We start from the raw sequence: 250,466 nt of genomic DNA on the forward strand, positions 1-250,466 counted from the left end.
TGAAGTTGTTTTTGTATGTCAATCCTTAAAACAGGTGGAAATTTAAGTTCAGGAGTACACTGTTTGTTAAGAAGTGTAATGAATTGCACAATTAATTGATTGCAGAAATCTCTCAGAACAATGTGTGTTGGTCAACTACCGCCAATAGTTTCACATTTTCCTGTGTCAGAGAGGGAGACACCACCATTATGAGTATGCCTGCAACAGACCTGGCGTTCGCCGTGCCTAGTTGACGTGACGTCACGAACAAGCGCCGAGGCCTTCCTTTGAGCCGGTGTTGGTACGGCTCACAGGGCAGGAGCGAGCGTGGGGTACAGCGTATCTGTCAACGACAAATCGGGACTGTCAAGCGACTTTTGCATACACCTACATCCTCAAGCGACCTGTCAGTGTATGGCGAATGGCACGTCTGATAGCACTGATTCCCCCTTCTCATGGCGAGGGGAAAATTGCCAGCAGACCTTTGTATTAGCTGCAATTCCTAGAATTTTCTCGTTCTGGTCGTTTCGCGAGATGGTAGAAGTAAACGAGGCCAACGGCAGTGGTAACACCGGTTCCCGTCAGTCCACCGAAGTTAAGCGCTGTCGGGCTGGGGTAGCACTTGGATGGGTGACCATAAGGTCTGCCAAGCCCAACTCGGCAAGCGGGGTGCACGCAGCCCTTGTGAGTCAAACAGAGGAGCTACTTGAGAAGTAGCGGGTCCGGTCTCGTAAACTGACATGCGGCCGGGAGAGCGGTGCGCTGTCCATATGCCCCTCCATATCTGCATCCAGTCACGCCTATGGGCTGAGGACGACACGGCGACCGATCGCTACCGTTGGGCCTTCCAAGGCCTGTTCAGACGGAGTTTAGTTTATGTATATTCAAGATCCGATCAGTCGATAAATGGAATCCGCACTGAAAATCTATCTGTCTATCTATCGCTTGCGCCTCGTCCCGCGGGTACGCAGGGTCGGCCATGGTTAATCGATTTGGCATGTTCATTTTAAGGGGTGGCCGGATGCCCTTCCTGCCACTACCCTGTACACTCCAGGACGGAAATAGTGTACCCCCACTGTCTGTGTCTAGTGGAATCCATGAAATAGTGTGAATGTGTTAAGATGTCTGCGAGCTGTGTAACTGAGGTGGAACGTGGGGACCAGCCCGGTATTCACCTATCGGGATGTGGAAAACCTCCAAAAACCACATCCAGGCTGGCCAGCACACTGGCTCCCGTCGGTAATCCTCCAGGCGGATTCGATCCGGGGGCCGGCGCGTCTACCCGACTCCAGGAACCAAGAACTGGGGAGGGGGAATCAAAAGTGTTTTATTTGCAACAATTAGCTACACCTTGCAACTAGTTGTCTACGTAGTCGCCGCCCCGGCATTGACATTTGTCCTAGCTTTTCCCCAATTCTGTACGCTGGTCTGCAGCTCGTTTTCTGTATCGACCTGCTTTCCTCGTAGCCAGCGGATCGTGTGAGCAAGAAGATAAAAATCAGACCGAGCCAAGTCCGCTGGCGCATGGCGGGTTATCAAACACTTCCCGTCGAAAACGCTGCAGGAGCTTCCTTATTGCAGCTGCAGTCTGCGGCCGAGCATTGTCATGAAGAAGGACGATCCCCGATGACAACATTTCTCTACGTTTGCTCTGAATTGCCCTTCGTAGACGATTTTGTCAAATCGCCTGATCCATTCGCTAAATAATATCGTCGGCTGGTACACTTTCGTTCCCTGAGCCCCTGCATTACTGTGTAAGACGTGTATACTTCTATTGTCAAACCACAATTTATGAAAGATGTTTATATTTTATTAATAGGATTAAGTAGGAATAATTAATATTTGTCATTTTGGAAATAATTGTGGTAGCAGGGAATGTCTGCACCAAAGTATTATTGGCTGGAGAGACCGCACATTGATATAATTTTAAAAAGGGAGGAACAGACTACGTATGGATACATTTTAAGAAATGAGCGGGAAAGACCGCGCATTGATACAATTTGTAATGGTAGCACGGATTGTCTGCACCAGAAACCATTGTTGGCGGGAGAGACAGCACTTTAGCGTTCGTAGGAAGTCAGTAGTAAGCGAGATGTGAAGCGATTCGATAGCAGGTCTGAACCGAGAGGTTGAGAGGAGCGGTGTGCCTGCCAGCCACCAGTTATGATTTACAAGAGATTATAAAAGGATGTACAGAGACATCAGCTAACTATTATCATAAGAGGAACTAATATTATTGTTTCCTTTTTTTTTTTTTTTTTTTTTGAAACGCAAGACTACTGAAGGTATGTTTACGCAATGCTAGTTAATAAGTAAGTCCCATTTGAATGTTTGTAAAATCATTTCATTACCAGCAGTAAATATTTGAAGAAACGTTTTCAGAATATAATTAATTTTTGCCAGCAATGTTGCATTACTGTTTACAATCCATCCTAAAAACCATCAACTTAAAACTTTGCAAAATTTTATTGTTTTTAAGAAAAAGTTTAACTATTAATTACGTAACTTCAGTCAAATAAATAAAGAATAACGTCAGCTTTGCTATTAAAGAATAACGTCAGCTTTGGTAATAAATACAGCCACTTATTATGACAGCCCACCAGCAGCTAATATACACTCCTGGAAATGGAAAAAAGAACACATTGACACCGGTGTGTCAGACCCACCATACTTGCTCCGGACACTGCGAGAGGGCTGTACAAGCAATGATCACACGCACGGCACAGCGGACACACCAGGAACCGCGGTGTTGGCCGTCGAATGGCGCTAGCTGCGCAGCATTTGTGCACCGCCGCCGTCAGTGTCAGCCAGTTTGCCGTGGCATACGGAGCTCCATCACAGTCTTTAACACTGGTAGCATGCTGCGACAGCGTGGACGTGAACCGTATGTGCAGTTGACGGACTTTGAGCGAGGGCGTATAGTGGGCATGCGGGAGGCCGGGTGGACGTACCGCCGAATTGCTCAACACGTGGGGCGTGAGGTCTCCACAGTACATCGATGTTGTCGCCAGTGGTCGGCGGAAGGTGCACGTGCCCGTCGACCTGGGACCGGACCGCAGCGACGCACGGATGCACGCCAAGACCGTAGGATCCTACGCAGTGCCGTAGGGGACCGCACCGCCACTTCCCAGCAAATTAGGGACACTGTTGCTCCTGGGGTATCGGCGAGGACCATTCGCAACCGTCTCCATGAAGCTGGGCTACGGTCCCGCACACCGTTAGGCCGTCTGCCGCTCACGCCCCAACATCGTGCAGCCCGCCTCCACTGGTGTCGCGACAGGCGTGAATAGAGGGACGAATGGAGACGTGTCGTCTTCAGCGATGAGAGTCGCTTCTGCCTTGGTGCCAATGAAGGTCGTATGCGTGTTTGGCGCCGTGCAGGTGAGCGCCACAATCAGGACTGCATACGACCGAGGCACACAGGGCCAACACCCGGCATCATGGTGTGGGGAGCGATCTCCTACACTGGCCGTACACCACTGGTGATCGTCGAGGGGACACTGAATAGTGCACGGTACATCCAAACCGTCATCGAACCCATCGTTCTACCATTCCTAGACCGGCAAGGGAACTTGCTGTTCCAACAGGACAATGCACGTCCGCATGTATCCCGTGCCACCCAACGTGTTCTAGAAGGTGTAAGTCAACTACCCTGGCCAGCAAGATCTCCGGATCTGTCCCCCATTTTGCATGTTTGGGACTGGATGAAGCGTCGTCTCACGCGGTCTGCACGTCCAGCACGAACGCTGGTCCAACTGAGGCGCCAGGTGGAAATGGCATGGCAAGCCGTTCCACAGGACTACATCCAGCATCTCTACGATCGTCTCCATGGGAGAATAGCAGCCTGCATTGCTGCGAAAGGTGGATATACACTGTACTAGTGCCGACATTGTGCATGCTCTGTTGCCTGTGTCTATGTGCCTGTGGTTCTGTCAGTGTGATCATGTGATGTATCTGACCCCAGGAATGTGTCAATAAAGTTTCCCCTTCCTGGGACAATGAATTCACGGTGTTCTTATTTCAATTTCCAGGAGTGTAGTAAAACAGAGTAAGTATATTCATGTCGTAGTTCGATGTAGCAGTCAGATGGCGATCCAGTAACAGTAAAAAAGGTAAGGAACAGTTTTGGGTTATTGCAAGTAACGACTGAGGGCCACGACGACGACACATTCTATGTTTCGTCGAAATGATCAGCAAATCACTTTTAATAGGCAGCATTTAAATATGCATGCGAAGAATGCACTTATTATTATTGGGAAAGAGAGTTAATTTCAAAGGGAAGATTTCATTTGTTATTATTAAGCAAGAGATAGAAATCCTAAGGGAAGGTTTCATAGGTTGTTGTAGAAGGGAAGGTTGCGTAACAAAAGAGATTAGAGGAGACGGGAAAGTTTCAACTGACATTGTACGTCCTGCTTCAAAGTTCCTGCACCGCTGCCACACATTGTTGTCACGCATGACGGTTAAGTTATGTGGGCTGCATGAAATCAGGTGGAACGCCCAGACTGAAGAAATCGAATGATAGTACGCACTTCAGACTTGGAGGGAGACACTATTGTTATAGGCATTTTTACGTACGCACTGTGCGTTCAGAACTGAAAAGTTCGTCGTGACGCGATCGGTGGGTAATCTATCTGCTCAGAGCTTCATTACATTTTCACTGTGGTTTTAACTTCTCTACCGACTAGACGCTGAAAAAAAATAGTCCTCGTATGTTAGCCGACTCTTCCCGCAAACTGCTGTCTGCGAATGTAAACAGAAAAAAACTTCTGCGTGATAGGTACGCCTGTCTTGTAGCGTTTGCCGCTGTAGTTTGATGAGCACATCCGTAACGCTTTCGCGCCGCCTAAGCGATCCTGTGACAAAATGCGCTCTTTTTTTAATAATGTCTGTCTCCTCTATTAATCCAACCTGTAGATGTCACAGACTGATGAGAATAGGTCGAATCAGTATTCTGTAAGCCACTTCTTTCACGGATGTTACATTTCCTTAAGATTCTCCCTGCAAATGTCAGTCTGGCATCCGCTTTTCATACTGTTTGTTCTTTGTGGTCATTCTACTTAAGCTTGCTCTGGATAGATATTTTACTGTAGTTACTGTTTCCACCGATCTGTCATCAATGATGTTGTTTAGTTCTACAGTAGCGTATTTCTTCTTCTACGTATTTATTTTCGCTCAGTGTCAACTGCCATGGCCTGCACTATTCATTAGTCTTGTGGAAATCTTAAACAGCCTTCCGATGTTAAGCACTAGATCATTTACATATATCGTAAACAGTAACGTTCCTGTCATAATTCCTTATGGTACTCCTGAAGTTGCCTTTACATCTGTCGATTTTGTTCTGTTAAAAGTAACGTATCGAGTTCAACCTCGGGTAGTCTTGAATTCAGTCGTATTCGGAAAACTCTTAAAAGGAAGCGCGGGACTGGATCAAACGCCTTCCTGAAGCTAAGGAACACAGCACCAAGCTGAGCGCCGACGTCTGCAGTGCTGTGGATCTCACGGGGAAACGGAGCGAACTAAATTTCGCAAGATCTCTGTTTGCGGAATCTTTGTCGATTGTTAGAGAGGGCGTTTTCGTTCTCCAAGAGCGCTACTTGTATTTTGCGGTGAGATCGAAACTGTAAGGTATTGCAAGGGATAGTCACACGAAGTTTTCACTGTCGCTTCTACATAACCAAAGTGCGGCGGTGAAACTTGGTGGTGGTATTGGTCCTCCTGCACTCGTTACCCCTCTAATCTGACACATTTTTCCTTGCGATGGGTGATTTAGCGAAGACTTCCTTGTAGTAGTCTGCATTTTGACTGCAAAGGAAACGCCTACCCCTAAATTCACTGAGTCATCGTCATTCTGGAAATGCGTGCCACGAAGTGCTTCCTTGAATCGAAGAATGAGGAAGAAGCCGTTGGGTGCCATGGACGAACAGTGGGGACGAGGCAAAGTCTGGTATTCCGAAGAAGCAGCCTATGTGACTCTGTGCTCGTGCTGTGGAGAATGAGATGGGGCGCTTCCTTGGACAGCTTCCCCCAATAGTTCGTCTTAATAGCCTCCCGTAATCTCAGCAGTATGTTTCCAAAGTATCATTTTGTGACGTTTGGCCCTTACCGAGCATAATGTGTTAGCACCACACTATGACAGTCCGAAAAAAACAACAAAAACACTCAGCATCATTCTTCCCGGGTCTTCGCCTTTTTCGACGCTGGTGGCTCCACATGTTTCCACTGCTTGCTTTGCTCCTTTGGTTAAGGGTCACAATCGCACACCCAGCACTCACCCGTGATGATTAGACTGAAACGTCTATAGAGAATCGTTTCATAAGACATTTTATCGATTTTATCTTGTTCACGTCTCATTTTCTACACCGCTCATCCGCGGTGTACTTCTTCAAACTCGCCCAGAAGGACTGAACAGTGAGAGTGATATAACCTGTACTCTGCATCAGAAATTCTATATGCAATGTTGTATCCATTACTCATCCTGTGTAATCCACACCAATATTTATATAATGACAACCTATGTTATCGTGTTCACTCCTTTACCTTGTCTTCTGTACGAAGGAATGAGAGACTACCTGTATTTTTTCGGATTAATGAAGCATGTGGCAGTCTAGCTGCTTCCTATCTGCTGGTGGTACAGGAAAACCACCGGCGCAACGACATCTATCCCCACTATCCGTGTGTGTTATGTTGGGTGCGGAAATGACCCCTCTGGTACTTCCGGTTCACCTGGGTGGTTCTCTAGGTGCTATCGCCAGAAGGATACTCTGCTGCTGGCTGTTAGTGAGTTCGATTCGTAACTCTTATAGCACCGTCTTGCTACTTTAAAGCGATTGTGAATGTGTAAGTTCTTCAGTCTAACTGAAGCGATTTTTTCACTTCACTGGGTTGTATTCAATTAAAAGTATAATGCTTCTCTACTGTTAGGGGTTTCGATTTATTCTGTAGCCTGGGTTTGCTCTGTTCCTTTGGAACAGTACGATGTGAAATGTTCGTCATTGCATGATGATTAGGACAAGTTAGGGCGATCTTTACCCTGTGTGAGTGCGTGAGTGTGAGAATGATTGTGTCTTCGTGTGCGTTAAGTTTGTTTCTATTCTAGTTTATGTGTCTATTCCTGCTACGGCTTTGTGTGTGATCAGATGTACGAATTTCCGCGTGCGCTTTGTTCCACCTATTTCCACGTGTTCGTTAAGTGGCCCTCAGCTCGAATTTCTGTACCCCAGGATGTGATCTCAATTGACTTAAATGACCAACGTCTAACTTGCTATTTGAACAGCTACATCTTCATAATTTTATGGGAGTTTAGCAACCTCTTTTGGTGGTGAGGACTGTGTGTTGCATGAACGAGTGGAGGATTCAGCTTTCCTGTTCTCGTTGATCTCTTCGCAGTTTCTTCATAATCTAGTCTAACTTTCATAGTGTGTATTCGTTTCTCTGTAATTTAGCGATTTTTATCTGTTTCACCAAGGTGTTGCTCACTGAGTAATCTATTCACTCATGTGTACTTTCAGTTTCACCGTCTGTATTGTGGTCGCGAGTTCCCTATCTTATACTTGTTTCAGTTGTTCAGTCGGTATAAATATTTTTGTCGTAACTGCGCGATTTTGGTCATGGTTCATTTCTCTCGTAACTCTGTTTCATAAGAGCACAGTTTTAGTGCATGAGTCTATACGTTCCTTTTCCTCTCTTTTCACTTCCTGTATAGTTGATCACGATGAACGACGTTGTATCATTTTAACGTGTTCTGATGAGTTGTTTAATGCTCAGGCACCAGCCAGCTTCTAGCTTAGGATGTTCCCCCCTTTTATTCATACTCTGTCAATTTAAGAAGAAATGTTCTCACTGAAAATTAATACTTTGTGTCCTGTCGTATTCTTTCTGAGTTACCACGCAGTCACCTTCATTGTAAAATAAAGTGGGACGAGTGGTTATGTTTCTTCAGTATGTTTCATAGAAATAAAACGTAATTTGAGAAAGGGGTCTCATCACTGAAGTGCACAGCCCATACTTTAATAAGTTCGCGCTTATTTTATTGTGTGATCACATTTTTGATTTCGCATAATTTGACTGAGTTAAATGAAAGCTAATAATTTCCAGGTATCCAGTCATAAGAAGTTTTCCTGTTCGGTCTGACCTTTATTGTGTAAAGAAGGGTTTGGTAGAGGAAGGGGGAAGGGGGAGTTTGGAACGCTTAAGGGCTCTAGGACGAGGTTATCAGTGCCGTGGTAGTTAGGCAGTTACGAAGGTTATTTGGGTTGGCCTGACAAGCTGCAACTTTTCCACTGTTGCCTCAGCTCGGCGGCCTTTGTGAGTGGATGTGAGCAGTCGTGGGACCCAGCCGGCACGAACTTTGTGAAATTGTCACTGTCGTGCGAGATGTTCAGAAGTGATTCACGACTGATTTTCACTTTGTCTCGTGTCGCCTCCATTATGACACGTCGATCCTCGAATACCGACTCCCGGTTCTTCACAGGGAGGTGGGCTGCTACTCGAATCTCCGACATTTAGCCTTGTCTGACCCACCAGAAGCGCCTGCGGCGCGTGACCAGTGTTTCCGTACACTTCCACCAAAGCAGCACGGGCTGTCGCACAGTTGTTCCCTTTCAGACGCAGTACACGAATCACCGCGCCATACTGCACTTTGCTAGTGGACCGTGCCGCTTTGTTTTGGTTTGTCCAGAGGCGTGCTACGGTACTGTGGCGCGGGGATTTGTACTCTGAAGGGTCAAGGAAACTGGTACGCCTTCCTAAAATCGTGTAGGGCCCCCGCGAGCAAGCAGAAGTGCCGCAACGTGACATGGCATGGACTCGACTAATGTCTGAAGCAGTGCCAGAGGGAACTGACACTGTGAATCCTGCAGGGTTGTCCATAAATCTGTAAGAATACGACGCACGGTGCAAGGTATCCCAGATATGCTCAGTAATGTTCATGTCTGGGAAGTATGGTGGTCGGCGGAAGTGTTTAAACACAGAAGAGCGTTCCTGGAGCCACTCTGTAGCGTTGACGGGCTCATGCGAGACGTACAGCTTTGTGTCGTGCAATCATCAAGGGTACAATAGTGGGCCTTCGGCTCCGAATGCCCTTATCGAAGATGTTTCGTTGAATGGTTCGTACGCTGACACTTGTTAATGGCCCAGCACTGAAATCTGCAGCAATTTTCGGAAGGGATGCACTTTGTCACATTGGACGATTCTCTTCAGTCGTCGTTGGTCCTGTTCTTGCAGGATCCTTTTCCAGCAGCAGCGATGTCGGTTGTTTGATGCGTTACCGGATTCCTGATTTTCACGGTACACTCGGGAAATGGTTGTACAGGAAAATCTTCACTTCATCGGTACCTCGGAGGTGCTGTATCCCATCGCTCGTGCGCCGACTATAACATGTCAAACTCACTTAAATCTTGCTAACTTACCGTTGTAGCAACAGTAACCAATCTGACAAGTGAGCCAGACACTTATCTTATATAGGCGTTGCCGACCGCAACGCCGTATTCTACGTGTTTATATATCTCTGTACTTCAATACGCATGCCTATACCAGTTTCTTTGGCGCTTCAGTGTATGTGTATTAGGACTGTAGTCCTGTATGTGCAACACAAAAAAGAAAAAATTACGTAACTTCTTTTTCTCGACACGATAATGAAAACTTCATGACTACCTCTCACACACGTGATCGCCTTGTTTCTACACATTTGTTTATTAGTAACGGCAATGGTGAGTGATTCTGACAGCTTCAGACGGGCATCGAAATAAATGAAAGGAAGAATAGTTCCTTATTATACATTGTTACTGTAAAAAAAATTCCAAAAATTCTCCAAACAAATCATATATAGTCCTTTAAAATTTTCTGAAAATGAATGAAAATTCTTCAAGAACGCGCTAGCTGCTTAGAGGTTTATTTTTTAGGCATCTCAACCGGCTTCACATGATTATAGGTGCATCTTGAGCTGATAATAACTTCTCAGTTTGCAAGACTAGAGAGGATGTACCATATCCCAACATTCAAGTTTTAAACCGATTAGTTGCTTAACGTCTTAAAACGCTTATCATCGGATAGTTAAAATCGTAACTATACGCCGTAGGATGAACGTCGAAACTCGTGCTCCAATAAAATGCAAAGCTGTGTTATAATACACTCAGGGTCTAAAAACGTTGCCCTGAAATGCATGTCCACTAAAAGAGGAGTGCAGTTAGCATATACATGGTCTCTGTCAGGTGGATAAAACAACTGTTCGTGAGGTTCACCAGTAAAACTGTGCTATGACTGCGGTGAAGGAGCTGTGGTAGTTCAGAATGATCATGCGGTGATAAATTCTTGCATCCTGGTACTGAGAGTCCATCTTGTGTGGAATCTATTAGAGAGGGTTGTTGTGGCAGCCGTACGGTAGAAGAGATCACTAAGAAATAGTGATGCGAAAGGTCTAATTAAGTTATCATATCAGTACGAGGCGCTTTGTGTATTGAAGAACACCGAGGCACAGTGCAATAAACAGCTAGCACCATATGAATAATCAGTGTGCATGTATGGACACTGATTTACAAGTGTAACGTGGGAGAACGCTGCCAGACAATCCCTTGAATGTACACACATTTCGAGTCTCGTAGAACTGTAGATAAGATTTATGAGGGCGTGCTGAAAAGTAATGCATCAGGATTTTTCATGTGAAAACTTGTAAGTAGGCTGTTTAGGTTTTCTTATTGGTAACGCCACGTAGCGCTCTGTATGAAAAATCACTGGCTGTGCTGTGTGCAGTCTGTGGCTAGTTTGCATTGTTGTCTACCATTGTAGTGTTGGGCAGATGGATGTTAACAGCGCGTAGCGTTGCGCAGTTGGAGGTGAGCCGCCAGCAGTGGTGGATGTGGGGAGAGAGATGGAGGAGTTTTGAAATTTGTAAGACTGGATGTCATGAACTGCTATATACATTATGACTTTTGAACAATATTAAGGTAAATACATTGTTTGTTCTTTATCAAAACCTTTCATTTGCTAACTATGCCTAGCCTTCACTGACACAGAAGAGTACGAACAAATTAGAAAATTCAAACAAAATCAATATCAAATCAACACAGTACAAAAGAGAAATCCGGGAAGTACAAGATCAGTTGACGCAGATAATACAAGAATTACATATTTCAGAGGACACTCGCGCTCCAGTACGGGAAGAGGGACATAGAAATACGGAACAACCACAAAATAATAACACAGGACACTTCGGAAATTATGAAAGAAATTGGCAAGGCGCATTGGATTTTGAGATGGGACCGCCGAAACGAAGTAACAATGAGTGATGTGCGACTCGCCGACATGATGATTTCGACTATAAGCTGTTCATTACTACACGTAAATTCAAAACATTTAAGAATTCTGACAACGACATTCATCCACAAGCATGGCTTCATCAATTCTCTCATTGTTTTCCTCCCAACTGGTCATTGGAGCACAGATTAGAATTTATGTGTGGCTACTTGGAGAATGAACCAGCTGTAAGAATGCGATCGGTCATTCACGATTGTCACAGTGAAGGAGAATTTTATCATGCCTTCCTCTCAGCGTATTGGTCTCAAGCTACACAAGACCGAGTAAAACATAGCATCATAATGGTGAAACGTTTCGAACAATCTGAATTTTCCAGTCTTATGAAATATTTTGAAGACATGTTGCATAAGAATCAGTATCTTTCAAACCCATACAGCCCGTCAGAACTCATCCGCATTTGCTTAATCAAACTGCCTGAACATTTACGACATATTATTTTAGCAGGACGTTGCAAAGATGACATTGAAGCTTTTCAGGGACTGTTACAAGAACTGGAAATTGACACTGACAATCGCGGAATGCGAAAACAGGAGCACAACAATTATAGGTCACATCTGTCACAATTCCGCGATGACAGAAATAATACACGACAAGGCTATTCTTGCAACATAAATCGTGACCAAAACAGACACCACCCGTATGACAACCGTTGGCAGAGTAGTAATAATTACAGGGAAAGATCACCTCTCCGCGGTAATGACTATCACAGAGACAATCAGAGAAACAGACAATATGGGAACCAAAATAATTATTATCAAGGGAGACAGAATAACTTTAGATGCAACGGTCCAGCGCGCAGTTACGATTCGGGAGAAATTCTCCACCACGTGACCGACAAGAAAGAAACTATGGAATCTACCGACAGACGATATGATCGTAACGACAGACCTGAATTGCATCAGAACTGGCGGGATTTAAACAGGGCGAGGCCCTCTCGATGAGGTGAATTTGTAGAAGTTTGGTCTCCAAATCCCAATAACGATGCGCGCCAACAAAGACACAATAGGCAATGACTCGTACCGCTGGCAGCCACAAAACGCACTTATGAAACTGCTGACGCAGCTGCCGTAGCTAGTAATTATGTAAAAATGGAAGACATTAGGGACATCTTACTCCAGGAACATGACGTAAAACATAACAACATTGCATATCCTGTGATTCACATTACAGTAAATGACTTAAAATTTACGGCAGTACTTGACTCTGGCAGTCCCATTTCAGTAATTAGTGAAACAGCTTTTAGCAAATGCAACAAATCGAACGATTGCCCAACACTTCCGTTACGTAAGATTAAATTACAAGGTGCAATCATTGGAAAAAGTGTAGATGTACGCCAACAAACCAACTTAGAATTCTTTTGTCAAAGCCACAGCTTCTCTATGAACTTTCTTATTGTTCCATTATTGTCGACGGAAATTATACTGGGAGTAGACTTTTTGAATGAATACAAAGCAATCTTAAACTTTCACGATGCTGAAATAAGTTTAGAGAAAGAAGGTAAGTCAATAGCTTTGAAATTTGAAGATTGGCTCTCAAACCATGACGAGGAAATTAATCGGCTTTACCTTCTGTTAGACAACAGTTCGGAATTTTCTACGGAACTAGACACTAACAATCACTCTGCAAGTACTGACAGGGATGATATCGACGGCATATTTGAAACTAATGAGTTAATTCAGAATAAAATTCAAACAATTGAGAATTGTAATGACACTGATAGGCAGGACCTTTTTGAGATTTTACAAGCACATTCCACAGTTTTTACTCACAAAACAGGAACAGTCAAGGGATTTCAATACCAATTTCGTGTTCGTGAGCATACTAAATTTTGTGTTAGACCATACGTAATTCCAGCACATTATAGGGACCGTGTTAGAACAGAAATACAATATATGCTTGACGAGGGCATTATTGAGCCTGCAGTAAGCTCATACAACAATCCATTACATGTTGTTGAGAAGAAAAATGGATCGATCAGGCTTGTCTTAGATTCGAGACAAATCAATACTATCATTATTCCTGAAACAGACAGGCCGCAAACGTTGGAAGAACTTCTTCAAAATTTTAATGGTGTAAAAGTGTTGTCTTCCATTGATCTCAGATCCAGCTTTTATCAGATCGAACTTCATCCAGAATGTAGAAAATACACAGCTTTCCTTTGTTTCGGCGTTTGTTATCAGTTTCGGAAACTTCCTTTTGGTTTGAATATTTCTTCAGCAGCATTCATTCGCGGGCTAAATTCCATATTACCTGAGTTCTTAAAATGTCACATCACCTTATATGTGGACGATATTCTAATAGCAGAAGCTTCATGGGAACAACATAATCGCATCCTCAACAGTTTGTTACGTATTTTTGCTGAATCTGGAATTACAGTTAACTTGGAAAAGTCTGAATTCGGTAGGTCAAAGGTGAGGTTTTTGGGACATATTATTTCTTCTGTAGGCATTCAGCCGGATCCTGAAAAGTTAGAAGCAATCAGAGCCATTCCAGTTTCATCCACAAAAAAACAAGTCTGCAGTTTTCTAGGTCTCGTAAATTTTTACCGTCGTTTTCTGAATATGCAAATTCTAGTTACACCAAACCTTTGTTCTCTCACTGGAAAAAATACTATTTGGAACTGGGACGAACAAGCACAGTTGGAATTCAATTCTTTGAAAGAATCGCTACTTAACTCGCCAATACTTGCTCATCCAGATCTGTCACAAGATTTCTGCCTTAGCACGGATTCTTCTAAAGTCGGTCTTGGTGCCCATTTATTTCAAGAAGCCACATAAAATGACACTACTGTTCAGAAAACCATTGCTTTTGCTAGCCGAGTGCTAACAAAATCTGAAAAAAATTATTCTGTTACTGAATTAGAAGCTTTAGCCATCGTTTGGGCTTTTAACAAATTCCGTTTCTTTCTTTCTGGTAAGCACGTAAAAGTATACAGTGATCATCGTGCATTACAATTTCTTATGTCTTCAAAATTAAATCATGACAGGTTAAAACGTTGGGCATTGTTTCTGCAAGAATTCCACTTCACAATAGTCTACGTTCCCGGCAAGGAGAAAATTGTTGCGGACGCACTGTCACGCGCACTGGCTGGGCTTGAGAAAAGTAACACAGAAGGCAACCTCGAGAAAAATTTCAGTATTCTTTACATTCAGAAAGTCGCCTTTGAAAACTTCATCACCACATCTTTAAAGGACATTGCTCATGAACAAGAGAAAGATCCGATTTGGAAAGACATCAAGAGCAAATGGCATGAAAAGACACACACACAGATTCGGCATTATTATCTGGTTAGAAACAACATACTGTTCAAACGCTGCACTGTTGATGACAAGCTATGGGTACTTTGCATTCCTGACGATTTTGTTAATAAGCTCATTTGGTACATTCATTTCAGCTATGCGCATTTTGGCCCACGAAAATGTTATCATATTCTTCGAACGACTTGTTATTTTAACAGTATGGAAAAGAGAATTCGAAGAGTCTTGTCTATTTGTAAACTTTGTCAAAAGGCGAAACCATCTACTATCTCCCATCGTGCTCCGCTGTTTCCTATCATTCCTTCTAAATTAAAAGAATTTGCTGCTGTTGATCTCTTGGGACCGCTGTCAGAACATCTAATGGATTTTCGTACGTTCTAGTCGCTGTTGAACTTACTTCAAAATTTGTTTCTTTCACACCGTTACTTAAAGCCACTGGACGGTCTGTATCCAACGCCTTTGTTAAAAATGTCTTATGTGAAGTTGGACACGTTAGTAAAGTCATTTCAGATAACGGACCGCAATTCAGATCTGCTGTTTGGTCACGCATGCTTCGGAATCATAAAATCAAACCTGTTTTTATTTCATTGTACTCACCACATTGTAACCCCTCCGAACGGATTATGAAAGAAATCAATAAGCTTTGCAGACTTTATTGTCACAGAAAGCATCAGCATTGGGACAGATATTTACACTTATTTCAAAACGTGCTGAATGAAATGCCTCATGACTCCACTGCTTTACCACCTACTCTTGTACTGAAGAATGAAGAACCACCGAACAGAATCAGAGAGCTTGTACCTTTCCCGAATACACGTAAACTTCGACACAGAGACATAATTGATTTGGCTCTTAAAAATATAAAATCTGCAGCAGACAAAAGGAGAAAACTACACGGTAAAGCAAATGCAAAGAAATTATGTATTGGTCAGAAAGTTCTCATTAAAGCTCATTCATTGTCACATAAGAAGAAACACGAGTCACAAATTCTTTCAAGTTTACAATGGACCTTACAGAATCCGACGTATACCACATGATAATTGCGTTGAAGTTGAAACTCTGCGTACTAGGAAGAGTAAAGGTTTACACCACATTTCACATGTAAAACCGTTTATTGAAAGATAATCTGCTTTTTAACTTTGTCTTTGCCATATAACTTTTCACTTTACATTGCTAGTATGCTTTGTCAGACTTAGAATCTGTTAACATACAACAATGTTTGAAGTTAAATATCCAGTCAAGAACCAAGAGAACTTATTTAAACAGAAATTACGAATGCATTGTTGTTGCGAACAGACGACACAGTGTAATTGTGTGTGTACATTCTTGCTTGTTAGTTGCACGATTACATAACGACTATAAGGCTCACATACTTTGAACATTTACCAGTACTGCTAATGAGATTTTAATGCAACATTTTGATTTAATTGAAAATACATTCTGGATTTAAAGTACTTCCTGTGAGATACCAGATGACACAGTGGTTAGTTTATGTGACAGCTACACGATTTTATCACGACACTACTAATGAGTGACAATTTACAATGTTGCTTTTGCGGTGTTTCTGTTTTATATCTGCACAGTTTTTCTGAATTATTCTGGAAAGTAAAACATGTTTTAGTAGTAACTTTTGTGGTATAGCTACAATGAGACAGCCTTTTCCGTAGCACAACAATATGTTACAGCACAGTACTTTCCTCATCACGGCAATAAGCGTAATAACTAAGATATCTATACGCAAAGCATTTCACTTTTGTTTATCATGAGGTAAGTACATTGACTTCTGCAGAACTTAGCTTTCAGAGGACGATAACTACGACACTTCCACAGAGATTATCTTACAACAAGACACACAGTTTATCACTTCAGTTCACGTATTTGAGTGATTAATTTTGTACTTAAAACATTTATTTTTAAAGATATTTGAAGTACAACGATACAAAGGTTTTCCGTGATACATTTCATTCCATTGCTGTAATCTGTAACACCTGAGGGTATAATTACATTAATCCTCAGGGGGTACACGCCTAGTTTGTGTACCATGTGTTTGGCAAGCACAAGGAGCTCTAGCTAATATGGTATTTGCTTACACAACTTTACACATCGGTACCATATTTCTCTAACACATAATTACACAGCTATCTGATCATTTAACTGAGAGAGACAAACTTTTTTACTACGGCAATGACAGATGTTTACGTAATTACACCGTTGGATAACTTCACACTTACGAAATTGTATTTTGTCTGTACATTGTGAACTGTTTATATTTTTTCGGACCCATTGTGATATTATGAGAGCTTTGAATGATATATTTGGTATGGGATCACGATTTTTAAAGTACATTTGAGGCAGATGACACTTTTGACATGAGCAGAGAATTTTTTTTAGGTTTTGAAATTATTGGAGGAAGCTACGACGATTTTGAGAGTTGACTGAGGTGTTATGATGTTATTATTACGTATGTGTATTATGCTGTTGCGGTATGTTTATGATCAATAAGCGGATGCTATATGAGTTATTTGATTATGCTACGTATCTGTTATGATGAAATATTGAAGAAGTGTCGACGAATAAGGTAAGGTATAATGAGTAGTGGTTAGGGACTCTGGTTTGTGAAAAAAGGTTGTTGGAAACCAAGAATCGTACTTTAAGAGTTATGAAATGTATGTAAATGCGTGAATGTATTACAATGCCGACGAAAATTTTTTGGGAACTGTTATATCAATAGGATTTTGTTTCTACAGATTTGTAACGCAAATTCTTGACCTGTGAAATATTTTTATATGAGACTGTCACTGTAGCGGAAACTGCTGTCATAAATATTTCGGTAAGAAAGTTAAGTGAACACCTTCACGTAATGCGTCGTGGGCACCCAGCTGCGCGACAGACGCCTGGAAAAAAGCCATTAGTGTGTGCCTTTCAGAGGCACAGGTGGAGAAGAAAAAAAAAAGAGGCCATTATCCTCGCTATTGAGATTCCTTTGTAGAGAGCATCGTAAATACGACACCCTCAAACTTGAAAACATGATTACACTGTAGAGTTCTTAATTTATGATATTTACTGAAATGAAATGATGAGAAACATTTCATGTCTATTGTCTTGGTAGTTGAAAGATTGTTTACTGCATTATGAAATCCCATATGGCTAGTGAATGACGTTTCACGCCTTGCTTTGCCTATTTTGTTTAACATCTAGTTCCTAGCTGTACTGCACCATTGGTTAAAATAAAATTTTATAGATGTATTAATATAAATATTTATGCCTACAGATCCAGTAAAAATAACTTTATGATGGATGTACTCCAAAAAAACGAGGGAGCACAAAAAGACATTTCCAGTTCACAGGAATTGCATACATAATTTTTGTCAGTGACTTGGTAACTTGTCTGCTAGAGCAAGTTACAGTGATGCATTACTCTAGTGTTAAGATGTGACATAGGTATTAAACATGGCCATTTTTACGTAATATTTTTTCTGCTTGAGCTTTGTCATGTTTAGATATAAGTTATTGCTTTTGCTGCTGCTGTTTGCCAGGCATAATGTTACTGAATTTGACTTTGTATTACTCCGTTAAGCCATTTTTACTACGGATTTATTCTTCTTGTTTGCTGCACAGTGCCTTATATTAGTTGTAATATTGCAATTGCTTTGCCAATTTGAATTTTTTTGCCATTGCTGTTTGTGTTAATTTGTTATGTGCTGCTGCATTGCCTCGTCCCTTGGTATATATATATCTGAGCTCAGTAGATTTAAGTTAGCTTAAGAGGGGGTAGACTATATAAGAAACCAACTATGATGGATTGGAAGAAATGCATTGAGAAGCTATAAGAAAATGGTTTGGCCAAAAAAGTAGCGTACAGTGGAGAAAAACTTTTTGAAAGACGATGTGAACAGAATACAGAAAGCATGCTTGGATAGGATTTTTTTTTTTTGGCTGGAGCAAATGTCGAAATAAGAGGGACGATCTATGGAATGAAGTTTTGGGTTGGACTGCAGTACCAAATGTTACACTGAAAACAAACCCTGCCTTTTCCTCTTGTGTTATTCTGCTATGTGTTTGTGTACCCTTGTGTATTTGTGTTTTTCCTGTCTGTATGTGTCTAGCTAATAAGATTTATGTTGTAGAATTTTTCTGATAATATGTTATTTACTTTGTAAAGATGTTAGACATTATTTATTCTGTTCTGTTTCAATGCTCATGTGTGAAGTTGATGTTTCGAAAGTTATTCTGATCTTTTATGTATGTACTTATGTCATAATTCCTGTAACACTGATGTATATGTTTATTTCTATTCTTTTGTAAATCCTGTGTTACTACAAATGTTATCTGTACTGTTATGTTCTTTAATGATGTATTTTGTACCTTTGTAATTGTATTCTTATGTTATAACATTGTAATTGACACCAGTTCATCAAATTAAGTAACTTGTAAGTTACATTTCACTGCACACGTTTCTGTTGGTCATAGTATATGGACAATATGTGAGAAGCAGGGACTGTTAGTGTTTGCATGTATGTTAATAATTCTGCAAGGGACTGGATAACAGCATTGCTGGTTCTAAGGACATTTCGAAAAATTTTTGTGAGTGCACAAGTGGTGGTTTATGGACTTGCTATATTCTCCACAAGACTCTTCAATGGTGATTGTGCATCTGCACAGTCGAAACAGATGGCTGCTGGCCGTCTCTACAAGGACTACAGTGGGTCTACACCTTTGCTGACTCACCAGTACCATTATTTCTACAAGGACTGCAGTGGGTCTGCACCTCTGGTGGCCCACCAATACCATACTCTCTACCAGGACTACAGTGGGTCTGCATCTTTGATGGCCCACCAATACCATTATTTCTACAAGGACTGCAGTGGGTCTGCACCTCTGGTGGCCCACCAATACCATACTCTCTACCAGGACTACAGTGGGTCTGCATCTTTGATGGCCCACCAATACCATTATTTCTACAAGGACTGCAGTAGGTCTGCACCTCTGGGGGCCCACCTATACCATACACTCTACCAGGACTACAGTGGGTCAGCTCTGTGATGACCTACTTACCAATATTCTTCAAAACTTCGACTGACTCTGCTGTGGGTTTGCTCTGTTGTAGCCCCTTACCTGTCAGCATGCCAAGAGTCAGCACTGTCTTTCCGTTGGAAGGACAACACTACTTCTACAAGACTGCATGGAAATCCACTACTTCCGTGTGCATTGTCTTTTACTGCTCAGACTTTGAGAAAAGAAACGGCAGTTTTACTGTGATGAATGATCAGGACTGTCTTTATGGACTGTCAGAAAATTTTAGCTTTTGACCAACATTGTATTAATAAGTGTGTGCATTTGATATCTTTCTTACTGTAATTATGAAAAAATTTTTCAGATCTGTATTGGCCAGTGCCCAAAACAATTTGTAAAATATTTTGTGTTGGTAACGCCACGTAGCGCTCTGTATGAAAAATCACTGGCTGTGCTGTGTGCAGTTTGTGGCTAGTTTGCATTGTTGTCTACCATTGTAGTGTTGGGCAGATGGACGTTAACAGCGCGTAGCGTTGCGCAGTTGGAGGTGAACCGCCAGCAGTGGTAGATATGGAGAGAGAGCTGGAGGAGTTCTGAAATTTGTAAGACTGGATGTCATGAACTGCTATATACATTATGACTTTTGAACAATATTAAGGTAAATACATTGTTTGTTCTTTATCAAAACCTTTCATTTGCTAACTATGCCTATCAGTAGTTAGTGCCTTCAGTAGTTTGAATCTTTTATTTAGCTGGCAGTAGTGGCGCTCGCTGTATTGCAGTAGTTTGAGTAACCAACATTGCCGGCCGCGGTGGTCTTGCGGTCTAGGCGCTGCAGTCCGGAACCGCGGGACTGCTACGGTCGCAGGTTCGAATCCTGCCTCGGGCATGGATGTGTGTGATGTCGTTAGGTTAGTTAGGTTTAAGTAGTTCTAAGTTCTAGGGGACTGATGACCTAAGATGTTAAGTCCCATAGTGCTCAGAGCCATTTGAGCCAAGTAACCAAGATTTTTGTGAGGTAAGTGATTTGTGAAACGTATAGGTTAATGTTAGTCAGGGCCATTCTTTTGTAGGGATTTTTGAAACTCAGATTGCGTTGCGCTAAAAATATTGTGTGTCAGTTTAAGCACAGTCTTGTACAATTTTTCTAAGGGGACATTTCAAACTCTTAAAGCTTTTGAAGTAAAACAAAAATTATTAAAATTCTATACCTTTAGTCTTCATGTGTACATATTCGCAGCCCTTTATCGCTAGAAAAAAAATCACTCCGTCATCAGGCCACAAGTGGCCCATCGGGACCATCCGACCGCCGAGTCATCCTCCGATGAGAATGCGGATAGGAGGGGCGTGTGGTCAGCAAACCGCTCTCCCGGTCGTTACGATGGGTTTCTTTGACGGGAGCCGCTACTATTCGGTCGATTAGCTCCTCAGTCGACATCATGAGGCTGAGTGCACCCCGAAAAATGGCAACAGCACATGGCGGCACGGATGGTCACCCATCCAAGTGCCGGCCACGCCCGACAGCGCTTACCTTCGGTGATCTGACAAGAACCAGTGTATCCACTGCGGCAAGGCCGTTGTCCCTTGATCGCTCCGAATTGTAGTGTGTAACGTGGCAATGGGCGACGTAAGTATCTCAGTGCATGAGAAACAGCGTGTTACAGTTGAGTCTAGAATTCGAAGAGTTCGTCCACACACAGAGCACTCTCTCCTTCAGCACGGCAACGCCGGACTACACACGAGCGCTGCGAATCTCAACAATCCGAGACGTTGGATCCACTGTCATCCACCGTCCTCCATACACTCCCCACTTGGTCCCATCCGATTTTCACCTTCTTTCCAGAACTTACAGAACACCTTAGAGGGCTTCACTTTGACAGCGGTGCAAGCAGAGGAGAGGTTGCGGCTCCTCCACAAAACAACCATCCATTCTGCAGTGACGGCACTAACGAAGTGGTCTCTCGTTGGCAGAAATGTATTCGTCGCCAGGGTGCCTATGTTGAGAAATAAATATGAGACATGAAGTGTAAAGACGTGGAACGTTAATGACGTTTGTTTTATAGAAAAAGCTTAAAGAGTTTTCTCACAAAAAACTCGGAGGCATTACTTTTCAGCAAACCCCTCGTATTTATGACAGATCGAGTCTTTTCCACAGCACTGCATAAATTTCCAAACTTTTGTGCTTATTCTGCGCTAGTTACATCAGGGAAGCTGGAGGACTGTAGAACCACACATCGGCGGGCGGCCCGCTCGACCCGTTCCGCGGCCGCAGTGGCAGCTCGGCTCACTTGTCAGCCGCGTGTCCTGGTTCACATCTCTGCGGTTTCCGCCACGATGCCGGCGGACTCACACGACGCGGCGCGACAACACGCGACACCGCGATCTCTTATATTTTCTCTGTTAGACTGTATTCAGTCATTTTCGTTACAAATCCGAGGAACATTTCTCACAGACAGCGCGATAAATGTATCGATAGATATTTAGCGACAATAACACTTATTTAAGAAAAGCTACCGGCTGGAAGGTATCAGATAGATTATGTAGTGGTAAGACAGAGATTTAGGAACATTTCCAGCGGCAGATGTGGACTCTGACCACAATCTATTGGTTATGAACTGTAGATTAAAACTGAAGAAATTGCAAAAAGGTGGGAATTTAAGGAGATGGGACCTGGATAAACGGAAAGAACCAGAGGTTGTACAGAGTTTCAGGGAGAGCATAAGGGAAAAATTGACAGGAATGGGGGAAAGAAATACAGTAGAAGAAGAATGGGTAGTTCTGAGGGATGAAGTTGTGAGGGCAGCAGAGGATCAAGTAGGTAAAAAGACAAGGGCTAGTTAAATCCTTGGGTAACAGAAGAAATATTGAATTTAATTTATAAAAGGAAAAAATATAAAAATGCAATAAATGAAGCAGGCAAAAAGGAATACAAACGTCTCAAAAATGAGATTGACAGGAAGTGTAAAATGGCTAAGCAGGGATAGCTAGACGACAAATGTAAGGATGTAGAGGCTTATCTCACTAGGGGTGAGATAGATATTGCATAAAGGAAAATTAAAGATACCTTTGGAGAAAAGGGAGCCACTTCTATGAATATCAAGAGCTCAGATGGAAACCCAGTTCTAAGCAGACAAGGGAAAGCAGAAAGGTGGAAGGAGTGTATAGAGGGTCTATACAAGTGCGAAGTACTTGAGGACAATATTATAGAAATGGAAGTGAATGTAGATGAAGATGAAATAGGAGATATGATACTGAGTGAAGAGTTTGACAGAGCACTCAAAGACCTGAGTTCCATTAGAACTACTGGCGGCCTTGGGAGAGCCAGTCCTGACAAACCTCTACCATCTGGTGAGCAAGATGTATGAGACAGGCGAAATACCCTCAGACTTCAAGAAGAATATAATAATTCCAATCCCAAAGAAAGCAGGTGTTGACAGATGTGAAAATTACCGAACTATCAGTTTAATAAGTCACTGCTGCAAAATACTAACGCGAATTCTTTACAGACGAATGGAAAAACTGGTAGAAGCCGACCTCGAAGATCAGTTTGGATTACGTAGAAATGTTGGAACAAGTGAGACAATACTGACCTTACGACTTATCTTAGAAGTTAGATTAAGGAAAGGCAAACCTACGTTTCTAGCATTTGTAGACTCAGTGAAAGCTTTTGACAATGTTGACTAGAATACTCTTTTTCAAATTCTAAAGGTGGCAGGGGTAAAATACAGGGAGCGAAGGGCTATTTACAATTTGTACTGAAACCAGATGGCAGTTATAAGAGTCGAGGGGCATGAAAGGGAAACAGTGGTTGGGAAGGGAGTGAGACAGGGTTGTAGCCTCTCCCCGATGCTATTCAATTTGTATATTGAGCAAAGGAAACAAAAGAAAAATTCGGAGTAGGTAGTAAAATCCATGGAGAAGAAATGAAAACTTTGAGGTTCGCCGATGACATTGTAATTCTGTCAGAGACAGCAAAGGACTTGCAAGAGCAGTTGAACGGAATGGACAGTGTCTTGAAAGGAGGATATAAGATCAACATCAACAAAAGCAAAACGAGGATAATGGAATGTAGTCGAATTAAGTCTGGTGATGATGAGGGAATTAGATTAGGAAATGAGAAACTTAAAGTAGTAAAGGAGTTTTGCTATTTGGGGAGCAAAATAACTGATGATGGTCGAAGTAGAGAGGATATAAAATGTTGGCTGGCAATGGCAAGGAAAGCGTTTCTGAAGAAGTGAAATTTGTTAACATCGAGTATAGATTTAAGTGTCAGGAAGTCGTTTCTGTAAGTATTTGCATGGAGTGTAGCTATCTATGGAAGTGAAACATGGACGATAAGTAGTTTGGACAAGAAGAGAATAGAAGCTTTCGTAATGTGGTGCTGCAGAAGAATGCTGAAGATTAGATGGGTAGATCACATAAATAATGTGGAGGTATTGAATAGAATTGCGAAGAAGAGGAGTTTGTGGCACAACTTGACAAGAAGAAGGGACCGGTTGGTAGTACATGTTCTGAGGCATCAAAGGATCATAAATTTAGCGTTAGAGGGCAGCGTGGAGGGTAAACATCGTAGAGAGAGACCAAGAGATGAATACACTAAGCAGATTCAGAAGGATGTTGGTTGCAGTATGTACTGGGAGATGAAGAAGCTTGCACAGGATAGAGTAGCATGGAGAGCTGCATCAAACCAGTCTCGGGACTGAAGACCACAACAACAACAACCGGATGTAACCAAAGTGTCGCTAATAATTACCACATTGCGGACGGGTACCGGGTTTACTCGTGTTTCCGTTAGGGAGGGATCTCAGCTAAACTCGTGTTTCCTACAAGCTGTCTGTAGATGCCATCTGCTGTGATGTAGTTTAACCACTTCGTCTATTTAGATGCTTACATCAGTAGTCAACGTATCGAACTTGCTTGCCTTCATATACTTTTCGCTTACTTAGTATTTCGAATTGTAATTTGAGATTTCAGATAGTTCCTATTTTCCTCTTGAAGTTCCTCCTTCTTTCAGAGATGGCTCTGTTCAGGAAACGAAAGGAAGTGGTCGAATCTGTACTTTTTTGTGTTTGTAGATACCAGTCATAGATCATAAAAAACTTTTATTAATAAGGTAGTTAATTTCGTACAGCCATGACAATCTTCTGGGTTAAAAAAAATATAACATACAAAGACGGACAATGTCTCCAAATTATATAAAATATAGAATCAGAAATAATTATTAGTAAACACGACAGGATTTCCGTACCAGGGTGAATTCAGTACTGAAGTAATTCCTGTCATTGCGTATATAGATGTAATACAGTCATATTAACCAGCTGTACGAGCTTCATTATGAAATCTGAAAGGCGTTGAATGACATTTTGCTAGTTTCTGTACACATGGTTGGGATTTGGTTTGTAGGATCAAGTTTAGCAGATGGATTGCGGGCGGACGTGCGCCGTTGGAGTAAGGGTTTTTATGGTCCGTCTTATTAGCAAGCTGCAGATTTTATCCAACGATCGACTTCATTGCATAATAACGCTATGTAATTTTGTAGCGCAGCTAGCATATTTAATAGTGCCCCTTCCCTACTACATTTTGTTATATAACGCATAAAAACGGTAACCTGCGGTTTGAGATTTATTTGCGCCAAGTTCTGCAGGCAATTTTTTATATAATTACTGAAAAAGAGTATTATGAGATGCTAGCACAATTTAATGGAGCCCCTTCCCTACTGCATTTTGTTGCATAATACATAAAAAGGGTAACCTACAGTTTGAGAATGAGTGTTATGAGATGCTAGCATATTTAATAGAGCTTCTTCCCTACTACATTTTGTTGCATAATACATAAAAATGGCAACCTACGGTTTTAGAATAATCTGCACTAAGTTCTGTAGGGAACGTTTTGGAAAAGTAATGAGAAACAGTATTATGATATCTAACATGCCATAGCGACATAAGGTCGTCGCTGTGATTATTAGTCGACCACAATATTATTAGGGGAAGTGGCGGTAATATGAAACAGGGTTGTAATGTAAAACACCGTAGTATTTGAAGACTAGTAATGTCATTTGGCTTCAGTTTCAGTTATCAAATGGCTCTGAGCACTATGGGACTCAACTTCTGAGGTCATTAGTCCCCTAGAACTTAGAATTAGTTAAACCTAACTAACCTAAGGACATCACAAACATCCATGCCCGAGGCAGGATTCGAACCTGCGACCGTAGCGGTCTTGCGGTTCCAGATTGCAGCGCCTTTAACCGCACGGCCACTTCGGCCGGCTTCAGTTATCACAAGCGCAATGTTCTGTTTCCGCCACTAGAGGCAGCAGAGGCCAATATCTCATTGTATGTAGCCATGAGTAGACGCAAGTTGTTTTCCAACCTCCAAAAGTTTTTGGAACGTAAGATTCAAATATTTTTCCTGCTACCTTTATTTAGAAGTTAGCATATTGTTTCCACATTACGATTTAGTAATGGAATTAAACTTACAAATGATAATTTTGGTTACTTGAAATTGTTTATCGAAAGTGTAGTCTGTTTGGTTAGTTTGAAAATTGCTTTGGGTGGAAATATGAAACAGGCTGTTCCATATTACAACCCCTTTTTTGTTTTATATGTGTCGTCATGCCAAGAAGCAGGTTATGGCCTGAAAAAAGGGGAATGCGACAGAAATGGCGCCCTGAAGATATGATTCAAGCAATAATGGCTGTTAGGGATAAAACTAAAACTCTAAATGAAGCAGCAAGATGTTTCAATATACCAAAAGCTACTCTCTTTAGAAAGGTGGCTAGAAAGGATACAGATTTAAATACTTTAGCACCTGAAAAATTAGGTAGAAAACCTATTATTCCCCAAGAAATTGGAAAGGACCTTGTTGAGTATTGCCTATAGATGGAAAAGAAATTTTATGGACTCACTCGTAATGACGTGAGGCGAATGGCTTGACAGCTGGCAGTAAGAAATGGAATCGGCGATCCGTTCACTGATGATATGGCTGGAAGGGCATGGTTCGATCACTTCATGAACAGACACAAGAATCAGCTTTCAGTACGAAATCATGAAGGAGCATCACTTTCTCGAGCCACTGGCTTTAACTGAGAGAGTGCCATGAAACTTTTTTGATCTTCTGGAAGCTGAATACACTGAATATCGCTATCCTCCTGACCGGGTCTTCAATGTTGACGAGTCTGGTCTTAGTGTAGTGCAAACAAAAATTCCACACGTAATTGGCATGAAGGGAAGAAAACAGATAGGAGTCCTCACTGCTGCACAGAGAGGAAGTCGGGTGACGATCATTGTAAGCATGAGTGCAGGTGGCAACTTTGTGCCTCCGATGATGATTTTTCCACGCACCAATTGGACAGACAGATTAATGAAAGGTGCACCTCCTGGAGCTATTGGAAAATGTCATCCGTCAGGCTGCGTACAGTTCTATCTATTCACTGAATGGTTTACCCACTGCGTTGAACATACTAAACCTACAGCTGAATCCCCTGTCTTGCTCATACTGGATGGACATTATTCTCACACCAGGAATATAGATGTCATAATAAAAACAAAAGATAATCATGTGACCATTCTCTGCTTGCCACCTCATACTACACATAGACTACAGCCCCTTGATAGCACTTTCATGGGCCCCCTAGAAACATACTACAGTGAAGAGATTAGGCAGGCACTAAGGACAGGCGGTATGGACACCTACGATGTTGCAGAGAAGTTTGGAAAGGCGTACCTCAGAGTCCAAAGTGGTGCAGTAGCAGTCAATGGATTCAAATGTACCGGCATTTATCCACTAAACAGAGGTATTTTTACAGAAGCAGATTTCATTGCAGCTGAACATGAAGCAGAAAAGGTAGCTGACAATGGTGAAGCACTTTGTGGCGATGGAGATGCCGGAGTTGATTCAAAGCGAAGCGATGGAGGGCGAAGGGAGGAGCAGACAGCGGGTCCATCAATATCTGTAGGCTATATAAAGCCACGACACATCTCTCCAGTCCCAAGTTCAAAAAAGAAGACATCAAACAGAGATCGAAAAGCACTTTCGGCTACTGTCCTAACCAGGTAACCCTATAAAAGCGTTTTGAAGTGTTTCATAGACAACAAACAAAGTACTGAACTGAATCTACAGAAGAAAAAGGCATCAATTCAGGTATCTTCCTTTTATAGCCCTATAGATCAACCAGGAACCGCCAAAATGTCAGTCAGACTTACAAGGGCGAAGACTGTTGACACCGGTAAACTAACACTGTTCTTAACTACAAAAATAAGTGAGGACGGAAGTTGTAGCGAGGAAGAGGAAATAGAACTATCTTCTGGTAGTTCAAACCTGACAGAATCTCTTGGGAAAAACGTTCCTGAAAACGATGTTCCAGACTGTTTGTTTTGTGGTGAGGCATTTAAAAATTCAAAACCTGGAGAACTTTTGGTTCAATGTGTCATGTGTCAGGAATGGGCTCATATGTTGTGCAGTGGGTGTGAGACGCAAGTGTTCGTTTGCGACTTTTGTTCATGAAGAACTTTAAATTGTGAACCGGAACTGTTTTCTACAACTCATAAAAACTATTTTACTACAGATTTACATTGTAATTTGTGATTTTTCCATGTGAGGTCAAAATACCATTTTATAATTTCATTGATAAAAATCTAAACTGGGAATGGATATTTTATTATTTATTTTAAATCTTTTTCATGTTACCAGCCCACTTAGAAATGCTCATAATTTACAGCAAGTCAAAAAATCTATTGTAATTATTTATTATGTTCATTTTCATAAAAATTATTATTTATTCTTTGTAATAGAGATATAAGCTAACACAGCTGAAATTTCTGACGGAATAGCCACGTTTTAAATTCAGTATTTTGCATTAAAAAGAAAGTGTTTCCTATTAGCATCACTTCCCCTATATCTGGGAGTGATAGCGCATCGGTCGGCTTAACGTGAGTTAGCGCGTGTTCTGTGTTGCGCAGGGAAGAAACGATGGTAAAACTACAGTTATGCAAAGAAAACTGCGCTACAGTTGGTAATGAGCTATGAAGCCGATGCTAAAAACATTCTAAAGTCAAGATAGCAAAAACACTTCTATATTTAAAACAACCGGTTTCGAAAGACTTTGTTGTCGTCCTCACGCCTCAAAAATGGCCGGGCAAATGCTAGGTGGGCAGTGCATTTATGAATAATGGGTATCTGCCCGGAATTTGCCCAAAGCAGTTGTAAATGCCCAAAACCTAGAATTTATAAAAGAAGTATTTTTTAATGGTTTTGCTGTTAGAATGTGTAATTAACCAACTAAAATGTGAGGTCAAAATACCATTTTATAATTTCATTGATAAAAATCTAAACTGGGAATGTATATTTTATTATTTATTTTAAATCTTTTTCATGTTACCAGCCCACTTAGAAATGCTCATAATTTACAGCAAGTCAAAAAATCTATTGTAATTATTTATTATGTTCATTTTCATAAAAATTATTATTTATTCTTTGTAATAGATATATAAACTAACACAGCTGAAATTTCTGACGGAATAGCCACGTTTTAAATTCAGTATTTTGCATTAAAAAAAAGTGTTTCCTATTAGCATCACTTCCCCTATATCTGGGAGTGATAGCGCATCGGTCGGCTTAACGTGAGTTAGCGCGTGTTCTGTGTTGCGCAGGGAAGAAACGATGGTAAAACTACAGTTATGCAAAGAAAACTGCGCTACAGTTGGCAATGAGTTATGAAGCCGATGCTAAAAACATTCTAAAGTCAAGATCGCAAAAACACTTCTATATTTAAAACAACCGGTTTCGAAAGACATTGTTGTCGTCCCCACGCCTCAAAAATGGCCGGGCAAATGCTAGGTGGGCAGTGCATTTATGAATGGGTATCTGCCCGGAATTTGCCCAAAGCAGTTGTAAATGCCCAAAACCTAGAATTTATAAAAGAAGTATTTTTTAATGGTTTTGCTGTTAGAATGTGTAATTAACCAACTAAAATGGGAATGGGACGATACTCACGACATTAAGGGTTAGTAAATGTTTACACTTGTCTTTACGACTATAAACGAAAGGAAAGAAGAGAGAAGCATGTTTTTTTTTTTTTTTTTTTGCTAGCAATTAAACTTGCTGTACCAGGGGATGGTGTATGTTGTTGACAGATGTTTATCATTTATAATATCCTTTCATTTTTACCAGTTCTCAAAATGGTTCAAATAGCTATGAGCACTATGGGACTTAACTTCTGAGGTCATGAGTCCCCTAGAACTTAGAACTACTTAAACCTAACTAACCTAAGAACATCACACACATCCATGCCCGAGGCAGGATTCGAACCTGCGACCGTAGCGGTCGCGCTGTTCCAGACTATAGCGACTAGAACCGCTCGGCCAACACGGCCGGCTTACCAGTTCCTCTCTCTCTCTCTCTCTCTCTCTCTCTCTCTCTCTCTCTCTCACACACACACACACACACACACACACACACACGCAGTCACGGCGTTGAATAGCGAATAGCTGTGTTGTGTTAAGCCGGCATAAAAAACATTCTCTTTGGGTCATCGCTTTGTAATGTAATGTTCTTTATAATCCGCGTCACATCTCCGAATAGTATTGAGGAATGATGATTGATAGCAAAATTATTACTGAATGTGTTAAACAGCTGGCATGTGTTACTCGATGATAAATGTATTATTAAATGTTAAACTGTTTTCAATGAAAAACAAAAAAATATATATTGTCAGATGTTGCGACTTTTGAGACAGATTATAGTATTCTATTCCACTTCTTTCTTTATCTACCGTGTGATTGCAATGCTGTGAAGATTAAATGAGAACACTAATCAAGAAAGAGATTTAATAAGAATGAACCAATGCCCAAGACGCTGGAATCATTTGGTTCAAATGGCTCTGAGCACTTTGGGACTTAACAGCTGTGGTCATCAGTCCCCTAGAACTTAGAACTTCTTAAACCCAACTAACCTAAGGACATCACACATATCCCTGCCCGAGGCAGGATTCGAACCTGCGACCGTAGCAGTCGCGCGGTTCCGGACTGCGCGCCTAGAACCGCGAGACCACCGCGGCGGGCTGGAATGATTTGATTCCAATACTAGTCGATTCCTAGAGAATCCGCGATTCTTGGAATTGTGGAATCGCAATCGATATGTGACACATTCCTATCTAGAATCATAATTGATAAACTTTTTTGTCCTAATTCCAGTTATTCTAAGCAAATATTAGTGCTAATGCTATTGCAAATACTAGATAGTAGATCAGATTCTGAGTGAATAGCTGGCAATTTTCCGTAATTCATGCAGCTCTGTGGGTTATTTAGTTAATTGGAATTGGCAAGATTCTGACCGTCTGACAAACATTCAAGTCTATGTGGTTGAGCGAGAAACAACATAACCTCGTCTTTGTGTTATTTACAGTGTTAGAGACAATAGATTATTGAATAGTTGCAAGATGGTTAAGAGAAAATGGCCTGTTTGGGAATTTTTCAATTTAAAATGTAAAGGAACATCTTGTAAATATTGTTTTAAGGAATACAGTCACATTTCAACAAAATGGAAAAGCATATCAAAAAATGTTTCAAGTGTCCTCAGAATATGAAAAAAGTGCTGGGTTAGGTATAGTGATTGAGAACAATTTCTTAATTTGTTTGCAGTAATATAATATAAGTAAATATACTACCTACAGGCTAGCTACTTAATATAAACTATACTTTATTTCAAAAATTACTTTAAATCTTGAGTGTAGTTTTATTTTCCTATTATGTACTACCCCTACAATTGATCTCATTAAAGATGTAAAAAGTTATGTTTACAGCGCAATTTATTTCTCCTAATAACTCTCCCCTAACTCTCAAGCACCTTTCTCAACTTTGTTACCTAACCACTGAAAAAGGAATGTTTCAAAACAACTTTCCCAATACAAAATATCAGCTTAATTTTTTTATATAAGCGCCGCTTATCAATAAACCTTTAAAATGCGTAAATGCCTGGGTATTTATGAATTTTGGGCATTTTTCAGGCATTTCTCCTGGGCATTTGCCCAACTTACAAACACCCAGACCGATGACCTCAGCAGTTTGGTCCCTTAAGACCTTACCACTACCACAGAGACCCAGGAGCTTTATTTCTCTCGTTATGAAAAGTGTACATTTTAAGCTGGATCTTACACCAAGTTGTCTTGTTGATAAAAGCAGCACTTTTTTTTTTATGCGACAACTTGGCGTGACGTCCAACATAAAATGGACACGTTTCACAACAAAAAGATTTTTTAAGACCTGAAGATGACAGCAAAGTCTATCGAAATATTTATGCGATCTTGGATTTAGAATGTTTTTAGCAAGTAAAACATATCGCTCCTTCAGTCTTCTCAAAATGAGAAAATTCAGTCAATATGAAGTGAACGGTCCATCACGTGAGGGGTGGACGCCAAGTTCTTCACCTATTGTATCTCTTTCATTGGAATCCGTTCCAGTTTCATCCGCCGTGTCAGTTTACGTATCATGGTCGCCGTCACGCGTTGCATACTCATCGTCATTCTCGAGACAACCATCGAGTATTATATTCTTGGTTGCTTCTTCGATTAACCCATCTCTGCGCCAATATTCATTTTCAATTCCTTTTACATGTTCGCTAAATTTTAACCAGTCATGTTGGGTAATCTTAGATAAAGACTCTTTAATTACCAGTATTTGTTTTAGGGCAGATAAATTAAAGAAGGAAACTTTTTCCGCATTTTTCTTTTGTTTCATTGTATTCCAGATTTTTTTCAGTGTTCAAATCGCATTGGTATAGTGGGAGTCTCAGTACGCCTATCACTTACTCTTAAAACTGGACCTGTTTTTTTTTAAAAAAAAAAATCGGAGTGAGCCATTCAGTTACGTCCTTTTTGGGAGTTGCAGCAATAAGAGCTTTATTTGTCTGAAGAATATGATAAAGTACGTTATCAAGAACAACAGTGCTACCAGATGAGACGTTAGGAATCCGTATCTCCTTTAGTCATTTGTGATAATTATCCCCATTAAAATCGTCGTGGTATTCTTGTGATTTGTATTTAGAATCGCAGATTAATTGTGTTCCTTCTATGAAACCCATTGACTCACCAGCGTGGAGAACAACAGCTCTCTGGACTGCAGCGCTATTAGTTATTGCACCATCGATCTTCTTCTGCTGCCAGCACTTTTTAATGGTACGGTCAGTATGTGTAGTGAATACCACTGGTTTATTTCGTCTTTTTTCATTATTGTTAATTTCATTCAGGCAGTCCGCTCGCTTTGTAACAATGTTGGAAGGTTCTATTAAAATGATTTTCATATCTTTACAGTTTTTGAAACGAAATGCCATGTCTTTCAAAAGTTTCAGGAACATTTCCCTGCCTCCCAGTAAATTTCTCTCAGTTTTTGAAAATATAAGGCACTTTCTTAGTGTTAGACTTTCCTTCCTTTGATCATAAAACTTCAAAAATTTCCTCGACTGTTTGTTTTATTGAAGTCATCTATACAAACTATTTTTCTAGTACTACTTTGTTTTCTTGGAGTTTGAACTTGTGGACGCTTTCTTAAAATCATTCAAATTGTATTTTACTTCTTTCCGACTTGCCTACCATTTTCTCACCCACAATATGGCTTTCTATAAAGGTACCATTACCTGACTGCTTTTTATTTCTTCCTGGCAGAACTGTACATCTTTGATTAAAAGCTCTTTTTATCTGAATGTGTGCACTGCCGTGACATCTTCCTATCAGATTTAGTCATGATTGTGAATAACACGGCAGTGCTCTACTGGCAATGTTCCACGATGACACGCTGCATCACTTAGCAGTATATAGACAACTGACCTGAAAGTAGTAACTGTGCGATACATTTTCCTTCGTCATCATTGTCCTTGCTTACTGTAACGTCTCCGGCTGTTTCCGATAACGGCCATGAGAGACCAAGCGCAATAATATAGTGGCTGAGTAGTATGCCTTGTGTCTTTAAAGTGCCACATGTCTGGCGTAATAGTATCCATGGCACTCAGAGAAATTTTAAGATTCCATGACCAAGCTTGTTTAGCTAATTAATGTGACTGTACCATCTATATACGCAATGACATGGATTATTTGATGTACTGGATTCACTCAGCTACGTAACTGTTGTCATGTTTGCTTATTATGTTTTCTGATTCAATATTTTATGTAATTTGGAGACATTGTACATCAAGGGACCTTTGTATGTTACATTTTTTTAGGTCTGACGATGAACATAGCTGACCGAAATTAAATACCTGATTAATAAAAGTTTTTGTGATCAGTGACAGGATTTATAATAAAATAAAAATTCCTAGGTCGCTGTGAAGCCTTATTGCGAATATTTCCCTGCTCGGGAATCTTACCTGCTCGGAAAATACTTTCGAAGGTTTTGGACGACGGTTATCCAGAAGTTTCTAGTGAGAACAAAGAACCGGATGAATGTGTTAATGAATGCTTTTTTTTTAAAAAAGATTCTGTGGGCGACTCCAGTGACTGACATCATTAGGCCTGTAAAGAACCACAAGGTGACGTTGTTTTTAAGTGATTCCGACAGTAACAATGAAAGTGATCCTGTTCTTGTGAATTATTCGTTTTGTCATAATGATAAGAGACTGCCTGTGCGCCAGAACTGGGGCTTACGAAAATGGGTGATATTGGAGTACAAGTACACGGTGTAAAAGATTTGTCTGGCCTAGGACACATCAGGCTAATACCACGTGACACCGCCTTAGCCTATCGAGGAAGGGAGTCCGCAGGTTCCTTCAGCAATATCTTGTGCAAGTGGACCAAATTATTCCGTGAATGTCTTGCTCGAGCTGAGAGAACGTATAAGGAACAACAGAATTCGTGGAACAGCAAATAATGGATTCTTCACGGAAACATACCGCCATCCTCTAATGGTCACTTCGAGTAGTCTTTAACGTACCAGTGTGTTTTTGTTATCCAGCGTCATTATATAATTGCCATGTGACTCCCAGCTTCGTTCGACTTCCTTTTTTTTCTTTTTTTCTTCGCCGAGATGCTATTTCTACGGTTTGCGTATGAATTTCGCTGTATATCTTACCAACCAGCCGTCTTAGGTTGTTTGCAGATGATGCTGTCATTTATCGTCTTTTATACTCATCAGAAGATCAAAACAAATTGCAAACGGTTTAGAAAAGATATCTGAATGGTGCGAAAATTGGCAGTTGAGCCTAAATAATGAAAAGTGTGAGGTCATCGACATGAGTGCTAAAAGGAATCCTAAGCTTCGGTTACACGATAAATCAGTCTAATCTAAAGGCCATAAATTCAACTAAATACCTAGGAATTACAAATACGAACAATTTAAATTGAAAAGAACGCATAGAAAATGTTATGCGTAAGGCAAACCAAAGACAGCAGAACGCTTAGAAAATGTAACAGGTTTACTAAAGAGACCGCCTATACTACGCTTGTCCGTCCTCTTTTGGAGTACTGCGCGCGGTTTGGGATCTTTATCGGATATCGAGAAAGTTCAACGAAGAGCAGGACGTTTTGTCTTATTGCGAAATAGGGGAGAGAGTGTGAAGGACGCAATACAGAATCTGGGATGGACATCTTTAAAGCAAAGATGTTTTTCGTTGCGGCGAAACCTCCTCACGAAATTTCAATCACCACCTTTCTCCTCCGAATGGAAAAATATTTTGCTGGTTCCGACATACATAGGGTGCAACGATCATTATAATAAAATAAGGGAAATCACAGCTCGCACGAAAAGATATAAGTGTTCAGTTTTCCTCCACGCTGTTCGAGAGTGGAATAATAGAGAATTACTGTGAAGGCGATTCGATGAACCCTCTGCCAGGCAGTTAAGTGTGATTTGCAGAGTATCCATGGAGATGTAGATGTATATGAAGCGCCTTCTCATTAAGTACCAAGACATGGTGTGGACCCGGCCCCAGACCTGGCCTACAACACAATATTACGAGAAAGGCACTCGGAAGCGAACGCGTAGCCATCGTGTCATTAGCCAACAACGATAACCACTATATTGTATTTTTACAAGTTTCCTCAATGTTCCTATCGAGAAATTCCTCACATTATACGAGTCACTGAACAAGAACGTCTGAAATTATATACTAAACCTGTACGCGGACCAATCAAATGAATACGAGGCAGATGGAAAAAAAATGGCGATGTGTGAGTAGGAATCGCGCACTGAGGGTTCCGCCAAACTTAGTTATGCATACAGACAGTTCATTCATACCGGGAACCGAGAATTTCTGCTTGTTATCGACACTGATACCGGCAAGATATCGGGCCCGGGAGTTCCAAGGCTTACAAGAATGTTAAATTTGGAATCGGATAGCAAATAACAAAAAAAATATTTTTCGTGAGATATAATTATAAATTAACAATTTTCAGATCTTTTCCTTTACTTGTACGAGGGGCGTTTGAAAAGCCTGTGCAATAATAAAAACTACTTACGTGTTTGGGGCAAACCTTTTTTATTTTTCGACTTATACACTTCGTCGAACGCTGTTCTAATTTGTTGATCCCTTCCGAATAATAGGAAGTGTCTAAGTCTGCAAAATAGCTATTAGTTGCTACATTCACCTCCTCGTTTGAATAAAATCTTTGTCCCTCCAGCCATTACTTCAAATTGGGAAACAAATAATAGTCAGAGGGAGCCAAGTCTAGAAAATAGGGGGGGGGGGGGGATGTGAAACGAGTTGGAATCCTGTTTCCAATATTTTTGCGACCACAACTGCTGAGGTGTGCGCTGGTGCATTGTGGTGATGGAAAAAGACTTTTTTGCGGTCCAATCGCCGGCGTTTTTCTTGCAACTCGGTTTTCAAACGGTCCAATAGCTATGAATAATATGCACCTGTAATAGTTTTACCCTTTTCCAGATAGCTGATGAGGATTATCCCTTGCGAATCCCCAAAGACAGTCACCATAACCTTTCTGGCCGAAGGAATGGACTCGCCTTTTTTGGTGCAGATTCTCCCTTGGTAGCCCATTGTTTAGATTACTCTTTGGTCTCAGGAGTATAGTAACGTAACCATGTCTCATCCGCAGTGACGAAACGATGCCTGCGGTTTCGTCCTGTACAGCTGCAACCATCCTTGCAACACTTCACACGATTCCGTTTTTGGTCAAGCGTGAGCAATCGTGGAACCCATCTTGCGGATAGCTTTCTCATGTCCAAATGCTTATGCAAAATATTATGTACCTGTTCATTCGAGATGCCCACAGCGCTAGCAATCTCACGCACCTTAAGTCTTCTGTCATTCACCACCATATCATGGATTTTATCAATGACTTATGGAGCCGTAATCTCCACAGGGAGTCCAGAACGTTCAGCACCATTTGCGCCCATATGGCCACTCCGAAAATTTTGAAACCACTTATAAATTGTTCTAATCGAAGGTGCAGAGTCACCGTAATGTTTATCAAGCTTCTTCTCCTGGGGCGTTTTGCCTTCCATAAAGTAATATTTAATCACCACACGAAATTCTTTTTCGTCCATTTTTGAGAATAGCTCGACTTCCCTGATTCACACGAATGCCAAACACAAAGAAATGGACTAATGTGGCTGAAACTTGGTGTGGGTTCTTTCCAAAGATGTTACTAACTAAACATGACCTCGATACGCGTCGGTGGTGCCATCTCTCGGACTGTGCACGGACTTTTCAAACGTCTCTCGTACTGTGAAACGCTGATTCTAGGTCAACGGAAAGTACCCTATACGTTTTAATGAAAGAGTTCGCGAGAATCAAAATAGAAGATATAAATGATGTGTATCTTTTGATTACTTTGACTTAGAAGCTCAACTTTTTTACATCACCACGGGACCTTCCGCTGTAGTATGTAGTATGTGACATAAATTTCATTTCGATCCGTCTACCCGTTCTGAGGAAAAGGGATCTTAACAAATGGCTCTAAGCACTATGGGACTTAACATCTGAGGTCATCAGTCCCTAGACTTAGAACTACTTAAACCTAACTAACCTAAGGGCATCACACACATCCATGCCCGAGGCAGGATTCGAACCTTCGACCGTAGCAGCAGCGCGGTTCCAGACTGAAGCGCCTAGAAACCGTTCGGCCACAGCGGCCGGCTGGATCTTAACAGGCGTACATAGAAACAACAAAGCCAAATAAATATTTTTCTCGTGTGATTTAATTACAAATTAACACTTGTGAGATTTTTTCCTGTTCACGTTCTGTTAGACAATTTCTTGCCAAATTTCATGATTATATGTCAACGGGAAGTACGCTATACGCTTTGATGAGTGAGTTTGCGAGTGTCAAAATATGTTACATTAGTAGACGTATCATTTGATAGCATTGACTTCGGAAGCTTCAATGTTTTACACCGCCAAGGGAGCGCGGACGTTTGGCTGTCACATAAATTTTAATTTGATATGCATACCCGTTCCTGAGTAGAAGGAGTCTTAACTGTCGAACAGACAGACAAGACAGACAGACAGGCTGACGACAAAGATATTCTTTAAGGGTTCCGTTCATAAGAAACTCTAAAGATATGGAAACTGTTTATTATTTCAAAAGCAGTCGCTTTAATCGTTGGTACACTCATCCTATTGCGAGACCAGTTGGTCAGTGCCTTAAGGGAAAAATGTTTGTGGCTGCCTGCTGAACCCTGATTGTACCCAGGCGTTCACCTCTTCGTCCGAAGTGGCCCACATGTTGCCAATGTTGTTAACGAGTACCCTCCTTAAGTTTCGCTGGGAAGTTGTACATCCTCCATACAACCCCGATCACCCCCCATGCGATTTTTATGTTTTTTTTTCGAGCCCTGCGTCGGACAAAAACGTGCACGCCTGGGTACAATCGTGGTTCGGTAGGCAACCGTAAACATTTTTCCTTGAAGTCATTGACCGTCTTGTCTCACAGCGGGATAAAGGTATTAATCGTTATTGCGATTATTTTTAAAGTATAAAAGGTTTACTTATTTTTTTCCGCACCTGTCTCGGATTCATTTGATTTGCCCTGGGCGGCCGAAATACACTAGATAGCTTCTGGCCAGTAATGCCATACGATCTCATCATTTCATTGCATTAAAAGTCGAGTTTGGCTGTCAGTCAAGATATTATACAAGTAGCCTCAATAAAATTAGTTTTGTCTCCTTCGTAGTTCCGTGCTGACATCGTTACATTAGTGAAACAGTGTACAAGTGCAAGGTAGTCAGTATCGAGACGTCGTCATCCGATTGTTACACAAAAATTTGAGTAAACCTCACCTAGGTGAATTAGAGAAGACATGCAATCTAGCCGTAACACTCAGGTTAAGAAGCGCTGATATTTGCTACATTATAAATGGATTATAACACAATAATTTTAAAACATTTTTGTGGTCACATAAAGACGCGTTATATCTGTTTTGTCTTAACAGTAGAAAAGATTCAGTTTATCCTCATACATCAATGTCTGAGTTGTTGCTGTCAAGCAACCAATTCCTTTTAATTGATCCACAAACCTATTTCCTCCTCTCTACATTCACTACATTTCGTGGTCCGTATCGCCCAATCAGCTGGTCTATTTGTACCTATCATGAGCGTAGTATTTTCAAGACGTTCAGTCTCTCCCAAAAGGACCGGGAGATCTGCATTTCACTAATCCACCAATTAAGGTCTTCCATGTTTGACAAGACCAATTTCATCAGTTTCGAATCGTTGTATTATCTCATCAACAAGGTTAGGTTGAACAGTACAAATACGATGTCCACGAGGAACTCACATCACGGAGTTCTCCATTTCAGATTATCATCACTGCTAACAATGTCACTAATCTGATTACTTCTGGTAATAATACTACTGCTACTATTACCACTACTACTACTACATACACAGGGTAAGACGCCCAACTTCTTTACCTCAAAATACTTTTGCCCTGTCAAGAGCATTTGTAATCTGTTTTCACCTTGAACAGTGAACAGGATCCTATAAAACAATCACCAATACTTTCTCGCAACTTCGTCAATTATCGAGGTACAGCTATCAACTTTTTTTAAAATATATAAAGGAAACTATCCTATTTTTTCCGCTAGAATAGCGGGTCTCTATGGGACGAACTGTTTTGTAGATATGAAACGTCTCTGTTGGATTCCTTTCATGTTAATTTCTTAAATCTGTTGTCATTAACGGCATACATTCCACTTCTAAATTTACTGTGGTGTTTCTGACTCTATCTGGGAGGAGACTGTGCAGTGGAACGTGTTACTTTTACACGTAAACAAGAACGATCTGTCACACTACTACACTTTAAAATACAGTTTATATGTAATTCATGTCACACAGTCTCATATGGAACCTACATCCGCTTTCTTTTATATAGTGTATATGATAAGATACAGTCATCCCCCTTCCCTTCTGTGTGAAAGGATGAATGAGCAAATGTATTTTGAGTTCCATGCTTGATGGTAGCAGACAAGCCTGTCTGCTAGAGAACAGTAGGACCAACGTTGGAACAGGTAGATAAGCTTTCTTAAAGCAAAGATGTTTCTATTCTTGGTATGGTCCTGTCCGTCCCTTGTCATGTGGTATAGGAAGCTGCCTCTCTGTTCACATCTGATTGTATCTGTAAGGCACCCACGGTAGGGGCCCACGCCAGTCTGTCTGCTGCGAGCGTCTGAAGTGGTAAGATCTCCGGTTAAGCGCGTCTCTGCTAAGTCTGTAGGACAATGGATTTCTTAAGTTCAGCCTAACTGAAAATTTAATCACCTTTGTTTCAGGCTTAGATCTAAAATATCTTATGTTATCTTAAATTGCAACACAGTGTAATTCGAGTGCGAAATTCAGAATATCTTCCAGTAGTTGCTTTGTCACTACTTTGTGAGCAAAGTGGAACGACGTGTTGATGATCCGTAACTCTAACTAAGATCATCAATCTTAAATGCGAATGTATGTGAGATTATAACGTCTCGTCTAGACAATATTTTTCAATATAGCAACTTTTCTTTATGTTCAACCCACGTGGGGTGTACTTTGTGAGACCAGTACCACGTACTTATATAATTATTTGACCCATCAGGTTAATAGTATGACGATAGTAACCAGTTCAAGGTTTTTCTTTTGTAAATTGCGTTTCGATGTAATTTATTTTAATTATCAAAATTATTGTGGAGTTACACTCTTTGTGTAAACCAAGTTGACCACGTGAAGCATGTGGTGTATCATCAAAGTAGCCCTCATCTATTCTTTTTGAGAAGATTTCACAGACAATTAGTATGAATTTAGTATACCAGTGTGTGGTAATTTCATGACGGACAGGATTGCGCTACGACCGTAACTACTTTGGGTGAAAATTGAATAGGTTGGTTGTGGTTAATTTCCTCTTGCATATGTTTCAACGTTCTTCGTGTGTTATTTTATGAATGCACGGTTGTATGCAGTCTCCCAATCTTGGCTCCATATTTGATGTGTTCCGTAAGATTACAAACTCACATTTTCACAATCCTAAATAAGGCACCAGTTTAGTTATGGATCAAGTTTAACATGGTGAAATTTTAACGGAACAATGATCAATGTTAAAATAAATGTCCAAATATAAACTGATTTATTTCTTTTTATTTAAATTCTCTTTTTATATACAGGGTGAGTCACGTAACATTACCGGTGGATATATTTCGTAAACCACATCAAATACTGACGAATCGATTCCACAGACCGAACGTGAGGAGAGGGGCTAGTGTAATTGTTTAATACAAACCATAAAAAAATGCACGGAAGTATGTTTTTTAACACAAACCTACGTTTTTTTAATGGAACCCCGTTAGTTTTGTTAGCACATCTGAACATATAAACAAATACGTAATCAGTGCCGTTCGTTGCATTGTAAAATGTTAATCAAATCCGGAGATATTGTAACCTAAAGTTGACGCTTGAGTTCCACTCCTCCGCTGTTCGATCGTGTGTATCGGAGAGCACCGAATTACGTAGGGATCCAAAGTGAACGGTGATGGACCTTAGGTACAGAAGAGACTGGAACAGCACATTACGTCCACACGCTAACATCTTTTTATTGGTCTTTTTCACTGACGCACATGTACATTATCATGAGGGGTGAGGTACGCGTACACACGTGGTTTCAGTTTTCAATTACGGAGTGGAATAGAGTGTGTCCCGACATGTCAGGCCAATAGATGTTCAAAGTGGTGGCCATCATTTGCTGCACACAATTGCAGTCTCTGGCGTAATGAATGTCGTACACGCCGCAGTACATCTGGTGTAATGTCGCCGCAGGCTGCCACAATACGTTGTTTCATATCCTCTGGGGTTGCAGGCACATCACGGTACACATTCTCCTAACGTACCCCACAGAAAGAAGTCCAGAGGTGTAAGATTAGGAGAACGGGCTGGCCAATTCATGCGTCCTCCACGTCCTATGAAGCGCCCTTCGAACATCCTGTCAAGGGTCAGCCTACTGTTAATTGCGGAATGTGCAGGTGTACCATCATGCTGATACCACATATGTCGACGCGTTTCCAGTGGGACATTTTCGAGCAACGTTGGCAGATCATTCTGTAGAAACTCGATGTATGTTGCAGCTGTTTGGGCCCCTGCAATGAAGTGAGGACCAATGAGGTGGTCGCCAATGATTCCACACCATACATTTACAGTCCACGGTCGCTGTCGCTCTACCTGTCTGAGCCAGCGAGGATTGTCCACGGACCAGTAATACATGTTCCGTAGATTCACTGCCCCGTGGTTTGTGAAACCCGCTTCATCGGTAAACAGGTAGAACTGCAACGCATTCTCTGGTAATGCCCATTGACAGAATTGCACTCGATGATTAAAGTCATCACCATGTAATTGCTGATGTAGCGACACATGAAACGGGTGAAAGCGGTGACGATGCAGTATGCGCATGACACTACTTTGACAGTCCACCGGTTCTCGCAATGTCCCGTGTACTCATGTGTGGGTTCATGGCAACAGCAGCTAACACACCAACTGCACCCGCTTCTCCTGTGACGGGCCTGTTACGGACCCGTTTGCGTGCTACGACCGTACCTGTTGCATACATGTTTTGCAATGTGGGGCACGTTGGATGCTCTCTGTCCGGGTACCGTTCTGCATACACCCTGCAGGCTTCAGCTGCATTTCGTCGACACTCGCCATAGATGAGTATCATCTCCGCCCTTTCAGAGTTCGAATACACCATGGTCACAGTTCCTACAACACTACATCAAAGACGTTTGGTAACACGGTGTACTACAGTTGGTCTGCGTGCGGAGACGAATGTAGAATAACAATAGCAGCAAGCGCTACATGCGGACACTGCGACAACTAGACCAACCACAACAGTGCACTACAGCCACACTCGTAAACACGGTCGTCATCGTAAACATGTCCCTGCAGATGCTGCTCGCCGACCGTGACCCGTGTTTGTTACAACACGCAACTGAACGTCGGAGGTTTCAAGCGTCAACTTTAGGTTACAATATCTCCGGATGTAATTAACATTTTACAATGCAACAAACGGCACTGATTACGTATTTGCTTATATGTTCAGATATGCTAACAAAACTAACGTGGTTCCATTTAAAAAAAAAAACGTAGGTTTGTGTTAAAAAACATACTTCCGTGCATTTTTGTATGGTTTGTATTAAACAATTACACTAGCCCCTCTCCTCACGTTCGGTCTGTGGAATCGATTCGTCAGTATTTGATGTGGTTTACGAAATATATCCAGCGGTAACGTTAGGTGACTCACCCTGTATATATATATCACCGGTTGTCGTAAGATGACTATTAAAAGATTATTATTAATGTTAGTCTGGCGGCAATTTGGTAAACTAGACTGGATACCTGGTGAAACAGTTGCTCAGTAATGCAAGGATAACTTCCCCAGATAGCTCACAGCTTTTAACCCGCTTTTATTATCTTGAATATCAGCACCGCTTTCAGAACAACTTAATGCATCAACTTTACAGATATTACAAAAAACCACATCGAATTTAGAGTTTTGTGTTGTTGTTGTTGTTGTTGTTCTTGCTGCTGCTGCTACTGTTGTTGCCCATCACCTGGAAGTTTCTACCACTCTCCAGGGAAAGTTGCGCTGCCGGCTTAAGATGCAACGTCATGTTTGCGTGTTAGACTTAGCAAGGCTTAAACATATTTCGTACCAGATCTCTAGAAAGTCATTAAGATTAGATAATTTTTTTTTTGCCTCCTTCAGTATTCAACAAAACGTCAGATACACATGAGAACATCGCACTCTCGAAATAATATTAATTAGTGACAACGTAACCACGGTATAAATGCAACCAAAGATTGTGAACAAAAGACAATGAAGATATTTCTGTTGATGAGTTTTATTATACGGTGTGTTCAACGCGTGTACCGTTTGCGTCACGACACTACACTCTACATCACTGACAAACTCAGTGCCATCAACATATCTGGTGTAGTCGATTTACACGCAACAATAATGTGCTGTCTCATGACTCATTACTCATGGCGTATCCCAACCAGTGCATTCCAGTGCCATTTCAGTTTGTCGGTGAATCAATGCCGAGCCCAATCGGACGCATTTTCCTGATTAGGTGCCACACCATTTGATGACAGACCAACGTCTATGGACAATTCCCCCACAATCCATCAATTGAGCTTGAGGAATGGACGGCTGACATGTACGGTGCAAATCCGCAGCCTCATTCCGACCCGCACGAAACGCCTTGACCCATCATGTAACTGGTAATGTATTCCCGCCACACGCTTTACGTAATGTTCGGTAACATTGTCATGCTTTTTTTTCCAACGAGTAACCTCGATTAGGTTACCTTTTGAAAATATTCTTAAGAGCGGTGGAATCACATTTCTCACTTGAACGACACAAAGCAACACCCCAAAATGGATGCCCCTCAAATGCTCACTACACATCGACAACAGCGCCAACTGACCACTGTTGTATTTGCGCATGCCCGCGAGTGGCTGGCTCTGAGCACTATGGGACTTAACTTCTGAGGTCATCAGTCCCTTAGAACTTAGAGCTACTTAAACCTAACTATCCTAAGGACATCACACACATCCATGCCCGAGGCAGGATTCGAACCTGCGACCGTTGCGATCGCGCGATTCCAGACTGCAGCGCCTAGAACCGCTCGGCCACTACGGCCGGCTGCCCGCGAGTGTCTGGTCTACAACGCCACTACTTTATTTAAAGTCCTCGTAGATACCATGTCTAGAGCAGCCGGTAAAAAAAAAGGTCTTCCGCTATGGTGTGAGGTTTCTTAGCCTTTGCAGTACGATAGTCAACTTTGTAAGATGATAGAAGAGCCTTTGTAGGAATCGCAGCTTGCTTAATGAAAGTTTTTTCTTGCTTGCGTTTCTGTTAGCATGTAGCAAAAGTACTCTCGTGATTTCGTTTGCCAGACTACCGTGATATGACTCCAAATCTCGTTTCATTTGATTAGGAAGCGTACTTTCAGTAGCTATGACTTTTAAATAATTGACACGCTCTGGTAGCTCATTTCCAACGTAAAACAGAAATTGAAGTAATTGTCAGCTTCATGCATTTTCTTCTACCCATGTCTTTAGAGTTATATGATGCATCTGAAATATCATGTTTAGCATTTATTTTTAAAATTTCTCTATACTGACAGGAAAATACAAATCATATAAGACAAACAATAATGATAAACGATTAGCATTTAACAGAATCCTGCTTTGACTCATGACATTTTTCGAGTAACGAGAATAGCTTACACTACTTACTAAGACAACCACAGGTAACATTTAATAACAGACAGCTTACATTCTTCAAGAGGCGACCGCAAGAACATTACAGTCGAAAGCAATATAATAACCCGCGTAGTGTTTGAATCTGCTAATAAAATTAAATTAACGGGTGGTAACACAATGTAGAGGTTGGCCGTCTGGTCTCGCCCATTAACCCTCTGAGTGGATAAGTGGCTGTTTCTTCAGCAGGATACGAGCAGGCAGTCGGGAGGAGCGGTTTATTAGTTATCGGCAGCTCCGATATTAGGCGCGTTATGGAGTTCCTTAGGTTGTTGGTTGGTTGTTTCGGGGAAGGAGACCAGACAGCGAGGTCATCGGTCTCATCGGATTAGGGAAGGACGGGGAAGGAAGTTGGCCGTGCCCTTTGAAAGGAACCATCCCGGCATTTGCCTGGAGCGATTTAGGGAAATCACGGAAAACCTAAATCAGGACGGCCGGACGCGGGATTGATCCGTCGTCCTCCCGAATGCGAGTCCAGTGTCTAACCACTGCGCCACCTCGCTCGGTAGTTCCTTAGGCAGATAGCTTTCAGGGCCGAAGGAAAGCCAATGTGCGCTCAGTATGTCTGCTGGGGCTCTGATCTGAGATGTGGGGGACGCAATCCCTGTGGCTATCGAGCGTGCAGAGTGCAGTCATCTGCAAGTTGTGCCTCACGTCAGCACCAGCGACGCCTGGTGCCTGGGTTCTGTGGCCATCCTCAGCTCATACAGATGGCTGGGGAGGTGGTGAAGACTGCTGGTCTCGCGCGCAGAGTGCAAACACAGCTCGCAATTTGTAGCATTGCTCCCACATTCGATCGGGGTCATCTGATTTGGAGCCGTGTGGTCTCAACCAAAGGCTTCGTCGACTCTGTCACGGCCTAGGCTCCAGATACTGGACCTGCGCTATTGGGTGGAGAATTGTAGGGGTTCCCCTTGATAGGTCAGGGATGGACTACACAAAGGAAGCATCTACTCCGGTAGCATAGTGGTTGTTGAGTGCACATAGGGTTTTTTAGGCTAAGTGGTAGGCTGAGGTTCTCTAACACTCGCCAGGTGATTTCCGGATAGTGAAATCAGACCACATTCAGAGCAAAGACGCTTCGACTGGCAAAATTTTATCAGTAAATAGTCGAAGTATTCGTAACGAATTTACTCCTCTCCAGAAAACTTCTCACGTTGAAATTATTCTCTGGACCGAGAGGTGGCTGAAACCTGAAGTAGAAATCTATAAGATGCTCAGCGATTCAGGGAACGTAAATCAAAAAGACAGACTGGACGTCGTAGGAGGGGATATGTCCGAGCCATGACTGGTTTTTTATCATTGGTTGCAGTCCAATGGTGTCTTATTTCTTCTTTGGTTACCACAATAAAGTTGCTGTCTTCTCTCTATGAGTGGCAGAAGTAGCGTGCATCGATACTAGTACTGCTGTACTATCATTGGTGTGGCGGATATATTTTCCAGGTGTGCTGAGTGTGGCAGTCGGTCGGTTGGGGCAGAGCAGCGGGGAAGTCTCCGTGGCGCGTAGTCAGGCCGGAGCCGACGGCGGCGTGCACGCGCAGTTGGAGTTGAGAGACGCTTCTTGCGAGGGTTACCAAGTTCGGCGCCCACCGATTCTGGACACTTGAGTGCTCACTTAACCTACTATCAAGCCTCAACTGCTATCACATCTCTTCGTTTGATCCTGGTTGTCGCTTTCTGGGAGATTCCCGCAAGCAACAATATGTGTGCATTGGAGTTGGCTAGAATTGCAGCCGTTTTCCTGTGTGGTGTTTAACTTAATTTAATTCATTTCTTCATTAATGAAATGTACCAGCGGTATCTTCTGCCTTGTGGCCGTCGACGATCCAGTGACCTGCGATGGTCGTTGACCTAACTTTTGGCAGTGTATTTTCCTCGTCGTGTTGATGCTGTCCAGCACAGCGTGTAGTTTGACAGCTGAGGTGTTGTTGGTAGTTTTGGGCGTTTATTCTGACTTGGCTGGATTGGGCACCAGTATCAAGAACGTTGTGCTACTGACATCTTGTTATCGTTTTGCTGGTCAGGTGGAGTAGAACTGATCTTGTTGGTTGGTTCGCCGGCTGGTTTGCGGTTGGGTTGCCTTCTGAGTAAGACGTTGTCGGTCTGGCTGTATGTCTCACCTAAACGTGTGTTAGTGTTGCCTTCCTAGGCCGCTCCTTGTGTTTTACATAGTGATTTCCTTTTTTGTTTTAAGTACTCTGTGTGGCCTTCAGCCGAGTTTTAGCTTATTAAAATTGCAAGGCTTTTCATCTTAGGCCTTAAGCCGTAAAAAAATTGGTTTTTGTTTGGTATGTGGCCTTCAGCCAAGTTTTCCAGCTTAAATTAAAAATTGGAAATTTCTTTGTCTGGGCTTTAGCCGTAAAATTATTTGCGTTTCGTATGTGACCTTCAGCCGAGATCTTTGTGGAGCGTTTTAGGATAAAGCCTTTAGCCTATTTTAGTTGAAGTTTACAAGTTCTTCCCTTTAGGCCTTAAGCCATAAAATTGTTTTTTGCATGGTGAGTGGCCTTCAGCCGAGTTTTAGTCTCTCTTTAATTAAAAATTCAAAATCCTTGTCTTGCCCTTAAGTCATAAGATTGTTATTCTTTAGTATGAGGTCTTCAGCCGAGTTTTACACGAAATATTTTAAGATGAGGCCTTCAGCCTTTTCAAATTGAAAGCTCTTCTTCCTAGGCCTTAAGCCGTTAAATTGTTTTGTTGACATGCGGCCTTCAGCCGAGTTTTCAGCCTATTTAATCTTTGAAAATCTTTGTCTCGGCCTTAAGCCGTAACACTGTTCTTGATTAATGTGAGGCCTTCAGCCGAGTTCTATGGAAAAAAATTAAGCTAAGGCTTTCAGACTATTTATATTGAAGATAATTTTTTTTCTAAAGAAGTGAAACCTCCAGAAGAACTCTTGTACCTCAGTTCCTAGCTTAGGCCTTGTGCCTTCGATTTTCGATGTGCCCTTCAGCCAATCTAAATTAAATCAAAGGAGGTCTTTCGTTAAAACCTTGAGAGTTTTGATTCTTGCTTGTGTGATTGTGTGTTTTAAGAAATATTGTTTATGTGTTGAGTGCAACTGACAGTAACTTTTTTTGGTCCCTTTCCACCAATATAACCGCATCCGCTCTGTCCTGCTAGCCCAGGGATTTCTGTGTTCATTGTAGTTAACAAAAATATTGTCTCTACTGAGGTCGTATTTGAATATGACAGTGAATTTATCTGATTGCGTAGAACAGGTCTAGGTGAAATCAAGTTAGTAGTTGTATATTTTTACCGGCTACCTGATTAATTTAGAATCATTAACAGGAAGTAATGCAGAAATACCCAGAGTATGCAATATTAATTGGAGGCCTATGAATTCTTTACAGGGGGTGCAGTCAGTCAGTCTTCCGAAGTTCTTTTGAACATGTTTTCTGTAAACTGTCTTGAGCAGCTAGTTCGACAGCCCACACGCAACGGAAGTATTTTAGACCCTGTAGCTACAGACACGCAAGACCTCACGACAGCTTCAGTATAGAGACAGAGATTAGCGGCCATGATGTCATCATAGCGGCTTCGGTTACTAAAGTTAATTAAATCAACCGAGAAGGCTGAGAGAGCATTTCTGCTAGAAAGAGCAGACAGACAGTTCTTAGCACCCCACTTGACGATGAACTGAAGTAGTTTAGTTCCCGAAAAGTATGTGCCGAGTAAGTGGATTGAGAACAGAAAAGACTAACCACGATTTAACAACGAAATTTTAAAAACGACGAGGAGGCAAAGGCTGTTGCACTCTCGGTTGAAAAGAGAACGCGCAGATGACGACAGGGAAACGTTAATACAAATTGTGCGCCTGTAAAAAGATCGACAAGCGAAGCTTGCAACTGTCGCCATCATACTTTAGCAACAGATCTTGCCGATAAACCAAGAAAACTATGGTCCTTCGTAAAATCGCTTAGTGGGTCTAAGACTACTTCTATCCAGCCACTCGTTGATCAGCCTGGTGTCTCAGTAGAAGATAGCTAAAGTAAAGTCTAAGTTTCAAATTACGCATTTAAGAAACCGTTCAACCAGGAGGATCGTACAAAAATGCCGTCATTTGACCTTCGTACAGACTCCTGTTTGGAGGACATATTAATAAGAGTCCCTGGTGTAACGAAACAACTGAAGGAGTTAAAAGCAAATTAGTCGCCAGGTCCTGATGCAATCCCAATTAGGTTTTACAAAGAACACTCTGCACCATTGCCCCATTAATTAGCTTGCATTACCGAGAATCTCTCGCCCAGTGCAAAGCCCCAAGCGACTGTGAAAAAGCGCAGGTGAATCCTGTATGCAGGGTGAATCACCTAATATATGCACCGCAAATATTGCGGAAATGGGAAGTGCTATTGATTTGTGGTTTTCACAGAATGGGTAGTCAGGGGCTCGTATTGTTAGCCAGTCAACAGATTGTAAAAATACTTATAAAGTGTATTTTTTTCTGCAAACATACGCTTTTTGAAATGGAACAGTGCCTACTGACATTGACAGACTAAATGTAGGGTAAACGTCAGTGATGTTTGTTTCAGGATTCTAGAGCAAGTCGTTTACGAGATATCGTATTTTAAAAAGTTTCCACGCCAACATTTGTGTGTGCCACTCAACCTACGTAGTTGCTAGGTATGCGACGTTATTATGTTTGCTAGCACTGTGCTTGTGTGTTCCCTTTGTGCATCACGACTTGCTAGTCGGTTAGTGTATGATAGTCCAAGCAGTAGGTTGTGAGTGGACGATGGGATTCACCAATGCAGAAAAAGCCGACATGTTCATGATGTATGGAGGGTGCAGAAAGAATGCAGTTCGTTCTCGTACGGTGTATGCGGCAAGATATCCCAATACACGCCAACCACCTCGGTAGTTATTTACCAATTTCTTCAACCAGTTACATGAAAGTAGTAGTGTAATACCTAGACAACGTAACAGAAGAAAACAAGTGACGGCAGTTGATCCGCACGTTAGTTCCCGCATAATCGCACGGGGAAGTAGAATAAGTCAGGCAAGAGTCCTACGCATTATCCATCGACATAGGTTCCATCACTATCACATCTCTCTCCATCAAGAACTGCATAGAAACGATTATGAGAATAGTGTTATCTTCTGTATATGGATGTTAGGACGCTCCAGATGTATCATGTATCTTGTTTAGTGCTGGCCAGGTAAGCTGCCAAAACATGCACTATTGGTATCATGACAATACCAGTTCGCTTCGTCACGTGGAACGTCAGCGACCATGGAGTGTAAAGCGAGGCGTGGGATAGTGGACCATGAGCTCATAGGCCCGTTTTTCATAGACAGAACACTGAACATGCTCAAGTATCGCAGCCTCCAAACAGACCATCTACCACGGACGCTAGACGCCGTTCCACTATAGACTAGGAGGAGACTGTTGTACCATCATGATGTCTGTCCAGCCCATAGTGCACGAAGTACTACAGCATAGTTTCTTAAATTATTTCCAAATGGTTGGACTGGACGCAGGGGACCTATAACTCGGCCAGCCCATTCCTCGGATTTGACGCCTGTAAACTCTTTTCTGTGGGCAAAGCTGAAAGAAGCTTTCTACAAGGACATACCAACTACACCTAATGATATACAATGACGTATTACTGCAGCCTGCTCGGACACATCCACTGAAATGCTACCACATGTGCAGCATTCGTTCTACCAGACCGGAAGCGCGTATTGCCGCTGCTGGTGGTCATTTTGAACACAATCTGTGATGGTCAGTTGTCTCGTTACTGGTCAGAATCCACATAACTAGAGTGGAGAGCAGCTACGAAGGCGGGTGGTGTCGGATGCGCAGAAGCATGCAGAAGTGTACCATGTGACTCACAGCCAATCGTGCGCCAGTGACATTCCTGTCTTCGTTCTGTGCGGGTCGTGCTGTGTTCGGAAGTTCTGTTTATTTCAGTCATTGTGTCCCTTGCTGACTGCCTTCATAGTGTTCATTATGAGTGATGGTAAACTATCACGCCTAGTGCTACACAAACAGGCAAGAGGAATAGTGTTCCGTGTGTACCAATACTTTAAGAGACAATCTTCCGCTGGATCCACGCCGGCACAAGGCGCGGGTCACGCGGTTGCCAAATGCAAGGAGCAGACAGCTGAAGTATGTGGTGTTGGTTTAAGGTCCGCTCAGAGAATATACAGCGAAGCTAAGACGTCTATGCAAGCCTGTGGCTCAGCTGTCTTCAAATCACCAGGGAAGCAACACAACCTCAAAAAAAAAAGTGGGTGAGCTAGACGATTTCGCGTAAAACGTTTTGCAGCACATAGTGTTTAGCGTGTATGCTGAAGGCGAGTATCCAACAGCAGAGAAACTAGTTTCACGTATGAAAGAAGCTGAAAATTTTAACGGAAACAAATGTATCATGTTGAAGATACTGAAAGACATGTGGTTCAGATATCAGAAAACGAACGATGGTAGGAAATTACTAATGGGACGAAGCGATATTTTAGCTGCCAGGACTGTATTTTTGAGAACAATGCAGGAGATCAGAGAAGCTGGCACATCTCGAATTTATTACTTAGATGAAACTTTCGTTAATCAGAACAACGCAAGGGTTATGTGCTGGAAAATGAGCGATGGGTACAGTGGATTAAAAGTCCCTGTTGGTAAGGGTAACAGAATTATAGGTGGAAGGAGTATATAGAGGGTCTGTACAAGGGCGATGTACTTGAGGACAATATTATGGAAATGGAAGAGGATGTAGATGAATATGAAATGGGAGATACAATACTGCGTGAAGAGTTTGACAGAGCACTTAAAGACCTGAGTCGAAACAAGGCCCTGGGAGTAGACAACATTCCATTAGAACTACAGACGGCCTTGGGAGAGCCAGTCCTGACAAAACTCTACCATCTGGTGAGCAAGATGTATGAGACAGGCGAAATACCCTCAGACTTCAAGAAGAATATAATAATTCCAATCCCAAAGAAAGCAGGTGTAGACAGATGTCAAAATTACCGAACTATCAGTTTAATAAGTCACAGCTGCAAAATACTAAGCGAATTCTTTACAGATGAATGGAAAAACTGGTAGAAGCCGACCTTGGGAAAGATCAGTTTGGATTCCGTAGAAATGTTCGAACACGTGAGGCAATACTGACTCTACGACTTATCTTAGAAGAAAGATTAAGGAAAGGCAAACCTACGTTTCTAGCATTTTTAGAATTAGAGAAAGCTTTTGACAATGTTGACTGGCATACACTCTTCCAAATACACGAGGATAATGGAATGTAGTCGAATTAAGTCGGATGATGCTGAGGGAATTATATTAGGAAATGAGACATTTAAAGTAGTAAAGGAGTTTTGCTATTTGGGGAGCAAAATAACTGATGATGATCGAAGTAGAGAGGATATAAAATGTAACCTGGCAATGGCAAGCAAAGCATATCTGAAGAAGAGAAATTAGTTAACATCGAGTACAGCTTTAAGTGTCGTTTCTGGAAGTATTTGTATGGAGTGTAGCCATGTATGGAAGTGAAACATGGACGATAAATAGTTTGGACAAGAAGAGAATGGAAGCTTTCGAAATGTGGTGTGTAACGCCGGAAATGCATATCCTCCTATTTCCATCTATTGTACTACAATTTTTTTCCTTGTTTTGTTACCTCAAGATATGACATTTTTTTATATATTGTAATTGTTTTACTGTTTGTATATATATATATATATATATATATATATATATATGCATTTATGTCGATGTATAATTGGTTTGTTTCGTAAATATTATTTGTATTTTTACGCTGGGTCTTACCTAGGGAAAACTGCTATCGAACGATTACATCGATAGGTCGTGTGAAGGATCAAAGTGTGTAGGATCTTTGGTGGTGTTAACTCTGTCGCGTGGAGCGCGGGCAGAGGGAGGCTGGCGGGAGTAGCGAGTGGAGCAGGTGTGTTGAGTGAAACTCCCGCGAGTTGCCGCGCTTTCGGGGTTTGGCAGCATGTAATTGCGCTCGACTTGCGATGATAGTTTCTGACATGGTGTCGCGGACGGGAAACATTAGCTAGCGCACATCAAGAGCCCGTTTCGTCTGGTGACCGTGTCGAGAAGAAGGCGCGCCAACATCCAGCTTCTGCAACAGCGACGGCCGACAATGAGTGACTGTCGCCACCTCCTCGATCGACGGCTTCAAACCTTCAATCAACCGACAAGGAAGACTGGACGCACGTAAAGTTTTAGAACTGTATGGCAGACCTCAGCTTTTAAAACGGTTCAAATCACACAATTACAGCAACGTAGAATGAACCTTTGTTGCTCATTGTCCCAATTGCATTACCAAGCAGGGTCCCTTCCTTTTCCGGAATGAACCCGAGTGTCGTTGAAATTCAAACGCCAGCATTAAAGTAACATTATCCTATTTCACTGCTTTAATTTCAAAGTTCAGTTAAGGTATTCATAGCTGGCTACAATATTCAGATTACACAAGCACAAATTAAGAGTGCGAGTTTTGTTACCGTATTTTAGCTTACCTGTGACTGCAGATCAGCTTGGTATGTACTAAATTTTACTATTGTTAATTGTTCAGAATCATTTAATTCAAGTTCAAAGTTAAATCCCTTATTTCTAAATTGCGTAGATTCAAGCAACTTTTGAAATGATTGTTGAGGTAATCCAAGACTAACCGTATTTTACTGAATTTCAATGTCCTTCAGAAAGAAAGCTCACTATTAACTTCAGTCACTAAATTAACTTTCGATTTTCCTGTTTTATTAATTCTTTTGCTAAATTAAGTCAGAGTGTAGCGAAATTTATTACTTCTGACAAACTTTCAGTTTTCATACTGCACGTGTCAACCTTCAGTTGTCACGCTTGTAGTGCTAATCATATGTGTAATAACCTTTCTTTTTCAGTTACTATAGTAATTGTCCTTAGGACTGGCGACCGTAATTTCCTCCAAATCTCAAATATCTAATTACCGCTAGTTAACTGTCAACGTAACGGCCGCACATTTACTTTCTTTATTAACTTTACCCCTTTTCAAAATTAATTTCCACCAGTTTCATTAGCATTTTTCCTTTCATTTAGATGTAACCCTTTCCTCCCTCTTTACCGACAAATCAACTTCGGTGTCGATTGCTTTTCCCAAATTTCCATTAGGTACACGCGGTTTAATTTTTCACTGTCATTAAGGTTGATAAGTGAGGGGGAGGTTACAGGTGCTACAGAATAATACTAAAGATTATATGGGTAGATCACATAACTAATGAGGAGGTATTGAATAGAATTGGGGAGAAGAGGAGTTTGTGGCACAGCTTGACAAGAAGAAGGGACCGGTTGGTAGGACATGTTCTGAGGCAGCAAGGGATCACAAATTTAGCATTGGAGGACAGCGTGGAGGGTAAAAATCGTAAACGGAAACCAAGAGATGAATACACGAAGCAGATTCACAAGGATGCAGGTTGCAGTAAGTACTGGGAGATGAAGCAGCTTGCACAGGATAGAGTAGCGTGGAGAGCTGCATCAAACCAGTCTCAGGACTGAAGACCACAACAACAACGTCGGATCAGTAGATACTGGCTTTATTTCTCAGGGTAAGCTGATTTTTAAGGCGTCTAAAGCTAAGAATTCTGAAGATTGCGACTCTGAAAAGACGTACAGCGTCTTCAAAAGACGGTTTGCACAACAATTATTGCCACTTATTCCCACGTCTTCGGTTATAGTCATGGACAATGCGAGCATCCACTCAGTGCAAGTGAACAAAGCTTCAAATACGACATTATTGTATGGCTGTCATCTAACGGAATACCTCGTAATTCGGCGCATACCAGAGCAGAATTACTGGTTCTTGTGAATCAACACAGGCCTATATACAGAGTATATAAGATAGACGAAATTGCAAAGCAATATGGACACCGTGTCGTTAGATTACCCCCATGCCACTGCCATTACAACTCAATGGAGCTGGTATGGGCTCAGGTGAAACCATATATTGCGGAAAAGAATAATACATTCAAAACTGCAGACGTTGAGAGACTTGACACATGAGGCAACTAGACAGCATCTCAACACCTCTATGGGCAGCTTGCGTAAGACACACAGAAAAACTGCAAGATCAAGATTCCAACGGGGAAATTGGTATGGACACGGTTATCGAACCATTCGTCGTAAATCTTGCTGAGTCTGATTGATCTACATCGGACAGCGAAGACGATGGCGTGGATTTCTTGCTGTGAAGTATGTAAGTACCAATTACTGCTACTTATTACTGTGTGACTGTGCCTGAAGCAGTATAAAAAAATATTTGTAGCTTAAGTTTCATCTTTGACCTCGTAACAATGCTGCTTTCTTCATAAAACATATATCGTTCAATTAGTACACACACTATAACGCCGTAACAGGTTGCACAATGAAAGAAAATTAGTTTTTAGTATCATTAAACGATCTGTTTCTGATATCCTTATGGCCACAAATCATTAAAACTTGAAAATGCTTTGAATGTATTCGATCACTGTGTCTGCAAAAATTAGTTTGATTAGCGAAACAAATCGTTGTCGTTAGACAGACGGAACATTAAACATTGACAATATTTAAAGAAAGAATGAAGCTACATCATGATTACTGACAAAATAGTGTATCGTCTTGAGATTGAAGGTCTTCTGTCTGTGTTTGCTTTACAAATAAACTGTACTTTTAGAAGAGATCCGCCTTGACAAAAACACAATTGTTTCTTCTTGTGCTATCACCCAGGGACGTTTCGTTGAGGTTTCAGCATCAACGCTGGGTTTTCGTTTGCTTTCTGTTATACAACAGGGAAAATATTATACACTATATGCAAAACTTTATGCTGTTTTCAGATTTGTAAAAAGTTTTTTAAAAACTCTAAAATTTTGCATATAGTGTATATCTTGCTACCACATGCAGTGGTTATATATATATATATATATATATATATATATATATATATATATATATATATATAGCTGTTTTAATTTCAGTCTGTCGTCTTCAACCATATAGAACCTAAAGTAGAGAAATTATTTATCTCGATGTTTTATACGATTGGGAATGTTTTGAGTTCAACATTAATTAATTCTATGGAGAAGGTTGTGTGTGCGCGCGCGGAAGGATTCTCGTTACTAAGAACGCTGTGGAACGTTGTTTATGCTAGCGCGCCGTCAGCTGTTTCAGTGAGTGGACTGACGGAAGGAAATTGGCAGCGTCGCCCCCCCCCCTCACTCTCATTCTCTCTCTCTCTCTCTCTCTCTCTCTGCGCAGAACGCGCGACGCGCCCACCTTCGTAGCTGCTCTCCATTCTAGTGTATGTACTTACGAGTGTCGGGTGGGACCTTCTCAAACTACGATATCTCGTAAACGACTTGCACTAGAATCCTGCAACAAACACCACTGACATTCTAGTTTGTTAATGTTGTAAGCTTATTGTCGTATCGCTGGCGCAGTTGCGGAATATCTTTGCGAGCGACCTTTTTTTTTTTTTTTTTTTTTTTCCAAGTGCTATTATTGTGAAGTAATGAGATATGGACGTGGATTCAGTGAAAACCGTGTAAAGAAGTAATTAAATATGAGCAGTGCCGCCATTAACGTTTTTGAGTGTCCACCCGTTTGCGTGTCGTACCGTACATCGGTCATCCGCGCCGTGTTCGGTCTCCCAGGATGAACTAACGTTAATCAGCAATATAGTTAACCAGAAAAGAGAGTTTTCAAGTGCCAGTATCTTGTGGCGAGCTTGAGGACGTGCGTTTGGTCATCACGTTTCCGCATCATCAAGAATCAGCTGTGCCACAATGGTTACGCACACACTCGTACAAGTGAGAAATGTGAACATTAATTTAACTTTATGAACAGTGTTATATTATTACAAGTGCCAAGGAGGACTGGTACCAGATATCTGTGTATATGTGACAAGCGTAAGAACCTTCGTTCGATCATTCGGCTTCCGCATCATCAACAATCACTCGCATCGTGTCGGTTACGCGTACGCTCATCCAAGTGATACTGTGGACAGATAATCATCAAGAACGTTAATTGGCATAAATATTTATGTCTTACACTCCTGGAAATTGAAATAAGAACACCGTGAATTCATTGTCCCAGGAAGGGGAAACTTCATTGACACATTCCTGGGGTCAGATACATCACATGATCACACTGACAGAACCACAGGCACATAGACACAGGCAACAGAGCATGCACAATGTCGGCACTAGTACAGTGTATATCCACCTTTCGCAGCAATGCAGGCTGCTATTCTCCATGGAGACGATCGTAGAGATGCTGGATGTAGTCCTGTGGAACGGCTTGCCATGCCATTTCCACCTGGCGCCTCAGTTGGACCAGCGTTCGTGCTGGACGTGCAGACCGCGTGAGACGACGCTTCATCCAGCCCCAAACATGCTCAATGGGGGACAGATCCAGAGATCTTGCTGGCCAGGGTAGTTGACTTACACCTTCTAGAGCACGTTGGGTGGCACGGGATACATGCGGACGTGCATTGTCCTGTTGGAACAGCAAGTTCCCTTGCCGGTCTAGGAATGGTAGAACGATGGGTTCGATGACGGTTTGGATGTACCGTGCACTATTCAGTGTCCCCTCGACGATCACCAGTGGTGTACGGCCAGTGTAGGAGATCGCTCCCCACACCATGATGCCAGGTGTTGGCCCTGTGTGCCTCTGTCATATGCAGTCCTGATTGTGGCGCTCACCTGCACGGCGCCAAACACGCTTACGACCATCATTGGCACCAAGGCAGAAGCGACTCTCATCGCTGAAGACGACACGTCTCCATTCGTCCCTCCATTCACGCCTGTCGCGACACCACTGGAGGCGGGCTGCACGATGTTGGGGCGTGAGCGGAAGACGGCCTAACGGTGTGCGGGACCGTAGCCCAGCTTCATGGAGACGGTTGCGAATGGTCCTCGCCGATACCCCAGGAGCAACAGTGTCCCTAATTTGCTGGGAAGTGGCGGTGCGGTCCCCTACGGCACTGCGTAGGATCCTACGGTCTTGGCGTGCATCCGTGCGTCGCTGCGGTCCGGTCCCAGGTCGACGGGCACGTGCACCTTCCGCCGACAACATCGATGTACTGTGGAGACCTCACGCCCCACGTGTTGAGCAATTCGGCGGTACGTCCACCCGGCCTCCCGCATGCCCACTATACGCCCTCGCTCAAAGTCCGTCAACTGCACATACGGTTCACGTCCACGCTGTCGCGGCATGCTACCAGTGATAAAGACGGCGATGGAGCTCCGTATGCCACGGCAAACTGGCTGACACTGACGGCGGCGGTGCACAAATGCTGCGCAGCTAGCGCCATTCGACGGCCAACACCGCGGTTCCTGGTGTGTCCGCTGTGCCGTGCGTGTGATCATTGCTTGTACAGCCCTCTCGCAGTGTCCGGAGCAAGTATGGTGGGTCTGACACACCGGTGTCAATGTGTTCTTTTTTCCATTTCCAGGAGTGTAGAATGTAAACAGTGCAACCTGCGATTTTCTTATCGTCTCAGAATATAGTTGTTCATACCAGATGTAGGACAGTGTTGTGTTTAATGTTGAGTGGCTCCCCTAAACCCGCTTGCATATTTATATACTTAATTTCAGGCAAGCCAGCAGCAGTGTGGAGCAGAACAATAAGACCGCCGCAGGAGTATCAGGTACGTGGTGTGGACAGGGCGCACAGTCAAGGAGATCCATTTTAAAGGTCCCCCACCATTTGTACGCTAGCTGTGTTACAATGTCAATAGGCATTGTTCCATTTAAAAATTGTATGTTTTCACAAAAAATAAACTTGCAATATGTAGATTGGCTGAAAACACTAACCCCTGACTACCAATCCATTCTGTGAAAACCGCTCATCAACAGCCCTTTCTGTTCCAGAAATACTTGCAGTGCAAGTTTTAGGTGATTCAGCCTGTATGAGAAGCATAAAAGAATGGTTCCACAAAATTACAGACCAATATCTTTAACATCTGTTAGCTGCAGAATTCTTGAACATATTCTCAGTTCGAATATAATAAATTTCCTTAAAAGGGGAAAGCATCTGTCCACAAATCAGCAAGATTTTAGAAAGCAAAGCTCGTGTGAAATTCAGCTTGCCCTTTCTTCACATGAAGTCCTATGAACCATGGATGAATGCCAACAAGCAGATCCCACATTTCTACACTTCCCCAAAGCATTTGGCAAGCTGCCACAATGCTGACTGTTAACGAAGGTACAGGCATCCAGAATAGGTTCCCAGATACGTGAATGGCTTGAAGACTTCTTAAATAACAGAATCGAGCATGTTGTTCTCTATAGAGGGTATTTATCAGAGAGAAGGGTATCGTCATGAATGCTTCACTGGGGAAGTGTGACAGGACTGCTGTTATTTTCGATGTATATAAATTAATTTCTGTATAGATATACATAAATAATCAGACATTTACCGGCTATACAGTGATGTATGGGAAGGTGTCGTCGTTGAATTATGGCAGAGGATACAGACTCATTGAAGCAGAATTTCTATTTGATGTGATGAATGGCAGCTATTTCTACATATAGACAAATGTAAGTTAATGCAGATGAGTAGGACAAACAAACCTATCATGTTCGAGTACAGCATTAGTAGAATCCTGCTTGACATAGTCATATCAATTAAATACCTAGGCGTAATGTTGCAAAGCAGTATGAAATGAAATGAACATGTAAGGATTGTAGTATGGAAGGCGAATGGTCGACTTCGATTTATTGGGAGAATTTTAGGAAAGTGTGGTTCATCTGTAAAGGAGACCGCATAGTCTGACCCATTGTTGATTACTGTTCGAGTGTTTGGGATCCGACGTTGTTCAAGAGAGTACTATTGAGAAAACTTAGAGAACCGGCATTTGACGCTGACAGCAGAAAGATTCTGATGACACCAACGTACATTTAGCGTCAGGACCATGAAAATCAGATTAGAGAGATTAGGTCTCATATGGAGGCATACATATAGTCGTTTTTTCCTCATTGTATTTGCGAGTGAAACAGGAAAGGAAATGACTAATAGTGGTTCAGGGTACCCTCCGCCATGCACATAAGGTGGCATGAGGAGTGTGTATGGAGATGTAGATAAACTGAAAACACAAAATGGGAATCGAGTAATTCGCTTGACCTATACAAGCCAAACGATGGCAGTTATACTAGTCCTAGTCCCCCTCCCTCCACACCCACACGCAAAACAACAAGACAATCCACAAATGTCATACGAATTTCTCTAGAATAAACAGAACAAAACATACAAAAACTGCACAACTCGAATCGAATTTTTCGCTCAGACGAATCCAGCTATACCAAAAACCCCACACCGAACCATGAAAAACAATATCACAATTTTCGTTGGGACTATATATCTGCTTATCTCACTAGGGGTAAGATAGATACTGCCTACAGGAAAATTAAAGAGACCTTTGGAGAAAAGAGAACCACTTGTATGAATATCAAGAGCTCAGATGGAAACCCAGCAAAAAGGGAAAGCAGAAAGGTGGGAGTATATAGAGGGTCTATACAAGGGTGATGTACTTGAGGGCAATATTATGGAAATGGAAGAGGATGTAGATGAAGATGAAATGGGATACGATACTGCGTGAAGAGGTTGACAGAGCACTTAAAGACCTGAGTCGAAACAAGGCCCCGGGAGTAGACAACATTCCACTAGAACTACTGATGGCCTTGGGAGAGCCATTCCTGACAGAACTCTTTCCCACTGGTGTTGACAGACGTCAAAATTACCGAACTATCAATTTAATAAGTCACAACTGCAAAATACTAATGCGAATTCTTTACAGACGATTGGAAAAACTGGTAGAAGATGACCTCGGGGAAGATCAGTTTGGATTCCATAGAAATATTGGAACACGTGAGGCAATACTGACTCTATGACTTATCTTAGAAGAAAGATTAAGGAAAGGCAAACCTACGTTTCTAGCATTTGTAGAATTAGAGAAAGCTTTTGACAATGTTGACTGGAATACTCTCTTTCAAATTCTAAAGGTGGCAGGGGTAAAATACAGGGATCAAAAGGCTATTTACAATTTGTACAGAAACCAGATGGCAGTTATAAGAGTTGAGGGGCATCAAAGGGAAGCAGTGATTGAGAAGGGAGTGAGACAGGGTTGTAGCATCTCCCCAATGTTATTCAGTCTGTATACTGAGCAAGCAGTAAAGGAAACAAAGGAAAAATTTGGAGTAGGTATTAAAATCCATGGAGAAGAAATAAAAACTTTGAGGTTCGTCGATGACATTGTAATTCTGTCAGAGACAGCAAAGGACTTGGAAGAGCAGTTGATCGGAATGGACAGTGTCTTGAAAGGAGGATATAAGATGAACATCAACAAAAGCAAAATGAGGATAAAGGAATGTAGTCGAAGTAAGTCGGATGATGCTGAGGGAATTATATTAGGAAATGAGAAACTTAAAGTAAATAAAGGAGTTTTGCTATTTGGGGAGCAAAATAACTGATGATAGTCGAAGTAGAGAGGGTATAAAATGTAGACTGGCAATGGCAAGGAAAGCGTTTCTGAAGAAGAGAAATTTGTTAACATCGAGTATAGATTTAAGTGTCAGGAAGTCGTTTCTGAAAGTATTTGTATGGAGTGTAGCCATGTATGGAAGTGAAACATGGACGATAAACAGTTTGGACAAGAAGAGAATAGAAGCTTTCGAAATGTGGTGCTACAGAAGAATGCTGAAGATTATATGGGTAGATCACATAACTAATGAGGAAGTATTGAATAGGATTGGGGAGAAGAGAAGTTTGTGGCACAACTTGACAAGAAGCAGCTATCGGTTGGTAGGACATGTTCTGAGGCATCAAGGGATCACCAATTTAGTATTGGAGGGCAGCGTGGAGGATAAAAATCGTAAACAGAAACCAAGAGATGAATACACGAAGCAGATTCACAAGGATGTAGGTTGCAGTAAGTACTGGGAGATGAAGCAGCTTGCACAGGATAGAGTAGCATGGAGAGCTGCATCAAACCAGTCTTAGGACTGAAGACCACAACAACAACAACAACAACAACAACAAATGGTTCAAATGGTTCAAATGGCTCTGAGCTCTATGGGACTTAACATCTGTGGTTATCAGTCCCCTAGAACTTAGAACTACTTAAACCTAACTAACCTAAGGACATCACACACATCCATGCCCGAGGCAGGATTCGAACCTGCGACCGTAGCGGTCACGCGGTTCCAGACTGAAGCGCCTAGAACCGCACGGCCACACTGGCCGGCACACCAACAACAACAACAAACAAAATACAGTCTCGGAATAAAGGAAAAGCATAAAAACAAACTTTGCAAGCATAGTGTATTTCTAGTTAATCTAGGTTGGCTACCAAGCCTACTACAAACCTCAGATACGAACGTACACATGCACATACGCACGGAGAAAGACACGCAATAACACCCCCCGCCCCCTCTATCTCTCACTCTCTCTCACTCACACACACACACACACACACACACACACACACACACACACACACACACAAAAATCGCCTGAAAGAATCTTACCACACAAACCACTCTCATGTAATCACGACGCACACACTGGCTCCAAAATACCCATACCCAACAAAATACCGACATTCGATCTAAAGCAGGAACAAATTAAAAACGAAAGCTAGCAGCTCAAAAACGAAAAAGTAATTAAATGACATACTACTACGAAAGACTCTACACCATTAGTAAACAAGTAATCAAAAACACAATCATCCACCACAGAAGTACGTCCCCGCTTACTTCAACACGCACCTTGGAAAATATCGAGCATCCAAGACTACACACAGCACAACGGGTTTCCGTCACGAATCAGAATCAACAAGTAGAATCGCTACACCTATATAGTTCAAACGAAGACAGCGATACCGGACACCCTGGCCCCCACCACACAAAAAAATTACTTAATCGGAAAATAACACAAATTCCTTCAGAGTAAACCGAAAGAAGATACATTATAAAAATTTGACGCACTGCTAACAAAAGTTCACAGGTCAAAAACCGAACACAAATAAAGAACCAACAAATACTAAAGACTCGATGCAATTCAACTAAACCATTACTACAGACCAAATCACAAAAAACAACAGACCACAAGATTGAGTCGCCAGCAAAGTCAACAAAACTTCTATAAGAATAATCGATTTCTCATATATGCAGCACCTCAGTGACATCAAATTCGAAATAAACAGCGAAATATTTGTAAAACCCAAAGTTATAAATAACATTACTATTTGTTTCACTCACGACTATTTGAACTATGAACATTTTACAAACATCATAGGTTACACTAGTAATTAAGACAACCATTGACATTTAATAACCGGCCGCTTACATTCTTCGTAAAGAATTCATGACGTCACGCGAGATGTCATGGGTCATAGCAGACGGTGGAATCGGACCATGTGCTTGACCCAACAAAACTAACCCTCGAACTGATTGTTACTGGACAAAAACAAAAGAATCATGTAATACGAATCGACTGTTATAATAACACCACTTCCTTGACCTTTATGAAACCACTGCCCCTGGGAGCTGCGGCGCACGGCTTGAAAACTCCTGCACTAGTACGAGTCCAGTACGTATTCAGAGTGCATGCGACACTAACTGTGGTCTAAGCCTGTAATTTTTCCCGTTTAAAAAGGGGACATTTGAAAAGGTTGTGCTCAGCTGATCAATAATTTCTTAACTACTGTGTTAACAGGACATTAGGATGACGGAAAAACGATAATGAGTAAATGCGCTTTGGATCATAACACTATATATTAATACTCTAAGTGAAGTACACTTACAAATACTTCATATCATTAGAATTTTGTTTGTATTTTACACCTGAGCGAATTTACTCACACAGCTGCTTACTTTGTAACAATCTGTCATACAAGACTGCTCAGGAAATGCTTAGGTTACACTTGAGTATCACCTCCAGTTCCTGATTTCGAACCCAGGATACACAGAACAAGTTCTATAATTTTATGCCGCACTTTTAGTTTTATGCATGCTTCCTTTCACACTTTATAATTATTCCAACCCATCTGTTGAGTACATCTTACTTGAACGTTCCAGTAATTTAATTAGCAATACAATATTCATGAGACAGCTGTGCACTATCAATTTATACACAGCCGTCTTTCTGAAATGAACGGTATACTTGATTCTATGTCACTGCTCTGTAACTCCTTTTTCAAACAGGCCCAAAAAAGTGATTTATAATCTGAAAACTGCTTCCACCAAAATACCAAATATTTAAGTGCTACATTATCGAATAAATGGATAGGAATAAAAGCTAGTGTGAGCAGTTTGATCAACGTCGTAAAGTTCCTTCAACGTCGATGCAGCCTTAAAACTCACAAAATTAATTTATTTCCTTTTCTTTATCTTTCCTATAAGTTAGTCATAACAACGTATTGTCTCTGCAAGGCAGGCATTTTGTTTTTCGATTCCTCGATTGTCAACCATCTTTTACTGCTGTAGCCTAGCAGTTGACGGTAACTGACGTTCATAAACCCCCAGAACTCTTTCAGTCTTTCCGCCCTTACAGTGTAAATAAGTAAATACTTGCAATTTTTATAAATGATATTCTCTATATCAACTGGCAGCTCCCCAACGTCTGTTTCCACACTGTTGTGGGTGATAAATGCCATGCAGAGATGCGATGCAAGTTATTAATTATATGCGAGACTTTCTGGTGATTCTTCTTGAATTAATATCATTTGTAAGACATTCACCAAAGAAGCTAGCAGTTTTTCAATCGCTATAAGAAGACAACGAAGATGGTGTTGTAGAAAAAACATTCGCAAACTGACTGTGCGACTATTCTGTCCTACGAGGTGGTATGTCGGCACAGTCACTAAAATCGATGGAAAGTAATTATGATTTTCCCTTGAAATTGTTGGAAGTCGGTTTTTGTCTGGAGATTTAGCTTCACACAGGAAGTTTTTTTGAGTTATGGAATGAAACCATTAGGAAAGCGGAGGTACTTAAAATTGATGAATCAGTCTTGCCAAGAAAAAGGAAGATGCCAAAACTAAGATAGTGATCCTCGCACGTATCAAACTACGGAGGAAATGTACAAGAAAATATTTTTTGAAATAATTGATGTGGCTGTGGCTTCGATAAATCAGACATTTGACTCAAAGATTCTGGAGCTTATTTCACAACTTGACGCTTTTAATATGGGTCAAATTGATGCTGATAGAATCCTGCAGTTTTATGGGGGGCAGACTGTGATAAAGACAAGCTAATTTTGTTTAGGAACATGTTTCTAGATCTGTGCAGAACGGAGAAACGGGAAGTGGCCAAGTTGTCAGCCATTACAAACATTTTAAGGAGAGAAAACAGTGGTCTCATGCGTGAACTGCTCACAGAATTTGTGAAGTTTGTTCGGATGATTTTAATTATACCTATTGCTTCTTGCTGAGCAGTCGTTTTCACCACTTAGACGATTTAAACAAAAAGATTCAATGATTTGGCAGTTTTGCATTTTCGTAAAGAAATTACTAAAAATATTGATATTACCAAAAATGCAAGCAAATTCATATGTGCAAATGACCTAAGAAAGGAAGCGTCGTTTTTTTTTTCTACTGAAAGTTAATAAGTCATGCTTATTATTTGGAACGTAAACTGAGCTACTTTGTATTTCTGTTCACAAATAAATATTTGCACAGTTCTTACTCCAATAAAGTAAAACTATCTGATTTATGAAGATTTTTTTCATTTTACTTTGAATATGTTATTTTCTTTTAGTAACGTGTTGATAACATCGTTGCCTCTTGCAGTCACTGTGCATGTGAACTGTTTAAAGTATACAACACAGATACAGATTTAACTGGCACTTTTTTAGTAAATTAGAAGTCGACAAAAGACAATTTAATTCAGAAAGAATCGATTAATGTTACGATTACACGTTTTGAGAATATTCGTTAAAGTAATTTATCCTTATAATCCAAATCCACTAGCGCGATAAACCTTGCAGGCCGGGGCCTGTCACAGAGGCCCTCGTGTGGGCGGAAACGTGGTCAGAGTTGCTTTGGACCCAAGCTTGGCCCCGGTACTCATTTCAGACTGAGTAGACCTCCGAAGCGTGCGGCCTGTGTGGGGGTGTAACGTTAGGACCTGCAAAGCGGGACGGCTTGGTACTTTAGCGACCCGCCGAATGTAAAGATTATTATTTTGTTAAGAATTAAAATAGGCATACATGCAAGTATAAAAACAAACACGTATACGATAAACAGTAAAGTCAAACGCATAGAAATAGTCATCAACACGGATCAGCACCCGAAACTGTATAATGCATATTTTTCTGAACATCTAACTTTTGGCATATCTTTATTTGGCAACGGTGTCAGTTATCCAATAAGAAGTAATGGTGTAATAAGGGGTAATCTGTTCAGTTTAGCACAACGGCTACAGAAGTACTGAGCGTCACAAGTGAATGCTATTCGGAAGTGAAACGTTATAATAGCAAATTATTATCAAGGCGAAAAAGAAAATTGTAGCAAAATCGCCATAAATGTAGTTAGGCCTGTTAATAACGCAAACTATTCAAATGATGTAAATGATGAAACTAAGAAGTTCTTCGTTTGACAAAATCCTTCATCTTGAAGGGAAATTGTCGAGATTGGGGGTGGCTAACCAAAGGCATAGTGTGACACGAAACTATATGCTCACCCTAAGTAATGTATTGTATTCAATTCGTGGTGTACGAAAAACACAGCTGACGTCGGTATGTATTTATAAGTAAGGAAAAGTGAGATTGTCCAAAAATAGGTGCTTGAGCTAGTTTTGAATATAGCGATAACAATGGATTCCAAAATACAGCTTTTCGGAGACGTAGGGAAAAAATAGGAAAATCAAACAGAGGAAACATTTATGCAACCATCAAACTTCTCGCAAAGTACAATCCGGTATTACACGATATGATAAAATAAACCAAAAATACGCATATACGGAAAAATACCTTAGCCCTTCAGTTCAAAACGTCCTATTCCGTGCAACTGAAAAAAAATTTAATTACTCAAGCAACGTAGGATATTATAAAAATACATTTTTCAGATGAGATGCATTGTCCTGCCAGGTACACCATATCAACGACCTCAGCAGTCATTAGACATCGTGAGAGCAGAATGGGGCGCTGCGGAACTCACGGACTTCGAACGTGCTCAGATGATATTCAGTTCGTGATTTTGTTATATATATATATATATATATATATATATATATATATATATATATATATATATATATATATATATATATATATATATATATATAATTGTGTCATACGTCTGTACGCGAGATTTCCACACTCCGAAACATCCCTAGGTCCACTGTTTCCGATGTGATAGTGAAGTGGAAACGTAAAGGGTCACGTACAGCACGAAAGCGCACAGGCCGACCTCGTCTGTTGACCGACAGAGACCGCCGGCAGTTGAAGAGGGTCGTAATGTGAAATAGATATAGGCAGACGTCTATCCAGACCATCACATAGGAATTCGAGACTGCATCAGGATTCACTGCAAGTACTATGACAGTTAGGCAGGAGGTGAGAAAACTTGGATTTAATGGTCGAGCGGCTGCTCATAAGCCACACATCACGCCAGTAAATGCCAAACGACGCCTCGCCCGGTGTAATGTGTAGTGCCAACAGTAAAATTCGGAGGCGGTGGTACTATGGTGTGGTCGTGTTTTTGACAGAGGGGACTTGCAATCCTTGTTGTTTTGCCTAGCACTATCACAGCACAGGCCTACATTGATGTTACAAGCACCTTCTTGCTTCCCACCGTTGAAGAGCAATTCGGGTATGGCGATTGCATCTTTGAACACGATCAAGCACCTGTTCATAATGCACGGCCTGGGGCGGAGTGGTTACACGACAATAACGTCCCTGTAATGGACTGGCCTGCACAGAGTCCTGACCTGAATCCTATAGAACACCTTTCGGATGTTTTGGAACGCCGACTTCGTGCCAGGCCTCGCCGACCGACATTGGTACCTCTCCTCAGTGCAGTACTCCATGAAGAATGGGCTGCCATCAGAGCTAAGAATGGGCCAACACCATACTGAATTCCAGCATTACTGATGGATGGCGCCACGAACTTTTAAGTCATTTTCAGCAAGGTGTCCGGATACTTTTTATCACATAGTGTATGATACAGTGAAAAGCCTTGTAAAGCGAGGATATATGAAAGCTGTTTAAGTTTTCGTGAAATAAAAGATCAAGGAGCATTAGGAACAGAAAGTAAATACTAAATGCAGTAGCTACTAAATGCAGTAGCTACTAAATGCAGTAGCTACTAAATGCAGTAGCTACTAAATGCAGTAGCTACTAAATGCAGTAGCTACTAAATGCAGTAGCTACTAAATGCAGTAGCTACTAAATGCAAGCTCGGTACGGGCTTTTGTTGAAGTTTCGAGAACATACCTTCAACGAGGAGTCAAGCAGTATATTGCTCCCTCCTACGTATATCTCGCGAAGAGACCATGAGGATAAAATCAGAGAGATTAGAGCCCACACAGAGGCAAACCGACAATCTTTCTTTCCACGAATAATACGAGACTGGAATAGAAGGGAGAACCGATAGAGGTACTCAAAGTACCCTCTGCCACACACCGTCAGGTGGCTTGCGGAGTATGGATGTAGATGTAGAGATGACACAGACTTTTTAACTAAATGCAGTGGTCAGGGTTATGATGGTTGTGCCAATATGTCAGGCATACCCAGAACTATCAGAACCAGAATTCAACAAAGACAAAAAGACTTCAAAATTTGTACACTGTGCAGTGTACACATTCAAGTCTAGCCAGCTTAACACTTAAAGATGCTACATGTGGAATTCAAGAAGTCAGGTCCTTTTACGACGCAGTAGAGACTTTCTATCCTTTCTTCAGTCATTGAATTAAAAGATGGGAATTCTGGTATCTTCTTGTACTTTAAAAAAGCTTAGCCCAACACGTCCGTCTTCAAGATATCAGTCTGTAAAAGCCCTGTCTATTAGGCTACTTAAGGCTCAAATGGCTCTGAGCACTATGGGACTGAACATCTTAGGTCATCAGTCCTCTAGAACTTAGAACTACTTCAACCTAACTAACCTAAGGACATCACACACATCCATGCCCGAGGCAGGATTCGAACCTGCGACCGTAGCGGTCACGCGGTTCCGGACTGCAGCGCCTAGAACCGCACGGCCACCACGGCCGGCTGCTACTTAAGGCACCGCAAGAAATAACATTGACGTATAAGTACAGGGAAGAAAGTGAACAAGCTGTTGTCTTGAAAAACATTTAGAGAAATGTGAATTCATTTTTCAGATAGAGCTGCGATCAAGAATTTGCAATTTATCATCTCAAATTAACGCAAACGGAAAATGTAGAGCATGATAAAGGGTGTTCTCTTGTTCAAATGCAGCTTATAATCACTCCTGCTATCGACACAATTTTTAGGAAGCAATATCATCGGCAACATATTTGGCAAAGAAATTGACTTTTTAATGGCTGTTTGGACATCACTGCAGCCAAGAAAAAGAGCAAATTTGAGGATATACATCTCTTCAAAATTATTTTTCCTAAATTTATGAATTTGGCTTCCGAAGATGAGATTCACAATGCAGCAGTAATTGTTCAAAATGAATATGAGGAGGATTTATCCAGTAAATTCCCTAGCCGTAAAAGCTCTGAAAGAGAAATAGCCTTGTTAGCCTCACTAGTTGATAAACAAAACTATTAGTAACAGAAATGTAATCGTTGCTGTAGCATTCCAGATTATGGTAGAAAATTTTACCAATTTTAACAATTCCTGTTGCTGTTTCTTCAGCTGTACGCTTATTTTCGAAGCTCGTACTTATAAAGAACTATCTGTGGAATTCTATGCCCCAAGACAGAGTTAGTGAACGCAGCCTCCACATTATCAAAAGTGATCCGTTGATGCCTGTAATACAATTAACCCCATCCATCACATGGTCCAGTTTCACGAGAGGTCAAAGCGAATACAGTGAAGTACAAATCAAACAAACAAAAAATAGAACTACAGGCTTACGTTCATTGATATTGACTATCAATCTCTATAATATGTTTAATTTTTAATAACATTTATCGGTATTAATAATTTCTGTGTAATACTTTGAATATAGTAAACGAATGATCTCTGTTGATATTACATGGGATTTTACAACATACTCCATTAAATTTCCATTTCTACCTGCTGTAACGAAAGTTACGTTAGTTAATGATAGATTATACGTTTTACTCATTTTACGTTGGGGGTCAGGATTCTTATTTTTGTAGGAGGGCCCATATGAAAGGGGGGGGGGGGGGTGACGGCTCTGAATCTGTGGGTTCGTCCGGGTCCATCTGAACCCGAGTTTGATCTCATTTCTATTTTTAAATCAGTTGTGTTACCGACTGGGCTAGGGCAGTCTCAATGTACGCTTATAGTACCGGTATATTTTATCATAGCACAGACCTTTATAACATAGACAGTGTACATATAAGATTATAAATGAAAAGTAATCATTTAAAAAAATATCAAGACTCCCCAGAAAACATACTACATTTCACCATTGATATGCACCCATAAAAATTTTGGAATGTTGGCGCCCTTGATTCCAGTCACCCCTCCCAGTTTCAACAGCAGCGTTAGAATTGTCATTTTAGACTCCTAAACGTTTAAAAGACTAAAGAGTACAAATCAAGATAGGCTGAATGGCCTTGCTCTCCTGTCTATGCGTGGCAGAATACCAGCTGCCACAAAGGATAAATGCTCGTTAAAGGTGTTAGCAGTAATCACTTTTTACTCGACATCGATACATTTTTGGGCCATAATTTCATGCCAATAGTGAACACTGTGCCTTTACAGAATTTAAACAGAACTCTCCCTCCCTCCCTCCCTCCCCCCCCCCAAATCCTTAAATCTTCCATGGGTAACTTAGTATGTAACGGGAGGTGATATTCTAATAAACATGGGGAATTGGAACGCTGTGATAGGAGAAGTGACTGAAGTGTGTGTTAAGGAAGAATATGGGCTCGGTAGTTAGAAATAGAGAATAAGGACTAACTGAATTCTGTAGTAAATATCTGTGTGTAATAAGGAATACACTGTTCAAAAGTCACAAAAGGAGATAGACTTGGAAAGGGTCCAGGGACACAAGAAGATACCAGATGGATAAAATCATGGTCACACAAAGATTCCGAAAACAGATTCTGTACTGTAAGGCGTACCTAGGAACAGATGATTCGGATCACAATTTAGTTATGAAGAATAGACTGAAGTTTAAGAGAATAATGCGGTGGACTGTGGGCGGTTCAGTTGAACAGGAATTAACATCTGTGAAAAGAGTAATTACATTAGTTGGATTGGCAAGTATTGGCAACTGCGAGGAAATCTTGGGAAACAGAAGAAATACTTCAGTTGACCGATGGAAGAAGGAAGAACAAAAATGCTGGAAGAGACAGGAATACAGCAATACAGGTCACTGAAGAATGAAATAAGGATGAAGTGCGGGGAAGCTAAGGCGAAATGTGAGCAGAAAAAATGTGAAGAAATCTAAAAAGAAATGGTTGTCGGAAGGACAGGTTCAGCATGTCGAGAAGTCAAAAGAAATGTAATCATAAGCAAAATTTAAGACAAATATGTCAATATTAATAGCGTAGGAGGAATTCCACTATTTGAATGTAGAGGATGGAGCGGGTGGGTGAAAAGAATATACTGAAGGCTTCTATGTGGGGGAGCAAATGTCTTCTGACGTGACAGAACAGTCAATATGGGGATTTAGTATTGGATCGATAGAGTAACTAAACTTTGGAAGACTAGCAACCAAATAACTATTCAAGTTGGTGGTTAAAAACTAAGATACTTTCGTAAAAAGTCACCATGCAATTCCAAAGATAGCAAGGGCAGATAAGCGCTAGAATTATCACGCAGTCAGCTTAACACTCCATGCATCCAAGTTGCTGACAAAAATAATATACAGAAGACTGGAGAAGAAAATAAGGCTGTGTTAGATGGCTATCAGTTTAGATTTATGGAATACTAAAGCACCAGACAGGTAGTTTGGACGTTGCACTTGGTAATGGACGCTAAACTTAAAAACAATACTTTAGCACTGCAATTCATTTTTGTAGCTCGCACACCAATATTAGTGTCAAGCTCAGCATCAATAGACAAAGAAGCAGCCAGACATGCATCTTTATATAGTGTCTCCGCAAATGCTCTCCACAGCGGCGAGTTCCTCCTGTCTCACCTCGCAGGGCGCTTGAGGTTGGCAGCACATTTATGTTACCCTATAAGCAAGGGTTGCAGCTATGTTGGGATTACAACAATTGAAACAATGAAATTAATTATATTGATTACAATTAAACACACTGATCTCACCAATTCACAGTAGGCAATCAAAATGTTTTCCTCTTTCATGAAGGCATAGGTAAACACGTTTACATTTATTTGCGAACACCTATACCAGTGTCATGTGTAATCGAATGCAGGTAATCAATTATTGCTGTTTTCAGTTCATTTATTGTCTTTCTGTTATTTTGATAGACAAATGTTTTAGCCGCACCCCAAAGGAGGCTGTCGGGCGGAGACAGATCCGGTGAGCGGAGAGGCCAGAGAATGTCTCCAAAGAAATCTGAAAGTCATAGGGCCTCGAGTACCGTATGAGCAGTAGCGTTGTCATGTTGGAAGAATGAATGATTGATCTCATTTTCATTCAGCAGGGCAAATGGGAACAGTATTTATCATCAGTGACGGTGGTATCGAAAAAGATCGGCCCTATATTTCGCACTCGTGTTGTGGCAACCCACACTGATTTTCTCCGAGTGTAATGTTGTTTCTCTTAAGGCATGTGGATTTTTTGATGATCAAATTCGTGTATTTTGGGAATTCATGTAGCCAGACAGGTGAAACCAAATCTCATCAGTGGAAAAGGTCTAATCTAAAACACCCAACTGCGTGTTGATTAGCAAATCGCTGAAACTATTCACAGTACGCTATTCATTTCGTATGGTCCATACAATGTAATTCTCGTGCGGCCGAACTCCTCTGGAAGAGCCTCCCGGCCAACAATGCCACACGATCATTTCATTTTTACAGCAGTAATTTTATACGGATACGTCTCCAGCTCTTTGGTTGCGGCCTTACATGTGGTCGTTAAGATAACCACCTCACTGAGTTGTTGAACTCCGGAACATGATGTCGCCAAGCTTCCGTTAAAATTGTGTGCCTGCTAGTTCGTGGTGCATTGTGAAATGAATCTGTTGTCTGGAATTTGCGAATTCAATCACGTTCAGTGTCACGATGTGGGCAACTCTGAGCCGGAAAAAAGCAATCTAAATTGCCGTCTCACGTGCTCCGTAAGGTTTCCTCCTGCACGGAAAACCCTCTTCCACTAGAACTCTCTCCGGAATAGTAGGGATTCTCGCCACATTCAGCTTACGCAAGAATTAGAAAATAACACAACGAACACTGCAACGCATACGTAACACTACTACCACCCCACCCCCCTCCCTACCACAGGAGGTCAGCAGAATACTAACCACAGGGAATTCCACTGCTGCCAGTCCGAGCCACAATGTTCAGCACAAGAAAGCACACGCTGACTGCCTCAGATTCGAATACATCGAAGCCAATCCCATGAAAATCCTTCCCACTCCCTCATATACATGCATTTTCCTTGTCTCTTGTTGAAGTCATGGAGCTCTCAATTCAAGAACTCTTAGTTCTGAGATGAAGACGTGTGGTAATTACACAAAAGAAGTACTGCCAAATTCATTTCCTATTAAGGTCAAATCATAATCAGATCCGTAGCTGAGGACTTCCATTGTAGCCTTCCCAAAATGTTTTCATCCACCATCTTTGGGAATGATGCAAGTATGTGGGCCAAAGTATCCCCAAACCCTAACCACCCACCAACCTTCACAGCAGTCATAATAGAAATGGAGCTCGACATGAAACGGACTTCTAGCGAGGACGATGGTAGACAAAGATCTTTTGCTACCCCCTTACCACATGGGTGCCCTCTCATCCTGGGATCTGAGAGACCTTCCCTTCCTTTAAAGCGTCCCCAACATTTCCCTTTCTCCTCTCCAACCAAGGAAGAATGGGAAGTGCCTCACTTCTGTGTGTCCTTCAGCATTACTGCTCGTACCTGGATCTGTAAGTTGATAAGAGCACTCTCCACAAAACGCAAGGTTCTTGGTTTGAGTCCTGGGCTAGCACAGTGTTGAACTGCCAGGAAGTGTAAATATAGCTCTATAATAGTATCTGCAGTTTGAAGATGCAATAATACCAAAATTGCTGTTTATTTCCCGGGAAATTCATGAACATTCAATAGCTTATGATTTCCTATTGTTTTACCTTATCAATATGCATTAAAATATTTGCATTCAATGAAACAGATAGCTCTCCTTTGCAGGGTGTCTACGACCCGGGACAACCGGGAGATCCGGGAAAAACCCGGGAATTTTTTCATCCGGGAGAAAACCGGGAAAACCCCGGGAATCTTTTTGAGTTCCGGGAATTTTTCATTGTTTTAGTTTTCAGTTTAATTTTTGTGATTTTGACTGGTAAGAACCAATACTCCAACAACAAAATTTACTGTATCCCGCTTCTGCAGAATAATACTGCAGCAACAAATCATGAAAGAGAGAAAAAAAACGAAAAAAAACTTAAGTCGCAAAGAAAATGCGCCATAAACAACAACAAAACACAATGCTCATACAAGCGTCTGCCAACAGCGAAGTGTGTCAAAGGCTTTAGGACGACTGTGCAGTGCTTCTTAACAACAAATTGCCTCCAATGAGCGTGACGTGACAATTTTTTACATTAGATTCGTTTTAATGCAAGATCTTTTAATGTTTCACACGTACGAACATGCGGGCCTCCTGCGCAAATGCAGTGACGCCTGTTATCTGGCGCTCTGTGGCAACTGCTGAAACGTGCCTTTCTAACAGGTCACGGGAAAATATTGCGAATATTACTTTGAAAAGCGTTACTTTCAAAGTAAATTTCCTTTTATGTAAGATAAACTACGTGAGAGAGTGTACGACGAAGTTCTTAAATCACAGAGCGTTTGACTCTCATTTAAAAATCAACTCTTTGGGGACGACCATATGAAAAATTTCGAGCCCAGAAGATTAGACATTTACGTCGTTATTAAAAAATTTTACTGGCACATTTATGTGATGTATGACACGCAAAAAATATCAATATTATATGTGGAAGCTTAGGTTCTCTTGAAGCGTATTAATCTTAGAGACCAATATTATATGTGATAGCTTTGCTTTTCTTGTAGCAACAATTGTACATTAATTTAAGCCATTAATTTTTCTTATTTGTGTGTTCGTGCTACTTAAGAGTGATCTTGCTATTGGCTGACTAATGCCGAAACTGGGTAGCACATGTTGTTGTTGTGTGGTCTTCAGTCCTGAGACTGGTTTGATGCAGCTCTCTACAGTAAAGCTGCATGCCCTCGGGAAAAATTACGGCTGTAGTTTCCCCTTGCTTTCAGCCGTTCGCAGTACCAGAACAGCAAGGCCATTTTGGTTAGTGTTACAAGGCCAGATCAGTCAATTATCCAGACTGTTGCCCCTGCAACTACTGAAAAGGCTGCTGCCCCTCTTTAGGAACCACACGTTTGTCTGGCCTCTCAACAGATACCCCTCCGTTGTGGTTGCACCTACGGTACGGCTATCTGTATCGTTGAGGCACGCAAGCCTCCCCACCAACGGTAAGGTCCATGGTTCATGGGGGGGGGGGGGCTAGCACATAGAAGTTCATAAAATAAAATAAATTTCTACAATACATACGGCTGTTGGAAAATTTCCATAATGGATCGACGAAGGTTACCGATAGGTTCAAATAATGTGCGAGTATTATAAAGATGCTTGACAAACTAATACAGGGTGTCAAATGCTGTCATCAGCTGGCGAGATCAGGTGACATGATCTGTGACTGGCTTACAAAAAGCGCGTCGCAATCTCGATTTTAATGCTTCGCAAAGTAACATGCGGTGTTTGGTGGAATTCGAATTTATAGCTTCGTAACGCGGAAATATGCAGTGTATATGTTTATGCACATCAAAGATCTTTCCAAAACGTGTTTTTTCCCCTGAGTTTCATTTTCTAAAGTGTCGGGAAATTCTACGCCGGTGTATAAAACCATAAAAGGATTGATAAGTGCCGAGAAAAAGTATACTGTCATTTAACACGGAAAAAATGTATTTTCACTCGGGAGAAAGTGTATTTTCAACCGGGAAATCCGGGAAAAATCCGGGAATTATTTTTCCTTGTCCATGTAGACACCCTGCTTTGGCTTCCAAATCAGTGCAAGAATTTCAGTTAGCAGCTCATGCAAACATTTCACTGTTTTTATTTTTCCACGTAGCTTCTCATTTAGATTCACAAGGGTTAGAGTAATTGTGATAGTTACAAGTGAATGTGATAAATTTTGTTATCAGTTTATTGGTATTGTTGCTTTTATATGTATTGTGATTTAAAACGTAAAATGTCATTATCGTTTTGTAGATAAAGACAAGGGACAGAAAAGCTTCGCAAATGGGGACACTGATGGAGAGAAAGAAGTGCTTACACTTTATGGCCGTTAATTAACGCCCTCTGCATGGAATCTGGCCGCTATATGAAGCATCGACAGCAATCACGTACAATACAATTACACTGGTCAACACTCATTTTCTTGCCAAGGATATTTGAGTGGCTTTAGGATGGGTTAGTGGTGCTGAGGACGAATATAGCAACCATTTATGCAGTTTGGCTCTAGTTTTTGAGATAATGCATGATTTATTCAAAAAATTAGAAAAAATTGCTAATACTGAACTCGAGCGCTACAAACTACAATGAAAAAAGAAAATAATCTTTATAAATAGCTTCTATGAAAACCTGATAGGCATTTGTCCACGTATAAAACATAATTGAAAAGTTTCTCTATAAGTATATCATTTTCCGTCCATGACGAACCGCTTCCTACACGCTTTCCTTTTATAGGTCTCTTCAGAACAGTCACGTTGCAGATTCCAGCAATAATCTGCCATCATATGCCTGTCCCATCTTCCTTTATATCTTTCCTCTATTCCTTTCATATCTTGATGGAACCGCTCTCCTTGTTCCTCACTGAAATCACCTAGATTACGAGGAAATCGATCCAAGTGGCTGTGAAGGAAGTGCAATTTTATGCTCATGTTAGCTCCTAAGTTTTGAAAGTTAGTGAGCATGTTTTTGACCAGTTCCTCGTAATTGGGAGCTTTATGATTGCCCAAAAAACATTTTACAACAGCGACAAAACTGTTCCAGGCCGATGCTTCAGTGACAGTCATGACACTTGTAAAATTGGTATCGTTGATGAGCCTGCGAATTTGAGGACCATCAAATATTCCTGCCTTAAGTTTTTCACTACTGAGTCCAGGGAACGTATTGCAAATGTATGTGAAGCAATTACCATTTCTGTCTAAAGCTTTGGTGAATTGCTTCATTAGTCCTAACTTAATATGTAATGGTGGAAGAATAATCTTGTCCCTACTAACCAGAGGTTCATTAATGATGTTTGCTTCACCAACAGCCATATGTTCCCTTGGAGGCCATGTTTTCTGCTTCCAATGTTCGTGCTTTGCCCTAGTATCCCACATGCAGATAAAACATGGGTGCTTTGTGTATCCACTTTGTTGTCCAAGCAAGAAGTTCACCATTTTCAAATCAACACAAATCAACCACTGGTGCTGCATATACTGAATTTTCTGCAGAACCATCTTGATGTTAGCATATGCTTCACAAAGTTTTGTTGAGTGGGCAATTGGAATAGATGCGTAACGATTGCCATTGTGTAGGAGAACACATTTTAAACTTCTAGTGGAACTGTCTATGAAGAGACGCCAGTCCTCTGGTCTATATTCCGGCAGCCCCAATTCAAGTAAAAGTCTAGGTATATTGCTGCAATACACTATAACCTCTTCTTGGTTGAAGTATGGAAGAAGGTTTTCTTCTCTCATCCGGTAAGCTGTTATTTTAACACTTGGATGAAGACAGTTCTTTTCCTTAAGCCTGGATGCTAAGAGTTCTGATGCTTGCTTTGAAAGATTGAGTTCTCGTATCAAGTCACTGAGCTCCTTCTGGTCGAACTGCTGGGGTTGTGTCTCACGTCCTTCGTATTCCGAACCACTACTTGTACATTCCTCGCCGTGCACCTCGTCATCTGATGATGTTAGCGTGGGTAATGTTGTGAAGGTTGGTACAGGAACATCGTTGCTGTGCACCACCGGTCTTCTTGCTGACTCCAAATCGGGATATTCCCACTTTCGTTTTTTGAACCTATTAAAACCTTTCACATTAACAATACAAAAATAGCAATCATCTGTATGGTTCTTCTGCTCTCGCCATACCATAGGCACTCCGAAGTTTAAGCTTTTCCTTTTTCGTTTTGTCCACTGCCGTAAGCACTCCACACAGCATTTACAAACTTTATGGGGTGCCCACGCCTCGTCTTGATCTCCAAGTTTAATTCCGAAATATGCCAGATACGCTTCCTTCACAAAAGGAGTGATATTCTTCCTGTTCTTTTGAAGAACATATTCACCCCAAATGTAGCAGAACTCATCTGGATGGTTCACGCAAAGACGGCGTGAAGAACTCATGTTTTCCTAAAACAAAATTGCACAAATACTACATATTATGCAGAACTTTCTTGTATTTGCATGTCAATCACATCCAACAAACATCATTAATTGTTTTGTGTGAAATGAATACTCACCTCTTATTTGCTACGTCACGATGAAAAGGTTCTATCTCCTTGAAGCTGCACTGCACATGTGTGTGACTTTCGACCATCGCCATTTTTCTTGTTTACACTGAACGCTACCTATCGGCTGTTGCGGGGATTACCTCGGCCAACAAATGAATGTCGAGTACCGCCGAATTCAAATCTGCACAACCCTCAATATCTTCAACACACGCACCGCACAACAGGACTGAACACATGCTGACAGTGTGATGTTTGCATGATGTAATCCTCAACCACACAGATGCACTCCCTGAGCACAATTGTTTAATAAAGATAGTACAATATCACTAATTAAAAAACAGGTAGCAAATACATTACACCATATATGGACCCTGCAGTCGATATTATCCACATGAAACTCTCATTTCCACAAATAACCTATATCTCAAAAACCAGAGCCAATTTGGAAAAAGTACAAATATACTCGGAATGAGTATCATAACAATATCCCATTTTCGTTCAAACTTCCCTGGCAACGAAAAAAAAATTTTATTTTGTAGAGCTGTGTTATTGTTAAAAGTATTAATAATGCTGCTGATTTGTTCCTTTTATGGTTTCGATGTTTGTTTACAATGGTTTTTAGGGCAGTTAAGATTTGGATCTGGAGTCAACCAGATGGGTGAGTCGACAGCATGAGGTCACTGTCACGGGGAAGAGCAGGTCCATTTTGTACCACTGGCCATAACCATACATCACATCCAAATTTTTAAAGCTTTTTTGGGGCAAATGCATAACTTTCTGGGAAAACCGGAAATAATTTAGTTGGAAATACTCCACTTAAAAAAATTAACTTTTGAATAACACAGAAGTCATCAGCTGATTTCTGTGTCCACAATGTCTCTGAAGAGTTTATGGTTGTTTAATTAAGAACAGGGACTTGCTGGGTAGCATTTACAGACATATGCGGTGTGAGTCAGCAATCCCATCACATAATCTTACACAGGGAATGGTGGTTGATTTGTATTGAAAGAATGGTAGTTTACGGGAATAAACTAAAGAGAAGATTCAATTATAAACCTTACGGGTAATGAGAGTTACTCTATCCCTTAGCGAATAGTTCTAGTCATTGTGCAACTATTAGTGCAAACTCAAGACATAAGCAGTCAAATTACAATTTCATCAGTGGTACAGAGTTGCTTCACTTCTTTCTCACCCTTACTGTCAGATGATAGATGACTGTGCGTAAGAACATTTAGTTAGTATGGTGAGGAATTCGAACTGTGCGCGCGTTTGTTTGATGGTTTTACGAAGTTGGAGCAAGACACGCGAACGCAGAACGTCACCAAGGAGCGACATCGATTTAGCGTCTGTCTTGAGCTCCTTGAGGGGCCGCTTATGCTTCTGCATCGCGGCTTGGAAGGCAGAGAGCAATGTCAAAGCCTAGCAGCAATTGAACAAATCTGAAGAGAAACCCAACTACATTCTCTAATGTTCTGTTCAGGGATTCACTTCAGGCATGATGTTCTGATAGACAAGAGATCTGTGCATCCATTGTTGTAATTGTTATATAAGAGCAACAATATACAGAATAGTTCTTTAAAAAGCAATAACGTCATATCGTAGCGAGTTGGCATAGATGTGAGCTCTCACAGCTTTCGATCCTGTGCAGACGGCGTCACATGGTACAAGAGTGGCACTGCATAGCACAGTGGTTCCCAACCTACGTTAGACTATTACCACTGAGTGCAATTACACATTAGCTGGCACACCCCTCACATTATCATCAACTTTAGTACCTAACGAAACTGTAGAAATGGACTTTTCTTAGACAGGGTGTATATGTGGAAAAGGAAAAAAAAATCCCTGATTTTTCCCGGATTTCCCAGTTAAAAAATACAATTATGTTTACTCGGGCGAAAATAAACTCTGTCCGTGTTAAGCAACAGTGTACTTTCCCACGGAAGTCTAAAACTTATCAATCCTTTAAATGGTTGTTTTATACGCCGGCGTAGATCTTCCTGCAGCCACTTTAGAAAACGCGACCCAGAAAAAAACCCTGGAAACACCTCTGATGTGCAGCAACCTTACGTTATATATTTTCATAATTACGAAAGCATAAATTCGAATTCCATCAAACACAGTACGTTAGTTTCCAAAGCACTGACATCATGATCGTAATGCCCTTTTGTAAGTCGATCACAGCTCATGTCACGTGAACTCAACAGCAGATATTCAGGGCACAGAACATGGGACGTTGTCAGCCAATAGTAACATCACTTAAGTAGAGCGAACACACAAATAGGAAAAGTTAATGGTTTAAATTAATATACATAGTGTAGCTACAAGAAAAGGTAAGCCTTCACATATAAGATTGATCGCGAAGATTAATAAGCTACAAGACAAGTTAAGCTTTCACGTGTAATATTGGTCTGCTTACACTAAGATAAAAAATGGTTGAAATGGCTCTGAGCACTATGGGACTTAACATCTGAGGTCATCAGTCCCCTACACTTAGAACTACTTAAACGTGACTAACCTAAGGACATCACACACATCCATGCCCAAGGCAGGATTCGAACCTGCGACCGTAGCGGTCACGCGGTTCCAGACTGAAGCGCCTAGAACCGCACTGCCACACCGGCCGGCACACTAAGATTCATCACACAAATGTACAAGTAAAATTTAAAATAATGACATAAATGTCTGGCCTTCTGGGCTCGTAATTCTCCTAAGTGGCTGGTCCTGAAAGTGTTAAGTTTTAAACGAGGGACAAACGCTCTGTTATTTAAGGAATTCATTGCACATTCTCACACGTAACATAATTCATCTTGCGTAAAAGGAAATTTACTTTGAAAGTAACGCTTTTCAAATCACCATTCGCAATATTTTCCCGAAACCTGTTAGAAAGACGAAGGTGGTTTGAAAAGTTCTCGGAATCACCACAAGAGGTCAGCACTAGCGCAACGAGTTATTCACGTGATATTGGGCTGTTGCCTGTAAACAAGGGCGAAGTCAGTGTTCTCGGAAGAGAGCTCTGGCGGTGACATGGCTCTGTTGTTGTTTCCGTGTAGTGATTTGCGAAGATGGAAAAAAAAATCGAGATTCGAACAGTGATTAAGTATAAAGAAAGGTACGAAAGCAAAGGACATTCATGCCAATTTCCAGAGTATATTGTGGGACTCTGCTCCTTCATATTCAACTGTTGCCAATTGGACAAATAAATTTAAATTTTGTCGGGAGAACTTTGAAGATGATCCGCGCAGTGGTCGGCCAAGTTGTGTCACTATTCCAGAAATCAGTGCAAAAGTGCACAAAATGATGGAGGATCGCTGCTTGAAAGTGCATGAAATTGCTCACGCTTTCCAGATGTCATCTGAAAGGGTTTATCACATTTTAACTGAAGAATTAGAAATGAAAAAAATATCTGCAAGATGGGTGCCGTGACTCTTGACGCAGGATCAAAAACGCATGAGAATGGACATATCGAAACAATGTTTGGCCCGATTTAGGAGAAACGAACAAGATTTTTTGTGCCGGTTTCTGACCAAAGACGAAACTTGGGTGCACTACAGTACCCCAGAAACGAAACAACAGTCAAAGCAGTGGAAACATGCTGATTCTCCATCACCAAAGAAAGCAAAGACAATTCCTTCAGTGGTAAAGGTCATGGCATCAGTACTCTGGGAGGAAAAGGGGATTCTGTTTGTAGATTATCTCCCCATTGGGCAAACAATTACTGGAGAGTACTATGCTAACCTCCTGGACAAATTGCAACAAAAGATACGCGAAAAAAGGCCAGGTTTAGCAAGGAAGAAAGTCACCTTCCATCAAGACAATGTGCACCTGCACACATGTGCTGTCGCCATGGCAAAATTAGACTAAATAATGTATGAATTGTTCCCACAACCGTCTCATTCACCTGATATGGCTCCATCAGACTTCAATCTCTTACCAAAACTGAAAAGTTTTTCTTGGTGGACGAAGATTTACTTCAAACGAAGAATTGATAGCCACAGTTGACAACGATTTTGCAGGCCTGGAGGAAACTCATTTTCGAGATGAGATCAAGGAACTGGAACTCGTTGGATCAAGTGCATTGATCTACAAGGATACTACATTGAAAAATAAAAAAAGTTCCAGTGATGTGAGCACTTCTTTTTTCTATTCCGTTCCGAGAACTTTTGAAGCCACTCTCGTAGGTTCGTTTCAGGAGTTGCCAAAGAATGCCAGGAAATAAGCGTTGCTGTGCATGCGCAGCAACGATGGTGTAGGAAGCCCGTATCTTCGTGCGTATACAGCGTTATAAAATAAGAGATCTTACTTTACGTCATATAAGAAACAGGACACCAGAGGTTATTTCAAGAGCATAGGAATTTCGTAAACCATACTCAAATGTATAACTCTACTCGAAGTGCACATTCGTACGCCCATATTCATAATGAAGTAGGGCTCTACCTCATATTAAGCCTTTCTGTTTGATTTCCGATGTGTAAATTTCTTGGAGTGCCAAAACTGTACCATCTCACACTTCGTTCTTTATTATGGCAAAATGCCGTACATGCTAGAAGATGAAAACGTACACCTGAAATTCAACAAACAGTTGGAAGTAGCCTATACTGTGGAATGAACGCTTCCGCCTCGGCGAAAATATTAAAGCAAAATTTCTTTAGCAAACCGACGAAAATAACATTTTAGTTTGCAAGGCGATTATTGCCTGACTGCCAAAAAACTGGAAATAAAGTAAAATCAGAAAACAAACTAATAATCATGCATTTCATCCTTCCGTAATTAAGTGACTATTTTAATTCACATGATAGCTCCCAGCCACAGAAATCCATTTGTTTTCATTTGACGTGAGAGCTCTAAGAGGAAACAGCAAAATCACTAAACGTAAAAACGGGTCATGTGCACACTACCTCAGTTCCCATTACAACTCAGACTGCATGCGCAAATCTGGCACCTTGGGCACGCCATAAAAAATTTTACGGCTAGAATATGACTTCAAGTAGCCAGAGGCGAAAAAAGGTTCTGCTCACATACCTGTAAGACAGAGCTACGCGTGCGCTTGGGCCTGCTGACAACTGTTCAAACAAACCTAATAAAACAGTTGTGATGACACGCTCATTGGAAGTAGTTTGTAGTTACAAAGTATTGCATAGTCTTCGTCCTAAGGCCTTTGACGCATTTCGCTGTTGCCAGACGCTTGTGTGTGCATGGTATTAGGCTGATATAAAGTTGTATTTTTTCTCTCATTCATGTTTTATTGCTGCACTATTATTTCGTAGTAAGGGGCTATAGTAATATTCTTTGTTAGAGGATCAGTTTTTACCAGTCAAAATCACAAAACATTAAGCGAAAAACTAAAGCAATGAAAAATTCCCGGAATTCCAGAAAATTCCAGTGTTCCAGTCCTTACTTTTGAACTGGCAGGAATTGGATCACTTCGGACTGTTGATGCTTCGTGTCTGACCAAGCCACTGATGATGTTGATAATAATACTATGTACTCAGTGCTATAGGACCCCTTATGTAGTCACTCCTACCCCCATGAACCATGGACCTTGCTGTTGGTGGGGTGGCTTGCATGCCTCAGTGATACAGATGGCCGTACTGTAGGTGCAACCACAACGGAGGGGTATCTGTTGAGAGACCAGACAGACGTGTGGTTCCTGAAGAGGGGCAGCAGCCGTTTCAGTAGTTGCAGGGGCAACAGTCTGGATGATTGACTGATCTGGCCCTGTAACACTAACCAAAACGGCCTTGCTGTGCTGGTACTGCGAACGGCTGAAAGCAAGGGGAAACTACAGCCGTAATTTTTCCCGAGGACATGCAGCTTTACTGTACGATTAAATGATGATGGCGTCATCTTTGGTAAAATATTCCGGAGGTAAAGTAGTCCCCCATTCGGATCTCCGGGCGGGGACTACTCATGAGGACGTCGTTATCAGGAGAAAGAAAACTGGCGTTCTACAGAACGGAGTGTGGAATGTCAGATCCCTTAATCGGGCAGTTAGTTTAGAAAATTTATAAAGGGAAATGGATAGGTTAAAGTTAGATACAGTGGGAATTAGTGAAGTTCGGCGGCAGGAGGAACAAGACTTTTGGTCAGGTGAATACAGGGTTATAAATACAAAATCAAATAGGGGTAATGCAGGAGTAGGTTTAATAATGAATAAAAAAATAGGAGTGCACGTAAGCTACTACAAACAGCATAGTGAATGCATTATTGTGCTCAAGATAGACACAAAGCCCATGCCTACGACAGTAGTACAAGTTTATATGCCAACTGGCTCTGCAGATGATTAAGAAATTGATGAAATGTATGATGAGATAAAAGAAATTATTCAGGTAGTGAAGGGAGACGAAAATTTAATAGTCATGTGTGACTGGAATTCGAGAGTAGGAACAGGGAGAGAAGGAAACATAGTGGGTGAATATGGACTGGGGGAGAGAAATGAAAGAGGAAGCCGTCTGGTAGAATTTTGCACAGACCATAACTTAATCATAGCTAACACTTGGTTCAAGAATCATAAAAGAAGGTTGTATACATAGAAGAATCCTGGAGGTACTAGAAGGTATCAGATTGATTATATAATGGTAAGACAGAGATTTAGGAACCAGGTTTTAAATTGTAAGACATTTCCAGGGGCAGACGTGGACTCTGATCACAATCTATTGGTTATGAACTGCAGATTGAAACTGAAGAAACTGCAAAAACGTGGGAATTTAAGGAGATGGGACCTGGATAAACTGAAAGAACCAGAGGTTGTAGAGTGTTTCAGGGAGAGCATAAGGGAATAATTGACGGGAATGGGGGAAAGAAATACAGTAGAAGAAGAATGGGTAGCTTTGAGGGATGAAGCAGTGAAGGCAGCAGAGGATCTAGTAGGTAAAAAGACGAGGGGTAGTAGAAATACTTGGGTAACAGAAGAAATATTGAATTTAATTGATGAAAGGAGAAAATATAAAAATGCAGTAAATGAAGCAGGCAAAAAGGAATACAAACGTCTCAAAAATGAGATCGACAGGAAGTGCAAAATGGCTAAGCAGGGATGGCTAGAGCACAAATGGAAGGATGTAGAGGCTTATCTCACTAGGGGTAAGATAGATACTGCCTACAGGAAAATTAAAGAGACCTTTGGAGATAAGAGAACCACTTGTATGAACATCAAGAGCTCAGATGGAAACCCAGTTCTAAGCAAAGAAGGGAAAGCAGAAAGGTGGAAGGAGTATATAGAGGGTCTATACAAGGGCGATGTACTTGAGGACAATATTATGGAAATTGAAGAGGATGAAGATGAAATGGCAGATACGATACTGCGTGAAGAGTTTGACAGAGAACTGAAAGACCTGAGTCGAAACAAGGCCCTGGGAGTAGACAACATTCCATTAGAACTACTGACGACCTTGGGAGAGCCAGTCCTGACGAAACTCTACCATCTGGTGAGCAAGATGTATGAGACAGGCGAAATACCCTTAGACTTCAAGATGAATATAATAATTCCAATCCAAAAGAAAGCAGGTGTTGACAGATGTGAAAATTACCAAACTATCAGTTTAATAAGTAACAACTGCAAAATACCAACGCGAATTCTTTACAGACAAATGGAAAAGCAGGTAGAAGCTGACCTCGGGGAAGATCAGTTTGGATTCCGTAGAAATGTTTGAACACGAGAGGCAATACTGAACCTACGACTTATCTTAGAAGAAAGATTAAGGAAAGGCAAACCTACGTTTCTAGTATTTGTAGACTTAGATAGAAAGCTTTTGACAATGTTGACTGGAATACTCTCTTTCAATTTCGGAAGGTTGCAGGGGTAAAATACAGGGAGCAAAAGGCTATTTACAATTTTTACAAAAAACCAGATGGCAGTTATAAGAGTCGAGGGGCATGAAAGGGAAGCAGTGGTTGGGAAGGTAGTGAGACAGGGTTGTAGCCTCTCCCCAATGTTATTCAATCTGTATATTGAGCAAGCAGTAAAGGAAACAAAAGAAAATTTTGGAGTAGGTATTAAAATCCATGGAGAAGAAATAAAAACTTTGAGGTTCGCCGATGACATTGTAATTCTGTCAGAGACAGCAAAGGACTTGGAAGAGCAGTTGATCGGAATGGACAGTGTCTTGAAAGGAGGATATAAGATGAACATCAACAAAAGCAAAATGAGGATAAAGGAATGTAGTCGAAGTAAGTCGGATGATGCTGAGGGAATTATATTAGGAAATGAGACACTTAAAGTAGTAAAGGAGTTTTGCTATTTGGGGAGCAAAGTAACTGATGATGGTCGAAGTAGAGAGGATATAAAATGTAAACTGCCAATGGCAAGCAAAGCATATCTGAAGAAGAGAAATTAGTTAACATCGAGTATAGATTTAAGTGTCGTTTCTGAAAGTATTTGTATGGAGTGTAGCCATGTATGGAAGTGAAACATGGACGATAAATAGTTTGAACAAGAAGAGAATAGAAGCTTTCGAAATGTGGTGCTACAGAAGAATGCTAAAGATTAGATGGGTAGATCACATAACTAATGAGGAGGTATTGAATAGAATTGGGGAGAAGAGTTTGTGGCACAACTTGACAAGAAGAAAGGATCGGTTGGTAGGACATGTTCTGAAGCACCAAGGAATCACAAATTTAGCATTGGAGGACAGCGTGGAGGGTAAAAATCGTAAACGGAAACCAAGAGATGAATACACAAAGCAGATTCACAAGGATGTAGGTTGCAGTAGGTACTGGGAGATTAAACGGCTTGCACATGATAGAGTAGCGTGGAGAGCTTCATCAAACCAGTCTCAGGACTGAAACAACAACAACAACAACAACAACAACAACAACATGTAGTCACTATTTGTCGTGCTGTCATTTAATTCAATTATCTGTTTTGGGGGTGAGTAATGAAGCAATTTCTGGACTACTGGCAGGTATTATCTATAACTTGGAGAATACATTTTCTTGAGATTTTTAGCATTTGTTACATAATGTCTCACTTTTATCACAGCGATGTATGGGACAAAGCACAACATACGTGTGTAGTGGGTGGACTGTGGGAGGAACCTGTAACCTCCACCACATTAATGTTTCTAATTGAGGAAAAGCAATTATTGACAATTTATATAATCAATATTGAAGTCTCACAAAATTGTAATAATAGTAATGATCTTTTGAAAATAATTTAGCTTCGAGACAAACAGAATCGAATTGTTTAGTTTTTGCCCCTCGGACAATTTAATTCTACCCCTCATGGGGTAATTACCCCGAGGTTGGGAAACACCAGCATAGCAGGTCCAGAGTCAGGAAACTACGAGAAAGCAACCATATGAAAATAATCAAGCTGGAAGTTGTCATCCAAAACATTAAAGTGGCAGATCGATAGTGAAGCTGGTGACTCAGTTACACCCCACAACTTGAGTCTTAACACTTTACACCTTACTGGAAAAAGTACCGCTCATTTCTGTAACTGATTGTGTGTATCTATAATCTTAATTTTGTAGCTTGCATTCGTATTAAACTGGAAGAACACTGAGAATATTAATTCGAAAAAGAAAAATAGTTACTTTCTCTTTGAAAAAGAAAGCCTTAAAATAGCTTTGCATGTGCTCTTCTCTGCTCCATGCGGGATATATAATATAGTAGTCCTCAATCCCCAACCATGAAGTTTTGATTTGGAACTGCAACGGCAGGGTTTGAAGACATGGGTGTCAAAAGAGGGCATTCCACCAGCTGACTTATTATGGGAAGACTGGACCCGAGTGCTGAAGTGTCCAGAATGTTTGTTCTAGATTGTTGGAGAACGTTCCAAAACGTTATAGAATCTTTCAGAAGATTCGAGAATGTTCCCGATCTCAGAGTTAACGGCAAATGCTTCCTGTTATTCCAAAATCTGTTCCGGCATGTGAAATCGATGCATGCTTGAGAAGAAAGTACAATTATGAACAAGTATAGGAGTTCAACTTTCCAATGATGATGAAGAGAAACATTTTGTGGAAAAAGTCCTAGAAATTAGTGAAGGTAATCACCCAACCGATTGAGTAACTAGCCATATTGAACTTACAAATGACTCGTGCAACACTATCAACAGCTCAAATGAATAAATAGATAAAGTTGTTCAAAATTACTCAGGTTGGTTATTTGAAACAGCCATTTTACAAGTAAGAAAAAATAACATCTGGAAAATAGAAAGGAAAACCAGCATTTATTCAGAGAATTCCATTCGTATCTACCGAACTACCAACCGCAGTCACTGCTTTTTGTGACACATGCTACCATCCGTTCTGCTTTTGTGTAGTATAGTGGTTGTGTGGTGGTAGCCGTTATTTTCTGGACGTATGTGTTTGGAGCGGTCACTGTCTCACTGTAGTGGTCACCAGGACATCTTCCGCTCTTTTGCATCAGTGCATATTTTAAGGGAAAGAGTTCAAAATGTATCTATGTTGATGAGCTTTTATGAATATTTTTGAATGTTCTAAAATATTGCCGAATGTTCCAGAAAGTTCCTGTATGTTTTTGGCATTCTGAAATGTGTAGAACTGATTTGCACAGTATTTTATTTCAAATTAGGGTATTGTTGAATGCTTCAGTGAATTTAAGAGAACTTGACAGTATTTTTGAGCATTCGAGAGTACTTTCTAGCATGGCATACCAACATTTTTACGATTTATTTTTAAATGTTAACTTTTGCTTTGTTCTCAAGTGATCTGGAATGTTCACAAAAAACAAATGAAAATGCCCCCCCCCCCCCCCCCCAAATCACCAAATGTTATGGCTTGGTGGTGCCTTGGATGTAAGGGAACAGAGAGATGCCCTCAAGAATGTAAACAAGCAGAAACAGATATTGTTTTACAAACACTCACTCACTTTTGATCGCTAATGACATTCCGAGACACGTCTGTTTTAATTAATCTGTCATGAGCTGTGATATCTGTTTGCATATCATTCTTATTCAATTTGTGTCTCAAAATCAGTGCGTTTAAAATACAGAAGAATTACCGCTAAGCTGTTTATGCCACTTAGTAGCTTTGATGGAGTACAGCTCACTTCCAGCACCAATACGCCACAACAAAGTGACAAGTTTGAGAGAACAGTCATGTGGTAGGACCAACAAATAATTAACTTCAAGAAAGGCGACCGGAAGTTAGTTACAAAGTAAACTGTCAAATGTATACTGGGTGACAGATCGTGCTTGAAGTGCACACCACAAGGTAACAACATAGGACACCTATAATAAAATAAGTCAGTCTGACACATTGTGTAAGCCAATAAGAATAAATTATCCATCGTGTATACAATATTGTCAAATGGATCACCTCATGCTGGATAACAAAGATATAAAATACAGTATACTCCAGATTACTCAGGGTAATATGGGAAGACGATGCACAAATAATTTAAAAACATGAATAATCAAGACCTTTCCAAACATGTATTCTTTGTTCGAAAGTTTATCCAAATTCTGTGCATAGGTGTTGTAGGCCTGTTTATTTCTTAAAATAGTCTGTGATGTTGGAGAGGAGTTGACATTTTTTTGCACAGCATTTTGAATTTTTCTTGCAGCAATAACGTCATTATAATTTAACCCCTCTGGACCATATAATTTAGAAGAGTATCAACACATTGTAGTGCAGTACAATGACTGAAAAGGTTACTGTCTTCATACCCACTTTCACGTTCACTGCCCTCTTCTTTATTTTGTTGTGAAGCAGCAGTCACAATTTTGGTACCACTCACGCACTGTAAGCCAGGTTCACATGCATCAATCTTCAACTAGCATTCTCAGTATTCTAGCCTCATAGCACCATTTTACCAATGCAATTACATCCTCCTACATTGGCTGCATAATGGCACTCACATTAGGAGGTAAAAACTTATTTACAATAAGCCTTCATCAAATACGAGAACCATCTCATCATGATGTGAAATAGAACAGTCTTCTGTGGCAAACTCTTCTCTTCTCTTCTAGACGTCAATGAAACGTTGGTACAAAATGTGTGTGGACGCAGTTTTCAAAAATTTCACTATCCATCCATGCTCATTTTTGGTTGTAATAATACACATGGAGATCCCTAGCTGCAACATCCTTGAATGCTTTTTCCCCTAATCCCTAGAACTTGACTTTGTGGTTCCCAGGCACAATATAGTTCACAAAATTGTAATATATTCTTTACATGACTTATCCAGGAGCATGAACTTCACTTACAAGCACTGGTTCCGGTTGGTAGTCATTTCCAATACAGGCCACTTTCGTCTGTATTATAAATTTGGTCTGGTATGAAATTATTTCTCCCACCAATTTTCAGAACTCTTCCCAGAAGGAATCAGATGCCACAACATTAGAAATAAGCCACTCTCCTTGCAGAGTACGTCCACAAATCCTGTGACGACATTTGAATATGGTTTGCCATCCAGACGACACATTAAATATTTCTGCTAACACTAGAGTGTCATGAAAAATTTAGCTTTTGTGGTCCACATCGTGCTTGAAACAGTGACACCTTCTGCTCGTTTTTCGGTAAACCACTGCAAAAGAGCAGCGTCTAACTTACCAAATTTAGATCTCTTCATGCTTTTTCATGCAGATGGTTCAGAAATATTATTTCATTTCCCAACAAAATCCTTATTTTGTGCTTATTCTTTTTAATAACCCCATTCCAATATCATAATCACCATTTAGTTTTGCCCCCCTTCTCAAATATTTCAGTTAGTTATAGTTATTGTTTTAATGTCAGCACAGGTTTCTTTAATTTCTACAGTTTGTCTTTTACAAATTTCTTTTAACATACTTCATTGAAAAACACTAGTTAACATCAGAAAACTGAATTCATTGTTGATTTACATAAAACAGGCTGGCCAATAACAGTGTGTGCCGTGTGGCAGTTGTTTAAACAATGGAAATGGCACTTATTGTCACACAACGGGTTGTGTATTGCTAAAGAAAAACGTTGCACATCTTTATTTTTTAGAAGTGCGAATAATCAGCAAACCAGATTATCTGCACATGAATAATTGGGAGTACCGTATTTACTCAAATCTAAGCCGCACCTGAAAAATGAGACTCGAAATAAAGGAAAAAAAAAAATTCCCGAATTTAAGCCGCACCGGAAATTTGAGACTCAAAATTCAAGGGGAGAGTAAAGTTTTAGGCCGCACCTCCAAATCGAAACAAAGTTGGTCCATTGTAATATGAGACACAACTTAGGTCGAATGAATGACGATACAGCTACAGTAGTTTGGTTCGAGTCGTAAGCTTAGCAGTTAAGCTTTACTAGGTACCCATTGCTATGCGTCAGGAACTCCGTCCGTATTTATACGGGTACCCTTCCTTTTTCACGTGCTTCGTCTGGTTTGAATCGATTGCTTATTTTGCTTTGATCTGATAAGTGCTGTTTTCTTTGTTATATTCTTTGTTATAGGTGTTTGCGTCACTCGAAGCTGAAAATTCATTACTGTACTGTGTCACGCATTGTTTGTCGCCTTCTGATAGTGCGTGTTTACGGCCTGTCGCCGCTCGCAACATGGCTTGCTTTTGTGCGCGCTACCGCCGGTTACAATTAAAAAAAAAGAGAGTAATCGTCTCATTAGCGAAACAGTGGCAAGAGACTGCTATTTGTTGTTACTTACACTGCTGCTTTCCTTGATAATGATCAACAAGAACCAAATAATAGACTGCGTATGATAGAACATGTTCTGAACGAAAGTTAGGTGAAAATATTTCTCCGTTTGAAAATCTTTGTGGCCGCTTCTTTAGTACATCAAATTCTGCACAGAAATTAGAGTCATCTTAGAATTAAAAATCTAGTCAGTTGCCTTGCTTCATTTCTGACTGTATCACTATTTGGCATAAGAATAATACGAATATAAACATGACACGATACGTATATTCTTCCGCGTTTGCTGTTGTCTCACTCTAGTTTCGTAGTTTATTGGGCAGGCAGGATTTGAATGAGATAGCAGCAAACACGAAAGAATACATGACAAAATGTTGATATTTGTATTATTCTTATGGTGAAGAGAATACTGCATGTGATTCACATTTCATCAGGTTCCTATTAGCAACCATCTCTTCTCACAGGTAGGAAAAAAATTCAGAAAGTAGAGTTGGCCATATTGACAAACATCCCAAACAGTCTTACATGTCGGATTTTCGTAGTACATTGATATTCTGCTACATTCGAAGATGAACAATACGGAATTTGTATTTACTTCGTTGTATAATGTATGAAAATGCAGTGGTCGAAGCTGCCTGTGTAGCGCTACATATATTCGACGGCAGAAGTTAGTTGTGGCGGCACCTACCAACATTTTTCAGAACTTCCACTTGCTTTGCACTTGATTCTAAGCCGCAGGCGGCTTTTTGGATTACAAAAATTGGAAAAAAAGTGCGGCTTAGATTCGAGTAAATATGGTACACTGTACATTTAAGTGTGCTACAAACAGAACTATCCACACTAATCGTAACCAAAACATAAATACGTGGCTTGAGAAAATCAGCAAAGCCCGAAACTATCCAACCAGTAAACAAACAGACACGAGATGCAATGTACTGAGAGCATTTACATCAATTTTTTATGATTCTAACATTTTGTACTTACATCATTCATACAAAATTGACGGTTTTGGTGTGTGATTAGTCAACTTACTCTGTTTTCTCAGTCTGTGCAAATATTGTACTGTAAACATCTTAGTGTTTGCAAGTAATGCAAAAGAACACAGTTATTGGTATATTTCGAATACTGGTGCAAGGGTAATAAATGTATCAAACAATATGTAACAAGACTACAGTCCATACAGGCTAGGTACATTTACTTTTACATAATAGTGAAGTTGGTAGTCTTTTATGTGAAACACTGTAGCTGTGTGGCAGACAGTGTGTTAACTGATTTTATGGGGTCAAGACTGTGTGTTACATGATGTTAGAAAATTGTAATAAATGTTTTAAAGTTAATCTGTCTGTCTCATATAAATCATTTAATAGTTAGTAAATCACAAATCAAATGACATTGTAAATAAAAGAACTACAAGCAATATTTGCAATGGAGGAGCTACAAAATTAATATTCAATTGGTGTCCATCATGGAATAAAGTTAAAGAGTGCCAATTCAACCAGGTAAGACTGCAACTGTCTTTAGGAATAGTGGAAATATTTGATGTCATGGGCATGGAATATGCCTGTCTGTATCTGCCACTGAGGTTTAGATGAAATTTTCTTCTGAGCCCACTGGTACACTGCAAAAATGTTAACTTCTTTATTGGACTGAGCTCTTTTTGACAAAAATTTTGCATTATGTGGAGATTCAGAACTTGTTTGGCTACTCTAACATTTTGATGACTTAAAGTATGAGTGTGAATCTGGGTTGTATTGGCTTATTCCCCCAATCCAACTTCCACTTCTTTACGAGATGACTGACTTGGAATTTTTAGCCACTCTTCTTTACTGAATAGCCAACTGCTGGAAACCCTCTTGACTAACGCTAGATACAGGAATTTTTAGACTCTTTCTACTTATGAAATAAGTAGACATACAAACTTTACTTTTTACTGTATTTGACCTCCATACATCATAAAAATTTCACTTTCCACATGAATATGTAACTTCCTGCAAGTCTCTTGTACAGTCAGACGTTAGAAACAAATTGAGTTACAGTTAAAAGAAAGTTGGCTTGGATACAATGACCTTTCCTAACATGAATAACACTGTGAGTCTTGCCTCTAACAAGGTTGCGTCAAAAGTCTACAAGAGTACTTTTTCAACTGTTCTTGTTTTAATAACAATAGTCAATGACACAATAAGCACACTAAAACATCTATGGATTGCCCAACAGGTACTTGTTGGGTGCCTTCTGACCGCCACTTCTATTTTCTTTCCACGACTGATTTTAAACCTGCATGCACAAACATGTGACATGCAGTACGTAGGATTCTACCATCCGTAACTCATATACAGAATATCATGTGTTCGAGACAGTAGAACGCTGAGCAGGTCTAGAATTTGCACAGAAATTCTTGAATCACTACACTACTCTCAGCAAAGTGCACAAAGTCTTCTGAAGCCTCGGCACTCAGTTTCTGTTACCTCCTATAGGTTAAAAACTCTTTTTGATATCACGTAGTCTGTCAGCTCTTCTTCAATTGCTAAATTTCTGTCAATGTTGCTCCCTCTATCAACTACTACTGCTGAAAACGCAGTCAGTTCATTAATGGATGCCAAATTTACCACTCTTACAATTTCAGAATGACTCATTTACATCACTTTCCATCGTGGCTTCTTGGAAGAGTTTAGGCGATAGTTCTCTCCAGGCCCTGTGCAATGTATTTTTCACAGAGATCAAAGCAATTGCAGACGTTAAAACTGCATCTTTAATTTTAACACTACACTAAGCTTAGCAGCTTTTGCAGAGACATTTTTCGGTAACAGCACTTTAAATTTTGTACGATTTCTTGGTCCATGGGTTGAATTCATGATGTAACATTGGTAGGAAGATGTGTGCCAAAAATATTACTTGATGAAGTCTGATTTTGAAGGTTAAGGTTGGCAAGTGTCAAGGTTGACAACCACCTTAGAATTTGTAGATTGTCTTATTTTTTCGAAATTTTCTTTCACAGTTGGAACTAAATGCCGAAAGAAACAGCCTTTGAACAACTCAGCTTTCATCCACGCACCAGGCTGGGCATCGGAAATAACCGGCATGTGTGTCACAATTTTTATAGGTCTAGGCTTATGTTGTTTCCCAATCACAAACAAAGGCAGTATGTGATCACATGAAGAATTTCCACACACTATGACAGTTATTCTTTCTATTATTTTTACAACCCTATGTACAGGATGACTCATCTTCCACCAGGACTCATCATCATTGTAAATTTGGTGTGGGGACAACTTACACTTATCAATAATCTCTCAAAATATTTTTTTGCACTCAGTTGCAGCAGTCTCACCATTGAATTTTATATCGCCAGAAGTATATAGTTTACAGATGCCATGATGAATTTTGAAACTATTACACCAGCTTTTTGAGAACAAAAGAACACCTCTGTGCACATCTACTCCCTTGTGAAAAAATTTGGCCTTTTCTATTAACATAGGCCCCCTATCTCTGACATTTCCTCTGTTCTCTTAGCACCGAGTCATTTATACTGAACTTCATCTACTGTTTCTACTTTCTAACTTGGTTTTTTTTTCTCCCAGATTGCCTAAAATCTAGACTTGAACTGAAGCAAATTGTGACAATTTTTTCTAGCTGGTTTTGGTTTTCAATGTCATATATAGCTGAAGGTGTAACATTAAATTCACTCATAATATTGCTTCGGTTCGTACCTTTTGCCACCCCCTTATAATGTCAAGTTTTTGGTGCATTGTCAATGTCACTTTTGCCATTGTAGGTGTCCTTTGCTGTTTGGAAAACATATACTCTATAGCGTACTGCGCTGTAGTCTACTTGATTCACCCAAGTAGCTGAATATTGATACAAAAAAAAGACTTTGTTAAATAACTGTCAAATAAAACTGCACAGCACTGATGCAAATGTAAGTGCTGTAAATTTAAGACTAGTGAACAGAGAATTGTTGATATTAGCACAAGGCTACCAATGCAACTGCCTTATCTTGCAAGAATACAATCACTCAGTGAGTTGCAGTCAGGTCTTTGAAGGAAGCATTTGAGAATTCATGACATCTGGAAACAGATGGCTCCAGTATGCCAATATCTAAACTTTTTGAGAGGTGCTTTTGGGGCCCTGAAGATAGCATACTGAACTGCAGAAACCAGTTTCATCAACATTCACAAATTGACACAAAAAGTCCAGCAGACTGTGATAAAACACTGTCAGACATTGTGTTAAAATGTTATGCCAGATGCGGTTTGGGTCCACAGTGAGAAATTGCAGCACCCACCTCACACGCAGTTTCTTCATAGCAAATTCTCCATGCAGGACATTATGCACTGGTTCAGTTGAGATGCCTGAAACCTTAGAAATCTTGCGAATTTCTATTCGGCAGTCTTGCATTACCTTTTTCATGGATTTTGTCAATGTTTCCTTTGTGGTGACCTGAACTGGGTGGCTGGAGTGTGCTTAGTCTTGAATGCTTGTCCAATTGCATTTGAATTCATTAATCCAGAAGCAAACAGTCTTCAATAATTGTGCAGAGTCCACATGAATTTCAAGCCATTCTGTTTTGATCTGTGCAGCAGTCCAACTCTTCAGATGAAAATATTCGCTAACAGCATGAGACACTGGTTTCTCCATTTTCAATCGCATTTGTCACTCAAACCTATTCAGACAGCTGACAACTATGAACTGTGCTGTACGTTGTTGAAATTCATTATACGATCCTTTGAATAATCAAGTTCCTAACCATGAAGGCACAACAAAAATATTGTGTTCTTTCAGGCAAATTTATGAGACTTAGCAATGTACTCTCTTATCGTTATCTGTGAATACAATCATGTGCAACTTATTCTATAGTCTCATTGTTCATAATTACACTTAGCATGGCACAACTATTTTTCTATAACAACCCCCCCCCCCTTTCCCTCAGTTCAACTGGAACACAAAGAGTCACAATCCGTGATGCTGACATTACAAATTACGGTCATTCCAAAAAAAGAATTTATCAGAGCAGTATTACAATCGTAAAAAATCTGAAAATTTTATTTAGAATTGCACTAAAGTACAGTGTCAAAATGAAACAAAATTAATGAAACTAATTTACTTTTAGTAATGTTTTCTGTCTTTTTTGCCTAAAGGAACAATTTCCATGGCATGTAGAGTTCGCCGAAATTTCCTATAGAAGGCCAAAACTTCTGGATTTGCCCAGACCTGTTTAGGATCAAAGTCAAGAACCCTCAATGTATCAAAATTCTTTGCTCTGGACAGAGCAACATATGCCTGACCTGCCTCAAACACACGTGATAGAGACATTTCCACACAGTCCAGTGATAATCCCTGAAACACAAAAATAAAGAATTATTAGCTAGCAAAGAAAGTGTGAGACACATCACCACCACCTATCAAAACAATGTCCTATTTCTGATATGTTAAGAAGAAACAGCTAGCTAATATCCGAACATGTACCATCATGACAACCAACAAATATGACAACGTTTAACATAAATTAATAACTTATAACAAAAAATACAAGTAACATAATACCACATGTGCCTGTGTGTGAATACATCCAAATCCCTGGCATTCCGAAGGACAAGCACCTATTACCATTTGTGTAAGAAAAACATTCATTCATAGATTATATGAAAGAATAAAGATGAATGACATACACAGCAATTCTCTCATGGTTGTATTTGTAGATGTTAATCTGAATTTTAGTTCTGCATTTTATTTTGTTTCAAGAAATTAAATAATTACAAAACCTCATCTCACCGTGCAGTATGAACTATGTTTTTATGTTCAATGACTGTTTAAAAAAAATACACTCCTGGAAATTGAAATAAGAACACCGTGAATTCATTGTCCCAGGAAGGGGAAACTTTATTGACACATTCCTGGGGTCAGATACATCACATGATCACACTGACAGAACCACAGGCACATAGAGACAGGCAACAGAGCATGCACAATGTCGGCACTAGTACAGTGTATATCCACCTTTCGCAGCAATGCAGGCTGCTATTCTCCCATGGAGACGATCGTAGAGATGCTGGATGTAGTCCTGTGGAACGGCTTGCCATGCCATTTCCACCTGGCGCCTCAGTTGGACCAGCGTTCGTGCTGGACGTGCAGACCGCGTGAGACGACGCTTCATCCAGTCCCAAACATGCTCAATGGGGGACAGATCCGGAGATCTTGCTGGCCAGGGTAGTTGACTTACACCTTCTAGAGCACGTTGGGTGGCACGGGATACATGCGGACGTGCATTGTCCTGTTGGAACAGCAAGTTACCTTGCCGGTCTAGGAATGGTAGAACGATGGGTTCGATGACGGTTTGGATGTACCGTGCACTATTCAGTGTCCCCTCGACGATCACCAGTGGTGTACGGCCAGTGTAGGAGCTCGCTCCCCACACCATGATGCCGGGTGTTGGCCCTGTGTGCCTCGGTCGTATGCAGTCCTGATTGTGGCGCTCACCTGCACGGCGCCAAACACGCATACGACCATCATTGGCACCAAGGCAGAAGCGACTCTCATCGCTGAAGACGACACGTCTCCATTCGTCCCTCCATTCACGCCTGTCGCGACACCACTGGAGGCGGGCTGCACGATGTTGGGGCATGAGCGGAAGACGGCCTAACGGTGTGCAGGACCGTAGCCCAGCTTCATGGAGACGGTTGCGAATGGTCCTCGCCGATACCCCAGGAGCAACAGTGTCCCTAATTTGCTGGGAAGTGGCGGTGCGGTCCCCTACGGCACTGCGTAGGATCCTACGGTCTTGGCGTGCATCCGTGCGTCGCTGCGGTCCGGTCCCAGGTCGACGGGCACGTGCACCTTCCGCCGACCACTGGCGACAACATCGATGTACTGTGGAGACCTCACGCCCCACGTGTTGAGCAATTCGGCGGTACGTCCACCCGGCCTCCCGCATGCCCACTATACGCCCTCGCTCAAAGTCCGTCAACTGCACATACGGTTCACGTCCACGCTGTCGCGACATGCTACCAGTGATAAAGACGGCGATGGAGCTCCGTATGCCACGGCAAACTGGCTGACACTGACGGCGGCGGTGCACAAATGCTGCGCAGCTAGCGCCATTCGACGGCCAACACCGCGGTTCCTGGTGTGTCCGCTGTGCCGTGCGTGTGATCATTGCTTGTACAGCCCTCTCGCAGTGTCCGGAGCAAGTATGGTGGGTCTGACACACCGGTGTCAATGTGTTCTTTTTTCCATTTCCAGGAGTGTATTTGTTAGAACTACAAGTAACACTATACAACTGATTCAATGCATAAAGGACAAACATCCCCATTCTCACTTTGTTTAATGTAGAAGATGTGAGAGTAGCAGGAACAACAAAAATTACGTAAGAAAATCTTAAAACATATGATACAGTTTCATATGAATCCTTTGAAGTAACTTCACAGCTCAATAAGGGAATTTTATTTACAAAAGTAATGATGGAATCCTCAGTGTAAGAAACCATATTATATGTACTTGTCAATTATGTAGAATATGTACTAATTTGGTACAATGTTGTCGAAAAAGAAAACATCCTATGGATAAACGATACAGGGCGAACATTAATAAAAACAATAAACTGCAGTGATGGATTCCTGACTTGACCTCTTAGCAACAAATAATCCTGAGTTAACAATGAGGTTCAAAATGGATACAGGATTAGTGAACACAGGGTTGTCGTAGCGAGATTGAATATTGTAAACCCAAATCGTCCAACAATGAAAGAGAAATATACCTATTCAAAAAAGCAGACAACATTCACTTGATGCTTTCCTAAGAGACAATCTCCACATCTTCCAAATTAACAATGTAAATTTAGACCAGTGTGGCTTGAATTAAAAGAAATCGCACTGGTAGCAACTGAGATTTATACCACATAAATTAACAAATGACGGCACAGATCCCCCACGGTACACAAAACATGTCAAAACACTGTTGCAGAAACAACTAAAAAAAAAGCATGCAAAATTTAAACAAACACAAAATCTCCAAGATTGGTGATCTTTTACAGAAGCCCGAAATTTGCACGGACTTCAATGCGAGATGGTTTTCATGGTTTCCACAATGAAACTGTCTTGAAACTTGGCAGAAGATCCAAAGAGATTCTAGTCGTATGTGAAGTACGCTAGTGGCAAGACACAATCAATACCTTCTCTGTGTGATAGCAATGGAGATACTATTGGAGACAGTGCTACCAAAGCAGTGTTACTAAACATAGCCTTCCAAAATTCCTTCACCAAAGAAGATGAAGTAAAAATACCACAATTCAAATCAAGAACAGCTGCCAACGTGAGTAACATAGATGTAGAAAACCTCGGAATAGTGAAGCAATGTAAATCACTTAATAAAAGCTAGTCATATGGTCCACTCTGTGTACCAATTAGGTTCCTTTCAGAGTATGCTGATGCAATAGCTCCAAACTTAATAATCGTATACAACCGTTCACTCAACGAGAATCGGTACCCAAAGACTGGAAAGTTGCAGAGGTCACACAAATATCCATGAAAGGTAGTAGGAGTAATCCACTAAATTATATGCCCATATCATTTACATTGATATGAAGCAGGATTTAGGATCGTATATTGTGTCATAAAATTAGGAATTACATAAAAAGCACTTTCTATAGACACACAGTCAAAATGGATTTAGAAAAAAATCTTTCTTGTAAAGCACAACTAGCTCTTCACTCGCACGAAGTGTTTAGTGCTAGTGACAAGGGATTTCATATTGATTCCTTATTTCTGGATTTCCGGAAGGCCTTCGATACTGTATCACACAAGTGGCTTGTAGAAAAACTGCATGCTTATGGAATATCGCCTCAGTTATGCAATTGGATTCGTGATTTCCTGTCACAGAGGTTACAGTTCATAGTTACGGATGGAAAGTCATCAAGTAAAACAGAAGTGATTTCTGGCATTCCCCAAGATAGTGTTATAGCCCTTTGCTGTTCCATATCTATACAAACGATTTGGGAGACAATCTGGGCAGCCAGCTTAGGTTGTTTGCAAATGATGCTGTCTTGTAATGACTAGTAAAGTCATCACAAGATAAAAACAAATTGCAAAATGATATAGAAAAGGTATCTGTATGGTGCAAAAATTGGCAATTGACCCTAAAGATTGAAAAGTGTGAGGTCATCAACATGAGTGCTAAAAGGAATCTGTTAAACTTCAGTTACATGATAAATCAGTCAAATCTAAAGGCCACAAATTCAACTGAATACCTGGGAATTACAATTATGAACAACTTAATTTGGAAAGAACACACAGAAAATGTTGTGGGGAAGGCTAACGAAACACTGCATTTTATTGGTAGGTCACTTAGAAAATTTAACGGATCTACTAAGGAGACTGCCTACACTACACTTGTCCGTCCTCTTTTAGAATACTGATGCACGGTGTGGGATCCCTACCAGGTAGGATTAATGGAATCCATCAAAAAGGTTCAAAGAAAGGCAGCACGGTTTGTATTATCATGAAGTAGGGGAGTGAGTGTCACTGAAATGATACAGGATTTGGGTTGGACATCATTACAACAAAGGCATTTTTCGTTGCGGAGGAATCTTCTCACAAAATTCCAATCACTAACTTTCTCCTCCAACTGTGAAATATTTTGTTGACACCGACCTACATAAGGAGAAACGATCACCATGATAAAATAAGGGAAATCAGAGCTCACACAGAAAGATGTAAGTGTTTATTCTTTCCGTGTGCTATACGAGATTGGAATAATAGAGAATTGTGAAGGTGGTTCGATAGACCACCTGCCAGACACTTATATGTGATTTGCAGAGGATCTATGTAAATGTAGTGACTGGAATGGAGGCAAAAGGTTCTATGGACATGTATTCAGAAATACATCATTGCCACAGTAGAGGGTGTTGACAAATGAAAGTTCCTCTTATCACATGCCGTGTGTTCCCCGTGTGTTGTAGGATGTGTTCGACACAGCATACTATAAGCAGCAGAATGATCTTATATTCATGTCAGAAACAACCATAAATGGTGCTTGTGTATGGCCAAGCAGATGAAAATGGTTGAGGCAGCACGGCTATACCAAAACAAGTACCCTCACAGCCACCAACCACACCACACAACAATTCAAGCCCTCTTTGGATGTTTGTGTGATCATGGGTCCTTTCAGGCAAACATCCAGGGAGGCGGTGGACTGTACATACACCAAATCTGGAGGATGAGGTGCTCCAAGATATTGAGATGAACCCTAGTAGAGGCTCCAGACAAGTGGCTTGTCAATATGATGTAATCCGAAGTCTGATCATGTATATCCTTCATGACAGCCACCTCTATCACCCACTATCCCTTGCGTGCCGCTTTGAGCAGCTGTTGTGGCACGGATGCAATGAAGCTCTGTACTGTGTGCTGGGATGACTTCTTGTCATTGCGTACTCACTGTCCATTACCAGACACATATTCGTACGATCTTTTTTTCATCATATCCTGTTAGGAATCTGTCCCTGCATGTTCTTATTGATGTTCATCCTGTATGTGTGGGCATTACTTAATTCCCAAAAGGTGTACCAGGTATCAAAATAGACTAGCTACTTGTAGATATAATAAATACAATATATGAAAAGATGAAACTTACAATTAGGAAATAAAATGATAGCCAGTTAAATTTTATTGATGATAAAGCTACAGAACATCAAACAGCTACCTAACATACATCAGCCACTGACAGAAGATACAATAATATATCAGGCATCAAATCACTTATATTCTCAGAAGTCCCCTTTTCTTCACAGTCAGATGAAAGGTGTTCATGTAAAACTACCATTTTGGTAGTTAGCATGTAGAGAATTTCCCCTGCATGCACTCTTTATTTTCACAGAGAGGATGGGGAAAAGTGTGAACATAGGACACTGGCAAGGTATGATGCTGTCGAGAGTCTCCATCTGCTGTGGGGGGTCGCATTTAAACCTTGGTGTTGCAGCTTGGCAGTGTTTTGGAAGGCACAGAGCAAGCACCTCTGCTGTCAATGTAAATGGCAGAAAAAACAGCTTACAGAAGCTGAGGAGAAATGTTGTACTGTTATGTTATGTTCTGGGATTCACTTCAGATGGTATTCTGACTAATACGAGATTTATCACCCAACTTATAAATGTTGAATATAAGACCAACAAAATATAGAAGAGTTCTCTAAAAAGGCAGTTATGTCATTTTGTAGCGAGTTAGCATAGATGTGAGCTCTCTTGCAGCTCCCGACCTCCTGTAGACAGCGAAAAAGTCTCACAGTACATGCAGTGACAGTGCATAGCAGGTCGACAGCATCAAGGTAACAAAAGATGTTGTTGTTGTGGTCTTCAGTCCTGAGACTGGTTTGATGCAGCTCTCCACGCTACTCTATCCTGTGCAAGCTTCTTCATCTCCCAGTACCTACTGCAACCTACATCCTTCTGAATCTGCGTAGTGTATTCATCTCTTGGTCTCCCCCTATGATTTTTACCCTCCACGCTGCCCTCCAATACTAAATTGGTGATTCCTTGATGCCTCAGAACATGTCCTACCAACCGATCCCTTCTTCTGGTCAAGTTGTGCCACAAACTTCTCTTCTCCCCAATCCTATTCAATACCTCCTCATTAGTTATGTGATCTACCCATCTATAACAAAAGATGGTGACTGTAAATCTTAAATAAGGTAAAAGTGATCATGAAAAATAAAGGGTGACATCGTTAGCGAAGTAGTTGGTTCAGTTACAACTGATAACCTAAGTGATGAACACTTCATTTTGGCATCAAAGGTGAAGAATGCAAGAGGCGCTGAAATAAGGGAGCTCTTGTGATAATTTTCAAGAAACAGCTGAAGAATATACACCATTGCCTACAGCAACCCAATGTGATAATGGTATTTAATAGGAAGTAATTCTGTGCTTTGATAAAAATCAAGTAAGCCTGCGTTATCGCAAAAGAAGAGAAATAAGATTAATTGAGCACAACAACCTGATCAACAACAAGAAATATTTGTGCGCCGAAATGAACATCGACACATGAATCACAAGAAATTATGTTGATGAAACGGAAGATTTCAACATGCTGATGCCAAGGCTATTAGTGCAACAGTGATCTACATCTACATCCATACTCTGCAAGCCACCTGATGGTGTGTGGCGGAGGGTACTTTGAGTACCTCTATTGGTTGTCCCTTCTAGTGCAGTCTCGTATTGTTCGTGGAAAGAAAGATTGTCGGTATGTCTCTGTGTGGGCTCTAATCTCTCCGATTTTATGCTCATGGTCTCTTCGTGGGATATACGTAGGAGGGAGCAATAGACTGCTTGACTCCTCGGTGAAGGTATGTTCTTGAAACTTCAAAAAAAGCCCGTACCGAGCTACTGAGCGTCTCTCTTGCAGAGTCTTCCACTGGAGTTCATCTATCATCTCCGTAATGCTTTAGCAATTACTACACAACCCTGTAAAGAAGCGCGCTGCTCTCCATTGGATCTTCTCTATCTCTTCTATCAACCCTATCTGGTACAGATCCACACTGGTGAGCAGTATTCAAGGAGTGGGCGAATAAGTGTACTGTAATCTACTTCCTTTGTTTTTGGATTGCATTTCCTTAGGATTCCTCCAATGAATCTCAGTCTGGCATCTGCTTTACCGACGATCAACTTTATATGATCATTCCATTTAAAATCACTCCTAATGCCTACTCCCAGATAATTTATGGAATTAACTGCTTCCAGTTGGTGACCTGCTATATTGTAGCTAAATGACAAGGGATCTTTCTTTCTATGTATTCGCAGCACATTACACTTGTCTACATTCAGATTCAATTGCCATTCCCTGCACCAAGCGTCAATTCACTGCAGATCCTCCTCACTCCTCGTGAGTGACTCTTTAGAAGCTGACCAGTGTAACTTCACTTAACAGTGTGGCAGCTGGTCAGCTAACTATGGCAATGGCTACACATTGGCTGATAACGACACTGCTTCACCCACGCACAATGCAGCAAACAGCAAGCAGTGCATGCGATAAGGTGAGCTGCAAATAGCTGCAAGTTAAATCTGTTTTGGTGCTATTCTGGTTGTGAAGTAGTGTTGATATATGTTGTTCTGATTTTTTGTGCTTGTATCTGAACAGAATCAGAGGATTTCAGTGTTCTTGGGTAGATAATAGTGTTGTTATTACTGTGTGCATATCACTACTCACATAATGGATAGCATTGTCAGGAATTTTAAAAACCTAGTATGATTATCAAATGGTGGTAAAGCTCAAGAGGAGCAGCTAAACAAATTACACAAGCTGTCAAACAGTATTACAATGCAGACCTCAAAAGAAGTATGTACAAAAGTAGACTCTTTAGATAGGAACATTTTCAATATAGTTTGACCTTAGACAAATTACCCAAGGAGGGACAATGTGAAACAGAAAATCAATGTGATATGGTCAGGAACGAGGTTACGCAACAGTTTAAAGAAGCGAGTGAAACACAAATTCAGAGATATACATCGTCAAATATCATAAATACAAAGTAGAGTGGAAACCTTGGAACAATGTAAAGATTTTGGCTCAGTAATTAGTGCCCCAAATGCTGTGATCAGTATGGAGGAGCTTCTACAAGAGTTAGCTGAACATACAATACAAGAGAAGAATGGTATTAACTAGTGCTCTAACTAATTCTTTGAGTGATATTGTACAACATCAGAAGGACATTCAACAGTTGTGGGAAGCATTAGAAAATATCCAGAAAGAACTTAGAAAGTAGCTATCATTGGGTTATCAAATGTCGTCATAGAGGAACTCCAACTCTGAAGTAGTATGGGTTTATCAAAACATCCTCCGAAGTTTAAATCTGATGGGGAAGTGCACCGTACTTATTATCTGCACGTATTTTCTAGATCATTACTGGAGATGTGGGAAGATCACAAGAAAATCAACTTTGCCCTTAGCTATTTTCTAGGGGATGTGGCAAAATGGTGGAAACTCACTCCAAGGATTTTAAATCCTGGGATGATTAAGAAATATATTGATGGTGCTTGACTGAACCTAAATATTTTGAAACAAATGGAAGAAGCATGCCTTTCAAAGATATACTACAATTTGTAAAAAATAGAACACTCAGAAGCAATGGTCTGCCATACACTACAATAACAGGACTTTTAGAAGAATGGAACCATAACAAGTGATTTAAATGGCAGAGGGGCAGCATGCACATAGGCCCAACAACACACTTTTCTGTGTGACCGGACAAGCTGTGTTACACATGCTCAGTCATTGCGGAGCAGTCAGTCATAGAAGCGGAAATGTGTAACCATGTGCCACTACACCTTTCCGACATCACAGAGTTGATTAACAGCATGCGAGTGTGTTCAAACAGGGCAGAATGACTTTTCTCCAGGAGGTAGATATGGAACCAGTGGAGATAAGAAGGCTGTACACATATCTGATAGGTATCCCCCCCCATGAACCATGGACCTTGCTGTTGGTGGGGAGGCTTGCGTGCCTCAATGATACAGATAGCCGTACTGTAGGTGCAACCACAATGGAGGGGTATCTGTTGAGAGGCCAGACAAACGTGTGGTTCCTGAAGAGGGGCAGCAGCCTTTTTAGTAGTTGCAGGGGCAACAGTCTGGATGATTGCCTGACCTGGCCTTGTAACACTAACCAAAACGGCCTTGCTGTGCTGGTACTGCGAACGGCTGAAAGCAAGGGGAAACTACAGCCGTAATTTTTCCCGAGGGCATGCAGCTTTACTGTATGGTTAAGTGATGATGGCGTCCTCTTGGGTAAAATATTCCAGAGGTAAAACAGTCCCCCATTCAGATCTCCGGGTGGGGACTACTCAAGAGGACATCGTTATCAGGAGAAAGAAAACTGGCATTCTACGGATCGGAGCTTGGAACATCAGATCCCTTAATCGGGCAGGTAGGTTAGAAAATTTAAGAAGGGAAATGGATAGGTTAAAGTTAGATATAGTGGGAATTAGTGAAGTTCGGTGGCAGGAGAAACAAGACTTCTGGTCAGTTGAATACAGGGTTATAAATACAAAATCAAATAGGGGTAATGCAGGAGTAGGTTTAATAATGAATAAAAACATAGGAGTGCACGTAAGCTACTACAAACAGCATAGTGAATGCATTATTGTGCTCAAGATAGACACAAAGCCCATGCCTACTACAGTAGTACAAGTTTATATGACAACTACCTCTGCAGATGATGAAGAAATTGATGAAATGTATGATGAGATAAAAGAAATTACTCAGATAGTGAAGGGAGACGAAAATTTAAAAGTCATCGGTGACTGGAATTCGACAGTAGGAACAGGGAGAGAAGGAAACATAGTAGGTGAATATGGCTTGGGGCTAAGAAATTAAAGAGGAAGCCATCTGGTACAATTTTGCACAGAGCGTAACTTAATCATAGCTAACACTTGGTTCAAGAATCATAAAAGAAGGTTGTATACATGGAAGAATCCTGGAAGCACTAAAAGGTATCAGATAGATTATATAATGGTAAGACAGAGATTTAGGAACCAGGTTTTAAATTGTAAGACATTTCCAGGGGCAGATGTGGACTCTGACCACAATCTATTGGTTATGAACTGTAGATTAAAACTGAAGAAACTGCAAAAAGGTGGGAATTTAAGGAGATGGGACCTGGATAAACTGACTAAACCAGAGGTTGTACAGAGTTTCAGGGACAGCATAAGGGAACAATTGACAGGAATGGGGGAAAGAAATACAGTAGAAGAAGAATGGGTAGCTCTGAGGGATGAAGTAGTGAAGACAGCAGAGGATCAAGTAGGTAAAAAGACAAGGGTTAGTAGAAATCCTTGGGTAACAGAAGAAATATTGAATTTAATTGATGAAAGGAGAAAATATAAAAATGCAGTAAATGAAGCAGGCAAAAAGGAATACAAACGTCTCAAAAATGAGATCTACAGAAAGTGCAAAATGGCTAAGCAGGCATGGCTAGAGGACAAATGTAAGGATGTAGAGGCTTATCTCACTAGGGGTAAGATAGATACTGCCTACAGGAAAATTAAAGAGACCTTTGGAGATAAGAGAACCACTTGTATGAACATCAAGAGCTCAGATGGAAACCCAGTTCCAAGCAAAGAAGGGAAAGCAGAAAGGTGGAAAGAGTATATAGAGGATCTATACAAGAGCGATGTCCTTGAGGACAATATTATGGAAATGGAAAGGGATGTAGATGAAGATGAAATGGGAGATATATTGCGTGAAGAGTTTGACAGAGCACTGGGAGACCTAAGTCAAAACAAGGCCCCGGGAGTAGACAACATTCCATTAGAACTACTGATAGCCTTGGGAGAGCCAGTCCTGACAAAACTGCACCATCTGATGAGCAAGATGTATGTGACAGGCGAAATAACCTCAGACTTCAAGAAGAATATAATAATTCCAAACCCAAATAAAGCTGGTGTTGACAGATGTGAAAATTACTGAACTATCGGTTTAATAAGCCACAGCTCCAAATACTAACGCGAATTATTTACAGACGAATGGAAAAACTGGTAGAAGCCGACCTCGGGGAAGACCAGTTTGGATTCCATAGAAATGTTGAAACACGTGAGGCAATACTGACCTTACGACTTATCTTAGAAGAAAGATTAAGGAAAGGCAAACTTACGTTTCTAGCATTTGTAGACTTAGAGAATGCTTTTGACAATGTTGACTGGAATACTCTCTTTCAATTTCGGAAGGTTGCAGGGGTAAAATACAGGGAGCGAAAGGCTATTTACAATTTGTACAAAAAACCAGATGGCAGTTATAAGAGTCTAGGGGCATGAAAGGGAAGCAGTGGTTGGGAAGGGAGTGAGACAGGGTTGTAGCCTCTCCCCAATGTTATTCAATCTGTATATTGAGCAAGCAGAAAAGGAAACAAAAGAAAAATTTGGAGTAGGTATTAAAATCCAGGGAGAAGAAATAAAAACTTTTGAGGTTCGCCGATGACATTATAATTCTGTCAGAGACAGCAAAGGACTTGGAAGAGCAGTTGATCGGAATGGACAGTGTATTGAAAGGAGGATATAAGATGAACATCAACAAAAGTAAAACGAAGATAATAGAACGTAGTCGAATTAAGTCTGGTGATGATGTGGTAATTAGATTAGGAAATGAGACGCTTAAAGTAGTAAAGGCATTTTGCTATTTGGGGAGCAAAATAACTGATGATGGTCGAAGTAGAGAGGATATAAAATGTAGACTGGCAATGGCAAGGAAAGCGTTTCCGAAGAAGAGAAATTTGTTAACATCGAGTATAGATTTAAGTGTCAGGAAGTCGTTTCTGAAAGTATTTGTATGGAGAGTAGCCATGTATGGAAGTGAAACATGGACAATAAATAGTTTTGACAAGAAGAGAATAGAAGCTTTCGAAATGTGGTGCTACAGAAGAATGTTGAGGATTAGGTGCGTGGATCACGTAACTAATGAGGTGGTGTTGAATAGGATTGGGGAGAAGAGAAGTTTGTGGCACAACTTGACAAGAAGAAGGGATCGGTTGGTAGGACATGTCCTGAGGCATCAAGGGATCACTAATTTAGCACTGGGGGGCAGCGTGGAGGGTAAAAATCGTAGAGGGAGACCAAGAGATGAATACACTAAACAGATTCAAAAGGATGTAGGTTGCAGTAGGTACTGGGAGATGAAGGAGATTGCACAGGATAGATTAGCATGGAGAGCTGCATCAAACCAGTCTCAGGACTGAAGACCACAACAACAACAACAACAACAACAACAACAACAACAACAACAGATAATATGATCTAAACATGGTGTGTGATGGGTGCCATTGTCTGCTGATCTGTAACAGACATAACAATCTCATCCATAGTGTTGGTGCAATATTGGAGCACTGAAATGGGTGTGGACATGTCTGCTTTGATGATTTGACACAGTCTTCTGCAGGCTGGATTGTTGACGTTCACACCATTGCACAGGCTTCCATTGACCAGAATCCACCAAGGCCTGCAATGGGCACATGAACATCGACTCTGGCAAACTGAGTGCCAAAACCCAGTGTTTTTCGGATGAATCCGTCATCAACTTGTCCTACAGTGATGGCTGCATACACGTTTAACTTTCCCATGGTGAACACAATCGGGCAGACTGTATTGTTGAGCAGTGTAGTGAACAAACCCCAAGTGTAATGGTTTGGCATGCCATTGCCTGTAACAAGTGATCTCGCCTCTAACATCTTAAAAGCAATCTGAACAGCTACCGCTACATTAGGGAGAAATTACCGCCCGTGCCTCTTGCATGCCATTCCACATGCCACGTCACGGCAGGACAATAGTAGGTACCATGTGGTGAGGAATGTGTAAGGCTTCTTTGAAGAACTACAGGTACCACTGCTTTCCTGGCCTGCCCATTTGTCTGACATGTCCAAGATCTGCTCAATCAGCAACTTGATTGTTCAGGTCTTCCTGCAGCCATAGTTGATGCTTTGTGGACGAACCTATGATCTACGTGACAGGGTATTCCCCAGCAGCATATTCAGGTGCTTTTTGGATTCCATGCCATGAAGTCTAGCAGCTCGATTACAGTATTTGGTGGTTCTACTGTATTTCCAGTCACAGTGCATGTACTGGTCTGCCACACTTATAGTTTTCCTAGTGTTATGTAATCAGCGGAATAAATTTCATTGTGGTCATCTCTCTGTCTTGACATTTCACTTTTTCCTTACAGTAGTGTATTAGTACACAGCTTACTCCATTACCCAAAAACGGAAATTTGGTATAGAGGATGGACAATCCTTACTAATTTGTTGACGTGCGTTGAAGGATTACACACATTAAACAAAGAATACCTTGGAACATTAGTTACTGTGTTCACACCAGTTGTATTTGATGCAGCAGAAACAAGGACGTAGTCATGTCATTTACATTACACAGAAACAGACTATTTTTCTTTTGTATGGGGAGCGATGACAAGGCATACAATTTCTCTCTTCGTACCAGCGACCCCAAAATAATACACATATGCAATAAACATAATACGTAAAAATTATTGATGTGCTCAGCGTTGCTTTTATGCAACACTGAAAATTTAGCGCAGTGCCCTGCCATACAAATAATGTTGCATAAATTTAAATGAAAGATGTATGACTGTTGGTGATTTAAGGAACTATTTACAGGTTTTGAACCTGAATTATAAGATATTCTGACTTATAGTTACTCAATATATGGCTTGATAACTTTATAAAAAATGTTAACATTCAGCACAACAGTTAATACTTGGATATTCCACAGATCATAATTGTTGAGTCACATGATTATGTGAAATGGGTCAGATCTAGCAATTTTTATTATTGTCACATTGTTTTTAAAAACTGTATTATTCTTTATTTCCATCTCCCACCTTTTCTTTCTTTATTCTAGTACAACAAGATGTCTGCCCTGAAAACTGATTATCATTAAGATACTGAACTGTTACCTGTGATTTATGAATTGAGAAAGCCCATGCAAGTCTAAGTGGTAGCTGCTTTCTTGTAAGTATTGTACCTCCAGCAGCTTTCACAACCCAGCGATCTGGACGAATAACATACTCTTTTCTGGAACAGAACCGAATAGCTGGCATCCCTGTTTGAACATAAAATGAAAACCCATTTCAATGAAGGGAACATTCAAGACTTCTTAAATTTAATAATTGTGACCAACAACCAGAAAATCATTTTGTTTGCGTTCCAGGATAATAAATATAACATTCACAGGCAACGGGAGAATGACAAATCATTCTTTTGTCTTTTGGGTAAAGATAAAAAAAAAAAAAACTATAAACAAAATCAAAATTGCAGAAGTGACACACACAGTAGAACTTTAGGATGGCAGTTTACGCTCGATTCCTCTGCTCAAAGTTATCTGGATCTCTTCCTAGTTTCAGCAGGATGACTAAACTTTATTTCTTCTACGTTGTTTTTAAAATATTTCTACAAAATATTTCAAAGAACTACAGCGAATGAACTGATGCCTGCTGTACACTCCCATCTCATCCTCTACTATCTAGTTTCTAAATCAATAAACTATGTACAGGGTCGAAACTAACTGAAATTGTGTGTCACCAAAAATTACCAACCTTTGAGAACTACGAAAAGTCTACAGGTGTGATGGGAGAAGGTCAAGGGGTGGGTGTTGGTGGAGACACTTTGCTGAATTACAGGTCAAGTACTAAAGCCTTTGTACATGCTGAACTAAATCTTTTAACCTTCAAAAAGCATTTCAAGGGTGTTGAGAAGAGACCAACATCGGCCTCAGAAGCATTCTTCATGGCTCCACTTACCAGAGACTGGTTGTGTGTGCGAGTTGTGTTTGTGTGTGTGTCATCTATTTTCAATAAATGCCTTATTGGCCAGAAGCTCATTTTCCACCAGTCTTTTTGTTATGCCTTTCTGCGACTCAGAATTTTTGCTATATGGGGAATAGCAAGTATTCCTTTCATACTATTGCTTCATTTTTGCTAACCAAATTGAGACCATTTCTGGTCCTTTCCACTACTGAAACAGAGAAGCTTGAACTACAATTTAATGTCATGTTTTGGATCATGGCACCTGCAGTTCCAAAACAATCTTTCAAATGCCTGCCATTCAATGATACAGATTTTTTCTTCTTTTCTTTTTTTTCCTTTTTTTTTTTTTTTTTTTTTTGGGCGCAAAACTGCTATGGTCATTAGCGCCCAGTCCATGACTTAGGAAACAGTAAAAAACCGAAAATGGAAACCAGCATGAGAACGAAACTAAAAAAATTGGAGAAACTAAAAGCAGAAGGAAGGCTTAAAAATCCACTACAGAAAGGGGTTGGTTGTCCCCAAAAAAAGCTTCAAATGACTGACGTCATTTCACTGGCTGTAATAAACTCGAGAACGCTATCGACCGAGCGCGTGTCATCTGCTATTGACGATATATCAGGCGACAGCTGTAGATGGGCGAGTAACGGAGTAAAATAGGGGCACTCAATTAAAAGGTGCCTTACCGTCCACAGCTGAGAGCAGTGGGGACAGAGTGGGGGAGGATCCCTGCTTAAAAGATGTCGATGGCCAAAAAGACAGTGCCCTATCCGCGTTCGGGAGGAAGAGGTCTAAGCACAAGGAAGAGCTTTCACGTCCCGCAATTTATTATGGGGAAGTGTCGACCAATGTGCGTGCCATAAAAGAACAACACGACGACATAAAACACTCCATAGATCGGCGAAGGGAATCGATCTAATAGCTGGCCGAAGAAGAGAGACTGCAGCCTTGGCCGCTATATCGGCCGCCTCATTGCCACAGATACCAACATGTCCTGGGAGCCAGAGGAACGCCACAGACACGCCCCCCAAATGGAGCAAGCGCAGGCAGTCCTGAATCCGGTGGACCAGAGGGTGGACAGGGTAGAGAGCTTGGAGACTGAGGAGAGAGCTGAGAGAATCGGAGCAGATAACGTACTGTATCCGCTGATGGCGGCGGATGTAGTGGACAGCCTGGAGAACAGCGTAAAGCTCCGCAGTATAAACCGAACACTGGTCGGGAAGCCGAAATCGATTTGGGGTGTCGCCAACAATATAGGCACTCCCTACACCTAACGATGTTTTCGAGCCATCAGTGTAAATAAATGTGGCTTCCTTCATTTGTGCACATAGAGCAGCAAATGCCCGACGATAAACAAGTGAAGGGGTACCAACCTTGGGAAATTGACAAAGGTCACAGAGCAGGCAGATCCAGGGACGGAGGCAAGGCGGTGCTGTACCCCAAGTTGTCAAGAAGGTTTTGGGGAAGCGGAAGGAAAGAGAATGGAGCAGTTGACGGAAGCAGACTCCCGGTGGTAGTAGGGAGGAAGGGCGGCCTGCGTACCCTACATCCAAGGAGGCGTCGAAAAAAAAATGTCATGGGCCGGATTAGCAGGCATGGAAGACAGATGGCTAGCATAACAACTCAGAAGGACAGCTCGCCGATTGGAAAGTGGAGGTTCAGCAGTCTCAGCATAAAGGCTTTCCACAGGGCTGGTGTAAAAAGCTCCAGATAATAAACGTAATCCACGGTGGTGGATAGAGTCGAGACGCCGAAGAATAGACGGCTGAGCAGAGGAGTAAACTATGCTTCCATAGTCCAATTTCGAGAGCATTAAGGCGCAATAGAGGCGGAGAAGGACCACTCGGTCCGCTCCCCAGGAGGTACCATTCAGGACACGGAGGGTGTTGAGGGATCGCAGACAGCGAGCCGAAAGATAGGAAACGTGGGAGGACCAGCACAGTTTTCTGTCAAACATAAGACCCAAGAATTTAGCAACGTCCGAAAACGTAAGGTTGACAGGTCCTAGATGTAAGGAGGGTGGAAGAAACTCCTTAAGTCGCCAAAAATTAACACAAACGGTCTTACTGGGAGAAAAACAGAAGCCGGTTTCGATGCTCCAAGAGTGGAGGCGATCGAGACATCCTTGAAGACGTCGTTCAAGAAGGCTGGTCCGTTGAGAGCTGTAGTAGATCGCAAAATCGTCCACAATGAGGGAGCCCGAAACATCAGGAAGGAGACAATTCATAATCGGATTTATGGCAATGGCAAACAGTACAATACTCAGCACGGAGCCCTGGGGTACCCCGTTTTCTTGGGAGAAAGTACGGGAGAGAGTGGTGTTCACCCGCACTCTAAATGTGCGCTCTGCCATAAATTCATGAAGAAAAAGGGGCAGCCGACCTCAAAATCCCCAAGAGAACAGTGTGCGGAGGATGCCTGTCCTCCAACAGGTATCGTACGTTCTCTCCAGATCAAAAAATATTGCTACTGTTTGGCGTTTCCAGAGAAAATTGTTCATGATATAAGTGGAGAGAGCAACAAGATGGTCAACTGCAGAACGATGCTTTCGGAAACCGCATTGGGCAGGTGTTAAAAGACTGCGGGACTCCAGCCACCAAGCTAAACGAAATTCACCATATGCTCCAAAACCTTACATACACTACTCGTGAGAGAAATGGGGCGATAGCTAGAGGGGAGATGTTTGTCCTTTCCAGGTTTCGGAACAGGAACGACGATAGCTTCCCGCCATCGTCTGGGAAAAGTACTGTCAGTCCAAATTCCATTATAAAGGTGAAGGAAGTAAAGCAGACTATGGTATGATAAATGCAGCAACATTTGGATGTGGATACCATCCAGTCCTGGGGCGGAGGAGTGAGAAGAAGAGAGTGCATGTTTGAGTTCCCGCATGGAGAAAACAGTACTGTAGCTTTCGTGATTTTGAGAGGAGAAAGCAAGAGGTCACACTTCCGCTGCACGTTTCTTCGGGAGAAACGCTGGTGGGTAATTTGAAGAGCTCGAAATCTCAGTAAAATGTTGACCCAATGAGTTAGAAATTGTGACGGGGTCCACTAATGTATCATGCGCGACAGTGAGCCCAGAGACTGGGGAGAAACTTGGCGCGCCTGAGAACTGTCGAATCCGACTCCAAACTTCCGAGGAGGGAGTGAAGGTGTTAAATGGGTTAGTAAAGCAGATGACGCGACGGCATCGCGCTCGGAACTGCTTATCGCGGATACAGTTGTCCAAAGTAGGATGGTGGCGGAAAACGCGAAGAGCACGTCACCGCTCATGTATTGCGTCACGGCATGGCTCGTTCCACCAAGGAACTGGGGGGCGCCGGGGCAACGCGGAGGTGCGTGGTATTGAACGTTCCACAGCTGTAAAAATAACGTCTGTAATATGTGTGACCTCATCGTCGACACTAGGAAAGTGACGGTCATCGAATGTCGCTAGAGACGAAAAAAGTGTCCAATCGGCTTGGCCAAACTTCCAGCGTCGCGGGCACATATATGGCTGTTGAGGCTGCAGTCTAAGGACACATGGAAAGTGGTCACTCGAGTGTGTATCATCAAGGGCGAACCATTCGAAGCGCCGAGCTAGCAGAACAGTACCGAGTGAAAGGTCCAAATGAGAGAAATTTGTCGTGGAGGCAGACAAAAATGTAGGGTCCCCAGTGTTGAGGCAAACTAGATCCGCTTGGTGGAAGACGTCTAGCAATAGTGAGCCACGCGGACAAGGATGTGGAGATCCCCAAAGCGGGTGGTGGGCATTGAAGTCCCCAACCAGCAAATAGGGGGGTGGAAGCTGACCAAGAAGATGAAGGAGATCAGCTCGTGCCATTGGTGTGGACGATGGAATGTATACAGTACAAAGAGAGAAGGTGTATCCAGACAGGGAAAGACGGACAGCGACTGCTTGGAAGGAAGTGTTTAAGGGGATTGGGTGATAATGGAGAGTATCATGTAGAAGAATCATGAGCCCTCCATGTGCTGGAGTGCCTTCAACAGAGAAGAGATCAAATCGGACGGACTGAAAATGGGGGAGAACAAAGCGGTCATGGGGATGCAGCTTTGTTTCCTGAAGACAGAAGATGACCGGCGAGTAAGATCGTAAGAGGATCGACAATTCATCCCGATTGGCTCGAAGGCCACGGATATTCCAGTGGATAATGGACATAGGGTGAACAGAAAATGGAGGAATGTGGCCAAGGTTTCCGTCAACTCAGCAATTGCTCAGAGCTTGCGGCTGACAGCATGGAATGGCATTCAGCGGAAGACAGAAGATCCTGATCCATAGGTTGTTCAGGAGCAGTTCCTGCCACCAGCGATCGGCCGGTTGAACTGCCGGTTTACGCCCTGGTCAGACAGGTAGTGTTGAATTTCCTCGTCGGACAATCCGTCGAGGGAGCATGTATAAATGACCCCACGTGATGAATTTAAAGCACGGTGCGGTTCCATCCGGACAGGGAAGGTGTGTAGCAGTGAAGTACGCAGCAATTTTTGTGCCTGGAGGGCACTGACTGTTTCTAACAACAAGGTGCCATTTCATAATCTGGAACAAGACTTTACAGGACCTGCAACTGCGTCGACACCTTTCTGAATAATGATTGGGTTGACCGTGGAGAAGTCGTGACCTTCGTCAGACCGAGAAACAACAAGGAACTGTGGCAACGATGGAAGGATTGTCTGTGGCTGAGACTCATTGAACTTAAGCTTGTGAGCTGACATAATAGAAGATGAGGAAACCATTGCGAAAGTATCCCCCATGATTACCGGCGTCTCCGATGGCGCGCTCATTCCTTGTGGGGGCCCTCTCTGAGGGCACTCCACCCTTAGGTGATTGTTCACACCTCCCTACAAACGGGCGGAGGGACCAATCGGCACTTTCGGAAGGTATCAGCTCGGGTAATCACCCAGCCCTGGGCCTGGCTGTTACCAGGGAGTACATACGTGTCCTACCTGTCTACCCCGGGCAGGGAATTACGCGTTACCCCGTCACCGGCTACAAATGGAAATGCGTGGGTCGGCCTTCAGACACGCACAGGGAGGAAAAAAGAGAAAGGGAAAGGAAAGAAGAGAGGTCTCAAACGCCGCAGCAGAGAAAAGGGCAAAGAGAAGAGGTAGGGAAAAGAGAAGGACGAAGACTTGCAAGCGGAGAAAGTAAAGAATTTGTTACAGTTTCAAGCGTCCGTATCCAGACGTAGGCACAAAACATACTCCCAGAGGGGGAGAAAGGGAAGGAAAGAGGCAGAGGTGAGAGGGGGAGGGGGGGGGGGCGAAGATGGGGGATGGGGGATGGGGAAGGATGCGGAAAGGGAAGGTATGCAGCCCGGAAAGGAAGGAAGGCCACATTAGCTCGGGGTCCCGTGCTCGCTATGCACGTATCCACAAAAGAGTTGTGGACCCCCTGGGGGTAGGACACTTTGTGTACTGATGTCTCACCTTACCTTCCTGCTACAGTTGAGAATGATATGTGGAGAGGATGACAGTTGATAAGCCTACATGTGAGCTCAGATCCCACCGCTTTTACCTCCATGGTCTTTTCATGCAATATATGTAGGAGAAAGTAATACAGTATTTCCATTTTTCTAGGAACATTTGATTGTGGAATTCTAACTGTGAAGCACATAAGGACATGCAAAGCCCTTCTTGAAGCATCTGGTATGGAAGATGAGTATCTGTGTGATGCCACTGCACTTAAACAAACCTGTTACAAAATGCATTATCAATCTTCGAATTTTCCCTATTTCCCCTGTCAATCCTAAATGGTATGGGTCCACAACTGACAAGCAATATTTATGTATCAGATTAATTTCATTCACAGCCTGTAGTCATTTTTGCTGATTATGTTAAACAAAAGGTGATTAATTAAGTATTTGTTTTTATGAAGATAGTTAAGAATATTTGCACAAAAAGTGCTTGTTAATTAAAAGTTGCCTTCATATTACTTGTTGGAGTTGGTTGGTTTGGTTTGGGGTATAAATGGACAAAACTACAGGGTCATCAGTCCATTTTCCCTCGTGCAAACAAGGCTCAAGTTAAAACAATTCCCTAAAGGGGACAGAGAAACAAAAAGAGTGGAAAACTAACAGGGAACCACACTGAAAGAAGAAACAAAAGAAGCTAACCAAAAGGGGAAAACATACACTACAAGGAAAAATAGTGGAAGGTATTAAAATAATCTAACAGCTGACCGAGGTTGGCTGATCACAAGAATAAAAAAAGACGAGCCAGCCACTCTGCAACGCACTAAAATCTCCAGCCTAAAAGAGAAGGTGAGATGAACACACGTAGGGGCAAGAACACCACCAACACAGACGTAAAGAAAGAGTGAGGAAGAAGAATGGAGGGAGGATGAGGTCTGGGAGAGAAAGCCAGACCCTTAGATTGTGATAAAAACCCTCCTTATGAACAACATCAGCAATTGAGACATTCTCACCCAACACTAGAGGCAAGGTGCTCGGAAGATTAAAAGTCGGCTGCAGAGCAGCTAAAATTGGGCAGTCCAACAAGATGTGGACGACAGTCACAAGGGAGCCACATAAACACCAATGTGGATCCTCACAATGGAGGAGTAGACCATGTGTTAGCCAAGTATGGCCAATGTGGAGCTGGCAAAAGACAACAGAGTCCCTGGGAGTGGCTTGCAAGGATGACCGTCACATATTCGTTGGCTCCTTGATAACACGTAGTTTATTTGGTGTACTAAGGGTGCGCCATTTAGTATCCCAGATCACAAAAACTTTGCGGCAGAAGATCGATCGAAGTTTTCTCCAGCAGGCCAAACTGCAGAGTTGGTTTACTGGTAGCCTGCAGGTACGATTTCTGTCAACTATTAACCAAGTGAACTTGGGAATAAGCTAATATTGTTAACAAGAAATGATGGTAAGGAATGAAAATATATTGAGAGGCCAATGTCAAAATACCCAGACTCGCGAACAGGCGTCGGCAAGAGGTTCGTGAACTTACACCACTTATTGCCCGAACTACACATTTCTGAGCCAAAAATATCCTTTTAGAATGGGAAGAGTTACCCCAAAATATAATACCATACATAAGTGAATGAAAATGAGCAAAGTAGACTAATTTCATGTAGAACAGTCACTCATTCCAGATACCTTTTGAATAGTAAAAATGACAGCTTTAAGTCTTGTTGGGCTTTCCATGACAGTTTACCATCTATCTGAACACCTAGAAATTTGAACTGTTGAGTTTCACTAATCATATGCCCATTCTGTGAAATTAAAATTTCGAGTTTTGTTGAATTGTGTGTTAGAAACAGTAAAAACTGACTCTTACTGTGATTTAGTGTTGGTTTATTTTCTACAGGCTATGAACTTAGGTCATGAACTGCACTATTTGAAACTGAACCAAGTTGCACACAACATCCTTTACTACCAAGCTAGTGTCATCAGCAAACAGAAATATTTTAGAGTTACCCGTAATATTAGACGGCATATAATTTATATAAATAAGGAACTGGAGTGGCCCCATCACTGTTCCCTGGGGCACCCCCCTCTTGACCGTACCCCACTCATAACCCCACATCACAGCCAATCTCAACATTGTGAATAATGACCTTTTGATGTCTGTTGCTAAAGTAAGAGGTGAACCAATTGTGAGCTACTCCCCGTATTCCGTAAAGGTCCAACTTCTGGAGCAATATTTTGTGATCAACACAATCAAACGCCTTAGTTAAATCATAAAATATGCCTAGCATTCAAAACCCCTTGTCTAACCCATCCAGTAACTCACAGAGAAAATAAAATATAGTATTTTCAGTTGTTAGACGACTTCTAAAGCTGAACTGTTTCAGTCTTTTCAATAACTTTAGCAAACACTGATGGCATAAAAATAGGTCTACAATTGTCTGCAATATCCCTTTCTCCCTTTTTATACAGCGGCTTTACTACCGAGTACTTTAATCGTTCAGGAAACTGACCATTCCCAAAATAAAAATTACAAATATGGCTAAGTAAGGGCTCTACAGATGTAGAGGTATATATCACAAGGGGGTAAGATAGATACTGCCTACAGGAAAATTAAAGAGACCTTCGGAGAAAAGAGAAACAGTTGTATGAATATCAAGAGCTCAGATGGAAAACCAGTTCTAAGCAAAGAAGGGAAAGCAGAAAGTTGGATAGGGTATGCAGAGGGTCTATAGAAGGGCAATGTACTTGAGGGCAATATTATGGAAACAGAAGAGTACGTAGATGAAGATAAAATGGGAGATACGATACTGCATGAAGAATTTGACAAAGCACTGAAAGACCTAGGTGGAAAAAAGGCCTCGGGAGTAGAAAACATTCCATTAGAACTATTGACAGCTTTGGGAGAGCGAGCCCTGACAAAACTCTACCATCTGATGAGAATATATAGTAATGAAGAATGAATGAAAGTATTGTCTTTGGCTGTGCTACTGTTCCCCTGCACCGTAGTTGTAAAAAACACCATCTGCATCAGATCATATGAATTTAGGAGCTCTACCAACATCATTTTCTCTTGCACCATCATATACAAAATTTATATTGAAGTCACCACATATAACTAACTTCTGGTACTTCCTACAAAGTGAATGAAGAACCCTCTCCAACTTGAGCAGAAATGCTCTGAAGTCAGAGTTAGGGGACCTATAAACAAAAAGTATTATAAGTTTAGTTTCACTAAATTCAACTGCCCCTGCACAACATTCAAATATCAGTTCAGTGCAGTGCAGTGCCATGATACGTCTATGGACTCAAATGGAATACTTTTTCTTATGTACATAACCACTCCCCCACTACGCAAGAAGGAACTCCCTGAAAAACAGCCAGCTAATCTGTATCCTGGTAATGGAAGCCTCTGAATTGTCAAGTTATTTAAGTGGTGCTCCGATATACCAATAATAATTAGAGTCAACATGTGCACTCTGTGTGTATACTTGGGGAAGTTATCCCACATGTGGAACACTCTTCTGGGTGCCGTGAAGAGCCAACTGCGGGTGGTGGTTAATGTCAGTACTAACAATTTGTGTAACTTTTGAACTAAAGAGGTTCTCTCTGGTTTCGGGTGTTTGCTTGAAGTGATAAAGACTGCCAGTCTTGCTTGCAAGATGAAGGCAGAGCTCACTATCTGCGGCATCACTGACAGGACCGATTGTGGATCTTTATACAGAGCTGAGTGAAGGGTCTGAAACAGAGGCTCAGATGGTTCTGCAACCGTGTAGGTCAACTTGTGCCATAAGGTGTTGGGGTATCAGGATCGCTGAGTAGATTAGGAGTCCATTACACACAAGCAGCAGCTACAACGGGTAGTGGGGGCTGTGTGGAGTGGATAGGTTTTTTTTCCTTGTAAGGTTGGGAAATAATAAAAAGGGCTTCAGTCTCAAAGGGAGCAGGTCAAACAGGACAAAGGTATACCTAGGAATCAAAGCTATTATAGTAGTAAACTGTCAAAGCTATGTTAAGAAAGAACCAGAGCTCCAAGTGCTAATAGAAAGCACTAAAGCTCAAATCATGATAGGTATTGAAGTTGGCTTAAGCCAGAGATAAGTACAGCTGAAATTTTTGTAAAGGACCTAATGGTGTTCAGAAATGACAGATTACATATGGCTAATGGCAGTGTGTTTGTTGCTGTTAGATGTATTTTACCTCGCAGTGAAATTGAAATAGACAGTCCCTGTGATCTGTTATGGACAGATGTTAAACTTGATAACCAGAATAAAATAAAAATTGGTTTCTTTCAGTGAGCCCAACTCAGATGATTCACTTGTTGAAAAAAGTTCAAAGAAAACTTTAGTATCATCTCAAATAAGTACCTCACTGATACAATTATTGTTGGTGATGACTTCAATTTACCTTTGACATGCAGACAAAAATAGATGTTCAAAGATGGTGGTTGGTATAAAACGTCATCCGAAATTGTACTAAATGCTTCCTCTGACATTTATTTTGAGCAATTAATTTAGGAGGCCACTCAAAGTGTAAATGGTTGCAAAAACATTCTTGACCTCTAAGCAACAAATAATCCCATGCAAATAGGGAGCATCATGACAGATACAGGGATTAGTGACCACTAGATCATTGCAATAAGACTAAATACCATAATAATCAAACCCACCAAAAATAAACACAAAATATATCTAGTTAGAAAAGCATATAAAAATTCGCTTGATGCCTTCCTAAGGGACGGTTTCCATTCCTTCTGAAACTACGATGAAAGCGTAGATCAGATGTGGCTTGATGGTCCACAAACAGATCATAACACCATTGCGGCAGCTACGAGAAAAGCATGCCAAATTTAAAGGAACACAACATCTCCAAGACAGAAGTTCAACGTTTAGATTTCAAAGCGAGATGCTTTTAACAACTCCCCCAGTGAAACACTGTCTCGAAATGTGGCATAAAATACGAAGATTCTGGTCACATGCAAAGTACACCAGTGGCAAGACACAATCAATAGCTTCAATGAGCAATAGCCATGGTAATGTTAACAATGACAGTACCACTGAATTGGACTTACTAAACCAAGTTTTACATTTGTTCACCACTGAAGACGAAGGAAGTATTCCAGGGTTCAAATCAGGAAGAGCTGGCAATATGAGTAACTTCAAAGTAGATATGCTTTGTGTAGCAAAGCAACTCATGAGGACTGTCCAGAAATTAGATTAAGTTTTTGCCTGTAACAACAATGGCTATGGCTAGTGTGGCCATATTGTCTTCTGAGTGCTGGTCCGTTCAGGCGGCATCCAGTTGTGCACAGTGAGGTTTGTGTCATTTCCTGTTATTTCACAATAAAAATTTTAAATGCGTGCTGCAATTGAAAATCCTGTGAGTGAAGTGTGGTCAGTAATACGATTTTTATTGGCAAAAACCATAAACTGATTAAGATTTGGTGGCAACTGTGTGAAGTGCATGGAAACAGTGTGATCACTGAAGGTGGAATGCACCAACGGTGCATTAGGTTTAAAAGTGGCTGAACTAATGTTCACACTGAGAGAAGTGGAGGACCAGACATTGTGAGTGATGAACTGGTCATAAAGTCTATGGAGTGGGGGCACTCAAATTGCCACATAAACGAACATGAAATTGCTTGCAAATGTTGTCTGCAAGAAAGATTATGGTGACTGTATTTTTGGGACAGGAAATGTATGCTGCTTGTCAATTTTCTGGAGTGTGGAACAACAACGAACTCTGCAAGGTTATTGTCAAGCTTCGGAAAACTGAAAATAAGTCGAGTAAGTACAGTAGCAGAAAGGTGAGCTCAGAAAATTTTTTCCTGCATGACAATGCTTGACCCCACACTGCAAAAACTGTACTCAAGAAGTACTCAATGCTCTTAACTGGGAGATGTTTCCTCATCTGCTGTACAGTCTGGATCTTTCACACTGTGACTGCCATCTGTTTCCAACAACAACGCAAATCTGGCTCGCAACGCAGCGCGCGCGCGCGGGTGTGTGTGTGTGTGTGTGTGTGTGTGTGTGTGTGTGTGTGTAAAAATACCAAAATATAATAATCTTTCCGGACAGTCCTTAATGTCACTTAATAAAGTTACGTCGTCTTGTTCAGGGTCCAGATTGTGTACCGGTCAGGTTCCTTTTAGAGTATGCTGATATAATACACAACCACTCACTCATTGAAATACCTGTACTTAAAGCCTGGAAATTTGCACAACTCACACCAATACCCAAGAAAGAAAATAGGAGTAATCCCCAGAATTACAGATCCATATCACTGAAGTCAATTTGCAGTAGAGTTTAGGAACATGTAATGGGTTTGAACATTATGACTTACCTCAAATAAAATGATTTACCTGTTTTTACAAAGGGTCTGCTTGGTTTTAGGAAATATCATTCTTGTGGGACACAACTAGCTCTTTATTCTATGTGTGCTATTGACAATGGATCTCGAACTGATTCCCTATTTCTACATTTCCAGAGGCTTTTGACACTGTTTCTGACAAGCAATTTCCAATCAAATTGCTTGCCTACGAAGTATCCACTCAATTGAGATACTGTGTTTGTGATTTCCTGTCAAGGCTCACATTTCGTAGTAACTGATGGCAAGTCATTGAGTCAAGCAGATGTGATATCTGGCATTCCCCAAGGAGTTAATATAAATTATTTAAAAGACAATCTGTGCATGATTCTTTGGATTGTTTGCAGATGACGCTGCCATTTACTGCTTATTAAGGTCTCCAGAGTTCAATACCAATTGCAAAATGATTTAGACAAGATATCTGTATGGTGCATTAAGTGACAATTGACTCTTAAATAATGAGAAGTCTGACATCATCTACATGAGTACTAAAATGAATCTATTAAATTTCTGTTACATGATAAAACACACAAAACTAAAGGCTGTCAATTCATCTAAATACCTATGGATAACAATAATGAACATCTTAAACAGAAACCATAACTCTGCTTTGGTGGCACTGTCATCAGTGACCTCACCATTGTTATCACACAGTGAAGGTATTGACTGCGTCTTGCTACTGGTGTGCTTTTATATGACCAGAATCTTTTTTGGTTTTCTGCCAGATTGCGAGACAGAGTTCCATTATTGTGGAAATTATTAAAAGCATCTCACACTGAAGCACGTGCTATATTTTGAACTTCTGCAAAACTTTGCCAATCTTCGGGATTTTGTGTTCTTTTAAATCTGGCATGCTTTTTTCGTTGCTTCTGCAACAGTGATCTGATCCCTTTTGTGTACCATGGGGGATCAGTACCATCACTTATTAATTTATGTGGTATATATCTCCCAATTGCCATCAATACTATCTCTTTGAAATCATTCCTCATCTTTTCTACATTTACGTGATCAGATTGGAAGGAGTGGAGACTGTCTCTTAAAAAGGCATTAAGACCATTTTTATCAGCTTTTTAAAATAGATGTACTTTGCGTTTCTTTTTGATGGTTGTAGGTGTTACAGTATTCAGCCTAGCAGCAACTGCCTTGTGCTCACTAATCCCTGTATTCGCCATGATACTCCCTATTTGTCCAGGATTATTTGTTACTAAGAGGTCAAGTATGCTTCCACAACTGAGTGGGCTCATGAACTAACTGTTCAAAATAATTTTCTGACAAAATATTCAGTACAATTTCTGATGACGTTTTATGTCTGCCACCGGCTTTAAACGTATAATTTTTCCAGCATCAAGGGTAGACTGAAGACGCCACCGACTATAATTGTATGAGTGGGGTACCTATTTGAAATGAAACTCTGGTTTTCTTTGAACTGTTCAGCAATTATATCTCCATCACACAGAACATATTGTGGAGAAGACTAACTGGACTGTTTAACTCTCAAAATACTCAGAAGCTGCATCAGATCTACTAAAGAGACTACAGCATTATGCTTGTCCATTCTGTGCTAGAGTACTGCTGTGCAGTATGGGATCCTTACCAGACAGGAAAGATGGAGGACATCGAAAAAATTCAACGAGGGGCAAACTTGCCTTATACCACTGCAAAATAGGGGTTTAGATTGCCATGGGTATGATATGCAAGTTGGAGTGGTGATTATTAAAACAAAGGCATTTTTCGATGCAGTGAGATCTTTTTCAAGAAATTTCTATCTCCAACGTTCCCCTCTCAATGTGAAAGTATTTTGTTGATGCCTGCCTACAAAGGGAGAAATGATCATCGTAATAAAATAAGAGTTCACACCAGTAACCAAAAAATCATGTAATTAACAGAATTTAATCGTTCAGGGACTGAAAACGTCATTGATAGCATATTTGGCTCAGTCATACCAATATCATTTGTGTTGTACACGGTTAGAGAACAAACAGGCTATGACTGCAGAAGACTAATTGGAAAAAAATGTTTAAAGTTCGACATTTTTTTCCATAGGTATTAAATTATTTATGTTCCTAAACACAAAATTATTGGAATTTCATTTAAATGAAAAATAACACACATTCTGAATGTGAATATTATTCACACATGCTATCTAGCTTTGAGTTTGTTATCACTGCACGATTGTCATCTCTGACTGAGTAAGTATGAATTTTTGTTCTAAAACCATGAAAAATAAATACTGAAATAGTATCCCATTCCCTGAATAGAACTGCGTAAAGAACCTGCTGCTAATACAGGGTGTCTACGTGGACAAGAAAAAAAAATTCCCGGATTTTTCCCGTATTTCCCGGTTAAAAACACAATTTCTCCCGGATGAAATTACGTATAAAGCGGGTGAAAATACATCCGTGTTAAGCAACAGTATACTTTCCCTGGGAGCTGTAAAACCTATCAGTCCTTTGAATCGTAAAGGTCTTATACCGGCGGAGGACGTCCCAGCACTTTTTAACCTATCAGTCCTTTGAATCGTAAAGGTCTTATACCGGCGGAGGACGTCCCAGCACTTTAGGAAACGAAATCCAGGAAAAACAATGCGTTTGGAAAGTCGTTTGATGCGAGACAATATGCACAGAGTTTATTTTCGTATTGCTAAAGTATATACACAAATTCCACAAATTACAGCACAGTAGCTTCCGAACCTCTAAAATAGAGATTGCGTTGAGGGATGCACTTTTGTCAGCCAGTCATAGTTCATGTCACGTGATCTCGCTAGCGAATGACGGCAGTTATTCTGAGCACGAGGCCTACGAGAAAGACAGGCCGCGGCGCGTACGTTACGAACGTGGGCCGAGCTCGCTCAACTCAGCAAAGTGCGTTTCTACAGCGGTTAACTCGTAAATAGATGTGTATGTACGAACGAGAATTGCATCGTCTATTGGCATCCACTGATATTAGTCCTACAATGATAGGAAGTCCGTAGGCCTAGTAACAGGCTCTAATTTGGCAATTAAAATCGTGCCAAAATGATTATCAGTTGCGTAGAAAAGTCGAGGTGTTCTGGCATGAAGAGACTTGTGACATTACCCAGTAACACATTATGCACATTTTTTTGAAGGTCAATTACACTTTTTGCCATCGATCGCATAATTTTTTATCTATGTAAAAACAACATCAAATACAAATGTGCCGGTAAAATTTTAAATAGTGGCATAAATGACTTATCTTCTCGGCCCGACATTTTTCAAATGGCTGATCCTCAAAGTGTTACGTTTTGAATGAGAGTTATAATGCCCTGTGATTTAAGAAATTCACTGCACATTCTCACACATAACATAAATCATCTTGCGTGGAAATTTCCTTTGAAAGTAACACATCTCAAGCCACTATTCGTAATATTTTCTGGTGATCTGTTAGAAATGTAAACAATTGTGACGTCACACACATCGAATGCACGTTACGGACGTACTGCATAATCTTCGACCTAAAGCCTTTGACACTTAACGGTGTCAGCAAGCTGGTCTGTGCATTGTGTAAATTACCCATGTTCTATGCAACTAAACTTTTGTCTTGGTGTTATTCTCTGATTTGTGTTTCATTGCTGCAATATTATTCAGCAGTAGTGGACTAAAGTTCTTTGTCAGCGTATCAGATCTTACACGTCACACCTACAAAACTTTAACTGAAATATAAAACAACGAAAAATCCCGGAATTCTAAAAAATTCCCGGCTTTTTCCCGGATTTGTCCCGGATGAAAAAATTCCCGGGTTTTTCCCGGAATTCCCGGATGTCCCGGGCCGTATACACCCTGTAATAAGAGAATATTTCAACAATAAAAAAGGCCAGTAATTACTAATCCACAAAGGTTCCTCACATGCACTAAGATTGGGTTTGTGGGTTTTGATTTGTTTTCGGGTGCAAAAACAACTAGGGTCATATGGGCCCATGTCAGAACCGTAGGGGGGGTGGTGGGGGGGGGGGGGGGGGGGGGGGGTGAAGAAAGAGAAGAGTTAAAAACGAATATATGCCAGCCCAATGTCCTGAACTAAAGAGTAAATTTCCTTCACCATATTGCTACAACAGATAAAAAGTAAAACATGGTTAACAGCCCATCATCGTTCGCCAAAACTGCTGGTAACTCAGACAGCAAACATAAATGAGAAATAAGTGGTTAAAAAAAGGGCATTCCATCAGGAAATGGCGAACTGTCAGAGGTTGAGGCACTTAACAAATGGCGAAGGCAAAACCTAGCTGAAATGATTTCCTCGCGGCGAGAGGACGTCGTCCAAACCAATGAGAGAGGCTCAATTCCCCGGAGCTCGTTTCCATGAAGGGAGGACCAGTAGTGACACCACCTGCTGACAGACGGCAACACGCAGATTGGAGGGACTGGAAGAACTAGCGGGCGGAGGCACAAGGACTGCAGCCTTGGCAGCAGCCTCATTTCCCGTCAGACCGACATAACCAGGAACCCACATAAACATCACAGTGGCTCCATCAAGATGGAGCAAGTGAAAACTTTCCTGTACCAGTTGCACTAAGGGATGAATGGTGTACAGCACAATGAGGTTCTGAAGGGGAGAGAGAGAGAGAGAGAGAGAGAGAGAGAGAGAGAGAGAGAGAGAGAGAGAGAGAAGATGATACAATTGAAAAGCCTGTGTTGCCCCATGTGCTGCATGGTCTGATACAGAGCGATGAGCTCTGCAGTAAATATTGACCAGTGTTCCAGATGCTGAAACCAAAAAATATCACTGCCAGTAATGAAGGCACACTCGACACCACGATTAGTACAAGAGCCATCAGTATACACGAAGGTACTATCGTGAAGGTCATGAAACTGAAGGCGATAGAGCGAGGCTGGAGTAGTGTCCTTAGGAAGTGAATGAAGGCCAAGATGATCACAGACCACTGCATGAAGCGAAGGTGGTGAAGGGCTCACACCCATTGGGAATGTGGCAGGTAGCATGAAGTTAGGTTGCTGGAGCAAGAGCCAAAAGCGAACTCCAGGAGGTAACAGAAGAGGGACATGCCCCCTACTGACGATCAGAGGAGTCATTGAAGGAGGCGGCATAGAATGGGTGGCCAGGCATGGCAAACAAACTGCATGCATATCTGCTGAGGAGACAGTCACAGCCATATGACAGCTGTAGTTCGGCAGCTTCTGCATACAGACACTCAACTGGGCTAGTGTAAAAGGTGCCAGTGGCCAAACGGAGGCCACAACGGTGGATAGTGTTGAGATGGCGTAAGAGGGATGGACGTGCAGACACATAAACAAATCACCCTTAGTCGAGTTTCGTATGGACAAGGGAACGGTACAAATGGAGGAGGGTGGTTTGATCAGCACCCCAGGAAGTACCCATTGAGGACACATAGGACATTGAGGAACCGCCTACAGTGGGCTGTCACGTGAGACACCTGGAAGGACCAAGAGTGTTTCCTGTTGAACATGAGCCCCAGGAATTTTTTAGTTTCAACAAATGGAATGGCAACAAGCCCAAGATGTCAAGATGGTGGGAGAGACCAACTGCGCCGCTAGATATTCAGACAGACAGTTTTGTCTGTGGAAAAACAAAAGCCATTGTCAATGCTCCAGAAGACGATCAAGACTTCACTGAAGATGCCGCTCAGTGAGACAGGTCCATGGAGAACTGCAATAGATCCCAAAATAGTCAACAAAAAAGGAGCCGGAGATGCCTGGCAGCGGTTAGCAAACTGCAAGGCTTGAGTCACCATACCAGCCGAGCATGAATCATATGTTCGACCACCTTGAAAATGCAGCTGGTGAGAGAAATAGGACAGTAGCTAGAACGAAGGCGTTTATCCTTACCGGGCTTAGGTACAGGTATGGCAGTGACTGCACACGCCAGTGTCTGGGAAACGTGCCCTCTGCCCAGATGCAATTGTAAGTATGAAGAAGAAAGGGCTTGCCTACAAGAAAAAGGTGCTGCCAACATCTGTATGTTAACATCGTCTGGCCCTCTGGCCAAGGATCGGAATGAAGTGAGAGCATGATCTAGTTCCCTCGTACTAAAGGCACCATTGTAGCACTCACTGTTCTAAGACAAAGGCATTGCCCGAGCCACCTCCACTCATTTCCAATGGAGGAAGGCAGGGTGATAGTGGCAGCAGCTCTGAATCTCCGCAAAATGGCAGCCCAAGGTGTTTCAGATAACAATAGGTCCACTACGATATTGTCTGCTACTGTTACGCCTGAAATTGGCTAATGGATCTTCATCCCAGGGAGCTGCCGAAGGTTGGCCCACACGACAGAAGATGGAGTGAAACTGTTAAAAGAACTAATAAATGGGATCCAGCTAGTGTTTTTGCTATACCAAAGAACAACTGTTTGTACCGAGTGCAGTTTGCCAATGTAGGATGACGGTTAAAAATGTGGAGAGCGTGCCTCTGCATGCGGATTGTGTCATTGCACACCCAGTCAACCAAGGGACTGGAAAACGGTAAAGTGGAAGTGCAAGGAATGGAAGATTCTGTGGGGGTAAGGATAACGTTTGTAAGATATTCTACCTGGTCATCACAACTGGGGAAATGTTTTCGCTGAAGGCCGCCATGGAGGAGTAAAGCCTCCAGTCACCCTTAGAAAGCTACCATTTGGGGGTGTATGTAGGTCGGGTAGGAATCAGCAAACGGATAGCACACAGGAATTGGTCGCTCGAGTATGTATCAGACCGCTTGAAGCCAGGTAGCAAGGGAGATGGGTTGACTATGTATGTCATCCTGGGTGAGCAGCATGACCCCCCAGTGAGATTGAATGCCACCCTCGGGAGGGAGGTCAAAGCGAGCCGGAAAGAAATGAGAGAGCTCAAAGAAGTTGTGAGGACACAATTTTGTTTCCTCGAGGCTGAGAACAAGTGGACACTGCAGTTCAAAGAGCAGTCGAAGCCCTCTTTTTTGGACTGAAGGTCACATAACATTCCATTGGAGAACAGTCACAATGAGGGAAGGGGAGCAAGGAACAAACCCTGTGAGGCAAAAGTTTCGTAGCTTGTTGCACAGCTGGAGGAGGAGACGGGGATGATACCATGATGCAGGGCGATTTTACAACCGTGGTGCTGAATCTGAGATCACATGTCTGCGTGGCCACATCCTTCATGGAGTGAAATTTAGCAAGAACAGTATTGTAAGAGCCAGATGGTAGAATGCAGGGTTTGCAACTAGCGAATAACTTACGAGCGACTGGGTAAGGCAGGTTTTCCTTTACCCAGCTCTCCTGGACAGCCTGCTCATCAAGATACATGGGACAATCTCGAGAGGAGGGTGCACGGTTGCCATTGCAGTTGATACAGTAGGGAGGAGGCGGCAGACAGTCGCCCTTGTAAGCATCCCTATCGCAGGTTTGGCCAGATGTGGTTGAAACGATGACACTGGTAGCAGTGCATTGGGTTTGGAATGCATGGTCGGACTGTAACAGGATTTAACGGTTAATCCTAAGAAGACTGCTGTGGTACCATTCACGAAGAAGCAGATCCAACACTCAAGTTGGAACCTAAAGCTTTTCGATGAAACTCTACCTGTGAAGGTGATAGTGAAATATCTAGGAGTAACCTTAGATGAGAAACTAACATGGATCCCTCATGTTAAGAGCATCTGCCCCAAGGCGAAAGTTACTCTAGTGAGTACCAGAAGGGCTTCTGTTAAAAACTGGGATCTAAACCCAGAGGTATGCACTGGATATACACCACAGTGGTTAGACCTAGGATTTCCTACGGGGCCGTAGTGTGGTGGAAGAAGGTAGAACAGCAGGTTGCAGCTAAGGAGCTTGCTAAGCTGCAGAGCCACAACAGGCAGAATTAGCAGCACACCAACCGCTGGGATGGAAGCCATGCTGGACATGCGTCCACTACACCTTTGAGTTAAGATGAAGGAAGCAGCTGGTGCATACAGACTCAAAATTGTCAAAAACTGGATCTCATTGAGATATCCAGAATCACACACTGAACTAGTGCATGAGGTAAATATAGGAAAGGTTGGGGAAATGCCAGCCGACTATATAATAACTCCCAACTACTTCAACAAGCTTTACAATATAATAACTGGAAGCAGGTAGCAGTGGGAAAAACAGTTCGACACTGTACAGGGGATATTGTCTGGTTCACTGATGGGTCAAAATCAGACCATGGCACTGGGGCTGGGGCGTATGGGGTTCAGCCAGGACTGGAGGGCATCATCTCTCTAGTAAAATTTGCCTTAGTATTCCAAGCTGAGATTACTGCAATCAGGCCTGTGTGGAGGAGAATACGTGTAGGTGCTACAAGGACCATAGCATCTTTATCTATTCAGACAGCCAGGCAGCTCTGATATCATAGGCAGCTCCCACAACAAAATCTAAGATTGTTGCAGAATGTCTCGAGGTTCTGGTGGAGCTAGGAGGAAGCAATAGGGTAAATCTAGTGTGGGTCCCTGGCCACTCAGGGGTTGGTGGCAATGAACAAGCCGACAGATTGGCCGGGACGGGGCCAAAGACTCCATTTATTGGACCATTGGACCGGAACCTGTCCTGACAATCACCAAGGCTATGATCAAACTAAAACTATGTAACTGGCTTAGAAGATAGCACATAGAACACTGGACCAAAGTCTATAAACAAAAACATGGTAAGGTAATGGTGCCAAAGCTGTGTTTTAAAAAAGCTCTGTAGTCCTGGGCTTTAACAGGAAAGAGATTGAACTCATGGTTAGACTGATGACGGGCCATGGGAATTTCAAAAAACACGTACATACAATCGGTATAACAGAAGACGACCCTAAATGTAAAAACTGTAATGAGAGCGAAGAAACTGCATCACTTCTAATCTTCAAATGCACGGCATTGGAGAGCAAGAGACACAGAATTTTCGGGACAACTACACTTGAAGAAACTGTGTCTAACAAAGAGCTGGTAAAGGGACTCCTTGCACTATTTAAGGGCATTGGTTGGCTTTATTAGATATACAAGGAGCAATTCCACACAATAAACTAGGCAGTGGCAGGTTAGACCAAAGATGTTTTAGCTTCCCTGCCAAAATCAAATCAATGATCGACAGTGGTAACTTCATAAGCTCTTTGATGGAAGCACCATTCTATCAACAGTGAGAAAAAGAGTGCATGTGGTCACTAAGGATGCATCAACCTTTTAAATCGTCCGATGGACAGCAATGACATACTGACCAGAAAGGTATATTTGGATTTCAGCCTCAGTCAGACCATCGAACAGGCTAGTGTACATAACACCACAGGAGTAATTCACAGTTCTATGGGCCTTGACACTAACAGGATAGCTGTGGAGATGCGAAGCGGCAAGCTGCTGTTGTGCTTGAGAATCAGAAGCTGTCTTCAAAAGCAAAATGCTATTGCGTAAATGAGAGCAGGATTTCACAGGGCCGGCAATTGCATCAACACCTTTCTGAATAAGAAACAGACTTACTATTGCAAAGGACTGACCGTCTTCAGTACGTGAATAATTGGCTCATGGTAAGAAAATTCCTCATGATTGCCAGCATTTCTGATGGCACCCTCAGAGAGAGGGGGGGAGGGTCCTCACCGGCCTTAGGTGATTGTTAACACCCCAGGCCACACCTCTCTAACACCTGACAGAAGGAGCAATCGGCAATTTGCGAAGGTAACAGTTCAGGCAATCGCCCCTCCCTGGGCCTGGCCCATACCAGGGGGTATGTGCGAACCCTACCTGTTGACCCAGGGCTGGGAATTACACATTACACAGACACCTGTTAGGCATCAGATGCGTGGGCCAGCCTTCAGAAGCACATAGAGAGGAAGAAGAAAAAGGAACCTAAAATGCTGATGCAGAGAAAGGACAGGAGAAGGTGAAGAAAGAAAGAAAAAAAAGAAGGATCAAGTGGTGCGACCGTTCTGATGTCCGCTACTGAAATGCAAAATACATTCCCAAAACACCCCAAGGACGGAGAAAAGGAATAGCAAGAGGATAGACATGCAGCATGGAAGAGAAAAGTTGTTGCAAAGGCTAAGGCCCCGTGGTAGCCAAGCACAAATCAACCAAAGAGCATCGAGCCCACTGGGGTGGGTGTCTCTCTGGTGCCTGATCTTTATAAACTAGTCAAACCACTGAGGTGTTATGCAGCACATGCTCAGTTTGTTGATCAGATGCCTAATAACTTCTAGAAGTAAAGGAACATGGAATCAATATGGGTGCTGGTAGCTACTGCTTTCTGGGACTCGTGGATGGACGCGGCAAGCTCGATTTCACGTGACCGCTGTCTGCAGGATCAACGTTGATTTCTGGAAGAGTTTTTCATCCTCCAGAAAGGTAATACTACACAAACATAAAATGTGTTACAAAATTTTACAGACAGACATCAGCATAACAGGCTGATGTAGTAGTAGTAGTAGTAGTAGTAGTAGTAGTAGTAGTAGTGTGTGTGTGTGTGGGGGGGGGGGGGGGGGGGGGGCGAGTGTGAGCACGCGTGTTTTCAACAATCCTCCATGATGAGAGCAGTGATCTTGCAATGATTCTGCTGCAATTTGACTTTCTTTTCACAGGATTTCATTTCTGTATGTTGCTTAATACTATTGAAGATATGAAAATTGACACTTTCTTCTCTTATGCAGCACACGAAGAAATAGTGGGGGCACACACACACACACACACACACACACACACACACACACACACACACACACACACTCTCTGTGCTTATATTTACCTGCTGCCCAGAACAGCACCTCCACCAATGTGAAAAGATGCTGCAGCCATGGCACAGGTCAACAATTCCACTGAGAAGTCACATACTGCATTGCCATAGGCTTCCAAAATTGATACTATAATTTAGTAATCTCTTGAGATCTACATTATCACCACAAGGCAGATAACTTGAAAAGCCCTGAAGTTCAAATTGAAAATGGTAAGGACTTTAGAACTGTTTCCTAACTGGGGGCCTCTGCTGGGACACATTGTATTTATGTTGGAACACACACTTAATGAACTGCAGCTGGTGTCTGATCATAGTTATAACTAAGTATTAGGGTTGAACTATGATACAACTGGTCATAATTTTATAATGTCTTTGACACAATGAACAAAACTAATAAGCATTGTATTTTGGGAAGTATACTGCCAAACTTTCCATTTGACTAGATAACTTAAGTAACTATAATACCACATCTATCTTTAAAAAAATTCCAGAAGAAACTTCAGTTTATAAAATGACTGCAGACTAAGAGACAATCAAAATTTTATAGAAACACCAGATTTCAAAAGCAGGAACAATAGCAAAGGCATGAAAGAGATGGAATTGAACAAGGATTAGATAGGGAAATCGATGTAACTTCACAGGAAGGAAGGAAGGAAAGTGGACTCAGCAAGCTGTCAAGCAAGGATTATTAAAGATGGATAAGACAAAAACAGAAAAGATATTACAAATAATTACAAAGATGAAATGTATCAGATAAATAATAATATAACGAACTGATAAAACAGGGAAGATCTGCTTCTCACTACGAAGATGACACGTTTAGTAGCCAACAGGCACAATGAAATACTGTTAACCCTAAGCTTTTGGCTAACGCCTTCTTCAAAAGGAAACCACACACACATTCACACAAACAAGCACACTTCATGCACACGACTACTAGCTCCGCCGAGATTGGACTGGGTCATGTCACATTATTGTTGATATTCCAACCTGGACTTTCTATTGTTTGAAACAGTAAAGAGTTATAAATTTGATGGTGATACCATATGGAAGAGAATAAAGGGAAGATTAACTGCAAAAGGTATGAGCATAGATTAGTAAACTGGATAAACTTTGTGGTTGGAATTGAGCACATGCTGTAGAGGAAGTTAACACCTATGAAGTCATGAGGAGCAAGTTCATATTTGTAGAATTAAAACTTCTTGAATACTGTCAAATAATCAGTTATACGATTTTGCAGGATTAAAGCAACAAACTAGACACTGAATGAATCGCAGTTAAATCATGGAACTGTCATATATTCATTTCGGAGAGATGAATTTAAAGAGAAAAAAAATGGCAAGAGGCAGACAAGAAATAATAATCCATTAAGAAAGCTATGAATCTACAGCCTACCTCAACAACTTAGAACAGTTCCAAATTTATTTATTGCTAAAAAACCACACTAATCTTGCAGTGGCTTCATGGTACATGGTACGATTTAAATTTGGTGCGATCTGGGTAACAAAGATTCTCTCTTCAGTTCAGTTCACTGATTTGAACCATAATAACTTCAGAAGATGGACAGACTGATGACTCATTTATAATGTCCCAACAGTGATGAAGTCACAAGAGGCAGAACAAGCTCCGATTGGGCAAGAATAGAACAGGAAATCTGATGCACTGTTTTGAAGTTGCTTGACATGTAAAATGTCAAAAATCTTCAGTAGAATGGCCTGGTGCAGATTTCAGTCCAGCTTCTTCAATGTCTGGAGTGTAGCACTTCACATGGTCTCAGAAGAAAATGTGTGTGAGCTTGCTTACTGACTTGCACGTTAAACAAATTTTATTGAAGATAACAAACACTTTCTCATTGTTGCTTCCTTTGCAGATGAGGAAAATTAATGTAACTGGAAACATTATATAACTGTCTTCTGAAACTTTCTACCCACAAAGTGTCCAATTAATCACAGTGTGGTCAACATACGGCAGTTGGAAATATTAGAAAACCAAATATTACATACGTTTTAATGAACACACAAAGTAAGAATGTAGACAAAAAATTTGTTACCATACAACCTCTATCTTAAAATTCATACTGTGAAGTTTTCCAAAAGCTGTAAGGACAAATAGCTGAGAGAATAAAAAGGAGTTATATCTTACCATCTTCATTAAATTTTGTAACAACACCTCTTGCACCATTCACAAGGCCTTCTGAAACATTTAGGTTTTTCATAAGCATCACTTGTGCTCCAACTTTCAGCTCTATCACACTTGCAACTGGTGTCTGTTGATCTAACTGTTTTGATATATATGGGTCACTATCAACAGCAGCAAACCTTTTTGTTTCACCTAATTGGAAATAGGAATATAGTTAAATAAGACATAATAATATAAATCACGAACATACATTTCCACGCATAATGTAACTTCATAATATGTATTGTAGTCAGTGCATATCACAGTCCAGTGGACAACTACTACAAATCACGTTTCCTTAAGGCTGGCCACACAATGCTACAGCCAGTTACAACAATAGTGTCACCTCACTCACTTTATACATTGCATGTTTCCTGTGAAGAAGAGTAATACTCCATGTGCCATAATCGGGAGACGGGTGGGGTGGGGTGGGGTGGGGGTGGGGGGTGCGTGGAGGGGAGACGGGTGGGGTGGGGTGGGGTGGGGGTGGGGGTGGGGGGTGCGTGGAGGGGAGACGGGTGGGTGGGGTGGGGTGGGGGTGGGGGTGGGGGGTGCGTGGAGGGGAGACGGGTGGGTGGGGTGGGGTGGGGGTGGGGGGTGGGGGGTGCGTGGAGGGGAGACGGGTGGGGTGGGGTGGGGTGGGGGTGGGGGTGGGGGGTGCGTGGAGGGGAGACTGGTGGGGTGGGGTGGGGGTGGGGGTGGGGGGTGCGTGGAGGGGAGACGGGTGGGGTGGGGTGGGGTGGGGGTGGGGGGTGCGTGGAGGGGAGACAGGTGGGGTGGGGTGGGGTGGGGGTGGGAGGTGCGTGGAGGGGAGACGGGTGGGGTGGGGTGGGGTGGGGTGGGGGTGGGGGGTGCGTGGAGGGGAGACCGGTGGGGGGGGGGGTGCGTGGAGGGGAGACCGGTGGGGGGGGGGGGGTGCGTGGAGGGGAGACCGGTGGGGGGGTGGTGGTGCGTGGAGGGGAGACCGGTGGGGGGGGGTGGTGGTGCGTGGAGGGGAGACCGGTGGGGGGGGGGGGGTGGTGCGTGGAGGGGAGACCGGTGGGGGGGGGGGGGTGGTGCGTGGAGGGGAGACCGGTGGGGGGGGGGGGGTGGTGCGTGGAGGGGAGACCGGTGGGGGGGGGTGCGTGGAGGGGAGACCGGTGGGGGGGGGGGGGGGTGCGTGGAGGGGAGACCGGTGGGGGGGGGTGCGTGGAGGGGAGACCGGTGGGGGGGGGGGGGGGGTGCGTGGAGGGGAGACCGGTGGGGGGGGGGGTGCGTGGAGGGGAGACCGGTGGGGGGGGGGGGGGTGCGTGGAGGGGAGACCGGTGGGGGGGGGGGGTGCGTGGAGGGGAGACCGGTGGGGGGGGGTGCGTGGAGGGGAGACCGGTGGGGGGGGGGTGCGTGGAGGGGAGACCGGTGGGGGGGGGGGTGCGTGGAGGGGAGACCGGTGGGGGGGGGTGCGTGGAGGGGAGACCGGTGGGGGGGGGGGGTGCGTGGAGGGGAGACCGGTGGGGGGGGGGGTGCGTGGAGGGGAGACCGGTGGGGGGGGTGCGTGGAGGGGAGACCGGTGGGGGGGGTGCGTGGAGGGGAGACCGGTGGGGGGGGTGCGTGGAGGGGAGACCGGTGGGGGGGTGCGTGGAGGGGAGACCGGTGGGGGGGTGCGTGGAGGGGAGACCGGTGGGGGGGTGCGTGGAGGGGAGACGGGTGGGGGGTGCGTGGAGGGGAGACGGGTGGGGGGTGCGTGGAGGGGAGACGGGTGGGGGGTGCGTGGAGGGGAGACGGGTGGGGGGTGCGTGGAGGGGAGACGGGTGGGGGGTGCGTGGAGGGGAGACGGGTGGGGGGTGCGTGGAGGGGAGACGGGTGGGGGGTGCGTGGAGGGGAGACGGGTGGGGGGTGCGTGGAGGGGAGACGGGTGGGGGGTGCGTGGAGGGGAGACGGGTGGGGGGTGCGTGGAGGGGAGACGGGTGGGGGGGTGCGTGGAGGGGAGACGGGTGGGGGGTGCGTGGAGGGGAGACGGGTGGGGGGTGCGTGGAGGGGAGACGGGTGGGGGGTGCGTGGAGGGGAGACGGGTGGGGGGTGCGTGGAGGGGAGACGGGTGGGGGGTGCGTGGAGGGGAGACGGGTGGGGGGTGCGTGGAGGGGAGACGGGTGGGGGGTGCGTGGAGGGGAGACGGGTGGGGGGTGCGTGGAGGGGAGACGGGTGGGGGGTGCGTGGAGGGGAGACGGGTGGGGGGTGCGTGGAGGGGAGACGGGTGGGGGGTGCGTGGAGGGGAGACGGGTGGGGGGTGCGTGGAGGGGAGACGGGTGGGGGGTGCGTGGAGGGGAGACGGGTGGGGGGTGCGTGGAGGGGAGACGGGTGGGGGGTGCGTGGAGGGGAGACGGGTGGGGGGTGCGTGGAGGGGAGACGGGTGGGGGGTGCGTGGAGGGGAGACGGGTGGGGGGTGCGTGGAGGGGAGACGGGTGGGGGGTGCGTGGAGGGGAGACGGGTGGGGGGTGCGTGGAGGGGAGACGGGTGGGGGTGTGTGGAGGGGAGACGGGTGGGGGTGTGTGGAGGGGTGATGGGGGGAGGGGAGATGGAGTCGAGTGGAGAGACCTCTATCTATTGCCTATCACTCATCTGAAGCAAGGCACTTTATCAAGTAACTGTTGATATGTTAACGTAATTCACTAAGCCAAGTGGGAGAGAACACACCGTTGTATGCTCCAAGTGGAAATTCCAAATTTATCAACTGCATTTTTGCTTACCTTATGCTAAAAATAAACATGTTTGGGATGAAAGGTTTTATAGAGTACAACAAAAACACAACAGTTTTAAAGAAGACAAGATAGACAGGAGGCATCAGGAGCTTGCAAGATAATACAGAAAACAACAAACCACAATGTCTGAGTTCCTACCATTAAATGAGTAATTGTTCCATTTAATATCACGAGTTGTTTTAATTCTGATACTCAACAGCAAACCATTAAGGGATAAAACAATCTATGCCATGTGCTCTCATCTCGTCAGTCTTGGTTTCTGCTCAGTACATTAATGCAACAGATAGAAGAAAAATCAGAAACATTTATGTCTATAATGCACATGTTTGCACTATCAACATCATGGTTGTGTGCAGCTCAAGTACCATTCAATGTCAGAAAAGAGAGCACATTTGAGGAAGCGAAGCTGCCCCATACACACAATATTTGATCCAGAAATACTAATTCATTATATAAAGAACATACATACTAACCTGGCAACTCTGCCATTTTAGTACGGTTGATCAAATCTGCATCTTGCATATGGCTGCACAATCTTGTTGCAAGTATTCCTTCCACTTCAATCTTATGTTTCGACGTAGATATTAACTTATCCGAAATTTCTGGAGTGATCCTGAAGTAGAAAGGAAGTACCACACTAAATCAAAATATTCTCTCTTATTTGCATGGCAACATTACTTAATTATGTGTAAATGAGAAGGATACTCTTCTTGCTCATTTTAAAATGCTGACAAATTCTACACTTCAGTTTTGATTACATACTTCCATTGTAAAAATGACATACATGAATCCATTCATGTTTTATTTTATTTTGAAACTGACATGTAGACAAGACGATTTTATGACAAATATTGAAGTAGCCTAATTCAACAATGGTTTTGTTTCTGACAATTTTAGTCATCCTCCAACCTTTCATAAATGAAATTAAGAATATATTCTGTTCAGAAAAGATGTGACATACACACTGAAGGCACAAACCTGCCAATCCGTACATTTTGCAAGATTTTAATGAATTCTGGATCTGCCTGGCGATGCACTTTATTAAGTTCAAAGCTTGTATGTATAACCTGGTCCCAGACAGCACTCTGGAAACAAAATTTTGCTTGACCAGGTTTTGCATCACGACAAACTGGTGGAAGCTGAAGAAAGTCACCACACAGGATAAGCTGTATTCCTCCAAACGGTCTCTCATTGTTCCTCACTATTCGGGCAACATATTCCAGTTTCTGTAACAGAAGAATTTTCATTACAAAAATGATAACCAAGTTACAAAATTTTTACTTTACAAACATGTTTACCATGCTCTTTAACACACTATGAAAAAGGATGGGGGAGGGGGGGGGGAGATGGTGGGAAAGGGGAGGTGAAGGAAGAGTGCACACAAGCTGTACATCAGTGGAATTAAATTGGAGGCATGGGACAGAGGTGGAGGTGGCAGTGGTGGGGGGTTGGGGGTGGGGGGGGGGGGGGGAGGAGATAGCCAAGATTGGGGCCATGTGGATCCAAAGATAGTAGGATGTGTTTTAAGCGAAATTTCCAGCTACATAATTCAAAGTATCTGGTTTTGGAAGAAATAATCCACATAGAATGAGTTATGGAGCAACTCCTGATAACATGACTGTTTTTATAGGTGGTCCTACCACTAGCAATACAGGATGTATCCACGTTGGGACTCTAATAGCATGTGCTCAGTACATGCATACGGCATATCTCACACCTTTGGCAAGGGAGTTGGAAGGTGGCATGGCATGAGGATGGATCATGATGTTTCATAGGTAGCCTGTGTGGCAAAATTACATATTTGGAGAGGTGGGCAGGCTACTGAAATAATGTTCCTTATTTCAGTGCATGGTGTCCCACTATTTTGTGCAAGGATAAGTATAAGGCCTCTGCAAATGAAGAGGTACACTCTAAACAATGGTTCCCCGATTCAGCAACAAGCTGCGCTCACATATCGATGTACAGTATTTAACAAAAGGCAGTTGTTAACAGCCTGCTGCCACAGTGACTAACAGGGACAGATCCCAGGGATGGAATGTGTTTTATGAAAACACCTATACAGTGGTGCAGATCAGGATCCCAGGTATCACAGTTTGCAGCCATTCACTCTGATGGATCCTCATTCGTGAATAATCAACAAAAAGATTTTCAGAATTTCTTGCGATCCAAAAGTGCCTTGATAATAGCACTCATTTCAATATGGTGCCACAGTCTAGCAGTTAATTTAGTTGGCTGAAGTGTTAAAGGTCTTTTGGTTCAAATCTCACTGACTGCTATCCAACTCTTTTTTTACATCTTTATTGAAACAACTGCAATCATTATTTTTATTCAAATAATTGGTTTAAAAACATATTTTTCTCATTTCTAATCCTTTGTTGTGTCATGTTAATTGTCATATTAATTCCAAATGAAAGAAGGATAAATAAGATCACATGGGTTGTAAAACAATTAGTAGCTTTGTCCCATCCAAAATATCTGGGAGTCACTTTGGATTATACTCTGACATACAAACAGCATTGTGAGAATGAAGATGGAAGACAGAAATAGTTTCCTTCACAAGATCACTGGTAGCACGTCGGATCCTCAAGCACAACCCCTGAGAGCTATGGAAGTAGTAATGAGTTACACTGCTCCAGAGTAAGTGTGGTAGTCTGTTACAAATCCATCCACGCAAACAAAGTTAAGAAGGTGCTAAGTGACATGTGTAGGCTTATTACACGTTGTTTGCAACTTACACCACTTGTAAAGAATTTACCAACTTGCAGGCATAGCGCGACAAGTATTTGCCAACGCATAGAGAAATCTGGTTTTTAAGGAAAACTATCCATTAAATGTACACTTTCCAGCATTCCTATGGTTTAGTTCCAGATGGATTTTCCTCGAGACCATTTCAGTCTTACAAACAGCAGCAGTTACAGCAAGAAAACAACTGTGATTTCTCAACTTCATAATAACTCTACATGGTCTCTCCCTTCGGAAACCCACCCACCTGGGTATTAACTGAATTGGATCATGCAATGTCACTCAGCAATTTTCATTCTGGAGTTGGAAGACCCAGGCATAATCTCCAGAAATTACAATTCCCTGTGGATACAACCTACTGTGATGAGAAATACAGGCCATGAAGTACCTACTGTATTGTCAATTTGCATCTTGTACAGATCTTCTGCTTGCAATTCTGGGAGCATATGAGGTCGCAAGACTTTTGTCAAAAGTGAAGCAGCATGATAATTCTTTGTTTCAGTTGTTTTTAATGTTAGTTACCATGTTTGTATTTTGTTTCTCACTGAATAAAAAAATACTGTCGTTATTCCATCTTGGACTTTCCACTGTTTGAAAACAATTTCATCACATATGTTAACAACAAGTAGATCCTTCCCTTGAAATGTCACATTTAAGTTATTTAGAAGTCTCAAATAGGATCATCTGGCAAGTAGCAGTTGACCAGTGGCTGAGCTGTGGCTGCTTGTGCCCTATGCTTTAGTGCATGTCTTCTTGGAAACAATGGATTCTATGACATTTTGAGAAAGAGTACTTTTGTTTTAAAAGATAACAGCATATTATGTGGTTAGCAGCTCAGGCACGAACTTCCATAGATTTTTGATGTAAAAATAATTTCAGTAAAGTTTTCCACAACACAAAGGTTGATCCAAAGAGCACAAGGCATGGTCATAGAGTAGTCACAGGAGACTGGTCGCCAGATTGTGACAATGTACTTCCCTCCTTTGTACATCTGTAAACTGAAGAGTAGTAGGCAATTTCCTACGATCTACCCCACTATGCCACAAAAAACCACAAACGGGTATTTAATGAAGCTGAATTGGCCCTTATGCAGTTTGCCTTACAAATAACTGACAATGCAGTGTACAGTCACTCTCGGTAGGCGTTTATTTTCCACAAGCGTTTTACCAGTACATTATATACATACATGAAATGTTAAGTGGAATTACAATATTAAAGCAAGGAGAAATTGACTGAGAAAAGCTTAATCTGTAAGTGTCATGTTGTTAAGAACCTATACAGTGTTGAGGAAGGGATTGAATTGGTAAATGTGGCATCTTACTGCTGTCTGTCACTGAAAGTATTTTTGAATCCAAGTAGTCATTTTGTAGTCTCTTGGTGATGAATTAATGAGTGACCAGAAAGTTACTGCACTTCTCTCACCATGAGTTTTATTACTGGTGGATTATATAATTTTTTTTTCATTCAGTAATTGCTGGCACTTTCTAAGTGGTATGCACTGGATGGAGCCAAAACCACACATCCAGTGTCTTGCAAGGGGATGTCAATATGTCTGATGGAACAGGACTGATCATGTTCAAAACTAGAACAGTAATCTACTGCAGTGCGTTACTTATGTTGAAATGGCCTAAGTTCCCTAACACCTATGTGACCTACTTCGTTACAGGGAGAGCCAATTTAAGCCTCTGGGCCTTTACAGATATATTGTGAGCTGAGACTGTGGTAATGTATTTAATACATCTCATGTTACAGAAGGTATTCCAGCCATTGATAGTGGAGACAATGATATTAACATTGTCAAATACATTTTGACACCATGTTACACTTTGCGCAAGCTCTTCAGTATAGTTAACAGCTGTGGACTTTTTGTTACACACTTAACAACTGCAAATACATTTGCACTCAGTAAATTGAAAATAGCTCCTCTATATAAACACAAGCTCAGTGAAGTTATTTTATCTGCTCACATGAGAGAACGGAACAGAAAACATTGGGTTGGTATAGTCAGACTGTAAAGTGAAAAGTTAGCAGCACTCACCATGGAGGGTAGTTGCCTTTCCTGGAAGAACACTACAGTGATAGTGAAGGATGACTAAGAATCAGTTTCCCCTCTAGCAGTGTAGAACAGTGTTTAGAGATTTACTCAGATTCCGTTCATGTGTGTTTCTTGCATTAGTATTATTAATAACTCCACACTGTCTTCTAAGTAGTGTTAAAATACTTTGTGGAAAATAAACAGCTTTGGGCATGTCTGCACACAACGTCATCAGTGATTCATAAGGTGAGCTGTGAGACGGCAAATCATCGAGTAAAACTGAAGTGATATCAGGTGTTACTCAGGGAAGCGTCCTGGGACATCTGCTGTTCCTGATCTATATAAATGACCTGGGTGACAATCTGAGCAGTTCTCTTAGGTTGTTCACAGATGATGCTGTAATTTACCATCTAGTAAGGTCATCCGAAGACCAGTATCAGTTGCAAAGCAATTTAGAAAAGATTGCTGTATGGTGTGGCAGGTGGCAGTTGACGCTAAATAACGAAAAGTGTGAGGTGATCCACGTGAGTTCCAAAAGAAATCTGTTGGAATTCGATTACTCGATGAATAGTACAATTCTCAAGGCTGTCAATTCAATTAAGTAGCTGGGTGTAAAAATTACGAACAACTTCAGTTGGAAAGACCACATAGATAATATTGTGGGGAAGGCGAGCCAAAGGTTGCATTTCATTGGCAGGACACTTAGAAGATGCAACAAGTCCACTAAAGAGACAGCTTACACTACACTCATTCGTTCTCTGTTAGAATATTGCTGCGCGGTGCGGGATCTTTACCAAGTGGGACTGACGGAGGACATCGAAAGGGTGCAAAAAAGGGCAGCTCGTTTTGTATTATCACGCAGTAGGGGAGAGAGTGTGGCAGATATGATACGCGAATTGGGATGGAAGTCATTACAGCAAAGACTTTTTCGTCGCGGCGAGATCTATTTACGAAATTTCAGTCACCAACTTTCTCTTCCGAATGCAAAAATATTTTGTTGAGCCCAACCTACATAGGTAGGAATTATCATCAAAATAAAATAAGAGAAATCAGAGCTCGAACAGAAAGGTTTAGGTCTTCGTTTTTCCCGCACACTGTTCGGGAGTGGAATGGTAGAGAGATAGTATTATTGTGGTTCGACGAACCCTCTGCCAAGCACTTAAATGTGAATTGCAGAGTAGTCATGTAGATGTAGATGTAGGGTTGGTGTTACTTTATGAAACACCCTGTAGTTGCTTTTTGTTATGTAGTGGGGTAGAGAGATCGGATACTTGCCTCCTTGCTTTTCAGTTAGAATATCTATGATGGAGGAAGTGCATGAGCATAATCCAGTGACCTACTCCCTTACTAGAGATGTCCTGCACTTCGAAGTGGTGTATGCATTTAATATTTGATCTTAATCTACTTCATTTAACAAAAAGAAATCAATCTTATACGATTAAAACACTATTTTTAATAACCAGCAATTTTTCATCCCCTGCAATACAACAGGAACTAATATTTATTCCAAGAGAATTGATGAATAGCATCTTTTTGTAGGCAACGTAATGGAATTTACTTTTATACTTTGAAATATTTTTGCTGCAAGCTGTGGTTTTTGAGGCAATCCAGAAAAACAAAGTAATTTTAAGCAGTCCTCCTCCCCCCCCCCCCCCCCCCCCACACACACACACACACACAAACACGCCCAAGTCTGGATTTTTAGAATGAAGTGCATTTCACTCATCCCACTGCATCATACAAAAATTTATGACTACACAAATTTTTTCGCCTACTTTGCCTTTGTTGACTGGAAAATACTGTTTATGTATGAATTACACATACTGATCTGCGTAACTTAGCTTTGACACTGTGATGAAGCAAGCTGGGATATTTTACTTCCCCTCTTGTTTTGCCATCTGCCTATTTAAATTCGTTTTTCATTTTTGACTAATTACTATTAACATATGTGAGTATAATCTGCATTTTCATAAAAGAGGAAGTTTTAAGAACTTAACACTAGATCTAATTTTGTGCTTAGTTTTATGTATGAAATTGATTTTCCAATTTATTTTGACTATTATTAGTTAGTATCTTTTGTTATAGGGTGAAAACAGTAATTGTTTTGTAACTTAAATTCTATTGTTGATGTGTTAACAAATATAAATTCTGTACTAATTACAAACATTTGGTAGACGAAATACTAGTAATCTTAGAGCATCTATTTGGCTCTATTCGAAAATACGTTAGCAAAGCCAGCCCTTAGTTAATTACAAAGGAATTAACAGTATTGTCAAAAGTATTGTTTATGTAACTATATATGTTAATTTCATGATTTAAACAAATAATTTGGCGTAACTCTTGTAGTGGAAGAAACTGTTAAAAAGATGCAATTTTTCGATGTATTCAGTTAATTTAATGAGTTAAATTTCTGTATATTTAACTTCGAACAATGTTTAGTTTTGGCCCTTATTATTGTGAGGATATATAAGGGCCTGATTTTTGGTCACGGCCAAGTTTCAGACGTGAAATCTGTGTAGGTTAGAACAACAACAATGCTTCCACTTAACAGTGGAATAAGTGTTAAACAATCACGCCGTGTGTAAAAACAATGACAGTGTCTGCTCCATACGTACCTTTCTATGCTTCAAGAACTGTGAACTTTGTGGTTAGGTTTTTACTGCTCGTAGATGTTCAATAGTAAACTATTGCAGCAGTATGTGGATGTTTGCCCGCAACCTATTAATGAGGCTTATTGAAAGTTAAACAATAGTGCACTGGTCAAATAACTGAATTAATGGAGGGGTTGTGAAAAGTGAAAGTAAAAAACTGTGAAATGCAAATGTGCATCAGTCGGCTACATCATTTAAAGTAGTCCGTGTTTGACTTCCACACCCCATTTTTCAGCCACTATAGCAACACAGTATTTCAACAACGAAGACAACAAACAAAGAAATTAAAGTATGCAAACTGCTACAACTTCCATACCTAACTGCAAATTCCAAGAATTCTGATAGTTTAAAAATGTATTCCTTTTTTGGAGTACCTCAAAAAATTCTCCTTCAACCATAGAAATTTCATCTATTATTAGATGACGACATTTTCTCCATATCTGCTGAACCTGTGGGCGAGTAGCCAATTCAATACAGCGTTCTTTGGAAGCCTGACCACTTCCTATTCCTTAAAGAAAAAAGAAAAAAAAAATGTTAGTCTGCTGCACTATCTCAATGTGTAATTCTTTAATAAGCAGCAATTGTTCAATTACTAAACAAATACCAAATTATTATTAATGGTAAAACTTAAGTAATAGAGAACTAATTTATTATGGAGACGTGCAGCAACACAGGTTAGACTGTGGTAGTGACATTACTAACAGACAAATTTGGAAACATCTGCCATACCTGTCAATTTTTTTTAATTACATCTGAGCAACAACAGAAAAAAAAAATGTACTTGTCAACTGAAACAAGCATTAGTTAAGCCAACAGCGGTACTACTGCTGCTGGCATTGATGCCCAAGTAAAAAGGGAAAGAAAATTAGACTAACAGAAAAGTTATTAGGACAGAAACGGAGTCAAAGTGTCTCACATCCAGTGAAAAGAGGTGGATAGGCCATGAAGGGGCAGGTCGGCAAAATTCAACAATGCTTAATTTTTAACATACAAAATGTTACACAGTTAGTTCTACACAAATTAAAAAAGAACCATCATATTTATGAACTCAAGGCAACTATTTACTATCACAAGAATTTATTGTATTAGAACTGTGTTTTAATTTTTCTTGTAATATAAGAAACACATTGCATACCATCTACATTTCCGGAAAAAAAACTAACTTCATGTAGAATCTTATTGACTGTAATGCATAATTTAGATTAAATGCAAAATTTTATAACTCTTCAATAATTTCGCTGACCTTTTCTCTACTAAATTATTTCTTAATTTTGACCAAACAAGCCTGCAGATGGAGAAATTCTCTTAATGCATGCAGTGTTGGCAAGGCAAGAACTGAGGCACTAATTAGGTAGTAGTAGGAAAGGGTTAGCGTTTTGAGTATATTAATCATGGGAATTTAAATTGAAATATTTGTCAATTCGAAAGAAATCCCTAGGAACCCAATTTTACCCAGTATTTTCCTTAATAGCTTGGTTTTTCTCAACCCTGTCTCCGTCGTCATACAAGGTGATCATATGGAGCCCGCGTAATAATTATACTTCTCACATAAGCTACAAAATATCAACGACCACTCTGCCGAAGCTCATTTTCTGCTTATGGTAGCTTACTACTAAACTGGACTAGAATAGTACCTCTATGTTGAAAAAGGCAGCAATATTATTGACAACGTATTGCAAAGAATGCTATTTTTCATATTGGTAGGAAATGTAGCGAGATACAGGACTTAGGGGCTGGGAGTAAAATCTTATCAGAATGAGACGAAATGGGATGAATAGAGAGCAAGCTGCATTTCAATTTAGGGTGTAACTTCTGAGAACCATAGTGCTTGTGGAGAATGAGTTGATGCATTTTGGGTCAAGACTGTTGTATGAAGACATTGCATGCAAGAACACACATACCACATATTTTTATGCAATTACAGTATGCTTATTGGATGTTTCATACAAAAACTGCTCGCGTCTTCAAATAATGGTCTGACTTGTTTGCACAAACAGATGTTACAATAAACTCACATTTTATCAGTAACAGAAAATGCTACTGTATCAAAACTTAACAAGTGTTATTTATTCCAGAAAAGAATTTTTAAGCGAGGTTGGATGAAAAATTGTGCACTTTCCAAAGGTTATGAATACACCATGCTTAACAAGTGTCCTATATACAGCGAACAGTTTATGATGTTCAATACCACAATGAGCAATAGGAAAAGAGAAGAATGAAAGAAAAATAGTCACAAAAAACAGTACACTAAAGCAAAGTCTGAATAATGTACTACTTTTACAATACTTCACCTGCAAATGAGTGCAATGTTACACCACCTATCTGACAGGCTGCCACACCTGTGCTAGCTGTGGCTACTGTAACATCTGGAGGTAATGCTCCTAGAATTCGCTGAAGTAGGTAGGACTTACCAGTACCAGCACTACCTGAAATTTACAGACATATGTTGCAGCAACTGATTTTGGTGCACATGATAATTTCAATACTACATTCCAACTACATTCCAAATCAGCAATCTGCGGTACTAGTGATAAATCAGTAAGTATTTGGTCACAAACTGGCGAAGACATTTAAATTAACACACACTGAGCCAGCATTCATTCCATTATGTATTTTACCAAAACAAATACTCACCTTTAGTCCATTCAATCTGAATGTTCACAGAGTAGCACTTTTAATTATTAAACAACAGGGATTTACAAGAATAATGCAAAAAACTGAAAAGGCGTATCAGCTCTTGAAGTGTGGGTTAATAAGTAACTGATATACCCATCATTTACACAAAATACTGACACTCTGGCATTAAGTAATTTGAAACAGTGGAAGCTAATGATCAGTTTAAATAGACAGCCACAGGGAAAAAGTTTAACAGAAGTGTTCATCATTCACACAATAAAATGAAAAGTGATTAATGACTCGGAATCTTACTGACATAGTAAGCTCAATTTTCAAACAGAATTCCTGCCAACATAAAAATTAGATGCATTCACAATCATTAATTTAACATGACCAGAGGTCAACATGTGATAAATATAATTTCATAATTTCAACATCTTTTTCATTACTTTATTCTCTTATTTGTGATGTTTACAAAGGATAAGACCATGACATAATTAATATTTCATATGGGGGAGTGAAATCAGAGTTAGGAGAAAAGGAGCTAGGACCATTAAACACAAAAGAGAAATAATTACAACACAGTGATATGGTAATTTGAGAGAGTAAATGTTTCACAACAGTGATACCTGCATTCCAAGAAATTTCATGAACAATTCAACAAAACATTCAAGGTGTAATACATGTAGTACAAAAACTGGGCCCACATCACATATTTCAACAATGGAAGTAATTACATAGACACACAGAGGAAAGTATGTACTTGGAATAAACATCTTGCCTGGCCCAAACAGCCAGAGGTAGTGGCCGTGTGTGTGTGTCAGGTGAGCTAGCTTGTGTGCGTTTCTTTTTTGGCGTAGGCTTTGGCTGAAAGCTTAATGTGCAACAGTCTTTTCATTGTGGCAGTCTGCAATTCACTGTGTCATCTTAACGGTGACTAGCAATCTACCCTTTCTGTAATTGTCAATAAACATCTATGTTAGTCTAGTTCACAGCATATACTGATGATCTTCAAAGTCTTCTTTAACTGCCAGGAAGCATGTCAGCACCTCTTCTGTCCTCAGATGTAACCAACTGCAGCATTGAGCATCTTTTCCTTACAAAGATTTTACAATGGTGTAGAGTGTGGAGATGTTATACAGACGTGAACTGCAGTAGAAAAAACTCCTGAACCTTCAAGTATTACTCACAGGGGGATCTGTTTACATATGTTGAAATGTTAGTCATGTCCAAAAATCAAAGAGAATCAAACTGGTGAGGGGAAGTTCATACAGTCCCCTCAGCAGCAAACTAAACTGGTAAATTTGACATGCTGGTAGCCCCATCGTGTTTACACTTCAGAAGCATGGAAATAATGTTCACTCAAGTACTCTTACAAGTGTAGTGCTGTCACATTCTACACCTCTTTAGGCGTCACTGAAGAAATTGCATGTTTAGAACAACAACACAAACAGCACATACAGCGTATTTCACCTTTGCAGCTCAGGACACTTTGCTGGCAGTATCCATAAAACTACTTTCCCCAGTGATGTCACTATTTTCCTCAGCAGTGTCTGTTGATTGATCGTCTGCTGTTTCAGTAGCGGACGATAATGTCACCTTTGTGTTAGACACTATGCAAATCAATTTTGTTCTATTTTCAGTTTCCTTGTCCATCACAGAATCTCTCCCCCCATTAGTAACCACACAATTTTTTGGTGAGTCACATAGCCTTTAAAGTCTTCTAATGTTACAACAGTAAATACTAAAATCAAAGCAATTAAATCAGAATGATTGCATAGTGTAGGGTTTAGCGTTATTTGGCTAGTATCGCCCAAGTCCCAGGATCAATTTCCAAAAACCACTTCAAATTTTTCATGGTGGAAAGATCTGGCAGAGATTCCATTCAAGCTTATGAGGGCAACCACAGCAGCATTACAATGAAAGGTTTACACCAGCCAAGTGGCACACGCACTTCATTTGTAAGTACTAAAAACATCAGTTGCTACTTCTTCAGGTTAGAGGGTGGGATGCTTAATGCACTAGAACTACAAATATTATTCTTCACAAGACTCCGTATCATATGGTGGCAGTACATAGGGAACAATTTGCTTGTAGATTTTTGTCAGCAGAATAAAGGAGAACGAGGTTAGGGTTCCTTAATGTCAAAAATCTGCCTTTCCTTGTCTCTACTTTTTTTCTGTCCATTTCTACATGACAGTAGAATGTACAAAAATCGGTGTCCAATAATACATTGATCTGCACAGCCAATGAATTTACTATGTGCATTTTTTTCTGCTTGGAGGCAGATACTTGAATCCTGTTCCACTATGCTGATGTTTTTGCTGCTAATAAACAAACATCACGTCACCTTGCCTGGTGCAAGACTTTCAATGAAACATTTCTTCGGTGACGTGTGTGCCAAATGTGCTGTTTTAATTTTCAAGCAACATTTCAGTTGACTCAAGGCCGATTAGGCATCCTTCAAGGCCTTTCCACCATAAAAACATTGAAGTGCACACCATAAAAAGCCTCAGGCTCTAGCTGCTGCTGTGAGTTATTTGGAGTTGTGTATAAGTTAAAGCTGGGAAACTGTTTACTGTTGCAGTAATGCCCAGACGTGTGAACAATAACAGGCAGACCATAAAAAGTGTTGTAGATAGGTCAGAGGGGCGGAGGAGAGTAATGATTAGTCTAAACTTTTTAAGAATGGCAGGGATGGTTCCCTTTGGGGAACACCTCCAACATGTAATTATGATAAAAACTGTTCACTGTGCTGTGTATATGAACGAAGGCTGAGCAAATGCTAATGGGTTCTGCTGAAGCAGCTATGAAGAGGGCCTAAGCACAAAGCAGAACATATTAAGTGGAGACTACCATCAATTATGTGCATTGCTACTTAAGCTGCTAATGGGATATTCTTACTATATGAATTCATATTTTATTTCATTAAGGACTGCTATTCAGTAAGAAGCTGTATCATGCTGAATAAACCAGTTATTTGAAATATAAATTTTAAGTGTAGCATAAATTATTACTGTGATTTCCATGATCTTTTATGTTTAATAATCTTCAACTGACATTACACGTCTGACCTTAAACCATTTGATCACAGAGTCACCAGTATATTGGCTTGACTAGTCACTACAACATCAGGGTGTAAAGCACGTAGTGTACAGCTTGACTGAGATATCTACGTGCCAAGTTCTTAATCAACAGAATCATACATTAACCCAAGGAAAGTTAAGTCGCAAATGGGATCTCCCTTATCCGGTATGTGGACTTCAATTTATTTTGTTCTGAATTTACAAATAGAATCGGTGATCCAGATCCTGAAAGTCTAGGCAGTTTTGCATAGAGGCTTCAGGCTTAAAGATATTCAGCAGCAGCAGCAGCAGCAGCAGTAGTAGTAGTAGTAGTAGTAGTAGTATACTAAGTTGATATTGATTTGAAGCAGTGCAAAAGGGAAGAAGACAATAACTTGAGGGAGTGCTGAACTCTGTTACATTGGCTTCAGCAGCAGAGACCCAACACTGCAGACGTCAGCTATTGCTTCAGTCACAGCTCCAGCTACAAGAGCTTCACTATCAGCATCGGCAGCATCTGCACTTTTTGGTGACAACAGCACAGCAGAGGCAGACATCATGATGAAAAAGGAAAGTATTGGCAACAAAACTGTCAATGTGTTTAGTTTTGTAGGCCTACCATCAGGAACGGATGATATCATGTTCAGTCACTGAGACTAGTGTTTTGGAGAATAATAGTCAACTGGATAGCCCAAAGTCAGAGTGGGAAAGTTTAGATTTGGAAAATCCAGTAACTTTGATGTTGGCAGATGATGGAGGCTTTATAGTTTAGTAAGGGGGAAATGAAAATTGACCATTCAAATGAAATCTCAACAGTTAAAAATTATCAGTTGTTAAAACTGAGCTAAATTTAAAAATAAATGACAGAAACATTATTTAAAAAGTTAGCTAAAAGGTGAAGTTTGGAAAATTAACACTGCTGTATAGGATATGACTGAAGGGAAGGTATTTGAGATTAGAAATGAAATGGACAAAATTACACATAAAGTAGGCTGTGCCACATGGATGAAAAAATCAATTATGTTAAAAAGTCATTGATCTAAACATAGAAAAGATGCATGATGAATAGAGGAGTTGCGTAGGCAACTGTTTGCTGAGACAGAATGCAATTGTGGGGGAAACGGAAGTATCACTCCAGAATGTGTGTGAAAAAACTGTAGTCTGCAATAGGGTCATTGGAAAAAGTCAGCAGGGTCTGGAGGATGTGCTTGAAATTAGCTGGGTTAGTGTCAGGTCAGGCCACCACTGTAATAAATGTGCCATGAAGTGGGCCCAGAGCTTCAAAATGTTTCGCTAACAACGGAAATTTTCTTGCAGCTTGTACAGACAGTTTCACACTGGGAATGTCTGATGCAACAAAAATAAAACCTAGTGAAAAGACAGAAGGAGACACACAATCATGGGTAAATTTGCTAGATGATTTGTTTACCAGTTGCAAGGTATTTGAAAGTTCTTTTGTACATAAATTCTGAAGTGAGACAACAGAGGACACTCCAAAAAAAATTCTTGAATGGTCCAAGTCAGACCCCGAAGTATGACAATGACGGAATTTTGTGTACACAAGTTGATGCACACAGCTTGACCAATGTGTCTCAATGCAATTAGAACACTCGAACAATGATTGCCAGAATCATTGCAATGGGACCTAGGTACATAGTCTAACATATGCAAAAAACAAATTTTTGAGCTTTGTAAATAAACTGGATGAAGTGGTTAAATTTACACCACAGTTTCAACAGCAGGCTAGGGAAAGGGAACGACATCATAAATTTTAATCAGCACGAAAGGAATCAATCCACTCAACTTTCACAGGAACAGCAGTAATAATGGAAACAATTATCAAAGGGGGAACAACCAGGAAAAATTTTATAAATCGCAATATGGAGCAAAGGTTTGAAGGACCAGCAATGCAAGAACAGGATAACCACAACAGGAGACCATAAAATTAGATTTTAGTGCATCGCATATCTGGAGATGATAATCTAGACCAGTGTGGAAAAGGACAAGGTGGGCAGTGAATCTGAAAGGATAGAGAATTAGAAAGCAGGTCTGAAATTATGGAAATGTAAACTGAGGACAAGAAAGTATGGAGAAATCTGAAACAGACTGACAGTACAGGGAGAGAAATAAATGGGAACAGTATATTAGGTGACAAAAGGGGAGTAAAATATTTATTTGACTGAGGGGAAGAAGAGACTAACAGTAGAAAACTTTTGGGCAAATATTCAGCATCAGAACTGAGACCAAAAGCAAGTACAAACGTGGCAGAGACTGAATGTAATGTGATCTCAACTAACATACAATACAATAGCAGTAATCATTGTTCTGTAGGTAGTAATTCAGGAAATGTAGTGGCAGATGTTGAAGTTGACAGTAATAATGATTCATATGTTGCATGGATGGATATGGAGATGGCTGAATGTATGTTGGCAGATGTAAATGCTTCATTGCCGTAAGAAAGTCAGGAAGAGATTCCAGAGAATAGGGTAGGGGATGAGGATTGTGATGCCACTGGATTAGGTGTGTGTGAGATGAGACAATGATTTGAGATGATAAAAGTCTACAAGTGATTTTGAGTCATACCTGCAGAACATAGTAAGAAATTATGGAGAAATTATTGAACTGGACCCCGAAATTAATACCAAGTGATACATAAAGGAAGAAGCAGAATACAGTGTTAATAATTGGAGGTCATGTGGGAACATTTTAAAATCTCTTACCAAATTTGTGGAAGAATGGAGAGTTTAAAGGTGGCAAGAGTGCATAATGGAAGGATAGAGGAGCTAAGCATGAGAGAAGCTTATGATGAATTGTTTATAATAGATTGCGAAGCTGAAAAGATGTCCATGGTTAATGTCTATGATGTGAATACCGGGGCTCTGGCCTTTGGAAATGGAGGGGCTCATTAGTTCTGAAGGAGTACTCTGTGGTAGCAAGGAAGATTAGTATAAATAGAGATTTAATGGCAAATACTGTCTGTGAAGGTGATGAAACAGAGATTTAACGGCAAATAATGCCTGAAGGTGATGTAGCATATGCCTCATCGGCTGGAGATAGCCAAGGTGATAGCTCAGATGAATCACATGTTTTGTTGAAGCAAGATAAGAGTGAGGTAAATAAATATATTTTATGCATATACAGTAAATCTACAGAGAGTGGAGGCAAAATTGGCACATAAAATTCTGTTGTAGGAGTCAATTCACTGGCTTTTCACGATGATTGGAGCACAAAATATTTAAATGATTACACAACAGAAGACTGGAGATTGCCTCAGTCAAAATCACGATATCATAAGGGTATGAAGGAATTTAAAAAGGCCAAGACAGGTAGGAGTGATGAAGCAGGGCTGAAGAAATTCGTTGATGAATAAATGGAAGGAAATAATGAGGCTGAAGATGGAGTGACAGACGAGATGAAAGCACTGGAAGTGAAGGAAAGTTGAAGAGAGACAGAAAATGATCCATTAAGAGGAAAATGTTTGGAGAGAGAAGCAGTTCAAAATTTTCAACCAATAATAGAGGCCGACGTTTGTGAGAAAGATATATGCACTTCTGGATTCAGATAGTAACATGTCAGCAGAGTCGGAAGTGCTTATAATCCAACATAGAGAAAAAGATGTAGTAATATTTATCACTAGTGTCAAAATCAGAATTGCCACTGGTAGACTGAATAGGCAAATAAAAAATGAGAAGTTTGAATTTAAGTGTGACAGTTAATGGTCTGATACAAGGTGTTTCATAGCGAAGACATTAATTAAAGAAGTAGTAATAGGTAAGAATTTTTTATGAAAATGTGGGTCATCACTTAACTGCTATGAAAAGTGCTTTGTGTTTGAGATAAAAAAAAAAAAAAAAAAAAAAAAAAACACGAGGCATAAAGTAAAATTTAAAGATATGTTAACAAGGGAACAACATGTATCCCACACTGAAAAGATTGGCAGCTTGCATAGACAGAAGATGTTTTCCATCACTGAGGAGGGAGAACTGAGTAATTTGTTGCACCATAATGGAGATGTCTCCTCATGCAAACCTGTAAGGGTGCCTGGGAGTGAGTATTCAATTTAGGTGAGAGTGCATGAACTCATTGAGCTAAAGGCATATCCAATTGCAATTGCCAATAGGGAAGCTGAGAAGGCCAGGCTAGAACAGAATGCAATGCTATGTTGTACAGCCGTGCAGAAATGATTACTGTAACCCTGTTGTCATAGTAAAGAAGAAGGATAACACTGTAAGAATAGTCTGACATGTGCAAATTGAATATGATCACTATCAGAGAACAGAAACAACCAGGAAATGTGGTAGAACAGCCGCAAAATTTCCACAATGTAGAACTAATGTTGAGCATAAACTTTATGTCGGGCTTCTAGCAGGTCACATCAGCAGAAGAAAGAAGATACTCAGCCTTTTCGTTTGAAGACCAAAGCTATAGGTTCAAGGTTATACCATTAAGGTTGACTATCTTAGTTGAGGTATTTGTTAGGGCACACTGCCAAATGTTAGGAACTAAACTTAGTGCAAGTTGGTTGTATATGCCGACAACATATTAATTGCAACTAGTTCATGGCATAGGCACTGTAGCAGGAGTTGCTTATGGCTTTGAGGCATGGGGGCATGACACTCAAGTTTCTACATTAAGTGTGTCATAGCAGAAAGTATTCCACGCACACACTTATAAATGAAGCAGTACACGGTTATTAGTGTAACAAATTAATTTAACGTATTAACTTTGTTGACAGTATTTGACTGAAAATGCAATAAACATACATCCTTTGCTGCATATAAGAGGGTAGTCCATAAAGTAAGTTCCGTTTCTATTTCTATCCACAGCAGCACTACAATCTCATTTCTGATGCACGATGCACGATGAAGAATGAAGTGGACACCCGTCTGTGGTTACTGATTAACTGGTTCACACAACTGAAGAGAAGATTAAGCACAACCGAAAGTTTACACTTAGTGCCCTTGCTATGGAAGTTCTGCAAATCTCACAATTACTGATTCATAAAATTATTACTGAAAAACTGAAATTTCGAAAACTTTGCTCACATCGGGTACCCAAAATTCTTATTGAACAACACAAAAAACAACGTATGGGCAGTGCACTTCAGTTTCCGACACGCCACAATGAAGAATACGATGGTTTTCTTTCTCTGATGGTCACATGGGATGAAACTTGGGTATCGTATGACACCCCTGAAACAAAATGGGAATCAATGGAATGGAGGCACACTTCATCCCCAATGAAGGTTAAGCCTAAGCAAATATTGACACCTCGGAAAGTCGTGTGCACAGTTTTTTGGGACAGAAAAGGCATTTTGCTGATTCATTTCTTACCACGAGGCCAAACAATAAGTGCAAATGGTTACTGCGAGACCAAGAAATTATGCCATGCAATACAGAACAAGCACAGAGGATTATTGTCAAAAGATGGTGTTTTTTCCCACAATAATGCCAGACCTCACACAGCAAATGTGAAAACAACTCTTACGGGAATTTCACTGGGAGGCGTTTGATCATCCTCCATACAGCCCTGACCTCACTTCTAGTAACCTTCATCTCTTCTTACACCTAAAATCTGTCCTTGGTGGTCAACACTTCAACGATGATGATGAGCTGAAAGAACACGTTACCACATGGTTGAATACACAGGCGGCAACCTTCTGTGAAGAAGGCATACAAAAACTTGTGCAACTCTATGACAAGTGCCTACAAAATTTTCGAAGCTATGTAGAAAAGTAGTTTAACAGTTGCAGATTTTTGTACAATAAATATTTTTTCTGTATCTGTACACATTTGTTTTATACAACCAAACGGAACTTTGTGGACATACCTCTTATCACAGCTCTATGTTTAGAGGAATAACAAATAGTGTCAGTATGCACAGTATCAAATAACATGTCATGTAACATATGTAAATTAATTGTAAAACTGTTAGTGTAGGAATCATGGTCCAGTTTCACAATTCCATTTCCATTCCATTTCAACTGCACATGGTGTGGTAAAGTGCTGAAGAAATACTTCATGTCATGAGGAAATCCCACTGGTTAAAATTTGGTGATGCGGTGTATATGGTGGTGGGAGATGCTCTTGAGAGCTACTGAAATGCAAGCACAAAAATTCCGTTTCAGCCTTGAAAGAGAGAGAGAGAGAGAGAGAGAGTGGTGTTATGCCAGACACCACACTTGCTAGGTGGTAGCCTTTAAATCGGCCGCGGTCCGTTAGTATATGTCGGACCTGCGTGTCGCCACTATCAGTGATTGCAGACCGAGCGCCGCCAGACGGCAGGTCTAGTCTAGAGAGACTCCCTAGCACTCGCCCCAGTTGTACAGCCGACTTTGCTAGCGATGGTTCACTGACTACAGATGCTCTCATTTGCAGAATGGCTCATAGCATAGCCTTCAGCTACGTCTTTTGCTACGACCTACCAAGGCGCCATATTCAGTTACTATTGATATTGATATTGTAAATCATGTACCGTCACGAGCGACGTTTATCATAAATGGATTAAAGTTAAGTATGAAACTAGCTACGTCCGCTTTCTGAATTCTAATTCCTTATGTTCCAGACCTCACGTCAGTATGGTTCTTCCCCCCTCACGCCAACATGTGCATTTCAGCCTCCTCTAGTAACACGGTGTTGGCTCTTCTGCCAGAGAGAGAGAGAGAGAGAGAGAGAGAGAGAGAGAGAGAGAGAGAGAAATGATTCTTTTTATTATTTTTTATAATGTGAGTGGATGTTCAGTTACAACCATAGGAGACTTGTCTTTTTGTGATCAGGACTGCAGTCAAGCAACATATTCTGAACAGAGACTTGCATCAGCGACTTCGCCTGCAGGAGCATGGGACTGTATTTCATCATACGTGGACTTTGGTTAACACATCTGAGAACGGAAATGAGCGTAAGGCGTCATTGGCCGGGAGGCCCCTTACGGGACAGGTCCAGCCGCCTTGGTGCAGGTCTTATTACATTTGACCCCACATTGGGCGACCTGCACACCAGATGGGGATGAAATAATGATGAAGACAACACAACACCCAGTCCCCGAGCGGAGAAAATCCCTGACCCAGCCGGGAATCAAACCCGGGCCCCTTAGGACGGCAGTCTGTCACGCTGACCATTCAGCTATCGAGTGGACATCTGAGAATGGGGTTACAAGAACTGGTGTAAAAACATATTTAATAATTTGAGAGTATTAATTGAGTCTACCATTACTTGTGTGCTGCTAGTTAAGTCACAAACGGGAATTATTACTAGATGAACTCTTATTTCATTTTGTTAATGACCACTATTCAGTAAAAAGCTGTATCTTGCTGAATAAACCAGTTATTTACAGTACAGGGAGAGTCGAAAGTCTTTGGACACCTTCTTAAGTTGGAAGATTAAAGGGAAAATTGAAATGTGATGATGGGAACATAGGTTTGACTTAGGGTCGCAACTTCTGGAGTTAATGTTGTTCATGGCTGCCATCTTGAAATCCGCTATTTTGGATTCAATTTATTTTTTTAATGGGAAGGGGGGTGTATGACACACAAAACAACACTCACTTGAGCTCTGGAATTGACTGGTGTAATTTATTTTTGTCTAACTTGTACAGTTTATAAGTTATTAATTTTCAAAGTTACCTTGATACCGACTCACGTCTCTCTTTGTCCCAGGTGATCTAAAATGGGTCAGACATGTGAACAGAAGATTGAAATCATCATTATATCAGGGGAACGCTGCTATCGAACAATAGCAGCTGACTACAACTGACGGCACCCAGACAGAGAACCAGGTATTGCACAACACGGTGGCTCACGTGATCACCAAATTCCAGGAGATGGGCTCTGTTCACGATAGGGCACGTAGTGGGCGACACAGGACTGCCACCAATGAGGAAACTGCAACTGCGGTTGTTGCATTGTTTGTGAAAAGTTCTAAACGAAGTACCCGTCATGTGGCCCTAGCATGTGGAATACGCCAAACCTCCATTGTCCAGATATTGCACACCAATAAGTGGCATCTTTACAAGTTGCAGGTGCAATATCGACTCAGGATGACCCTGATCGCCGGTTGAAGTTCTGCCTGTGGGATACTGAACAACACGAACTGGATCCTCCGTTTGCCAAGGGCATACTGTTCAGCGAAGAGGCGTATTTCACTTTGAACAAGGAGGTTAATCGACATAATTGTCGATACTGGAGTGACGCAAATCCGAACTGGGTTGCCCAAATTCAAGAACATAGTCCAGCAAAGGTGATGGTGTGGTGTGGCATATGGGACACCCGCATCATTGGGCCATTTTTCATTTACAACACCTTAACTGCACCACAGTATCTGACGCTGCTGCAGGACCTTGTGTTTCCTTCCACAGCATTTTCCCATCTTATTTTCAGCACAATGGCACCCCTCCAAACTATGGCATTTGTGTCCGTGAATGGTTGGAGGAACAACTGCCAGGGAAGTGGATTGGTCGCTGAGGTCCTGTGGAGTGGCTGCCCAGATCTCATGACTTAACGCCCCTTGATTTTTATCTATGGGGACATCTTAAGAAGATAGTGTATGCTAAGAGCATCCGTGATTTGAGACACCTGGAGAAACACATACAACATGCCTGTGACCAAATTGCAGGAGACACTCTCCTCCGTGTGCAGTCAGAGTGGTTGCGGCGACTACAGTTGTTCATTGCACGGGATGGACAACAACACGTAGAACATGTGTTGTAGCAGTTGGTATGAAGGCAATTTCCCAACTTTAAACATTAATAACGTCTAAATTGTACAAGATAGACAAAAACAAATTACACCACTGAATTCCAGATCTCAAGCGAGTGTTATCTGATGTGTCATACACCCCCTTCCCATTTAAAAAAAAAAAAAAAAAATGAATTGAATCCAAAATGGCGGATTTCAAGACGGCGGCCATGAATGACATTCACTCCAAAAGTTGTGGCCTCACATCAAACCTATGTTCCCATCATCACATTTCAATTTTCCCTTTAATCTTCCAACTTATGAAGATGTCCAAGGACTTTTGACTCGCCCTGTATAAATCTTGGGTGTAGCGTACATTACTACTGTGATTTGCATGATCTTTTATGTTTAATAATCTTTAACTCACATTACATGTCTGTTCTCAGACCATTTGACCACAGGATCAGGAGTGCAGTGGACTGACAGGTCACTATCGTATCATGATTGAAAGCAGACTGTGTACGGCTCGACCCTGAGACATTTACAAGCCAAGCTTCTAACAAACAGAGTCATACATTAACCCAAGGAAGGTGGGTTGGATTTATTTGCGGGGAAGAGACCAAACAGTGAGGTCATCTGTCATCAGATTAGGAAAGAATGGAAAAGGAAGTCGGCCGTGACCTATCAAGGGAACCATCCCAGAATTTCCGAAAGCGATGTAGGGAAATCACAGAAAACCTAAATCAGGATGGCTGGACGTGGGATTGAACCATCGTCCTCCCTAATGCAAGTCCAGTGTGTTAACCATTGCGCCACCTCGCTCGGTAACCCAAGGAAGGCTGAGTTGTAGGTGGTCGCCAGCACTCTAATGCAGGACCTCGACGTTACTAGCCAAAAATGATTACTTCTAGACAACACGGTCAGTTTAATGCTGCTGCTCTGAAACTAGCATTTACTATTGTATCATTACACTACTGGCCATTAAAATTGCTACACCAAGAAGAAATGCAGATGATAAGCGGATATTCATTGGACAAATATGTTATACTAGAACCGACGTGTGATTACATTTTCACGCAGTTTGGGTGCATATATCCTGAGAAATCAGTACCCACAACAACCGTCTCTGGCCGTAATAACGGCCTTGATACACCTGGGCATTGAAGCAAACAGAGCTCTGATAGCGTGTACAGGTACAGCTGCCCATGCAGCTTCAACACGATACCACAGTTCATCAAGAGTAGTGACTGGCGTATTGTGACAAGCCAGTTGCTTGGCCACCATTGACCAGGACATTTTCAATTGGTGAGAGATCTGGAGAATGTGCTGGCCAGGGCAGCAATCGAACATTTTCTGTATACAGAAAGGTCCGTACAGGACCTGCAACATGCAGTCATGCATTACCCTGCTGAAATATAGGGTTTCACAGGGATCGAATTAAGGGTAGAACCACAGGTCGTAACACATCTGAAATGTAACGTCCACTGTTCAAAGTGCCGTCAATGCGAACAAGAGGTGACCGAGACATGTAACCAATGGCACCCCATACCATTACACCAGGTGATATGCCAGTATGGCGATGATGAATACACGCTTCCAAAGTGCATTCACCGCGATGTCACCAAACACGGATGCAACCATCATGATGCTGTAAACAGAACCTGGATTCATCCGAAAAAATGACATTTTGCCATTTGTGCACCCAGGTTCATCGAGTACACCATCGTAGGCGCTCCTGTCTGTGGTGCAGCGTCAAGGGTAACCACAGCCATGGTCTCCGAGCTGATAGTCCATGCTGCTGCAAACGTCGTCTAACTGTTCGTGCAGATGGTTGTTGTCTTGTAAACGTCCCCATCTGTTGACTCAGGGATTGAGACGTGGCTGCACGATCCGTTACAGCCATGCAGATAAGATGCCTGTCATCTCGAATGCTAGTGATAGGAGGCCGTTGGGATCCAGCACAGTGTTCCATATTACCCTCCCGAACCCAATGATTCCATATTCTGCTAACAGTCATTGGATCTCAACCAAGCGAGCAGCAATGTCGCGATACGATAAACCGCAATCACGATAGGCTACAATCCGACCTTTATCAAAGTCATAAACATGATGGTACGCATTTCTCCTCCTTACACGAGGCATCACAACAACGTTTCACCAGGCAATACCGGTTAACTGCTGTTTGTCTATGAGAAATCGATTGGAAACTTTCCTCATGTCAGCACGTTGTAGGTGTAGCCACTGGCACCAACCTTGTGTGAACGCTCTGAAAAGCTATCATTTGCATATCACAGCATCTTCTTCCTGTTGGTTAAATTTCGTGCCCGTAGCACATCATCTTCGTGGTGCAGCAATTTTAATGGCGAGTAGTGTAGAAAAATGTGCAGGCTGAGTAACATGTTAGAAATGACGTTATGAATATATGAAGACAATGAAACTGGACAAGGAAACTGAAAATGCAATAAAATCAGTCGGCATCCTTGCGCCTGCTTTCATAATTTGCGAATTGTTATTTTTGCCTGCTAAAATTTGCTTGTCCCTTCTGTTGTGATCTCTGTCAGTACCATCACATCTCTCTCATTCTCACTGATAGCTTTCATGATAATTTTATGCACTCTTATTGCAAATTAACAATGCACACTACCTGTCTTTAAACTGACCAAATCATTTATATTTTAAAGAATGGCAATTTTAGAGGCATGCCCACCCTGGATGAATTTCGGTGCATGTCCACAGACGCAGATGACAATTTTTAGACTGTGCTGCTACAAATCAGTCTCAACTAAAAGGACCATTTGTTTTGCTAAGTTTCTTGAGTGTAGTTAGACTTAAACTTCAAAACAGCAGCACTCTGTCAGTACAAATAACTGAGCTAGTTTTCTGACTGAAGATTTGGTGAAATTGTGATAGGCTAACCTTTTTTGTTATGATTATCTGAAAATAAAAATCGGGCAAAAAAAAAAAAAACACCAACAAAGATGACGTGACTTACCAAATGAAAGTGCCGGCAGGTTGATAGACACACAAAAACAAACATACACACAAAATTCAAGTTTTCGCAACCAACGGTTGCTTCATCAGGAAACAGGGAAGGAGAAGGAAAGACGAAAGGATGTGGGTTTTAAGGGAGAGGGTAAGGAGTCATTCCAATCCCGGGAGCTGAAAGACTTACCTTAGGTGGAAAAAAGGACAGGTATACACTCGCGCGCACACACACACACACACACACACACACACACACACACACACACACACGCAAGCACGCAAGCATGCACACACGCGCATATTCATCCGCACATACACAGACACAAGCAGACATTTCATATTTTTCCCACATGGAATGTTTCCCTCTATTATATTCCTGTTTTAATTAGTATGTTGCTGTCTTTCTCCATCCTTTTCTACTGTGTCAAACGTGTGTGTACTGTATAAATAATCTACAAATACATCAGCAGTCTGGTACCATGTTTGTGTTGTAAAGAATGTATGGAATGAAAGAAAGAGCGAGCAAAACCCAAGAATGGCACGTAACACTCTCTTCTTGAACAGCAATTAATAGAATGACCAAGCCTAGCACGCATCTCAAACAGATCAGTTCTAAGTTTCACGTATTCCCATTGTACCAGATGGATTTAGTATTTAACCCACAGCATAGTCAAAAAGTCTGGTGATCACATAACTTTATGCTGCCACATCCCTTGCCAACTGAATACTGACAACGGAAGGTGCTTCCACAACCAGGAACTGAGCCAATCCCAAAAACCAGCTTAAGCATTACTACATTACATGTTGAAGAATAGCCAACAGCATAAATTCTGCAGCTATAACCCTAAACGGTACTTCCATAAATAAAAGTTATGGTAATAACACATCCAAAATTGTATTATAAACAGTGGCATAACTGGGTTTCATGCACTGCCTGTTCCTGAAAACTGACCTGTAAAAAATATGTTTTGGCCCTTAAGAGCTGCTTCTAACACCTGCTTTTGCTCATCTGTTAAAGGACAGGGATCTAGACCTGAGGCTATCCGAATTTTCTTGGTGCCCTAAAAAAATTAAAAAAAAGTAAAACAGAGCACTAGCAAAAACAATATCTCTGGTGCAGTTTGTGTAATATCGTCTTAACATGTTTTACAGCAAATTTTCACCATGCGTCTTACTTCCTAGACATTTTATAATCCTTACATTGTGAGTGTATATTATAAATATTAGGGCTATCCACAAAGTACACTACGTTTTGGAATTAAAAATAAATAAAGTATTGGAAATTTTTTTTTATTATATGCAGATGAAAGCCACACTTAAATACTACTTTTCTACATAGTTGCCATTTAAATTAAGGCACTTATCGGAGCGATAGACGAGCTTGGAAATTCCTTCGTCCTAAAACTCTGCCGCCTTCGCCTTCAACCACGTGGTTACCTCTTTTGGGACAGAAAAGGTGTGATTTTTGTGGATTTCCTGGAAACAGGCACTACAATAAACTCTCAAAGGTATTGCCAAACTCTGCACAACCTCAGAAGAGCAATACAAAACAAGCGCAGGGGAAAGTTGGGCTCAAAGATCTTGCTGACTCACGACAACGCCTGGGCCCACACAGCAAATGCCACTCGTGAAGTTCTCGTATCTTTTAAGTGGGAGTTGTTTCCTCATCTGCCGTACAGTCCCGACCTGGCACCGAGCGACTTCCACTTATTCCCAGCAATGAAGAAGTGGTTGGCTATGCAGCGTTTTGATGACGATGCACAGCTTCAAGAAGAGGTATCCACGTGGTTGAAGGCGCAAGCGGCCGAATTTTACGACGAAGGAATTTCCAAGCTGGTCCATCCTACGATAAGTGCCTTAATTTAAATGGCAACTATATAGAAAAGTAGTATTTAAGTGTGGCTTTCATCTGTATATAACAAAAAAATTTCCAATACTTTATTTATTTTTAATTCCAAAACGTAATGTACTTTGTGGACTGCCCTCGTATATTCAGCAATAATGCATTTTTCTTCAAATGATACTAACCATTACTTGCATTGTTTGCAATGGCCTCTTCTTCCCAGTTGGTGGTGTAGTTACAGTATTCGGTAAGCTTACTTTTGCCTTTGCTTTATTTACCTCTTGCAGAGTAACTGGACTTATTTCTTGAATTATTTTATCTTTTGCAGACAGTAACCTAGATTTAATGGGAACCTTGGTAGAAGCAGTATCTGCACTTAATTTTATAAATACGGTCTTCAGGAACGTCAGAAGGTTTACTGGTGGTGCATTTGAAATCAATAAAATTAATTTTTGAAGTTGAAAATTTATCGATGCTTTCCCTTCTGCCATAAATTTTTTGTGAACTGTTATACCTTTCAATTGGAACCTGTTGTTAACAGAAGTTCCTTTTTCTGTCAGGATTTCAAGAAATATTTCCCTGAACTCATTTCTGATGAGCCTTAAAATGACATTCTTAAGAGCAGATTTTCTCACAACACAATTCTGTGAATTCAGCCATTCCAGCGTAACTGAACAAGACAGTGTAGGGCACTCCGCGGCATTTGTCATGTTGCTTTGTAAACCTGGAACAACTGTACATAACTTCTTAGTAGAAAAACAACAGAATGATTAAAAATTTGAAATCTGATCTTAATTTATATAAAGTGCTATACTCACCAGTAACAGAAACAAGACTAAATAAACATTTTTACAACAGACACACAAAGATCCACTTCTTTGGAACTAGGCATTTTCCTTTGATAGTGAAGATGAATTAGAGAAAGAAAGGCAAAAATATTTGGCAGATACACAATGTCATTGTGTAAGTACGGATTTGAACCACTGTCCTCCATAATATGAGTCCAGATACTCACCACCACACCACCTCACTTGGTGCCAAGAGACAACTTTGTACAAGATATAAACAAAGCACACAAAATTTTGCACGAGAGCTGTAATTTTAATTCTGGTAGGCTAGTCTTGGACTGACTGGTGGTCTAAGGGTTGTATTTTTGATTAATAAACAAAATGTCTTCTGTCCCAGGTTTGAAGCCCACCACCACTTAAATTTTGAATAAAAGTTATCAGCAATGGTGGCCAAAGACTTCTGGAATAAGAAGTCACTCCCATTCTACCAACAGCCTTTGTCAAAGAGGGCAGAGGAGGGGACAGAGGTTCAGGGCAGATCCTTGCCGTTGAGGTGGTAAATCGCCACTGAAGGCGGAAGAATCAGCAATGACAATGGCATTACGATGCAGAATAAAATAGAAACCACTGCAATAAATACAAAACATGTAGCCATAGGACACGTGGCCTGTAATTGAGGAAGTGTCATGATCTCTGCACGGGCAAAACATTCTGGACTAGTCGTCCATTTGGAGCTTTGGGAGGGGACTGCCAAGGGAAAGGCTACCATGAGAAAAAGATTGAATAATCAATGAAAGGAAAAGGATAATGTTCTATGAGTCAGGGCATAGAATGTCAGAAGTTTGAACATGGTAGCAAAACTAGAAAATGTGAAAAGGAAATTCTAAGGCTCAATATATATATAGTGGGTGTCAGTGAAGTGAAATATAAAGACAACAGGGATTTCTGGCCAGATGAATACAGAGGGTCATTGACAGCAGTATAAAATGTTACAATGCAGGGCCGGCCACTGCATATAGAACTTCATGCGTGCAGAGTGTGCGATTCACACGGGGCCAAGGCCCGGCTTCTCACTCAGATTTGCTTAGTCCTCTTCTGAAATATCCAGAATAGTGCGAATTTCATTTAGCATTGTAGTGTGGCATTTTTCAGTCAGCACAACTCTGAGTTCAACAGGACTGTGATGTCAGCACAGTTTATCCTTCAGTGTTTGTTCATGGTATGAAGGATGTTCACAAGTCCAGTGGCTGCATGCACAAAAAGGGGCAGTCTAGCAATCTTGGCATCACAATCCTTTAAGATGAATGGGAATGACTGAAGAGAGGGATGAGAATTCCCAATTCATCTATGCGATGAAAGAATTTAAAGATTTAGCTGACAATGAAAGAGCAAAAAATTACAGTGATCGATAGATGGAATTTATTGAAATCACATGCATTATTCCATTGTCAGTCACAGCTGTTTTCAAGGGAACTGAACAACAAATACAGAAACTTCATATATTACTGCAAAGTAAGTTGGTTAAAGGTATACTTTGGAAAGGGCAGGAGTTACAGGAAGATTTGAGTCAGATTACATCAAGGCCAGACAGAGATTCCAAAATCAGATATAGGTTTGTAAGACACCAAGAAAGCAAATAGAGACTCAGATCACAATTTAACAGCGATAAAGAGAGGGCTGAAGTTTAAGGGACTAGTTGGGATACAGAAGTACTAAGGAATTAAGAGATACACTTAAAGTTCTCTGAGGCTATAGATAGTGTGATAACGAATAGCTCAGTAGGCAGTTCAGTTGAAGAGGAATGGACATCTCTAAAAAGGGCAATCACAGAAATTGCAAAGAAAAACAAAGGCACAATAAAGGTAATTGTGAAGAAACCATGGTTAACAGAAGGGCTACTTCAATTGATCGATGAAAGACGGGAGTACAAAATTTTTCAGGGAAATTCAAGAATACAGAAATACACTTAATTTAGAAATGAGAAAGAGGAAATGCAAGGAAGCTAAGGTGAAATGGCTGCAGGAAAAATGTGAAGAAATAAAAAAAATGTATGGTTATCAGAACGACTGGCTCAGCATATAGAAAAGTCAAAACAAACTCCAGTGAAATTAAAAGCACAGGTGACAACATTAAGAGTGCAATGAGAATTCCTTGGTTAAATGCAGAGGGGAAAGCAGGTAAGTGGTAAGAGTACACTGAAGGCCTCTGAGGAGGAAGACTTGTATGGATACATGATAGAAGAAGAAACAGGAGTCAATAGGGAAGAGAGAAGAATCTGAATTTAAAAGAGCTTTGGAAGACATAAGATTAAACACAGCAGAAGGGATAGATAACATTTCAACAGAATTACTAAAATCATTGGGGGAGTGGCAATAAAACAACTATTCATGTTGGTGTGCAGAATTTATGCGACTGGCGATATATCATCAGACTTTTGGAAAAATGTCATCCACAATTCTCTAGACTGGAAGAACTGACAAGTCTGAGAATTACTGCACATCAGCTTAACAGCTCATGTTGCTGACAAGAACAATATACAAAAGAATGGAAAAGAAAACTGAGGGTATGTTAGATGACGATCAGTTTGGCTTTAGGAAAAGAAATTCGATGTTTGATTTGTCGGACTAGAAAAAGCGTTCAACAATGTCAAATGGCGCAACATGTTTGAAATTCTGAGTAAAATAGGAGTAAGGTATAGGGAGGGAGGGAGGGAGGGAGTTAATATACAAAATGTACAAGGGCCAAGAGGGAACAACAGGAATGGAAGACAAATAATGAAGTGCTCTGATTAAAAAGGATGTAAGGCAGGGGTGTTGTCTTTCACCCCTACTGTTTAATCTACACATCGAAGCAGCAATGACGGAAATAAAATAGGTTCGAGAGAAGTTAAAATTCAGGGTGAAAGGATATTTATGATAAGATTTGCTGATGGCATCACTATCCTCAGTGAAAGTTAAGAATAAGTACAGTATGTGTTGAATGAAATGAGCAGTCTATGGAGTACAGACTATAGATTGAGAGTAAATCGAAGAAAGACTGAAGTAATGAGGGGTAGAAAAAATGAGAACAGCAACAAAATTATCATAATAATTATTTATCACATAGTAGATGAAATTAAGGAATTTTGCTACCTAGGTACAAAATAACCCATGACGGACAGATCAAGGAGGACATAAAAAGAAGACTAGGACTCTTATTCCTCATCCTGCACTAGCTTCCACAATATGGGTATTTTGAAGTTTTCACTCTGCAATACAGCATTTTGGGCACTACATATTGCATGTTTTAGTAAGTAACTCAATATTAATCTTACCTAAACCAATTGCTCCAACATACTGAAGTTGCTGGCTCTTCTGTCTGTCCTGCCTACTGGTAACGTCTATAGCTTCCACTCTGATTTTGGTATTGAAGTTTTGGCTTGGGTGGAGGAACCATGGACACCCCCCCCCCTCCCCAAATAAATTTAACAACACACAATAAATAAAATAGATGGTAGAGTATAATTTGAACTCTGATCCACCTAGTTTTACATGTTTTCTCCCCACACTCTTTGTATTCTACACAGTTTATGGTTAACATGCCTCGGCTCTTCAGTCATCCCCTATCTTTGAATTGCATTTTTATTTCTGCACACTATTAACACCCCTTGCATACCACTTGCCCTTTAAGGCCACTTGTTAGTATTATTTTATGAAAACGGTGTAAAATACAATGTGTACATAACAGCAACTCATCCCTCACGGTAAAGTTAAGAGTCTCTGTTATACATTCAATGATTACAAATTATCTTCATTGTAGTAAAAGTATACTATTTCAACATCAATCTCACTTCGCATCTAATTTTTCCCCCCCTGGCAAAACTGCTATCAAATGTAGTACATTTCTGCCTAGCACTTTAAAAATACACTAAAAGCAATACATTGAAATTCAAAAAATGTAAAATTATACTTACTGTTAAAATGGTTGGTAAAAGAAATTCAGCACTGCTCTCTTGCCAAGAAACAGCTCTTCACTGGTCTGTCAAGTATAGTATATTGCTGTAACACACTGGAAAAGAAAAGATTCCAAGCTTTACCCCTTGATGAATTGAAAACTGACTTCTACTACAAGTTTTAGATTTGCAGATCCATCATGTGTCACTTTGACTAACAACACTACAATAATTGGTTGGTTGCATATTAAGGGAGTAAACAGTGAGGTTATTAGTATCTCTGTCGAACAATGGTTCAATTCAATTCATTGCCATGAATTTTAGATCAGTTATTTGGAAACTGTCAAAAGGTCATAAATATTCAACACTTGATAACACACAATGTTTTACATTATATATATCATTACGAGAATGAAAACTCTTCTATCTTAACACAAAAAGGTGACTATGTCCTAGGCAGAATTAGGGATGTCAAACAAGGGAACTAGCTTTTTGATCTGTCTGGCAGCTTCAGCTTCTAAGACTTTTAAATAAAAACATCTCGACACACACTTACTTTTCACTGTTTAGTATTAGTACCCGTGCCATGTAATATAATACAGGGGTTAGAACTTTAATAGTGGCAACTATTTATTTACAGCTCTTACAAAATAGATACTTGTTTCAAAGTTTTATGGACCTTCAAAGTAGTCACCAGCATTGTGTACGACCCATTGCCAGCAATGTGGAAGTCATAGGATACTCTTAGAGCAGTGCCAGTTGTGTTGACAGTTCGAGCGGTGCGGTCTATTGCCCAACGAATTTGTAGCAATTCTGAAGCAAATGCGAAGTGTTTCCTTCATGTCCATTACGATTATCCGGGCTGTTATGCCGTGGTCGGTTGATGAATTCTGTGGTGATTCCCAACGTTTCGTCTCCAACTGCGGAAGGCATCTTCAAGGGGGTCCGTAGCTCGATGGAAGGTCCAACACACACGCACTGGCTCACTACTGACTGCCGCTAAATTCCGTGTCCGCGCGGCCCCGCGACGTGACGTCACGTGTTTTGAAAACGTCAGTGCAATTGGCCGCTGTCCATCGCCGTCGCCATCACCCAGTAGTGGACGGGTGGTACACATCATCTTTAACACCGGCATCCATATACTGTTTAATTTGACGCCCTCCTCCTTTCGGTTGAAATTATTTGGGTGTTTAGCGATTTCGATTGCCTCCCTTAGAGCCTTCCGTAATATCCGCTCGTGGCCGCTAGTACTTGCGTCTCCTCGAAATGAATATTGTGGTTCCTTGGCTGGAAAGCATGCTCCGCAACAGCTGATCGTTCCGTTTCTCCTCTTCTACAATTTCCCTTGTGCTCTTCCAAACGTTTAGAAACAGTTCTTTTAGTGGTACCCACATAAACACCACCACAGCTGCATGGGATCCTATACACTCCAGATTTTTCCAATGGTTTGCGAGCGTCCTTGGCAGGTTTAAGGTATCCCTGTATCTTCCTGGTGGGCTTGTAAATTACGGTAATATTCCGCTTCGTCAAGATCCTTCCTATTCTTTCCGTTACATTTTTAACAAATGGCAGGAAAACCTTAGATTTAGCAGTAGCCTGTACGTCAGTATGATTTCTGTGTGGCTGCCTCAACGCACGTTTTATTTCGGCGGACGAATATCCGTTCTTCATTAGTGCATTGTGGAGATGTTCCATCTCAGCGTCGAGCAACTCAGGTTCACAAATATTTCTAGCTCTGTCTGCTAACGTCTTGATAACACCCCGCTTCTGTTGTGGGTGGTGGTTCGAATCCCGGTGCAAATAACGGTCCGTGTGCGTGGGTTTGCGGTACACTGAGTGGCCCAAACTACCATTTTCGTTTCTAAACACAAGCACATCGAGGAAATGTAGTTTGCCGTCTACCTCCTCCTCCATTGTAAACTGAATTCTTGAGTTTATACTGTTCAGATGTTCGTGGAACCGGCTTAGTTCCTCCCTACCATGTCTCCACAACACAAACGTGTCATCCACATATCTGAACCATACATTTGGTTTCTTGCTGGCAGTACCTAAGGCCTGTTGTTCGAATTTCTCCATAAAGAAGTTCGCAATTACAGGACTTAGGGGGCTTCCCATAGCCACGCCATCCGTTTGCTCATAAAACTGTTCATTCCACTTGAAGTTTGTGGTCGTCAAACAACACTTAAACAGTTCTAAAATATCGGCAGGAAAAATTCGATCCAGCTGTTCCAATACATCATTAAGTGGAACCATGGTAAACAGCGAAACCACATCGAAGCTGACCAATATGTCCTCCGGCTGGACCACTATGCCATACAATCTGCTGATGAAATGTGTCGAATTCTTTATATGAGAGTCCGAACGGCCCACATGTGGTTTTAACAGCGTAGTCAAAAACTTGGCTAACGAGTAGGTGGGCGAACCAATGGCACTTAGTATCGGTCTTAACGGCACATTTTCTTCATGAATTTTGGGCAATCCATAAAGCCTCGGTGGTAGCGCAACCGAATTGCAGAGACGAAATGTTGGGAATCACCACAGAATTCATCAACCGACCACGGCATAACAGCCCGGATAATCGTAATGGACATGAACTCACGAGGGCTTAAGTCAGGGGTGTGCAGTAGGTGGTATAGCAATTAGCAGCCCACCAGTCAAACGAATCAGTACCATCTTGCACTGTACGTTCTTGAGCATTGTCCTGCAAAATGATGGTCAGGTACTGCAGAAAGTGTCATCATTTCTGTCTCTAAGCTGGGTGTAGGTTGTGTTCATTTTCATAGCAGACGTATTTCAGTACTATGTGGATTAGTTCACACTGTTTTTTTGTTTAGACTCAACTGCCATTTTTTGCACCATACAGATATCTTGCCTAAATCATTCTGCAATTTGTTTTAATCACTAATGACTCTACAAGATGGTAAATGACAGCATCATCTGCAAACAATCCAAGAGGGCTGCTCAGGTTGTCTCCTAAATCATTTATGTAGATCAGGAGCAGCAGAGGGCCAGATATTACTTCTGCTTTTCTCGACTTTCCATCAGTTCGTAAAAGTTGTGACCTTTCTAACAGAAACTCACAAATCCAGTCACACAACTGAGGCAATGCTCTTCAGGCACAAAATTTGATTAGAAGCAGCTTGTGAGGAACGGTGTCAAAAGCCTTCTGGAAATCTAAAAATATGGAATCAATTTGACGTACGGGTTGGTTGCACTCATTGCTATGTGATGATAAAGTGCTAGTTTTGTTTCACAATAAACTTTCTTCAAGGTAATTCATTATGTCCGAACAACGTATATGTTCCAAAACCATACGGCAAATCAGTATTACTGATATGGGCCTCTCACTCTAATCACTCTCATTTCCTTTTTTGGGTGTTGGTTTGACTTTTGCAATTTTCCAGTCTAAAGACCTAAAGGTACAGTTCTTTCGATAAGCAAGCGATTGCATACGATTGCTAAGTATGGAGCTGCTGTATCGGCAAACTCTGAAAAGAATATGATCGGCATACAACCTGCACCAAAGACCTTGCCTTTATTATACACCAAGGAATCTACTTTTAAGTTACTCATGTTGGCGGATGTTCTAGATTCAAATTCTGAAGTATTTACATCTTCTCTGGTGAAGGGATTTTGGAAAACTGTTTTTAGTAACTGTTTTAGTGGCACTGTCATCAGTGACATCACCATTATTATCAAGCAGTGAAAGTATTGAGCGTGTACTTTATATATAACCAGAATCTCTTTGGATTTTCTGCCAGATTTTGAGACAGAGTTTCATTGTGGAAGCTATTACAAACATCTTGCATTGAAGTTCACACTAAATTTCGAGCTTTGGTGAAACTTGGCGAATCTTGGGCATTGTGCATTCTCTTAAATTTGGTTTGCTTTCTTTGTTGCTTCTGCAACAGTGTTCTAACCTGTATTGTATACCATGGGGGATCAGGACCATCTCTTACTAATTTATTTGATATACACCTCTCGATTGCTGTCTACACTATTTCTCTTAATTCAAACCACATATGGTCTACGCTAACATAGTCAGATCGGGAGGAGTGGAGACAGTCTCTTAGAAAGATGTACATACACATATGAAACGACCATATTACATAGATGAACTTACTTAAAAGCTTACTATATTGCTAACTGAACAACTTACACAATGAACAACATATTGAAAACATACATCTTGTTATTATCTCTTATCTTAAAATTCTTGTAATTTTTTAATTCAGGTATGCAATAATGAAAACTGAAAATTAAGTAATCATTGCTAGCAAACCTCAAGTGAACAATTTTGGTGCAAAATGTTACAACAATCAATTCGAATGAAGTACGAGTGTGATTGGCTGAAGTATGCAGAACAACTGCGAAACAATGTCTACACAACAAAATACTGCCAGCTTTCCAGTCCAGTCCTGTACAAAAATTGACGAACTTAAGCTTGTTTTGACCAAAAATAAATTTCAACAAGACACACAATAGTTTTTAAACTAGACTTAGTAAATTATTTTCTACTGGTTAGAAATAAGATGACCTTTTTCTGACACTTATTTTTATATAAATTTTTGGGTTACTTTAATTTTCTGCATTGTCATCAATAAAGCTTTAAATGCTTCATCAAACAGCAAATAATTTTGTGCAGTGCTGCGCATTATCCTGGTTTTATGCGTGCATTGTTTTGCATGTACAAAGCTTTTTCAATGATTTTAAGCCACTGGTGAACAAAACCTTTAATGTGTGAACAATAAAATGATAATCAACTGTACTACCCAGTTTTTTTTTAATTATATCCAAGTGCAGCACTTTAAAAAATGGTTCAAATGGCTCTGAGCTCTAAGTAATGTAGCATCTGAGGTCATTATTCCCCTAGAACTTAGAACCACTTAAACCTAACCAACCTAAGGACATCACACACATCCATGCCCGAGGCAGGCTTCGAACCTGCAACCATAGCGGTCACATGGTTCCAGACTGAAGCGCCTAGAACCGCTTGGCCACACCGGCCAGACAACACTTAAAATGCAACACATTTCTACAAAACACAATTTCTTGTGCAAACACATGATTTTTCACATGTAAAACCTGAATGATGAAAGATTTTTGCAAATGCTTCTTATAATTACCATAAGGATATATTTTTTAATATCATCTGAAAGACTCAGCACATGCGATTCGCGTAAAACCAGATTTTACGCGATTTATGCACAACTTTAGACCACTGTATCATGGCATCAAATAAAGCTTTCACAAAACAACAGCATGACCATTAATTACATTCACCTGTAACTTCTTACAAAATTTGAACCGAGTCATGCAAGTCCGAAAAACAGAACTGGTGTGCTTCAAAAATCTCCCATAAAAACGTGTATTTTGGATGTACGATAAAAGGAATCAAGATTTTTTTCAGTTAAAACTTGTCTTAGACTGATCGTTGCTACACTACTCTAGATTGTCCACACTGACACGTGCATGCCTCAGTAATCCTCAAGTCTATGCATACCCGTGTGGGTGGCCATTGCATTTTTTAATATTTCTTAATTTATAATGTGCATGTATTTTAAAGTTTCTATTAATTATATTTATTTCTTATCATTCTCTATGATCGAGGAAACAGTTCCTGTGATCTATTGACATTATTGTGGTACTTTGGGTGTCAGCTTAATCTTATAGACAAACTTGTCAGTTGTCTATTATATATTTAATGTACAATCATATTACAGTAGTCCGTAGATCACAGTCTATTTGTCTGCGTTGTCTCTCTATCTGAAAAAATACATGGATAGGTTCAGAACATAGGTCAGAGCAAATGAGGAGTTTCACAGGGTGCATCTGCAGCCAAAGAAACCACACTTGCATCTAGCCTCTGCCAACCCAATTAAAGGCAAAGAGAATTAAGGAGACAGGAATGCCTTCTAGCTAGGCAATTCATAATGGTAAAAGTAAAAAGGCTAAATACATAATGGACACTAGTTTGACCATCAATTACAAAACAAGGTGAGAGATTAATCAGGTCAACAAGGGAGAGATGTATAGTGGTTAGTAAAAAAGAAAAAGAGAAGAAAAGAAAAGAATGAAAATGTGGGAAGAAATGTTGAATAAAAAGGGGGGTTTAAAATCGTTAATGACCATGAAAAAAGGAAAGAATGAAATGCAAATCGGACTTCGTATTACAGAAAAGTTATCGGACCTCGTGATTCGGAAAAGCTATTGTTGGGGTGGTCCTTGTGGCGTTTCTGAGCAAAAGTCAAACCAATTTCCACTACAAAAATTATTTGAAAAAGAAAACAGAGAATAACGAATGTGACTAACAGGGGGAAATGGCGTAGATAAGAGTTCATGCTTTACCATGTTAACATGTCTTCTTTCGTGCGGCGTCCAGGTCTTCAAAAATCTCATACTTCATTTCTGCGTGAAAAGTCTGCTCCGAAATCTTGCAATCGTCCAGGAATCACTAATTTATACAAATTAAAATCATCTTGATACTGAATGCAATTTAATTTACTTTGCTACTTCCATCCCATGAATTTCATAACAACTTCCACAATATGTCTACACATTAATAAGTTTTTTCTTCCTAATCAGACCAAGACTAGGTAATAAGTTTTTTACGTCTGAATTCAGCTTCGGCTCTCCATAGACAAAAAATGAACGGATAGAAAAAAAAAAAAAAAAAAAAAAAAAGAGTTACAATTTTAGTATTTTCTCTGCCGTCGAGTGCTCATACCACTGCGAAGGTATAAATTTATGTCTGAGGGAACGACTGTAGCGTGGCAAAATTCAAAGTCCCGCTACAGATGCCAGACGAGTGTGCTCCGCCTTCAATTCATTACAGAGAGGAACACCAACCACTGCATGAAAGGCAATTAAAACACAGTAAAAGAGGTATGAGTGAGGAAGCTGGCAAAGGAGACACACCCAAGGGACTCTGACCTCGCCTGCAGCAGAAGAAACCCAAAACAACAACTGCTAATCCTAAAAGTAGTTTAAAACGTATATTTGATGATAAAAATCGCTTGCATGTAAGTGGTTAAAAAAGCGCATTCAGTCGGGAAATGGCAAACTGTCAAGAGTTGATGACAATGAGCAGAAAGTGGTGGGGGGTCATCACGTAACAAATGGCAATGGCTAAAATTACAGTGTGCAAGACACATCCTAGCTACAATGATCTTCTTGCAGTAAGAGGGCCAAGAGGAAGTTGGCCAAGCTGCTGCATGAAGCCAAGATGGTGATGGGTTCACACCCATCAGGAAAGTGGCAGGTACCAGAAGGCAGCAAAGAAGAGGGATGTGCTCCATACTGGTGGTCAGAGAAGTCATCAAAGAACAGGGAGTAGGTAGGGTGACAAATTTGGTTCGGTTTGGTTTTGTTTTGCTTTGCTTTGCTTTGGGGTGCAAAAAAACAACTGGGGTCATATGCACCCAAGCAAAAACTATAGAACACGAAGACAGAAAGGAATTAAACAACTATAAGTCAGTCTCAACTGACACAAGTGAGGACAGCTAAAAACAGGAATGTGGAGAAAGGGCCAAAAAAGACACCATACAGAAATGAAGGTCCAAAAACTAAAAATTACATGGCCTTCGCCATATTGCTTTGGCGGATAAAAAGTAAAACGTGGTCGTAAGCCCACGCATCATTTGCTAAAATGGCCGATAACTCAGATGGCAGACCCAAGCAGCAACGTAAACAGTTCCTCTGGGAGAGGCTTAATAAGCCGAAGCTTATTCCTGTGAAGGGACTATTGGTGATGCCAAAAGGACACCACCTCCTGACAGACGGCAACACAGAGATCGTCGGAGGGAATGTAGGAACTAGTGGGCTGAGATATGAGGAATGCAGCCTTGGCAGCAGCCTCATTTCCTGCTAGACCGACATGACCAGGAACCCACATAAACATCACAGTGGCTCCACCAAGAGAGAGAGCAAGTGACAGCTTTCCTGGACCTGCAGCACTAAGGGATGGGCGGTGTACAGCGCACAGACTTTGAAGGGCACTGAGTGAGTCTGAGCAGAGGACACAATTGAAAAGTCTGTATCGCCAGATGTACTCCGTGGCTTGATACAGGGTGAAGAGCTTGGCTGTAAATACTGAGCAGTGTGCTGGAAGCTGATATCTAAAGACACAGCCGACCCCGCCGTCCGTCCGAGAGCTATCAGTGTATATAAAGGTACTATCGCAAAGGTCGTGAAACTGAAGGCGAGGCTGGAGTAGTGTCCTTAGGAAGCAAATGAAGGCCAAGACATTGAAGGGTTCACACCCACCAGGAAAGCTGCAGGTAGTGCTGAGTTAAGCCGCCACAACAAGTGCCAGAAGCGGACTCCATGAGGTAACAGAAGAGGGACACGCCCCATACTGACGATCAAAGGAATCATCGAAGAAGGCGGCATAGGATGGGTGGTTACACATGGCAGACAAATGGCATGCATACCCGCCAAGGAGAAAGTCACAGCGGCAAGACAGTGGTCGTTCCACAGCTTCAGCATACATACTCTCAAACCGGGCTACTGTAAAAGGTGGCCAAATGGATACCACAATGGTGGATAGTGTTGAGACGGTGTAAGAGGGATGGATGTGAAGACGCATAAAGAAAGCACCAATAATCGAGTTTCGAATGGACAAGGGACTGGTAAAAATGGAGGAGAGTGGTTCGATCGGTACCCCAGGAAGTATGATTGAGGACACGTATGACACTGAGGAACCGCGTACAGTAGGCTGCCACGTAAAGACATATGGGTGGGCCAAGAGTGTTTCCAGTCGAGCATGAGCCCCAGGGATTTCATAGTTTCAATGAGCGGAAGGGCAACAGGACCAAGATGTAAAGACGGTGTGGGAAGCCAATTGCGCCGGCAGAAATTCATACAGACTGTTTTGTCCGTGGAAAAACGAAAGCCATTGTCAATGCTCCAGGAGTAAAGACAATCAAGACATTGCTGAAGGCGCTGCTCAGTGAGACAGGTCCGCGGAGAACTCCAACAGATTGCAAAATAGTCAATGAAAAGAGTGTCGGAGATGCCTGGCAGTGGTTAGTAAATTGTGAGACTCCAGTCACCATACCAGCCGGGCATGACTCTTATGTCCCATCACCTTGAAAATGCAGCTGGTGAGAGAAATGGGGCAGTAGCTAGAACGAAGGTGTTTGTCCTCACCTGGCTTAGGTACAGGTATGACAGTGACTTCACACGCCAGTGCCTGGGAAATGTGCCCTCTGCCCAGATGCGATTGTGCGTATGAAGAGGAAAGGGCTTGCCTGCAAGAAAAAGGTGCTGCAACATCTGTATGTGAACATCGTCTGGGGCTGGGGCGGAGGATCGGGATAAAGTGAGAGCATGATCTAGCTCCCTCATACTAAAGGTAGCATTGCAGCACTCACTGTTCTGAGAAGAGAAAGGTATTGTCCAAGCCTCCTCAACTCTCTTCCAATGGAGGAAGGCAGGATGATAGTGGGAAGAGCTCTGAATCTCCAAAAAATGGCAGCCCAACGTGTTTCAGATAACAATGGGTCCACTATGATATTGTCTGCTACTGTCAGGCCTGAAATTGGTCAATGGATCTTCATCCCAGAGAGCCGTCGGAGGTTGAGCCACATGACGGAAGAGGGAGTGGAACTGTTAAAAGAACTAATTAATGAAATCCAGCTAGTTTTTTTGCTATACAAAAGAATGCGAAAACACTGTGCATGCAACTGTTTATAATGAAAGCAGTTTGCCACTGTAGGATGACTGTTAAGAATGCAGAGAGCACATCTCCGTGCATGAATTGCGTGTCTCAGTCCACCAAGAATCTGGGACTCAGCATGGTAAAGAGGAAGTGCAAGGAATGGAACGTTCTGCAGCTAAGGATAACTTTTGTGAGATATTCCACCTCATCATTACAACTGAGGAAATCTTGTTCTTCGAAGGTCGCCAGTGAGGAATAAAGCTACCAGTGAGGAATAAAGCTGCCCGTTAGCCTTAGTGAGCTGGCATTTGGGTGTGCAGGCAGGTGGGGTAGGAGTCAGCAAACGGATAGTACACGCAAAATGGTCGCTCAAGTAGGTGTCAGAAAAAAACAGACCACTCATGATGATGAGCAAGCTGGGCAGTGCAGAAGTATAGGTCCAAATGGGAATAGATGTGTGAAGAGTCGGAAAGGAAAGTGGATGCTCCAGTGTTATGGCAGAAGAGGTTAAGGTGGTTAAGATGATCAGCGAAGAGACCACCTTTGTGACAGGTCCTGGGAGAACCCCGATGGGTATGATGCACATTAAAGTCACTAAGTAGCAAAAATGGGGGAGGTAGCTGCCCAATAAGCTGAAGGAAGTCTGCCCTCGTGACGCTGAATGACGGAGGGACATAAATGGTGCAGAGGGAAAAAGTCAGGAGGATCCTGCTCCATGGGGTCCACAGAAGCATTGGCTTACTTGTGCTGTTGGTCTGTGGAGTCCGACGCTGAAAAACTGTTGGTGGTGCGCACCGGTGACACAGAGGCCGGCCGGACTAAGGTATCTCGTGGCGAAGAGGATCTTCGAATCGGCAAAGGAGAAGACCGTTTGCCTTTGGTGGACTTCTTCAAGCCTTTATGGTTAGAGGAAGATTCGGGTATTAGTTGGCTGGAGGGATGTAGGAAGTCTTCAAGAGAATACTCTTTCTGTCCTTTCTGGCCTACCGATTGTATAGCTGGTGGCTACGCCCCTAGGTGTGAGAGCTGGATGGCTTGCTGCACAGCTGGATGGGGGACGGCAATGCTACCTCGACACTGGGTGATTTCACAACCTCAAAGCTGAATTGTTGGTCGCATGTCCACATATGGCCATGTCCTTCATGAAGTGAGGAGGTAACAAGAACAGGACTACAGGTGCCACACGGGAGAATGCAGGGTTTGCGACTTGCCAATAACTTGCAAGCAACTGGGTAAGACAATTTTTCCTTTACCCAAGTCTCTTGGACAGCCCGCTCATCAATATACATGGGACAATCCCAAGAGGTGGCGGAATGGCCACCATTGCAGTCGATACAACAGGGAGAAGGAGGCAGAACACCACCCTTGTTCCATTAAGTTTCGGGTGTGCAGCCACAAGAAATCTCTTTCTTCTAGTATTTTGGCTGTATAACGTTCAGCCATTTTCAGAGTGAGCCGCAAGACTGCCGCTCCAGTGCTCGTTTCGTCCCTTTATACTGTTGTACCACGCGACTGCGCATGCGGCCACAGATGCAAATGCGCCAGAGACGTTGGTCGGCAGCAGAGACGTGCATAATGCGCGAGTTGTATCTATGACTCCGCAGTTGATCTGCGTTGGCATATCGCTATATCATTGAGAGCTGCACTGTGAGGTTGTCTTTGTGAATTTACTACGGCAAGTGCCGGATTCCATGATTTATCAAGATTGAAACCACTGATTGAAGATGGCTGAACATTATACAGCCGATATATTAGAAGGAGATTTCTTGCGGCTGCACACCCAAAACTTAATAAAACAGTCTTTGCGCCACCAAAACCTGAAGATTCAAATCACCCTTGTGTGCATCCCTACCACTGGTAACACATTTGGCTGAGTGTCGACAAGACATTCTATGTTTGTTGTTGTGGTCTTCAGTCCTGAGACTAGTTTGATGCAGCTCTCCATGCTACTCTATCCTGTGCAAGCTTCTTCATCTCCCAGTGCCTACAGCAGCCTACATTCTTCGGCATCTGCTTAGTGTATTCATATCTTGGTCTCCCTCTACAATTTTTACCCTGAACGCTGCCCTCCAATACTAAATTGGTGACCCCTCAGAATATGCCCTACCAACTGATCCCTTCTTCTAGTCAAGTTGTGCCAAAAAAATTCTCTTCTCTCCAATTCTATTCAATACCTCCTCATTAGCTATGTGATCTACCCTTCAGCATTCTTCCGTAGCACCACATTTCGAAAGCTTCTATTCTCTTCTTGTCCAAACTAGTTATCGTCCATGTTTCACTTACAGGGTGTTTCAAAAATGACCGGTATATTTGAAACGGCAATAAAAACTAAACGAGCAGCGATAGAAATACACCGTTTGTTGCAATATGCTTGGGACAACAGTACATTTTCAGGCAGACAAACTTTCAAAATTACAGTAGTTACAATTTTCAACAACAGATGGCGCTGCGGTCTGGGAAACTCTTTAGTACGATATTTTCCACATATCCACCATGCGTAGCAATAATATGGCGTAGTCTCTGAATGAAATTACCCGAAACCTTTGACAACGTGTCTGGCAGAATGGCTTCACATGCAGATGAGATGTACTGCTTCAGCTGTTCAATTGTTTCTGGATTCTGGCGGTACACCTGGTCTTTCAAGTGTACCCACAGAAAGAAGTCACAGGGGTTCATGTCTGGCGAATAGGGAGGCCAATCCACGCCGCCTCCTGTATGTTTCAGATAGCCCAAAGCAATCACACGATCATCAAAATATTCATTCAGGAAATTAAAGACGTCGGCCATGCGATGTGGCCGGGCACCATCTTGCATAAACCACGAGGTGTTCACAGTGTCGTCTAAGGCAGTTTGTACCGCCACAAATTCACGAAGAATGTCCAGATAGCGTGATGCAGTAATCGTTTCGGATCTGAAAAATGGGCCAATGATTTCTTTGGAAGAAATGGCGGCCCAGACCAGTACTTTTTGAGGATGCAGGGACGATGGGACTGCAACATGGGGCTTTTCGGTTCCCCATGTGCGCCAGTTCTGTTTATTGACGAAGCCGTCCAGGTAAAAATAAGCTTCGTCAGTAAACCAAATGCTGCCCACATGCATATCGCCGTCATCAATCCTGTGCACTATATCGTTAGCGAATGTCTCTTGTGCAGCAATGGTAGCGGCACTGAGGGGTTGCCGCGTTTGAATTTTGTATGGATAGAGGTGTAAACTCTGGCGCATGAGACGATACGTGGACGTTGGCGTCATTTGGACCGCAGCTGCAACACGGCGAACAGAAACCCGAGGCCGCTGTTGGATCACCTGCTGCACTAGCTGCGCGTTGCCTTCTGTGGTTGCCGTACGTGGTCGCCCTACCTTTCCAGCACGTTCATCCGTCACGTTCCCAGTCCGTTGAAATTTTTCAAACAGATCCTTTATTGTATCGCTTTTCGGTCCTTTGGTTACATTAAACCTCCGTTGAAAACTTCGTCTTGTTGCAACAACACTGTGTTCTAGGCGGTGGAATTCCAACACCAGAAAAATCTTCTGTTCTAAGGAATAAACCATGTTGTCTACAGCACACTTGCACGTTGTGAACAGCACACGCTTACAGCAGAAAGACGACGTACAGAATGGCGCACCCACAGACTGCGTTGTCTTCTATATCTTTCACATCACTTGCAGCGCCATCTGTTGTTGAAAATTGTAACTACTGTAATTTCGAAAGTTTGTCCGCCTGAAAATGTACTGTTGTCCCAAGCATATTGCAACAAATGGTGTACTTCTATCGCTGCTCGTTTAGTTTTTATTGCCGTTCAAATATACTGGTCATTTTTGAAACACCCTGTACATACATGGCTACACTCCATACAAATACTTTCAGAAACGACTTCCTGACACTTAAATCTATACTCGATGTTAACAAATTTCTCTTCTTCAGAAACGCTTTCCTTGCCATTGCCAGTCTACATTTTATATCTTCTCTACTTCGACCATCATCAGTTATTTTGCTCCCCAAATAGCAAAACTCCTTTACTACTTTAAGTGTCTCATTTCCTAATCTAATTCCCGCAGCATCACCTGACTTAATTCGACTGCATTCCATTATCCTTGTTTAGATTTTGTTGATGTTCATCTTATACCCTCCTTTCAAGACACTGTCCATTCCGTTCAACTGCTCTTCCAAGTCCTTTGCTGTCTCTGACAGAATTACAATGTCATCGGCAAACCTCAAGGTTTTTATTTCTTCTCCATGGATTTTAATACCTACTCCAAACTTTTCTTTTGTTTCTTTTACTGCTTGCTCAATATACAGATTGAATAACATTGGGGAGAGGCTACAACCCTGTCTTACTCCCTTCCCAACCACTGCTTCCCTTTCATGTCCCTCGACTCTTATAACTGTCATCTGGTTTCTGTACAAATTGTAAATAGCCTTTCGTTCCCTGTATTTTACCCCTGCCACCTTTAGAATTTGAAAGAGAGTATTCCAGTCGACATTGTCAAAAGCTTTCTAAGTCCACAAATGCTAGAAACGTAGGTTTCCCTTTCCTTAATCTTTCTTCTAAGGTAAGTCGCAGGGTAAGTATTGCCTCACGTGTTCCAATATTTCTACGGAATCCAAAGTGATCTTCCCCAAGGTCGGCTTCTACCAGTTTTTCCACTCATCTGTAAAGAATTCGCATTAGTATTTTGCAGCTGTGACTTATTAAACTGATAGTTTGGTAATTTTCATATCTGTCAACACCTGCTTTCTTTGGGACTGGAATTATTATATTCTTCTTGAAGTCTGAGGGAATTTCACCTGTCTCATGTATCTTGCTCACCAGATGGTACAGTTTTGTCAGGACTGGCTCTCCCAAGGCTGCCAGTAGTTCTAATGGAATGTTGTCTACTCCCGGGGCCTTGTTTCGATTCAGGTCTTTCAGTGCTCAGTCAAACACTTCACGCAGTATCGTATCTCCCATTTCATCTTCATCTACATCTTCTTCCATTTCCATAATATTGTCTCCAAGAACATCGCCCCTGTATAGACCCCCTATATACCCCTCCACCTTTCTGCTTTCCCTTCTCTCTTGGAACTGGGTTTCCATCTGAGCTCTTGATATTCATACAGGTGGTTCTCTTTTCTCCAAAGGTCTCTAATTTTCCTGTAGGCAGTATCTATCTTAACCCTAGTGATATAAGCCTCTATATCCTTACATTTGTCCTCTAACCATCCCTGCTTAGCCATTTTGCACTTCCTGTCGATCTCATTTTTGAGACGTTTGTATTCCTTTTTGCCTGCTTCATTTACTGCATTTTTATATTTTCTCCTTTCATCAATTAAATTCAATGTTTCTTCTGTTACCCAAGGATTTCTACCAGCCCTCGTCTTTTTACCTACTTGAGCCTCTGCTGCCTTCACTACTACATCCCTCAGAGCTACCCATTCTTCTTCTACTGTATTTCTTTCCCCCCATTCCTGTCAATTGTTCCCTTATGCTGTCCCTGAAACTCTGTACAACCTCTGGTTTAGTCAGTTTATCCAGGTCCCATCTCCTTAAATTCCCACCTTTTTGCAGTTTCTTCAGTTTTAATCTACAGTTCATAACCAATAGATTGTGGTCAGAGTCCACATCTGCCCCTGGAAATTTCTTACAATTTAAAACCTGGTTCCTAAATCTGTATTTTACCATTATATAATCTATCTGAAACCTTCTGGTATCTCCAGGGTTCTTCCATGTATACAACCTTCTTTCATGATTCTAGTGTGGTTGAAATGATGACACTGGTAGCAGCACATTGAGTTCAGAATGTACGGCCACACTGAGAATTTCATTGCCTGCTTTGATCTTGGATGGAAGCACAAGTCTATCAAAGGTGAGGAACATAGTGCGGGTGGGCACTAAGAAGGAATCTGCACTTTTCACTACCCAATGGACGGCAATGACACCCTGATCAGAAAGGTACAACTTTGGCCTTGGTCAGACCATCTAATAGCCTAGTGTAAATAACACCACGGGAATGATTCACAGTTCTATGGGCCTCAACACAAACAGGGCAGCCGTGGAGAAGCAAGACGGTAAGCAGTTTTTGTGCTTGAGAATCAGAAGTAGTCTCCAAAAGCAAAGTGCCATTCCATAAACGAGAGCAGCGCCAGCAATTGCATCAACATCTTTCTGAATAATAAACCGATTTACCATGGTGAAGGACTGACCGTCTTCAGTGAGACCACGAGAAACCGTGGTGCAGTGGGAAGGGTCTTTGAATCATTAGCCTCATTATGTTTGCATTTCGTAGACATTGATTGTGAAGATGACTGACACATTGCAAGAAAATCCCCCATGATTGCCAGCATCTCCAAAGGCATGCTCCTTCCAACCAGGGACCCCCTTCACAAGGGGGCACACCCACCTTAGGTGATTGTTCACACCTTAGGTCTCTTGAACACCTGACAGAGGGACCAATCGGCAATTTGGAAAGGCTGCAGCTCAGGCAATGACCCCTCCCTGACCTGTACCAGGGGTACGTACGAACCCTGTCAACCAGGAGCTGGGAATTATGCGTTACTCAGTCACCTGTTATGAGGGGCCGTCCTTCAGGAGTGCACAGGGAGGAAGGTGAAAAAGAGGAACCTCACACGCCAAAGCGGAGGAACAAGAGGAGAACGGAAACAAAGAAAGGAAAAGGAAGCAAAAAACAATGTTAGACTGTTTTTATGTCAGGGACAGACAATGGAGCACATTCCCCATAACACCCCAAACATGTTCCACAAGGGTGGGGGGGAGGGGGGGAGAATGGCAAAGGCTGGGGCCCTGTGGTAGCCAAATAAGAACCCGCCAAAGAGTGGCGAGCATTCTGGGGGTTGGGTGGCCAGGCATGGCAGACAATGGCATGCGTATATGCTGAGGAGAACATCACACTGATCACACTGGCATGACAGTGATAGTTCAGCAGCTTATGCATCGAGACTCCGAACCGAGCTAGTGCAAAGGTCCCAGTGGCCAAACGGATTCCACGATGGTAGATTGTATTTAGATGGCGTAAGATGGATGGACATGCATAAACAACATACCCATAGTCTAATTTCGATCAGACAGAGGATCCGTGCAAACAGAGGAGGGTGGTATGATCCGCTCTCCCAGAAGCACGGCTTAGGACACATAGGAGGAGGACCAAGAAAGTTGTCTACCAAGCATGAGCCACAGGAACTTCATAGTTTCAATGAATGGAAGAGCAACAGGCTGAAGATGTAAAGACGGTGGAAGCAACCCATTGCTCCAGTGGAAATACATATGAACAGTTTTGTCAGTGGAAAAACACAAGCCACTATCAATGCTCAATGAGTAAAGACGACAGAGACATCACTGGAGATGCTGCCCTAGGAGACAAGTCCGTGAAAATCAACGAAAAGGGACCCGGAGATGCCTGGCAGGAGACAGGTCATAACAGCCTTAACGGATATAGCAAAGAGGACGACAGTCAGGATGGAGCCCTGAGGCACCCCGTTTTCCTGGGTAAAGATTTCCAAGAAGGTAGAGCCCACATATATTTCAAAAACTCTTGTCTTTTGAAAATTATTGAAGGGAAACGGGGTAGACTGCCTCGAAGCCCCATGTGTAGATAGTATGGAGGACACTAGTCCTCCAGCTGGTGCCAGACTTTCTCAAAAAAAAATAAAAAATAAAAAAACAGCCAGTCTGGTATTTTTGCAGAAAACCATTCATGATACTGGTTGACAAAGTGATCAGATGGTCAACTGCAGAACGGTGTGCTCAAAATCCACATTGAGCAGTGTTCAGTAAATTGGAGACTCTAGCCATACCAACCGGGCATGAATCATATGTGCCATCACCCTGCAAACACAGCTGGTGAGAGAAATGGGTTGGTAGTTAGAAGGACAGTGTTTGTCCTTACTGGGGGCTTAGGTACGGGTATGACTATGGCCTCAAGTCAGCATCTGGGAAATGTGCCATTTGCCCAGTTGTGATTGTATGTATGAAGGAGAAATTACTTGCCCACAAGGTAACGCTATTGCAACATCTGAATGTGAACATCATCCAGCCCTGGGTCTGAAGATCAGGATGAATTGAGAGCACATCTAGCTCTCTCAGAGTACAGACAGCATTTTAGCACTCATGATTCTGAGAGGAGAAGGATATCATCCGAGACACCTACACTCGTTTCCGATAGACGAAGGTGGGGTGATAGTGAGTGGAGCATGAAATCACAACAAAATACCAGCCTAAGGTGTTGGAGATAGCAGTGGGGTCCACTATGGCATCATCTGTGACAGTCAGACCGGAAACTGGGGAACAGACCTTGATCCCAGTGAGCTGTCAGAGGTTGGTCCACATGATGGAAGACAGAGTGGAACTGTTAAAAGAAATAGTAAATGAAATCCAGCTAGCTTTTTTGCTATCCTAGAAAATGTGACGACATTGTGCACACAACTGTTTATAATGCGTACAGATCGTCACCACAGGATGGCGGTTAAAAATGCAGTGACCATGTGTCTGCACACACACTGCACCATGGCATGCTGCAAGCCACCAATGGACTGGGACACAGTGCGATAAACATCGACCGGGACACAGTGCGATAAACATCAGGTGCGAGGTATGGAAGAGTCTGTGGCAATATGGTTAATGTAACATTTGTAAGGTACTCCACATAGTCATCATCACTTGTGGGGTAGAAGTCAGCAACCTGACAGCACACGGGAAATGGTCACTCAAGTACACTACTGGCCATTAAAATTGCTACACCACGAAGATGACGTACTACAGATGCCTAATTTAACCGACAGGAAGAAGATGCTATGATATGCAAATGATTAGCTTTTCAGAGCATTCACACAAGGCTGGTGCCGGTGACGACGCCTACTACATGCTGACATGAGGAAAGTTTCCAACCGATTTCTCAAACACAAACAGCAGTTGACCAGCATTGCATGGTGAAACGTTGTTGTGATGCCTCGTGTAAGGAGAATAAATGCGTACCATCACGTTCCCAACTTTGATAAAGATCGGATTGTAGCCTATCACAATTGCAGCTTATTGTATCGCGACACTGCTGCTCGTTTGGTCAAGATCCATGACTGTTAGCAGAATATGGAATCGGTGGGTTCAGGAGGGTAATACGGAACGCCATGCCGGATCCCAACTGCCTCGTATCACTAGCTGTCGAGATGACAGGCATCTTATCTGCATGGCTGTAACGGATCGTGCAGCCACGTCTTGATTCCTGAGTCAACAGATGGGGACCTTTGCAAGACGACAACCATCTGCACGAACAGTTCGACGACGTTTGCAGCAGCATGGACTATCAGCTCGAAGACCGTGGCTGCGGTTACCCTTGACACTGCATCACAGACAGGAGCGCCTACGATGGTGTACTCTGATGAATCCAGGTTCTGTTTACAGCATCATGATGGTCGCACCTGTGTTTGGCGACACCGCGGTGAACGCACATTGGAAGTGTGTATTCATCATCGCCATACTGGCGTATCACCTGGCGTGATGGTATGGGGTGCCATTGGTTACACATCTCTATCACCTCTTGTTCACATTGACTGCACTTTGAACAGTGGATGTTACATTTCAGATGTGTTACGATCCGTGGCTCTACCCTTCATTCCATCCCTGCGAAACCCTACATTTCGGATGGATAATGCACGACCGCACGTTGCAGGTCCTGTACGGGCCTTTCTGGGCACAGAAAATGTTCAACTGCTGCCCTGGCCAGCACATTATCCAGATCTCTCACTAATTGAAAATGTTTGGCCCATGGTGGCCAAGCAACTGGCTCGTCACAATACGCCAGTCACTACTCTTGATGAACTGTATTATCGTGTTTAAGCTGCATGGGCAGCTGTACCTGTACACTCCATCCAAGCTCTGTTTGACTCAATGCCCAGGCGTATCAAGGCCGTTATTACAGCCAGAGGTGGTTGTTGTGGGTACTGATTTCTCAGGATCTATGCACCCAAATTGCGTGAAAATGTAATGACATGTCAGTTCTAGTATAATATATTTGTCCAATGAATACCCGTTTATCATCCGCATTTCTTCTTGGTGTAGCAATTTTAATGGCCAGTAGTGTACATTTCAGAGACAATGGAGCACTTTAGATGATGGGCATGCTGAACTAGTGCAGGACGAGAGGTCCAAGGTGTATATGGAGTCTGAAAGGAACATGGATGTTCCAATGCTAAGGCAGATGAGGTTTAGTTGATTGAGACGGTCAGCCAAGTTCTGAAAGAGCCCCAAAGGAAGTCACCAAGCAGCAAAAGGTGATGAGGGAGTTTACCAATAAGCTGGAGGAAGTCTGTCCTGGTGACACCAAATGATGGAGGAATATTAACGTTGCAAAGAACAAAAATGAAGCTAGGAAGAAAAATGTGGACAGCAACGACTTGCAGCTGGGGGATTAGTGAGATGGTTAGACTATGATTATCATCCCGGATGATCATTACGACTGCCCTGTGAGGTGGAATACCGTCCTCGGTAGGGGAGGGGGCGGGGAAGGTAAAAGTGGAATGGAAAGAAATGTGAGATACTAAAGCGGTTGCAATGACACAATTTTGTTTCTTGGAGACAGAAAACAAGGGGACGCTACGATTCCAAGAGCAGTAGTAATTCCTCCTTGTGGGATTGAATGTTTCAAACGTTTCATTGGAGGAGAGCCATGAAAGAGACAGCAGGAGGGAAAAAAATGAAGGCTTGTCAGCTGGGTACCGTATTTACCCGAATCTAAGCCGCACTCGAATCTAAGCCGCACCTGAAAAATGAGACTCGAAACAAAGGAAAAAAAGATTTCCCGAATCTAAGCTGCACCTGAAATTTGAGACTAAATTCAAGGGGAGAGAAAAGTTTTAGGCCGCGCCTCCAAATCAAAACAAAGTTGGTCCATTGTAATATGAGATACAATTTAGGTCGAATGAATGACGATACAGCTACAGTAGTTTGGTTCGAGTCGTAAGCTTTACCAGGTAGCCATTGCTATGCGTCAGGCGCTCCGTCCGTATTTATACGGGTACCCTTCCTTTTTCACCTGCTTCGTCTGGTTTGAATCGATTGCTTATTTTGTTTGATCTGATAAGTGCCGTTTTCTCTGTTATAGGTGTTTACGTCACTCTAAGCTGAAAATGCATCACTGTACTGTGTCATGCATTGTTTGTCGCATTCTGATAGTGTGTGTTTACGGCCTGTTGCCGTTCGCGGCATGGCTTGCTTTTGTGCGCGCTACCGCCGCTTACAACTAAAAAGAGGCGAATCGTCTCATTAGCGAAGCAATGTCAAGAGACTGCTATTTGTTGTTACTTACACTGCTGCTTTCTTTGAGAATGATCAACAAGAACCAAATAATAGGCTGCGTGTGATAGAACATGTTCTGAACGAGAGTTAGGCGAAAATTTTTCTCCGTTTGAAAATCTTTGCGGCCGCTTCTTTAGTACATCAAATTCTGCACAGAAATTAGAGTCATCTTAGATTTAAAAATCTAGTCAGTTGCCGTGGTTCATTTCTGACTGTATCACTATTAGGCTAAGAATAATACGAATATAAACAGACACGATAAGTGTATTCTTCCGCGTTTGCTGTTGTCTCACTCTAGTTTCGTAGTTTATTAGGCAGACAGGATTTAAATGAGATAGCAACAAACACGGAAGAACACATGGCAAAATGTTTATATTCGTATTATTCTTATGATGAATGGTGAAGAGAATACTGCTTGTGATTCACATTTCATCAGGTTACTATTAGCAACCATCTCTTCTCACAGGTAGGAAAAAATTCAGAACGTAGAGGTGGCCATATTGAAAAACATCCCAAACAGTCTTGCCAGTCGGATTTTCGTAGTACATTGAAATTCTAATACATTGGAAGATGAACAAATACGGAATTTGTATTTACTTCGTTGGATAATGTATGAAAATGCAGTGGTCGAAACTCAGGGCGGAGAAAGAAAAGCTCGTCTTCCACCTTTTTTTTTTTATTTATTTACTGACGCAGAGGTTTTGGCGCCAGTATTTATCTTTGTGCCTACAAAGCATGTCTGTGTAGCGCTACATATATTCGACGGCAGAAGTTAGTTGTGGCGGCACCTACCAACATTTTTCAGAACTTCCGCTTGCTTTGCACTCGGTTCTAAGCCGCAGGCGGTTTTTTGGATTACAAAAACTGGAAAAAAAGTGCGGCTTAGATTCGAGTAAATACGGTAGTTGTCGAGCGCCTGATTTCGAAGACTCAGTGCTGCAGGGTGCAGAGGCTGGAGGATCCTGTTCCATAAGATCTACAGAGGTGTCAGCAGTCTCTCTGGGTTAGCCTGCAGATTTCACAGAAGAAAAATGGTTGGCAGTGGGCAGTGGCAAAACAGAGGTCAGCCGGGTGGGGGTGTTGCGTGACATTACCGTGGAAGAGGATCGACGAAGGAGAAGACTGTTTGTCTTTGATTTCTCCAAGCCTTTGCAGTTGGCAGATGAAGACTGGATGGATGTAAAAAGTCTTCACGGGAGTATTCCTTCTGTTCTTTCCGGGTTGGCAGTTATGTTGTAGGTGCTTTCACCTGCCGGAGGCGAAGATTTGACGGCTTGTTTCACAGCTGGAGAAGGAGAGGAGAGGGATGCTGCCGTGACATTGGGCAATTTGGCAATTGCAGTGATGAATCTGAAGTTGCAAGTCTGCAAGGCCATGACCTTCATGGAGCAACGTGTAGCAAGAATGGTACTTTAAGTGCCAGATGGTAAAACAGAGCTTTTGACTAGCCAACTACTTGCAAGCAACAGGGTAAGGCAACTTTTCCTTCACCTGGATCTCCTGGACGGCTCGCTCTTTGAGATACGTAGGACATCCTCAAGATGAGGCTGCATGGTCGCCATTGCAATTGATGCATTGGGCAGAAGGAAGTGGACAATCACCCTCGTGAGCATCCCTATCACGTGTAGCACAAATGGCCGTGATTTGACAGGACATTCGAGTGTGGTTGTAACACTGATACTGGTGCCAGCACATTGAGTTTGGAATGTACGATTCAACTGTGATGATTTCATAGCCTTCTTTGATCTTTGATGGAAGCACTACATCATCAAACGTAAGGATACATTGAAGGTAGCAGCAAACGTAAAATACGTGGTAAATTAGTATTACACTACAATATCAGTGTTACAATAAAACTTCTGTGCCCTTCTTACATACGGTTTAGTTAGCAGAAAGCTGAAACTCGCCTCCCATCTGCTTAAATTCCTTAGCTTGTTGTGGGCTTTAGTGATCATGTACTGTTAGCCCATTGGTTCCTATAAAGTAGAATTCATATTTGTGCTTTACATTCTGAACTCTTATTGTTAGCTAAAGGTTTTGTTTTGTACCTGCATCTGTCAGTGTACAATACCCAGTGTTTACGTTTATTAATGTCATTTAGACTCTGTACATATAAGGTAGCAGTTTTTATAGCTGTATTATGTCACTTCTGCGTTTACGCAAACGCTTGTTTAAATTACAAATACGTGGGATAATCAGTAGGTGCAGCTTACTGTAGGTCACTGTTTAATCGTTTATAATATTCACTAGATAGCCCCCAGCAGTTTACTGTAGGTCACTGTCTTATTCTTTAGTATTCACTAAATAGCCCCTAGCAAGAAAATAAGCACCAGATCTCGCTTCTACCATAAATTTTTATTTTCATTATTGAGTGTCCTTACTGCCAACTAGAGTGTAGCTGAGGTTTCCTTAAGTTTTCTATAGTAAATCAGTTATTAGCTAGATGGATAGGGACTGTGTCTGTCGGGTGCAGATGCAGGAGGAGTTGGCCACAGTCCAAACGCAGCTGGAACCTTTGTTGGGCACAGTCAACAAGCTCCAGAGTGCCACCTTGAGGTGCGGTGGGGATGGGGTGCCTGAGGCAGCCTCTGCTGTATTAGATGTGCAAGGGGGGGATGTCACATGTCACAGCTCTCTGTCACTGAGCCGACCTAAGGTGTGACTGAGCCGGCCGGCCTATTCTCACTTCAGTGTGGGTGGCAGACTGTGTTGACGTCTCGAGCCTCAAGGCGAAGGCTGCATGGGGGACGCAAGCTCCTGCCAAATCCGATGCACTTTGCTAATAGATTCAGTGTGTTATCTGATGCTTGAGGGGGGGGGGGGGGGGGGCTGAGCTGGGTCAGAATGTACCTTCTGCCAGGATAGTGTCTGCTCCTTCAGCAAGGTCTGTACAGGCACGTGGGGGTAGGGGTTTGTTAGTTATTGGGAGCTCCAATGTTAGGTGGCTCATGGAGCCCCTCAGGAACATAGTGGCCAGGGCAGGGAAGAAGTCCAACGTTCACTCAGTGTGCTTGTCGGAGGGCCTTGTCCGGGATGTTTTTTTTTTTTTTTTTTTTTTGTGGTTTTAGGGCGCACAACTTCAATGGTCATTAGCGCCCTGACTATTCTAAGAATGCACCGCGAGACACAAGTGGACAACAACAACTAAAAGGGAAAACACGATAAAAGACAGACTGACAGGCATAGGATTAAAAAACAGCATCATCAAATGTCCTGAGAGAGGTTTGTCAAATTGATAAAACGAAGAACACGAGCAACTGCTCGTGGGTCATCCGCTAAAATGGCATCGAAAGTACTTGGCAGGTTAAGATCTAGACACAGTGTGTTAAAATATGGACAGGACATTAAAATGTGTCGAACCGTCAGCAAGTGCCCACATGGGCAGAACGGCGCTGGCGCAGCCGTCAGCAGATGGCGATGGCGGAACCGGCAGTGTCCAATTCTTAACCGGGCCAAAACTACCTCCTCCCGCCGAGAAGGGCGTGAGGAGGACGTCCAAGCCACGGGAAGAGGTTTTAAGGCCCGAAGCTTGTTGTCTGTAAGTGCAGCCCAATCGGCATGCCACAGCAACACAATGCGCCGACAAATGACCCTGCTAAAATCGGACGAAGGGGCACAACAAGAAGCTGTCCGAGGCTGGAGGACCGCAGCCTTGGCCGCGGCATCTGCAGCTTCATTCCCAGGGATACCGACATGGCCAGGAACCCACATAAAGCTAACCGGAGAACCGACGTCCACCAGCTGCTGAAGAGAGCGTTGGATCCGGTGTACGAAAGGGTGAACCGGGTACGGATCACTGAGGCTCTGGATGGCGCTCAGGGAGTCGGAGCAGATGACATAAGCAGAATGTCGGTGGCGGCAGATGTAAAGAACAGCCTGGTAGAGGGCAAAGAGCTCAGCTGTGAAGACCGAACAATGGCCATGGAGCCGGTATTTGAAACTTTGTGCCCCGACAATAAAGGAACACCCGACCCCGTCATTGGTCTTAGAGCCATCTGTATAAATGAAAGTCATGTTGATGAACTTCGAACGAAGTTCCAAAAAACGGGAGTGGTAGACCGAACCGGGGGTAACCTCTTTTGGGAGCGAGCTGAGGTCAAGGTGAACACGGACCTGAGCCTGGAGCCAAGGTGGCGTGTGGCTCTCGCCCACTCGAAAGGTTGCAGGGAGTGAAAAATTAAGGTGTTGAAGGAGGCGACGAAAGCGAACTCCAGGGGGTAGCAGGGCAGAGACATACAACCCGTATTGACGGTCGAGAGAGTCGTCAAAAAAGGAACGATAAGACAGATGGTCGGGCATTGACAGTAGCCGACAGGCATACCGACAAAGCAGTATATCGCGCCGGTAGGTGAGTGGCAATTCGCCAGCGTCAGCATGAAGACTCTCTACGGGACTAGTATAAAATGCTCCGATCGCAAGTCGTAAGCCCCGATGTTGTATGGAGTTGAGGCGGCGTACGATGGATGGCCGTGCAGAGGAGTATACGAAGCTCCAATAATCCAGCTTGGAGCGGACGATCGACCGATATAGACGAAGTAGGACAGTTCGATCCGCTCCCCACGACATACCACTGAGAACACGGAGGACATTTAAAGAACGGGTACAACGGGCGGCTAAATATGACACATGTGGAGACCAGCTAAGTTTCCTGTCAAATGTAAGGCCTAAAAATTTGGTTGTCTCCACGATTGGGAGAGCAACGGGACCGAGTCGTAAGGACGGTGGGAGAAACTCTTTGTAGCGCCAGAAGTTAATACAGACCGTCTTCTCGGCAGAAAAACGGAAGCCATTGGCGACACTCCAGGAGTAAAGACGGTCAAGAGAACGCTGAAGACAGTGCTCCAGGACACGTGTACACTGCGCGCTGCAATAGATGGTAAAATCGTCCACAAAAAGGAAGCCTGATACATCAGCTGGGAGGCAATCCATTATTGGATTGATCGCGATGGCGAAGAGAGCGACGCTCAAAACTGAGCCCTGTGGCACCCCATTCTCCTGGCGAAAGGTGTCGGACAGGACAGAACCCACACGTACCCTGAACTGTCGATCCATTAAAAAGGAACGAATAAAAAGAGGGACGCGACCGCGAAGGCCCCATGTATGCATGGTGCGGAGAATGCCCGCCCTCCAACAGGTGTCGTAAGCCTTCTCCAAATCAAAGAACACAGCCGCGGTCGGGCGCTTCCGCAAGAAGTTATTCATAATGAAGGTCGACAAGGTAACCAGATGGTCAACAGCAGAGCGGCGCCTACGAAATCCACATTGTACATTGGTAAGTAGGCGTCGAGACTTGAGCAGCCAAACCAATCGAGAGTTAACCATTCGCTCCATCACTTTACAGACACAGCTGGTAAGCGAGATAGGTCGATAACTGGAAGGCAAGTGCTTGTCCTTCCCCGGCTTAGGAATCGGGACAACAATAGATTCGCGCCAGCATGCGGGAACATGTCCCTCAATCCAGATGCGATTGTATGTACGAAGAAGAAAACCTTTACCCGCAGGAGAAAGGTTCTTCAGCATCTGAATATGAATAGAATCAGGCCCTGGAGCGGAGGACCGCGATCGGCCAAGTGCGTTTTCGAGTTCCCGCATGGTGAATGGGGCATTATAACTTTCACAATTCGAGGAGCGGAAGTTAGGTGGCCTAGCCTCCTCTGCCTGTTTGCAGGGGAGGAAGGCAGGGTGGTAATGAGCGGAGCTCGAAACCTCTGCGAAAAAGTGGCCGAAGGCATTGGAGACAGCCTCAGGGGCCACAAGGACGTCATTCGCGACCTTCAAGCCAGAAACTGGGGAGTGGACCTTAGTGCCAGATAGCCGGCACAGGCTACCCCAGACAACAGAAGAAGGAGTAAAACTGTTGAAGGTGCTTGTGAAAGCAGCCCAGCTGGCTTTCTTGCTTTCTTTAATAATACGACGACACTGAGCACGTAATCGTTTATAATTAATACAATTCACCACTGTAGGGTGGCGTTTAAAGGTACGTAAAGCACGTCGACGAGCACGTAAAGCGTCTCTACATGCTGTGGTCCACCAGGGGACCGGTACGCGACGTGGAGAAGAAGTAGGGTGAGGGATGGAATAATCAGCAGCAGCGAGAATGACTTCCTTGAGGTGTGCGACCTGACGATCGCAGCTTGTGAAGGTTTGATCCTGAAAGGTCGCCCTGGAAGAGAAGAGCCCCCAGTCTGCCTTGGAGATGGTCCAACTAGAGGAGCACAGAGAGGGAGTATGCTGCAGGAGATGGATAACACACGGGAAGTGGTCGCTCGAATATGTATCAGCAAGTGCATACTACTCAAACCGGCGTGCAAGTTGGGGAGTACATATAGAGAGGTCTAAATGGGAATAGGTGTGAGATGTGTCCGAAAGAAAAGTAGGGGCGCCAGTATTGAGGCAGACAAGATTGAGCTGGTTGAAAAGGTCTGCTAACAAGGAGCCCCTTGGGCAGGATGCTGGAGAGCCCCAAAGGGGATGGTGGGCATTGAAGTCTCCAGTTAACAAAAATGGTGCAGGTAGCTGAGCAATAAGTTGCATCATGTCTGCCCTGGTAACGGCAGATGACGATGGAGTGTAAACGGTACAAAAGGAAAACGTAAATGTGGGGAGAGTAATGCGGATGGCAACTGCCTGCAGGCCGGTGTGCAACGTTATGGGATCGTAGTAAATATCATCCCGGACCAGCAACATAACCCCTCCATGAGCTGGGATACCTACCACAGGGGGTAGGTCAAAACGCACAGAGGTGTAGTGTGCCAAGGCAATTTGATCGCATGGGCGTAGCTTCGTTTCCTGGAGGGCTACGACGAGCGGACGGTGCAAGCGGAGCAGCAACTTCCAGTCCTCTCGGTTGGAGCGAATGCTGCGAATATTCCAGTGAATAAGTGCCATCGTAAGAAAAGGAAGATGAAAAAAGGGATCACCTCGAAGGCCGCTGAGGGCATGGCTTCGAGCGAGCACCGCCGCCGCTATCAGTAGGCGGACAGTCATCGTCCATTGGGTCCATAGGTTCATCGGCCATCTCGGAAGAATGGCCGGGAGGGGTAGCTTCCTCCGCCGGTGAACGGCCAGATGTACGGCTACCTGCGGTGCGGCCAGGCGAAACGGATGACGGCCTGGGGCGGCAACCACTGGGTGGCGCAGGAGAAGAAATGCGCCGTGGCGGAGAAGGAGAACTGTGCTTCCTATGAGCCTTTTTAGAAGGACGTTTGGTGGAAGTACCGGTCGAAGGCTGGGAGGTCGAGGTACGTAGGAAGTCTGCACGGGATGGTTCCTTCTTGAAGGCCCGTGCATCTGACTTCGGGGTCTTCGTCTTAGCAGAAGCTGATGAAGGGGCTGGTGTCTGTGGGGTGATGGGAGGAAGAGGAGACGTCGACCGCGCGATCTTAGCACTGGCCGAACGGACGACCGTGGTGCTGAAGGTCAGATCGCATGTCTGGGTTGCTACCTCCCTGGTAGTCCGAGGAGAGGCGAGGACAGTACTGTATTTCCCCGCTGGGAGCAGCGCGGGCTTCCTACTAGCCAATAGCTTGCGAGCAGCCGAAGTGGATACTTTCTCTTTGACCCGAATTTCTTGGATACAGCGTTCTTCCTTATAGACAGGACAGTCGCGGGAGGATGCGGCATGGTCACCCTGACAGTTCACACAATGAGGAGACGGAGGTGGACAGTCACCCTCATGGGCATCCCTGCCACAAGTGACACATTTAGCCGCATTGGAACAAGACTGTCGAGTGTGATTGAAACGCTGACACTGGTAGCAGCGCGTAGGTGTCGGGACATAGGGGCGAACAGAAATAACCTCGTAGCCCGCCTTGATGCGCGATGGCAGCTTAACACTATCGAAGGTCAAGAAAAGTGTCCGGGTCGGTACAAGGTCATTGTTGACCTTTTTCATGACCCTATGGACAGCCGTCACGCCCTGCTCAGAGAGGAAAGATTGAATCTCCTCGTCAGTCAATCCGTCGAGGGAGCTAGTAGAGACTACACCACGAGACGAATTCAAAGTTCGGTGGGCCTCCACCCGGACAGGGAACGTGTACAGTAGTGTGGCCCGAAGCAGTTTTTGTGCCTGAAAGGCACTCTCAGTTTCTAGTAATAAGGTACCGTTACGCAACCTGGTACAAGATTTGACAGATCCGGCTATGGCATCTACGCCCTTCTGGATAACGAAAGGGTTGACAGAGGAAAAATCCTTTCCGTCCTCAGATCGAGAAACGACGAGGAACTGTGGGGCAGGCGGTAGTACTTTTGTCACTGGTGGCTGGTCACGTTTCCGTTTTTGGGCAGAAGTCGAAAGCGATGGAGTAGAATCCATTGCGGAGGAATCCCCCATGATTGCCAGCGTCTCCGATGGCGCGCTCCTTCCTTGTGGGGACCCTCTCAGAGGGCACTCCCGCCTTAGGTGAATGTTTACACCTCAGGTCACACCTCCCGAGAAACAGACGGAGGGACCAATCGGCATGGTCAGAAGGTATCAGCTCAGGCAATCACCCCTCCCCGGGCCTGGCCTTTACCAGGGGGTACGCGCGTGCCTTACATGTCTACCCAGGGCAGGGACTTACGCGTTACCCCGTCACCGGCTACGCGTGCGAACGCGTGGGTCGGCCTTCAGGCACGCACAGGGAGGAAGGAAGAAGAGGAAAAAGAAGAGAGAGAGGGAGAAAGAGAGGGAGAAAGAGGACGGACTGTCTCAAACGCCGAGGCGGAGACCAGAGAAGGCAAGGAGAAGAAGGCAATGAGAAGGCAAGGAGAAGGCAAGGAGAAAAAGGCAATGAGAAGGCAAGGAGAAAAAGGCAATGAGAAGGCAAGGAGAAAAAGGCAATGAGAAGGCAAGGAGAAAAAGGCAATGAGAAGGCAAGGAGAAAAAGGCAATGAGAAGGCAAGGAGAAGTCAAGGGAAAGAGTAAGGAAGACAGTGAGGTGGAGAAGAGCAAAGAAAGGAACCAACAAAAGGAAGGAAAAAAACGAGAAGTGAAAAACCAGAAAGACCACAATTATAGGTCGTGGAACCGTCCGTCTCCGGACGCAGGCGCTAACTACCCCCGTGAGGGGGATGAACTCCTTTTAGTCGCCTCTTACGACAGGCAGGAATACCTTGGGCCTATTCTAATCCCCGGACCCGCAGGGGGTTTGTCCGGGATGTGGAAGAGGCTCTTCCGGCAGCTATCGAGCATGCGGGCTGCAGCCAGCTGCAGATTGTTGCACACGTCGGTACCAACGATGCCTGTCGTCGGGGTTCCGAGGAAATATTTGGGTCCTTTCGACAGCTGGCTAAATTGGTGAAGGTGGCCTCCATCTCTCAAGCAGTGGAAGCCAAGCTGACGATCTGCAGCATCATACCCAGGGTGGACAGGGGTCCTCTGGTTTGGAGTCGGAAAATCTAAACCAGAGGCAGCGTCAACTCTGTGATGAAAATAGTTGTAGATTCCTCAACCTACACTATGGGGTGGAAGGTTGTAGGACACCCCTCAATAGATCAGGGGTGCACTACACACAGGAAGCAGCTAACATGGGTAGCACAGTACTTGTGGCGTGCACATGGGAGTTTTTTACATTAGGTTCCTCCCCACGAGAAACAAACCGCTGGCCTGAAAAATTACCAGTTCATGGCACTGATGTGGGTGTGCCAACTGTAAAAATTGTTAGTTCGCCTACACAGGTCATTCCAAAAGATTTAAATATGCTTATTCTCATGTTAGTAAATTGTCAAAGTGTCTGTAGCAAGATCCCCGAGTTACTCTCCAAAATAAACAGTAGCAATGCCAATATTGTATTAGGTACCGAAAGCTGGTTGAAACCAGACATAAAAAGCAGTGAAATTTTGAACTCTGATTGGACAATGTTTAGGAAGGATAGGACAGATGCTATGAGAGGTGGTGTGTTCAGTGCAGTTAAAAGCTGTTTAAACGTAGTTGAGGTCGATACTGGGTCGGACTGTGAAATAGTCTGGATAAAGCTGTCAATCAGACAAGGATTGACCATTGTATTAGGATGTTTTTATAGACCATCAGCATCCGCAACAAACGTCGCAGAACGTTTCAGGGAAAGTCTTGAGTACATAGGAAGTAAATATCCAAATTATCCATTAGATATAGGTGGTGACTTTAATCTAGCATCCACTGACTGGGAAAATTACATGTTTATCACAGGGGCAGAAGCAAAGATTCATGTGAAGTTATTCTAGGAGCGCTCTCAACATACAACCTTGAGCAATTGGTTAGAAAACCAACTCAAGACGGTAACATAGATATCTTTGCGACAAACAGACCTGATCTTTTTGAGGAAGTTAATCTAATAGAAGGTATTAGCGACCATAATGTCGTCGTGGCTTCTATGTCAGTGGAAGTTGCAAAAAAAACCAAAGAAACAGTGTATAGTTTCCTAGTTTGGGAAAGCAAATAAAAGTGACATTAATGAATATCTTCATAGTCAGCTCCAAGCATTCACCGCGAGACACAAAGATGTTTAGCATCTTTGGTCGGAATTTAAAGGTATTGTCCACCATGTGCTAGAGAAGTATGTGCCTAGCAAAAATATAGGAGGGGGGAAAGGAGCCACCTTGGCACAACAAACATATTAGGAAGCTGCTGAGAAAGCAGAGAATTTTGCACAGTCATTTTAAACATAGTCACTGCCCCACCCCCACTGACAAACAGAAATTATGCGAAACGAAAGCAGCTGTCAGGAGGACAATGAGATATTCTTTTAACAAATTTGAAAGCAATATTTTATCTGCAGATTCTAAAAATAAACCCAAAAAATTTTGGTTGTACGTAAAATCTATGAACGCTACAAATAATTCAATACCTTCTCTTGCTGACAGTACAGGTAATGTAACTGATGATGATAAACAGGAGGCCGAAATTCTAAACCTAGCTTTCAAAAACTCGTTTACTGTAGAGGACTGCAGCACCATTCCCCCTTTCAATTATCAAACAAACGAAAGGATGGCTGACATAGTGTTTGCTGTCTCTGGGATTGTAAAACAGTTGAGATACTTAGACACTAGGAAGGCATCTGGCCTGGATAGTATCCCTGTAAGATTTTACATTGACTATGCTACAAATATAGCACCATTCTTATCCATCATCTATCACACATCACTGGAACAGCGAGAAGTTCCACGGGACTGGAAGAAGGCCCGGGTCATAGCAATCTATAAAAAGGGTAGAAAAGCAGATGCACATAATTACCGGTCAATTTCACTGACATCGATTTGTTGTAGAATCATGGAACATACACTCCTGGAAATTGAAATAAGAACACCGTGAATTCATTGTCCCAGGAAGGGGAAACTTTATTGACACATTCCTGGGGTCAGATACATCACATGATCACACTGACAGAACCACAGGCACATAGACACAGGCAACAGAGCATGCACAATGTTGGCACTAGTACAGTGTATATCCACCTTTCGCAGCAATGCAGGCTGCTATTCTCCCATGGAGACGATCGTAGAGATGCTGGATGTAGCCCTGTGGAACGGCTTGCCATGCCATTTCCACCTGGCGCCTCAGTTGGACCAGCGTTCGTGCTGGACGTGCAGACCGCGTGACACGACGCTTCATCCAGTCCCAAACATGCTCAATGGGGGACAGATCCGGAGATCTTGCTGGCCAGGGTAGTTGACTTACACCTTCTAGAGCACGTTGGGTGGCACGGGATACATGCGGACGTGCATTGTCCTGTTGGAACAGCAAGTTCCCTTGCCGGTCTAGGAATGGTAGAACGATGGGTTCGATGACGGTTTGGATGTACCGTGCACTATTCAGTGTCCCCTCGACGATCACCAGTGGTGTATGGCCAGTGTAGGAGATCGCTCCCCACACCATGATGCCGGGTGTTGGCCCTGTGTGCCTCGGTCGTATGCAGTCCTGATTGTGGCGCTCACCTGCACGGCGCCAAACACGCATACGACCATCATTGGCACCAAGGCAGAAGCGACTCTCATCGCTGAAGACGACACGTCTCCATTCGTCCCTCCATTCACGCCTGTCGCGACACCAATGGAGGCGGGCTGCACGATGTTGGGGCGTGAGCGGAAGACGCCCTAACGGTGTGCGGGACCGTAGCCCAGCTTCATGGAGATGGTTGCGAATGGTCCTCGCCGATACCCCAGGAGCAACAGTGTCCCTAATTTGCTGGGAAGTGGCGGTGCGGTCCCCTACGGCACTGCGTAGGATCCTACGGTCTTGGCGTGCATCCGTGCGTCGCTGCGGTCCGGTCCCAGGTCGACGGGCACGTGCACCTTCCGCCGACCACTGGCGACAACATCGATGTACTGTGGAGACCTCACGCCCCACGTGTTGAGCAATTCGGCGGTACGTCCACCCGGCCTCCCGCATGCCCACTATACGCCCTCGCTCAAAGTCCGTCAACTGCACATACGGTTCACGTCCACGCTGTCGCGGCATGCTACCAGTGTTAAAGACTGCAATGGAGCTCCGTATGCCACGGCTAACTGGCTGACACTGACGGCGGCGGTGCACAAATGCTGCGCAGCTAGCGCCATTCGACGGCCAACACCGCAGTTCCAGGTGTGTCCGCTGTGCCGTGCGTGTGATCATTGCTTGTACTGCTCTCTCGCAGTGTCCGGAGCAAGTATGGTGGGTCTGACACACCGGTGTCAAAGTGTTCTTTTTTCCATTTCCAGGAGTGTATTTCGTGTTCAGACATAATGACCTTTATAGACTCTGAGAAGCTCATCTGCAGAAACCAGCACTGTTTTAAGAAACAGCGGTCATGCGAGACACAGCTGGCCCTCTTTGTGCATGATATTCAACAGGCTCTAGATACCGGCTCCCAGGTTGATGCCATATTTTTCGACTTTCGAAAGGCGTTCGACTCAGTTCCACACTATCGCTTGCTACAAAAAGTGCTTGCTTATGGTCTATCTGATGACATATGTGGTTGGATAAAAGGTTTTCTAACAGACAGACAGCAGTATGTGTGTCCTGAATGGGGTGACTTCAACAGAAACAAACATAACTTCAGGTGTGCCCCAGGGCAGCATAATAGTTCCTCTGCTTTTTACGATTTACATAAACGATCTGGTTGATGGTATTGACAGTGGCCTGAGACTGTTTGCCAATGATGCTATAGTCTACAGGAAAGTAGTATCACACGAAAGTTGTGAACAAATCAATGGGGATTTGCAGAAAACAATGTGTGGTGTAATGACTGGCAGTTATCTTTCAATACTGGTAAGTGTAACATACTGCATATAACAAAGCGAAAATCCCCATTAATGTACGAGTACAAAATAAATGCCCAGCCTTTGGAAGTGGTAACATCCGTCAAGTATCTGGGTGTGACTATTCGAAATGTTCTCAAATGGAATTATCAGATTACACAAGTAATGGGTAAGGCGAACTCTAGATTGCGGTTTATTGGTAGACTCCTGAAGCGATGCAGTCCTTCAACAAAGGAAATAGCTTACAATATTTTAGTTCTTCCAGTCTTAGAGTATTGTTAGTCTGTATGGGACCCTTACCAGTTCTGTCTGATTCAAGAGATTGAGAAGGTCCAAAGAAGAGTGGCAAGATTTGTGACTGGTACATTTAGCCATCGCGAGAGCGTTACAAATCTCATAGAAAGTTTGAAGTGCAGATAGACGGCACGCTAAATAGAAGGGACTGCTCACTAAATTCAGAAATCCGATCTTCACTGAGGATGTAGAGCATATATTATTACCACCAACTTTCAAATCGCACAATAATCACCATTCGAAGATAAGTGAAATAAGAGCTTGTACTGAGGCGTTCAGACAGTCGTTTTTCCCTCGCGCGATCCGCGAGTGGAACAAAGAGGGGAAAATTTGATTCTGGCGCGAATTGTGCCCTCTGCCACACACCGCTTGGTGGCTTGCAGAGTATATATGTAGATGTAGGAAAAGAGTGCACTGAGGTTGCATCAACCTTTTTCATTGCCTGATGGACTGCAGTGATACCCTGATCAGAGAGGTAAGTTTGGAATTCTTCAATCGAACCATCAAGCAGCCTAGTGTAAGTAAGACTATGCACAGAATTCAGTGTCGATAGGCTTCGGCACGAACAGGATAGCCACGGAGGAGCAAAGCTGCAAGCAGTTGTTGGGCTTGAAAATCACAATTTGTCTCCACAAGCAAAGTGCCATTACGTACACAAGACCAGGATTTTCCAGGGCCTGCAATTGCATCAACACCTTTATGAATAATAAACTGTAGCAAAAGAACAATGATTTTCAGTATGTGATAATACGAGGAACCAATATGCAGCTGGCAGTGTCTTGGAATGTTTAGCCCCATTCTGTTTATTTTTAGCAGACATAGTCTGAGATGGCGATAGGCCCATTGTGAGAAAATCCCCATGATTGCCAGTGTCTCCAGGGGCCAATAGGCAATTTGGAAATGCCTGTACCAGACGAACCCTATCTGTTAACACAGGGTGAGAATTACATGTTACCCTGTCACCTGTTACGTGTCAGACATGTGAGCCAGCCTTCAAGAATGCACAGTGAGGAAGAAGAAACAAAGAGCACTTAACGCTAAAGCAGAGGAAGGATAGGAGGTGGAGAACGAAGAAAGGAAGAAAGAAAAAACAGGAGGACTGACTGTTCAGATGTCAAGCTACTGGAATGTCTGACATTCCCAAAAATATATCAGATATGTTCCCAAGGGAAGGGAAAAACAATAGCAACAGGATAGACATGTAGCACAGAAAGGGAAAAATGTGCTGCGAAGACTGGAGCCCTGCAGCAGCCAAGCATGAACTCATAAAAGAATGGTGAGACTGCTGGGGAAACAACATGGGGGTGATTTGTTGCATAAAATTAAATATTGGTTATCTGGTATGATCAAAGCTGAAGGTGCCACTGAGCCACAAACCAGGCAACAGTAGTCCAACCAGAATGACACCAGGTCCTAGCAAATATCAAGCAAAGTAGCATGATCCACACCCTAAGAGCCATGGACAAGGAAGCTTATGCATGCACCGACTCTAACTGATGAAAACGGGGAAATCACATTAGCTTTTTACTACAGAGGAGTCCCAAAAATTGTGACTCTGCAACAACATTGAAGTGCTGACTACTCAAGTAGAGTTCTGGATCGGGACTGACCATGGTACAAAGGCAAATTTAAGACTCATCTTTGGGGCAGAGAACTGTAAGCCACAGGCAAGGGTCCAAGCAGAGGCCCTTTGGATGGCATTCAGCCATTGCTACAGACTGTAACTGTACAAATGTGAACGTCATCAACATACAGTATGAGATATCCACTAGTCTGACAGGAAGTCACTAAACCTGTCGATGGCGATGAGAAGACTGCAACACTCAGAACAGACCTTGCAGGACAGCGTTCTCTTTGACCCAAGGAGATCTGAGTGACACACATGAAGCCCAACTTGAAACAACTGCTGTGGAAAAAACTGACAAACAAAATGCAGCAGGGGGCCTAAAAAGTCAGTCATGGAGGTCAGGTAAAAATGAGGTGGTGCCATGCCCTGCTGTATGTATTCTGTAGGTCAGAAAAGGCAGCAATAAGGTACTGGTGTTTACAAAAACCCTGACAGAATGCTTTTTCCAACCTAATAGTTGTCCCCCCTGGAAACCACATATACCGATAGACAGAAGGTTCCACTATCCAAGAACACAGCATAATAATCTGGCTACCATCCTTTGAAGCAGTTTGCAGAGCATGTTGGAGAGCCCTCCCCCCGGTCCCTATTCCCATTCTAGCACCACACCCAGTCTTTTTATTTATCTCCTTTTCCACTACCCCCCCCCCCCCCCCTGCTCACCTCTCCCCTGCCCACCGTTTAACATTCAGCACTTCACTTCCCGGAACCCCCATCATACTATCCCTCAATCCCCCCACCCCAGCCTCTTCCTTACCCCCATCCAGTAGCCACGCCCATCATGCTCTGGTGCTGCTGCTCACAGTGTGGTTCCAGTTGTCTGAGACTGCAGTCATGTGTGTGTGTGTGTGTGTGTGTGTGTGTGTGTGTGTGTGTGTGTGTGTGTGTTGCGTGCACGCATGCGCTCTTGTGTATGTGTGTCTACTGTTGATGAAGGCCAATGGCCAAAAGCTTTAATTGTGAGAGTCTTTTTGTTGTGTCTATATGCGATTCAGCATTTCCATGATATGGTGAGTAACAGCTTTCCTTCTCCTAATACCGTTACATTCCATCCTGGATTTTCCATTGAGTATATAGTTCAGTGTGATGAGGGTAAAAGATACAGACACCTACAACTTTTCATTTATTAATTAAAAGGTAACTGGTTAGAAGAGGACGCTGATGCTGTCACTACGTGGGTTGCAAGACATTCAGCAATAATGAATGCATTGGTAGAAATACCACCATGAATGAAGAGACTCTGAACAGTTGTCGACCTCTGGCAGCCCAGAAGTCTATAGAGCTTGGCCCACACCTGGGATAAAGAAGTATACATTCCCAAGTAGGAGACTTAGCACTGCCAGCATTCCTCTTTAATGCATTTAATTAGATAGTGAGCCATAGCATACAGCCAATTAAAAGTTGTGGGGGTGATCTGTGAAGGGTGTTGCTCACGACGTTACGAGTGCCTTTGGTGATCATGAATAGCTGTTGCAATGTCTTTGGTGCACCACGATGGCCAGCAGCATATGGAGCCTGTAGAAAAGTGAATAGCAACTCCAATGGTGTGGGCAATTTCATCAGAAACATCTTTCACAATCTCCTTAATGTATCCTGACAGAGGGGACAAAGGTGACACCACTGCATAGAAGCCATGAGACTGAGGGAAAGAGACTGTCGGCCAATAGCTGAAAAATATTATGGGTGGAACTGAAGTGGACACAATTACCATCACTGAAGAGACACACATGAGAAACGGGAAGCAGCTGGTCAATCATGAGCCCTTTACCACACAAATCTGCACACTGCCACAGAGGATGGTGTGCAGTAAAATCCCCGCATAAGAGAAAGAGGAAGAGGGGGAAAGAGTTGTTGAATTAACATAGTCATCTCAAGGTATATAAGTGTCCCACTTGGGAATAAACAAACATCACAAAAGGTGATTACTGGGATCATTCACACTCTTACTGCTACTGCTTGCAATGTGGAATAGGGGGAATTCGCTCATAGACAACATCTGTGCAACCTAGCCTATAGACCACTCAAGGTGCTCCCTCAATGGCAGCATAGTTCCAAAGAAATAATTTTAACCCTGAGGAGTTGGAGAATGGTTGTAAGTGAAATACGCTTCTTGGATAGTGCCACAGGAGGAAATTAGTAGTTGTAGTACTGGCAGGTGACAGCAAAGTCTATTGCAGTTCCACTGAATTATCATGTTAAGGATGTTCCGGCTAGGTGTAAAGGAGCCAAGAGGACAGGTAATGCCCCAAGTGCGACCAACTCACTGGTGAGGATGGAACAACAACAACAACAACAACAACAACAACAACAAACATCCGTTCAGAGACAGACAATGCAGGGGGATCCGGTGCCTCCAGGATCACCACAGCAGCATTCCTTAAGGCTTTTCCTTTTTCTCCTTCACTACTTTACGTTGTCAAGAACATGAGGGCTTGGGATGTAGGAACCAAAGAGCAACACGGAGCCCTGGAATTCAGAGTTCATGGTTCATTTAACCACTGGCTGGTGGATTACTGGTCTGGAGCCTTCCAGGGAAAGGGTACCCAGAAGAGAGTATGCCGCCTGGACACCACTGGAAGGATGTTGCTTCTTCAGCTAGGTGTATAGAGTTGAGATTCCTGCAGATGGTGTGCAGGAACCATGACAGGGGAGGACTTATCACATCCATGATCTAATTTACTTGTGCAACCTCAAGAAAGTAAATTATACCAGGTACTGCCAAGACCTGACCACAGTAGTGACAAAGGTTGGGATCATTGAGACAGGACATAAATGATTTCTATTTTTTCTAGCTCCAAAATGTTAGAGGCAATCTGAGACCTTGTTATGTTCTGTTATTAGAGTAACACACTTCAGTGATAGGTGGGTAGTCATTTAGGCAACTGACACAGACAGGTGGTAATTCGCATGGAGAATTTTTGTGAAGTGGCTGACCACAGTCTCCACAAATCAGGCCCTATTTACACTGGTAAGACAATGGTATTTAAAACACTGCACCAGGAATAGGAAATACATCGTGTTCCATTCACTTTGGAGTGAGGGAAGAATAATCGACTGAATGCCTCTGTGCATGCAGTAACTATTCTTATCTTATCCTCATAATCACTATCTGAGACACACATAGAGGGTTGTAGAACATTCCTACGGTAATCATTTAAAGCCAGTTCTTGAAAAATTGTTAATAGACTTTCTCGAGATAGGTTACATCTGTCTTCAAGTCTGTCAGTTGAGTTCGTTCAGCATCTCTGACACTCCTGTGGATTAAACAAACCTGTGACCATTCTTGCTGCCCTTCTCTGTATCATTCAATATCCCCTGTTAGGACTATCTGGTATGGGTCGCACACATTTGAGCAGTATTCTAGAACCCGTCGCCCGAGTGATTTATAAGCAGTACCCTTTGTAGACTGATTGCAGTTCCCCAGTATACTACCAATAAACTGACGTCTACCACCTGCTTTACCCACGACTGAGCCTATGTGATCAATCTATTTCATATCCCTATAATGTGTTACACCAAGGTATTTGTAAGAGTTAGCCAGTTCCAATATATTGATATTATAGTCATAGGATACAATGTTTTTTTTCGTTTTGTGAAGTGCTAAATTTTGTATTTCTGAACATTGGGAGAAAGTTGCCAACCTCTGCACCATGTTGAAATCTTACCAAGATCTCACTGAATATTTATGCAACTTCTTTCAGGTAGTACTTCATTATGGATAACAGCATCATCTGCAAAAATCCTGATTTTACTACCAAAACTGTCTGCAAAGGCATTAATATACAAAATGAACAGCAACACACTTCCCTGGGCCACACCTGAGGTTACTTGTACATCTGATGATGACTTCACATCCAAGGTAACATGCTGCGACCTCCCTACCAAAAAGTACACAATTCAGTCACAAATTTCACTTGATACCCCATATGATCATACTTTTGACAATAAGCATAGGTTCAGTACTGAGTCAAATGCTTTTTGGAAATCAAGAAATGCTGCATTCATCCATTTGCCCTGATTCAAAGCTTTCAGTATGTCATGTGAGAAAAGTGCGAGGTGGGTTTCACAGGATCAGTGTTCTCAAACTCGATGCTGGTTAGCAGTGGGTGGTCACTTTGTTGAAGATATCCTATTATATTCGAGCTCAGAATATGTTCCAAGATTCTAATGCGTATTATAGTAGCATCAGCCAGTAATCTTATTGTGTCCAAACTGCACCCTCAGAACAGCAATCTCCACCTTTTCAAGGTATGGCACAGTGTCATTAATGGTCCCGAAACATCTGTTCTACCATTAATGCTTACCACACAAAGTTCAAACTAGATAGCTTTTGATTATACAGTTTCCTGTGTGGTCATCTTAGATGTTTTTCCATATACTATTACCTTATGCTTTCCAGCCATAATCCACTTCAAAGTCCTTGCAATTATGAACTTTGATACAAGTCTGCTGAGTTTGGCAAATGATTTTCACAGCCAACACAGTATTTCTCCAGACATCAATAAAGCCATGACCCAAGTGTAGAGGAGCAGGCAGTGTTTTACATCATTTCCCCAGCACAATGCAACATAAACCTATTTGACAATATGGAGGTGTCCTGGATGGAAGCATTTCGGGGAGCACATAGCATGTGCAATAGCAGCTTGCAGCCGAGCGAGCACATGAAATACAAACCAGTTGGTGTTTCTCGAGTACACAGTGAGCCATGTCCTTTAAAGAAATGATCACAGCAGTACAAGAACAGCCTGAAACTTTGCAATCTAGTCGTTCTCAGTATAAAAACAGGTTAATTGGAAGGAGGTCTAAGAGCGAAATAGCACTGCAGCTTAATATTGTTGATAGTAAATATTTATTGGATACACTGTCCTTTTATCAAAATAATCCACAAACACATCTCGCACACTTCTTATCATTAGTAATGTTAAATGCAATTGTTTAAATTGTGTAATACTGTTTTGATTACAAAAAGTTTAATTCTGTTTTGGTATTACAAAGTAACAAAGTTTTCCATCTTGCGGTATAGCTGAAAGGAAATTTGATGTTAGGAAGAACTCCTCTAGCAGCTGGTAAAATTGTAGTTTATTAAAACACAACTGGTTCCATGGCTTAAAGCTGCATCATCAGGTGCAATCTACATGTTAAAAAACAAAATCAAGTGTCCCCACACTTTGTGGATATTACAATTAATAAAGGAACGTCTAAAACATACTTACAATGTTAAAAGATCAATGGCATATGCATCATTCCTAGTTAAAATTTACTATTTGGAGAATATTGTCAATACTATAGCCAGTTACAGGTAAAGGAGATATGCTCCATTCTTTAACACTTGCCCGAAATTAAAAAGAAAAACTTTTAGCATCCACTCACTATAAAATATTTTCTTTTTTCTTGTTAAATGCTGGCATAGTTTAAAGAATGGAGCATGTTTTCTTTACCTTTCACTCGCCATAGTGTTGACAGTATTTTCTGAATAGTAAATTTTGACTAGGAGCGATGGGTATGGCTGTGTTCTTTATTTTAAACATACCTTTATTAACTTTAATATCCACAAAATGTGGTGACATTGTACTTTGCTTTTTACTGTGTAGTTTGCACTTGATGATGCCACTTCAAACCACAAAACCACTTGCGTTTTAATAAACAACAATTTTACCAGCTGTTAGCAGAGTTCTTCCTACATCATGGCTTTCACCAGCTGCAGTTGCTCAGAATATGAAATAGTTTGTGAATGGAAATTGATGCAGGGACCTGTACGCATAGACCTTTTTCAAAACGTAATCAAATTAAGACACAGACATTCTCTTTCATTCACAAAACAAATTCTCATACAATGTATTAAACTCTCCAAACAATTGTCTGTTTCACTAGAATACTTAGGCCTAAAATTTGTTTCATTCCATCATTTCACTTGATAAAGCAACCACTGTAAAATAGTCTTGCGTGTGGATCTTTTATTTTCAAATTTAAATGACATTTTGTGTACAGATGCCTACCACAGACGAAATGTACCACTGAAATTTGAAAATAAAAATCTCCACAACTAAGACCGTGTTTTTCTCTCTTACTTGGACTTTTCCCTACACTGGATAAATGGACTTCCTTTCAGTGTCACATCTGATAGCAATGCATCTGCCAATTGTTTTATCTGTTCTGAACACTACTGCACACTTCTGAACAAAGAAATGCTACTCAGGACACTATAGTGTAGGCTGGCCTACTGACGACATCAAGAATTAAGTTTCTGTTGTGTTTATGTTATTGCAGTGTCCTTTGCTGTTAGTCGCACAGTAAGCCTTTTAGTTCAATTTGTGGCTTCTTTTAGGTATGGATATGACTTCTAAGTTTAATAGTGCGCGTCTGTGATGGGAGGGTGAAGAGTGTGTGTGTGTGTGTGTGTGGTGGGTGGGGGGGGGGGAGGCTTGTTTGAGGCTGTGACTCTTTGTGATTGGGGGGCTGACCAAGTGTGTAGCGCTGTAACTTTTTTTGTGGTAAGTAGTCTTTTTTTTGGGTCTATTGTTTGTGTGTTATGATGTTCGGTGGGGTTTTTGTGTTGTTCGTTCGGTGTTATTTACTGCATGTGTTGGTAGTTGATGTTTTGGTATCGGCACTTGTGGCTGATTTATGTATCTTAGGGGAAGTACTCAATTTCAATTTTTTTGGTATCGACAACTGTATTTGAGCTATACAGGTCATGGGAAGTGTCCGATTCCAATGCGCCGTCGTAGCTGTGTGTGTTCTGGTAATGTGAGCTGCTATTACTTGTATAGGTCAAGGGAAGTTTTCCATTCCAATGTCTCGTTGTAGCTATGTGTTTTGGTATCGTGAGCTGCTGCTGACTTATATACATCAAGGAAAGTGTCTGATTCCATTTTTTGTTGTTTTAGGTGTTGGTTTTGTGGTATCGATAGTTGCGGTGTGATTATAATTTTTGGAGTAGTTGGTTTTTATTCTGTGGTATTGACAATTGAGGTTGAGCTATGTAGGTGAAGGGAACTGACCGATTCTTGTCAATACTGTGAGTGTAGCGGAATTTGGGAATTTTCTGGTGTTTTTATGTTGTCGTTTTGCGTGGTTTGGGATCATTTTGAGTGTTTTGTGTGTGTGTGTGTGTGTGTGTGTGTGTGTGTGTGTGTGTGCGCGCACACATTTAGTATTACCCCGCCCAAGAACCCCCAATTTCCTGCACTGGTCCCGTTAGTTTGATTATATTTTTGGAGGGAGATGTGTGTGTTGGTTTTATACATATTTCCATGTTTGTTGTTGTGTTTATGTAATGACATCATAGGCACCATATTGGAGATGTTGAGAATGGTCATTTCCACCATATTGATGACCTCATGGGTCAAAGCAGATGTGTGGAATGTGACACTTCTGTAATCTCGCACAATGATGTTTCCCTACAGCAGAGCTTGTAGTTATGAAGACAGTAAAACAATTCAAAAATAAGAAGTCAACAGAATAAATAAGGTTTCTGTCTTTGCTCAGAAGCATAGCACAGCATACCAGCCCAGGAACAAACACAATAAATTAATCCTTTAGTCCAGTTGTTTTCCCAGAGTACTTTAAGCATGCATGTATGATGCCCTCAAGAGAACAGTAGTGTGGAAAGCACTGAAAACCACAGTCCAGTTTCACTTCTTATTTTTATTTATTTATTCAGCCTAATTGATTAGGGCAATCAGGTCCCCTCTCGAGCCAGGGTTTCACTCAAGTAGTACTTTTTTATGCCCTAGTTACCTAAGAAATAACTTTAATATGAAAAATAGCATGTCTTCATTCTCAAAAATAACTGAAGCAATCATGAAAGAGAGTAATAAGTTATACAAGAAAGACAACCTCTTTAAGAAAGCACAGTTTTATTTCAGAAGTGGAAAGAAGTACAACATCAGCCATTGTAGAGTCCACAAAAGTGGTACTCAAAGCTCCTGATAGGGATGATTGCACTACAGGAGTTTTCTTAGACTTGTTCAAGGCTTCTGATACTGTCTGATCACAAAATACTATTGAGCAAGCTGGAAGTTCTAGGTATAAGAGGAACAGCAAATGAGTGATTTCAGTCTTACTGGGAAAACAGAATGCAAAAGATGGAGACTGTTCACACATCTGCTGATAACAAATTTTTAGTACAAAAATTTCCAGCAAGAAATATACACATAGTTTTTTCTCAGAGCAGTGAATTGGGTCTGAAATTATATCAATGACTTTCCAGGCACAAAGACAGTTATGTTTGCCGATGACAACATCATAGTCACCGAATAAACACCAAACACGTATCAGAAAAAGCAAATGAAACCCTCAAGAAAATGAATGGCATGCACGCCAACATAAAGACAGAAATCAACTGTCACTTTAAGCACAGGCGATAAGCCCATGGATTGTGTAGCAAACTCAAAGATTTTGGCAATGAACATTTATAGCTAATGTGGAGTGAACATAAAAAGATACTGGTAAAAAGAATGTCATCAGCATGCTATGCTCTTAGGATGTCAGCATCTGTTTGTAATGACTTTTTGGTCACTATGCCTACAAACACTCAATTCTTAGTTATGAATTCTTTTTTTTAAAAAAAAAAAAAATAATAATAATAATAATAATGTCCTTACTACACTAATCTATAGTGCACATCTGGGAAAATAAATACTGCAGTAATAATTCTATACATAATAGTGGAACAAGAGCCAGTTTGGAGTTACATTTACCCAGGAAAAACAAGAAACTCAAAACAGCCTTTTATATAAAAGAATATAGTATAATAAATTGCCAAGGGAAGTGAAAAATATTACTAAAACACATTGTATAAAATTGTTCCTCACAAGTAATGCATAATACACAATTAAAGGTTACTCAGAGGACTAAGTAGTGGATAGTAATAAAAGTGGATAACTAACGCACCTGTCACATTTCAGTACATTATTACAGTTTACTGCTTCCACAAGGATCATGTGTCAAGATGTACAATGCATGACAGTAATGTCCGTTTACCTACTTTTTCAGGTGGAAAGTAGCAAATAGCTGAATACAGAGTCTAAAATCGAGGCAAGGAGCACAGGCATCATCATCTCAGTCCAGGAACAGTCGGTAGGTGTCTTTGTGTGAGTGGCAGTGAAGAGTCCGGAAGCCATCAGTGGGTGTCCTCAGGGAGTGGACAGTGAACGAAGAAACTATGTACTATATTGGAAGTTATCTGAAATGATTTACGTGTGAATGAAGGAACATTATACCATAGAGAATTATGCAGTGAAGCAGTGCTTCGGGAGGTTGGAGCTGCTCTGTTTGGTTATCCTGATTTGGATTTTCCTAGATGGTTAAGGAAAATGCCGGGATAGTTACTTAATCAAGGCCACGGTCAACCCCATGTCCTATCCCCAGAGGTTACCTGTCCTATCCTCTTACGGCATGTTACGTATGCTCTGTGTTATACTTAGGCTTATTGACTGGCACTGAATTACTTTGACAAATCTTAATATCACTGTGAGATGATCCTGGGATTAATAAATAAATACAAACAGGTTTCCTTTGAGTTACTGTTGTCATGTGTTCATTTTATTTTGTCCAATCCTAAATTTTCACTGTACTCGACGACTACACGCCATGTGTTAAGAGAAAATGTTCACTTAAATATGTGATTTGGTGTTCTTTCCCTCCTGTGCTCCAGCTGACGGAATGAGGTCTGGGCTTTTTGACAATTTAAAATGGTAGTCTGTTCCACACTAAGTGCCACAAAATTTTGCTTTGTCCAGATTTTGAATAAATACAAAGAGTGTCGGTGATTTAAAACAGTTCTTTCCGTGGCAGAGTGGTCAAGCAGATAAAATCTCAATGACTTTGGATCAGTCTATGTGTACAGATGTCAACAATGTAAGAGTAAACATCACTAAGGTTTTATAAAACTGATTCAGGTGTGCACTAAGTGACATTTGGTATTTCAGTACCTTGGGGGGCCCTTCCAGATTTCTAATTATGATACCTAAGGGGGCTTACTACCGAAGACATGACCTAGAAATTTTACAAACTCGAGCAAAATGCCTTATTAGCAAAGGAGACAAGTAATAAAAAGGGATATTTTGTTTCAGTGTACTGCATATGAGTATTTGAAAGTTACACAGAACTTAAAATACATAGGGCCTAATGTTGCCAGCTTGGACAATAGTTATAAATAAGCAAAATACTTAGCAAAGTTAAAAGCTGTCAATAATATGTAAGGAGCTAAAAAAATAAAATTCAGAAATATGGGTGCTATGGCTATCTTGCAGACCACACTAACTGCCCCCTTAAAGCTTAAGAAACCAGGTTAAAAAGATTATTCTACTTCAATGCCTGGATGAAGCTAAGGCACATCCACCTCCATGATTAATATCTTCTTATTATGCAACAAAACCTGTCACACTGTTAAGTCTTCACAGACAGATTCACATTAGAAGAATGTGGTGTTCAGTTGCGATCAATGAAGGGTACAGATTGTTACCCAATGCAACAATACTCAAAGGTATTGTGTACAGCGTGAATGTATCTTATCTTCCCTCGACACATTAAGTAACAGTCTGCTACGACAGACCCTAGTGCCCCCTTCACTTACAAGTTGTTCTTAATATTGTGTTACTTTGACATATTTGATGATATTTCCTGTTTTTATCACATAATAAGTGTAAGTCCATCATGAGGGCAATTGTGCTTCTTCTCTAATCTTCTCTTCTACCCATTTATGTCTGATCAAATGAGAGGTGTGGAAACTTAGCTTCAAAATTTGAACTAACTACGAACAAGAAACATTGCTTGCGAACTGCATAAATAAATGTTCAAAAGTACACGCAACATAATAAAATAAACAGTCTACACATTCAAACTAAAGTGAAGAACATTTCACCAGGAACGGAAACTACATTTTAAAAATCTGTCATCCTGGCTCTTAAAAAAATAAATACCTACGCAGATTTACTTCTCAGCATTATGGTTAACACAAACTCGTATGTTTAGAAACCACACATAATTAATACGTAACATCAATTCGATATCTAAACTAATCGTACTGTAACAAATCCATATACACCACACTTGCAATACGTTACGAATCTGCAATTCACAAGTGTCTGTACCGAAACTTCGACAAAGTGAATCCCCACTCACACCTGAACAACGAGTTAACTAAATGGATAGAGGGATTATCATGAATAACTGATTGTCCTCTCTATTTCGAGTAACCATTTTGACGACCGCAGCTAACCGAAGAAGTGGGTAGACATCGAGTTCCTAGGCGTACGGTACTTCTAATTACCTAAGACACACACTTTTCTCAGGGCGACAGGTCGTACAATACAATGCTGCACAAGTGATAACACATAACTACGCAACGCACAATTTGAAATTCCTATTTAAAGTATACAATTATTAAGGACACGAATAATTTCACTTACCGGTACCTGAAAGTTTTTCATTTTCACTGCAACGTGCCGTTCCATTCCTTCCTCTTAAAAATTCTTTTTTTTTTTTTTTTAATATAATGCAATTACTTTCCTTGGTAAGAATGGAGATTTACCGCAGTCATTTACGAGGAGTGCTTTGTTTTACTTCCTCTAATTCAAATACATCTTAGTCCACCCGCCTCATGCTGTCACGCACGTCAGAGATTAAAATGATAATTGGCTTTCAAAATGAACCTCTTTGGCAATTTGGAAATGCCCCACAAATATGTACTACCAAAACTGAGTGTACTTCAGTTCTTGGCTATAATGCAATGCCTAGAAGCAGTGAAGTCGTCAGCAACTAATACGCCTCTAATAGAAACCAAAGAAATGTCTCTTGACAGTAAAAAGCTCCCAATGTCTCATGTTCACGTTTCCTACCCGAGCTCAGTAACGAGTGATCTCTATGTCTATTAGCATAGAGATCACTGTCAGTAACGAATATGACCACTGTTGATTAGCTGCCGGAAGCAGAAGACTTGCCCTGATTTAGGTAAACTGACACTACAAAGTTCATCTTCGGCACGCCAACATAGAAGTTATCATAGACTCAGCTACCTGAAAAAATCCATGCAATTCGCACGATTATTTACATTACATAAGTTAATTTACGAATTTTCCTTTGTGTGAGACGACGTGGGTCAGACTGGTCCGATTCTAAATCCGAGGTTCTAATACTCTACTATCCGTGTCTTCTCACATAATCTTACACTAATTATGTCAATAGTCGTGCATCTTATGATATAACAATAAACTTTCGCTACATGAGACGGGAAACTATTTATCGTATGGGTACCCAACTTTATAGGAATAATGTTCAGACTGTGCGTTGCAGTATTGGCGTTGTTCGTAGCGTTAACGTCATGACTTGCCGTTAGCCAACCGTGCTGGTATGGCGACGTAGAGTTGAAACACAAGCAGCAGTGTGAATTACAGTTGCAGACAGTCAACATGGGTCTGAGCCGGGCTTTACTCGTAAAGCTGTTGTTTAAAAAGACAGAATACCGCTGTAGCTCTTCGCAAGTATCGACGCGTTAAAGGAATACAGAGAGGTCCTCTTGCCGCATTGCGGTTGAAGAACATGATTCGGAAGTTCGGATTAACTGGTGATTTGTAAATTGCTCCTGGGAGAGGCCGACTGCCAACTGCGCCCCAAATGGTTGAAGAAGTTACTGTTGCCACTGCTGAGAATGCTGGATGCAATGTTCGATTTTAAAGCAGTCAGCGAGGTGTGTCATGACTGTTGAACGTTCCATGGTCAGCCATTCGAAAAGTGTTGTGGGGAATCTCCAGTGCAGTTCCAGGCTATCATAGATGCAAATTAAAAAATGAAATGTCGTGTGACGAGGGCAAATGGTCCACCCATCGAACAACGTTTGGAACCCTTAATGTAAACATAGGACACAATTAACAAATTTGCCCTGTCACATCGAAATTAAAATGTATTACTTTCCATTGCTTATTCATTATTTGTCTTCCACGTGTCCTTATTACAAGCGTTTCCACAAAGTTTCATTGTCCTAAGACCACTCGTTTTTCATAGGGACACTGTTAAGTTTACTTATGAAAGTTTACTTATAACCAGCCAACATTGTGTATTTTCGAACATTTGCTAGTGTGGTATCGGCGTAGGTGCAAGTTCATAGGTTGGTACTACGACACCGACACCGACGACAGTGCCCTCTAGCAGGCGCTGTCTAGATCTACGAGCTCCGCTGCAGATTCTACCCATTTGATCTAGAGCAGAGGGCCTGGATACATTGCTTCTAACTGCACAGGGTGTTGGCTTGCTATTGAGATTACGCAGTAGTTACTACGGGTCTAAGGGTTCGCACCTCAGTGCAGAGTTATGTATTCAGTTAATATTGTGGTATAGTAAAACCATTTCTAAGAACAGTACCAAGAGATGTTCACCTTTTCCTGCTCCTGCTCACTTCCTACATTCGGCCTACCCTTCAGTTTACAGGAGCAGACACACGTGCGCATTCCAGACGGGATACAAAAGCTAATATCGCGAAATGCTTGTAGCTTATTGTCAATTGTAAACTTCACTCATAGATGTAAAAAGCTTCAATGCTTGGTACTCCATAGCTTTCAGATATTAAAGATCATCTATGCACCATGAGCTGTACGGTAAATAGTTTATTTGCCAAACCGATTTTCAGCTTAATGGTCCATCATCAGTGGCATCTGATACAGAAGAACCAACCACTGTATGTACATTGATTTCTACAAAATGATAACTGTACAGTCTTAGACATAAAAACTGACCGCCGGCCGGCCCCCACAGAGACTAAGTCCGAGTCGTTCACTTAAGGTGGCCAATAAAACTGACCGCCCTGACAGCTCTAAGTCCGGCCATCTGCACAATCTGGCAACACTGCAAGATGCGGAAGTGTTAGGAGGAAGTGTTGTCTACTTCCGAGTTGATATGAATGGAGTGATCCCATGGTCTTGCGGTAATCGTCGTGCATTCTAAATCTTAGAGTCGCATGTTCGCCTCCAACTTAGCTTGTGGCTGCGTCGCGATCATAACAGCTTTAATCGAGCGTTTCCTCGCGCTGCAGCGGCTACCGGCCACCGGCCAGACGCCACCCGCCGTCTGAAATCCGGTGCCGCCCATGTGAAGGCGGCGCCACGCTGTGAGTGTATGTATCAATGCCATTTTCGAATTTGAAGTTCTAGTTATCATCTTGCAGTTAAGCATTTGATTTTGCATACTTGAAAATCATGAACTACAGTTAAGCATTGTAAAATTGAGTCACAAGTGGAAAAAGGTGTACCATCTGCAACACAACGTTTACTTTTGGTATAACAGAGGGGTGAATGTAGATGAGGCAGCTAGAATGATTTGAACTGTGCGTGGAGCGACTGCTTTTGGGAAAAATACGTCAGAAAAAGATATTCTTGTTTCAACAAAGATCGTTCTGTCATGAATGGTTTTCCACATTAAAGAAGTCTCGACTTCTGATATCTGTGACATTTTACCACCATGCGACATTTGAATTCAACAGACAAAGTTCAGAAGTCTGGTGTAGGAGTACTGCATGCTCTAATTCGAAACAACAAAAATCAACGGAGTGACTATTATTGAACGTCATCAGGTCGCTCATTGAGCATTCCTTTGCACTATTGTTGCTGGTGACGTGTTATGATGCCTTTATCGCTAACGTCCTAAGAAGAAATGAAAGGCTGAGCCCCACCAAAAGACGTAGACTAGAGCAAAGAGTAGTGAGAACATAATATTTTACGTTTGATAGCTCCATAAGTGCGTTTTGGACTACGAATTCTGCCCCAAGGGGTGTGTGCAACACAGATGGAATTTGTTGTCAACAACTGAGACACCTTTTGGTCGCAGTGTAAGAAAGTCGAGCAAAAAAAATACATCACCTGTGCTACTGCATGACAACTGCCTCTGTTGATTTGAGAAACAAAACTATCCAGAAGATTGATAGGAAAGTCGTCTCCCGGACACTTGTATTGATAGGGAAGTCCTCTCTCAAGCACTTGTCCCTCTCGTCATATATTCGTAAAATTTTACCTTTCCCACTCTTGATCGATCAACCGTCAAGGCAAATCACTTCTAGAGGAAAATACTCTTAAAACTACACTGGTTGAATGACATCGTTAGAACCAGTGGTTTTCCACAAATGGAGAATTTGCAAACAACTTTAGCATAGTTAGATTGTTGTAGATATTGTGAAAGAAAATTCAGCTGCTGATTAATTTCTCTTTGATGATTAATGTTGCGATTAGAAAACTAATGGAAAATGCAATTAAAATATTCACTGTGCCAATAGAAATTAAATTAAGCTTACTACAGAAACATCACAATGGCAATCTATCTTAATAAAGCATTATGTGTCTGTAAGACGATTTAGCCTATTTTAACACGAATTAGTAGAATATTACCGACTTTTGACTTCGAAAAGATCTGTATTTACTTCATATCCTGTATCACTCGCAAGTATTATGAAAATGTGGCTTTTCATAGATAAAATTATGTATTCACAACAACAAAAAATATATCGGCAGAAAACAAAAGTGGCATTATGAAATTGGCAGTACCATATGGTTTCCAATCTGACAGTAAGGGTTGTTGTAAGTAGCAAACCGAATTTTGCTCGAGCGTTATCTTACGACTCACTTATTGAGTTTGTATCTGCCTGCTTGTAGCTCTACTACAGAAGAATAAAAAAATCTGGCTTTCAGCATGTTACCTGAGAAATGGTATTTTCCTATAGTGGGGAACATCCTTTTGTGGCTGAATTGTTGTCAAATATCAGTCAGACGTGTGCCGTTGGTCTAAGAGTTTCGGTATGTTGAATTTCTACCAATGATTTTTCTACAGGATTTTCTGTCCCAAATAGAGAGTTGAAGTCTCCCTTTAGTATTTTGACGTCATCTTGGTGAATTTTGCTCATAGTATTGTCGAGTGTGTTCCAGAATTTTTCGACATGTTTGGTGTTTTTCTTATTTTCTGTGTTGGTCGGGCCATGTGCATTGATGAGTGTTTATTTTTTGATGGGGCTCTGAACGAGCATAGTCATAAGTCGATTGTTGACGAGTGTGATTTCTTTGACAGAACTGATGATAGATCTGTGTTCGAGAAATGCCATGGCCAAGATTGGTACGCCTTTTGCTACATTTTGTTGCATTTTGCTCTTGAACATGCAATGGTTTCCGTGATGCAAGGTTTCATTGTCACTTAGTCGTGGTTCTTGAAGAGCAATGATGAGAATTTTTTGTCGGTCGATTTATTATGTGAGATTATTTAGTTTTCGTATTTGGATCAATGTATCGATGTTTTGTTATAAAAAAAAGTTGTTATGTGTGTGAAAACTTATGGGACTTAACTGCTGAAGTCATCAGTCCCTAAGCTTACACACTACTTAACCTAAATTATCCTAAGGACAAACACACACACACACACCCATGCCCGAGGGAGGACTCGAACCTCCGCCGGGACCAGCCGAACAGTCCATGACTGCTGCGCCTTAGAATGCTCGGCTAATCCCGCGTGGCATGTAGTTTTCAAATGCATGTTTTTTGCTTGTAGGGAAATTTACAAGAGATCTTCAATATTCTCTGCCGTGCTAACCTGGCCTCCCAAGAATCCGAAATCCCAAATGCCGCCTGTCGACAGTTTGCACAGTTCATGTTCATGTTTGCTCGTGTTTCATTGGTTTGCCCTCGGTGATTCCAGGACTGGACAGGACCAGAGGGTGTTGAAGCCTTTGGCAGCAAATATTTTCAGCCGAGCTCATTGAGCTAACAGACAGTGACCAGAGTAGCGGTGATTTTCACTCAGACGTGCGTGGATTTTGGGTTCAACGGATTGAGTAGCCGTTAAGGATTGTGTTAGTATTTGGTGCACCCCAAGTATTTGATTTCCTCGGTACCACCCGTATGGGGGAGAGATTCCCCTATCGGCCCCACGGGATTTTTATTATTATTATTGTCATTATGTCATCAGCAAATCCAATATGGTGCATCGTCCCACCACTGAAATAGATGTGCATTGTTCGAATCAGTATTTCCATCACATAAATATGGGTTATAATTACGTTACATTGCTGCTAGTAGACATATTTCTCACTTTTTCTTGGGCAGTTGCTACCTGTTACTCCATCATAGGAATTTACGTGCGCAGCATTGTTGCAATACAGACCTTCAAATTATCCGATTTCTGTAATTTCATTTCGATACCAGATCGTTCTAATCGGATTCAGCCAGTCAGGCGTAATGTGGATATCCGAATACGACTCTCATCATTTGATAGACTGGGTAAACCGCATTCTTAATCGGACGGTTGAATCCAGATCACTTATTTATGACAGGGCCTGAATTCTTAAACACTGTGGAAAATAATAATACAATGTGCTTATTACTAATATGTTATTTAAATATAAATATATGAACGAACGAGATAACAGTTTATTTACAGGAGCAGAGCCCCATCCATCATAGCAGAGCAGTGCGAGATTGGTTTCAGGGCCAAGAGAGGATAAAGCTGTTGCCGTTTGTTCCATGATCACCGTACATCAACCAGATAGAGAATATGTGGGCAGAGGTAACACGGTCATTGCCATGTGGACCTACAAATGCAAGCGACCTTTGGACGAATGTAGAAAACGTATGGTGGGAAGTAAACCATCACGCTACACTGTCGGCAACTTAATGAAATAAATGCCCCTACGCCTTCGAGAAATCTTAGGTAATGATCGTGGGTGGGTTGGTTACTAAAAGTATACTCGTCCACAAAACCCATGTGGACAATTATCTGATAGTCGGTCAAGCTTTGCTTGGTCGCAGCTGTTTAGATACAAGTCCATTTACTTTCAGTCTCCTCCTTACAATTCTTGCAATGCAAGATAATTGAAAAATCTCATCAACTCGACGCCAACTGAGGAATTGACTGGTGCATGTGTTGTTCAACACACAGTAGTTGTCACCCTCACTGGAATCAATGACTGTGTGTGTGTGTGTGTGTGTGTTTTCGTGTTCACGCACAATCTGATTCAATACTATTAACATTAGATAGACAACCAACAATAAATATTGCATCAAATTTGACTGTAAAGTATTTTAAGGCGATGGGAAGTTACAAACTGAATTTCTACCCAACCCACGACCTGCATATTACGTTACGTTAAGTAAGATGTATTAACTCCATAGTATCGTTAGCAGAGACAGTGCGCTCTTGTTGTCGAGGTTCGCGACAAGTGCAGCGATTAGCAGTGCCCAATGCCGCCGCGATCTGTTTATGTTGGCTGAGCGTGGACACTGCAGCAGACGCTTCGCCATAAACAGAAAGAAATCACCTTGGATCTGACTGCAGTGAGCGGATATCACTGCCTGCGTGTTCTTATTGTAACCAACGTGAGACTCCACTCACAGGTGCCATGGAGCAACTGCAACGGGTATCATGTCATTAGTCATCAGAATATTAACCAGTGATGAAATGTCCACTCTATTTGAATCACAAGAAAATAGCAACCCTCTCACAAAGTAATGTGAGGTGATATCAAAATTTATCCAACATACAAAAATTAACTGCAAGGCTTTCATGTTTGCAGCAGTAGCACACAAGGAAATATTATGTCTTAGAAGCATATATTTCATTTTCTCTTCTCAAAGTAACGCCCTTGTTTTAGTATGAAGTGGGAAAAAAACGCGAAAAACTAAAGTTCCTGAGAAGCATATCAGTCATTTCCTCTTTTCATATCATAACTTTTATTTTAGTATGAAGTAAAAAAAAAAAAACAAACAGTTTAAGGTTGTGAATGGTACTTGTATACTTCATAAAAGGTTCAAATGGCTCTGAGCACTATGGGACTTAACTTCTGAGGTCATCAGTCCACTAGAACTTAGAACTACTTAAACCTAACTAACCTAATGACATCAGACACATCCATGCCGGAGACAGGATTCGAACCTGCGTCTGTAGCGGACGCACGGTCCCAGACTGTAGCACCTAGAACAGCTCGGCCATCCCGGCCGGCATACTTGTATACTGACCATTCGTTATTTGACTAAATATGAACTACAATCTGATTCGCATATATATGACATGGGTTAGCGCCGGCACAAAGCAATGACTAAGGGTTGGATGCCGTTGAAGTCCCGTTACACTGATAGCAAGACAAATGTTCGCAAATCACCTCAATTGCCTCAAAAAAACAAGTGCATCTTAAATATCGAAGGACCGACGTCCACACTGTCACAGCGCATTGAAATACAGCTAAGACGGCAGATGAATATTTGTGACCGACTGGGCTTCGAACCTGGACCTCCTGCTTACTAGACAGACATGCTGATCACTGCACTATTATTTTTTTTTTTAAGTTTGAGAAGACTTTCAACACCATGTAGGCGGAGGCAAAGAGGGCACGGGTCAAAGATGCGAGGCCTGGCCTCAATGCCTCCCCCATACCTGTCACTGAGCAGTTGCATTATTCCCATGTATTCCATGTTTACATCCATATATACCTTTAAATTGTGGAACAAAATTGAAGTAGTAATTACGGTAAAATAAATCACAGATTGCCGCCTCCAATGGCATGTGTTCCTTGTAGAACATAACTTATAACAGTGAAAAGGGTGACGGAAAAATACATAACAAACATTCATTCAGAAATATATTCACAATTTAAGTTAATATACTCTTAACCACACTCCGAGTTGGAGTCTCTCTTCAGTTACAGCTAACCAGTGCGCACCTATTGCACTATTGTAAGAACCGAGTTGCAGTATTTTGGATTTAAAATTTTGTAAATTCGTTGTCAGAACTTATGAGACCAAGCTGCTTAGGTCATCGGTCCCTAAGCTTACACACTACTTGATCTAACTTAAACTATCTTACGCTATGGACATCACACACACCTATGCTGGAGGGAGGTCTCGAACTTCCGACGGTGGGCACTGTCGCGACGCAGCAGCCAAACTCTTTTCAGCACCTATCTACACACGCTCCTCGTCAGGCGCGAATTCCCATCTTTGCCGCATACCACATGCGCGGTTCTTTCGGGAAAGTCCGAAAGGAAAGACGCTACGAATCCGGGTTCGAACCTGGTCACTCACAAATTTTCATCTGACGCCGTTGTTCTATTTTAATGCGCATGACAGCCTGGACATCTGTCCTTCAATCTTTAATTGATTAACAAGGCTGTCTATTTCGATTCGTAGTGTCTGTTCTTTCGGAAAAGTCAGAAAGAACAGACACACACACACACACACACACATACACATTTTTATCCTAAGTACTACTCGGAAAATGTTTGGCTACCCAGTGATAGTGCCGGACTGTTGCTGCATCAACCTACTCATTTCACTAGATATAGTTGTAATTTTCTGAACAATTCCTGTTTACTAAGTGACAGCGACAGTGTCTCTCAGCGTTTACTTTGCCGGAAACCTGCTTCTCTCCGCCCTAGCCTATACTATAGCAATGAGTGTTTGCTCACATTCTTGATACCTTACTGGACGTGCTACTGCAACTGTAGCCAAAGATTCAAATCCCGCTGGAAAAGTATGTTTCAAGTCAGACGGTTTTGCTCCTCCCGTACTGTCATTGAAACCGATCATAACGAAATTAAGTATAGGTATCCTATGAAACCCTTGAGTTCATACTGTGGTGCTGTGAAGATGAAAAAAGTAGTTTTTCACAATTATCAGATGGCAGATGGAATTTGCCATATTCCACTAATTATGATTACATTATTAACTGTTGATTCACAGGCGCTTTTCTGCCGCTTATTGTAACTGTTATTTGAGTGTTAGAGCTGGAAGAATAGAAACATCAAATTTTCGCCATATGGAATGTTAGAATTCACCCTAAGTCTTCACGTTTCGAACAAAGGCAGAATATCCGTCAGGAAAGCTGACAACAATAAGCCAGGCCATGCCTGTCTTTTGGTGGGTGTGCCAATGACGGTGATCTCAATAATAATATTGTACAGCAAATATACATTGCCAACTCAACCACTGGAGAAGTTCCAAAACTGTGAATCGCGTCTGGTGAATAAGCTTTCAAGGTTTCTGTCCGATTAAGTCAGTAAAACACAAATAATTGCCGCAATTATTATGACATTTAGTTTGGTTCAAATGGTTCAAATGGCTCTGAGCACTGTGGGACTTAACTTCTGGGGTCATCAGTCCCCTAGAACTTAGAACTACTTAAACCTAACTAACCTAAGGACATCACACACATCCATGCCCGAGGCAGGATTCGAACCTGCGACCGTAGCGGTAGCGCGGCTCCAGACTGTAGCGCTTAGAACCGCTCGACCACATCGGCCGGCACATTTAGTTTGCATTCAGTGCATCGATGTATTACAAGTAATTGCACTCTAGCCCCTAAACCTAGTTACAGAATTGCGAATAAGACTCATTGACATATAATGAGGATCTTGCGGCCCTTGCCACCCGCAACTTTGAAACGAAGCTATAGCCACTTCCGAGGTCACTCACAGAACACATCAGCTGGTATCCTTCCTGGCGGTATAACTGAAACTTGGCAACAGCGCAGAATACGTTTGGCAACTCTGTGACCGACGAGTTACTTCCTTGATGGCACAGAACTGTCCTGCTAAATTCACTTGATATTATCGTGTCATTTCAATTTAATACTGAGTGATTTTCGCTTGAGGTGCGACATAAGGATATCAGTTAATCCTTTTGAGTCCATGAAAGTCGTTCCACATGAGAAATACAACTACTGTCGCCTCTTATGTTGTGGTTTATCTGCCATAGCGCTTACTGGGTCAATAAGTAAGTAGAAGACACCGCGCCTATTCGCTAGCTCGTAGGTAATGTGCTTGCCTGTCAGGTGCATGCTGCCTCTTCGCCTTTCGAACTTCGCCGAAAGCTGGATTTTTAATTGTTTTGTGGCAGAGCTACAAGCAGGCAGATACAAATTCAATGAGGGAATCGTAAGACAACGCTCTAGCAAAATTCGTCTTCTTCTTTTAATAACCCTTAGAGTCAAAGCGAAAACCCTGAGGTACTGCTAAATTCATAATGCCACGTTTTTGTTTTCTGCCGACATATTTTTTGTTGTTGTGAGTACATAATTTTATCTATGAACTGCCACATTTTCATAATACTTGCGAAGCAAATCATGTGAAATAACTCTTCACCACCTGGTTGGGAAGGTGGAAAAAGCACTACCCTTTCTGGATGCTCTCTGTCTCTTCCTGGATGTCGAGTAATGGTTAGAGATGAAGAACCTAGTGGTGAATGAACTCATAGTGAGCTGAATGTGAGAGACTACTCTTGAAAAGAATAAGTAGACGATCTATTCACAGTAAGACTTAGAAAATTTGCTAGTACTGTTAAACCTATGTGCACTGAACATTGTGAAAAAGTATTTAAAGACGAGCCCCACGAAAATTGGTGTAGTATTATTTATGGGGAAGCATGTCCAGCACACATACTGAAAAATTATGTTTCTCGATGAAACTTTAGAGAGGGTTGTAGTGTATCTAGAGGTAGCCCTGGATGGAAAACTATTATGAACACCTCACATAAAGAATATGTTCCACTGCGAAAGATAATCTTATAAGCACTAGAAGCTGCTGTAGGGTAAACTGGGGTCTAAACCCAGTACCTACTGGATATACATCCCTGCAAAAAGACCAATAATAAGTTATTGACCTATAATATGAACAAAGTCGAACAGAAGGTGGCTGCTAGGGAGTGCAGAGACTGGCCTGCTTTCACAAACAGATGGAATTAGCAGGACATCCACTCTTGGAATGGATATTATGCTAGACATGCCCGCCTTACACCTGTGGCTTAAAATGGAGGCAGCGGCAGGGACATAAAGACTAAAAATTGGAAATAACTGGATATAGTTAGAATATACGGAATCCCAAATCAGTAAGGCGATGGCTGGGGAAATGCCGACTAACTACACAATAACTTCTAGCTGTTTCAATAAACTTTGCTATGTAACAGTTGGAAGCAGGGAGCAGTGGAAAAACGAACCACAACACCGTGCAGGAGACACAATATAGTGGTTTACTGACAGGACGAAAACAGATGAAAGTACCGGATCTGGTGTACTGCCTAGAATCTCTTTAGGGCAGATGGCCACAGTATTACACGTTTTTTTCTGTCAGCATGTGCACGGAGGAAAATTAGAGTAGACCCTACAAAAATCGTAGCATCTACTTTTATTCAGACAGCCAAGCAGCTCTGAAATCTGTATCAGCCCCTGCAACTAGATCGGTCGTTGCAGAATGCCATGAAGCATTTCCTTTTGGACATGTCCGAAAGAACAGACACCACACATATATCCATATACAGGGTGTTTCAGGAGGAATAGTACATATTTTAGCAGGTGGTAGTACAGACGAAAAAAATTCCATATAAATGCGTCCACTTTTTATTGAGTACACAGATACAGCTGTTAGTACGTAACGCTAACAAACTCAAAGCAAAGACAAATGAGGACATTCAAAGCTGATTTTCAAAAATTCACCAACCAACTTCAATGCACATTTGACTTCTCTTGATAACACCACGTGTAGCCTTACTGAGGTCATCTTTGCGTTCTTTTAAGACGGCTGCGCTGTTCATAACCCGAACGATCAAATCGGCTCTTGGGTTTACTTTTTATTTGTAGACTTCGCCTTTAACCATCCCCGCAGGCAAAAATCGAAAGAGGTAAGGTCCAAGGACCTCGAAGGCCAAGAAAAGTGCCCATATCTAATGATTCACCTTCCGGGAAATGTTAGGTGTGGATAATGTGTCACTTGACGACTAGAATGTGCAGGAGCCCCGTCATGATGGAGGAACATACGCATTCTTATAGCCAAATGAACCTGCATCTCGGTTCTTACAATAGTGCAACAGGTGCGCACTGGTTGGATGTAACTGAAGAGAGACTCCAACTCGACTTGAGGTTAAGGACAAATCCCAAGCGCATGGCCACGAACAATTGGGAGCGGAAACTTAATGTCATCGGAACCTTGTTGAAGGACCATGATATGCGATTGTTAGACCGACTGCAGAAAGTTCACTTTATAAATACATTCATAATTAGCAAAATATATCATGTCGCAGCAGTCTTCCCGATACTGCAGGTCACTGCACATAAAATATTAGCTGTAGCCTCTGGTATGTGTGGAAACAAAATATTTTCAAAGTATCCCTCCACACGGCGACTTTGCAGAGGGAAAATGGAGGACTTGGAATTAAAGACGTGATTTTAAACTAATACATGCCACTAAGACAGGCATCACGAAACTTCTGTTCCTCTCGTTAGATCCTGGGGATAGGAACGCTCCTGTTAATGTAGCATGCCAGCCTAGATTACGTCCGAAAGCACAATGGCGATTGGAGCTGTATAAGACTTCCACCAGCACAAACCAACACTATAACCGTCTATGATTATATTACCACACATCGTCTTCACAAACCAATTCCGGTAAATTAACCTACAAAAAACTGGAGGAACGTCTGGAAAAATATCAACAATAAAATTCTACCAACTAGAGTCAGTGCCGTATGATGCGACGTTGTAAACGAAACCATACGCTCAGCGGAACGATTATGGAAATTCAAATTGAGACCATCTCCGTACTGCGACAAATGTCGGCTTGTAGAAACTGTAGCGCACATCTTCTTATGTGAAAATAGATTCAAAATTTGGAACTGGCCTAGGAAGAAATTAACACTATCAACAGAAACGCAGAAAGTCATATACCGATAACTGAAGCTTTACAACCCGACTGGAAATGTTACCCGCCCGCAAAGAATAACAATTATTCGTGGCTTCTGGGACAGTTGGTGTTTTACATCGTAACAAACAGAACTAGGAAGAGTACATGTTTTATAATGCAGAAGAACATCTTACGCTGAAGAAGAATAACAAATATAAGGAATAGTTTCAATTTTTTTTATCTATTGCTTTATGTGGACTACGAAGAAGTGGACAGTTTTTTTTTTCTTATTAGAAGCAGAATACTGTTCTGTCACATTTGTTTATTCCTGGAATATTCTTTTACGTTGGTTCTAAAGAACTGTTCTAATTTGGCAAAACCTCTCCGGCTCCGAAATTATCTTCGTTCGTGGAAACATGTATAGCTTCCTTACAGACCTCATATGCATCCAGTGCAAAATAACTTAAATTGTGAATATATTTCTGAATGAATGTTTGTTATGTATTTTTCCGTCACCCTTTTCACTGTTATAAGATATGTTCTACAAGGAACGCACGCCATTAGAGGCGGCAATCTGTAATTTATTTTGCCTTAATTACTACTTCAATTTTGTTCCACAATTTAAAGGTATATATGGGTGCAAACATGGAATACATGGGAATAATGCAGCTGCTCAGTGACAGGTATGGGGGAGGCATTAAGGCCAGGCCTCGGATCTTCGACCCCTGCCCTCTTTGCCTCCGCCTACATGGTGCTGAAAGTCTTCTCAAACTTTAAAAAAAATAATAGTTCAGTGATCAGCATGTCTGTCTAGTAAGCAGGAGGTCCAGGTTCGAAGCCCAGTCGGTCACAAATATTCATCTGCCGTCTTAGCTGTATTTCAACGCGCTGTGACAGTGTGGACGTCGGTCCTTCGATATTTAAGATGCACTTGTTTTTTTGAGGCAATTGAGGTGATTTGCGAACATTTGTCTTGCTATCAGTGTAACGGGACTTCAACGGCATCCAACCCTTAGTCATTGCTTTGTGCCGGCGCTAACGCATGTCATATATATGCGAATCAGATTGTAGTTCATATTTAGTCATATAACGAATGGTCAGTATACAAGTATGCCGTCCGGGGTGGCCGAGCTGTTCTAGGCGCTACAGTCTGGGACCGTGCGTCCGCTACAGACGCAGGTTCGAATCCTGTCTCCGGCATGGATGTGTCTGATGTCATTAGGTTAGTTAGGTTTAAGTAGTTCTAAGTTCTAGTGGACTGATGACCTCAGAAGTTAAGTCCCATAGTGTTCAGAGCCATTTGAACCTTTTATGAAGTATACAAGTACCATTCACAACCTTAAACTGTTTTTTTTTACTTCATACTAAAATAAAAGTTATGATATGAAAGGAGGAAATGACTGATATGCTTCTCAGGAACATTAGTTTTTTGTGAGTAGAGTCTCACGTTGGTTACAATAAGAACACCCAGGCAGTGATATCCGCTCACTGCAGTCAGATCCAAGGTGATTTCTTTCTGTTTATGGCGAAGCGTCTGCTGCAGTGTCCACGCTCAGCCAACATAAACAGATCGCGGCGGCATTGGGCACTGCTAATCGCTGCACTTGTCGCGAGCCTCGACAACAATTGCGCACTGTCTCTGCTAACGATACTATGGAGTTAATACATCTTACTTAACGTAACGTAATATGCAGGTCGTGGGTTGGGTAGAAATTCAGTTTGTAACTTCCCATCGCCTTAAAATACTTTACAGTCAAATTTGATGCAATATTTATTGTTGGTTGTCTATCTAATGTTAATAGTATTGAATCAGATTGTGCGTGAACACGAAAACACACACACACACACACACACAGTCATTGATTCCAGTGAGGGTGACAACTACTGTGTGTTGAACAACACATGCACCAGTCAATTCCTCAGTTGGCGTCGAGTTGATGAGATTTTTCAATTATCTTGCATTGCAAGAATTGTAAGGAGGAGACTGAAAGTAAATGGACTTGTATCTAAACAGCTGCGACCAAGCAAAGCTTGACCGACTATCAGATAATTGTCCACATGGGTTTTGTGGACGAGTATACTTTTAGTAACCAACCCACCCACGATCATTACCTAAGATTTCTCGAAGGCGTAGGGGCATTTATTTCATTAAGTTGCCGACAGTGTAGCGTGATGGTTTACTTCCCACCATACGTTTTCTACATTCGTCCAAAGGTCGCTTGCATTTGTAGGTCCACATGGCAATGACCGTGTTACCTCTGCCCACATATTCTCTATCTGGTTGATGTACGGTGATCATGGAACAAACGGCAACAGCTTTATCCTCTCTTTGCCCTGAAACCAATCTCGCACTGCTCTGCTATGATGGATGGGGCTCTGCTCCTGTAAATAAACTGTTATCTCGTTCGTTCATATATTTATATTTAAATAACATATTAGTAATAAGCACATTGTATTATTATTTTCCACAGTGTTTAAGAATTCAGGCCCTGTCATAAATAAGTGATCTGGATTCAACCGTCCGATTAAGAATGCGGTTTACCCAGTATATCAAATGATGAGAGTCGTATTCGGATATCCACATTACGCCTGACTGGCTGAATCCGATTAGAACGATCTGGTATCGAAATGAAATTACAGAAATCGGATAATTTGAAGGTCTGTATTGCAACAATGCTGCGCACGTAAATTCCTATGATGGAGTAACAGGTAGCAACTGCCCAAGAAAAAGTGAGAAATATGTCTACTAGCAGCAATATAACGTAATTATAACCCATATTTATGTGATGGAAATACTGATTCGAACAATGCACATCTATTTCAGTGGTGGGACGATGCACCATATTGGATTTGCTGATGACATAATGACAATAATAATAATAAAAATCCCGTGGAGCTGATAGGGGAATCCCTCCCCCATACGAGTGGTACCGAGGAAATCAAATACTTGGGGTGCACCAAATACCAACACAATCCTTAACGGCTACTCAATCCGTTGAACCCAAAATCCACGTACGTCTGAGTGAAAATCACCGCTACTCTGGTCACCGTCTGTTAGCTCAATGAGCTCGGCTGAAAATATTTGCTTCAAAAGGCTTCAACACCCTCTGGTCGTGTCCAGTCCTGGTATCACCCAAGCCAAACTAACGAAACACAAGCAAACATGAACTGTGCAAGCAAAGTCAACTTTACCCCAGGTCGTACACAAGCCGGCTGTCGACAGGCGGCAGTTGGATTTTCGGATTCTGGGGAGTCCAGGTTAGCACGGCAGAGAATATCGAAGATCTCTGGTAAATTTCCCTACAAGCAGAAAACATGGATTTGAAAACTAAACATCGGTACATTGATCCAAGCACGAAAACTAAATAACCTCACAAAAGAAATCGACCAACAAAAAATTCTCATCTTTCCTCTTGATGAACCACGATTAACTGACAGTGAAACCTTGCGTTACGGAAACCATTGCATCTTCAAGAGCAAAATACAACAAAAGGTAGCGAAAGGCGTTCCAATCTTCGGCATTGCTTTTCTCGAACACAGATCTATCATCAAGTCTGTGAAAGAAATCACACCCATCAACAATCGACGTATGACTGTGCCCCAGTAAAAAATATACACTCATCAATGCACATGCGCCCACCAACATCGAAAATAAGAAAAACACCAAAGATGTCGAAAAATTCTGGAACACTCTCGAAAATACTATGAGCAAAATTCACCAAGATGACGTCAAAATACTAATGGGAGACTTCAACTCTCTATTTGGAACAGAAAAAACCTGTAGAAAAATCATTGGTACAAATTCAACATACCGAAACTCTTAGACCAACGGCACACGTCTGACTGACATTTGACAACAATTCAACTACAAAAGGGTGTCTGACCGCTTTAGAAAAAAACAGTTCCCAGGTAACATGCTTGGCTACCAGGTGCAAGCTGCTTTCGTTCGCCTTTCGAAAGCCAGATTTTTAATTTTTTTGTAGCTGAGCTACAAGCAGGCAGATACAAACTCAATAAGTGAATCGTAAGATAACGCTCGAGCAAAATTCGGCTTGCTACTTACAGTAACCCTTAGTGTCAGAGCGGAAACCTTACGGTACTGCCAATTTCATAATACCACTTTTGTTTTCTGCCGACATATTTTTTATTGTTGTGAATACATAATTTTATCTATGAAATGCCACATCTTCATAATACTTGCGAGTGATACAGGATATGAAGTAAATACAGATCTTTTCGAAGTCAAAAGTCGGTAATATTCTACTAATTCGTGTTAAAATAGGCTAAATCGTCTTACAGACACATAATGCTTTATTAAGATAGATTGCCATTGTGATGTTTCTGTAGTAAGCTTAATTTAATTTCTATTGGCACAGTGAATATTTTAATTGCATTTTCCATTAGTTTTCTAATCGCAACATTAATCATCAAAGAGAAATTAATCAGCAGCTGAATTTTCTTTCACAATATCTACAACAATCTAACTATGCTAAAGTTGTTTGCAAATTCCCCGTTTGTGGAAAACCACTGGTTCTAACGATGTCATTAAACCAGTGTAGTTTTAAGAGTATTTTCCTCTAGAAGTGATTTGCCTTGACGGTTGATCGATCAAGAGCGAGAAAGGTAAAATTTTACGAATATATGACGAGAGAGACAAGTGCTTGAGAGAGGACTTCCCTATCAATACAAGTGTCCAAGAGACGACTTTCCTGTCAAACTCCTGGATAGGTTTGTTTCTCAAATCAACAGAGTGAGTTGTGATGCAGTAGCACGGGTGATGTAGTTTTGTTGCTCGACTTTCTTACACGGCGACCCAAAGGTGTCTCAGTTGTTCTCTGCCTCGTGATGACTGGGTGTTGTGTGATGTCCTTAGGTTAGTTAGGTTTAAGTAGTTCTAAGTTCTAGGGGACTGACGACCGTAGATGTTAAGTCCCATAGTGCTCAGAGCCATTTTGTCTCAGTTGTTGACAACAAATTCCAGCTGTGTAGCACATACCCCTTGGGGCAGAATTCGTAGTCCAAAACGCACTTATGGAGCTATCAAATGTAAAATATTATGTTCACACTACTCTTTGCTCTAGTCTACGTCTTTTGGTGGGGCTCAGCCATTCATTTCTCCTTAGGAAGTTAGCGATAAAGGCATCATAACACGTCACCAGTAACAGTACTGCAAAGGAATGCTCAATGAGCGACCTGATGACGTTCAATAATAGTCACTCCGTTGATTTTTGTTGTTTCGAATTAGAGCATGCAGTACTCCTACACCAGACGTCTGAACTTTGCCTATTGAATGCAAATGTCGCATGATGGTAAAATGGTAAAATGTCTCATACAGAGTGTTACAAAAAGGTACGGCCAAACTTTCAGGAAACATTCCTCACACACAAAGAAAGAAAATATGTTATGTGGACATGTGTCCGGAAACGCGTACTTTCCATGTTAGAGCTCATTTTATTACTTCTCTTCAAATCACATTAATCATGGAATGGAAACACACAGCAACAGAACGTACCAGCGTGACTTCAAACACTTTGTTACTGGAAATGTTCAAAATGTCTTCTGTTAGCGAGGATACATGCATCCACCCTCCGTCGCATGGAATCCCTGATGCGCTGATGCAGCCCTGGAGAATGGCGTATTGTATCACAGCCGTCCACAATACGAGCACGAAGAGTCTCTACATTTGGTGCCTGGGTTGCGTAGACAAGAGCTTTCAAATGCCCCCATAAATGAAAGTCAAGTGGGTTGAGGTCAGGAGAGTGTCGAGGCCATGGAATTGGTCCGCCTCTACCAATCCATCGGTCACCGAATCTGTTGTTGAGAAGCGTACGAACACTTCGACTGAAATGTGCAGGAGCTCCATCGTGTATGAACCACATGTTGTGTAGTACTTGTATAGGCACATGTTCTAGCAGCACAGGTAGAATATCCCGTATGAAATCATGATAACGTGCTCCATTGTGCGTAGGTGGAAAAACATACCGATGAAACTAAAATGAGCTCTAACATGGAAATTAAGCGTTTTCGGACACATGTCCGCATAACATCTTTTCTTTATTTGTGTGTTAGGAATGTTTCCTGAAAGTTTGGCCGTACCTTTTTGTAACACCCTGTATATCAGTAGTCGAGACTTCCTTAATGTGGAAAATCATTCATGCCAGAACGATCTTTGTTGAAACAAGAATATCTGTTTCTGACGTATTTTTCCCAAAAGCAGTCGCTCCACGCACAGTTCAAATCTTTCTAGCTGCCTCCTCTACATTCACACCTCTGTTATACCAAAAGTAAACGTTGTGTTGCAGATGTTACATCTTTTTCCACTTGCGACTCAATTTTACAATGCTCAAGTATACAAAATCTAATGCTTAATTACAAGATGATAACCAGAACTTCAAATTCGAAAATGGCATTGATACACAGCGCGTGGCGCCGCCTTCACATGGGCGGCGCCGGATTTCAGGCGGCGGGTGCCGTCTGGCCGGTGGCAGGTAGCCGCTGCAGCCCGAGGAAACGCTCGAGCGTAAGCTGTTATGATCGCAACGCAGCCACGAGCTGTCCTGCGGAATTGTTTCTGGAGTACTTGTTATTGTGGGTGGGTAGAATGTTAAGCGAATTGTCTTCGATGTTGAATCTGACTCACAACCTTAGACCAAAATGTGTTAAAAAAAATAAAATAAAAAAATAAAACAACAGTTGGACGTGAACATGCGACTCTAAGTTTAGAATGCACGACAATTACCGCAAGACCACGGGCTCACTCCATCCATATCAACTCGGAAGTAGACAACACTTCCTCCTAACACTTCCGCATCTTACAGTGTTGCCAGATTGTGCAGATGGCCGGACTTAAGAGTTGTCAGGGGCGGTCAGTTTTATTGGCCACCTTAAGTGAACGACTCGGACTTAGTCTCTGTGGCGACCGACCGGCGGTCAGTTTTTATGTCTTTTTTTTTTTTTAACTATGGGACTTAACAGCTGTGGTCATCAGTCCCCTAGAACTTAGAACTACTTAAACCTAACTAACCTAAGGACATCACACACATCCATTCCCGAGGCAGGATTCGAACCTGCGACCGTAGCAGTCGCGCGGTTCCGGACTGCGCGCCTAGAACTGCGAGACCACCGCGGCCAGCTTTTATGTCTAAGACTGTACATACAGAGCAGTAATGTAAGTCTACAACCACAACGGAGGAGTATCTGTTGAAAGGCCAGACGAACGTGTGGTTCCTGAGGAGGGGCAGCAGCCTTTTTAGTAGTTGTAGGGGCAACAGTCTGGATAAATGACTGATTTGGCCTTGTAAGACTAACCAAAACGGCCTTGCTGTGCTGGTACTGTGAACAGCTGAAAGCAAGGGGTAACTACAGCCGTAATTTCTCCTGAGGGCATGCAGCTTTAATGTATGGTTAAATGATGATGGCGTCCTCTTGTCCTGCAGCCAGGCGACTAGCGCGAGCTTTGGTGTTCTCGTAAAGATATGTCATTTTAGATTATAAAAACATATGGTTTAGTACTGATTACGTGGTAAATAGGTGTATTAGTGTTCCTTTTAAACGTACCATTAAAGGTTTCATTTTTATTTACGTAATAGAGCAGGAAACGCGAAAAGATCGTACAGTCGTGTTTTCTGTTTACGTTTTGCCGCAGCAAATCTATATAATTTCGTTTAGTTGTTCTTTGCTCTCTCCAGCAATTTAACTGTAGCGTACCTCTTCATTATTTAACTACCATTTCCGGAAAGTAGCGTAAAGTTTAAGTTGTTGTTTCAGAAACTTTGCACTGTTGTCTTTGTTTACACACAGTTGCGTATAGGCCTAATTTGTGGAACCATATTTTTGTGTTTATCTGTAATTTAACTGACTTATTCTTAATAAACTATTACGTTTATCATGAGTGAAAAGTGCTTCACTTGCCGTAGAATTGTTAGGTCGCGGCTTTGGTGTGACGGGTGCTGTAATTTTTTCCATTTGGGTGACTGTAGAGGCGTGGGAATAGGGGAAGTAAATGAGACTCATCAGTGGTTTTGTAGGATATGTAGTAGAGATAGGAAGATACTAGAACAGGAGAGGAAAATTGCCGCCCTTCAGGCTGAGTTAGACAAGGCCAGGGGAGATCTTCGAAGGTTAAGGGGGGAGAAGGGTAAAGAGAGGTGGGAAGTGGCAACAGGAGGAACAGGCCTAGAACTTTGTCTGACAGCTTCGTGGTGGATGTGGAAAATAGATTTGACCTGTTGCTTCAGTTAGAAAGTGGTGAGCCTCAAGCAGTTGCAAATGTAGACAGGGCACAACAAACTTTCAGCAGCAAATTGAAAAGTAAGAATGTAGGGAAATCAGTAAAGAGAAAGAAAGTGTTGTTTTAGGTAGCTCCCGTGGAAGAGATGTTGGCCAACTTTTGCAGGATGAACAAGTATCATAATATCAGGTCACCAATTTTTTTAAACCTAGTGCTCGTCTGGATCAGGTGACAGTGGATTTAGGATCACTTTGCAAAGATTTCACTATGGAAGACACCGTGGTTGTAGTGGGTGGGGTAGGTAATAGTACTGACAGAGATCCTGGGTACAGTATAGAGTGTGACCTGGCAAAGATTGTATCAGCATCGAAGCATACTAGTGCTGAGTTTGTATCTGTTCTTGGGTACCTTGACCGACCTCATTTGCACTCTTCTGTCATGAGAGTTAATTTTGAGCTGGAACGGCTGCTTATGTCGGGTGCAGGGTCACACATTGGTGAGGTTCCTGTTGATTCTCTCAATAGGTGGGATTATACTAGGCAAGGCCTTCACCTCAACAGGAAAGGGAAGCGTCAACTGGCTGGGAAAATAGCAGGAAAGTTAAAGGGGGTAGGCACTGTCATGAGTCATAAAATACTAGTGGTTATAGGGTTCAGAAAAGATCCTTTTTTAGGGTAGGGAGGACAGAAAGAAACCAAATTTTAAGAGAGGTTAGGACTGAGACAAACCTTCAGTTTGAGAAAGAAACCAAAAAACATAATTCTAACTTATTACATCAGCATAAACAGCTATTGGTTAAGAATTTTCAACAGTCAGCAGGTATTTCAACTCTACCCAATTTTAACTCAGACGATGTGAAATGTCAGCTATCTTTATTGCATCAAAATATTCGAGGACTGAGAAATAAAAGTAATGAATTAATTATCTGCATAGATGAATTGGAGTCCTCAGACCCAACTGGCATAATCTGCCTCTCTGAACATCATGTGACCACTGGTATAGAACTTTTAAGTGTTACAGGGTTTAGGTTAGCATCTCACTTTTCTAGAGCAGAAATGGAGAAAGGAGGAGTTGCCACATTCATCAGGACCTGTCATAAATTTAAAAACATAGACAGTCACAAATTTTGCCTAAAACAGCATAATGAATTATGTGCAACAGAAGTAGAATTTTACAAAAAATCCTTCATAATATTAAGTGTATATTGAGCACCTGCAGGTAACTTTAATCTGTTCATAAACCATCATGTAGCCAAAAATTTATTATTTTAGGACACTCCTCAGAGACATTCACTGGACTGATGTTACAGTGCTCATGGCATGAATGAAAAATATAACACTTTTGCTAATAAAGTGTTTACCTTATTTGAACACTGTTTTCCCCCAAAACTATCCAAGGCTAGAAAAAAGTCTACAAAGAAGCCATGGATTACTCAAGGAATATGGGTATCTTGTAAAATAAAAAGAAAACTGTATCTGTCAATTCGAAACACTTCTGATGTTGATGCTATAGCACATTACAAGAAATACTGCAAAATATTAAAGACTGTAATAAGGACATCAAAGCAAATATATTACAAGGAAAAGATAGTCATATCAGATAACAAATAAAGATAATATGGTATACAGTCAAGGAGGAGACTGGTAGAACCAGACACGAAGAGGGACAAATAGCATTAAGAGTAAATGATACATTGGTGACAGATGTGTGTAGTGTTGCAGAACTTCTTAACAAACATTTTACAACTGTTACTGAAAAGATGGGGTTGTCAGGTTCTGTAGATGCTACTATGAAATACCTCAGACTAGACATTTCAAGTAATTTCCTTAATATGAATTTGACTCTAACTACCCCAGCAGAAATAATGTCCACCATAAAATCTTTAAAATCAAAGACATATAGTGGTTATGATGAAATATCTACAAAGTTAATTAAAGAATGTGATTCTGAGTTAAGTAACACATTAAGCTATCTGTTTAACCAGTCGTTTATCAGTGGAATATTTCCTGAATGGTTGAAATATGCTGAAGTTCAGCCACTGTTTAAGAAGAAAGATAAAGAAATAGCATCAAATTTCCGTCCAATTTCACTTTTGCATCATTCTCAAAAATTTTAGAAAAAGTAATGAACAATCGGCTTTAAACCATCTTATCTCAAATAACACACTGTCAAAGTCGCAGTTCGGATTTCTAAAGGGTTCTGATATTGAGAAGACTATCTACACTTACAGTGAAAATGTGCTTAATTCATTAGACAAAAATTGCAGGCAACTGGTATATTTTGTGATTTGTCAAAGGCATTTGACTGCGTAAATCACAATATATTTTTAAGTAAATTAGAATATTATCGTGTAACAGGAAATGCTGCAAAATGGTTCAAATCTTATATCTCTGGCAGGAAACAAAGGGTGTTATTAGGAAGGAGACATGTCTTAAGCTATCAGGCATCATCCAACTGGGAACTAATTACATGTAGGGTCCCACAAGGTTCCATTTTAGGGCCCTTACTTTTTCTTGTGTGTATCAATAACCTTTCGTCAGTAACATTACCAGATGCCAAGTTCATTTTGTTTGCCAATGATAAAAACATTGCAATAAATAGCGAATCAAGTGTAGACTTAGAAAGATCGGCTAATAAAATATTTGTGGACATTAATCACTGGTTCCTAGCCAATTCTTTGTCACTAAACTTTGAAAAAACACACTACATGCAGTTCAAAACTTGTAAGGGGTGTCCCACGAGTATATGCCTAACATATGATGACAAGCAGATAGAAGAAGTGTACAGCGTTAAATTCTTGGGATTACACCTTGATAATAAATTCAGCTGGGAGGAGCACACCACAGAACTGCTGAAGTAGCTTAACAAATCTTTATTTGCAATGCGAATTTTGTCAGACATAGGGGATATAAAAATGAAAAAGCTGGCATACTATGCTTACTTTCATTCCATAATGTCATATGGGATTATTTTTTGGGGTAATTCATCAAGCCAAGCTAAAGTTTTTCAGGCACAAAAACGTGCAGTAAGAGTTATATGTGGTGTGAACTGAAGAAGATCCTGTAGAAGCCTGTTTAGGGAACTAGGGATACTAACTACTGCTTCCCAATATATTTATTCCATAATGAAATTTGTCATTAAAAATATATCACTTTTTCAAACCAACAACTCAATTCATGGACTCAATACTAGAAATAAGAATAATCCTCACAAGAATTTATAGTCACTTACTCTTGTACAAAAAGGTGTGCATTATTCAGAAACACACATTTTCAATAACTTGCCAGTAGCCATATAAAGCCTAACAACGACTGAAATTCAGTTTAAAAGAAGCCTAAGGGATTTATTGGTGGCCAACTCTGTCTACTCCAGTGATGAATTTCTCAGTAGAACCAACTGATTTGTGTGTGTGTGTGTGTGTGTGTGTGTGTGTGTGTGTGTGTGTGTGTGTGTCTGTGTCTGTGTACATGTGTAAGTCCAATCTAACTTCTGCACCTTTTCAGTGCAGTAATGTGTTCATTGTAAATAAGTATTATAGTAGTTCTATTACATGTTTATTACCTTATTAATAAAAAACTTTTTTATTTTAAATTCAGTGCATTAATGTTTGTAAAATGATTCTTTCATATTATGTTCATTAAAAAATTGACTATCATTCCAATTGGGACCTGTGGAAGGTCCATTATCTTATTTGTTTCAGTTGCAAATATTTGTCATATATTATTGTTTTTCTGACATGTTCTACATTCTGGAGGACCTCCTCACTACGGATCAATTGGAATGAAAGGAAATCTAATCTAAAATGTGCTGGAGGTAAAAAAGTCCCCCATTAGGATCCTAGGAGGACATCATTATCAAGAGAAAGAAAACTGGTGTTCTACAGATCGGAACATGGAATGTCAGATCCCTTAATCGGGCAGAAGGTTAGAAAATTTTAAAAAGGGAAATGGATTGGTTAAAGTTAGATATAGTGGGAATTAGTGATGTTCGGTGGCAGGAGGAACAAGACTTCTGGTCAGGTGAATACAGGGTTATAAATAAAAAATCAAATAAGTGTAATGCAGGAGTAGGTTTAATAATGAATAAAAAATAGGAGTGCCGGTAAGCTACTACAAACAGCATAGTGAACGCATTATTGTGGCTAGGATAGACACAAAGCCCACGCCTACCGCAGTAGTACAAGTTTATGTGCCAACTAGCTCTGCAGATGACGAAGAGATTGATGAAATGTGTGATGAGATAAAAAAAATTATTCAGATAGTGAAGGGAGACGAAAATTTAATAGTCATATGAGACTAGAATTCGATAGTGGGAAAAGGAAGAGAAAGAAACGTAGTAGGTGAAGATGGAATGGGGGTAAGGAATGAAAGAGGAAGCCGCCTGGTAGAACTTTGCACAGAGCATAACTTAATCATAGCTAACACTTGGTTCAAGATCCATGAAAGAAGGTTCTTTACATGGAAGAGAGCTGGAGATACTGGAAGGGTTCAGACAGATTATATAATGGTAAGACAGAGATTTAGGAACCAGGTTTTAAATTGTAAGACATTTCCAGGGGCAGATGTGGACTCTGACCACAATCATTGATTATTAACTGTAGATTAAAACTGAAGAAATTGCAAAAAGGAGATGGGACCTGGATAAACTGAAAGAACCAAAGGTTGTGGAGAGTTTCAGAGAGAGCATTAAGGAACAATTGACGAGAATTGGGGAAAGAAATACAGTAGAAGAAGAATGGGTAGGTTTGAGATATGAGATAGGGAAGGCAGCAGAGGATCAAATGCGTAGAAATCCTTGGGTAACAGAAGATATATTAAATTAAATGATGAAAGGAGAAAATATAAAAATGCAGTAAATGAAGCAGGCAAAAAATAATACAAACACCTCAAAAATGAGATCGACAGGAAGTGCAAAATGTCTAAGCAGACATGGCTAGAGGACAAATGTAGGGATGTAGAAGCATATATCACTAGGGGTAAGACAGATACTGCCTACAGGAAAATTAAAGAGACCTTTGAACAAAAAAGAACCACTTGTAAGAATATCAAGAGCTCAGATGGAAACCCAGTTCCAAGCAAAGAGGGGAAAGCAGAAAGGTGGAAGGAGTATATAGAGGGTATACGCATGGAAGATGTACTTGAGGACAATATTATGGAAATGGAAGAGGACACAGATGTAGATGAAATTGGAGATATGAAACCACATGAAGAGTTTGACAGATAACTGAAAGACAAGGCCTTGGGAGTAGAACTACTGATAGCCTTGGGAGAGCCAGTCCTGACAATACTCTACCATGTGGTGAGCAAGATGTATGAGACAGGCGAAATACCCTCAGACTTCAAGAAGAATATAATAATTCCAATCCCAAAGAGAGCAGGTGTTGACTGGTGTGAAAATCACCGAACTATCAGTTTAATAAGTCACGGCTCCAAAATACTAACATGAATTCTTTACAGACGAATGGAAAAACTGGTAGAAGCCGACCTCAGGGAAGATCAGTTAGGATTCCGTAGAAATGTTGGAACATGTGAGGCAATACTGACCCTACAACGTATCCTAGAAGATAGATTAAGGAAAGGGAAACCTACGTTTTTAGCATTTGTAGACTTAGAGAAAGCTTTTGACAATGTGACTGGAATATTCTCTTCCAATTCTGAAGGTGGCAGCGATAAAATACAGGGAGCGAAAAGCTATTTACAATTTGTACAGAAACCAGATGGCAGTTATAGGAGTCGAGGGGCATGAAAGGGAAGCTGTGGTTGGGAAGGTAGTGAGACAGGGTTGCAGCCTATCCCCAATGTTATTCAGTCTGTATATTGAGCAAACAGTAAAGGAAACAACAGAAAAATTTGGAGTAGGAATTAAAATCCATGGAGAAGAAATAAAAACTTTGAGGTTCACTGATGACATTGTAATTCTGTCAGAGACAGCAAAGGACCTGGAAGAGCATTTGAACAGAATAGACAGTACAGGTATTTTTAAAGGAGGATATGAGATGAACGTCGACAAAATCTAAACAAGGATAATGGAATGTAGTCGAATTAAATCTGGTGGTGCTGAGGGAATTAGATTAGGAAAGGAAACACTTAAATTAGTAAATGAGTTTTGCTAATTGTGGAGCATAATAACTGATAATGGTCGAAGTAGAGAGGATATAAAATGTCGACTGGCAACGGCAAGGAAAGCGTTTCTGAAGAAGAGAAATTTGTTAACATTGAGTACAGATTTAAGTGTCTGGAAGTCGTTTCTGAAAGTATTTGTATGGAGTGTAGCCATATATGGAAGTGAAACACGGATGATAAATAGTTTAGACAAGAAGATAATGGAAGCTTTCGAAACGTGGTGCTACAGAAGAATGCTGAATATTAGATGAATATATCACATAACTAATGAGGAGGTACTGAATAGAATTGGGGAGAAGAGAAATTTGTGGCATAACGTGACTTGAAGAAGGGATCAGGTGGTAGGACATGTTCTGAGGCATCAAGGGATCACCAGTTTAGTATTGGAGGGCAGTGTGGAGGGTAAAAATCGTAGAGGGGGACCAAGAGATGAATACACTAAGCAGATTCAGAAGGATGTACGTTGCAGAAGGTACTGGGAGATGAAGAAGCTTGCACAGGATAGAGTAGCATGGAGAGCTGCATCAAACCAGTCTCTGGACGGAAGACCACAACAACAACATGCATTACAAGCTTCTGTAGGATGACATGCTTGTCAGTTAAAAAGACAGGATCTGAAATATGCCCTATAATGTAATAGGCAGTTTGTCATGTATGTCACTGCTGTAAAAATTTGGCCAAAGACAAGTCTTGATAATGTTTGACATAACTGTCATATAGAGTAAACATTGAACTGACAGATCAAGAAGTCTGCATTACCTGTTCTTTATTATTTTTGAGATCATGTTGTGACATGAAATGCATATTGTGACATGCATTCATATAATTATGTAAATTGCATGAATGTGACGTGATATATAGGATTATTTTGCTATTTTATACCTTGTGTGTATTCTATCTTATATGCCAATTGTCAAAAATTGTGATTTACATAATCATATGAATGCATGTCACAGATAGATATAATATGGTCTTCGAAATAGCAAAATATAGGTAATGTAGACTCCTTCACCTGTCACTTCCATATTTAGTCTTTTGACAGTTTATGTCAAAAGTTAATAATTGTCACTGCTTAAGATCTGATAGCAGTAAAATATGTGACAAACTGTGCGCTATGTTGTAGGATACGTTGAAGATCCTGTCGTATTAACTGAAAAGCATGAAATTTCTATAGAAGTGCACACTGCAAGTAGACTTTATTACTGTTATATGTATACTCGCACAGCTATCGTTTTGTAGAAATTTATGTACAGTTGTCGTTTCCTCTCTATCAGATGCTACCAATGATGGTTTATAAAGCCGAAAACCACTTTAGGCAAATAAAATTTTTCTAGTGCAGCTCATGGTGCATAGAAGATTGTAACCTCCCCCTCACTTACCGACCTTAATGACAGTGAAAAATGAAACCGCGTGTACCTAATGGGAATTTGGGAAAAACAATCGTCACCATAGTTAATTTGTCGGTAAAGTGGGAGGAAAGGGTTACATCTAAATGAAAGGAAAAAAGCAAATGAAACTGGTGGAAATTAATTTTGAAAAGCGGTAAAGTTAATAAAAAAGTAAATGTGCGGCCGTTACGTTAACAATCAACTAGCGGTAATTAGATATTTGAGATTTGGGGGAAATTACGGTCACCAGTCCTAAGGACAATTACTATAGTAACTGAAAAGAAAGGTTATTACACATATAATTAGCACTAGAAGCGTGGCAACTGAAGGTTGACACGTGTAGTGTGAAAACTGAAAGTTTGTCAGAAGTAATAAATTCCGCTACACTCTGACTTAATTTAGCAAAAGAATTAATAAAACCGAAAAATCGAAAGTTAATTTAGTGACTGAAGTTAATAGTGAGCTTTCTTTCTGAAGCACCTCGAAATTCAGTAAAATACAGTTAGTCTTGGACTACCTCAACAATCATTTCAAAAGCTACTTGAATCTACGCAATTTAGAAATAAGAGATTTAACTTTGAACTTGAATTAACTGATTCTGAACAATTAACAATAGTAAAATTTTGTACGTACCTAGCTGAGCTGCGGTCACAGGTAAGCTAAAATACGGTAACAAAACTCGCACTCTTAATTCGTGCTTGTGTAATCTAAATATTGTAGCCAGCTATGAATACTTTAACTGAACTTTGAAATTAAAGCAGTGAAATGCTATAATGTTACTTTAATCCTGGCGTTTGAATTACAACGACACTCGGGTTCATTCCGGAAAAGGAAGGGACCCTGCTTGGTAATGCAATTTGGACAATGAGCAACAAATGTTCACGCTAAGTTGCTGTAATTATAGTTACGAAAATGGTACAGTTTGAAAAGCTGAGGTCTGCCATACAGTTCTAAAACTTTACGTGCTTCCAGTCTTCTTTGATGGTTGATTGAAGGTTTGAAGCCGTCGATCGAGGAGGTGGCGACAGTCACTCATTGTCGGCCGTCGCTGTTGCAAAAGCTGGATGTTGGCGCGCCTTCTTCTCGACACGGTCACCAGACGAAACGGGCTCTTGATGTGCGCCAGCTAATGCTTCCCATCCGCGACACCATGTCAGAAACTATCATCGCAAGTCGAGCGCAATTACATGCTGCCAAACCCCGAAAGCGCAGCAACTCGCGGGAGCGTCACACAACACACCTGCTCCACTGCACTACCCCGGCCAGACTCCTTCTGCCCGTGCTTCACGCGGCAGAGTTAACACTACCAAAGATCCTACACACTTTGGTTCTCCACACGACCTATCGACGTATTCGTTTGATAGCATAGCTTTCCCTAGGCAAGACCCAGCGTAAAAATACAAATAATACTTACAAAACAACCAATTATACATCGACATAAATGCATATATATATAAATATATATATATATATATATATATATATACAAACAGTAAAACAATTACAATATATAAAGACACAGAAATGTTATACACTCCTGGAAATGGAAAAAATAACACATTGACGCCGGTGTGTCAGACCCACCATACTTGCTCCGGACACTGCGAGAGGGCTGTACAAGCAATGATCACACGCACGGCACAGCGGACACACCAGGAACCGCGGTGTTGGCCGTCGAATGGCGCTAGCTGCGCAGCATTTGTGCACCGCCGTCGTCAGTGTCAGCCAGTTTGCCGTGGCATACGGAGTTCCATCGCAGTCTTTAACACTGGTAGCATGCCGCGACAGCGTGGACGTGAACCGTATGTGCAGTTGACGGACTTTGAGCGAGGGCATATAGTGGGCATGCGGGAGGCCGGGTGGACGTACCGCCGAATTGCTCAACGCGTGCGGCGTGAGGTCTCCACAGTACATCGATGTTGTCGCCAGTGGTCGGCGGAAGGTGCACGTGCCCGTCGACCTGGGACCGGACCGCAGCAACGCACGGATGCACGCCCAGACCGTAGGATCCTACGCAGTGCCGTAGGGGACCGCACCGCCACTTCCCAGCAAATTAGGGACACTGTTGCTCCTGGGGTATCGGCGAGGACCATTCGCAACCGTCTCCATGAAGCTGGGCTACGGTCCCGCACACCGTTAGGCCGTCTTCCGCTCACGCCCCAACATCGTGCAGCCCGCCTCCATTGGTGTCGCGACAGGCGTGAATGGAGGGACGAATGGAGACGTGTCGTCTTCAGCGATGAGAGTCGCTTCTGCCTTGGTGCCAATGATGGTCGTATGCGTGTTTGGCGCCGTGCAGGTGAGCGCCACAATCAGGACTGCATACGACCGAGGCACACAGGGCCAACACCCGGCATCATGGTGCGGGAAGCGATCTCCTACACTGGCCGTACACCACTGGTGATCGTCGAGGGGACACTGAATAGTGCACGGTACATCCAAACCGTCATCGAACCCATCGTTCTACCATTCCTAGACCGGCAAGGGAACTTGCTGTTCCAACAGGACAATGCA

The 250,466-nt window shown here is 41.8% G+C and overlaps 1 protein-coding gene across 2 annotated transcripts; it reads right to left on the reverse strand.

Moving 5' to 3' along the window:
- Positions 1 to 97,590: 97,590 nt before the first annotated feature.
- Positions 97,591 to 219,215, reverse strand: LOC126162470 (ATP-dependent DNA helicase PIF1-like). Of its 2 annotated transcripts, none has more exons than XM_049919002.1 (11): positions 219,002 to 219,215; positions 171,545 to 171,639; positions 166,990 to 167,537; positions 165,914 to 166,022; positions 149,916 to 150,050; positions 147,999 to 148,132; positions 141,175 to 141,422; positions 140,670 to 140,809; positions 137,426 to 137,614; positions 112,004 to 112,149; positions 97,591 to 97,911 (listed from the first exon to the last, which is right to left on the reverse strand). In XM_049919002.1, the coding sequence occupies exons 3-11, from the start codon at positions 167,512 to 167,514 to the stop codon at positions 97,681 to 97,683; spliced, it is 1,857 nt and encodes a 618-aa protein (XP_049774959.1). In that variant the 5' UTR covers positions 167,515 to 167,537; positions 171,545 to 171,639; positions 219,002 to 219,215; the 3' UTR covers positions 97,591 to 97,680. The 2 variants fall into 2 exon arrangements, with proteins under 2 accessions (XP_049774959.1, XP_049774958.1); XM_049919001.1 differs by having other exon boundaries at positions 218,996 to 219,215.
- Between the last annotated feature and the right edge of the window lie 31,251 nt (positions 219,216 to 250,466).

The sequence above is a fragment of the Schistocerca cancellata genome, chromosome 2, assembly GCF_023864275.1.
Source record: "Schistocerca cancellata isolate TAMUIC-IGC-003103 chromosome 2, iqSchCanc2.1, whole genome shotgun sequence".
Taxonomy (NCBI): Eukaryota; Metazoa; Arthropoda; class Insecta; order Orthoptera; family Acrididae; genus Schistocerca; species Schistocerca cancellata.

Coding starts and splice junctions, on each gene's coding strand:
- LOC126162470 (XM_049919002.1), bottom strand. CDS start 167,514: ATGACAAATGCCGCGGAGTGCCCTACACTGTCTTGTTCAGTTACGCTG. Junction 166,023..166,989: donor TGCAAACAATGCAAGTAATG/GTTAGTATCATT, acceptor TAATTTTTTTAG/GGCACCAAGAAAATTCGGAT. Junction 137,615..140,669: donor TAAAATGGCAGAGTTGCCAG/GTTAGTATGTAT, acceptor ATTTCCAATTAG/GTGAAACAAAAAGGTTTGCT.